We start from the raw sequence: 256,781 nt of genomic DNA on the forward strand, positions 1-256,781 counted from the left end.
CTGCCTTTCACAAATCAATTTTGTTTCAACAATGAATAAATTTGAATTTATGTTTCTTTGCATCGAGTCTGATGTGCTTCATCAGATCGATTTCGATGACATCATCAAGGTTTTCTCTGTGAAGAAAGTGCGAAGGAAGTCTTTATAATTCACAAGTACGATGCATGTATTTTGATTCCAGTAATTTATTGTTTTCTGAATTGTAACATTTCATTTAAAACTAATTTAAACTAAACATGATCTGTATAGCTGCTCATAAACTGCTTGTGAGAGTTGGGGGTGGAAAATTTTAACACTGCCTAGGGGCGGCACTATACCTAAATCCGACCCTGATTACAACAATAGGCCTACCAACTAAAGCTGTTGTTCAACAATGTAGGTTATTATAAGATTCATTCAGCATCTTAAGTAGAATAATCATTGTTAACACATGAAATAAACAAAGATAAAGAAAGATAAACATTTCATTTTTGGCATTACAAGGAGTGTTTTACAATAATTATTATAAACATTTCATACTAGACTTCCATTACAAATTGTATAGTTTAAGTTGATGTGCCGGTATGTAATTAATAGGCTCCGTATTCCAGCTACCTAAAGACTGAAGTTAAAGACACATCGGGTATATAGTACGCCGAACACAGGTAATGTAACGGATAAGGATATAAACAAACACGTCGTTGTTGCGTGTTCATGGAGTACAGCCAACTTCCGACATTCTGAAGCTATACTAGTAAACACATGCTTGAGCAGTGATGTTCATTTTCGTCTTTGAAATGAGTAATAACATGCATTCGTAAGTTACGGAACTTGAACATATGCAAATGTCACTTGAAATGATTTTAAATTGCAAGAAACTATTTCAATAGCACATGACGTCGTTGGTGCATGATGTACTACAAGATATTCCTATTGTCTGATATTTTTTTCGTGTTTCATTAGAACATTGCATGTCGCTCATCACAGAAAACCCACTAATTTTCTATGTACTTTGTAGAAATTCCCTAAAATATAGATTATTTATCTTATTAAATGGGATGTTGGCCCTTAACATCATGGTAGGCTACACAAATTCATGCTAAACGTCGAGTTAATAACTTCATAATTTTCAGATTTTAATGGTAGGGCCTACTGGTTCTTTTGGGTTACATTCAATACACTTCCTGTGCCTTTTGGTACGGCATTGCAGTGTTTTTCAGTGTATACTGTTTTTGTTATTTTTACGTTTATTTTACACAATTTATATGTAATCTTGTCTATATTGACAGTGAAAATATTAGTTCAAATATCCTCAACTATGCCCTGCAATATTACACGCTTGAGCGTTTTACGTAAGGCGTTTTACCTCTGCAATGAACCTTCAATCAGCCACAAAGATGTAATTATTTAAATAATACGACTAGTAAGAGCAGTGATCGATAAGACTACTCACTATGGCTGCATCCCGATTTTGACTTTCTAGAGGAAGAAGGCAGAAGATGCGTAATTATTTTGTATACGAACGCACCTGTACCTGCGCTGTGACACACATATGCTTCGAGTCAGGCAAATTCGTCCCAGTTTATAGGTAGCTGGAATGCGAACCCTAGAAATTAATACTGTACAGATTTCCATTATGTAGGATGGAAGTGATGTAACTGTACAGATTGAAGGGGGCAATAGAATAGATTAAAGTAAATAAAAAGGCTATTATTCGTTCTGTAATTAAATGTATGGTTTATTAGAAAATTAGACTGAAAATCTGCATAGTTTGGCAACAGTTCATCTCCGGCTCACTTACGAACACATATACGCACACGCACAAACACACACACACTCGGTCCGTTCCTTGGTCACAGTAGGATTGACAGATTTCCTAATGGCAGGAATTAACGTTATCTGTTAATCTTTCATTTAATCTGCAAGAAAACAGTCCACTTTCTTCAAAACATGTAAAGGGATAAATTATTCATTATCACTTTCTCTAATGATAAGAATAAAAAATCAGAGTCGTACGGGCAATACTTATCAAATAAAACGCTGTTCAAATTTAGGGGATTTTTTTTTTCTGAGGAAATAAATTGCTATACACAAACGGACAGAGAGAGTGTATTGGTACGCTGATGGACGAACAGAAGGCATGCCAAAACCACTTTTTCGATAATAGGGATGTTAAAATTATGAAGTTACTTATTTCTGGAAAATCTAGGAACTGTTTTTTACAGCCTCACAATACCTTCTAATGCAAATTAAATAACGCGTATCATTATTTCCTGCATCAGAAAGTCTGGCAATCTTACAGGAGTGACTAAGGGATGGTGTTCTTCTATTCAGAATGAATGTGTGTGTGCTTTCTTACGTCAGCTGGTGACGCGCTGTTGCCAAACTTCGCAGACGTTCAGCCTAATTTTCTAATTAATCATGAACAAAACGTGTAATAGTTTTTTAAATTTATTTTGATGTCTCCTATTGCCCCCTTCAATCTGCACAGTTATATTACTTCCATTCTATATATAGGCTATAGTTTCTTCTTAGTCTCTTTTCTTACTTCTCACGCAAGGGTTCTTTTAATTATACCATTCATTTGATTAAGTGTGGTTATTTTTTCATTTTTATCAAGCGAACCTCGGTAACATACAACACAGTCGAAAAATGTGATGTAGTGAACGTGTTCAATAGAAATATTATTGATGAATATCTTGGACCGCACGGGATACGCCTCTTTAAAAGCCATTATATATTGCTCTCTGGAGGATACTCTCATTATAGGCTATAATTGCTTGATCGTCAGTTTACAGTACAGATATCGTTATCACCATGTCAAAACCATAATTATTCAGTTTAGCGTACTATTCTCTTAGAGCTTCTTCTACGTTATATAGTAGTTGAGTAGATTAAAAAGAATATGGGATAAATAGCAGTCTTGTCTTAATCCTTATACTTCCAATTATTTTTTATTTTCATGTTCACGAATAAGTTACACATCTTTCATGAATTGTATATGCTCTTAATTACGTTTATCAGGTTGGAATGGAATGGAATGAAATTTAAGTGAGGGGGGCACGAATGGCGACCTGTTGAGATCTATTGCGCTAACCCTCGATATGGAATGAGTTGCGTGCCATAGATCCTCTACGCGCACCGACTCAACTACATGACTCCCTTAACGACCGGTCCCTACAGCCGACAGAATCCATATACCAATCCTGCTTCGGCAACTTTCCCCAAGGCCCCCCTGTCAGCCTGAGGAGAAACTCCTCCCCCGAGTAGGTCTGCCTCGAGTCCTCGTTGCAGAAGTCATCCAACGTCGTTTCAGCTACATTCCACGGAGGCCGGTCGAGAGAGCCAGTAGCTCCGGGAGGCCGCCTGTAGAGTGATCTGAAAAACCAGAAACGGGATGATGAGGAAAGGATGATGGGGGAGGAAAGGAAGTGGCGAAGATGAGTAGGGTTCCAATCGCCTGATAAAGTTAACTGATATTCATCCATAGTAGTGAGGGAAAAACCCCGAAAAAACCTCAGCGAGGCAACTCGTCCTGACCGGGAATCGAACCCGGGACCGCTGGGTTTGGAGTTAGACTCGCCAACCCCTCAGCCACAACGGTGGACTTTATCAGGTTCGCAAGAATTCTTTTATACGTTCAATAGTTTTTAGAGGAATATTTTCTTCCTACAGTATCAGAAGCTTTCAAGCAATTTATAAACAGCATGTGAGCTAATTATATTCGCCATGGTCTTGATCTTCGAATTATTTATTTGTAAGACATTTATTAAAAGCTTTTCGAATATGAGATTATATACACGCGGTAGGCCTATCAACAGTCCATCTGTAACTGTTTAGGCTATTAGATCATAGTGTAGTCTTCTACAGCGATGACACGAAGTTTTATCTCACTGTTTGTTTTAATAACCAAACTAATGGTTATTTAAGTGCGAAAGAAGGTTCTGTACATTACATCAAAACATAGTAGTTAAAATGGTACGGCCACGTCTAGCGGATGGAGGAAGATTGATTGCCAAAATGTATAAGGTTATTCAAAAGTAAATTCCCATTTTTAAATGCTAATAAGTTTGTCAAATTTTTAGATTCCACAAAAATAAAAACACCAATTTGTTCGTAAAGAAATGGGGTTTTATTAAAACACGAAAAAATTAAACATGACCATCTCTCATCACACAGTGAATCACAGAAAAGTTTTATAAACTTAAATTTTGAGTAAATAAAAATATTCTTCTTGTGACGATGCTGTAACAGGAATTGGTAATACTGGTATTAATAATTCATAGCTATAAACCAAGTTAAGGCATCCTTCAACCAGATGGTTGTTTATTATATGGTTTAGCAATTCATAAATATCTGAATTTTGAAACACTGTCCTAGATAAACATCTTTTTCTTCTTCTTCTTATCATGTACGAGGCCTAGTGGCCTGTTGCGGTTTCACTCCATCGTTCGTTTTAGAGAACGGTCCAAAGATCTTTTTTCTAAAGGGCGGTAGTTTATTATTTGGCGTGGTAGGTATTCTTGTTGGTGCATTCTGAGTAGATACATGAGATTTCCATTTGTGTCTATAATTTAGAATTTTCTCTAAAGTAGGATCTTTTTTTATTTCAAAATCTCTATGGCCTTTTGTTGTTGTCTTATTTAGGCCTAGTAAAGCCCGTAGTCCTTCTTAAAAATCATTTAATTGACAGTCAATCGTATTTACTCACACTTACAAGCTATAAAAATCTTAATTTCTGAGACAATTCTTAATTTTCAATGTCAAAATTAGACAAAGAATTTCGGATGCATAACTAGACCTTGTAGTTTGCAAAATTGTAATAGCTAATAATCCTTTGAATATTATAAAAATACTGAAATTAAAAAAAAATAAAGATTATATTATTGGTTCAAATATTTTCAAAGCTTTTTACACGCTTGTGTTTAAAATATCCTATAGAAACAAAAAATATATACATTTATGTATATGTATCTACATTGCGGAGAGCACAAAGTGGAGGGGAGCTCCAGGTTGTTGCATTGTTTGCCTAATAGTAGAGGACCCTTTGCATGAATTATGCACTTGCACCGGTTTTCGGGGTATTTTTAATTTAATGAAACACATACAAACGCCAAAATAAAACATGCTACTTAAACCTACCACTAGAATCGCCGGAAATCTTGCCCAATAGGCATAAACGACGAGTATCTCAATAAGCAACAAGAAATGCAATTAGGTCGAGGTGCATTTTCAAAACGCTCCGTATTTTCTACGAAGGAAGACTGAGCATTTGAGACTTACGCGTGCGTACAATGCCGCTTTCAACGCAGCACCTGGCATCCCCGGATCGTGACGCCATTACGTCAATACGCTCGACGGCATGGCGTCAAGGGAGCGTCTTCAGGGAACGTCTGTTAGCGTTCAACAGCTTACGTAAGATCGTCTACAACTTAGCTTAGGATCGACTTCAAGAACGTGACAAGGAGGTAAATTACATCACAGCAAACAATACTGTACTCAGCTATGAGTATTACGTCCGACACTTCATATATGTATGTATGTATGTATGTATGTATGTATGTATGTATGTATGTATGTATGTATGTATGTATGTATGTATGTATGTATGAATGAATGTATGTATGTATGTATGTATGTATGTATGTATGTATGTATGTATGTATGTATGTATGTATGTATGTATGTATGTATGTATGTATGTATGTATGAATGAATGTATGTATGTATGTATGTATGTATGTATGTATGTATGTATGTATGTATGTATGTATGTATGTATGTATGTATGAATGAATGTATGTATGTGTGTACGTGTGTACGTATGTACATATGTATTTATTTATGCATGCATATATATGTAAAGTATGTAATGTATCTAATGTAATATGGTGTAATGTAGTGTATTGTATGTAATGTAACTTAATGTCATGTAAGTAATGTATGTAATGCAATGTGTTGTGTAATGTAGTGTACTGTATGTAAAGCATCTAATGTACTTACAAATGGCTTTTAAGGAACCCGGAGGTTCATTGCCGCCCTCACATAAGCCCGCCATTGGTCCCTATCCTGTGCAAGATTAATCCAGTCTCTATCATCATATCCCACCACCCTCAGATCCATTTTAATATTATCCTCCCATCTACGTCTCGGCCTCCCCAAAGGTCTTTTTCCGTCCAATCTCCCAACTAACACTCTATATATGTTACTGGATTCGCCCATACGTGCTACATGTCCTGCCCATCTCAATCGTCTGGATTTAATGTTCCTAATTATGTCAGGTGAAGAATACAATGTGTGCAGTTCTGCTTGTGTAACTTTCTCCATTCTCCTGTAACTTCATCCCGCTTAGCCCCAAATATTTTCCTAAGCACCTTATTCTCAAACACCCTTAACCTATGTTCCTCTCTCAGAGTGAGAGTCCAAGTTTCACAACCATAAAGAACAACCGGTAATATAACTGTTTTATAAATTCTAACTTTCAGATTTTTTGACAGCAGACTAGATGATAAAAGCTTCTCAACCGAATAATAACACGCATTTCCCTTATTTATTCTGCGTTTAATTTCCTCCCGAGTGTCATTTATATTTGTTACTGTTGCTCCAAGATATTTGAATTTTTCCACCCCTTCGAAGGATAAATCTCCAATTTTTATATTTCCATTTCGTACAATATTCTGGTCACGAGACATAATCATATACTTGGTCTTTTCGGGATTTACTTCCAAACCGATCGCTTTACTTGCTTCAAGTAAAATTTCCGTGTTTTCCCTAATCGTTTGAGGGTTTTCTCCTAACATATTCACGTCATCCGCATAGACAAGAAGCTGATAAGCATCTAATGTAAATTTGTGTAATACGTGTAATGAAATTGTATGTAATGTATTATGGTGTAATGTTCTGTAGTGTTATAAAATGCAATATAGTGTAATATAAAACATGTATAGATGATGAGGCGAGACCTGGCATGTGAGCTGTGCGAGAATGGAAAGAGTGAGCTATCAGAAATAGTGTTTGTTTCATGATGGTAATATTATACGAATCTACCGACACGGAAGTTCATCTCAGACTAAAACTTATCTTCCCCTCCATACCCATTGGTGATATAGCCACGGCACATAATAAGGTCACAGGTCACAGGACAGGTCTTGCCTCCTCCACTGTACATAAGTACGTGTGTGTGTGTGTGTGTGTGTATGTATGTATTTTTTTAAATATTAGTTGAACGGCATGTTCCATTACAATAAAGGTAATACTACATGCCTTGCTACCTGTATGTTTACAATATAACACATTATGTCTCGTTTCTGTCACTCTCTAGGCGTATGTAGGTCTGTTATTCTGTTGTGAAAATTTGAGTCTTTCATTATATCTATTGCCTACTCTTATCTATCCTAGATTAAATTATCCTAAGTTTACTCGTCTAAATTTATAACATTGACATAGTTTATGAATGTATGCGCATGTTCTTGCATTATTTTAAGCTTTGTAAAAGACCACTTGCCAGTTTTCCTTAACATTTCCCGCTGGAACGCTAGTCTTTCTTTGTCCAATTTCGGACACTCGGAAAGGAGGTGGTCGACGGTCTGCTCCTCTGCTCCACACGTACACGACGGGTTGTCCCTCAGCTTGAATCTGTATAAGTAAGCTCCGGTTTTTCCATGTCCAGTTAGAAGAGTTGTGACCTTTCCATTAAGTGGAATGTTAACGCGTAACCTCTCTATGTATGTATGTATGTATGTATGTATGTATGTATGTATGTATGTATGTATGTATGTATGAATAGTTCCAAATGTCACCCTTGTGTGTGGAATTAGTTTGGACCCAATTTATTTAATGTAGACTTTAGGCTAGTTAACTGCCACCTTTCGACAGGGTTGAATTTTCGTCCCTTGTCTTATGCTAATCCTGCATCTTCTCCGATGTGGCCCTGTAAAGGCTGATTCACAATAAACCGGGAACGGAAGCGACAACGAGAACGAGAACGGAAATATTGTTAAAAAACATGTTTTTAAATTTAAGTACATATATTTAATTATTTCCGTTCTCGTTCTCGTTGTCGTTTCCGTTCCCGGTTTATTGTGAACCAGCCTTAAGAGTGCTGGTTCAAAGAATAGCCCAAATATCTGGATTGATTTTGTAACGCTTCGAGAACAAGAATTATTAAATGTTAACTATATATCGAAGCAAATCTAAACTCTTGATCTACTTCAAGCCTGCGCGTAGAGATATTATAGGAAAGAATAATTTATTTGAAACCCATTAATTAAATCTGCCTTTTCTGGATGCGAAACATGTATACTCGACCAGTAATTAGAGAAATATTGCAACGTTTTGACATGAAATGTTTTCTGAAACTCTAATATCACTCGGGCTACTATGAAAACAGAAGATTGTCACTTTCTCACATAATCCATTGCCTACTCCAGTGCAGTATAATTTATTATCACTACAAGGTTTTTGTTAACGCTGTTGATTCTTTGGCTTGTATGAACTATATTTTCTATTTCAATTATCATAGACCAATTCTTACAGGTATTAAAACAAGTGGAAAATGAGGACTGCTCCAAAAATAAAGTTTACATTCGATTTTGCAGGCAATATTCACGGAAATATTAGGCATACTTATTGGTTATGTATATACATGGATTTTGTTGTTTAGCCAACTGTCCGAAGACAGGTTCGAACCTCATAAGCATCACTGATAAGGCAACCAAGCCAGGAGAAAATGCGGTAGGATGACCAGTTCCTTTTCCCCTCCAATGCGTACATCGCTGAGCAGTAACATATTACACTGATCAGATTTTGGATGATTATAAACGAATATGAAATCAAATACTGTATATTACAATGTTGAAGAAAGTAGCCTACATACTGTGTTTTATAATTTTAATTAGAGCACAGACGTTCCACGCAATCATTAGAATTTCCTTAAATTCCGTATCATGTTTCTTATTAATTCCAAAACGAGAACATCCGCTCGGCAGTCTGAGTAACATGAAGATCCGTAACATGACAAATATATCAACAATACATATACAAAAGTGAAAAGTTGCGTATCATCTACTTGTGAACACATACAAGTATACAGGTGAACAGCAAAGTAATGTTAATAATTCTGTTGGGTGATTCCTTAAGTAAAGAGCAACAAAAAAGTAAAATACCATTTTGATAGATTTTGAATAGTTTTCCAGAAAAATGTGCATTTTAAAATACATGAAATTATGAGAACTTGCAACGCTGCGCCCTTCAACAAGCTGGAAGTTGTGTTGCTCTGAAAAAACCCCTTCCACCTGGGTCGATGCCATCATGCCATGTACATTGCATTTAAACTCGTAAGAAAAAATACAGATGATATACCGTTTAATTTTTGTGTTTAAACTGTGTTAGAGAGCGGAGAATGAACACTGCTTGTTTCATGTTAAACAAAATCTTGAACAATTTAAAATAAACTCTACAACCTAATTTTAATTAAACATTGAGAGAACACAGACAATAAGACACGCTTCTTTCAAACTAAATGGATAACATTAAAGAAATATTTCTACATTCACATTTCAATTGAATATTCTAAAGATGGTGATCAGTAATGATGCATATTTCACGTTATAAAAACAAAATTTTAAAATATTTAAAACTCTAAAGGAAAAAATAAAAATACGATATTATTTCACGTTAAAGTAACGAACAAAATTAAAACAGTAATATTATAAAACAAGAATATAATGTTATAGTTTATTACACGAGTAAATCTTGTGAAACGAACGTAGTAAGTTTCATACCTTTTACGAATGTAATAATTGTATATAAAAGACTTCGGAATATGTATCATAAAACTTTCTTTTGTTAAATTTTAACGTACCTTGTTAACATGTTTCGACCTATTTTGGGTCATCTTCAGAAGTGTTAAAAGTTGTGTAATCGAGATGTATTATGAAAGAGTTTCATACGCTATTTTTGTACGACAGTATTATAAAAGAATATTAATAAAGAGATAATATCAGATTTGTAATGATGTGTAGTTTGATATCATGGTCTATGAAAAAAGATGTTGCTATGACAAATTTGATATACTAGGTGTTCATTTCAAAGTGTGTCATGACGTCACTGTTGTGAGTCAGCGATTTGAAGCGAGTTTAAGCTTTTATGTCAGAGAAGTTGCCTATTATTCAAGGCGAACAATCTGAACTTGAGAACGTGTACGGTATAACTTGAACGTCGTAGCAACAGATGGCGGTCTGTACGGTCTGTGTGCTACCATAACCTCTTTCGAACTGTGTTTTGCGCGGGCAAGTTGTAAGCAGGGTACTTGTTATCATCGGTTGCGTACGGCAACATTCCACAACACAAATCAAATGCTCCGTGTCCATGTTGACCGTCGAAGTTAATGTCAACAAATACGTAAGTAATCGTCTTAACCCTCTCTCCATATCCCGACAGTAAGAAAAACACTCACCTCAGTACGCGTTTCCAAACAGTTCATATTCCTGCCACTACCGATGTTACCGTACGTATCGGTATGTACTCTTCAGAATGAACGCCGTAATTGGTAGGCAACTTCTCTGGCACACAGTTAATACACCTTTGCGGAAGTGTAGGAAGATTGAATTCTCTAGGCTCATCGGCTAGCCACATGACGGCATACAGCGAGCCATGACACACTTTGAACAGAAACACGCAGTATTAAATATTATAACACTGGCAAATCGTTTCATAATGTTAACTTTATGATTTAAGTTATGCCTTCTTAATAGATTTCATGACGTTTTAGTTGTCACGGTAATATTTTACGGCACCAGTACGATAATGTGGCACATTAAGCACGATTTTCACTACTGATAAATACTGTTTATAATGCTGTAGTACAAACAGTTTTATTTTCAAACTCTTCGACTTAATTTTAATTACACATTCGGTAAACACAGCCAATAAGAAAAGCTTATTTTACATTATACAAATGTAATTAATGATATAAAAAATCTCGTTTTGTCGTACTACGAGCATTTTCTTCAGTTAGAAATAGTTACCGCCCACTTTAATTTTTAAAATTGTAATCGGTTTCGTTGTTTCACCCATTCCTTGCATACGCGGGTTGCATCTGTCCAGGCAGCTTTAGTGTCGTCACAGCGCAGCAGGTTTTTAAATTCCTTTGCGGAACGAAAACTTCCGTTGGTCTGGATCAAATTTCTGCACATTTAAAGGATAAAACTAAAATTCTTTCAATCATTTGTTATCATAATACGCTGCTCTCTTAAACTGACCGAGCATATTGGGAATTAATTCAATAGCTTTCCCAAAATACCATAAGAAATGTTTCATGTAAAATAAAGGAAGCACAAAGGAGCAAATTGCATTGAACATTTTTGTTTCAAGTAACTCAAGGAATTAATGATATTACTTACGGTTCACCCTGTCTGTATACATGCAATGAACATTGAACATCATTAAACAGAAATTACAGAAATAGTAATACGTATTTATGAGCAGTAATTATACAAATGATTATGTAAAATTTTCAATATATTAATACTAATATTTTGTGTGATCTAACTACGTAGCTTATAACTAAGGGGCGGGTGTTGATGACCTAAAAATCTACTTAAAATGATCAATAAAATGCCCTTAAAATAGTGGAAAAATGACATTTAAATATTTTCACCATACTCGCACCACAACTTCTTAAGAATTAGTCACCTTGTTTCAATAACTGCCTTGCAAATCTCGGAGAGAGGAGGCAACTTCCTAGAATTTGACTAAGATAAAGGAAAAGAGCATGTAACAAAATGAAAGTTTTAAGAGAAAACTATAGATTTTAATGAGGGTTTAAAATGTGTTTCAGTCAGGGGTGATCCATGCCAGTGCCTTCATTCTCCGTCTCCTCTTCCTTCCACTCTTCACTTTTGTTACCAGACCAAGATGGCGAGTGTAAATGACAAAACAAATTGCAATCTTTGTTTTAAAAATACTGTCTACTGTAGTACATCCCTTCCGAACCATATTGGGGGCAAAACGTCCTACTGTCCAGGAAACGGTGAAAATTTCCTCCCTTCCAAACATAAATTCTAAAGACATCCTCGTACCAACAAAAGAATAGTAGCGGTCAAAGCCCTCACTTGAACTAAGTTGTTTTCAAGCATTTTATATTACTTCTGTTGTGTGAGATGAAGCCTTCAGTGAAATGAGGGATGGGCTTCAGAGTTTGTTTCATACTATAAAACTCATACTTCACTGTTATTCACTTATTCAGTAGGTAATTACTAGTAGGACCTACTACTGATCTGTTGGCTTAGAAAAAGATTTAACAGACCTATTTGTAAAGAAGAAAGTAAAATGCTTTCAAAACGATCTAAAAGTTCATCAAAATATTAAAAATGACCAAAAAAATGCCGAAAAAATGTAAAAACGATCTATTAGTTCAAAAACATAAAAAAATGCAAAAAAATAATAGGCATCGTCCTAATGTGAAAAATAAGATGACTTTCCATCAACATCCGCTCTCTACTTATAACTAATGATTTTAGGAATATGTTCGTAAATTTATACGAGGTGTCTCGAGCCCATGCATTAATAGGTAGGTAAGTTATATCTCTCACTTAAGTGAGGTAAGCACAGGCGGTAAATGATCTCCAATTCTTCATTACCATTAGCAGCCTATTCAATATTCTTCTCCATCCTTATTGTGGTGTCCAGATTTAAATTCTCTTCCATGGGTTTTGTGAATAGCTATAATATCTACTCTTCGATTGCGTCCATCCTCTGAGATATAGTGCACTTCCTCATAAACCTCCCACTTACCTTTGAGCAGAGCCGTTACAATAGAAAATTCAAGAATGTGTCCCAGAGTCTTTGGTTCAGCACAACCTCGATATCTGCATGTTGCCGTGTCCTGGCTCCCTCCTAGGGCAGACCTGACAGCTGTAATGTTGCATGACATCTTAATAGCATTCGTCCATTGCGATGTTGATAAATTTTTCAGTTATTAATTCACGAATTCGTTTTAGGATTCTCCATATAAACTTGGACTCCTTTGCTCTTATGAGGAAGCTGACACCACGTTTGGAAAGACCGACCTCTCATCTCATTTCATATCTTCCTTCCTGACTTTTTCAAATTCTCTTCATTGTATTCTAAATTGAAATGAGTTAAAACTTCCCTAAGTTCGTCATTCAGGTCTCGACAGGCTTGTAGATGTTCATATTCTACCTCCAGTAAGTTTTAGCGATGTTGAAGAAGGAGCAGGAATTATAACATATTTTCTGATTCTTCAAATTAAATTCATTTCAAAGTAAATTTAGGGCAAATATTTGAGAATTAAATACTTTCAAAATCTCTAATTCTACTCCGTTTTACATTTATTATCATATAAAAACTAAGAGTAATAATAGCATCAAGACATGATAAAAGAAGAGAAAATTCCGAATTTACTAACTTCTTTATCCTTTTCGTTAAAATTTTGAAGCTAAATCAATTAAATCAGGTGTTATTTGTTAGGAAGATGGTAGGAGTCGTAAGTTTGTTCTTGCCGAAAACGAGCGTGGAAAGTAATTTAAATTAAACATTAATTGTACAGTCTCTTTTCAACTGCAGAAATTATTCAGAGATGTTATGATATTACACTAATGGAGAAATAGTCAAAACAAAATGTTAGAGGACACCAAAATTCTTGGAGATAACCCATTTTACAACTATTTTGTCAATCGCGAATTTCATGAAATTTGCCGGATATCGAACCATGGTCTTTATACTTAAAATCCAATTGCTAACCGAGTCCCAAACACCAAGTTCCATTCAATGGTTATAGTAGAGGGCAAACGTCCTCTTAATTTAAACTCATGTAATATAAAATTACTGATCAGTGAATGTGATTTTATGAAAGACTTAATATTTCATAAATCTGATGAGATTAACCTTCAGTCAATTTTTGGACTTTTTCTTCCTGACATTAGACGGACTAATAGCGAATCGTATGACGTGGGGGCGGCACGACACTAGACTTCCACCTAAGACAGGGCCGGGCATGAGAGCGGCTCAGTCTAGTCAGCCAGAGATGCTCTCGCTCCGCAAGGTACTTCAATTCCAAGCCAGAGCAGAATGCTCACGCAGTGGCGGACTCGCATTACAGCTACCTTCCCTGCATTAATATAACAAGAGCCACGGTTGTTCTAGTCATTCAGTCTGTCAGTACGTAATAGTTTATAAGGATATTACATCAATCCATTGTACAGTACAGACTTTATAACACTCTTATTAATTTAATGAAATAAACTTCGCTCTATGCACACACACAAATCATTAGGCTTATTTACATAACCCATACGCATAGACTGCAACCTCCTCACCACGGTTCTACGAGACAGGCGTATGGCTTCCACTTCCCCTACTTGCTGTGGACAGAGTTCATCTGCCAATATAATTAAACATCGCTTGATGAATTCACCTTCGTTGAATGTTTTCAATTCCTTTGCAATTTCGTGGCAAATTTTGTAGCTAATTCTCATAGCCGATTCACTAAGTGCACTATTGTCATCCAGTTAATATATAATATAATATAATATAATATAATATAATATAATATAATATAATATAATATAATATAATATAATATAATATATAATATAATATAATATAATATAATATAATATAATATAATATAAAATGATGCGATGCGAAATATGATATGATATGACCATAAATTAATACAACTTAAAGAAAATGTTTCTCAGGTACATTATATTAGAGTATCTATTCGATATTTATATTGCATTAAAGTTATTATAGTACATTTATAATATATAATTTTAAATTATACAAATATTATGATATATCATAGTATAGTATATTTCAGTTCATGATATATAATATGATATATTATATATCATAATGGTTGTATAATTTAAAATTATATATTACTAAATGTATAATAACTTATAATGCAATGTAAATATCAAATAGATGCTCTAATATAATGTACAGCTGTCAAAAGAAAAAGTGGCCGCTCTCCTGGAACAAAGTTCCCTTCGGGTATCTTCGCTACAATTCGGAGACAGGCGATGTTACATGTTGTTGGACCACGTTGCCTGATATCTACAATTATAATTGAAATATTCTGTGTGTTATCGATAGCATAATGATAGCGTTCAGGCCTCTTATTCATGAGGTCCTGCGTTCGACTACAACCAAGTGCTTTTTATGTTCTTTTTTGTTCTGTTTTTGAGAGAGACAAACTATACATAATGGCTCCTTTTTCTTTTACGATTATTTTAGTAATTAACATCAGGTTCATTAATATATTATGCCATGACTTTATCATTATGATATTGTGGCTGCAAATGGAAAGAAAAAAGATTTTATTCTCAATAAAAATATCTTTCGTGGCATAAACAAAACAAATTTACTGGCGTCGGCCTTAAAACATTCAAACAATTAAGCGTTCAAAAAACAAAACAAAAAGCCATAATTCAATATTTAGTCTATCTTCCTCTTATCTCGATCATCTTGCAGTCGAGTGGGCATGGAATTGACTAGTCTATGCAAATAGCGACTGTTTTTAGACACGATATTCCAGGCATTCTGAACATACATACATAAGTGTTCTGTCCATGGGCAGGTCTTTCATTGCAAACCCAGCAATCTCCAATCTTTCCTATTTTCTGCCTTCCTCTTAGTCTCCGCATATGATCCACATATCCTAATGTCGTCTATTATTCTTTTCAACCAGAGACCCAACCAGTTACTTTTTATCTTTCTACTCAGTTTCAGCATCATTCTTTCTTCACTCACTTTTTCAAACACAATTTTATTTCTTATTCTATCTGTCCACTTCACACGCACCGTTCTTCTCCACATCCACATTTCAAATGCTTCAATTCGTTTCTCTTCATTTCGTCGTAATGTCCATGTTCCTTCCCCATACAATGCCACACTCCACACAAAGCACTTCACTAGTCTCTTCCTTAGTTCTTTTTCCAGAGGTCCGCAGAAGATACTTCTTCATCTATTTAAAGCTTCCTTTGTTCATGTTTGCAGTTTTTCTTGGGAAGGATAGGCCTAAATGCGGTAACATCCCGTTGCTTTCCGCACACCACTATCTCTTTCGCATCTTATTAAATTCCAGGGGGCCCAAGCGTGGAGATGAGGAGAGTGGATTTGACTAATTGGGCCCTCCGGACTTCACCGAAAGTCACGGCAAGGGTTAAATATTAATTCTATCAGGATGTTTGACCCTATCAGAGACCAGGAAATCTCAATTAGCCTTTGCCCCCCGCATCCTGGACTAGCTTCTACGAATCATCAGAAAATCTTAGAGTGTGATTGGGCCAATTTTTCCGAAAATGTTTCCACACTTTTGCCCTTGTAGCTCAGCGGACGAACGTCGGAATTTAGATGTCAACGTCTCAGGTTCAATTCCTCGTTACTCCTTTTCATTTTATTGTGGTTCAAGATAGTATAATGTAATAATACAAAAAGAAAAACTAATAGCAGTATTATGCAACTGGATTTTTCCAAACCTAATATTAAATTTATGTTATTTATATCGCTAAAGAACGATTACAATATAAATAACTTGAATATTATTTATACAGTATCACTAAAGAACGATAACACAATATAAATGATAAATATCGGTTTGTTTAATTAATATAAGATATTATATAATACGTGTTTAATTATCTAAATAAAGTAACCTATTTTACAAAGAAAGATGTTTATTTGTGTTATAATAATTACCTACATAAAATACAGATTATTTATATTGCGAAAGAACAATAACAATATAAATAACTTTAATATTATTTTATAATGCTAATGAAGGAAAACAGAATATAGGGTAAATGATAACTTGAATATTATTTATATCGCTAAAGAACGATAACAATATAAAAAACGTGAATATTATTCATATCGGAATTTCACAGATTTATTACAGATGTATTTAAGAAATTGTAGAAGAATAGTAATTAGTAACAGTGTCCTATTTATTCTTCTTGGAGCCAAATTTGTAACTTTTAAAAGTGTGGTTACTATGTTGAAGTGTATGTGTTGCAACGGATGCTTGATTTGTTATGTATGTGAGTCAGTTATGGGATGCTTGATGTCGTCGCAATGTCGTAATTATAGTTTGATTGTGTTTGTGTGACTATTGTGTATTAATTTATGATGTATGGTATGGAAAGCTGCATATTTGTGTTATAGAAGTGTTACGTATGTGTGTTGTTAATGTTTTTGTATGTTTCAAATTGATAACTGATATTTGTTTTGCAATCGCAATGCCTAATTTACGGATTGTTTATGTTTTGTTTACATCGCGTAAGCTAATTTAATTTTCTTTTCCATTTCTCTTTATGCTTATCTGTTTTGTGTATAAAACTATAGCCCTAACATACATATGTAAAATAGGGCTAACCCCCACTGAAGATACAATAATAATAATAATATATGGATATAAATGATAATTTGAATATCATTTACATCGCTAAAGAACGATTAAAAAATAAAATGAAAACTTGAAGAAGGCGCGAACCCACAACCTTTGAATCATTAAACAAGCACTCTACCGCTGGTCTGCGAGGAGCAGATATGGAACACTTCCATAGTTCCGGAACTGCTTGTACAAGCACATGCATCGTGTAACATCGCCGCGACCCGAAGTGGACTTTGAAAATATTCGCTGTTCACGAGTGCGGCCACTTTTTTTTTTTACAGCTGTACCTGAGAAACATTTTCTTTAAGTTGTATTAATTTATGGCGTTCTTTACCACCACATTTGTCATATTCAGTAGCATGTTGTAAAGAATAATGTCGTTTGATATTGAACTTCTTAATCAGTTGGAGTGTTTTATGCCAAATTAAACACTTTGCTAATCCACTGCTCTCTACGGAAAAGAACTCCTCCCATGATACATTAAAAGCATTGGGTATAGCGGGACGCTTTAATGTATGAGCGAAAGCTCCGTCTTCAAAGTTCGCCATCATACAGCAGAGTCACCACTGCACCGAAACTGAATGACATACAGTATGCATACGTCACACCGCTCGCGAGACCCGCTCTTTAAAGCACACAGCGCTCATTTCTCAGAATCACGTAATGTGCCCAGCCCTGACCTAAGATAACACAGGACAGCACATGAACACCCATGCCCTAGATGGAATCTGAACTCATGACTATGGTTTCTACGCAACGTCAAAGGTATGCATCTTAGCAGTTTCGTATACCACGGAATACACGGAAGAAAATACGATCACAATAAAGTAATGTATAATTAATTAAGGAAATATGAATTCGAGGCTTATATCGAGAATGGTTTGAATCCCGTTTGGTCTCATTACCTCATTCCGAGGTTATTTCCAACTTAAAGTCAGATAAGTACGCTATTGCTGATTCTCGAACTCATCTCGCCAAATACCTACGAAATTCAAACAACACTAGATAGCCTAACTCTGCAATTGATACAGCGTCTTTAAATAATCGATTGAAATAACTTTTGTCTGAAATCATTTGACACAAATATTTCTCTCAATCTTGTTTATTCCTTCAAAGTCAAATTTTTGGGATATTTTATCATTATTCACAATATTTCTTAATGCGTTAATGTTTTCACTGGGACGTTAATATTTTTTTTAGTGAAATAGTTAATAAGGTATCTGTAAAAACAAATGAAAAGTATGTTATATTGAAAAAAAATTCTGTGTGCACATGTTAATTTCTGGTGCTGTTCTCAAAAAGCTCATTGGTGTTTGTTGAACCATTTGTACATAAAGTTTATTACCTCTTCTGTAATAAATCTGCGTTTTCTTAGGACTTCATTCGAAGTTCGGAACATAAGAAAGTCGAGCGAAACAAGATAGATTTATATAGAGAGCTGCAGAACAGCGCTTAGAACCGGTCGGAGAACAACCGGCGAGGTTGAACATCCGACCGATATCCGACTTTCAAGCGATTGCGTCTAATGTTCTGCAGGGTAGACAGAACACCAGGCGCACTTCACCATACAAGAATTCTGATGACATTTTCTGATGTACATACAAATGGAGTAACAACAAAATTGAAAGAAATTTACTTTTCCTAATTAAGAAAAGAAATGTTAGTTTGAAAAAGGCCTATAATTGATTGGACACTTTGGTACATTATCTTCATAACTAATATATAAATCAACTAATGGACACCGGTAACAACAAAGGAAATAAGCGTAATATATAGGCCTAGTTCAAGTCTGACATGTAAGAATAAAATCTTACAATTACTTACAAAATAGAAGAGCAAATAAGTACAAACTTACTATTGGAACGTTCATACTTTAAACTCAAAATGCATAGGTTACCTCTAAAACAGTAGTTATTAATATAGCCTATGCCCTTTAATTATTCTAAGTGGATGTATTATTATTATTATTATTATTATTATTATTATTATTATTATTATTTCACTAATAAATAATTTTTAAGGAGATAAAAAGGTATTAACAAAAATAAAAACACTCTCAAGCTATAATGATTGTAACTTCAAGATGCATGCTATTGCATCTGACGATACCTAACTACAATACCTGGATTAATGAATGAGTGAATGAATGAATGAATGAATGAATGGATGAATGAATGAATGAATGAATGAATGAATGGGGAGACAGGGGAAAATATCAATTGAAAGGTACAGATGATAATCCTTGCAACGATTCTTGAAACTCTTGGATGGCTCAATGTCATCTGTCTTTCTGACCCAGAGCCGTCCACCCGAGAAAGACTCGGACATTCTTTAAATCGAACACTGAATCACTCCGTGAGACGCTTTGCATACTGTCTATAGCGCCAGACGTTCTCTAGCAATATATCGTTTCTATTTTCGTAATCGGTTGTGCACAACTCTAGTGTATACTGTACAAACTTCCCAGTACATTCGTTGCAGGGTTTTTGGGACATACTTTGTCACATTCGAACATTATTACCATATAAGATAGCTCCTGGGATCTATATGACGAAGGTACAGTACGCGGTATATACAACCTACCGACATTATGACTGGACGTAGCACACGTTTTCAGTGGGGAGTTCCGAGTAAAAGAATTTTGAGATACATTTTTTACCCTTTGCAAGAACGGGTGGTGCAACTTCGAACTCTCTACAGATTATTTTAATGAACAAGATATTTTTGGAATCATACAGATCAATTATAGCCACTGCCCTTACAGATGCCGATTACAACATCTTTGAAGAAGTCACTGGCAGTACACGGCGCATAAATATAATAGCTTCCAAGGAACCTACAAGATCTGGATTCATAATTGATCCCACTGTGCGTTTCGAAACGAATGAGGAACAGCCAGCAGAAGTTGATAAGGAAAAAAAGAATATCTACAATCCTACCATTCTCTATTACCTCCAAAAGTACCGGCTAAAAGAGCTTGAAGTAATCTGGTTGGAGCAAGAGGTACCGCTACTCTCTTCATGAAAGATGTGTTAAAGAGGCTTGGAATACCTACATCTATTATTCCGGTTGTATCTTTGCTGCATTGAAAGGATCAATTGTTCTCCTGACGCATCACGTACAGTATATTCGAAATGAAACTAAGTTCATTAGCATTCTTTACTTTTTTGTAACACATACCTCTCTCTCTAAAACTAGGTATATTTCCACTAATCTAAAAATGTATTTGCAGCTATGTACTGGTAGAAATTTCATTGTCAAAACAAAATCAATGGTTTAATGAACTTGTAAACATTAATATGGTTAAGTACTCTTTGTCCCTTGTGGCAGCTCACGAATGGTGAGAAGATTTCTAAATTATTAATTATAGGTTAGAGTGAGCTAGACACCTACGTATTACGTAATAATGACAAAATCGTTAAGAATGTATTACATACAAAGCCAGAAGGGACTATAAAACCTGGAAGACCAAAGATGTGGTGGGAAGTGAAAACTTTTGAAGATGGCTATATAGGTCTTTCGTATCAATGATGATGACGACGATGATGGTGACTCTATTTGTGTGTATAACACTGGACTTTGGGAATATTACAATTTGTTCTGTTCCATTACATTATATATTCATTCATTCATGGTTTTCTATCGAAGAAAAAGTCTTTCACTTTAAGCCCAGCAATCTTCAATCCGCCTTTCACTTAGTCACCGAATATGATTCATTTTTATCTTAACGTTGTTTATGATCTAATATCTTTTACTATCTCGAACTTTTTTCCCTTCCACCATTTCTTTCAGTGTATCATTCAGTACCGGCAGGCTTTTTCGTTTTAGTCAGTGAGCCAGCCAGTAGCCTACATTTTTCTCTTTTTGATCAGTTGTAGCATTATATTTTTTTTTACCCACTCTATCACAGCTTCATTTCTTATTCCGTCTATTTCACACGCTCCATTCTTTTTCACATTCATATTTCAAATGCGTCTAGTCGTTTATCTTCACTTCACACTTATAGTGTCCATGTTTCTGCCCCATACAAAGTCACACTCCACACAAAGCAGAAATGATTAAGAAGATATTCAATACAACGCCAGAAGAGACTAGGAAACTGGAAGATCAAAGCTGAAGTGGGAGAATCGTGTGAAACGAGGCAGAGAGAGTCCATAAATTAAGAACTGGAGGAATTTGGCATTGAACATAAAACAATGGAGAAGAATTTTGAAGGTCAGGTCCCATATAGGATTTTAAAATTTATTTATACTGGCGGAGTTAAGGCGGAGTTCTCTTACATCCCACCAGGTCACAAAATACTCGTTCACAGGCAGTGAAATTTAACAAAAAGTAAAATGAACAAAATACTAACATATTACAAAATAATAACAAAATATACAGTATACAAAATTAAAATAATACCATAATAGGAAAAAGTAAAATAAATATATAAAGATTGGAATATAAGAAATATAACATAAGTAATAATTCAATTAGTACTAATAAATAGTTAAATAGAAAATGTAAGGAAGAATACAACAAATGGAAAGGATTGTTGTATCAATGATGATAATGATTATACCTATTTGTTTGTGTAACAATGGTCTTTGGGATTATTATTATTCTGTTTTATCACATTCTATTTATATATGTATATTTATATGCCATGTATTGTGGGTCCCTATCACCACGGCATGGCGCGTCCTCAGGTTGTGGATAGAGGAGACGGCCTCCAGATATAGAGGGTAGCTGCGAATATATTGAATAAGCCCAGTGATGTCAACGAGAGCGCAAACGTGCTCATAGCACGCAAGGCACGCAGGTACAAGTCGCTGGTGAACACAAGGGTTGTACATTACACATTGATGAAGAAGTCGTTCAGAATTTTCAGGCTGACTAGACTCTTAACGTCTTGTGTAAGTGAAAGATGAGGTTGGTTTGTGGAAATTATTTAGTTATAAAGACAAGCAGTGTCGAACGCCTGAAATTATTAGTTCATCTACAGAATGATATTATATTCAAATTAGTTTAATTTTATTGACATTAAGTAATAGTAAATATATGTAAAGATACTGTAGAGCTTCTTCCTCACAGCATTGTATTTATGTTTACAGAATAAAATACAAACAAAAGTGTGTGCTGCTAATGGCGTAGACTCGTTAAATGTCAGTTGGGAGTTGTGTCTATAAATTGTCCAGATTTTCGTACATAAATTCTCAGTTTAACGATGTTTCTTACTATTACGATATTGTTCTGTTCAGATATTTTGAATTACGTGAATATTTATCAGAATTCATAATAGAAAAACAGAGATAGTCCAGAACTAGTTGACTCTACATGGATCGAGGAACGTAACTTTCTCAAGGATGTATTAGAGCAACTGAACGTTTTGAATTTGAGATCGCAAGGAAAGAATCAATTAATCTGTGTCGACAGATATTGTTAAAAGCTTTCAGATGAAGATTTCATTGTGGATGTCGCAGATCTCACAGCACAATTTTTATAATTTCAACGCCTTCACTCATTGACTTCCTGTTCAACAGTGTAAAATACTGTTATGTTTTAAAAAATCTCTGGGAAGAGTTTCATAGACGTTTTAAAGATATTGGCCTACTCCAGCTCAAGTTGGATTTGTGTCGGCAAAAATCAGAAAAAAAAAAAAAAAAACACTTCTGAATTACGCGAGAAGTCAGGAATTTAAATTTGTTCCTAGAAATGTGATGATGCTCATATAAGTAGTAGGCCTACATGATTATGTAACAGTTAATAACAATAATTAGGCCTAGGCTAATTATAGGCCTCATTATGTAAAACTGCTTAAGTTAAAGAGAAGCTATGTTTATTATTTTTATATCCTACTATTTTATAATTAATTGCTGTTATTAGAGAGGTACATGTTGCAAAATATGCTTTTATTTCTTGTTTTCTTGTATAAGCGTAACACATTATCTATTACTTAAGAGCAGTTTAATTCATATTGCAGTGATAGGCCAATATAGTTCATTTTGCTCACCCTTTCTTGTTCACCGCTACTGCTTGTAGAACAGATTCATTGGAACCCGTGAGCGCTTGGGAGCACGTAGTGTCTTTCGCGTGCTCTGACCTTGACATCCCTGGAATAAGCAGTCGTAGACAGCCGATAAGGGGCGGTCCTCCAGCTTGGGGGTTGGACGAAGGGCTAACAACCCATCACCGTAAAAAACAGTTTGTTACGAATCCATACAATAAGCCTCGGAATGGGACTGATTCTCTGGCACGGCCACAGCAAAGGAACTCGGGAGGAAATTAAACACAGAATAAATATGCGAAATGCCTGTTATTATTCGGTTGAGAAGCTTTTGTCATCTATTCTGTTATCAAAAAATCTGAAAGTTAGAATTTATGAAACAGTTATATTACCGGTTGTTCTGTATGGTTGTGAAACTTGGACTCTCACTTTGAGAGAGGAACAGAGATTAAGGGTGTTTGAGAATAAGCTTCTTAGGAAAACTTTGGGGCTAAGAGGGATGAAGTTACAGGAGAATGGAGAAAGTTGCACAACGCAGAACTGCACGCTTTGTATTCTTCACCTGACATAATTAGGAACATTAAATCCAGACATTTGAGATGGGCAGGGCATGTATGGGTGAATCCAGAAATGCATATAGAGTGTTAGTTGGGAGACCAGAGGGAAAAAGACCTTTGGGGAGGCCGAGACGTCGATGGGAGGATAATATTAAAATGGATTTGAGGGAGGTGAGATATGATGATAGAAAGTGGATCAATCTTGCTCAGGATAGGGACCGATGGCGGGCTTATGTGAACGCGGCAATGAACCTCCGGGTTCCTTAAAAGCCATTTGTAAGTAAGTAAGTAAGTAAGTAATATTTATATGGTTTTATTAAGTAGGCTATGTTTATAATTGAAAGAATTAACCGTTATTGATGAGTTAATCATAATATATTCTTCCACGATTTCTTTACATTTATTTCAGTTCGTGCTAGATACTTTTTTATATTGAATACAACTCTCTCCTGGTAAAATATGATTCCTGATGTAATTTCCCAGGTGTAATATTCGTAGCGATTTCCTTTTATATAAACCCATTCTGATTATCCTGTACTGTATTTGGAGTAAGAATGTTGATAAACTGCCTTAAATATTGAATATTAACGAAGTCCGTCCAATATTCAGATGAAATGGCTATAGACGGAGACAGACAGCACGACGAGTGCTGAAAATCTCTAAATCAATATGTTGCAGCGTCTAACGCATGTGTGTCTGTGTGTATTTCAGCGATGCGTGTCAATTCGTGTTGCTGTTGCTTCTCCCTCAAGATGGGCTGCATGATCATTGCGATGTACTACGCGGTAAGTGTCAGGAACAGATAATCCTGAAACATATCATTTTCCTTAGGCACGAAGTCGTTCTCGGAGATATAATGGCTTTCTCGGACCTTCAGAAAGACTACAATTGTTTTCATAATAGTACTGGACCATCCTAATACTTAACGATAAAACCACAGTCTAATATATACAGACACGAAGCTCAATGTGTAGTAAATATGCATCCATAAATAGTTGCTAACTACTAGCATCGCTACTATCGCCTCATTACTGACAATGCGAAATAGTACTTGCACAGTCTATTGTTCCTAGCAACCTCAACAACTCAAGCTTCGTGACTGTATATACTAGACTGTGATAAAACCATGGCTTGAAACTTCAGAAGTCTTGTAGTAGCTAATAGGTACTACTAATAAAATCATTAATTTTTATGCAACAAAATGCTAACTATGGAAACACGACCATAGTGATGTGTTTGTTTTTATTTTTGCCCTCAATTATAATTATATTTGGGGCGCGCGGTAGCGTCGCGGTTAAGACGTGACGCTGCAAGCCGGAAGGTCGCGGGTTCGAATCCCAATAAGATCATGGATTTTTCCATTGATCCAATTCTTCCAGCCGCACTATGGTCCTGGGATCTACTCAGGCTCCAACAGAAATAAGTACGAGGGGAATTTCCTTGGGGCTAAAGGCGGCGGGCACGTAGGAGTGACATCCCTACTGCTATTAAATGCCGATTGTAAATGTTTTACCTTAGGTTATTTAGCGTCTGAATGAGATGAAAATGATAATGCCGGTGAAATGAGTCCGGGGTCCAGCACCGAAAGTTACCCAGCACTTGCTCAAATTGAGTTGAGGAAACACACCGCGAAAAAAACCTCAACCAGGTAACTTGCCCCGAACGGGATTCGAACCCGGGCCACCTGGTTTCGCGGCCAGACGCGTTAATCGTTACTCCACAGGTGTAGACGATTGTAAAGGAGGGAGCCTTAATCTCTCGCCACACACTGGGCCGATTTGGCCTGCCATGAAGTTGACTTTAACTTTTATGCTTATTTTTATGATGCTATAAACTTTTAAATGAATTTTGAATGGCCTTATAAGCCTGAGCGAATTGTGCCATAGATATATGCCAGGTTAAAAGACCCTGTATCTGAGTGATAAGAATTTAGAAAAAAATTTCCAACAGTTTCTTGTCTACGTCGAAATTTAATTCTATAGATAGGAAAATGTACCTACACGTATATAAAGCATATATTTTATGCTCCGTCCGTCCAATCATCCAATCATCCATCCATCCATGGACAAAGTTATCCGAGAAAAAATTAGTGTTGTAAGTCCATCGCTCTAGAGTAACGGTTAGTATGCCTAACCATGAAACGAGCGGGACCGGGTTCAAATCTGGTTGGGACAAGTTACCTGGTTGAGGTTTCTTCCGGTTTTTTCTCAACCCATTAATAGCAAATTTCGGCGTTGGCCCCTGGACTTCACTGGCATTATCAGCATTAACTCATTCAGAAATCAGATAAACATATCTGTTGATAAAGCATCGTAAAATAATCCAATTAAAACTATTGTATTGTAGCATAGAATTCCTCGTTTCATTTGTAATGTTTCGTTTTTCAGACAAGTGGCATGAAACTTTGTGTCATATCTTCTATAAATAGCTACATAATGAAATTTGTGGTTTAAATTTGTCGGCACCACCACCATTATCATGAACATGGTTTCGGCTTGTACCACAGTCTAGTATATACAGTCACGAAGCTCAATACGTAATGAATATGCATCCATAGATCGCTAGGATCGCTACTATCGCCTCATTACGGACAATGGTGTCCGTCCTGATGTTGTGGAAGAGAAGGCCTGATAGCCTTAACTACACCAGAATAAATAAATAAATTAATAAATTAATAAACAAACAAGCAAGAAAACAAATAAATAAATAAATGCGAAATAGTACCGGCACAGTCTATTGTTCCTAGTACCCTCATAAACTCAAGCTTCGTGACTATATATATTAGACTGTGCTTGTACCGTCTTCAAAATTTGTTGCTAATCCGATTACTCCATGGATTTCTTTACTCTTTGGTATATTGCTGTACAGTCTATATGAAATTCGGTTATTTTTTATTCCAGCCGTGTGTGCCAATTAGTTACGTCTTGTAAATTCTATTTTGTTTTTAGTTTTTATTTCTTTACCAGGTTCATAACCGACTCAAATTTATCCTGTAAGCAGTTAAATTCTGACTCTTCTTACGGTATTATTTGTTATTTGAGTCAATGTCTACATTGGCACCAAAAATTTAAAATATTTCCTTTTCTTGCTATCCTTAATAGGTATTGCTTGGTATTGTCTGTAAGTTGTTGAAGTTTATTTAATTAACTTTATGTCATAAGTTAGACTGAAAGACATTTTTCATACCAAATAGTTAGAACATACTATTTTTTAAATAATCATTTAGAATTATATTAGTTATAAGGTGAATAATCTAGAGAATATTTCAATAATTTTGTGCCCCATGCATATTTATGAATGTATTATTTCAATAATCTCGTGTGTTTTTCTGAGTATATGGCATAGGAAATTCACATTGACATAAAAAACCTATGTACGAATAGCTTAATTAGTGGGCCATGTTTAAACATTTGCAGGCTTTGACAATTTGTAAAACGAGAGATTATCATTTATGGTTACTAAATCAAAGCCTGATATTTCTTGTTTTACAAATTGTCAAAGTCTGCTAATTTCTAAACAAAGCCCACTGATTAAGATATTTCCACATTCTAGTATAAACAGTCACGAAGCTCAATACATAGGGAATATGCATCAATAGATAGTTGCTAACCACTAGGATCGCTACTATCGCCTCATTACAGACAATACGAAATAGTACCTGCACAGTCTACCGTTTCTAGTACCCTCACAACTCAAACTTCGTGACTATATACTAGACTACGATATTTCTTCATTGTTTTATACGGAAGTTCCTCATGATAAATTCATACACCTAGAAAAACACATGGTATATACAGGGACATCATTTTATTTTTACTAACATTTCTAATATTAGCCTGACTATATCTTCGGATTAACTTACCCCCTTCCACGACTGGAGTTCGATGATACTGGCGTAAAATGCAAACAAATCACTTTACTAGATATAGGAGGGAAGAAAAGTAGTTCATCCATTTACGTAAACTAGGAAATATCGCGATTTTGAGTTCGATAATTTTCATTAGGTTCTTGTTTAATCAAAATACAGTACTCTATTAATAAAATAAGTGTTCTTACTCACGAATTGAGCTATCCATTCGGACGTATTCATTAAGCAGTGTATATTATACTGTCTACAGCACATTAGCGTAAAATTTAGAGAATGAAGTTAAATTGAAAACTAATCATAATATGAATATTTAAACTCATTTTTGAAAATGGTGGCCGTTCATTTCGAAACAGGCTTCAGTTCTTTTGTGCATATTATGGCACTATAGACTATTGTACCTAATCCCAATTACCAGTTTCGTTCTTCGTCCTAGTAACTCATGTTGAAATAATTCTGTACCTACTCTATAAAAGAGTACCTTACGTACTGTAAATTCAATCTTCACTTCTGCTCCATCGGAAAAGATAAAATTACTCAGACATGCTATCTACTGTCCGTCCAAGTGGTTTTGTCGCAGGGTCGTAGAAAGGGGAGAAATCACGTGACAGTTAATTACTTAACGAGGCCCTTTTATTTATGTTATATTAAACAGTTGTATAATATTACGTAGACGTCCAATTTCTAATAAATTAATGTTTTCAGAAAAGAGCTAAGACAGCCCAGCTACTAGCCTTCACAGAGTGGTGAGCAGAAGCGGGTGGGGGGGAAACCGGGATGTGACGTAGGCAAACGGACGACAGTACCTGTGAGAAAATATGATTCAATATTGAAAGCTCTTTCGTCACTGGAAAACGCGAACATATTTCTGGAACGTACTATACTCAGTAACTCATACGCGGCCTTGGTTCTGTGTGAAGAACGGTTTGAAGTTTACTAGTAGAGGAGGTGGGAGTGAAGTACATTCAAAAACTCAGGTACAATAAAAATTGAAGTAAAAATAAAATGATTCCCTGTATCTGTAACTTACTGTAAAAATTGCCTACTTATTAATGACAAATTAATTACTAAGCTGTCGTGCATGGATATTGAAATGTAACTCTCCAAATTTCACACCAGAATCAGTCGGAGCTAAAAGGAACTAAGTCACTTTTCACAACTTTTCAGGAACAGCAAAAAACATCCTACTATATTAATATTTTTATGTTATAGAATACCAAAGAACATTTCAAAGTTTGACTTATTTCCTTCTTCCACCGTTCGATGCGCATGACATCCATTGTTCAAGTGATTACATAACCAAAAAAAACTGCATATTTTGACTTAGTTCCTTTTAGCTCCGACCGATTCTTTTGGAATGTACTCGTATATATGCTCCTGAGTCCTGAGACATTTGTTGTTTTATTTTTAAAGTTAAGTATAATTGTACACTTCAGAAAAGAAGTCACCGACATGAAAGAAAATACTGAAAAATTCTGCAGGTTATGTACAGTTGGACACAAATGCAGATATATACAGTCCGCATTTCACGAGAAGATCCGAGCAAGGAATGCGAGTTTTTCCCCCCACTCTTAAAACCTATCCCCGACATGGAACCGGCTGGCCTTGCTTGTCCCAGCCGGCGAATGACGCCACTCTTATCCACCTGCTTCTTCAAGAACGCTGAGTTACTGGCTTACTCTCTCCTCTTACCCCGCAAGGACCATACTCCCCTCGCAGGGATCCTCTCGTGAAATTTGGACAGTACTATACTTCGGGTCTCTATACAAACATCTTATATCATAATCATGTATGCAGTATGCTATAGTATACTATACTCTCAAGACTCAGGAGGATATTCGGTATTCTAATATTAGAATCAGCACTTATGATCAAACTTATTAATTTTATTGCTATTTACAACGCATAGGCATTAAAAAGTGAATATCCTCTGTATACTTGGCATTGCCCTAAACTGTATTTGTCTTGCAGGTAGTGTCCACGTATCTTCTTATATCTTCCGCTATTGACCTTCATGACATCCTCAACGACCAAAGCGTCAACGAAACGAGTAAGAAGGCAAAGGATCCGATAATAATAGGTAATTATAATGTTCCAAGAGAGTTTTTATTTATATCACGACATCCTAAATGATTTATAGGAGTTTAAATAGCAACTCATAATTTTCTGTTAGAATGTTACAAGGGCTTGTGAGCAGAACTTAATGATTTCGTGATATTTGTAATATACTAGGATATTTAGATCATAGTTTTATTTCAGAGTAGGCCTATTGTTAAGACGATAATTAAAAAAAAATCGTCGTCTATATCAGAAGGCTTTTCTTTTTCTAATTTTTGTTCTTCTCACCCTCTTTTCCTGACTTATGTTGTCAGTGATTTTGTGGTTTCTGGTGTTTCTGAAGGAATCATGTGGTCAGAGTTCAGACTGATTTTCTGGTAGGTTTTACTTTATGATTACTTTCCTGACTTATGTAGACAGTGATTTTGTGGTTTCTGGTGTTTCTGAAGGAATCATGTGGTCAGAGTTCAGATTGATTTTCTGGTAGGTTTTACTTTTTGATTACGCGAAGAATTTCGATGGTGTAAACATCGGTTCCGAAAGATTTTCGCTGTAGTACATGTGTCATGAGCAGGGAGCGGATTTTGATGACATGACATCTTTTTTTTCTTCACATCCTTTGCAACGCCGTAAATAAAAATGTAATTTTTGGTCATTTTTCGCTGTTTTAATCTTTTAGGTAATTTTTTTTTTAATTTCGAGGAAATTTTTCGGTAATTTTCTTAATTTTTGAGGGAATGTTTTGGTCATATTTTAAATTTTAAGGTGTTTTTAATCACTTAAGCTCAAGACTTTAATAACGAACTAAAATTTCCCAATATAGGAAAACTCGTAAAATTAGTACTGACACTACCCCATTCAAATGCAGAATCTGAAAGGATTTTCTCGATAGTAAGTGATGTCAAAAGGAAAACGAGAAATACAATGGGAGATGATTGAGTCGTTGTTATACGCTCTGCCTCCCAAGCAAACTAATTGAACTGCAATTCCTTTGAAGTCAGCAACGTCCATTTTTATCTCCATCATTGGGATACATTATGCTATTGTAGTTAAACATTTTATTATAGCCTAATAAATTATTAATTATAGCTCATACTGTAGGTTGTGGAGAAATTTGTGTTCGTGTGGGAAATTTTATACTTTTATATGGGAATACCATAATATATAGTCTGGAGAGCTGTTAATTTAAGGTATGATTTTGACTACTTATGTATAGGATTGTTTATTTTAAGCAATTTTTTCAGCATTTAGGTCATTTTCTAAAACATTTTGGATCATTTTATAGGTCATTTTTAGTTTTTTTTTTAGATCATCAAAATCTGTGTCCTAATATCGACAAAATGATTTCGGATATGCTGTCTGTCTTTCTGTTTGTGTACAACGATTTTTCCTAAAGTATCAGATGAATTTTATTTATATTCAGTCCATATGAGTCAATTTATCCGGGAATGTTGTCAATATAATATTTTAGTAAAAATAATTTTACCCCATAGTCTTTATTTGAGATCAATAAAAAAATGTCGATTTTAAGATCAGGATTAGTCCATGAAATCCCTAAGGGCAAGATCCTCCTGAACTTATCAAGGTAACTACAGTATTTTGGCAGTTCCGACTAACCACTTCTGGAAAGATCCTCGTGCTTGTCTCAGTGCTCCCTTTAGTTCACTTCTCCCGTCCTCTCCATCCTTTGTCTTTGGTGACCAGTTAGTAGCAAAATTGACACTTGAGTCATCAGCCCATCGTCTCCTCTGTCGTCCTACTCTCCTGTAGTCTGATCTTGAGTCCAGAGTTGTTGTTTTCTGTATCCATCGGTTGTAGTCCATTTTCAAAATATGGCCTATACTTAGATTTGCGGCATCTTTGACACTTGTATCTTCCTAACCTCTTCATTTCGAATTCTGTCATTCAAACTGATGCCTAGAATCTTCCTCTTCATTTTCCTCTGGCACGTCTCTAACATTTTTCTTTCTCTACTTGTTAGAGACGAAGTTCCGTACAGCAAGCTGGGAAGGATACAGCTATTCATTACTTCCCTTTTTAATTTTCATGCTGAACGCCCTATTTGTGAGGAAGAATTTGAGGCTCCAAAATGTTGACCAAGCAGTCGAAAAGCGTTCTTGGACTTCTTTGTGTGCAGGATTGTTGAATGACTTAAATTGGCCATGATAAACTCTACATCAAATGCAACTATTTGCTTTCCTATTTACTGTAATCCATAAAATAAACTTACAAGTGAAATTATACAGAGTGTTAAAAAGTATCCAACATTTTAGGAGGTGATGGTATGCATCAAAACAAGAAAATGCCTAATAAACATGGATCCTACAACACATACTTTCTGAGATCTGAACACTTGTTCATAGGTGCTCAATGTGATGTCCATTCATGGCAATGCATTCCTCTACTCTTCGGTGTAAGGAATCACGCACTCTTTGAAATTTGTTTTAATACGTTAATAAGAAAGTCCTGATAACGATCCCCATTTAATCTCTTGGTCACCCCTATTAATCTGTCAACCCTATTAATCTATCACCAAGAACGTTGCCCGTAAGTTGATTGAGAATCGGTGTTGATGCATTATTTTTTAAACTGCAAGAGGATTTTATCAGCCCACACATGCTGATTACGAAAATTCACAACACCATCTCTGCTGAATCCCGCTGATATCCGCAACCAGACTTTTGTTTTCAGTATTCCTTCCGACGTATCATTATTCCATGCCAGGGGTGTCAACTACGGTATGATTATATGGTATCCTGCTGTATTGTAGAGCAGAGAAATGCATTGCCATGAATAGACGTCACATTATACACCTCCTATGAACAAGTATTCAGATCTCAGAAAGTATGTGTTGTAGGACCTATGTTTATTAGACATTATTTTCTTGTTTTGATGCATATTGGATACATTTTTTCTTAACACTCTGTATATTTCATTTCAGAGGAACAGTTATTTCCTGAGATAAATTAATTATTATTTACGTAATTATTTTTGTTATTCATTCTTGATTTACACCCCTTTGACATCATGAAACTTGTAGTAAGATCTTGCGCGTTCTGCCAATCTCTTCTTCTTTGGTGTCTTGGTGAGGGACTTTGTGGGTAGCGGTGGGGATATGATTGCATGTAGTATTGTTGTGTCGAAAAGGATTTGCTTTCTGAAATTCAGTTGAGTGTTGAAGATGTGTTGTGCTTGTGAGTACGTTGATATATTTCGTACTGTTCTAGTAGGCCTAGCCTATGTTTAGTTTTTGCTTTTCGGTTCGATGTGTAGAATTTCCATATTTTTCCATATATTGCTGTAGTTGTGGTTGAAGTAGGTGATGTGTTCTGCATAGGTGGATGTATTATTTAATTTGATTATGGCTGTGATGTGTTCGTTGTATCGTATTTGAAAAGATCTTCCAGTTTGTCAGATGCAGAAGTCGTAATTTATTGAAGTGTCACAACTCGAAACAGCAGTTTGATGTGCGGGTATTGTGCAGGGCTGCTGTGGACGTTCCTCGGGGTCATGGGTCTGCACATTGTGATGAGCTTGCTGCTCCTCCTGGGCGCAGTGAAGGTGAGTCTCTCTCCCTGCACCTGTACCCTTGTTACTCTGCTAAATCACTATAAAGCGCGCTGTTTTACGCAGGAGGTGCCCGTCATTTTGTGTCTCTGGCTCGCGGCCAACGTCGTCTTTCTGGTGGTCGTCGTGTCGGGAATGACGGTTCGAATCTTTCTCAATCCCAAAAGATTCCTGTCGTCCATTGGGAAACGGATTTTCAGCGTCGGTAAGTACACTCTCTTACGTGGTTTATTGAAGACAGATTTTTGTTTCAGTGTTATGCTACTGTTTCATGAAAGATGATCAGTACAATAGGGCAGGAATAAAAGGAATATGGTACAGTATGTCTGGTTCACGGATAATTCGCTTCTTCTTCTTCTTCTTCTTCTTCTTCTTCTTCTCATTCTCCTCCTTCTTCTTCTCATTCTTTCCATCTTTGTCGTTTCCTTTTCGATTTTCGTATCTTCTATTTGTCTTTGTAGTACACTTTAACACTTATTATAAACATATAAAACTTTCTTAAAAATTAAAACTTCAAAAGTGTCACAAATATTTTAAAAAAGGTAATATACCTTATTGACAGGAGTTGCCGTTTCGACACCGAAGTAGTGTCACCATCAATACCGTCTGTCAATAAGGTATAGCCTATTACCTTTATTAAAAAAAATATTTAACACTTTTGAAGTTTTAATTTTAAAGAAAGTTTTATATTCTTTTCTTCTTTTTGTCGTTTTCCTATCCTTCTTTGTTTTTCTTCTCCTTCATTAATCGCTTTTGCCCCTTCCTGTTATTTCTCATAGTATTATCACAGTCTAATATATATAGTCACGAAGGTCAATATGTAATAAATATGCATCCATAGATAGTTGCTAACCACTAGGATCGCTACAATCACCTCATTACAGACAATGCGAAATAGTACCTGCACAGTCTATTGTTCCTAGCAACCTCAACAACTCAAGCTTCGTGACTGTATATGCTAGACTGTGGTATTATAATCTATCTCTTTCGCCTTCGTCCTTTTCTTTTTTCGTCCTATGTCTCGTCCTTATCTCCTCCTCTTCATCGTTATATTTTCCTCATTTTCCAATCTCCATCTTCACTTTGTCTTCCCCTTCATCATAGTTTTCTTAATGTTGTTAGTATCCTTATTCATCGCCTGTTCCTTTTTCACAGTCTAATTTTTTATTTACTCTCTCCTCATCCTCCTTTGTCTTCTATTTATCGTCTTTTTTTCTTCACTCCTTTGTCGTTCTCTCTTTCGTCTTCCATTGTTTGTCTCTTTTTTCTTCCCGTCTTTGCCGTCTTCTCGTTTTCTTCTCTTCTTTATTGCCTTCTCCTTTTTCTTCTCTTTTTTGTCGTCTTTTCTGTATTCTTCTATTTTATCGTATTATCTTCTAATTCTCTTCTTCCTCGTCTTTTCCTTAATATTCTTCTCTTCTTTGTGGTCTTCTCCATTTTCTTCTCTTCTTCGTCATCCTCTCCTTTTTTCTCTTCTATTTCTTCCGCTCCTTTTCTTCCTCTTCTATGTCGTCAACTCTCTTTTCTTTTCTTCTTTGTCGTCCTCTCCTTTTCTTTCTCTTCTATGTCGTCCACTCCTTTTCTTCCTCTTCTATGTTGTCAACTCCTTTTCTTCCTCTTCTATGTTGTCAACTCTTTTTTTCTTTTTTATTTGTCGTCCTCTCCTTTTCTTTCTCTTCTATGTCGTCCGCTTCTTTTCTTCCTCTTCCATGTCGTCAATTCTTTTTTTATTTTCTTCTTCGTAGTCCTCCCCTTTTCTTTCTCTTCTATATCGTCCGCTCCTTTTCTTCCTCTTCTATGTCGTCAACTTTTTCTTTTTTTCTTTGTCCTCCCCTTTTCTTTCTCTTCTCTGTCGTCCGCTCCTTTTCTTACTCTTCTATGTCGTCAACTCTTTTCCTTTTCTTCTTTGTCGTCCGCTCCTTTTCTTCCTCTTCTTCTACTTCTTCTTCTTCTTCTACGTCGCCAACTCTTTTTCTTTTCTTCTTTGTCGTCTTCTCTTTTTCTTCTTCTTTATCGTCTTCTCCGTTTCTTCTCTTCTTTGTCGTCTTTTCCGTTTCTTCTCTTCTTTGTCGTCTTTTCTTTGCCTTTTTTCTACGTATTTCTCTTTTCTTATTCTTATTCTCTTTTATTTCCGTCTTCTCTTTTCATGTTATTGTCTTCCCCTCTCCATCGTTTCATCTTTTTTTTTTACTCTTCGTTGTTTCTCTTTTTCTTCTTTTCATGCTTCTTCTTTTTCCTTCTCACCTTTACCAAATACTTCTCTTTCTCTTCTTCATCTCTTTCACCTTCTCTTCTTTCTTGTCTGCTCTTCCTTCTCCTTTTCGTCATCGTCCTCTTCTCTTTCGTTTGTCTTTTCATACTATATTTTCTTCTCTTCTTTGCCAACTTCTATTTCTTCTTGTTTTCTTTGTATTCTCTTCTTCGCCCTACGTCCGCTCTATGAATTTGGAATAAGCTCAACATTCCCAAGGACAGTTTCTGGCCATGTTTGCAAAATAGTATTTTGAGGCAACGTGCAACAAACTAGAGATATTCGTCTATTCCGCAGGAACTGAGATGTAGGCTACTTCTACTTGTCTGTGTCAAATGAGCTATCACGTCGTTTGTCACTTTGACATAAGATGTATTAATAACTTTCACATGTTTCCATACAAATTAAATTTGTACAAAATTACGTACTTGCATTGCGAATGAAAATAAATTTAGACATACTTATTAAAGTTAAATTCCAAGACAGCTGACAGCGGCCAGACAGACTTTAACAGTGTGGTCGTGTTGACAGTGCTTGGAGTCTACTTCCTGGTGGTGGTCAAGAGTTTCCATAGGGAACTCAGAGAACGACGCGAAGCAGAGCCTGTGTGAGGAGAAACAGCCGACAGACACTTCTCGAAAGTACCTGATCTCAGAGCGGAAGACGAAGTTCGAGAGCATAGTGGTTGGTGCATGTCGGAGTATCTGATATAATTGTGCGGGTTACGTGACGAAGAAGCAATAATCTATTGGCTTTTAAAGACGTGTACGAGATAAAGACAACACCTTCCACAGTAGAATGATGTCTTACTGAGTTGTAGTAAGCAGATGTTGTTGATTCTGTTTGATGGCAACACGGTATTATTCTCTTCTGTAGTGTACTGTCTTCCGAGTTCGCACTACAATAGGGTTGCCAGATTTTTAAATTCTTGGGAGGGGGGCACTTGTAATCGAACTGTCTTTGCTGGGGAACGCTGTTTTTAACCATGAATCTCAACATAAAATAATAATAAATATAATTTTAAAATAATAAACAATTAATTTTTATTACACTAATACAGAAGTATGGCAGAACACACTATATTTATGTTTCAATTTAAATTACGTATATTTAAGTAATTCAATAATACTTCCGATCGAGGTTCTGGCTGATACAGCTGGTGCCAGCGTTTTTGGCGTGTGTCCTAGATATATAGTGCCATGTTTGTGAGCATGTTGCTAGTGCATCTGAGAATTGTGCCACTTCCTATACACATCACATCAGCCATTTGCCAAACACAGCTATCAGACTGACTGCGGCAAATGTAAAACACTCGCACTTACTTATTTCACACGCCAAAAACGGTGACGCGGACTGTACATGTACTATCAGACAGTACATTCTCACGTATGATATGTGTCAGAGGAAGAACAATTGTTGCATACATCTCAAGTCTGATTAGTGAACTATGTTGTTACTAGACAGCGATGTATGCAATGGAGGGGTAAAGGAACTGACCACTCTACCCTTAGCTGCCTCATGAGTGACGCCCCCTATTTGTATCACTTATGAAATTTCAACCAATCTTCGGACTGCTGACTAAACATATATAACTATATATACACACAGTTCAATAAAAGTATAGTTCTTCATGAAATCAAGCAGCACTTTTTAGTTAAGATATTTAATGCTCGTTCGATTATTTTCTAAAAGTATTTACAATTTTCAACATTTGATTATTTTTTTAACTAACGACAACACAGAAATTCCCTTTCGCAAGCAGTTCATTTCTTCTTTTGTTCTTAAATGCTGATAAGGATAAAAGTTCTTTCTAATGCTGTGTTGAAATAGGAAATACAAACATTTGACGTAATTTATAGAATTATGGTGAAGAGTTCTTCGTAAAAGCGGAATCCATAATCTATAAGCATTATTACAAAATTACCACAGTTATTTTAATTATAGAAATGCGGGTAATATATTTTTAAACTAAAATACACATATTTCACTAATAATTTAAAATAATGAAATAATTTCTGAGAAATTATACAAAAAATAAGTTTACAATATGTTAAAAAAAAATAGGGATAATTTATATGTTTATTATCTCTAAAGTGAAACAAGTTTTCTAACTAAACTAAACATTCTAAACAATCTATTAACTTCGTCCTTAAACGTGCTCAAGCCTTAATAATGTTAGTTATAATTAATCAAGATCGAGGGCGGATTATTTAGTCTCTCGCCATCATTTAGAATGAAGAGCGGGAGACTAAATGAAAAGCGAGAGACGTTCCACCAAATCAGAACGTCTGGCAACCCTAAATGAAATAAACACAGCCAGTTTCACCACCGTTCGTTAGATTCCGCTAGACAAATGTCAAATCAACACGTATTAGTGTCCTAACGTCCCTTACAATTGAACTGTTCAATACAATCACTCAATATACTTGTATATTGGGCTTGTGCTCGAGATTTTGAAAATATATATATATAGAAATGAAAAATACTACAGAATATTACAAAAAAAAAAAAGAAAAAAGAAAGAAACAGAAGAGGTACTATTTCAAACCGTCATCATCGAGATCGTCATCTTCATCCAAAAACTCACATTCTACATGGATTAGTTCAGTTATATTTTTTCGACTTCAGATTTGGTAATTAGTTAATACTACACTTTCTTTATCTTCATAATTTCTTTATATTATCTTGTAGAAATGAAATTATATTGGTTGTATGTTCAATTTAATTCGCTGAACATGTTCCAGCCGTCTAAAATCAACGGTTGTTGAATTTTTACTTCCCTTTTGTTACAGAGGAGAGGCTGAACGCTAACACTGTTGCCTCTAGTGGATTTATTGTGCCTTACCTCTCCTTTCGAAGGAATTATGTTGAAGTCCAAAACGGTCACGCTCTTGTAGATATCACTCAGTTATGAGGTACCATGTATCGATCCAGCTTGCACATATTTACGGTTCTGATGGAGTCTTACTACCCTCCATCCCTCGAAAGCATATTACATCTCATAGTGATGCCATATGTACGCCAGCAAGATTATTGCAGGGTGATTCGTTTGAAAAGACATAGAACAAAAATGCTGTAGCATGAGAACTGTTGCTATTTATTTTTCAGTAATCTGTAAATACATTCTAGAAGGATGGAAGATTTGCCCACATAGATCTCAACGTGCCAAGTGCCACCCTCGCGTACACAACACAATTCATATTGTGAGACCTATTTCTTCCATGTGTGATGTAACATCTCAGGGACAGTTTCTTCAAAAACTAAGACGATCTTTGCTTTGGGATCATGTGTATCCCTGGATCGTTGTGCATAGACATCATTTTCCACAAATCCTCAAACAAAAAAAGAGCGGGTGACGGCAGGTCTGGAGAATTTGGTTGCCATCTAATTGGTCACCAATACCTTACCAGCTGATATCTAATTTTATTCATGAACTTCATTTCCTCAATGAAGTCATGTGCCCATGCTGTTTTCCTGTGGCAGATGTAAGAAAAACGAATGTTACCCGTTTCTGGAAATCCACATCGCGTAATGCCTAAACACGTTGTAAGTGTTAGAGGTAAAGTTTCAGAGCTATAGGCTATCTGCGAACAGTCGTCTAAGATTTTTCTTGGGACTTTATATCATACCAGCGCAAACAACAGCGTCGGTTTTCAAAACACGCCAACGGCCACCAGTATATGGAATGTTAAAAGATCCTCTTTCTTCAGACGTTCGGTACAATAACCTTATCGATTTGTAATTCGGAGCTCTCCGAACAAATAATCAAGCTTAAAATGATATTGAACGTGCCAATGGCCACCAGTATGTGGAATGTTAAAAGATCCTCTTTCTTCAGATATACGGTACCATAACCTTATCCATTTGTAATTCTGAGCTCTCCGAACACCATACTCAAGGTTAAAACGACATTGAACTGGCCAATGGCCACCAGTATATGGAATGTTAAAAGATCCTCTTTCTTTAGACATGCGGTACCATAACCTTATCCATTTGTAATTCTGAGCTCTCCGAACACCACACTCAAGGTTAAAACGACATTGAACTGGCCAATGGCCACCAGTATATGGAATGTTAAAAGATCCTTTTTTTTCAGACGTTCGGTACCACAACCTTATCGATTTGTAATTCGGAGCTCTCCAAACACCATACTCAAGGTTAAAACAACATTGAACTGGTGATACAATTACACTTTTAAATGTTGCAAATCGCAACACATATATTTCCCTAATTGTCTTACTGTAAACGGCGTTTAATTAAGTGACAATCTGACTTCTTTTGTTCTTAAAAACAGTGATGAATTTCCCGTGTTTTAACATCACATTGGAACCAAAATAACTTTTATATCAATTTTGATATAATGTTTACAGGGATTTTGTTTCATGTCCTCTCAAACGGAACAGATTGTAACCTTTATCACTCGGCACTATTTCGGGAGAATAGTACAGAAATATGCTTATTTAAATGGACAAGTGATGGTTAAATGATGAAGGGAAACGAGAGAATCCCGAGAAAACCTTCAGAACCTTCCCTACTACCGGGATACGAACCAGGGAAATTTACATCTTTAGCGTCCAACTGTTGTCCTACGTTATTTCTCACATGCCTTCAAGTCTGCAGCTTGTTACCAACTTATGAAACCTCAATTTAGCATCTAGCAGGCTTTAATGATACTAGGACTGTTCGAAAAGTTTGTGGACTGATTTTATTCCCCGGAATCCGAGGTTGGTAACACAGTGATTGACCTCTCTTTTTCGAGATAGGTTGCTTGGGAATCGATCCACATCCTGCAAGGCTTTACCCACTTCTGATTGGCAGCTTCAACAGGAATATGACACAGGCGATTTTCACCTCTTGGTCACTTCCCAACTTCTTGTCTCTTGTTTCATAGTTGGAAGAGCCCAAAAAACTGAAATGTGCGAGATCTGGGCAATATAGTGGATATTCGAAAGAAAGTCCTCAAATTTTAACAAGCGATCTAGGCTTAAATGGTTCTGCGTTATCCTTAAAAAAATGGCTTTCTTTTTTCTGAGGGTTCTTCAAATCTCTTCCAGCCGGAATAGTACAAGTGTAGCATTGTCAATGATATTTTTCCCCATGAGTTTTTCATTGTCGCAGAAATATCGCTCTGCCGCCAAGAAATATAGTTGACGTGATAATACTAGGAAGTTTTATATGAATCAAATTGTTTTATGAGTGGGAATTCGTGTATTTCGATATTTATGATTTCTGACATGTTTCAGGATCAAGATGCCTTATCCAGCTCCCTGTTTGCTGTTGTGAAATTGGGGATCATTTCGTGATTTTACTTCCCGATGACGACAGATTTTTACTCTTTTTTCGACCACCAGAAAGAGGATTTATGAGAATCCGTATGTTGCCATAGTGGAGATTGCTATCTTATTTCTGGATAGAAGTCTCGCCCAATTCTCTTCATATGTTTGATAACATTGATCAGAATTTGCGGCATCAGTCCGTAGATGTGCTTCATGATGAGCAACAGATTTCCACTGGTCTTCTTTTCCGATCTTCAGTGAGAACATGTAGTACCTTGCACAAACATGCCTCCTCTTTTAAAGATACCTGGTTACAACATAACAAGCTCATATTGCTCTCACTTCTAAGGAGATAGACAATTCTTAAAGAGTTAATTTCATATCTTCAATTAATAACTTCTATGACATCTCCACACACACCACCTGTAACTGCTGTAGTAGGCCCAGAGGCTCATTTTTCTTACTGACCTAGCGCTTTCATCACTTTAAAATGGCATCTTTCTCACCGTGTGTCCTCAATAATGCAATGAATGGTTTCTGAATCACTTTTCCCAAGTAAAACATAGTACAGCATACTGCAGCGTTGTATGTTCACTGTTAAGATTAGCTATGTCATTACTCTGCCACTCTAGAATGGTTATATCAAAATGTCAATAACTGTAAAAATCGCTAAAGTGAAAAGTTGTAGCACAAGAGTGTAAATGTGTTCTATATTCTAACGTGCTTTAGTATTTTAATTTCTCATACCTTACTTACATCAATACCGCAACTAGTCCACGAATTTAGATATATAAATTAAGATATTCACATAGAAATAATCAATATCCCAAGAAGTACCAGTGAAAAGATGAAATAAATTTGTGTAAAATCTTAAATGATAACAGTAGCTGTTTACTTCAGAAATGAGGATATCATAGGCTTAGTTGAAATTAGTTGCAAAATTCTTAATATTTCTAGTTTTGATCGACAATTTTGTACCGTAAATTTTCTAGTACAATTATACGGAAAAACATTCAATATTTATTTAACGTAAAGAATATCCAGTTGCTGTATTCTCGATCAGACACAGAACAATATATTCACCTTGAAATTTTTCTGGAACTTTACTGACAGAAAACACAAAGACCGAATAGTAGACTACAATGCACTTTAACTTCATATGTGGTCTTTTAAAGATGATCGACTGCGTTATACAATGCGCCAGATTTGGAAATTTACCGGTAAGCAGCACTCTTTCAACTCGCAGCTGCGATATCTGTTTCCGTCATGCGACCCGTAAGATAGCCGTAAAATAATCTCTAGGACAGTCGCTCATCATTACTATGAGTTTTTATTATATTAAAAATGCAGGTGGATAAAAAAGTATCCAATATTTTAGGAGATGGTAGTATGCAGCAAAACAAGAAAATAATATATAGTAAACATGGGTCCTACAACACATACTTTATGAGATCTGAACACTTGTTCATAGGTGGTGTTCAATTTGACGTCCATTCATGGCAATGCATTCCTCTGCCCTTCGGCGTAAGGAATCACGCACTCTTTTAAACTGATCTTGTTGTTTTTGATAACCAAAAGTCTAGAGGATTTAGATTTGGGGAACGAACAGGCCAAGGTTTGGGGCCTCCTCGATCAATCCAACGGTCCTGAAATGTCAGCGTCAGGTGTTCACGCACATTGCGAAGAAAATGTGCTGGTGTGCCATCATCACATCTGTAGTCTTTGCTGACATGGCACATACTCCAGCAAGGTCGGCAATACATTAATAAGAAAATCCTATCGCCAAGAACGCCTCCCCATACGTTGATTGAGAATCGGTGCTGATGCCTTATTTCTTCAACTACTTGGTGATTTTCATCAGCCCACACATACTGATTATGAACATTCAGAACACCATCTCTGCTGAACTCCGCTCATATCCGCAACGAAACTTTTTTTTTCAGTATTCCTTGCTACGTATCAGTATTCCATCAACTACGGTATGCTTATCTCGTAGTCTGCTGTATTGTAGGGCAGAGAAATGCATTACCATGAATGGACGTCACATTGAGCACTTGCTATGAACAAGTGTTCAGATTTCAGAAAGTATGTGTTGTAGGACCCATGTTTATTAGACTTTTTTTCTTGTTTTGATGCATACTATCACCTCATAAAATATTGGATACTTTTTTTTTAATACTCTGTATAAATAAAATAAAGTGATATTTATTTACCTATGTTCTATACGAAGTAATATATTGTACAAGCATTTCACTTTCCGCTACTCTTTTTTTGTGCACTTCAAATTTCTCTAAATCTTCTAAAATATTACGCACTATAGGACCAGAAACTTTGACAACTGAAAAATTCTCTGTAATCTTTCATTGCCCTTTGCGGATAGAGTTAATGAGTGTATGAGAAACATAACACTCGCTGTTTTGTAACAAATCGAGATAAATGTGTTTGAATCAATTCATTGACTGAATACCAGAGCCAATAGAACTCTTATCTCCCTTCCATAGAAACTGGCTGAATCCCATTGTATTGTGTTTGTCTTGTGTTACTATAACGTCATCTCTGGCCATAATATTAGCAAGTGTACATGCTGCGAGAGATGCAAGGGAAAATCAATTATAACACAGCTGCGATCAATGAAATACTGCTTAGAGGCAAGTTTATAAAACAGGTGTTCATTACTTCGTCACTATTCTAATACGACTGTCAATTAAGTTTACTGACCGGAAGCTTATCTTAAAAGCTTGAATATCGATTTGGTAAATGACAGACATTATGATTGCTGATAAAAAAAAACTCTATGACAATCGTTAAGCATTTGGCATTCGTCGGGATATCTTGCATATGCTGGTGAAACTTGCTCGTAGACTCACAAAGTAATGGGGTTAAGGAGTGATTGCACAAGAGGCAGCATCCCACACAATAGTTGGTCGCAGAGATTAAATTACGTTGAATTATTATGTGGAATTTCTTTTGGTTTAATTTTATTAAGCTTATGGATTTGTGTATTAATAATTATAGCAAGAGAATCTATTTTTCGTTATAATTATTATAAAAATTTTTTCTTGTTCGTTGTAATTATTTTAACAATTATACTTTATTGTACTTTTGGGAGATTGGCATGAAGAGTAAGGCTTTGAACCAACATTGGTGCATATTAGGCAGTACAGAAGCAACTTTGTAATGTACGTAAAGATGTGGAATATCTTATTTCCATCGGAAAGTGTCTAGAAACTTATTGGCACATTGTTATTCACTTTTCTAAGATCGTAATTCGTTGGTCTTTCATTTGTCTATTATTATTATTATTATTATTATTATTATTATTATTATTATTATTATTATTATTATTATTATTATTATTAGGGTCTCGTTTTCTCTATAGGTACGTTGTATTGAAATGTTTTGGGGACTATTGATTGTTTGAATGACAAGTATAAAAATATATATTTATATCTGATCCCTTATACGAGACATTTAAATGTTCCGTAAGGTTAGTATTAGCTTGAAAGAGGTGATTTAATTATACAGACACACAAAATAATTCAAGTGGTTAAATCTGGTGACTTATGTCGCCAAGGAATTGATCATTCTCTACCATATGTTCCCCTATATTTACGGTAAACAACAAATTAGAAAACATACATACATACATGCATACATACATACATACATACATACATACATACATACATACATACATACATACATAGTATACATACATAGCCTACATACATACATACATAGCCTACATACATATATACATACACACATGCATGTATACATACATACATACACACATGCATGTATACATACATGCATAGATACATACATACATACATACATACATACATACATACATACATACATACATACATGCATAGATACATACATACATACACACATGCATGCATACATACATACATACATACATACATACATACATACATACATACATCTTCTGAAGTATGAGTTCATGGATGTCTCTCTTCCGGACACTACGGTTATAGAGATAAGGAAATTCCACTGAGGCAGGCACAGATAAATTTGTTGTAATCAAGGAATTCGAGATGTACCTAATTAAAACCAAACTTTTATGCCTTATTTATCTAATTTTTATTTTAATGCAATTTGTTACTTTTTGCTTTATTGTTCATAAAATTACTCTTCAGATGAGATTACATCGCATGACGCAGGCGGAAATTCCTTGCCGGCTATCTGTGCCACACAATTCCCCAGCTTCAGGGGTGTTGGAGGCCTGTCACTCCATTACTTTGTGAATTTCCGAAATGTTTGTACTATCATTGGTGTATTAGTGCCATTAATTCTAATTCCATTTTCATGTAAATATTTTTATATATAAGTGTATTTTCCCTTCAATGTATTTTTCTGAAATAATGACGTCTGTAAAGTATACCACGTTGGTATTCTTTTAGGTCTTTAGAGGTTACGGTGTTTCAGATTACATGTAAAATCTTTCTAAAGGTATTTGTAAACCAGTATTTCGTGAATCCTATACAATCTGTTTGTGGTTTGAATTAGAATATATACTAACTACTATTTTTAAAATCAATGACATGTAATACATCTCATTCAACGTATTTTAGACAAAATATTGAGCGTTTAAGGAATTTGAAAAATCGTAGTGCAATCCAACATACATTATTTATCAGAGATCTGTATTTTTGGGTAAGAAAACAAAATTAACACATATGCTAACGCTATCAAGATGCACATTTATCGACATTATTATGAGTGTCCTATACAAAAGACAAGTGATAATAATTCTTTATACACAATTTTAACAATCATTGAATTGGTGATACATTTTTGCGAAGGGAATACTTGACATGGTTAATGGTCTAACATATAATATATTTATTGTATTTTCAAGTTTATAATTTACATTATATTTATTCCTTTTAAGTCTACGTGTCGTTTACATATTCATGTAATTAATGGAAACTGGTTTTGCATGTGTTTGTGTAAATAAATTCCATTTAATCATAACATTTCAGCATGATGTACAAATACAAAGGTTTGAGTTGAGCAAATTTAAGTGATGTCTGGAAACGAAACTTACTGTGTATGCAACTGGAGTTTGGGCCTCACGCTTACGTATTACGAATTTCTAGTACGTTACTCGATAATATACAGCTTTTAAAATCAAGGTCACATGAGGCCAGAGATTGAGCATTAGGAATTGGGACCGATTACAGACACATGTCAAGGTAAAGTGCTCACACGCACGAATCTATTGAGTTAGATCACTTTTCACGAAAGGTATCCGCAATAATTTCCTTTATGCAATCCAACTGCTATAACATTACACGAGTGTGTGAACTAACCATTATCCTCTAGCACATGTTTTCCATTGTAGCACTTCAGTTACGAAATAATTTTGAAACATAATTGTAATATAGATAACTAAGATTTTTTGTGATGTGAGAATTAAATTCAATAGTTATGTGAGCGTCAAATATTTTTTTAAACTTTCCATTACTCGAAGTATAAAGAAAGAAGTATTGTGATGATGCAAAAATCTATTTACTGTTTTTCATGGAAATACGCATTTTATAGGTCCATAATCTAAATTTGGAGATTGGTTTGCAGTCTCCATGTGGATTTATCAGTTCCGCGCGGTGATTACTAGTGAGCACTCATCAGTTGCGCGCGGTCATATTTTCTCAACATTCTCCTTCTCATTTTATAGAGACTTAGGATTCTCTATACGTTATTGGCAGGTATGGTTAAACATATTTGTTTCGATCGTACCATGAAGTTGGTAGACTATTCGTCAAAGGAATAAAAATTATCATAACAAGAAGTTTTAACTTGCACCTCCAGGCTATTCTTCTTTATGTTTCACGATCTTTCCTAAACTTATTTCCATTTAGTACTAGGAAATTATGTCCCTTCTCGCTTACTATATGTTGATGCGTAAACGTGACACGCGGAGAGTGGTTAACCGTTAAAACAATTCCCTAGTTTTATTTTCCAGGACAAATGACAAACGTCGAAGCATGCAAAGTACTGCCACACATTGCATGTAAAAGTTCCAAATAAAATTAGTGTCACCAATATATTCAACAAAAACTTCTCAAACTAGCCGATATTAGGCTTACAGCTCAAGTATCGATCTGATTAGTGTTGCCAACATATTCCATCAACATTTTCAAACTGTTCGACGTTACTACCCAACTATAACTGATTCATTAATACGAAAGTCTCCACGCGTAACTGATGTGCCTACGTGGAAAGTGCCCGCGCGCAAATGATTTGTTTACGTGGAAGCAGTTCGCGCAACTGATATACACCCGTCTGAATATCTATGTACAGCAATTCCTTCTGAACTACTGCAAAGAGTTTGTTGTAATTCAGTATATATGAGTCAATTATTTAACCAGTAATGAGGCACATGAAATATAATGATTTCAATTAACATTAATGGGTCTTCATTTCAAGCCAAAAACCCAAAATGACGATAAATTCGAAATTTGTTCTAACATTTTTTAAAATTAGTTCCTTGTAAATATTGAGATGATGAAATGAGCTGAGCAATATGTTCCTAGAATCCTGATTCATAGAAATTAATTATTATATAATTATAGGATTGTTTCTCCTTCCTGTTGTGAATTTCATGAAAGTCAATAAAAGCCCACACAACACAATAGGCTAAGCTAGGTATAGCCACTATCCTTAGTAAAAAAGGACGTCATTGTAACATTAGATCTTTTGTCATACAGTAAAACATTTGTTATTCGTATGTGAACCACTTCAAATGTGAAACTTTATAAGTAGTAAATCAATATTATCTGGGTAGAAATCAATATGATATATGTATAGTTATTTTATAGAAATGTGTACGAAATTAATTAACTTACATGTATCTACTTCTACAACTTCTGCCTTTAAAGAATTAGGCCTACTGACTCGTTCTGGCCTCAATTCTATCTTTTAAATAGTCTTCCTGTATTTGTCTTACCTTTAGGTTCATATTGTTAGGCCATTTTTTGAATCCTTATTTCTTCAATTCTTTCAAGGTGTTCTTTCCAGTTTCATGTCCTATTTTGTCATTTACTGAAAAAAAATTAACTTCTCTCTCAATCATGTATCCATAAAACATAAAATGATTAATTAAGTCAAAGGTCTTACCGTCGGGACTATAAATAAGTATTTTTATACAATCCAAAGAATTTAAGTTAATCTTATTTGGGCGCATATTAAATTATTCCACTGTAGTCTTTCGAATAATAGAACAAGCAGGGTGCGAATTAAGATTTCAAATAAGGGGAGGATAGAATTCTAGATAGAGAATACCACACATAAAATTATTATTATCCTCATTCGATACAGCTCAACGCTTGGTCGCACTGAGTTGCTTGTCTTTCATCTTGTTCATAATAATAATTATATCCATGAGCAGGCTGAAGAAAAGACGTGTAATTCCTAAGTTATTGATTGTTGTCAGCTTGTCGGTGATGATAATATATCAATATTATTTTTTTGTTTACTTTATACTGTAATTTATAAAATATATTTGTATTAAAACAATTATATTCTGTGAGGGGGATAGAAGTTATCCCTGGCAGGGATGTAAATATAAATTTATGAGAGGAGGATAACTTTCCAACAGGGCGGAAATCCCCCCCCCATCCTCCCCGTTAATTCGCACCCTGAGTACAAGAAAAAACTATAAACTTTAGGACCGTACAGATGAACTGAATTGTTCTGAAATTAATAAAATTTATAATGAAGAAGTAAGCGTCAGTTCTTCACTTGTTTCTATTCTTTGCCACTGCTATGAAATTAATTTTTTACATTTCGGAAAGGAAAATCCCTTCGAAAATATCGTCGAATCTTAGTGACGGCAACAGCTGTTATTCGTAACTTTGGGGTTTTCTGCATACTAAATTCATCCCACGAAAAAGAATCTCGCGAAATGTAATATTTATACAATAAATTCAGTGAAGGTTAAATGCAAACTCAGTCTCCCACAAACTTCCTGTGTTATGCATTTTAACAATGCGAGTAATTGGATAACAGCACAATTCTATCACACAGGAAATACTCTGTGCAGACATTGCAAGAAATTTCAAGGTCAGTGGTCGCACGATTACCTTCTATTCAAGTACAATACGTGACTAACTTTTATTGTAGTCTTCGCTTTGGTATTTATGTTTCCTGCTACCCAGCATAGGAGTACAATTATTCAACTGACAAGACAACAAAATCGGACAGCTTTTCTGGCAATCACCGACAAGGAATTTTACGGAATCAAAGCATATAAAAAGTAACAGGGGATTCATCAGATTCCAGTAGTTGCGTGAAAAGTTTATGTTCCCATTGTGATATTTAGATTTTTAACGAAATGGTTCTTTATTATAGGGATTGTGGATATGCTTGACAGTAAAATAAATTTGATACAGTTTATGTGTTGTATTATTAATGATTGTCCCGCGCCGTGGCGTCGTGGTCTAAGGCATCCTGCCTAGGACTCGCATTACGGAATGCGCGCTGGTTCGAGTCCTCGTGGGGGAAGGAATTTTCTCATAAAATTTCGGCCAGTGTATGGGACCGGTGCTCACCCAGCATCGTGATGCACTTGGGAGCTACGATAGGTAGCGAAAATCCGGTTTCGCAAACCAGCTGTAACGGCTGGGGGGATCATCGTGCTAACCACACGATACCTCCGTACTGGTTGGATGATCGTCCACCTCTACTTCGGCATGTAGACGTGAGGCTAGCAGCTGGCTAGTCGGGGCTGTAGCTCCATGGATTCAATTCAATTCATTATTAATTATTTTCCTTTATTGGATATATCTGAACAAGTATGTGCAATGGTATTACTGTGTTTCATTAGAATTATCCATTGTTAAGCTAGTGATATAAGAACAGTGCGATGCAACTCGTTGCCATTGCTAAGCAACTGATGTTGAAATGTTGGTAATATTTTATTTGACAACTGAGCATAAACGTTCCACGCTAAAATAACGTTACGAGTGTTTACAGTTAACACATTTGCTAAATCAGTAATAATTTTCTTTGATCAAACTGTCAATACGCCGTGTTTCGTCTGTTGTAGTTATTCACGATCTGTCGTAGCGCTCAGTGTCAATTTTGTCCTGTTCTAGATCTTAAACACCATTTCGTCATTCCACGACTATTCGTAATATCCGGGAAATTGTCTGTTAATTTCCTCTTCTTCATCGTCTTTGGCCTAAATAAATAGAATGGCAAATTCACTTGACGATAACACCAATTTTCCAAACGTGTCCTCAGTTCTAACTGCTAATATTTCACGCACCTTGACTTCCAAGTGTTCATCAAATATCGCACCTTCCGACAGCGGAAAAATTAAAATCTTTGTCTTTAATGCTGTACAACAGTGATCGTCAGCACTCGCTCAAATGGGTAGAGTGCATGGAGGGTAAGGAAATCTGGTCCGTCGTGCACAAGGGATAGAGAAACAACATACCCGCCAGCAGCGACGATTACACGGTAGGGCTGTGTCTTGTCCGCGGGTAACAAACGCTAGCCTGAGCGTGCAGTGTTTTGATGACCCCTGCTGTACAATAAGGAAATTACATTCCTTACTACCTAATACGTTTCATGCAGCAGCTAAAACAAAAATAATTATTTTATGAAATACAGTTAAATTATTTAACGATCGCAATATATACAGCTCTTTTCTAATTCATTATCTTTCCACTGTCGTTTGATTTCCCGTAATGTAGACAAGCCAATGTCCCCTGGTGTTTCTTTCTAGAAAGAAGCGATCATTGGAGAGTATTTGTTGTTTAATTATTTGTTAATAATGCCCAAAAACAACGAACTAACCCGGGGTAGAGATAATGACTGCTTACTGACGAGATTTTTTGTCCGATTTCCGGGTCCGGTTTATTAATATAGTAGTCTATTAACAATTTGACAGAAACATATCAATTAAATTGGCATATATGTATAGATAAATCAATGTAATTACTTCTATGAAAATATGTATGATAGATGCCAGTATTACAAAGAAATGACAATAATATAGACGAATTAACATATTCCACCTTATGGTATACGTCGTATGAACTTCAATATTTTGTGATCAATGTTAAGTTACTGTGATAATTCCTAAAGTAGAAATAATAAAATGAGTGTTGCTGAACAACAATACAAATAAAAGGCAATAAGATCGCCAAAAATATTCCACAATATGGTAAACCTTGTGTGTATTTCAATATTTTATTATTATCGATGTTAAATTATTGTTATAGTTACAAATGTATGAATTCCTAGAATAAAAACGAAAATTATAAAAAACAATAAAATTAATGCCTTCCCATATCGAAAAAACTACCCCTGCATTATCAGTTTCCTGAACTTTATTTCCTCTATTACTAACATTCATGAAGTGCTGAGAGTGAATCAAGTTACTGCACTTATGCTACATCTTAAACCTTCAGTCCTCGCACCATAATTTGTGACACCAATATTCGCGCGGATTACACTATTGTGATCCATCTCTTTTTTGAATAAATAATTTTACGCATAGGGTAAAGGTTGGTAATATTGTGATATGAGTAATGTTGTAATAGTTCTTTTTGAGAATTTATTAGCACGTTATTGAGCGAGAGTTTCAGTTTTTTGTGTCAACGTATTAAGGGAATGTCCGTGGACAAGTTTCTGCACAAAACCGGTCCTTCTCTCGCTCAGTAAATTTGTAATAAATTCTCAAAAAGTACTATCATAATATTACTCGCACCACAATATTACCAACCTTTACCCTATATTATAAATATGTAATTTTACAACATATACGTATATAATAGTAACATTACTTTATTCACTCTATTAAACTGTTTGTGGTATAACAGTGTAACCACAGTCTAGTATATGAAGAGTCCACTGCAAGAATGATGGATGTCATTTGGAATACATTTTGCAGGAGAAGCAATTGAAAGTTTGAAATGCTTAGCGCTCAAAGCTTAACTGTGATTTTCCGATCATTACTGGACAATGACTATCAGTGTTAATGCCATATAACTCTCTATGTACATTCTATATGTCTTAAGCTATGCATTGACAGTCTTGGTTCATTTTCGACAAGAAAGTGACATCCATCATTCTTGCAGTGGACTCTTCATATACAGTCACGAAGCTTGAGTTGTGAGGATGCTAGGAACAATAGATTGTGCCGGTACTATTTCGCATTGTCGGTAATGAGGCGATATTAGCGATACTATTGGTTAGCAACTATCTATGGATGCATATTTACTACGTATTGAGCTTCGTAACTTTATATACTTGACTGTGGTGTAACTGTACTATTGAACTTTAAAATTTAAATGAACGACATCAATAAAATATAATGGGTGTTTTTATTATGAAAACAATTTAATTAAAACAAATTTGTTATTATTGTTATCATATGAGCTTAATTGTTAGTTATTATGAACTACAAACTGGAGTTATAGTTTTCTAATCCTAAAATTTAAGTCACTATTGAGTTCAAGTAGTCTACGTGTCTGTTTCATACGAGAAGAAATCACTTTTCTGTTTTACTAAGTATGTCCACGTAATTGCAGGATAAAATACCCACTGCAAAAATAGAAAACAAGTGTAAAATTGCTTATGAACGGCTAATAAGAATAAATCAAATTACAAGTAAGGAAATCGAAAATATGCTCTTGCATTCTCACAATTGTAATCCTCTCTGAAAACATAATATATTACCTACCACACAGAAAAGAGTCATAATTATATCCAAACACTCTAGACATCAAGACTACTTGAACTGTAACAGGAAGGTACTGAAAATTTCACGCTATCAGTAGTGAAAGCTGAGATGTGATGACGTAATAAACAACAGTGGATTACAAATGTATGCCGCGCGAGTGCTGGAGTATAATTCTGGACAATTGCATCTTCCTTTTATATGAAAACATTGGTGGCTGGCCTTGTGAACTTAACCATCTATAACGACCCCAACTTCGTCCTTCATTTTGCTCACCTGAAGCCGAAAGAAGAACTGCAGTACAACCACCGCCAGAAAGTTCAAGCCACATCTCTTCTGAGTTATATATTAAATTTAAGTATTGGCTCAATTAACTGACGTAGGTATTTCGAGTCTCAGAAAGCTTGTGTAAAGATATTTTGGATTTTAGGCACTGTTTTGTAAATAACAATATTGATCTCAAGGCTATGAAATATTTCTGGACATATATTTTACACTGTTTTGCTTCGACACAAATTCTTATAAAATGAAAAGATCAGAATAACAATCGTAAGAAATGATTTTAAATACGTAAATATTTATTCTGCTACAGTTTTGTCGTAAGAGCATCAATGACCATAAATTAATGCTTGCCATGATTTAAAAGAGCTATAAGTATGGCCCGCACTCTAGGAATCAGTTGTAGTCTGTAGGTTAATTTTGAACAAAAAATTATATACTGTATGGACTAGGGTCCAATTATTATCATTATATTTTATTTATAAAAATTCATACGTCGTAGTGTGAAAGAGTGGCCTGGATGACATTCGTGAATGCGATGCTGACAGATAAACCATTCTGCTGACACTTATCAGCACCGAGCAATATTTTGAATCGTGAATTGCAGAAACCCCCACATGTCCATTTCAGTAAATTTTTCAGGAAGCACAAAAAACTGATTATCTTCGAAAGCTTTTGGTATTTTGAAGTGACTGTTATTTATTAAAGTATAATAACAAGTTCTAGTGTTTGACATAAATGAACTTTAATTTTTGTCTTTAGTATTTTCTGAAAAAAACCTGAATTGGATGGACATGTGGGGTTTCTGCAATTCAAGACTAGTAATAATCATTTTATTTCTTTAAAACAATTTTTGTGTGTGGAGAAGATGGAGGACAATTTTTATCTTATAAAGAACTTTAAATGCATATTTAAGCCAAGAAATTGAAGGAAAAAGAAAAAGAATACGCATAGACACAAAAATGAAAAATTATGTACAGTCCCAGAAACAAAATTTGGGTCACCTGAATTTTGCAAGTTCGAGTTATAACATACTGCGCATGCTCAGTAAGCACTGAAAAAATTATCCATACAGATAAAATACTATCGTACATCGTACTGGGCATCTATACAGAAAAAGAAATGGCTTAAAGAAAGTTTGAGTTGCATTCCTCTGGATTTTGTTAGCAAGTATTTTCACATATAAAATCCACGTCTCAGACGCTCGACTACTAGGCCTACTGCACTTCCATAAATGCAGGTCTTAAATGCAGCGCGGTATAGACATTTCTCACAACGTTTTTTTTTTTTTTACAGGTTAAACTTTTTCCTAATCATCTTTTGAAGTGACTTTTTCAGAATATATTTATTATTATTATTATTATTATTATTATTATTATTATTATTATTATTATTATTATTATTATTATTATTATTATATTATTTTATTTCCTTGTGTTCTTATAGATTTTTACCAAATTCCGATTATAACTATGAGATTAATTGCAAATATTTCAATTGCGGTAGTTTGTTCACTAGACGTCAGGATCTTGATTATTTATTTTTTTGTAAAGTCATTAAGGGTGATATTGATTGTGAATCTTTCATAAGCAATATCAGTCTTCGTATTCCTGCTAAGGGTTTAAGATTTCATAAATTGTTTTATAATAGGAATCCTAAATCTCTCTCTTCGGTCAGCTGATGTATTAAATATGCTAATTTGCATGGATTCAACTTGGATCCATTTAATGTGTAGTATATCTTTGAGTTTTTATGTCAGTATTATTAATAATGCCATTTGTTAAGATATGTACCATACTATTCTTGTCAATTGCATATCATTACAATACTCATATTATTCCAGGCTTCATTTTTTAATTAACTAACTGATCTAATTTTAATAATTATTTGTCCATCTATTTGTTGCATTTGGTCAATTGATTAATGTAGACTATTCCATTATTTCAATTATCTCATTGTACTAATTTTATAATTATTTATGCTATTCTACTCTGTTCCATTTGATCAATTATTGATGTAGACTATTATATTGTTTGTACTTCATCTCACTGCCATTTTCTGTCATTCATTCTCATCATCATTTGTTGTTTTGTTCTGTTTTGTATCGTGCTAAACTGTAATTGGCCTTGTGCTGTTGTTTTGCACGTTAATATTCTAAATAAATAAATAAATAAATAAATAAATAAATAAATAAATAAATAAATAAATAAATAAATAAATAAATAAATAAATTATTATATCATCATCGTCATAATAATAAATAATAATAATAATAATAATAATAATAATAATAATAATAATAAACAAAATTCTTAAAATGTAGCACAAAAAGAGAAACTTTAGGAGGTTTTAAAATAACTTAAATTGATATAATGATTAAAAAAATACCAAGTTTCAAATATCTTGGATCAACTGTTAATAACAACAACACCATTAGGAAGAAATAAAAGAAAGAATTGTAATGAGAAACAAAGCATACCATGCCAACCTGCAGTTATTTAGAAGTAAATTGATATCTAAACAGTCCAAATTTAAGCTATATACTACAATAGGACCTGTAGTAACTTATGCCAACGAAACATGGGTCTTTAAAAACTCCATAAAACACAGACTACTAATTTTTGAAAGAGGAGTACTAAGAAAAATTTTTGGTCCAACTAAAATGAACGATGGTACATGGAGAATTAAATATAACAGTTAACTGAATGAGCTGATAAAGAATAGGAACATAATAAAGCATATAAAATCGCTAAGATTAGGATGGTTTGGTCATATAAATAGAATGGAGAATAATAGACTGGTCAAAAAATATACAAATGGAAACCAATAGTTAACAGAAAGCAGCGTAGACCAAAAAATAGATGGGAGGATGATGTCCTGAATGATTTAAAATTGATGAAGGTGGAAAACTGAACAAAGAGAGTTGGAAGCCGTAAGGAATGGAAGAAAGTTGTTGAGAAGGCCAAAACTTTCACCTGAGAGTTGTAGAGCCTGAATAATAATAATAATAATAATAATAATAATAATAATAATAATAATAATAATTAATAATAATAATCACAATTTTAATTTCTTCATATATTAGGTCCACTTATTTATTAATTTAATTAAACATGGTTCAAGAAAGAATGACTATTTTTCCCAGTTATGCAATAATTTTCTGCCTTTACCATTTGGGTAACTGGACTTTTTATGAGCGTGTTACTTTTAACATGGAAAATTGATCTATTTTGGTATTTTCGATATTTTCCTTTCTTTACGGAAATAAGAATATAAACACGTAAACTGTACCCTGGCACCGATGTTCTGATTTATCATTTAGACAATAGTACATTTAAGAAATGCACAGTATGCCTGACCGTGCAACGAGCGGGCCCGAGTTCAAATCCTGGTTGAGACAAGTTGCCTGCTTTAAATTTTTTTCTGGAGATTTCCCTTAACCCATTAAGAGCAAATGTTGGGTAATTTTTGACGCTGGACCCTCAAATCATTTCGCTGGCATAACTTTCACCTCATTCAGACGCTAGATAACCACATCAGTTCATAATGCGTCGTAAAATAACCAATGATAACAAAAAAGACAATGCACAATACAGCAATGAGTTAATTTCATAGAGATGATTTAGAATAAATTACGCTAAATATTTAGGTGAAAATAATCTGTAATATAGTATGTTCTACGTTAATACGTATGTCTAATCCAGACAGCTCCCTTTGATAGAATTCCAACAAGTTTCCTAAAGGCTGTTCATGTTACCGTCAAAGATACATTGAAAGAAATACTCCATTTCCCTCTATACACGCGCGATAATATGATTTATTCTGAGGAACAATATAAAGGCCATGGCCTTTTCAGGACATTTTGAGAAGTTTGTAGCATACGCTAAAATTTAATAAAACATAATAATATTCATGTGGTGAATTGTCAGAATTTGTTCGATGAAGTTAAAGAATCCTTAAACAGTCTCGGCCTGTTGCAAGATGACTCTATAGGCTGCTGTATTATAATCACTAGACCTCTTAATGTTCAACATCTCAGAAGATAACTGAAAGAACAAGAACTTAACAGATGGTACTCCTTACCTCGAAAAGGCAAAGGAGTCATCTCATTCAAAGAATTTTCACCAACTGAGTAAACAGTCCTGCGGATCTTACAAGACGTAGATGGTCTAAAATTGACAGCTCATGTACTCGCATAGGCTATACTGTACTCGTTTTACCAGGGAGATCTCAAGAGACGCCGCCACAGTGAGACCGGAACTACTGCACACGTCTTGGGTTTCTACCCTTTCGGAAGAGCATTTCGGAATATCCGTCACCATCGCATAAAAACGTTAAGTGCTGACACTGTAAGACCAAACAAATGAGTTTATTGGTCCAAAAGCTATCTTTACCCTCAAATGTTCAAATTACTTTTCTTTTTTGTCTATCCATTCTGCAGAACTTGATGATTGACTCTTCTGACATACGTGATTAAGTTTGATTTATTGTGAAATTTTGTCATAAAAATTAGCACATGGTAGAGCTTTAAAGTGTGTTTTCACTATGAGTAAGGCCTTCCACAGTTTGAACTTTGAACTCTTATTCTATTGCTTGCTTTTTTTTTACCATGAAGAGTTTGCTAGGGGAAAAACACGTTTCATGGCAGCGTTTAATCCAGGAATTTCCTAAAAAAATCCTACCAAATGAACAATGTTCCTTATGTTTCTTTTTTAGTTGGTTATTTAATGACGCTGCATCAACAACTCGGTTATTTGGCGTTGATGGGATTGGCGATAGCGAGATGGTATTTGGAAAGATGACGTAGAGGATTCGCCAAAGGTTACCTGACATTCGTCTTACGGTTGGGGAAGACCTTGGAAAACCCCCAACCAGGTAATCAGCCCAAGCGGGAATCGAACCCACGCCCGAGTGCAACTCCGGTTCGGCAGGCAAGCGCCTCAACCGACTGAGCTACGCCGATGGCCTTCCTCATGTTAATGTCTACGAAATTAACAATATTATTGTTGTTGGTCAATGTTTTTACTAGGTTAATTGAAATAGACAGATATTTAACGACACTTTTTCATTTTACTCTCAATTTCACAGTGAACTACGAGGAAAAACATTATTATTATTTTTTTTTAGCGTAAAATACCTGGCAGCAACATCAACGCAAAATATCGGGATACTTGAAGGCCCCCCCCCCCCCAAAAGGTTTCCGGGGAAACCAGTCTGTTTCTCTCTCTATTAATCTATTTTTTTTACTTCGGTCTTAGAAACTTCAATAACAAAATTAAGCCGGCACGATAGGTCACTTCATAGTATTAAAATGGCACATCGCTTATGAAAGATTGCTGACCCCTGCATAGAACCTGAAGTTTGCACTGCGAATGGGTCACGTTCTCGAACAGCTGATGTAATTACTCACTTTATCGATTGTCGTGCGCATCGTCGCGTCTCATGGCACGCGCAGCGCTTGTGTTTTCTATTGATCCCGCTCGAGGGAGCAGTTGCGTAACGTGCCACTAGAACGCACTCCGCTAGCTGCTACTGGCAGTTGACAGTTGTGTTCGTACTTTGGTGCGGTGAATGTCCTACGGACTGTTTGTTTACTGCTGTAACGCGCGTGGAATCCAAGGTTTTATTTAGCAGCAGAATCAAGCAGTGTGAGTAGCCTACACGTGTGATATAGTTATGTGTTGCTGAGATATAGCTTCTAGCAATTTGGGAATTCCGACATTGTGAATAGGATCTGGGCTGCGAAGTGATGAAGTGTTCAGATGAAAACGATTTGTGCACATCTGTTTTTTTTAAACATTAAGCAATTACTCTTATTGCGCGCATTATTATTTCTCTCTAGAACTTATTTACAATTACGGACTTGTAGTACACTAGTTAGGTGCCTATTATATGAGGATTTTCTCAGCCTCTGAGATGATTAATCCAGAATGGATTTTAATGAAAAAAATGAGATTGATATTTAATATTTATTATGTCACAGTCCAAAGAACTATCGACAAAGTCAACAATAACAGATAAAACACAAGGAAAACATTAACAATTTAAACCACAATATTACCTAAATCTAACAATTTATCATTGTTGTGAAATGTCTTTTGAGTCAGCCAACTAGAGACAAGTAGTTTCAAGGCATTATTTTCAAGATAAAAAATTTAAGCAGCCAGCTTATTGCATATTCTAAGATCACTGATCAAGTAATAATTGTCTTTGGTAGTCTACATTTAGGAATGTCAAAGTAATTCTTCTTTCTAAGATCATAAGAATGTGAACCAGGGGTGTATTTCAGGCCTGGCGGTTTATGATTTTCATATTCAGCCAACATAATTGCTGAACATTTTTTATTAACATTATTAGGTATACTACAGAACCATATTTAAATTGTATCCCGAAGTATAGTATAATATACTTGCATTTGAGCACTATCTGTAACCTACAGAATTTTTTCAGCAAATTTCCTCATGTCAGTTACTTTTTTTTTTTTTTTTTTTTTGAAGTGTAGAATTACACTGAACTTTACAAATGTAAGAACAAATGTGTCAGAACTTAGAAGGTTAAGATTATTAATTGGTAATCAAATTGCATTATTATCGTCAAATTTTGCAATTATAAAAGTATTATTTTATTCGTATTTAATCAATTTCAATTTCATAACAACCTTAATATCTAAAATCGAACCCTTGTATTTTCGTCTGACATTGTGTATTTCTAAGGAGATGATGATGATGATGATGATGACTATGACCATGACGGTGACGACTAATGACTAATACCGGTACTACCGAAATCACAGAGTCAGGACACTTTTCTTTTTGTTTAGAAATACATCACTGCACTGCACTGGTGCGAATGACTTGTAATAGCCTCCTTAGAATTTCTCATTTCATAGCCATACATAATTGCTTCAAAGATATATAATCCAGTTCAAGTCATACGCTTCTCTTGTATAAATAATGGTTTACTGTGAGCCGTTGAAGACGAACCAGTGAAGTGAAAAAAGTGAAGGTATTTCAGATCTCTGAGATATTGAATCCTGAACTCCTTGGTGAAAATATATTTTACACTAGCTTGTAAGCCTATATAAAATGTAATTACAAAAATATTGTACGTTTAGCTACACTTTCCTTTTCAATTAAAAAAAAATACTGTTCGGAAAAAAACATCGTAGGAGGCTAGAGATATGATACAATAATAATAATAATAATAATAATAATAATAATAATAATAATAATAATAATAATAACAATAATTTCAAACATTAAGACACTTACGAATAATTATACTTTGAATGTTATGTTACTCATGGTGCATAAAATGAAATTGAAAGCAAATTGCAGTATCGTTTAAGAAAAAGACGTAGACCTACAGAATAAATATGTTAAAGTTTCAGGCCTACTATCAAGATGGGAAACTTTAAAGCAATATAAACAAAGTGTCTAATTTCGTGTGAATATTTGTAAATTTTCGTATGAGTTCTCAACAATGATGCGACTACTAAAAATAAATTGATTTGCTTCTTGTGTTTTACATTAAAGTGCAAAATTTATCTTCTTGCTGTCGGTAATGTCTGCTTTTGAAAATAAAAAAAAAATATTGTAGGTCATACTTGTTTTAAAAATAGCTTAATGAGCTTTAAAACTTGAACTAAAAATTTGATACTGAGGTAAACTCTATTTTTAGTACCAGTTCGTTTTGTGTCGAAGCACAGACCAAGTGTCTTCGCTCGCCATCACGTAGAATCGTAAGATCATACGTTGTATCCGCACTGCATCTCTTACTCTTGTAGCTCTAACAGACATTTTAATTTAAGAATAAGGTATAAATTTTCCGCGGTTTTAAATCAGTGATGATTTAAGTGTTTACAAACCCAGAACTATGACCGTTATATATTACAGGGAAAGCTGTTATTTATTTCGCTCAACTGACATTTCGTAATACACATAGTGTTACTCTGTATTGCAGTGGCGGGTGGATAGACTCCCAACGTCCCCGAAGTAGAGAGAAAGAGAGGAGTTTTTACCAGGATTGCTAAATACCTTATATTTCTTACTTTAATTTTTAATTTCTTACTTTTTGTTTTAAAACTCGCATTAATATGCATTATGTGTAAACTCAAGTAAATCCCGGAAAGACAAAGTATATGATTAGGGCTCGGAACTAACATCTTTTTTTCTGAGACATCATAGATAATTCAGGATGCAATATAAACTCGTTTCACTTAAACACGAACCAATATAGCCTACTTTTATTTTGCATTTTTCTGCATTTTTTTATCTTCTATTGTATATTGGTCATTTTTACGGAAATATATTACTTTTTTTGCCGTTTTCTGCTTTTAACGGATATTTTTTTATACTGTGATTGTAGTTCATATTTGGGAACATACTGCAGATTGCTTACACAATTTGATTGCGTCATGCAGGAATTTTCCTTATGGTTGCATCAGTCTTAACTCCTGATCACGTGTGTTAACTGCTTCCCACCATTGAACGCAAAAGAACAAATACTGCAGCCGCAGTGCCCGCAATCAGCATTTTATTGTGCCTCACAAATGAAGACGTACAAATGCCGAAAGTGAAGTAAAATACACAAAGTTTTTTTGATATAAGTTAGTTAGTGACTGAATTTGGTGACAATGTTTTTTCCACAGATGGAAGTAGGCTATACTTTTTTATAAGTTGTATGAAATTAAAGAAAGTGCAGATGCAGCCAGATATATGGTGAAAAAGGGGACCGCAATTAAATAATTTTACACAAAAAGATTCATATAACATGGATGGCTCTTGTTCTTCATACAGTGTATGAACTTGGAGTTAACAATTTGCAAAAACGTGTAGGAAAAATTGGACAAGAAGTTGGACAGAAAATTAAAAAGGTATTGGAAAATAACATTGGGTACCAGTAAATGTGTAAAATCGAGAAAGTTCTGCAAAGTGAAAATTTTGACTTCAATGGTTTTGGTTAAGATTTTTCACCAGGGACCTTGATTGTTTCAAGTATGCGCCCATGACGTTAGTTGAAGTAAAAGGGTTATTATTATTATTATTATTATTATTATTATTATTATTATTATTATTATTATTATTATTATTATTATTATTAAAATCTTGGTCATTTTTTAAATTTTAGTGTCATAAGTTAATTAAAAAAATTTAAGGCCATTTTATAGGTATGCCGAACACATAACTAATGCCAACCACACATACAATAACATAAATACAGACATGGAAATCTACACATACAACCCAAAAACCAAAAACTCAACACACTAGAACAATATGAAATATACAGACACACTAAAACACACCCTAATCAAATACTCAACACACAGATCAATTTCAGAACACACACTATTTGACACAACTCTTCATCACACGAACGCACCCACACAACAGGCAGCGAAGTTGAGATGACGCCGAGACACTGAAGTCTCTGAGGATGGTGTCAAGTAGCACCGAAACATACTTACATAATTAACACGAGTAAGATTGCCATTTAATCAATTATTTATATTCAAGTGTTAAAAGTAGTGTACGAAAGATTCAACATGAATTTTTCTGTGATTTTTAAGTCATCAACTTCCAAGCCCTATATATGATTATGTCTCGTGACCATAATATTGTACGAAATTGAAATATACAAATTGGAAATTTATTCTTTGAAGAGATGGAAAAATTCAAATATCTTGGAGCAACAGTAACAAATATAAATGACACTCGGGAGGAAATTAAACGCAGCATAAATATGAGAAATGCCTATTATTATTCGGTTGAGTTGCTCTCTAAAAAGTTCAAAGTTGGAATTTATAAAAGAGTTATATTACCGGTTGTTCTGTATTGTTGTGAAACTTGGACTCTCACCTTGAGAGAGGAACAGAGGTTTAGGGTATTTGATAATAAGATACTTAGGAAGATATTTGGGACTAAGAAGGGTGGAGTTACAGGAAAATGGAAAAAGTTATACAACGCAAAACTGCACACATTGTATTCTTCACTTAACATAATTAGGAACATTAGATCCAGACGTTTGAGGTGGGCAGGGCATGTAGCACATATGGGTGACTCCAGAAATGCATATAGTGTGTTAGTTGGGAAGCCGGAGGGAAAAAGACTGTTATGGAGGCCGAGACGTAGATGGGAGAATGATATTAAAATGGATTTGAGGGAGTTGGGATATGATTGTAGAGACTGGATTAATCTTGCTTAGGATAGGGACCGTCGGAGGGCTTAGGCCTATGTGAGGGCGGCAATGTACCTCCAGGTTCTTTATAAGCCATAAGTAAGTTAATAATGATAATAATAATAATGATAAATGTAGTTGAAATCTGGAACAAGTGTTATTTGAGTGCAAGGGAGGTCAGAGCACGAGCCGTATTACATTGTAACATAACATAACTACTGTATTTAGAGTCGGAGACATGTCCACCGAAGTTCACTCCCTCTTCTGGTACCATTCCTGCTTATCAGCCTATTTTACCTTCTGATTCTGGCGCCATCCCTACTTATAAGCCAATCATATATCGATGATACATAATCACGATGTGTTGAAAAGAATTCTAAATATCTACAGGAATTTATTTAAATACGCAATTATAATATATACTCCTATAACACTAGTGCTAATGGCTGGAGTATCGACTTTTCAGACCAGAGACACGAATTTATATCCCGGCGTGTCAAAATGGAATGTGTTATGGGCAAAGGCAATATTTGAAACATATTTTCGTGGATTACATTCGTTTCTGCTGCCAGATTTCTGTCATATCTCAATTAAAACATAACTATCATTCCGACAGAAACATAGATGCACATACCGCACTGCGCCACTGGCAACACCGAGAATGGCTAAGTGAAAACATTCGCCGTCTTAATCTCAGATATCATTCCAAGCACTTCCATTGTATAGGGTTGGTCATAACTTTTACCTAAGGATCCAATTTGAAAGTAAACTCACGTTGCTGTCATACTTATTTAATGAGGTCTATTCATTTTTACACATATTCCACATCAAAAATATGTGTTCCCACCATTTCATTCCCGGACAGCACGCAATCTTATGTGGGTTATCAAAGAAGAAAGTGTATGATGAAATGACGAGCACACATTAGGGCCACTGGTGCACCCAGGGTGTCAGCTAGGACAATCAGCAACCGTTTACTGGAAGCTGGGCTACGATCAAAGGTGCCGTTCCCCAGGCTTCCTTTCACACCTCATCACTCTGCACTCGCCTCGGATGGTGTCGCGAAAGACGCAACTGGAGGGATGAATGACGCGGAGTTGTGTTTAATGATGAGACCAGGTTCTGCATTGTCGCCAATGCTGTTCGTTTGCGAGTGCGGTGTCGACCAGGAGAGCGGCAACGACCAGAGTGTATACGGCAACACATCGAGTTACCAACTCTTTCATCATGGTCTAGGAAGCAATAGTCTACAATGACCGTACGTCTCTGGTGCTCTTTATTTCGTAATGGTGGCAGAGAGTTTGTATTTTGAGTGTCATTTTAAATTGAAACTAAAATTTGTACAAGTACAAGTACGATTATTTAGTCCTGACAGTCGCCGACAAAGTGGGCCTGGGTCAGGCGAGTCCATTAAGTTGCGCCAAGGGGTGTTCGGGTTAATCTGTCGTTTGCTTTCAGAGCGATCGGATGTCACGCCACGCGATAGAGCGGTGTGTTTCCAGTACAGTTAAGCTGTACTACATTTCTTTACTGACTGCTCGCTTCTATCTCTCCTCCGGAACTCTCCCCACTACTCCTATTACTTCCCTCTTTCGCGTCGCTGAGCTGTCAGGACTAAAATAAATAATCGGTCTGTATACTCGTATGTTTTAAGAATATTAACATATATATACAGTACTTAATGCTCAGAATTTAAGCATGAAGTTCTTAGTCAATTATCTTTCTTGTTTTCCAAAATCTTCTTCTTGTATACTAATAAGGTTTAGGCATATTGGCCTGTCCAATATTCTATAGAGATCAATAACTCTCTTTATGGAAGACGGAACAGACGGCCGTTTAATTTGAAGATAATAATAATAATAATAATAATAATAATAATAATAATAATAATCATCATCATCATAATTTAGGAGGATGGATATCTTGGCAATGAATTTAGACATTTGCTGTTAAAATATATATGTAATGAAAAGCATACTGATGTATTTCTCGATGAATATTATACCGACTGTCGCTGACAAAGTTATAAAGTGAAAACGTTAGCTAATTAGCTTAAACATTGCGTAAAAGTCAGGTTTTGAGTTTGAATCTCGTAGTAGTAGGGCAGGTTTAAGGTTAAATCAGTGTCTTGTGTTGTGGTAGGCAGGAGCCTAACAAAGACGTCACAAGATATTTTCGGTTTGCGCACATTACAGAAACGGAAAAGAGTTGCATTGCCAACTTCACATAAGCATGTACTAAAATGTTTATGATTTTCCTTCCAGTGACCATTACCGTTGAACAAAATGCTACTCTGCTCTTTTAATACTGTAGATAAAAGCTATAAGTGGAGTAAATGGAGGCTTTTATCAGTAAATGTTTGAATTTTCTTGCAGCGAAGGAAAATATGCTTGAAAAATATTTTCTCATCCAATCTCGGCCAAAGCAGAACTGTAAAGTACCACTTTTGCGTATATTGCGCAACATGAGTTCTACATACACGTCCAAGTTACTAACGATGAAACAGATAAGTTAAAAATGATGTATATGAAGACAGACTTTTTTGAAGTCTCCACCTCCCCGCAGTGATATTTTAAGAACCTTGACTCATTAGCAAGTAAACACATCAAAAGAAGTCTTCCCGTATACTAATTTATTAGTTTTATTTTAAGTGCAATAAAGAGAGAGAAATTAAAATAATCAAAGTTAATTTAAATTATGGTAGTTTACGCATTCCTTTTATAAGAACCCCTCCTCTCTCGCTTCGTAGATGCTTCCACAACGTTGTTCATGCAATTGAAAGAGAATATGATATGTGAAAATAAAAACCTTGAAGATGGAGTCGTTGTAAGTTGAGGAAAGTTTTTCACTTTTGTTGGACAATTTTGCCATTCTTTCTACAAGGAAGGTAAAAAGGAAAACACTTAAAATTTGATCTAAATTTCAGAAAAATTCATGGATTAAATATGTAACAGAACATGTAACGTCAAGAAAAATAAATAGGCCTAAAGTAATTAAGTTCCAAATAATTAACCTTCAGTGATGAGTCGATGCTATAATCTGCCGAATACTCGATAGGTACCTATTTTTTAATTTCGATATTCGATACTGCAAATTTAAAAGTGAACAGGATACAAGAAAAAATTAAAATACTTCAAACAGCATTGCATTTTTTACACTGTAGTAACATATTCCTCGCCTCACTGGTTTATTTAAGAAGGAGATAAGGAATCCCTAAGTTTAAATCATTTTTCTGGATAATACCGGAGTAACCATTCTAGGTGGAAGGTGAAAAGACTCAATATTTTATTATACGGATGTGTCTATTTTTGCATAAATTCCTCTTGTACATTGAAATTTTTGGTTCTTCAGGATTGAGGAATATTTTACAACTACCATCAAATATTTTTAATGACAGAAAAAACAACTCATTTCTGTAAAACGCGGAACAGAGATGGATATACTACATGATACCATACGAGAATTTGATATAGTGGAAGTATAATTCATCACTGAAATATAATGAAAGAAAGAAATAAATAAAGAAAAAGAGAACTCCCCAAAAAGTAAAATGTATAAAAAAAATCGAATTTTTTCCCAAGAATATCGATCAGTTTCGATACTGTCAAGTATTGTGGATCCAACTCTACCTTCAGCAGTTAGCGTATAGTTATAATTATTGATACTAAAATAATAAAAATTGCAAAGAATTTTATTTTCAGTATTTGATCCATAAACAACCATAATATATTTACCAAACTGAATTAGTACTGTACAGGGTATAACAAAATCTAACCGATAAACTTTGAAGAATGATACGTCACTCAGGATAATTTTTTGTTAAGGAACATAGCGTCATAGAGCGTCTTTATACTCATCATTCTACACTGTAGAAATACGTCGCCTCTGGAATTCGGTACCTAATGATGTCAGAGACTGCCGGACTTTATCACAATTCAAAATTAAATTGGAACATTTTGTCTTATTTAATGGTTTTTAGGTATTGCTAGAAGTGTTGCTTCGTGTTTTTCACACTAGATTTAAAATTGCAAGTTTTTTGTTTATGTTCGTTAATTAGTTAGGATATAATAATTAATTATGATACCTAATCACTCATCTAAAGTTTGTGTGACTGCAATCTGTGTAGGCCTATATATTTGTGTGGCTTTACTTTGCTTATAGTGTGACTTTTTTTTATTTCTATAATTGTATTTGTATTCCTGGTGGTGATGAAGAGAAGACCTGATGGCCTTAACTACACCAGAATAAACGAAAGAACGGGCAGGCAGGCAGGCCGGACAGGCGGGCAGGCAGGCCGGACAGGCGGGCAGGCAGGCAGGCAGGCAGGCAGGCCGGATAGGCGGGCAGGCAGGCAGGCCGGACAGGCGGGCGGGCAGGCGGGCCGGACAGGCGGGACAGGCGGGCGGGCGGGCAGGCAGGCAGGTAGGCAGGCGGGCCGGACAGGAAGGAAGGCAGGCAGGCGGGCCGGACAGGCGGGCAGGCAGACGGGCGGGACAGTCGGGCAGGCAGGCAAGCAGGCAGGCAGGAAGGCAGGCCGGACAGGCGGGCAGGCAGGCGGGCGGGACAGGCGGGCAGGCAGGCAGGCAGGAAGGCAGGCAGGCGGGCCGGGCTGGCAGGCGGGCGGGGCAGGCAGGCAGGCCGGACAGCCGGGCAGGCAGGCGGGCGGGACAGGCAGGCAGGCAGACAGGCAGACAGGCGAGCAGGCAGGCGGGCCGGACAGGCGGGCAGGCCGGACATGCGGGCAGGCAGGTCGGACAGGCGGGCAGGAATGCAGGCCGGACAGGCGGGCAGGCGGGACAGGCGGGCAGGCAGGCAGGCGGGCAGGAAGGCAGGCCGGACAGGCGGGCAGGCAGGCAGGCAGGCGGGCAGGCAGGCCGGCCGGGCAGGCATGCCGGACAGCCAGGCATGCAGGCCGGACAAGCGGGCAGGCAGGCCGGACAGACGGTCAGGCAGAAAGACAGGCCGGGCAGGCGGGCTGGCAGGCAGGCGGGCCGGACAGGCGGGTAGGCAGGCAGGCAGGCAGGCCGAACAGGCGGGTAGGCAGGCAGGCATGCAGGCAGGCCGGACAGGCGGGTAGGCAGGCAGGCCGGACAGGCGGGTAGGCAGGCAGGCCGGACAGGCGGGCGGGCAGGCAGGCCCGGACAGGCGGGTGGGCGGGCAGGCAGGCAGGCAGGCCGGACAGGCGGGCAGGCAGGCAGGCCGGACAGGCGGGCAGGCAGGCAGGCAGGCCGGACAGGCGGGCAGGCAGGCAGGCCGGACAGGCGGGCAGGCAGGCAGGCAGGCAGGGCAGCTCGGACAGGCAGGCAGGCAGGCCGGACAGGCAGGCAGGCCAGGCAGAATACTTTAACTTAGGTATTCTTTGAGAAGTACGTTCTGGAAGTCAAGTTTAGTTTTCTTTCACCACGTTCCACATGTGTGTTTTCGTTTGTGGCATGTAAGCTACAAAAATACTTTACATTCCCATTTCCAGCTCTTTTACAAGCATTTTATTTACAATTATGCTTCGAATATCACACTTTTAGCTCCTCACTATTGGAAGTAAATAAGGACAATATTATGAAGTAATAAGTCAATCGGAATTATGACGGAAGTATATTTGGACCTTATGTAATACATACATAGTTCCGCATGTCCCGTCGATTTGACCTTTAATGTAGTACATACATAGTTCCGCACGTCCCGTCGATTTGACCTTTAATGTAGTACATACATAGTTCCGCACGTCCCGTCGATTTGACCTTTAATGTAATATACACATAGTTCCGCACGTCCCGTCGATTTGACCTTTAACCCAGGTAAGACTGAATTATTTTTTGTTAAAAAATACAATTTTTTGTATGAATTATTTAATTGTAATTTGTATAACATAACAAAGCTGTTTTTAATTTTTTTTGTTGATAGTATCCGAGATTTTCAGTGTCCTATATATAGGACGTCACTCATATCCCCATGCAAAAACATTATATGACATAAGTCGTTTTAGCACAAATATGTATAAATTGTTTAGCTTAACAATACGTCAAATTAACACAAAATTATAATATCACTCACACACAATGAGATTATTGTATTTTTCGAGAATGTTTATGGTGTGTGATACGTGATAAAACATTTTACATGTGCACCAACATCACACTTCATACTTATTATTGTTGTCTTTGTGTGACACTGTCTGCATCGAGTTTGTTTTTCTTGAGATACCACAAAATGATTACTTCCATCAAACCTTGAATCTTTTTGCTCAGTCTTAGACGAGATGATCTACCGCAGTGGTCGTCAGCATTCGCTGAAATGGATAAAGGGTAAGTGCAGCAGGATTATGTAGAGAGCATACCCGCCAGCAGCCACAAATGCGGGTAAGAGACGATAGCCCGAGAGTGCAGTGAGTTGACGACCGCTGGTCTACCGCTTGACTGTACATGTCGAGCAGTGGATTCGAGAACAGATAAGACAAGACGTTTGCGAAATGCAAGATGATCGAGTTTTTCGTTGGAGTTTATCTTGTATAGCTGCCATGCATTTTGTTCTGCTACGTCAATGCAGACTAAAGTACCATTTCTTGCTTCTAATAGATGTTTTGTACAGATTGATGTTTTGGTCCACCCATAATTTTGTTGTAATAATATATGATATTGGGCTATTTCACTGATATTTTCTTCTTCAAATTTCTAGAGTATCTTGAAACTGTGTGCACGGAAATTGAAAAGTATAGAATTTCCCTGCTGTATGTCAACTTCTTCCCAATTGAAATTTATTATTCTTTCTCTTCATCTGTATATCAGTTGCTGAATCACTAGTATTTCTACTGCCATTCTCACCATCGCCTTTACTATGTTCATCATCACCATTATGACTTTCGTCATCATAATCATCCATTTCCTCTCCTTGTGTGTTGAGGGTTAATTCCGTCTCAGCTCGCAACTGACTACCAGTAGTAGGGTTATTTTCATCACCAGAATCCTCAACAGTTACGTTACCACACGCATTTTTTGGTGATAAAATGGTGATGGAAATGTTATTGCACTTAGGTATAGCAACTTGGCGTCCTGAATCATTTGTAAGGCTTCATTTAGTGAAAACCCCCTATAATAACATGAGTACCATCAGTCTCACGACATGTCCCCTTTTATGACTGACGTACTACATGTAGTACGCCTAACTTTACCATGATATGGCATAACACTAAATAAAAAATTGAATCTAATTATGAATTATTATATACGAAGTACATCATACGAGTATGCCCTATCAATATCAAAAGCATTATATCTATAGCATGTGATATATACCAACTTCGAGAACAACATGTTCTGCTCCACAGCCATGACTCACACAAATATGTCAACAACAATGACTATGACAGACTGAACATAATAAAAAAAATTGGAGGCAATTTATAACACATAAGGATTATGTTATCATGATTGCCGACTATGAAAATCTTACACAACAATGTTAAAAAAATAAAACGTCCGGTGTCCTATGTATAGGACGTCAGTCTTATCTGGGTTAATTCCATTTTATCTCTATTTTAATTGAAACAATTTTAAAAATATAATAATACAAACTGCCGTTTTTATACGACGATAATGTTACATCGTTAAGACAACACGAATATGATGCTCAATTTACTATGTGTATACATATGAGTTTGTAGAGCACAGGATAATCCATTCGCTTTTCGATATTTATTGATTTTATGTCATCACGAAATACTTTGAATGACAGTACTTATATGGAGAACGGAGTTTCTTGAAATTAACTTACACCGCAATACCCATAATGTTAAGTCTTTCCGAACTCAGCCAAATGACATGATCAATTGCTGATTACAGACAATTGGTTGCCAATTCACTGCCGTGGGAGCTCTAGTTGGTGTTATTAATTCGTGAATAGTCATTTTCACAGCAGTTTGTGAGCGTACATGAGGCGAGGCAGATGATAATGGCAGCGTAAGACTTATATGTCATAGAATGTGTCATAAATACGTAGACCGTCCAATAACTAACTACACAAATGACTAAGCCTGTAACATAAAATATGTAGTTGACTACGCGTAGGGACCGTATTCTTTGGTAATAGAGATAAGCGCGAAATATTACAAATCACTTTCTTTGTTATATTTACTATTCTAGATAATACCTAAAATACTATATTTCATCAAAACGAACTCGCGAAATAACACGAAATTTGGATTATTGTGCGAAATATCAGAAATGAAATAATTTTATTCCTCTGTACACCTTATTTATGTGTATTTATATGTACATCTTAAACTACTGTATTCATCTGACGTTGTTTACGGTGTCTACTTACAGTATTCCATTCAGTGCGCTGTCTGAGGTATGGGGACAGGAAACTACACTAAAGCAATGCAGATAGCGTAATGTGTAACGGACATGGTCGGTCCTGATATGCACGTCTGTAGACAGCAGTGTATGTGTACAAGTTGCAGTGTCCAGTCGATCAGTCCTAGTGAAATGGAGGAGTACACGAGAGCGGAATAAGCAGATCTGATTTTCGTATACGTATGAGCCAATGGGAACAGTGGACAAGCTCACAGATTGTATCGGTACAAGTACCCACGTAGGAGAGATCCGACCCATACCATGTTTCCACGACTGTTGCAAAGGGTACGTGGTGCCAAATTACAATTCCATGTCCACTCAACTATTTTTGCTTATAACTTTCGACTCAGTCATTTCCGGACCATGGTTCCTTATCTCAAATTGATACATGTGCCCTTCGCCATCATCCCTGAAAATTTGTAACACCACCTCGGAAACACCCTGCGACATTCTTCAATCTTTGCTGCAGTATGTTATGCACCGCAGGATATATATTTTGATTCGAAGAGGATGTGGGAGGACTAATAGAGGACCACAGTTAATTTGGTGTGTATTATTATTTTACTGGCAATGTGGTTCTCTACTACTAATGCGGACAGTGAGAGGGCACTGAAATACTTACTGACTATCCCACAATTCTTCGTTCGGACAATGTACAAACCATGCTTAGTTTATACAGAGTGAATCATAAGTAATGTCATAAATTTCAGGCAGTTATTAATGTCAGATATTAAAAAAAATCAATATAATTTTGCTCGTTTATGTTTCCTTTTAGAGAAAAAAAAATTGTTTTATGAGAAACACTTCATAGCGTGTTTTGGGAAAGCCATTGATTGAATTCCCAATATGCTCAGTCAACTTAAGAGAGCAGTATATTATGATGATAAATTACTGAAAGAATTTTACTTTTTTATGTGCATAAATTTGATACGAATAAATGTAACTTTTCGTTCTGCAAAGGAATTTTAAGATGTTAAATTGTTCGGTTCAAATTTCTGCACATTTAAAGGACACAACTAAAATTCTTTCAATAACTTATTATCATAGTACACTGCTCTCTTAAATTAACTGAGAATATTGGGAATTAAATCAATGGCTTTCCCAAAACTCGCTATGAAATGTTTCATATAAAACATTTTTATCTCGAAAGGGAAGCAAAACCGAGCAAAATTGTATTAAACTTTTTTGATTGAAATATCTCAAAGAATAACCCCTTGAAATTAATTACTTTACTTACGGTTTACCCTGTATTTTAGTAATGCTGATACGTGATAAAACAAAATGAAAAAGTAACAAAATGTTTTATATTAATCACAGCAAAATACATTTAATTGACAACTAATTTCACCAAATACCCACAGAATTGACAACATAAATTTCACGAAAAACCCATCGAAATGTCAAATCTAACACCAAAACGATGCATTTTATTTCACTTGGCCTAGATGCACCGTATTCTGTGGGCACATATTGGTAACCTTAGCTATTGTTACACAGTACCTACCAAGATAAATAATACCTGCAAACTATTCGAAATTGGAATGTAATACAATTTCGGGATGGAACACTACGATCCAGCACTGCGATCTTCCACGATCTATTAGCTAACTCTCATTCTAGGCGCATTCCCAAACCCACATCGGTTGACTACACTATGGTATGATGAAATGATCTGAATTGAACTTTTATCATTACTGGTAAATAACATTGAAAATATATAAAATGGATATTCGTAATGTTTGAGGGCTTTCAAAAGTGACAAAATCAATATTTCCTCACTTTTGTTTTTCACCTGAATACGAAAGCTGATTCTGTCTTTGAAGTGATGTGACCTTTATATTTTTACTTTTATTTACTTACTATAATAGAAGAGTCCAAATCAGACCTCTCCTGAATGCCGTTATTTTTCATAGAAGCTGGGGAATATGTTTTAACTATTGTGTTTCGTTTAATTCTTTTACAATTGCGTATACTACATAATTAATTTTCCGATTTTGATATAACGTCATTTTCCACCGCAAAGATTTTGGAGCGTCGAAATTCAACATAAGCAATAAATAGGTGATTAATTTACTCTGAGGCCCTATATCAAGATCAGTGTTCTTTATTTGTCGCAAATCTATGGACGAAACCCACAACTTTACTTCCCTCGCAATGGAAACCATGCTAACAATTTTATCTCGTTTTGAAGTGCGGGTTAATGCAGGTTTTAACCCGCCAATCTCGGATTCAACGGCCAGAATGGTAACAGCAAGACCTCTGAGGGCTAACCCGCCAATCTCGGATTCATCGGCCAGAATGGTAACAGCAAGACCTCTGATGGCTAACCCGCTGATCTCGGATCCAACGGCCAGAATGGTAACAGCAAGACCTCTGAGGGATAACCCGCCGATCTCGGATCCAACGACCAGAATGGTAACAGCAAGACCTCTGAGGGCTAACCCGCCAATCTCGGATCCAACGACCAGAATGGTAACAGCAAGACCTCTGAGGGCTAACCCGCCGATCTCGGATCCAACGGCCAGAATGGTAAGAACAAGACCTCTGAGGTTTAACTCGCCAATCTCGGATCCAACGGCCAGAGTGGTAACAGCAAGACCTCTGAGGGCTAACCCGCCAATCTCGGATCCAACGGCCAGAATGGTAACAGCAAGACCTCTGAGGGCTAACCCGCCGATCTCGGATCCAACGGCCAGAATGGTAACAACAAGACCTCTGAGGGCTAACCCGCCGATCTCGGATTCAACGGCCAGAATGGTAACAGCAAGACCTCTGAGGGCTAACCCGCCGATCTCGGATTCAACGGCCAGAATGGTAATAGCAAGACCTCTGAGGGCTAACCCTCCAATCTCGGATTCAACGGCCAGAATGTTAACAGCAAGACCTCTGAGGGCTAACCCGCCAATCTCGGATCCAACGGCCAGAATGGTAACAGCAAGACCTCTGAGGGCTAACCCTCCAATCTCGAATTCATCGGCCAGAATGGTAACAGTAAGACCTCTGAGGGCTAACCCTCCAATCTCGAATTCAACGGCCAGAATGGTAACAGTAAAACCTCTGAGGGCTAACCCGCCAATCTCGGATTCAACTGCCAGAATGGTAACAGCAAGACCTCTGAGGTCTAAACCGCCAATCTCGGATCCAACGGCCAGAATGGTAACAGCAAGACCTCTGAGGACTAACCCTCCAATCTCGGATTCAACGGCCAGAATGGTAACAGCAAGACCTCTGATGGCTAACCCGCCAACCTCGGATTCAACGGCCAGAATGGTAACAACAAGACCTCTGAGGGCTAACCCGCCGATCTCGGATTCAACGGCCAGAATGGTAACAGCAAGACCTCTGAGGGCTAACCCGCCGATCTCGGATTCAACGGCCAGAATGGTAACAGCAAGACCTCTGAGGGCTAACCCGCCAATCTCGGATCCAACGGCCAGAATGGTAACAGCAAGACCTCTGAGGGCTAACCCTCCAATCTCGAATTCATCGGCCAGAATGGTAACAGCAAGACCTCTGAGGGCTAACCCTCCAATCTCGAATTCAACGTCCAGAATGGTAACAGCAAGACCTCTGAGGGCTAACCCTCCAATATCGAATTCATCGGCCAGAATGGTAACAGCAAGACCTCTGAGGGCTAACCCTCCAATCTCGAATTCAACGGCCAGAATGGTAACAGCAAGACCTCTGAGGGCTAACCCTCCAATCTCGAATTCAATGGCCAGAATCGTAACAGTAAAACCTCTGAGGGCTAACCCGCCATTCTCGGATTCAACTGCTAGAATGGTAACAGCAAGACCTCTGAGGGCGACCTCAATTTTCAGACTCTTGTAGCAAGACATGACCTTATAAACTTAAATTTACATTTTGTTACTTTACTTTTGAATTCTTTACTAGAGCACTGTTAATGAACTCATTCTGAAACCTCTCCTTGAACTGTGCACACTTCTCCACAGCAGGTAGATAAACATAAAATTTAGCTGCCTGTGCTAAGTGTAAGGGTGTGGAAACTTGCTTTAAATGTTGCGTTATAGAATGATGGTTGTTATGATGTGTGATAAATAAAAAAAATGCCGAAAATGAGATTGCTATAGATTTGATGCTAAGGATTGTATCTTTTTTTCAAATGTTTAGTGCTAGAATAAGGGAATTTCTTTAAGGAATTTTTAAAATTATTATTACACCACTGTATATTGATGTACTATTCATTTTCTACAGTTCTGATAGTAATGGAATTTCAACCATTTATTGTCAGAGAACACTAAAATAAAACCATACAATATGATTTTAATATGTATATTTTTGTACTAGGGTTCAAATTATTGCCATTAAAAATACATTCTTCCGTCCAGAAAAGTGAACACAAATCAGATTTTTGAAGATATTTTAAAATAACTGCATTATGAAAACTATCATGTATTAACACGTCCTGAAAATTCATATCCAAATGTTAAATAGCTTCTGAAAAATAAAACGTACCAATGGAATGAATCTAAAAATACCTTTAAAATACAAACATTATTTTTTAGCTTACAATGCTGCAGATAAAAATCACTCTAAGTTCACTCAATAGCCAAAATTGTCCTTATTCTGTAACATAACAACAATCTTCCATCTTCCCTTAAGGGAAGACTGGAGACGGAGACCAAAAATGAGTTCCATTAAATTTGAATCTGTCCCTTTTTCTGAACCAGAAATGTAATATGTAATTTACTGAAGTTATCATTTATGCACTTTAAATGGCATGGGTATTTTGAGGCATGTCAAACTACAAGACATTAACAATACAATTAAGCTTCATTGCTGTTTTTCCCAAAAAGACGTTTTGCAGTCTTCATTGTACCCTTTCTAAAAAAACTACAAGTCCAATGTGATTCAAATTGTTTATTATACTATATTACACCGAGTAACGAACAATCATACTGATATACCTTAAGACCTATTCACGTTGCATGTTATATATTCTGAAAATATATTATTTTTCAAATGCAACTGTTGAACATTACAAATATTTTTTTATTACAGCAATACAAGATAATAATTGATTCTCTGTTGCTCAAATTGTAACCTGTGATCCTTTAACATATATGGACAAATATTAACGCTTTTGTCTATTGGTTTTGAGAAAAAGTACAATCAAAATAAAAAATTTGAGTTAACGAAAAAAAAAAAAGTAGTTTGAAAGAAGTCATCAATATTCTATTGAAGTCATCATCAAACTATTCATCCAGTCAGGATGAAATTCATTGACATATGCAAGAGAGATATATTATTACATATATATATATTTTTTTTTTTTTTAATTTGGTCATTATTGTTTGAATAATTTTCAAGATAAAAAAATTGAATTGTTACCTGTCACTTTTTGTCATTTCATTCTTCAATCTTCCCTTAAGTATCTACGTCACAAACTTTGAGAAAGTAGTTGAGATTCCATCCTCAGTAAATGCCTGGCCTGTCACGTGACTTGCGAGATAAGGTAGTGCCCAAAACGCGAAGAAGCAGCTGAGTGAGCGCTATCTACTCAAGGTCGGGTACTCAATTTTTTCTATAATATTTTTATTAAAACTTTTTTTCTCACTCTTACAGTTAGTGTGAGCAGCTATTTTTTATATTTGTCCATCTCCTGTAAAGGTCTAACAATGTCCGCAGTTCGAGGGAAGCTCATTAATAGTTCTTTGTTAGATTTGTCCGATTCACATAGTTTAATTTCCGTATTTTGTTTTTAATATTACATCGTTATCAGAACTTTAAATATATAGGGTTCAGTAGGATGTTATTAGCTATTTAAAATGCTCTGACACTTGCCTCAAATACATTCGTCTTCGCACTTCCAGCAGAGATCACCTGCTGGTTTACTTTCAAAGTCTTTTAATGTTATACACTTTAAAACATGGTCCCAATCCATAACACTGTCACTCTCTACACACAAAAACAAACTTGTGATGGCAGAATAGAGATACGATGCAGATGTGCAGCGGAAAGGTCATGAGCAGTCAGGATACGGAATATCGCAACTGTTTTCCTGCGTGGTAGGTTTAGTATAGAACTTTTGAAAGTGAGTAATGAATTCCACTTCTTTTGCTTCAGTTATGATTCAGTAGTTTTCGAATAATTTTTGCTTGAATTTCTATTAATACAAAGTTTGGACGTAATTAATTATATTTTTTTGGTGACAGGCTACGGCGCGACGTCATATTCTTAGTCATAACATGGCCAACACTGAACAAGTTTATATATAAATGCACATTTAACATGAGTTTAATATAACAATTCCCTTGATTTTTAGAACTCGGAACATGTATTTATATTAGGCGATTGTCATGACTAGACTATGATAACCACGTGACTCCGATTCGTGCCGAAGCCTGTCTTTCTCGTTAGTCACGTTTTTAGTGTGGTGACGTCACTATTTCTGTTATCTTCTTCATTAAGTCATCATTTCCACTAATTCCGTAGTGAGAGGGAATCCACCGGAACGTTATTTATTTTGGCTCATTTTACAGTCCACAGAATGAGCCTCGAATGAATTCTACCGTGAAACTGGTGGTTTGGAGTGACGCCATAGCTTCTGAATCACACACAACAATCACACTTTTAAGCATATTTCGCCTGCAATATAATTGCATTGATGCCACTCTTTAACGGCTCGATTTCTCTGTTAAAATTAGAGTGAAATTCTCACAGCTTATGGCAAACTAAAATTACTTGTATTCCCACCCCAACTTTGCCATCCGCTTATGACCCATCTTTGTAGATATTTAGCCAGCTTTCTGGAGTGTACAGTTGGTTTATTGTTTCTAATGCTAAAGTTTTCGATTTTTATATTTGTTACTTCCATTTTCTTTATCCCTTCTGTGACTTCTAGTCTCAATTAGACATCAGGCACTGAAGAGGTGATGTGGAAATCAATAAATTTTCTGATATTGCTATGAGAAAATATTGCGGTTTTAATTTATCAATCTGTTAAACAAATCCTTCTTGTGTTTTGAGCTGTCTAGGACTCTAGGTAGATTTTCGTATAGAGGAGAGATGGCAATCCTACTAGTTTTTCATGCAGTATGAGGGCAAGTCTGTACGAGGGTAAGTGTTAATTATGTCACAACCATAGAGAAAGCTGGTTTATAATAAGTGGAGTTTAGTACTGTAAGTGATGAACTCCATGGTTTTACAGCTAACCTTTTGAGAATCTTCATTCGATCTCCTGATTTTTAGCTTTTTTTTAACACGTTTCCGCCATGACGTTATTCTAAAGTTATGCCTAAATACTCTGGTTCTCGGTTTGTGATTTGTTGATTACTAATTTTGGGATGTACAGTGCAAATTTTATGTGCAACTATAAATAGATCCACTTTATAGAACTTTTCTCCACATTAATTGGCAATAGTTTTCCTTTGACCTCTTTGAAAAACAAAACTTAAGAACTTTTTTCATTTTGGCACAAAGTTATTTTCTTTATTTTTTGGAAAAGGAAGTACAGTATCATATATCAGTGAAAATTTATAACAATATAATCTTCTAATTGAAATAATCTTTCTAAAAAGTAAGTTTTGCTATGGTGTGTCCAAAACTACTTCCGATCTGACAAATGGTGCATTTACCATGTTACCATGGCACCATTCAAATCAACCAATCACGAGAGGCCCGTAACCATAGTAACGGGACGGTGTTGCCGTGTCTATGTTTACAATGTCCGGGATGAATTTGAGCTTGCTGGTTAGCGCGTGCGTTGTGTGAATTAAAAATATTGTTTAGTCTTATCATTGTTTTAGTGTATCGATAATTAATGTGTTTAAATTATATTACACGTATTATCTTCGTTGTCATTGGTGGAGTGTGTGACTAGTATGTGTTTTCTAGTTTCTGCGAGAGTTTCTAAACAGGTGACTTGTGCAATGTCGGAAGGAAGGAAAGGCAGGCGGAGAACAAAGAATATTGTACAAGGTGTCCCGTTAAAGAGTCAGGCGCAAGATATCGTGTGTAATGTAAGAGAGTATTTTGAGAGGGAGAAAGATCATGGCGGGCCTCTTTTACCTTTGGCTCAAGTCGTAATGAGAACTGCTGCTTGTGTTGAAATTAATAAGAGCACTGTTATTGATATTGGAAAAGAAAAAAAACCCTGTAGATGAAGATGACGCAGAGCCCTCAATACTTGAAACTCCGGGGAAAGTAGAGAAAAGTGTAACAAATATAAATCCTTTCCAGCAAGATGCTTTTCTAACAATATTATATGCATGAATATTGGTACTCATAAAAGTAAAGGTATCGTATTAAATTCAAATTTGTTTTTACAGTTTACAGTTCTTTCAACGCTTTTCTAACAATATTACATTACATTAAAGAATACCGGTGCTGTTGCTGCTACTAAAAATAATGTACACTAATTTTAATGTATAGCATGCAACGCATTGGTTAGCAATTATACGTTCACATCAGCTGTTCATTACTGCACTCTATCGGCAGCACGCTCGCTTACACGTAAGATGGACAAACACGACAACACTGTTCCCCCCCTCTCTGTAAGTTGTGAAGTCGAAAGTAGTTTTGGTCACACCATAGTCGTATGATTCAGTTAAATTGAAGAACAGTGTAAGGTTGGAAACTCATCTGAGGAAAGTCACACGACATGGACCAATAACCAATAGGACCGGTAGGATTAAAAATTTATATCAGTGAATGAGGCTATGTAAATGCCTTGCAAGAGATTAATTTAATTATAAAGAGGCGAGGTTTGTCGCGAGGCCATTGAGAACGCTATCCACTTCGTCTGCTTTCTTAGAATCAAACATTGTTGCTGTTGCCGAAAGATAAAGATTGAAAATGGATCGATCATCGAATGCCCGCTATCTAACCTACAAACATATTTTGTTACGTTAGAATGAAAATGTGAGATAGATGAAAGGTATATTATTTTTTTGTTCAGTGGACTGTGTTGTACGCCTACACGTTTGGCACCCGTTGTAAAATGTCAAAAGATGGAAATGTACAGCATCCCCTCAGGCGCCGTCTGGACCAGATAACCTTTGTTTGTTCAGTCGCCCCAAATTTACTTTATCAGCGGAAAACACAAGCTTTACTGCGTTGTTCCACACGCAACAGTATCCTTATTTCCAGACAAAGATGCACTACTAAATGTGCCTGGAAGATGTGAACGTGATTAATTTTTATGTCATTCAGAAAGTCCGATCTCAGGCCTTTCCGAACATAACACTGGGTGCTAGTGCATAGCTATTTCTGTACTGTATTAGGGTTATGAGAAGGAGTGGAGCAGAAAATATTCGTGGCATGTGTAACTACTTACAATATTCATATAAACCGTCTGTAAAATAGAAAGAATAATATTAATTTCCCTCACTGGGAATGTAATTTGGCTCAGTCAATCTGTAACTATGAAGGCTACTTATTTCTCATTCACACTTTAGTTCTCATTATCACTATTATCACCACTACCACTTCTGATTAATCCCTCAAATACTAGGGAGGATCGAAAAGTAACGCACAACAATTTATTTACGGTATACTATTTTCGTTAGGATGTTCAAAGTTGGCAGATAGTTAGTTTGAATCTTGCGCTACAGACAGCAATGGCTCGATTAGGTGTCACCCTGGCAGAAAGAGCGATAACTACTAAGTAAATATGGAACGTATGCAAGTATCGTCTACTTGTGAAGAGCAGCGAGATGTAGTCCGTTTTTTCTGATCAAAACAAAAACGTCCGAGTGAAATCCACAGGAAAATGTTAGAGGTGTATTGATGTTGATTGTCTGGACCGTAGCAAAATCTCCAGGTGGTGCAGGTTCTTCGAAGAGGGCCGAATAAATCTTACCGATGAAGCACGTTCCGTCCGACCAGTGACCGCTGCAACACCACCCAATATCAGAAACATTGAGGCGACAGTCACACACCCTACAGTCCAGATCTCGCACTGTCTGAGTTTCACCTCTTCGGATCAATGAAAAAATTCCTAGGAAGCTAACGCTTTGGTTCGGATGAAGAAGTGAAATCTGTCGTGCGCAGGCAGTTATACGCCCAGAAAACGGAGTTTTACAAACGAGGTGTAATGACTCTTGTGTCACGATGGGGGAAATGTATCGAGAGACTTGGTTCCTGTGTTGAAAAATAGGTAAAACCTGTAGCTTTTTTCTGCATTATTATTTCGTTTTGCTTAAATACGTTGCCACAAAAAATTGTTGTGCATTACTTTTCGATCCTCCTCGTAGTTAAGTACATATTAGTTACAATAATTTCTCATTTTATAAAATTCCTCAGGCTGTAGTTTCTCATATAATATTTTTATTTACCAAAATTGTTTATAATTTATCACCACCACCACCACCACCACCACCTTTTCTTATTTACGGCTGTCATAATGCATAAAGCAACCGGCAACTCAAGTTGTAGGCGCGTTTGCCTGCTATTCCGAGGCTGCGCTCAGATTGGGGTTTAATTCATGCTTGAACTGATTACCTGATCGGGTTCTTTCCCAGGTTTTCCTTAACTGTGATATAAATTACAGGCAATCACTTGGATAATCTTGAGCCTCATTTCACTAAATACCATCCCATTATCACCAATTTCGTTGACGCCAAATAACTTATTACTTAGTTAAACACCGTCGTTAAATAACAGAATAAAAAATTACTGTAACAGACGTCCTCGATGGTCCTACGGGTACCATTCTGACCGTTGGTTCGGAAGTTCGCGCATTTAAATCTGGCTGAAGGCGTTTCATTCTAAAGGGCGATAAAATTCTTAGAATAGAGGAAAAGGGAAGTAAAGCGGCGTGTCCAATGTATCGCCCATGTTGAATTTCAACTGAATAACAGCAGCAGTTGCAAAGGTCATTTCTCGTTAGTTATTCGTATTTACCATTATTCCTTGTTTATCGTCATTTTTTGTCAGTTATCATTTTCATAATAATTTCTCGTTGTATACCTTATGGTGGAGAAGTTTTTTTACACCTCTAACCCTGAGAGCTATATCCGCCGCAGTGGAACTGTGTCGGACAGATCAAAAGAGCACGTGTTGGACAAGAGACAGCCCAGTCTTCCTTTCATAATAGGGGCTTTTCTTTTTTCGTGTACGGAGGAGGGACCCGAAGGCTTATACTGCAGTCTGAGGCTTATTGTGCTTACCACACCTATTCTATGACTGATTGGATAGCCGAACGGCCGCGCTCTTATACAAGTACAGCACGCCGCACCGTGAATTTAACCCGGTCTATTGTATGGATGATGGTGATATATGAATTAATGATGGCGAAATGAGTCCGAGGTTCAACGCCGAACGTTATCCAGCAATTTTGCTTTGATTGATTGAGGAAAAACCCCGGAATAAACTCCAACCAGGTAACTTGTCTCAACCAGGATTTGAACCCGGGCCCGCTCGTTTTAGGGTCAGACGTGCTAACCGTTACTTCACAGCGGTGAACTAGCAGGGGGTTAGTTCGTCGAGGCAGCTTCCCAATATTCATAAAAATTATGTACTGTTATAAAAAACGCCAAGAATGAATCGGGCGGATGAAAGAGAAAAAGACAACGACTACGGAAAAGGATAGTGAAAATTAATACCTAAAATATTCAAGGAGTGAGTACACGAAACGATAAAACAGAAGTTCACAGATAATTAGAACAGTCGAGACTGGTTAACGGAAACCAAGAAAAAAAGAAAGAGGTTAGGAATGGAAGAGATCCTTTTTACATGTTTTTGGAGGATCGTGTAAGACCAAAATGCCAAAAATGGAATTTAAATGTACGCAGTAACAGTAAAAGTAGTCAAGCTTTAACGTTTATCGACATCGGATGATGATGCCATTCTTTTCTGTCTTCGCATGCCCCCTCTTGAATTTCCCCTTCATTTATTTGTGTCGTCTTTCTATGCCATTTTAATCTCTTCCTTCTGTATTAGTTGAAATTCAAAGAAGGTTGTTAAAATGTGACTGCTATATAAGAAGAATGAGAGAAGAAAGATCGTTGAAATTTTAATGTAGGCCTATATAATTATATGAAGTGTTCAGAGCAGAAGTGGTGTAAGTGAAAATTGGGTAATGAGGTTTAAAGTAAAAATTCTGTAAAATACAGCGCAAAGTAGCAATTAATATGTCCTTCGTGCTATCCACTGACTACTAATAGTTGAAATAAATTGAATATTAGTTGTTACTTTGCGCTCTATTTTACAGAATGTTTACTTTAACCCTCATTACCTGTTTTTTGACTTACACCACTTCTGCTCTCAACGGCTCATATAGAGAGTAGAAGAAATTTTGAAGCTATAAGCGAAAGAATATCAAAGGTGAATATCGTTATTTTCAGATAGAAGAAATTTTGAGGCTATGAACGAAAGAATATCCAAAGTGAACGTCGATCTGTTTTGAGATAGAAGAAATTAAGTGGTATAAATGAAAGAATATTGAAAGTGAATATAGATTCTTTTTAGCTAGAAGAAACTGAGAGGCTATAAACGAAAGAATATCGAACGTGAATATCGATCTGTTTTAAGATAGAAGAAATAAATTGTGAGGCATAAACGACAGAATATCGAAAGTGAATATCAATATGTTGTGATATAGAATGACAATAATAACGATATTTACGTAGGCCATAATGGTATTACAGTCATAATTAAAGATAAATTGTGGCCACTTGTATCCATTTTAAATGGTTAGGAAATTATGGAGAAATACGCTACTGATATTGGAAGATTTTAATGGGAAAATAGGAAGGAAAAATGACATTAAATAATTATCGGACCATTTGGAGAGGAGAAAGGAAATTAAATAATCAATTTACGAAGGAAAGGTATGATACACACGATTAAAAATTTTGAATGGCCTCGTTTAGCATAAATAGAATAAAAAGTGACATGGATAGGCTACAACAAACATGGCAGCGAAAATAAATTATTATGATTACTTAGTTTTAAAACAAAAGGCTATAAAAATACAAGACGTCAGAGCATGTCGAGGTGTAGACGGTTGAAGCGATCGTTAGATTATTTTTTATTTATTTTATTTGGTTATTTAACGACACTGTAACAACTACTAGGTTATTTAGCGTTGATGAATTGGTGACAGCGAGATGGTATTTGGCGAGATGAGGCCGAGGATTCGCCATAGATTACCTGAAATTCACCATACGGTCGGGTAAAACCTCGGAAAAAGCCCAAACAGGTAATCAGCCCAAGAGGGGATCGAATCCACACCCGAGCGTAACTTCAAATCGGCAGGCAAGCGCCTTAACCGACTGAGCCACGCCAGTGGCTTCATTAGGCTGTCTGTTAACAACAAAGATACCGATGCTAAGTCAGAATAGGAGTTCGCTTGCATGTCTTGACCTCATGGGGAATAGAGAATGCGAACAAAAGACTGGATTGTTTCTCTTGAAGGCGAGACAGATTAGAACTTCAGCCGTTGAAGTTTGTGATGCGAACTGACGAAGGGATACTCAATTATACACTTTTATGCCTGTTTTAGGTTAGGATATATTATATAATGTGTTTTGTTTGTGCCATTTTCATTTTAATCTGTGTGTTCTTTTGGAGAGTGGTTGGATCTAATCATAGGTGAGGCGGTTGAAACCTACAAAGTAGGACTTGTTTTACACAGCACGTACGGTCAGAAGACCCGTGCATTGGATTTAAGAGAAAATTCTGATAATATAATAACAATAACAATAATAATAATAATAATAATAATAATAATAATAATAATAATAATAATGGTTCTATTTTCCCTGGCAGAGTTAAGGCCATCAGGCCTTCTCTTCCACTCAACCAGTATATAGTACATCTGTTTGTATAATATTGCTCAATAAATCTATCTATCTATTGCCGTTTATAATGAGACATAGGAAAAAGATGGTGTTTAATGAACAAATTAGAAACGGTAAGATGTACGACACTTTCATGATGGAAACACTTTCTTTTTGTAAAAGATTAGACGATAGCTTAACTAGAGTCATTATTATTATTATTATTATTATTATTATTATTATTATTATTAATCAATAATAATCTTCGTCATTTTTGACTATACAATAACAAACAACCCCGCCATCTCCCTTGTCCTCACCTCATTTCCAATTTGTAATCATGATCGTTTGTCAGTAATCACAGTTTCTTATTTTATAACTATTGTCGCTGTCATCATTTTCATCATCATCATCATCATAATCATCACATTTCTGCTTCGCTATCACCACTATCGCATGTAGAAGTTAGTAACTGTAACTTCAGCCATCATGACTTCGTTTTGACCCATCTCTCAATTTGTGACAACGCCGGCCTTGTCTACCAATTATATTCTATTTTTGATTCATCTCGACTCTTTGTCTCTGGTGGGGTGTGTACGCACTCACTACCAAACTTAATGTCACCCTTCTAGAAACAAACGATTTTGATTAGACGAGCCATTAAGTAAGAGGGGGATTACGTGAGAAAGCCTGCAACTCTCGAAGTACCCTACAGTTGGTGCTGACATGTCAAGAACACGCCTGCCTTTCCTCGCAGGGTCGAGTCTTCAGACGTCAATTGAAGGGTTCAGAACCATAGTGGGCCAAGCGCCATTTATTAAAAACGGAAAAAGCTAGGGTCAAAGTTAATGAATACCATAGTTTAATGAAGATTGACATATCATTTAGTTTTAATACGCATACTTTATAGTACTTGCTATATGTTTCATTGAATTATGGTATTGACTTAATTTTAACCCTTGTTTCTTCCATTTTTAATATATGGCGCTTGGCCCACTATGGCTCTGAACCCTTAAATTACTCTTATTTCTTAGGTGTGGCATCGCATTCACTTTCCATGCCGGGTTTGTTGGTGAGTGCAAGGAGGGTATATTCTCAGAATACGCTAATTTTATCTGCCGCTATTCAACTAATTCTCTATTTCATTAATATTATTTTCATCTAGAAAAGCACCGCAATGTAGACCTGTGATATATACTTACGGACTGTTGAACACTAATGTGTATTAAACAATGCACTTCAACAAGAATTAACTCTGAATGTTTTCAGTCACTGCCCACTCAATTTATTACCATAGGTAGGAAGTTCGTACCAAAATAGTAGCTTTCAGTTGAGAGCATCGTGGAGTACAGATATCACCCGCGCCTCGCCTTGCTCTCGCTCGCTGTAGAGTATAGACGATATGCAGTTCACATAAACAACGCATAGTATTATTCTGTGAAGCTGTGTACAGTCATGAATAGTTTCAAGAATATTGTTAATTTATATTAATAGTTTAGATTTCCAACATAATAATATAATGCATGATTCCAAAAAAGTAAACTCATCTGTTATATAATTATGCAAAGAGGAGTGTGTAACATGTTTATATTTTCCCGGATTATTCTTCGTTAAATGTTGGTTGAAAGAGAATTTTATTTACCAACTGTCAATACTGTCTTATTTTGCCGGTTTGTTGATGAACATTATAAGAACTATTTCATTTTTTGCGAATGAATACATGTGTATTTGTAAGAATTTCTAAGCTGAACTTATGTAGAATTTCGAAGGCCATCAAAAGTTTCATTGTTATAGCATACATACCGTATTTAAATATGAATAAAATGAAAATAGGTTTACAATATTTAATTTAATTTAAATTTGGCATGTCATTTTTTAGAAAAAATATAAAACCTGTGAGGTAAATTTTATAGTTTATAGAGTTTTCCTGTAAATTGCATTAGCAAAAATTACAAAATGACACTAATCATTGTAGAGAAATCCGCCGTTACAGCTATGTGGATAGCGCGTACGTTTCCCGACCAACCGGTGGGAGGTTCGATTCCCGGCATGGACAATGGAAGAAATTTATCTTCCGCCCATGGGACTGGGTGTTTGTTCTTGTTTTATGACTGTTCTGTGATATCTCTGCGGTGGCCCTGTGCCATGCTAATCCCGTGACCATGAGGTCCGCACTTGAGAGATGTCTAGTGTGTGATTCAGGGGTTGTCCCTCCCCTACTCGCAGTGGCGTGTAAAGCGGTGGGTTCCAAGAGCCACGCATGTCCTGTCACGTAATGCGGGAACAGAATTTCGTTTCCACACAAACACATCTCTTATGGACAATACGTTGTGATGATTTCTAATATGTCACTCCGCTGCGCACACCCGATCTGCACAAGTTTGCGTCACGATTCGCTTGAATAACCGGCAACTGTTCCGGCATCTGACAGCGGGATTGTTACAAAAATGGCATCATAGTTCAGCAAGGATATGGGTGAAAAATTGATAGATTTAGTACAGAATCATCCCATATTATAGAATTTATCAAATAACAATTATAAAAACAGCACAGTAAAAGAGAATGTGGCAGATGATTGCCAACAGGTTGGGAAAAACTAGCAAGTTTACTGTAACTTAATAAATAGTTTATTACGTATTTTAGATAGGTTATCCTGGCTGTTTAATTTAGTACAAAATTAAAAATAGGCCTATATATATATTTATTCTGGTGTAATTAAGACCATCAGGCTTTCTCTTCCACACCACCAGAAATACAATTACAATAACAGAAATAAAAAGGAAAACAAAAAAAAAAACACTATAAACAAAGTAAAGTCACACAAAAATATACACAGGTTGCAGTCATACAAACTTTAAGTATAATTAATTGTATTCTAACTAATTAACTAACATAAACAAGAAAATTGCGATTTTAATCTAGAGTAAAAAACACAAATCAACACTTCTAGCAATACCTAAAATGCATTAAATAAGACAAAATTTTCCAATTTAATTTTGAATTGTGATAAAGTCCGGCAGTCCCTGACGTCATTAGGTAACGAATTCCAGAGACGAGGTATTTCTACAGTGTAGGAGGATGAGTATAAAGACGTTCTATGATGAGGGATAGAAAGAAGTGCTTGATGCCGGTTTCGAAGAGTTGTAAGAAATTGAAAGCGCGATAAGAGATAATTCGGAGTAGAAGTATGCATGATTCTAAATAGAAGAGACAGTGAGTGTATATATTTCCTCATGTAGTGAGAAATAGTGATGATTAATTTAAAATAAAATATTAACCTCAATTTTACCTCTGATTGAGGTTCTAGGTCATATGTATATCTATTATCAGGCAGTACATCTCACTTGGCGATATGTGTCAGAGGAAGAACAATTGTTTGTTTGCATCTGAAGTCTGATTAATGGAATATGTAGCTAATCGGCGATGTATGAATTGGAGGAGGAAAGGAACTGGCCACTCTACTCCATTATCTCCTGGCCTAGTTGCCTCATGAGTGATGCCTTATTGGTGTTACTTATGATATTCAAACCTGTCTTTGGACAATTGACTAAACAGAAAAAAGAAACCTCAATTTATACATCTGAAGTCTGATTAGTTTAATATGTAGGCGTAACTAGTCAGCGATGTATGCAAAGGAGGGGGAAAGAAACTGGCCACCCTACCCCATTATCCCCTGATCTAGTTTCCTCATGAGTGATGTCTTGTTGGTGTCACTTGTGGGATCCAGACCTGTCTTCGGACAGTTGACTAAACAACAACCTCAGTTTGAATTTGTGTCACAATGTTTCTTCATTAGTTTTTGTATTTAACCAACTATCCGATACCTTTTATGCGAGATTATTTAATGGCAACTCAATCTCTTAATTTTTACAAGTTTATTTTGACATAATTAACATAAACATATGAAGAGTTCGCGGGAAAAACGATGAATGCCACATTTCTGTTAAGAATTAGATAATGATCTAATTGAGTCTATAACTGCAAGATGTAGTGCTGTTTCTATAGAAAATAAAGGAAAGGATTACTGTATTCGTGGTGATAATTCTCCTTTTTACCATTTTTCATAAGAACAACATTAAATTTCGAAGTGATCCATTGAATTAGATAATGACATCAACCTTAGATAAGATAATAACTGCCTCTCATTGGAGGTAGCCCTGAAGGACTCAGTATAATCTCCTACATGAATTTTACAATATTAAATGTTTACATAAATTTTGTATAAAGAAAATTAAAACAAACATATATGAATATAAACTGTGACATTCATCGTTTTTCCCTCAAAATCTTCATATTTCTTATACACAATATAATTTAGTACTTATCGCTGCTATTTTTACAAAAACAAGATTAAAAATAATAAGTTACTATAATTTATAATAATAATAGTAATAATAATAATAATAATAATAACAATAATAATAATAATAATAATATAATAATGATTCATTTATTTTAGTTGGAAGAGTTACGGTCGTAAGGTTAATAAGTTAATAATACATACATAATGATTGATTTATTTTAGTTGGAAGAGTTAAGGCTGGTTCACAATAAACCGGGAACGAAAACGACAACCGTGAGTATTCACAATTAACTATTGTGAATGCTCACATTTAAATACATTTATTTTAACATTATTTCCGTTCTCGTTCTCGTTGTCGTTTCCGTTCCCAGTTTATTGTGAACCAACCTTTACGGTCGTAAGGTCTTTTCTTCTACTCAACAAGCAAAAAGTATACATAATTTAACAGATAATAAGGATAAAGCATAGGGTAATGAAGGTAACAAAATGGGTAATGCATTTAGGCTACACATATTATTTCCTCGATATCTGTCTTATGTTCTAACAAACAAATAACTGCTAGATACACGTCGGCTATCTGGACTCTGAAACGAAGCAATGACACGCTGTTATAAACATCAGTCGACGCTGTATACCGCAAGTCAACAGAATTTCATGCACGGTGCATCGGATCCGTGGTTCTTGGAAACCACCGCTTTACAGAGAATGAGAAGATTAAACCGACTAAAGAAAGAGAGAAAGTTTGATAGTGTAGGTAAAACTCCCGTTGTAAAGTTTCCAACCAAATTCACCTACTGTTTTAATGACTTTTAGCTTACAAGTCTTCCCCAGCAATTATTTCACATCTTATCTTATCGCTGTGTATAAACTGACAGTGTTATTTTTCCAATATTGTAAATCTTAGTTTCGGTCTGTTTTTGTTTCGCGTCAGAGCAGTACGCAAATGGGATTGAACAGTATACTAATCAGCATTAATGTTTAATATCAATATTTGCCATGATTACAAAGCGTTACTGCAGCTACAACTGTAGATACCGTGTTTGTAAACATGTAATTAATTATATCTGACATGTTAAATTTATAACTCTAATATAACTATGGGTGAAATCAGTGCTTTTTTTTGCCGGAACGCGCCGGAACACCTTTTTGTCATATTTTTCATCATGAAGTCCAAAATTTGTTAATAATTATGTTTTAACATGAATTCCGTTTAGGCCTTTAAAGTCTTAGAATTGGAAGAAAAGGAGGTTAAAAACGACAACATTTCCGTGCACTGAACATTAATCATCTTCCCGTCCGCTATTGTATATTCTACACAAAGTTCTACCACCTTTTTCTCCAGAAGAAAAGCACTGGGTGAAATATAGTTCCGTATATTTGAGTACGAGTATTCTTCTTCTTCTTCATCTTCATAGGTGCGACAGCCCGCTTCAGACCATGACCGCCTTCACCACAATCTTCCACTGGTCCCTATCTTTTGCTTTAGTATTCTGTAATAATAACAATAAATTCTGGTATTGTGAGAAGAGGAAAAAATGGTTGCTAACCATGAATTGCGGTCACTAAAACATTTATTCCCCTCAGAAATTAAAAAGTAGTGGCATCACGTCTGGTATGTCTTGAGTGAGTGAGTGAGTGAGTGAGTGAGTGAGACGTAGGGAGAGAGAGGGAGAGGGAGAAGAGGGAGTGTTAGGACTTTTATACTACCTATACTTGTTTTTTTTTTTTAAAGATGGGACATGAGAAGAGCGTTGCGATCGGAGAAAACATCTGAATGTCGCATAGCTTGGTAGGCCTGTTGCTATGGTAACAACGGTTGAGTTGCCAAACTTCCGTTCCCACATGGCGAGTGCTTAATAGCTTTCTTGGCGACATTTATTGTGCAAACAATGTTAGCATTGGTACGTTTCAGCTTTCATTCTCTGTCGATTTTTGTATTGTTTTCTTACCTTCGTGTCAATTGTCAATGAATGTTTTAACGTCAGCCATCTTAACGTCAGTTGCTAGCTTCCATCAGCTGGCAGCGTGATAGTCCATATTGGCAACATAGTACTGTAGTTCCAACTTCGGCCGCTTAACTGTCATGTCCCATCTTAAAAAAAAAAACAAGTGTAGTAGCTGTATTGGTCAAAGTCCAGAAGTTTCTCAGGGCTGGATAATAATAACATTGTTGAGTCTGTCTTTGATCAACAAATCAATGTCCATATCAGAATGACAATAAGACTTTGCTCATTCATAGTACTTACTTCATGGCTGATGAAGATTGGTAATATTTTGTAATCATGGTGTAAGGAAGCTTACGCCGAAAATGTCTTCCCGAATACCAACTTTGTTCATCAATTCCATTTGGACTAATTCTCTTTAGTGGTCTTGTATTTGCCATGCTTGCTACTGGCTCCGATATTCGAGTATTGAAAACCTGCAGAGAGAGCGAGAGCGAGAAAAAACTTAATACTCACGGAATTTCATGAGTATAGTACTCGTCAAACTTAGACGACAACAGCTCAGAAGAAGGAAGTCAAAGGAGTCACATCAACATGCTCTTGATGTTTATGTTATGCAGTTGGCCACGTTCGGTATCTGAATTGCTTCATAATAGCGTTGCCAAACATAGACGGCCTCAGCCCGAATAGAAAAGTCAGCCTATCTTGCCGCAAGAGATAACTACTAACTTCTCTGTTTAAAAAAAAAAAAACGTCGTACTTGCCTCAGCCCAGTGGCTGGGTTAATTCAGAGTCATAATGTGACAACGCTGCATAACTAACAGGCATGCACCGTATGATTTATTATGTATTGGGTAAGGCATGAGTCAACAGAGTGGTGTGAGTGAGGTCGTCTAAGTTTGGTGAGAACAATAAAGCATAATTGCAATTAAAATTGAATGAATTGCGTTGGAAAAAAACCACAGACGCGTCAAACATATTTAGGAAGGAATATTTTAATGCAAACAATTTTTTTGGGACTATTTTTGTGCGAGTTAGACGTCATGGGGATCATTTTTAAACGACACCCTGTAATTTTTTTAATATCATCTGAAAGCCATCGTCGTAGCTCAGTCGGCTGAGGCGCTTGCCTGCCGATCCGCAGTTGCGCTCGAGCGTGGGTTCGATTTCCGCCTGGGAAGATTTTTGGTTGGATTTTTCCCAGGTTTTACCCAACCGTAAGGCAAATATCAGGTAATCTATGGCGAATCCTTGGCCTCATCTCGCCAAATACCATCTCGCTATCACCAATTCCATCGACGCTAAATAACTTAGTCGATACAGCATCGTTAAATAATCAACTTTAAAAGGTACCATCTGAAAAAGCATATTTTATATAATATTTGACCAATAAAACGGTACCAAAGGATGTCTTTCAACCAATCATGGCTGCTTATCACACAATTTTATCGCTTCCCTAGCATTTGTTTAATTTTATCGCTTCCCTAGCATTTGTTTGTTTTTATCATTACCCTAATATTTGTTTCATTTTTTTCCAACATTTCAAACTGCAAATTCTTTACGGTACTATAAAACATGCTTTGCGATCGTCATTTGTTTCCCGCATAGATAGTCGACTGAAAATGGCGGCTCCGTTCAAACATTTTGGTGAAGGTAACATTAGTGAAACAGAATTTTAGCAAGTCAATTATTAATATCTATTTTACTGTATTAGAGTACTTTATTTCTTCTAATCTTTATATACTTTCTCCTGTTTTTATCACCTTCCTACCATTTGTTTCTTTGTTTGCCAACATTTCAAACTGAAAATTCTTTACGGTAATATAAAACATGCTTTGCGATTGTGATTTGTTTACAGCAAAGACAGTTAATTGAAAATGGCGGCTCCGTTCAAACGTTTTGGTGAAGCTAACATTAGTGAAACAGAATTTCAGCAAGTCAATTATTTTATTGTATTAGAGTAGTTCATTTCTTCTAATCTTTATATATAGTACTTTCTTCTAATCGTATAATAATCAATTAAATCCCACTCGAGTTTTGATTTTCTCTAGATAAATCAAAACCTCTAGTGAGATTACTGTTGATAAATTTTGTTAGTCCCTGTATTATGGACGCAGTTTTATTCATGAAATAAACATAAAACATGACGTTTTTAACAGAAAATGAGAGAAGGTAGGATTTGGTGACAGAAGAGGTACGCACACACTTTTTTAAAGATACTCGTCCAGTCGGCCATCTAGTTCTCTAGCCTATCAACTGTGAATAAAATAAAAACGAAATTCAGAGGACATGGACATGTCTGAGACATAATAAGATAATTTTCTGTTAAAACATGTTATGTTGATTTCATCAATAACAAGCTATATCAACAATAAAATTACTACCATAGTAACCATAACTTACTATAATGTATAATTATGTATAAAACAAATGAAATATTACATAAATATATGCACTTTCAAATTATATTAAAAACTAAGTTATATGGTGTCATTTAAAATGTTCTCGATGACATCATAACTCGTACAATAGTTTTGTTTTCATAAAAATATTCTTTTATAAATGTAAGGTTTGAGGTGTCTGAGCTTTTTCTCCAAAATTCTCTCATTCAGTTTTAATTGCAGTCATGCTTTGCTTTTGAAAAACCATGTAGTTACATTCAGAGAGGAATTAAAGTTCTGGGTCTCGTGACACAAATTTTCGGCACGTAAAAGAACACTACCCCAGAATGAGAGGGCTTCAAGGCAAAATTAACCGATCATCTCACTCTTACCACAAAATTAAATTCTGGAGATATCACAATGGATCCATAATGGATGAGCAAAAAACGGCAGATTATTAAAACTTAATTATATGTTTTATATTTTTTGTGGGATTTGGATTATTATTCATATCTTTAATAAGTATTTTATTTATTCTAATTTTTTCGTACAATTTTCTCACTCTCCCCCTGTAAACAATCCATCCATCATCCACCCACCTATCCACGTGGACTGATGAGCATTTAAACTCAGGAGTTTTTACCGTGGAAAGCACATACAGTTGGTCTATTATTCGTCAGTGTGCTGCTCGTATCAGATAAGTGATGCGTTGTGCAACTACACTAAAGTAGGGTAAAGAAATGACGAAATGGTAAATATTTATTATCTAAACAAATTTATCTTAGATCACAAGAAGTATTTCTTCTTATAACTTTGGTAGTTTTATTTTAGTCAATGTAATTTATTGTGAACTGGAGGGAAATATAGAATGTAATACATAGATAGATAGATAGATAGATAGATAGATAGATAGATAGATAGATAGATAGATAGATAGATAGATAGATAGATAGATAGATAGATAGATAGATAGATAGATAGATAGATAGATAGATAGATAGATAGATAGATAGATAGATAGATAGATAGATAGATAGATAGATAGATAGATAGATAGATAGATAGATAGATAGATAGATAGATAGATAGATAGATAGATAGATAGATAGATAGATAGATAGATAGATAGACAGATAGACAGACAGACAGACAGACAGACAGACAGACAGACAGACAGACAGATAGATTTATTCGTTCCATAATATTCTTACATTTGCTTTATAGCATAGAATAAAGAACATGTCCCAATTCTTACGTTTAAATATAAATGCAATACATATAAAATGCAAATATGAAATATGTACAGAATTAATACTTTAATATCAATAATACTTTATACAATGTAATATGTTTACCATTTAATAGTATTAAAATATTTACACAGTACTGTGAAATGTCAAGAATTCATCTACAGAATAGAAAGTGTGAGATATTAAGTAATTTTTTAGTTTTACCTTAAATAATGCAGGGTTCTGGCTATGATTCTTAAAGTCTTCAGGAAGACTATTGAACATTTTATCGTCATGTAACGTACTCCCCTTTGATAGCGTGATAAATTTTTTAATGATGGCGTATGAAAATTATTCTTTCTGCGTGTATTTATACTATGTATGGCTGAATTATTTGGAAAATGTTCTTTATTACATAAGAGGAAATTTATTATAGAGTATATGTATTGATTTGTTAAGGTTAGAATCTCTAATTTTTTTAAAAATAATCTACATGATTCTCTAGCCTTTGCTAGAGATCTTTCGAAGAGACGTTTAAAAGATATGTTACTGAAGAAGAAAATAATTATTGCCAATACAATAGGTAAGGATGGTGATTAGTGGTGTGTTGTTGAGGAAGGTTGACAGTGTCTAACCATAATTTAATGCAGAAGGTTAAAAAAAAGGAGTAAAACTGTTTCATCTATCATATATCTCATAAAAAATATATATCATATTTTACCTTAGAAGTACATTACTGTTGAAACACTGTCAGCTGTTCTGGTCGTAAAATGTCAAATGCTTTCGTGTTGTGCCATAAAAAGATATAAATTATTGTCATAAGATACTGTCTAGCTAGCCAGAGTGTCTATACATCAGGAAGAGTGCATTTCTGCAGTTTTGAAGCGCAGAAGCATGTGCATGAGAATCTTTCCGCACACTTCCCTGGAATATTTTTGTCATAGTAGACATACCTGTTTAGTGATAGTCGGGTCGTATTTGTAAAGTTTTTATGTTGTGTGAACATTTTATTTTTCATCCATTGGCTATTGTATTTACATCAATTATGTTAGTACGAATTATGTCTCGTGACCAGAGTATTGTACGAAATGGAAATAAAAAATCCTTCGAAGAGGTGAAAATTTTTAAATATCTTGGAGCAACAATAACAAATCTAAATGACACTCGGAAGGAAATTAAACGCAGAATAAATATGCGAAATGCCTGTTATTATTCGGTTGAGAAGCTTTTGTCACCTAGTCTGCTGTCAAAAACTCTGAAAGTTAGAATTTATAAAACAGTTATACTATCGGTTGTTCTGTATGGTTATGGAACTTGGACTCTCACTTTGAGAGAGGAACAGAGGTTAATGGTGTTTGAGAATAAGATTCTTAGGAAAATATTTGGGGCTAAAAGGGATGAAGTTACAAGAGAATGGAGAAAGTTACACAACGCAGAACTGCATGCATTGTATTCTTCACCTGACATAATTACGAACATTAAATCCAGACGTTTGAGATGGGCAGGGCATGTAGCTCGTATGGGCGAATCCAGAAATGCATGTAGTGTGTTAGTTGAGAGGCCGGAGGGAAAAAGACCTTTGGGGACGCCGAGACTTAGATGGGAGAATAATATTAAAATGGATTTGAGGGAGGTGGGAAATGATGATAGAGACTGAATTAATCTTGCACAGGATAGGGACCGATGGCGGGCTTATATGAGAGCGGCAATGAATCTGCGGGTTCCTTAAACGCTATTTGTGTTGTTGTTGTTGTTGTTTTTATTATTATTATTATTATTATTATTATTATTATTATTATTATTATCATCATCATCATTATTACATACATAGTTACAAATGGCTTTTAGAGAATCCGGAGCTTCATTGCTGCACTCACATAAGCCCACCATCAGTCCCTATCCTAAGCAAGATTAATCCAGTCCCTACCATCATATCCCACCTCCCTCAAATCCATTTTAATATTATCCTCCCATCTATGTCTCGGCTTCCCCAAAGGTCTTCTTCCTCAGATCTCCCGAATAACACTGTATATGCATTTCTGGATTCGCCCATACGTGCTACATGCCCTGCCCATCTCAAACGTCTGGATTTAATGTTCCTAATTACATTAGATGACGAATACAATGCGAGCAGTTCTGCGTTGTATAACTTTCTCCGTTCTCCTGTAACTTTAGCTCTCTTAGTTCCAAATATTTTCCCAAGCACCTTATTCTCGAACACTCTTAACTTCTGTTCCTCTCTCAAAGTGAGAGTCCAAGTTTCACAACCATACATTGTTATAATAATAATAATAATAATAATAATAATAATAATAATAATAATAATAATAATAATAATAATAATAATACATATTGTATAATCGGTAAGTACTTCTGTTATTCTGTGTATTGTTATTATTATTATTATTATTATTATTATTATTATTATTATTATTATTATTATTATTATTATTATTATTATTGGTGGTGGTGGGGAAATGGCACATGAGCTAAATATTCATGTTAATGTAGGAGAGCAGAAGTCATAGACTAATTGCGAGTGAAGTCCTCATTATGCAGGGAAATTGGAGGTCTCATAACCACAAACTGATCGTAACACACAGACTGCAGTGACCTGTTTGCGATACGGCCTGTCCCTTGGACACGTAATGTAATGTAATGTAATGTAATGTAATGTGTGTGTGAGTCTAATGCTTAGCCACTTCACTTGCGTGATTAATGTAATATAATATGAAGTGGATGATGATGATGAGAATGATAATAATGATATTAATAATAATAATAATAATAATAATAATAATAATAATAATAATAATAACAATACACAGAATAACAGAAGTACTTACCGATTATACAATATGTATGGGTTCAGAAGGCTTCCAGGACGATAAGTTCACAGCAGTAGGCCCTACATCAATCAGACAATTTGTCCACTATCTCACGTCCACAGCTATTTTGCCCAAGGAAATTAGTCCAGCAAACATTTCGTTCATCAATTAATTATTAATATTTCGGTCAAGAACTATTGTGTCCATAATCTTTTTCCCAATTTTTCTTTGTCCACTAGTTTCTATGCCAACTAAATATTTTGTCCTCGAATATTTTGTTCATTTTTGGGCAACAAGTACTTCCAATATGCAATTTAAAAAATAAGGGTTGCTATGGAAGTGGATTAATTAATTTGTAGCATAATAATGTTAATTTATATGCAAATATGTAGTTCACTGGTTCAGTATTAAATTTTGAAGTAAGTGAAAACATTTAAAATGAGATATGATAACAACCGTAAGAGGACGGGACATGCTAGTCCACAACAAAATTATACTTACCACTTTCATTATTATTATTATTATTATTATTATTATTATTATTATTATTGTAGTAGTGGTAGTGGTATGGTAGTAATAGTGTATTAGTTTTAAACCATTTGAGCCGTTCAGAGCAGAAGTGGTGTAAGTCAAGAATGGGTAATGAGGGTTGAAGTAAACATTCTGTCAAATACAGCGCAAAGTAGTAATTAATATTCACTTTATTTAAACTATTACTAGTCAGTGGATAGCAAGAAGGACATATTAATTGCTCCTTTCCGCTGTATTTTACAGAATTTTTACTTTAAACCTCATTAGCCAATTTTGACTTACACCACTTTTGCTCTGAACGGCTCATTTATGCAAATGGACATTCAGGAATATTGGACACTGGACGACACAATAAAATGGACAACTTAATATAGATAACAAAGCTACATGTAAGACATAATAAATATGGACCAAACTTTCAGAGGACAAAATAGCACAATGGACATTTAAACTGTGGACGGAATAATAGTGGACATGAAACACCAGAGGACGAAAAAATATAATGGACAGCATATCAAAGGGACGTACAAAACTGTGGACGAAATATCCGTGGACATAGCGTCTGGGAACCTTCAGAATAAATGTCCCATAACAACATACATTTTCTATAATACGTAAAATAAGTTGTGCCGTGCCTTCTAAATTATCAATGTCCGAACAAAATGGCAAATTACGACAAAAAAAAAAAAAATAATAATAATAATAATAATAATAATGGTATACATTTATATGCAAAAAATTGTTGCCCTATGTACTGGTAGTAGTGCTACAGAATATCTTTTCCTTGTTCATATTTATTTTCCCAGTTAACAAAAAACTTGGAGTAGTGTAAATTACAAAAACATTCGAATTAAACTGATTTCTTGTGCGTCATTGACATATATTTTATGAACACTTTTTTTTTTTTTTTTCAAATAATTCACCTTTGCAACATTCCATGTGAAGGAAGGAAAAATTTAGAGAGGACTGTAATCTATGCTGCAATTGTGTATGCTGCTTTGGTTATGTTTATTACGTATTTTTAGCGTTCAAATACTGAGAAATCGCGAGGCAACCGTCTGTGAATATTCCGTGCATAAACTTACATAACCGTCTGGTGTAGAAGTATGAAAGCATTCGAAGCTCACCAAACCTTCCGTGACCGGATACAGACTGTGTAATAATGCAGACGGGATAAAAGAATTTTTTATCGACAACTCTACAAAAAATTAATTCTCTTGTGTTTCACTCGTTAAAACTTCAAATGAGTGCGCATTGTTCATTCCAGAGTATGGTTGAGTCTGAATACTCTTACAGAATTAATTGGAGCTGAAGCAGGCAGCTGGCTTTGCTATAACATGAGCTCCTGAGTTGCCAAAAGCTTCAATGCGACCACGAACACAATTCCAGTAGATGCGCTGTGAAGAGGAAGCTCTTATGATTCATAGAATACGTACTTCAAAGTCAAACCAAGGTTGCTTCTCCATTACAGTATTGATATCCTGTGTGTAGAGTACGAAATTATACGTACGTAAAATGTAAAGATTTGTTAAAACACATTAATTACTGATTTTCAATTAGGGCTACATATAAGGAAGAAAAAAACAAAACAAAAAAAAGACAAAGAGTGTGTTGTTTGTCTTCGTTTTTTCGTCAGAAAATAACTAATTAACTGGGACACTTAATTACTTATGGTTTTTAAGGAACCCGGAGATTCATTGCCGCCCTTACATAAGCCCACCACAGGTCCCTATCCTGAGCAAGATTAATCCAGTCCCTACAATCATATCCCATCTCTCTCAAATCCATTTTAATATTATCCTCCCTTCTACGTCTCGACCTCACCAAAGGTCTTTTTCCCCTCTGGCCTTCCAACTAATAACTTACTCTATATGCATTTCTGGATTCGCCCACATGTGCTACATGCATTATCCATCTCAAAAGTCTGGATTTAATGTTCCTAATTATGTCAGGTGAATAATACAACGTGTGCAGTTCTCCGTTATGTAACTTTCTCCATTTCTCCTGTAACTTCATCCCTCTTAGCCTCAAATATTTCCTAAGTACCTTATTCTCAAACACCCTTAACCTCTTTCCTCTCTCGAGGTGAGAGTCCAAGTTTCACAACCATACAGAACAATCGGTAATATAACTGTTTTATATATAGAATTAACTGGGACACACTTTCAAGAAATGTGTACAAATACCACCTACACTCTTTGGTTCAGAAATGTGAAAGTCCGATATGACTAATATGTAAGGATGATTCACAATAAAACATAGTTTATGATATACTGTAGGTACGATGCCCTTTATCACCCACTTTGTTCAAAATCTACGTTAAGTATTTAGTGAAGAACTGTTTTCAGAGCATGGAAGGGGTGATAGTAGAAGAAAGAAGAATAAAGTGCATAAGATATGGTGATGATATGGCGTTGTTAGCAGAAGAGTAGACGATACTAAGGGACATATTACTGGAGCTAAATGTCAGCTGTGAGCAATATGTGATGAAAATAAATGCAAACACGACGAAGATCATGGTTATCGGAAGAAATCTAAAAAGGTAAACTTGCGAATTCGGATTGAGGCAGCGGAATAAGTGGGCAGCTTCAAATACTTGGTTTATACTGTAAAGCCTTGGATTTTCTGAACAGACGCGTTGAGTAGTAATAGGCTATGAGATGCCGCCAGAAAGTCAAAAGGAGGTTAGGAATGGCAAAGGAAACTTTTAATAGAAAAAGGAGCAACTTCTGCGGTTCTCTGGAAAAAGTACTGAGGGAGAGACTAATGAAGTGCTTGTGTGGAGTGTGGCATTCTATTGAGCAGAAACACGGAAATTTCGACAAAGTGAAGAGATGCGACTAGAAGCATATGAAATGTGAATATGGAGAAGAATGGAGCATGTGAAATGGAGAGACAGAATAAGAAATAAAGCTGCGTTAGAAAAAGTAGATGAAGATATAATAATGATGAAACTGATAAGAATAAAAAAGAAATTGACTGTGTCACTGAGAAACTGCCTACTGAAGAATGAACTGGAAGTAATGGTGAACGGAAGAAAAGTTCGGCGCAGAAAAATATGTCAGATATATACACCTTTAAAATACATGGAACATATGGGGAGAATAATAGGAAGGCGAAAAATAGGAAATATTGGAGAATGCTCAGTTTGCAATGAAAGACCTTCCCTTGGGCAGAACAATATGAATGAATGGTTTACAGAAACTAACAGTACACGGATTGATCGTTTGAGCCAACATAGACGATCCCGTAACACATCTCGCCGTTCTACAGCCACAGGGTTCACGGAACTCTCGTGCGGCACTTCTCTCTTGCGCTGCCACTGACGTCTCTTGTACTCCGCAATTATGATCTTAGGCTTGTTTGATTCGTCTTGAGATTTTCCTTTCTCCTGTTGTGCTCGTATCCACTTTTGCGTTCTCTCTGTATTTGTACACTTTTTGTGTGGGACAGACAGTGGCCTAACGCTACAAAAATAAAAATAAATTAAATTATGGTTTATTTAACGACGCTCGGAACTGCCGAGGTTATATCAGCATCGCCCGTGTGCCGGAATTTTGTCCCGCAGGAGTTCTTTTACATGCCACTAAATCTATTGACATGAGCCTGTCACATTTAAGCACACTTAAATGCCATCGACCTGGGCCGGGATCGAACCCGCAACCTCGGGGCACAGAAGGTCAGCGCTATACCAACTGCGCTACTCAGAGCGACTAACGCTACAACCCCCAACCTAGAGAACCAGATAATTTTTAATCAAAACTTTCCTCATTAGCCTTTGACGAATCAACGTCTTCTTGCCAGGCACACTGTCTGTTGGTCCGAGGGAGGTAGGCTATTTAATTTTCCTCCTACCATCAATATCTGGGAGTCACTGCTCTATCTACTAACTGGAGACGCGCCCTGTAGGGGTTACAGGTTCTCCGAAGGGAATATTTATTTACAAACAAAATTACAAAAGTACCTTATTTTCAAATTTGTCGCGTAAACCCAATTCGCAGAAACGATTGTAATTTACAAACTATGACTATGACTATAATCTATTATAATCTACATGAAACGTGAACCTACTGCTGCCTTGTAATTTACGTAGATAACTTCGCATTTTTTATTAAAAATATACACATCTCAGCCGATAGTACTGTACATCTGCCACCTTTAATAGTATAAAATGTTCATATAAATTTAATTTGTAGTTGTCCATTTTTGTATTGATGGAAAATACACACTTCTGCCGAGAGTCCCTCTGCGACCATTAATGATATAAAGCTTATAACAGTTTTGCTTGCAGCTATCTATTTTTTATTGATCACAAATACACGCCTCTGCTGACAATCCATCTGCGACCGTTGATATTATATGCTCATACGAGTTTTGTTTGTAGCTGTCTTTTATTGATGAAAGCAATATTGAATTCATTTTTGATGTTGACTTTGTTCTCATGATTCTCAAGAAGATACTCCACGTTATTAATAATTGAAGATTAGCACCTGTTCTATAACGTTATCATATTTTATTGTTCTTGATCTTATTGGATTCTTTGCAGGGGAAGCATTATTCTCTACACTTTCAGTAGATGTGCGATATTTGCACATGTAGTGATGAATTAAGAGGGTTGAAATTTTCCCCCCTCCCCCGGAGATTCAAGATTTTTTTCAAACTTACTTACTTACTTATGGCTTTTAACGAACCCGGAAGTTCATTGCCGCCCTCACATAAGCCCGTTATCGGTCCTTATCCTGAGCAAGATTAATCCAGTCTCTACCATCATATCCCACTTCCCTCAAATCCATTTTAATATTATCCTCCCATCTACGTCTCGGTGTTTTTCCCTCCGGCCTCCCAACTAACACTCTATAAGCATTTATGGATTCGCCCATACGTGTTTACATGCCCTGCCCATCTCAAACGTCTGGATATGTTCTAATTATGTTAGGTGAAGAATAAAATGCATGCAATTCTGCGTTGTGTAAATTTCTCCATTCTCCTTTAACTTCATCCCTCTTAGCCCCAAATATTTTCCTAAGAACCTTATTCTCAAACACTTTTAGACCCAGTTTCACCAAGATTCGTTAAAATAACGCTAACAGCATGTTAACGAACGAGTTGTTAAAAATTAAACATCCTGTTATTGTAATAGTGTTTCAGCAACCATTTGAAGTACTTTGGTTAGGTAACATGATGTTAAGAGCAATGTAACAGGAATCAACGAGGCAGTGATTGCATGAAAGTTTACTGAATGTGCCTATAGTTGTGGTGTAGTCATTTGTTTTAGCGAAAAATTGTATTTTTACATTATGGAAGTATTAGAGATTAATATTATAGTTATAATGGTAATCGAGAAAGAGGGAGCAGTAATTTTACAGCACATGAGAAACATAATTATTTTAGCAGATCTAGCAACTAATTATAAGAATGTAATAATTGAAGGCAAATGTAGTGATGGAACGTCCATAAGGGAGAAGGTATAAGCACAGTATAGTAGCCTATATACAGTCACGAAGCTTGAGTTGATGAGGATACTATACTTGTTTTTTTGAAAGATGGGACATGACAGTTAAGCGGCCGAGCTTGGAACTACAGTGCCATGTTGCCAATATGGATTACCACGCTGCCAGCTGATGGAAGATAGCAATTGTCGTTAAGATGGCTGACGTTAAAACATTCATTGACAATTGACGCGAAGGTAAGAAAACAATACAAAAATCGACAGAGAATCAAAGACGAAACGTACCAATGCTAACATTGTGTGCACAATAAATGTCGCCAAGAGAGCTATTAAGCACTCGCCACATGCGAACTGTAAGTTTGGCAACTCAACCGTTGTTACCATAGCAACAGGCCTACCATGCTATGTGACATTCAGTTGTTTTTCCGATCGCAACGCTCCTGTCATGTCCCATCTTACAAAAAAACAAGTATAGGAACAATAGACTGTGCCGGTACTGTTTCACATTGTATGTGATATGGCGATAGTAGCGATCCTAATGGTTAGCAACTATCTATGGATGCATATTCCTTACGTATTGAGCTTCGTAACTGTATATACTAGACTGGTTTCTTTACCCCAAGATTTCAATCGCCACAAATCAATGCTATGAAAGTATTAAGAGAAATGCTAAGAAGGATCATGCACAAGATACAGTGGAACATCTGAAAACTAGCGGTGGTAGCTTTACTCTCAAAGTTGATGATATGGGTGCGAAGATTCTTTCAGTTATCCAGGATCAAGTAGAACAATTAGAAAATGAAGATGATTGTGGTGCTGAATACAATGCTAAGCGTCAACATTATTTTCATATCTTAGATACCTAACATATTTTCACACGTCATTAGTCATAATTATATGTGAACTGTTAAATCAGTGAAATAAAGAAATATCGTTTTGAAAATTTGCAATTTATAGCTGAGTATTAATACGTAATATTAATCACATAAATGCTTACATCAATAAGCACACCTCTTCTCTTTAATGGGGATGCAGTGCTAATATTAATATTAGACAATGGGAGTGCATTGTGTGCGACTGAAATTATGACGAAAGGGTGTATGTTCTATCATTTTCTTAATGACAGAATTTTCTGTTATTGTAGCCTATTTATTCTAATTGGATAAAGAACAAGAAGTGATATCATGTTAAGTATATTTCTTTGTATGTGACATTTCTATTCTGAGAGTAAATAAATTTTCTATCATTTTAGTATTTATGAACATATCTATAAAATAATTAAAAAATGGTGACGTCGTCATTGCAGCTAATAATTATTTTCATTGCAAATATAATTTCGATACAATAATGTACCTTGTAACATTATGTTCCCTGACAGCCATGATTCATAGTGTAACAGGATTTTTTTACTTAGTTATTTAACATCGCTGTATTAACTACGAGGTTATTTAGCGTCGATGAGATTTGTGATAGCGAAATGATATTTGGCTAGATGACGCCGAGGATTCACCATAGATTACCTGACATTTGCCTTACAGTTGGAGAAAACCTCCGATAAACCCAACCAGGTAATCAGGCCGAGCGGGAATCGAACCCGCACCCAATCGCAACTTCGGATCCGCAGGCAAGCGTCTTAGTCGACCGAACTGAGCCGGTGGCCAGTATGTAATAAAATATAATTAAATGGAAAATACAAACAAGTATGAATATAACATATAATAATGTAACAGCAATAATTAAGTAAGCAATATTAAGAAAAATGAATATAAATGACAATAACGCAATAACGGCCGATGTGCACAGAACTTTCCTGAAACTGTTTTCAACTGTGCCACATACAAATACAAAATCTACAATCGCTTGTGGTAAACAAAAGATATACATTATTACAATACTTTAGGTAATAAATAGGTAAACGAGAGGAGAAGTATTCCTATCAAATTATAGTACAAGGTCTATACATTACCACTAGACCAGGGGTCGTCAGCACGGAGCACGCTTGGGCTAGCCTCTCTTACCCGCGGAAAAAGCTGTGCACTATAGTGCTCTCGTAGCTGCTAGCGGGTATGCTCTCTATCTCTCCCTGTTGCACGACAGTGTACACGGGACAGCACTGCGTACCCATTGCACATTTCAGCGAGTGCTGACGACCACTGCACTAGACGAATCTCAAGCTACGATATCCCATATTTATGTTCCCAATCCGGAACATTGGAAGCGACCAACTCGCTTCTCCCTTCCGAGTATCTGTCTCCCTTGCTGTCGATCATCCGAGTGTCTGTAGCTTAAAATTTAGCTCTTCACGAAGAGTGTATTCCGAATCTCAGCGCTGAGCAATCTGATAGTATCACGGTGTTCCGAATTTCAACGATGACGTCACTGATACTCCACCGATGTCGCACGGATTCCATCAGCTCGCAGAGGTGGTGGCAGTCTCCATCAGCCGCCATCAGTGAATCTGAATGGTTCTTGTATAGGGCGGGAATTATCAGACGAATGACGTCATACTGTTGTGTCATGGCGATGTGTTCTGCTTTGCTTCTGCTATATTGTTTGTAATGAGCACAATGTAAAAACAAAAATGTTAATGGCTTATGAGCGAACATGTCAACGGACCAGTTATTACTACTGGTTCAAGAAATAAATTGTTTATGATCTCTTTTCTTTGAACGAGATGACAGTACGGAAATTTCGCAAAATCTTGCTAGCGTAGCACAGACAACTTGTACTGTCGCTATGATAGCCATTGAAGCTTCCAGCAGTTTTGTTCCTATGACCGTATTCCGAATCTCATCGCTGAGCAATCTGATGGCATCACGGTGTTCCGAATTTCAACGATTACATCATTGATGGCTCCACCGGTGTCGCACCGGTTCCATCAGCTTGCAGAGGTGGTGGCAGTCTCCATCAGCCGCCATCTGTGAATCTGATTGGTTCTTGTATAGGGCGGGAATTAGCAGACGAATGACATCGTACACTGTTGTATGATGGCAGTGTGTTCTGTTTTTGTTCTGCTGTATTGTTTCTAATGAGCACAACGTAAAAAAAAATGTTAATGGCTTATGAGCGAACATGTCAACGGACCAGTTATTACTACTGATTCAAGAAATAAATTGTTTATGCTCTCTTTTCTTTGAACGGGATGACAGTACGGAAATTTCGCAAAATCTTGCTAGCGTAGGGCAGACAACAACTTGTACAGCCGCCATGACAGCCATCGAACCTTCCAGCAGTTTTGTTCCTATTTCGCTGCAGCGTGACGTCATTGTTGTCCACCGGTCCGATGAGATTCGGAATACGCTGGAAGACTCTGTTTCCCCCTCTCCTCGCTTACCTAAGTATCTGCCTAGATCATATATGTAACAGATATGTCGGGCTTATAGCCTTTGAGGTTAACAACTTTTGTCAGGTTTACTACGCTGCCATCTAGTTGTTACATAAGGAGTCACGTCATAATTCCCATTTGAATTGCATTAGCGACTGTGCTGCCATCTCGTGTTCTTTTACGGCGGACGGGTGGCGATCCTGGCGGTTGTTCTCTTCAAAGTGCTGCCGATTTTAACGTAGCGAGGAGTTATCTGTTACATATATGATCTAGGGTATCTGTGCTGCTACAACATAAGGGATATGAAAGGAATAGCCGTTGAAAAAGATGGCGTTGATGGATGTGAGCTGATCTCGTTGACTGAGCCGGCATACACGGCTCAAACTGCAAGGCAATATCAGCTATTCCAGTAACAACCTTATGACAAGTATAAGAAGCTAATTTCACTTTTCTCAGGAAAACGTGATGTATTTGTATTTAGGTCTATGTAGTTTCAGATGGAAATTGAATTCAAAAGGTAACACTAAAATTAATTAATATCGCTACCAATTCATTATGAAAATATGTAATGAGTAGAACATATTTATGGGCCTAAATTAAGCAAAATATTTTGGGGGGTCCGCCAACATGAAGTAGGAACTTTAAGGGGTCCGTGACAGTCAAAAGGTTGTGAACCACTGTGTTTACGTCATTAATAATTGAAGCCTAGCACCTCTGTATAATTTTATTATATTTCTCTCTTCTTGATCTTATTGTACTGTTCCCTCGAACATGTCCAGCAGATGAGCGGAGTGTCAACACGTGCTGTTTTGTTGCAGTGATCCGCGATGCCGCTGCGGGTAGATCAATGCTGCTGCGGCTGTACGCTTCGCACCGGCGCCGTCCTCATCGCCCTCTACTACATCGTGAGTACCATCTGTTCCATTTGCATTCCCAACAGTTTATCTGGAGTCTTAATCTCTTGAATATGGACTTCAAGGACATTTATAGGTTGTTACCTAGAGGTTCCCAAACAGTGCATCGCGACGCCCTTTATCTGGGGTACTGCAGATATAAGAAAAAACTCAAACTCACAACACAAGATTACTACAGGGACATCATTTTATTTTTACTAACATTTTTAATATTAACCTAGCTATACCTTTAGAGAACCGGAAAAACCGTTCGCTACCCCCTTCCACAACTGGAGTTCGATGATACTGGCGTAAAACACAAATCACTTTACTAGGTACAGGAGGGAAGAAAAGTAGTTTATCCATTTACGTAAACTAGGAAATATCGCGATTTTGAATTCGATAATTTTCATTAGGTTTTTGTTTAATCAAAATGCAGTACTGTATTAACAATAAGTGTTTTTACTCACGAATTGAGTTATCCATGCGAACGTATTCATTATGCAGTGTATATTGTACTTTCTACAGCACATTAGCGTACAATATAGAGAATGAAGTTAAAATGAAAAACAATCATAATATAAATATTATATATATATATATATATATATATATTATATATATAAATATTATATATATTTTGGAAAATGGTGGCCGTTCATTTCGATACAGGCTCCAGTTCTTTTGTGCATATTATTGCACTATAGACTATTTCATCTAATTCCAATTGCCAGTTTCGTCCTTCGTACTAGTAACTCATGTTGAAATAATTCTGTACCTACTCTATAATAGAGTACCTTACGTACTGTAAATTCAATCTTCACTTCTGCCCGACCTGCACAGATAAAATTACTCAGACATGCTACCTACTGTCCGTCCAAGTGGTTATGCCGCAGAATCATAGAAAGGGGGGAAATCACGTGACAATTACTTAACGAGGCCCTTTTATTTAAGTTAGGACCTATTTTAAACAGTTGTATTATATTACGTAAACGTCCAATTCGTAACAGAAATTAATGTTTTCAGAAAAGAGCTAAGACAGCCCAGATTTTACAGAGGGGTGTGCAGAAGCAGGTAGGGGAAATCGGGATGCAACGTTGGCAAACGGACAGTACCTGTGCGAAAATACGATTCAATATTGAAAGCTATTTCGTCACTGGAAAACGCGAACATATTTCTGGAACGTACTATACTAACTCAGTGCTGTTTACTATACGCGGCCTTGATTCTGTCTGGTGAACAGTTGGAACTTCATTAGTAGAAGGGGTGGGAGTGAAGTACATTAAAAAACTCAGGTACAATAAAAATTGAAGTAAAAATAAAATGATGTCCCTGTACAAAAGAGAAATACACTTTCATTGTTTTAAATATTTGATAAATTGAAAGCTATTAATGTTATCACTGCAAGGATAGAATTTTTATGCACTTTAAATTAGTACTGCTACTTCGTATATATTTAACAACGCCCCCATACCCGTCTGATAATTTTTTTTTGGATACTTAGCTGCAAGATTGGCCGCGTAAATTACATGACACAACATACTCTACATAAATTACACATAATTTACGTCCTGTATAAAAATAATGTTTTACAAGATTTTCTATGCTCTGTAATAATTTTTTTTTTATTTTTTTTACTTGGTTATTTAACGACGCTGTATCAACTACGACGTTATTTAGCGTCGATGAAAGTGGTGATAGCGAGATTATATTTGGCGAGATGAGGCAGAGGATTCACCATAGATTACCTAATAGTTGCCTTATGGTTGAGGAAAACCTCGGAAAAAACACAACCAGGTAATCAGTCCAAGCGGAAATCGAACCCGCGCCCGAACGCAACTCCGGATCGGCAGGCAAGCGCCCGACTGAGATGCGCCGGTGGCTAATAATTTTTTTTATTTTTCTTTTATTTTTTTTTCATGGAAGTAAATAAATGTGTTGCTACGTTTTTAATTATCGAGCAACAACATATAAATACATTCTGCGCATTTTTATTTTTAAGTTTTGTGGGAATAAAACCAAGTTCGCCATATATCCTATCCAAAGGTCCTGCGCACGACAAATCGTCTTCAACTTACTTACAGATAGCTTTTAAGGAACCCGGAGGTTCATTGCCGTCCTCATATAAGCCCCTCATTGGTCCCTAACCTGAGGAAGGTTAATCCAGTTTCTACCATCATATTCCACCTCCCTCAAATTCATTTGACTGATATCATCCTCCCATCTACGTCTCGGCCTCTCCAAAGGTATTTTTACCTCCAGCCTCCCAACTAACAATCTATATACATTTCTGGATTCGCCCATACTTGCTAAATGCGCTGCCCATCTAAAACGTCTGGATTTAATGTTTTTAATTATTGTAGTTGCAGAATAAAACGCGTGGAGTTCTGCGTTGTGTAACTTTCTCCATTCTCTTCTAACTTCATCCCTCTTAGCCCCAAATATTTTCCTAAGCACCTTATTCTCGAACACCCTTAACCTCTGTTTCTCTCTCAAGGTGAGAGTTCAAGTTTCATAACCAGACAGAACAACCGTTAATATAATTTCTTTATAAATTCTAACTTTCAGCTTTTTCGAGAGGAGACAGGATGATAAAAACTTCTCAATAGAATAATAACAGTAATTTCCAATATTTATTCTGAGTTTAATTTCTTCTCAAATGTCATGTATATTTGTTTCTGTTGCTCCAAGGTACTTGAAATTTCCTACCTTTTCAAAGGACAATTTTTAAATTTTCATATTTCCATTTCGTTCTATGTTCTGTTCACGAGACATAATCATATACTTGGTCTTTTCGGGGTTTACTTTCAAATTTTATCTTCTTACCTACTTCAAATAAAATTCCCGTGTTTTTCCTAATCGTTTGTGGATTTTCTCCTAACATATTGACGTAATCCGCATAGACAAGCAGCTGATGTAACCCGTTCATTGTAAACCCTCTCTGTTATCCTGCACTTTCCTAAAGACATATTCTAGAGAAAATTTAAAAAGTAAAGGTGAGTCGTCTTCAACTTCTATTTTTAATGCAGGATCTTCAAAATCACTGATTATAAACTCTTACTGAATTAAGCTGTGAACTAGAGTTCATTATGTCATTCCGTCCTTCAAAATTTCTGGACTATCAGATCAGAATATGATCACGAACAATCTAGAAGTGGACTAGAGCAGGGCTGGCCATAGGACTACAAAATGTAATTAACGAAAATTAGCTTGTCTTTAAACGTTGACTTTTTACCGAATTATACCATAATAAGTTGATTTTCTCAATTATGAGAAATTATTGATTTTTTGGTTTATGCTTGGAACATTAAAAAGTTGAGTGTCGTATATTTTATAATTGGAAAATGAAGTAATTTCTTATTGGTTTAATATTAGTCTATTATGAAACTAACTTGTAATGTTGTAGCCTACTGTTTAGGAAACGACGAATACAGTAACTGTATAAAATTATAAACGTGTTTCATATGCTATTTTTTTGTATACAACAGCATTATAAAACAGTTAATAAGGAAATTACATATCAAATTTTTAAATATTGGGTAGTTTCATATCATGGTCTATGAAGAATGGGTGGCTATAACAGCAGTGATGTAATAAATCTTATTGCACGGAAACTGTTTCTAACATTAAGCTTCTCTCTGAACGAGGTTCTGGCTGATACGTAGCCTACGTCCTAGAGAAAGTTTTGTCGCACAGATACTTTACAATTCCAAAAAGGAGGCAGTGCGCATGATCAGAGGACGTGCGACCTGATTCACAAAAGAAGGACTAGTTCTTCTTCTTCTTTGGCACTACGGCCCTTGTAATCTAGCCTTGGCCTCCCTTAGGATCTTGGTCCATTCCTGTCCAACCAGAGCCTTCTGCCTCCATCTTCTCACGCCTAGAGTCCTTAAATCGTCCTCCACTCCATCCAACCCTCTTAGTTTCTTTCTGCCAATATTGCGCCTGCCTTCTGGTTTTGTGTTTAGAATCTTTTTTGGTATTCTCTGATCATTCATCCTGATTACATATCCTAACCATTCCAACCTACGGGCTTTGATTTCAGCAACAATATCTGGAGATTTATATTGAGTTTTCAGTTCTGTATTATATCTAATTCTCCAATGCCCATTCTCATATTTAGGACCATAGATTTTCCTTAGAATTTTTCTTTCCCATGTCATCAGTTGTTGTTCCATTTTCTTCGAAAGAGTCAAAGTTTCACTGCCATAAAGCACAATTGGTCTTACGACTGTTTTATATAATGTAAGTTTTGCTTTTTTACTTATGCATCTTGCTTTCAAAGTTTTGTTAAGGGCTCTCAGGCATCTATTTCCCCCAGCAATTTTTTGCCTCATATCCGCATCTGCAGTGTTTTCTTGGGTAATTAGAACTCCTAAATATTTAAAAGAATCTACATCCTCATATTTCTTTCCATTTATTATAATATCTTTATTACAAACGCCACTTGGTCTTATGTTTCTCATATATTTAGTTTTCTCTTTATTAATTTTTAACCCCATGTGCTCTGCAGAAGGACTAGTTGGGGTAATAAAATTAGTTTTCTTTCGTTGTATGTTTGATCATGCGCACTGCTTCATTTCTGGGACTTGTAAAGTATCTGTGCGACAAAACTTTTTTCTAAGACTGTACATCTATTATCAGGCAGTGCGTTTTACTTGACGTTATGTGCCGGAGCAAGAAGAATAATTGAATAATTGTTGCATACTTCAGTCTAATTAGTGAAATATGTTAATAGCGATGTATGCAATGAAGGGGGAAAGGAACTGGCTAATCTATCCCATTATCTCTTGAATTAATTTCTCATGAGTAATGCCTTATTGGTGTCACTTGTGATGTTAGAGCCAGTCTTCGGGCTGCTGACTAAACGTATATACAATATTACTTTTATGGTACAAGTTACGCGGTCATAATAGAAGTCATTACGTTTTGATTGGTATAGTAATATTTTACGGCACTGCAACAGTAATGTGGTATATTTTGGACGATTTTGACCAACGATAAAGACTGTTTATAATATTGGTGTGCAAAAAGTATTTATTCATGACTGGTATCTAAACTGGTACTTCTTTCACCGTCCTTAGCAACCTAAACAATGGCTTTATTCACAGCAGTGATTTAAAAGTTTTTATCCATGACCTTAACAAAAAACATGCATTTACTAAATACTTTTGCGTTTGTAAAGTAGGCTTTTATTCAACATTACTTTATTCCACTAGTGAAATAAAGACTTTACCTCACAGTTCATTAGTACCCGGGCACACACCTATACTTTTCCATTCAACTATTACTCAAGAAGTTACTAGATGTCACTACCTCTACTTCTTTATTACCAATTCTTAAATCTCCATACACTCAATCTCCTTCTCCTTTCTCTATCTACTAATACTACTACCTACTACATCGTAATTTATTCACTGCATCCATATCTAATATGCATTTTTTTTTAATTTCGTAATAATTTACCTTTTGGGATGCAAGGAGACTTGAACCTGCGAAGTTGGGTTTATAGGATTTAATAACAACACACCTTAGTCAACTGAGCTAAACAAACACGATGATTAATTACGTTTTAGTATTTCTTTTAAGTTTACAGAAGTAAAATGTGAAATTGTTTTAATCACGTAAGTCCCGTGAACGCTTCTAAATAATAGCTGAAACTTCACAAAGATGAAAATACACGTTTAAAATGAAAAAAAAATTAAAATAATATAATTAATTATGATTTGTTATTTATCCAACGCCTTAGATACTATTCTTCACTATTCACGGCCTCCTACAACATGACTTACCTAGTACACGTATCGATTCTAAAATCCTTGTCATGATATCTGATGAGGACTTATTTTCAACATATTTTCTTTTATGAAACAAAATTTTTCGTTATGGTCATGGATAAAATTATGTATGGACTTGTGAGCGCGATCTTTATTGGGCTCGTGTAATTTAACCGCAATAAAGATACACTTACCTCACAAGTACCATAAATAACTATTAATCAATTTCTCTATGACAACCAACACATTAGCAACAATAAAATCAACATATTTATTTATAACTTGTTTACAAACAACAAATAACAAAGAAAAGGCATATAATTTAAAATTAGATTGAGATACCAGTAATGGATAAAGAAATGTATAGCACACAAGAATAAACAGATTTTATGAGCTGAACGTTCCACTCTCTTACGCTATAAATCACTATTTCTATTTTTCAAATAGTGTCATTACCCAAAAACTCGTTAAATTCTTTGGTTCAGAATATATACAGATATAAATACTTTAATTTTATGTATGAAAGATAGTACAGCAAGATATTTTTCCACATATATTTCTTTTCCCAGGGAAAAGGCACAAAAGTAAAACCCAAAACAGAATTGAAAGTTTCGTAATATAATGAAGAAAAGTAGGTTATAATTTCGTTTACAAAATTGTATGCCTCATACTCTTAATATTATTTGTAATTTTAAATTTTCGAAAATTAGAAGGAATAAAGAATCAGAAATATTAACATCTGAAAAGCTGTTATTCTAAATGAATTTGAATTTGAAAGAGTCCAATAGCCTATGTGAAAAATTACGTGACATTCCCGTAAACCACTTTTAAGTGTCGAGCTTGGCACGTCTCAATGTTAATTTTTCGTGCATTACACCTATTGATTTTTCCTTTTTACCGGCAACCCGTCATGCACACGTGCTTGGCTTATTAACGTTTTTCTTTCCTACCTCTCTCTCACGACATGCCTCTAACACAGTCTAGTATATACAGTCACGAAGCTCAATAGTAGGGAATATGCATCCATAGATAGTTGCTAACCACTAGGATCGCTACTGTCGCCTCATTACAGACAATGCGAAATAGTAGCGGCATAATCTATTGTTCCTAGTACCCTCACAACTCAAGCTTCGTGACTGTATAGACTAGACTGTGACTCTACCGTAGTCGCAAATATTCCAGAAACATCTCCATGCTCCACTCTAAGCGAGAACGCAATTTCTGATTTGCTATTTTCGCTCATCCCGTCCCTTCTCCATTAGGAAATAGTACTCTTTCTGCCACCAACATTTAGCTTTAGACCAGTGGTACTCATTACGTGGCCCGCGGGTCGCAATGCGGCTCTTAAAAAGATTTATTGCGGCTCTTGTGCTAATATGACTATTACTATTCTTCTATTCTTTTTCCGAGAATTAGCCTAGCCCTATTTTTTTCTGTAATAATGTGTAACTGAAAAAAAAAAACTTTGGTTATCTCGCGTCATTACTGCCAGTGAAGTTATTCACGTAGTTGTTTTCTTAAAAAAAAAGTAGTGTTATATCTCGTGTACTTCTTATGTCGTGATATAATAAACGTTTTCATCTTATTAGACATTACAATAGCGTGCATTCAAATTTTGATAACGGATATGCAAAACATTCTCAACCAAGGTTAGAAAAGAAGAAAATGTTAAAATGTCCGTAATATCTGAAGAGAAAATAATGCATACATACAGTAAAAGCGAATTGACAAAAAAACATTACATCACGTAGCAAAAATTGAGCAATTTACAGATGCGGAGATTATTAATGAGTAACTTCTAGCTGTGATAATTTATATTATAAATAATTTACATATTCTAAACAGATTACAGGTAAAATAAGACAAGAAACAATCTGCTCGTACTGATATGATTTTGCATAAGAGTAGAGAATCCGTCCTTCAACTTCAAAATACCAGTAATATATATTAGCTCTGTTACTTTATATTGAAATTAATAATAATAATAATAATAATAATAATAGCAATAATAATAATAATAATAATAATAATTATTATTATTATTATTATTATTATTATTGTTGAAGCTTAACAGAATGCGCATAATTTTAATAATAATAATTTATTTATTTATTTATTTATTTATTTATTATTAATATTTGTGTGCTGAACAACAGCCAGAGGACAATTATAGTTCAGCACAATACACAAACAGAAGATACAAAGGTACAAAAACAAATAAATAATATCTTAAATAAACAAAAACATACATAAATAAAATAGATAACAAGAACAGTAAATACTAATAATCAAAACGAAACTATACCTTAAAAGGATCTAAATTGTGCCCATGCAAATTGGCATATTTTATACATCTACAGACTGGAGAAAGTGATTTAGAATTTCTGTTATAAAAATTTTTTTGAAATCTTAAACCTTTTGTAGGAATACGAAGGCTGATGATGTTTATGATAGACTCACAATCAGTATCACCATTGATAACTTTGAAAAGAAATTGATAATCAAGATTTTTACGTCTAGAATAAAGGCTACAACAGTTAAAATATTTACAGGTAATCTCATAGTTAAAGTCAGAGGAATTGGGTATAAATCGAAAAGCACATAAGGAAATAAATTTTCTTTGAATATTTTCCAATTTAACCGAATCTGTTGAAGTAATGGAATTCCAGGCTACAGATGCATATTCAAGTTTAGATCGAACCAAAGTAAAGTATAGAATTAATAGTGACTCTGGAGTAGAAAAAGAATAAGTTATAAACCTTATTAAACCAAGCATTCTTATTGAATGATTATAAATATATTGAACATGATCGTGAAAGTATAATTTAGAATCGAGTAGTACACCAAGATCTTTAATAGAATTTTTCCTAATAATACAGACGTTGTTAAGAGAATAGTTGAATTTTATGGAAGTAGTTTTTCGTGAGTACGAAATGACAAAAGTTTTTGTTTCATTAATTTTCATTCCATTATTGTCAGAACAAAGTTCAATAGAGTTAATATCATTTTGAAGAGTTTGGCAATCGGTAGGACTATTTATTGAGCGAAAGATTTTGAGATCATCAGCAAATAACAGGTAGTTTGAACTTATTCTTTTACATATGTCATCTATAAATAATAAAAATAATAGAGGGCCCAATGTAGATCCTTGGGGAACTCCACATAAACAATTAAATGGGTCCGAGAGAGAATCACCTAGACGAACACAACATTGTCTATTAGTTAAATAGTTTTCAAACCAGCTCACGTAGTTAGAAGAGAGACCAAAGTTTTCTAATTTATTTATCAAAATATTGTAAGGTACAACATCAAACGCTTTGCTAAAGTCGATGTAGATTGAGCAATTTGACCTTGCATTTCAACAACCGGCATAACAAGATTAAGGTAGGATACTAAGTTAGTAGTTGTTGATTTACCTTTAGTAAAACCATGTTGGGCTGAATTAATTTTATTCTTAACATAAAATGAAACATGTTTGTGGATTATTTTTTCAAAAATTTTTGAGAAATTGTTTAATATTGAAATAGGTCTATAATTGGAAACAACATTTTTTTTACCATTCTTAAAGATAGGAATAATGGATGCTTCTTTCCAAAGCATAGGGTATGTACCAGTTAATAAACTTAAATTAAATATAAAAGTTAAAACAGGTATTAGAATATTAGAACATCCCTTAATAATAAAATTAGGAATGCCATCAGTGCCCTTGGATTTATTAGGTTTAAGCTTTTTTTATGGCTAATGAAACGTCTTCAAATGTAATTTTAGGTAAGGATAAGAAGTCAGTAGAATTATAATCCAACAAACAGAGATTAGAATTAGACTATTTTTGAATCGATTTAAATTGATTAGCAAATGCATTAGCAATTTCTTTCTGATCAGTAATGTGAACCCCATTTATTAATAATTCAGTGGGATAATTATTGGATTTTCGAAAAAGATTCTACATATTTCCAAAATTTCTTGGGTTCATTCTTCAAATTTTCATCAATGGATTGTAATAATAATAATAATAATAATAATAATAATAATAATAATAATAATAATAATAATAATAATAATAATAATAATAATAATAGAAGCTTAACAGAATGCGCATAATTTTAATAATAATAATAATAATAATAATAATAATAATAATAATAATTATTATTATTATTATTATTATTATTATTATTGACATTCTGTTAAGCTTCAATTCTGTGAAATGCATTGTGGCTCTCGACAAATTACTGTTTCTCACTTTTGGCTTTCCTCTAAGTTCTAGTGAGTACCTCTGTCTTAGACGATGAAGTATTGAGCCCCGGTAGGATGGTCAGCAGGATCCATCCGGGCTCTGAGGTTGCCTGTTTTAGGGACTTACATGTGACCCTCTTCAGGTTAATATTCGTATATCGTGGAGTATTCCGTGGGAGCCGGGCTTTCCGTTTTGTTTCTGTACTAGAGGAAACAGAAAGTTGACAGTGGCCTTGGCTCCGATGTCACTCTGCACATTTTTTCATTCTTCTTGTGAGCATGCGTCAGTCAATAGAAAGCTGTCCGGCTGTCATCAACGTGTCCTTCTTTAACATATAAAGTGGAGAATGGGTAGAACGGAGTAAAATTCTCTCCGATACAGGTATGCGAACCCGAGTTTTCAGCTCTACGTGCTGACGCTTTATCTACTAAGCCACCCGGGTTCTAGTCCCGGTGCCGGAGAGAATTTTTCTCCATTCTACCCATTCTTCACCATATGGTAATGCAGAATTCCTGCACGGAAATATCGTATGTACTTCGGTACATCATAGTAATATGATAAGCGTAAGTAATCACTTGGTGATTCAAGACTGCACCATGTTCCGTCCGACACTGGCCACTAGTCACTCGTAATGTACATAGTGTTGAACATCATGCCACTGTCACATATTTTGTGACATAGTACATGAGGGTAGGCCACCAAAGGGGAACAGAGAGGTAGAACTTAAACTGAGAAGGATTCAATCCAGTATCGGGATTTGAATCCGGTGTGGCTTAGTGAATAAAGCGTCACCACGTAGAGCTGAAAACCCGGGTTCGAATCCCGGTGCCGGAGAGTATTCCTCTCCGTTCTACCCATTTTCCACTATATGGTAATGCAGAATTCCAGCACGGAAATATCGTATGTACTTCGGTACATCATAGTAATATATTATAAAGTGTTTTTTTTTTGGCCACTGTTAAGCCGCAAATCTATCCTTCAGAGAGGCCACACTCGAGTCCCTGACAAAGTTCAGCTAAAGTCTAATCTTTCAGCAGTGCATTCAGGCATTTCCCTCAACTTCTCTGCATCTAATTTCTCAGACACTAGTTCGAAACTCGATACATGGCGTACGCCTCCAGAAGTGAATCGTCACGTCACCGTCACCGTCACCGTCACCACCACCACCACCACCACCACTACTATCATCATCATCATCATCATCATTAACTTCCAAGATCTTGGACTCAGTTTGTTCCGTATCCATACAAAAGACGTTCAGTCAGCCTTTGACCTCCCTCTTGGGATATCGCCTTACTGTGTGTAAATATGTAGGTATATGAAGTGCTCTTCATCCGTGACATAATGTTGCCTGTAGCTTTTAGTAGTTTTATTCTATTCCTTAATATTTAGTCCTTGCCTTATTCAGGCACTCCAACCTCATTTAACTCACTTCCTACTCCACCACTTTGAAGTAACGGTTAGCATGTCTGACCGCGAAACGAGCGGACCAGAGTTGAAATCCTGGTTGGGATAAGTTACCTGGTTGAAGCTTTTTCGAATTGAAGCAGAATTCCTGGGTAACTTTCGGCGTTGTATCTCGAACTAATTTCGCCATAATTTCGTCCCATATCTTCATTACCATAGCCTAGGTTAAGTTCACGGTGAAGCGTGCTGTATTCGTACAAGAGCGCGACCGTTCGGTATCAAATATGATTCACAGAACAGGAGTGGCGAGTACAATAAGTCTCAAGTTGCGGTTGAAGCCTTCGAACCCATCTTCCATAAGAAAAAAATCGCTTCCTACAACTTACTCCTAGCTCAACCATCTTTCTCATGTACACTTCGCTCTCTTCCCCCCCCCCCCTTCCCTCCGCCGGAAATCGCCTATTGGGCTTTTAGAGAGATATATTTTGATAAAATTGTTGCTCACAAGCAAAGGTTCTATTGCCGTAATGCTTGCAATTTATCTTTTTATGTTTTTTCTAAGTTCATGCATAATAATTTTGTATTCTGATGTGTACTTGTGGGGTGGCAAACCACGGAACTATAGTAGCGAACTATCGTGTTCTTATTCTGTCTGTCCATTTCACATATTCCATTCTTATCCATATCCACATTTCAATGCTTCTTGACGTTTCCCTTCACTTCGTCGTAATGTCCATGTTTCTATCCCATACAATCCCACACTCCTCACAAAGTACTTCACTAGTCTCTTCCTTAGTTCTTTTTTAGAGTTCCGCAGAAGATGATCCTTTTTTTTTTATTAAAAGCTCCTTTTGCCATTGCTATCCTCCTTTTGAATTTCTGACAGCAGTTATAGTATACCCCAAGTATTTGAAGCGGTCCACTTGCTCTACTGCCTCTCTTAGTATTCACAAGTTTACCTGCTTTATTTTTCTTCCGACAACTGTGGTCTTCGTCTTATTTGCATTTATCTTCATCCTATACTGCTCACAACTGTCATTTAGCTCCAGCAGCACATCCCTTAGTATCGTCTCCTCTTCTGCTAACAGCATCATATCATCAGAAAATCTTATGCACTTTATTCTTCTCCCTCCTACTATCACCCCTCCGATGTTCTGAAACCAGTTCTTCACTAAATCCTCCAAGTAGATGTTGAACAAGAGCATTCTTGTTGTACTCCTCTCCCTATTTCACTTTCTTCAGACATTTCTTCTCGTAGCCTGACTTTGATTCGTTTCATATAAAAATTAGCCTACTGAACATCCTTCTCTCTCCAATCCACAATTATTTTCTTCAGGATCCCCATCAGTTTGTTCCAAACCACTTTGATAAACGCTTTTTCTAGGTCCACAAATACTATATAGGCCTACACTTCCTTATTCTTCTCTAGGTATCTTTCGCCAATTATTCGTAGTGGTCCAATTGCATCCCTCGTACCTTTTCTCTTCCTGATGACAAACTGCTCTTCTTCCAACTGTTCTGTACGTAGCATATATTAATTTGGAACCGTTCGTAATTTTTATTTTTTTACGCTGTGGAAAAGTAACACAATATTACTGTATAGTATTCACGAACAAAATCAACTGTCATAAAGAGTTTAATTAACAAGTACAGGGTTGTTTCCAATCTCTGATAACGAATTTGAATGACGTCATGTGCGTCAGAAATCACACCGACAGCTGAATTGCGGCGAGAGGTGACAGACCAGTAGTGAGAGATTTTATAATCAGAGTGCATGATGTGTCACAGTACCAATGCCCAAGAAAATCGAGCCTTTTTGGGAGGGGTAGATAACAACCCTTTCCGATGCCAAATACAGTTACGTGAAAATCATAGAAGCTTGCAAAAACGTGGTTTCATTATTTCCAAGAAAGGCAGCTTGTATGCACCTAATAAGACTGGCAAAGCTCGGATGGGATTAATTCCAAAGTGAACAAAGCAAGCAAATCCACCCCCGTCACAAGTCGCCGCACCCCACGAGATGATACAAATTAATTCCATTCGAGCTTTACCAATCTTATTAAGTGCACAGAAGATGCCTTTCTTTGAAATAACGAAACATCGTTTATTGCAGAGTTCTTTTATTTTCACTTAAATGTACTTGGCATCGGAAAGGGTTGTTATGTACCTCTCCCAAAAAGGCTCGATTTTCTTGGGAATTTCTGCTGTGAGTCGCCGTGCACTCTATGAGATCACTCACTACTGGTCTGTCACCTCGCGAAACAGTTCAGCTGTCGTGTGATTCCTGACGCACATGATGTCATTCAAATTCGTTATCAGAGATCGGAAACAACCACGGATGTTGGTTCATCACATATTAATGTGTGATGATAAATGAAGGGTACACGGGAAAAAACGAACAATGTCACATTTCCATTAAGGTTGAGATATTGATCTATTTCGGTATATTACTGCTAAATTTATTGGTCTTTCTACTTGAAATGAAGGAAATGATGAATGTATCCGTGGTTTTAATTCTCCTTTACCACTTTTGGTAAAAATAACACTAAAGTTTGTAGTAATACAGTGAATTAGATAATGACATCACCCTTAACAGCATTGTGACATTGTTTGTTTTTCCCGTGTACCTTTCAAATGACTTGGTAACCAAAAGAGCTGTGGCAGATACAGTTCAGGTATTCTTTTAAACAAAATAGCTCTGAACAGTAACGTCTTTTTTCATTTATATAGTCCTACCTTTAGTCACTGTAGTACAGAATAAGTGAAATTCTGAAAATCATTTGGTGAGAATTCCTACAAACTGCCCAAAACTTGTAACAATAAGTATTACGCCTAACGTATGTGAACTGTTACTCTTTCATCTGCGCATTCATAGGATTTAATTCATGGTGGCAGTAGGCCTATGTATGAAAATAAGAAAGCTGTTGACTATTCATATATCTCTACAACCCTTTAGAATTTCACTTAGAACATTTTTTAAATTGATTATTTAATGCCGCTGTATGAACTACTACAGTAGTTTATTTAGCATTAAGGGAATAATGGTGATAGTTTACCTGAAATTCGCTTTACGGATGAGAAAAACCTCAGGAAAAAATCCCAACCAGGTAATCAGCCTCCGGATCAATAGAGGTAGATGTGTTTTCGCCTGAGCTACGCTGGTGGCTCTTTAGAATTATCGAAATAGCCTATTTCCTTCCATTAACATTAACATCACGGTTTAGATTAGAGCATTAGGCTCATTCCTTCTCCTCCGCATTAACAAAAGTTAAGATGGCTTGAAATTGGTCACTCAGTCTCCTCCTTGGTCGTCCAACACTTTGCCATTCTCTTGGTTTGTTTTTATTCAAATTATTCTCCTCGAAAATTCGAATTAAATATAACATTTTAACACAGATTTAAATAGGAGTTTGAATAGGAATAACAAGCTAGTTCCAATTATCCAGTGCCAAATTAACCTGTCTTCATTATAAATAGAATTAGCTTAGGACGCTACTAAAGCTTCTAACAAAAGGCTGTTTGAACAACCGGACACAATACTGTCACAGTTTACACACCTCTGGCGTTAAACACTGAATTGTACGTACTACAGAGATGTAGTCTACAGAGAAGCGAACCGTATCCATGAGGAGCTCCTCCCACTAACCTTTTGACATACATTTCTGTAAAATGTCAAGTCACCATAACACACTATACTTTACTTTAAGTTAGGTTCATTGTGTGTTTACGAGTCGCACTTTCAAGTCGGCTAGTGCAGTAGGAAGGAATCCTCTGATCATTTTCAATAACCATAACTACGAGGGGTTTTCAAGATTGTTGAAATTTAACGACTATCAAAAGAATATTATATATTTTGATTTATTTAAACATTTAACACTTATTTAAATAGCAAGCACTTCAGCTGATTTTAAATACTGATTAGTATTCTAAGAATATATATATTCATTTTTTGTATTTTTATTTTTTTTTATATTTCTCTCTTACATAAAATTTTTGAAAAACAAATATATATATAAATAATATATTTTTCTAAGTTTCAATAAATCAAATAGAACTAAAATATCAATTATTATGTATATAATATATTACTCCATTATATTATTGCATAATATTTTGTATTTAATTTACAACTGTATTGTTTGATACTTTTTCATTTCATTTTATTATTGTTTAAAGGGGCCATCGGCCCTTGTACTTTCTAGTTAACCGAATCTTCTATGTTTTATCTGATATCATTTCATTGTATTTATTGTCTTATTATTATTTTGATATTCATCACTTTGCTTTTGCTTACATATATTTGATTATTTAAATTAAACAATTAAATAACTATTTTAGTGTAGGCTTAAACTTGTAATATTACCTTTTAATTATTTAATGTAGGCTAAACTCCACTCCCGGCCACAAGCTTTTGCTTCATCAGGAGTGCCAACCAAAAGTGTACCATTATTATTATCGTTCAAATAAATTATTATTATTATTATTATTATTATTATTATTATTATTATTATTATTTAACATGCATTCCAGTTTCAAGATTAATTAGTGAGAGAAAAAAACATAGAGAGGAATCATACGAAATACTCTTATTTTAATAACTTAATTTTGCACTTCATTAACAAAATAGTGAAAGTGAAGGATATAATTTAATCAAATAATAATGAAGAAACAATCACAATTTATTATTAGTGTAAAAAACTGGTAAATTGGAAATTTATCTTTTGAAGAGGTGGAAAAATTCAAATACCTGGGAGCAACAGTAACAAATATAAATGATACTCGGAAGGAAATTAAACACACAATAAATATGGGAAATGCCTGTTATTATTCCGTTGAAAAAATTTTTATCATCCAGTCTGCTGTCAAAAAATCTGAAAGTTAGAATTTTTAAAACAGTTATATTACCGGTTGTTCTTTATGGTTGTGAAACTTGGACTCTCACTTTGAGAGAGGAACATAGGTTGAGGGTGTTTGAGAATAAGGTGCTTAGGAAAATATTTGGGGCTAAGAGGGATGAAGTTACAGGAGAATGGAGAAAGTTACACAACACAGAACTGCACGCATTGTATTCTGCACCTGACATAATTAGGAACATTAAATACAGACATTTGAGATGGGCAGGGCATGTAGCACGTATGGGCGAATCCAGACATGCATATAGAGTGTTAGTTGGGAGGCCGGAGGGAAAAAGACCTTTGGGGAGACCGAGACGTAGATGGGAGGATAATATTAAAATGGATTTGAGGGAGGTGGGATATGATGATAGAGAGTGGATTAATCTTGCTCAGGATAGGGACCAATGGCGGGCTTATGTGAGGGCGGCAATGAACCTCCGGGGTCCTTAAAAGCCAGTAAGTAAGTAAGTAAGTAAGTAAGTAAAAAACTGGTAAATATGGTAATTAGATCCCTAACACTTTGTCGTCGTATTACAAATGACCTTTATCCTTTAAACTTTTTTTCGTCTATTTCTAAAATACGTTTTATTTTAACAGTTATAATTATAGTATATCATATTTAGTGCTTATTTCCAACAAACGTGTATAACTTTTTAGTATTACAGACCAATAACAAAAATTTTCCATTGCTTCCAAGAAATATACACGGCCTTCTTCAACACTATACACACGAACTAGAGAACTGTCAGGCTGATGGATTATAGAATTAGTGTTTGTAAAACCGTTCCAATTTTAACGTGACTTTAGAAAATATACAGTTGTCAGTTTCACGCTTTGCAAGTAAAATGTTACAAGAATTGGAAAAGCAGGCGGTAAATGGGCCAATGTATTTCAACTGCAGTGTTTGTTTTGGCATAATGTAAAAAGAATCTGCGAATCCTTTCCCAACAAAACAGATGCGAACTTCGTCCACTCTTCCATTAACACAATTAGTTCAGACGCGGATCAATAGTGTTTCACTGTCCCACAGACCTTCGGCTTTATTGAAGTAACGAACTTCCCGCTAAGAAATGTTCTCGGTTTCATTACAATCACGTTGCTTTTTTGTTTCCTTTATTTTTCAATTCTCTCCTTTCTGTTTTCTCCATGCTAGCACTTTTATCCTCATTTCTCTCTCCACTTTCCTTTCGCTTTTATTTAGTTCTCCCTTCTCTATTATCTGTGTATATTTCTCCCATACCTCTTCCACGCATTTTCTCTTTAATCCCTTATCTTCTAGCTCTGTTTATTTTTATCTTTTCTATTCTCTTTAATCCCTTCTCTTTTATCTCTGTTTATTTTCTCTTTTCTTTTCTCTTTAATTATTTTATAGGAACTGCTCCCAAACAAGCTAGTTCAGACGGATGTGTTCTACATAATATATTTATTATGTTTGTTAATTTTGTACAGTAGTCCGTAGTATGTGGCAATAAATAAATAATTGTTCCTTCTCTTTTCTCTTTATTTACCTCTCCTTTCTATTTTATATTTATGTACACCTCTCTTCTCTCTGTTTACTTCTCACTTTTCCTTTGTCTTCATTTAATTCTATCTTCTCTTTGCGTCTCTCTTCACTTTTCTGTTTATTTATTTCACTTTTTATTACTTCTCCCTTCTATGTTCTCTTTATTTTATCTCTCTCTTTTCTCTTTATTTATGTTACCTTCATATTCTTTATTACATCTCTCTTCTCTTTATTTTCCCTTCTCTTTTGTCTTTACTTACTTCTCCCTTATCTTTTCTCTTTATTTACTTCCCCCTTCTCTTTTCTCTTTATTTACTTCTCACTTATGTTTAATCTTTATTTAATTCTCCCTTCTCTTTTCTCTTTATTTACTTCTCACTTATCTTTTCTTTATTTACTTCTCCCTTCTCTTTTCTCTTTATTTACTTCTCTCTTACTTTTACTCTTTATTTAATTCTCCCTTCTCTTTTCTCTTTATTTACTTCTCACTTATCTTTACTCTTTACTTAATTCTCCCTTCTCTTTTCTCTTTATTTACTTCTCACTTATCTTTTATTTATTTACTTCTCACTTATCTTTTCTCTTTATTTACTTCTCACTTATCTTTTCTCTTTATTTACTTCTCACTTATCTTTTCTCTTTATTTACTTCTCACTTATCTTTACTCTTTACTTAATTCTTCCTTCTCTTTTCTATTTATTTACTTCTCACTTATCTTTACTCTTTACTTAATTCTCACTTATCTTTACTCTTTACTTAATTCTCACTTATCTCTTATTTATTTACTTCTCACTTATCTTTTCTCTTTATTTACTTCTCACTTATCTTTTCTCTTTATTTACTTCTCACTTATCTTTTCTCTATTTACTTCTCCCTTCTCTTTTCTCTACTTACTTCTCCCTTCTCTCTTCTCTTTATTTACCTCTCACTTCTCTTTTCTCTTTATTTACTTCTCCCTTCTCTCTTCTCTTTATTTACCTCTCACTTATCTTTTCTCTTTATTTACTTCTCCCTTCTCTTTTCTCTTTATTTACTTCTCCCTTCTCTTTTCTCTTTATTTACTTCTCCCTTGAAGCAGTAATTAGGAGAGGGAGAGACCGATTTATTAGCGAAGTGATATCTCCATATTTCTATTACATGTATTCGCGGGGATGTTCTGGCGACTTCGTTAGAATTAGCTTCCCACACAGGTGTTTCGTCACTTGTCAGCATCGGACAGATTTAGGGCCACCTTGAGCGGGGTTTCGTATAGACTCGATGAAGCATAAAAACCCTAAAGTCGGACTAGACCCGTGGGAAAGATACTGCCAAGCTTGGGTTTTCCAAAGAACGGGTATTCTTGTGAGATATACAAACTAATTTGAGGTTATGGGAAATCCAAAGTCTAAATTTAGAGATGACATATTTCGCGCCCAATAAGAAGAGATCTTGGTCCAGCTTATGAGGTCACTTTGGACCAATAGGGAATAGATTTTAGGCCAGTTAGTGACGTAGTTTTTAACCAATAGGATAGTTAGTTTTAGCGTAGGATAGGTTTTTATAAATAAGGGTGACGGGGAGCGGAGATAACGACTACTATTCCGCTTCGGAGCGGAGATCATCAAAACTACTTTACATCGTGTCGGCGGCCCTACATACAGGGCAGAATAACTACTTCGTTTGGTGTCGACAGGACTACTATTTCGCTTCGTGTCATAGTGTACTGGACAGAGTAATGAATTTGTAGTATCGGATAGAGCTTATTCAGAGCCGCCATAGAGTCGATACAGAAGTGCGACCAACGATTGAATTATATGTCAGCCGGAAATACATATTCTAGGGTTTACCAAGTGGATACGACAATAAACTTATAGTTTTGAAGTTTACGCTGCCTTTTATTTAAGTAGCCGGCTTGGTATTATTCCCGACATCAACCTACACCACAACCGTACCTCGGCTACCCTGAGTGAATCTCACGCAACATCGAGACGCACCCACCCACAAATGGCGCCCAACGTGGGGCCTCAATAACGACATCCACCCTCAAATGGCGCCCAACGTGGGGCCGCAATATCGACCCCACCCACACCCTTCTCTTTTCTCTTTATTTACGTCTCCCTTCTCTTTTCTCTTTATTTACTTCTCACTTATCTTTTCTCTTTATTTACTGCCCACTTCTCTTTTCTCTGTATTTACTTCTCCCTTTTCTTTTCTCTTTATTTACTTCTCACTTATCTTTTCTTTATTTACTTCTCCCTTCTCTTTCCTCTTTATTTTCTTCTCCCTTCTCTCTTCTCTTTAATTACTTCTCACTTATCTTTACTCTTTATTTAATTCTCCCTTATCTTTTCACTGTTTTTCTTTTGTTTTCACTTCTTACTTTACTTACATCTCTTAATTACTTATATTTTCTCTTTTTCCTTTACTTCTTCCTTTTCTGTTCCTCTCTGTTCTCTCGTCTGTTTTTTCGTCCTTCCTTATCTTCTCTTTCTTATGTATTACTTCTTTCTTCTCACTTTATTTTCTTCTCTCTTTCCTTTTACTTTCTTTCCACCATGTTTTCACTTGCCCTTCTTCAGGTTTTCTTTCTTTCTTTTTTTTTTTTTTTGCTAATTCTATTCTATAGTTTTTTATTTCTTTCGTTATCTTCACCTCCCTTTTATGCCTTATTTTCTCGAGTCTTCTCTTATTTCCTTCTTCCATTTCCCTTTCTTCCTAGTCCTCCTTGCATGCTGCTCTTTTGGTTTTTCCTTTTCATTTCTTATTCCTTTCCTTCTTTTGTTACAAGTACAATTATTTTTAGGAAGGAAGACGTAGTAAAGATAATAATTATGAAAAAACTTATTTAATTGATGCCAAAATACTTTTTTTATGCTTTTGATATTTTATTTTTGGAACACAATTTGAGATTCTGTGTTTGTTAACTCGACGATTGTTAAATAACTTTTATCTTTGAATGAAATCTATGTCTACTATCTATATCTTCATGTTCAGGTTCAGGTTGAAACTCAAAGATCAGTAACTGCCATTCCTAACCTGTAAGTCTATGTGCATATCTGTTTCATTTAAGCTCACATTTCTACGCAAGAATTTGGATGCTGCCCACTCACGTGCGTACAGTACATATCCCATGTAGTTCAATTAGTGCTGAAAGAGGCGTCATTAAGGAGAGTGTTTTTCAATTTCCAAGAATCTAATATTCGTAATGTAGAAGTTACATCCATTGGTTTCCTAAATATATTTCAACGGCTCATTCAATCGAAAAATTCGAAGAGAGATTCCTCATGTTAAAAAAGGAATTAATTTTTTTGAAAGGGAAACTAAGACATAAGCCAAAATAATATTCCAGCTGAACAACGACTTCGTTCGTGATGTTTCCCTTACTGCTATCAGAGGATCACTTGCCATTTTAAAATACCACCTGTACTTTGTTTCCTAAAAAGGAAGAACTTTTGTTTGAACGTCTAATCTGTTTGTTTACTATGTTTAGGCCTGTTGTATGCATGCTATTATTTTTCCTGTACTTAATTTCCCTTTTTTGTTCGTTCCCCACATTTCTCTTTTGTGGTCTTTTTTTTTTTAACTCTGTGTGATTGTTATGCTTTGTCCAGTGAGGCAGTCCCGTTATTGGGAAAGCTGAAAGAGTGTCTTTCTTATTATTAACACGTTCTCACTACCCACATACATTCCCAAAACACACACTTAGCATAGTTACAGTAAAATCTCACTGTTCTCAAAGAAGCATTTGAGGGGTTTGGGGGAAAAACCAGGCAGCTCCAATTTTTTCCATTTTTGAGCTATTTATGCAGAGGGGAAGAAAAAAATACGCTCTATCGTTTGGTCGAAGAATCAGGTAGTTCCAAAAATTATATTCACAGTTATAATGCATTTTGGACCTGCCTCTTTCTGTACATGCTTATTGTTTGGCGGTAAAACCAGGCAGCTCCAGGAGCCACCTTGTTGTTTCACCAAAATCTTACATTATTGTCATAGGAAGCAGCACTATTATCACAGCTTAAAAGACAAATAAGAAGGTTAATATTAATCCATTGTTGTCAGTATTATGTAAGTAGCACATTAGTAGTCAACATGGAGACTAGTGAGAGTGATTTTTCTGCTTCTGAGAGTGAATATAATCCAAATGAAAGTGTGTCTAGTGATGAAACTTCCAGTACAGGGTCATTGAAAAAGAAAAGAAAACGTAATCCAAAACGATGGCTCCCAAATACAAGAAAGGAACTAGAAATGCAGGTAAATCATACATGAACATGAAAGGCAAGCATTTTCCTGTTCGTGTTACTGGATCCGACTGTAAATGCGTCAGTGTTACCACAATCTTGGTAACCAAATGAAGAACATACTGAAATCATTTAATGACATGAAGAATAAAGAAACGCAAGATGCATATTAGGGTGGCCTGGTAACTGTTCGTGATGTACAATGACGCCGTGTTAAAAGTGGAGGTGACATTCCTCGTGCACACACATTTATATAAGGTAAGGAAAATAATTAAATTAAAACAGGTTAAATTATGCAATATAATTCAAAATGGTAATTAAAAAGTAATGCCTACATGGAATGATAATAAATCGTCCTGGAGTATTATTATTATCATTTATTTATTTATTTATTTTAGTTTCGTCTGGGTTCATATGAAGTGATAATGTGTAAAACTGCATTTGCTGGAGGTAAGCTGTGACTTCTACTATAAATTCTTCACCACAAACTTTAGTAATGTATACTTTGTTAAGCCACGTAGTAATACTTGCCAAAAGTGTTATATCTTAGAGAAGAAGATGTTGGAATCTCAAACTGAAGAAGAAAAAAGAGCCCTTATAATTCAGAAAGACATCTTAGGAAAGCTGACCTCTTCTATTTACAGTTGAAAAAGAAGTCATCTTTGTCTAAGGCAGATGAAACTGTAGAAACCATCTGCTTTGATTTTCAGCAGAATATGGATCTTCCTACTATACCATCATGGGATGTTTTCTACAGCAGACAGCTATGGCTTTACAGCTTTTGTACACATGTAAGCAGTACTCATAAAAGTTACTTCTACATGTTTGATGGAAGTGCGGATAAAAAGAGTCCCAATGAAGTCATTAGTTTTCTTGACCATTTCTTAGCTACAGTTTGCAAGAAATCTGTAAAGCATATTTTCATGTTTTCAGACAACTGTGCAGCACAGAATAAAAACCATACTATTGTGCAATATTTATTCACATTGGTGCAGCAAGGCAGATTTTAGACCATCACACACATCATGTTTTCAGAGCTGGGTCACAGTTTTCTCCCCTGTGATCGCTCATTTAGACTTCTTGAATCACAGAAGAGGAAAAATGAACGCCTATATGTTCCGCAGGACTGGTATAAAGTCGTCAGAGACAGCTTCAAAAAGTTTAAAGTCATTCCAATAAGTCAATATATGCTGAAAAATTTCAGTGAGTGTTACCAAAGCCTCTGCAAGAAACAAATAAAGAACACTAGAAATGTTAAGTTCATGATTTCTCCTTACAGACTATTTCAGTATAAAATGCGACTTAAGCAGGTTGTTCGGTGTAGTGAATCATTGAATGCAACTTTATTTTTTGACTTTCCTATTATGTAGACGAATGGCCCTTCTTCCCTCATATACCAAGAAATATATTCAGAACATCTCAAGATAAAAACAGCCAAATATAAAGATGCTATGAAGTTGGCATGTCAGTATGTGCCACAAGCTGTTATGCCATTTTATGGGACTTTACTGTGCGACTCAAATATACGTCAAACTGGAACTTCTGAATCTGATGATTAATGATAACTGAGAACGAAAATATATTCACATTTTGATATGCTTAACTGTCAAACAACCCCTACGTATGCTATCAACTTTTAAAAATTAAAGTTACTTAAAAATAATGTTTCAAAATACAATAAAAATGGCCAATATCTTTATTTTGTGGAATAACAAGGTGGCTCCAACATATTCAAAATTTCCGTAATCCTAAAAAATAATTTTAAAATCATTTGTTTCTTAAACAATAATTTACTTATACTAATTACCATGTTATTTGTTAGTTTGAACGTTAGAGGAAGCATTATTAATTTTTTAAAGAGTTTTTTTTTAATTATCTCGGAAAGTACTAAATTGGAGCTGCCTGGTTATTCCCCCAAACCCCTCATTTTCAACTATCACACACAAATAGTTGAGAAGACGTGACGGGGATCGGCCATTCACTTGTTTCCGGATGCTGCTTTGAGATATTCCCTTGCAACGATGCTGGGGTGCACAAGAACGGCGTTACACTGAAGCCGCATGCTCCCTTTTACAGTTGACTAAGCGGCTTATCTTCCTGCCAGAAACTCATGTACTTATCTTCCCGTCCGGCATTTTGACGGGACCTAGCAATCTCAAAGTCACCTGGGCTTTGTCTAATGGAATTGTCTTTATTGATTTCATGCTTCCATCCTATCATTTTACAACATAAAATAAGATAATACTATATGTTCATTTTATATAAATAGTTATTTACCATACAAGTTTTAAAAGTAGCATCGTTTTCAACATGTTTGTATCGTACAATATTTCTTTAGACATCCGTATCTTATTTTTAAACACATTAGATAATTAACTTTGCTCTAGAATATCCCATTAGGAAAGTCCAGGATAACAGAAAGAGTCTGGAACTGAACGGGTTACATCAGCTGCTTGTTTATGCGGATGTGAATATATTAGGAAAAAATCCACAAACTGTTAGGGATAGGTCTAACAGGGGTATTTTACTTGAAGTAAGTAAAGATACAGGTTTGGAAGTAAATCCTGAAGAGACAAAATAGGACCTATATGATTATGTCTTGTGGCCAGAACATAGTATGAAATGAAAATATAAAAATTGGAAATTTATCCTTTTAAAAAGTGGAAAAATTCAAATATCTTCGAGAAACAGTACCAAACATAAATGACATTCGAAAGGAAATTAAACGCAGATTAAATATGGGAAATGCCTGTTATTGTCATCCAGACCGTTCTAAAAAAAACTGAAAGTTAGAATTGATGAAACAGTTATATAACCGGTTGTTCTATATGGTTGAGAGAGAGGAACGGAGCGTAAAGGTGTTTAAGAATAAGGTGCTTAGGAAAATATTTGGGGCTAAGAGGGATGAAGTTACAGGAAAATGGAGAAAGTTACACAACGCAAAACTGCACGCATTGTATTCTTCACCTGACATAATTTGGAACATTAAATCCAGACGTTTGAGATTGCCAGGAAATGTAGCATGTATAGGCGAATCCAGAAATGCATATAGAGTGTTAGTTGGGAGGCCGGAGGGATAAAGACCTTTGGGGATGCCGAGACGTAGATGGGAGGATAATATTGAAATTGATTTGAGGGTGGTGGGATATGATTCTAGGGACTGGATTACTCTTGCTCAGGATAGAGGCCGATGACGGGCTTATGTGAGGGCGGTAATGAATCTCCAGGCTCTCTAAAAGTGAATTAGTAATAAATAAGTGAATTTAATGTTTTATATTAACTGCCGTTAGTGTATTTATCGACGTAACACTTGGTGGTAAATTTATAAAACTTTATGGCTCGATTTCGAAAACGAATACAGTAATTGTGAAAGAGAACCAAAAGGAATGCAAGACGCTTCATAGAGAATAACATTAGTATTATTAGCAGCAAAAATGAAGGACGCGATATAATAGATCATACAAGAGGTTTATGAAATGGTGTAAGATAAAGAATGTTTCAAGTAGGCCTAAGTACAGCGAAAAGAATCTTTACACTCATTCAGACGATATTTCAAACTCTAATTTACTTACTTGAATTTTGGCAAATGTGTTACTACTATTGCTTCCATAAAGGGAATTTCTATAAACAACAACAGCAGAATTAATGTAACAATTTCTTAAAACATATGTAAAAAAGTTATCGTTTGCAATAAAATAGTTCAAGCAGTTTATTTACTTTGTATACGTTTCTTAACCAAAAACAGCTATTTTTAAAGCAAACCTAGTATTATTTGAACCTTTTTATTGATCAGTTGCGATTGCTGCTGTGTGACATCTGGTGAGAAACAGCTATCAGTCAGTCCAAACAATTGAAAGTCAGAGTTAAATATCTTTTCGCGCTTGTGTTCAAATATATCTAACACGCTGACGTATAATAGACAATTTTTAACACGCTTGCTTAGTATTAAAAGATCTACTTTTAGGAATGACTGTGTAGGAAAGTTAATTTTTGGATTATGAAAACAGTAGACACAACACATGAAGAGTTGGTGTTAAGAATTTTGTGACGTGTGCAGGTGGGATCCTTGATCATCCTGTCGCTGACAACGACGGGGATGTACATTGTGAACCACAGCAACTTCAACAAGACGGCGGAAGTCGTCAACTCTACAGACTCCACCACCTTGAGAGGCAGAGGAAGAGGAAACTACGGCGATTCGCCCGTTGCGGAGTACATGGCAGGTAATTAAAAGTTACTGTTCAGTTGATAAGGACTTTTCATTACCAGTCACGCATTTGTTTTATTTTCATGGTACTCGGGATACCAACTACTCCACTCTCATTTCGTTCTAGACTTTGGTTCAAAGTTATGAATAGCAGTTTGTTATCATTTTCTTCTTCTCCCTCGTTCATGCATTAAATTCCTTTTACGTGAAACATTACGTTTTACATTGTGCGAAGCGTATTTAATTATAAAATTTCCCATCTCGCTACTTCTGACACTATTTTTCTATTTTCCTCGACTTCATCCTTCTTTATATTACTTCGAATGGTCCTTTTCCCACATTATTCCTGTTCATTTTTATAGACAAAAATATTTCTTTCGGTCATATCCTTGAACAAAAATATGTTTTACAGGGTTCATCATACCTTAACATCACCACATATACTTCTGTAGCCGGGTAGCTCAGTTGGCAGAGCTCTGGTACGTTCAACCAGAGGTCCCGGGATCGATACCCGGTCCCAGAACAATTTTTCCCTTGAAATTATTCAAATCTGCTTTACTTACCTGAAAGACTAGATTTGCATAATATATACGTCACTGTGTACGCTAACATAAAACCACAATTCCAAGTCACACAGAGTTTGTGTGCACTCGATGTGGGTCTCTGGCGTTTCGTCAGCCCACGCGAGTTGTGTGGATATAAAGGGAAAAGTTGAGACGGTGTCGGGTGGAGTTCCCGGGTAGCTCAGTTGGCAGAGCGCTGGTACGTTCAACCAGAGGTCCCGGGATCGATACCCGGTCCCGGAACAATTTTTCCCTTGAAATTATTCATCACATGTTTACTTTCCATGCTTCCCTATTAAAAAGGTCTAACTTGTATTTTAGCTATTTTATCACATATTGATGCCCTTTCCTTTTAAAACTTTAAGCACCAGGTAAACAGTCCTATATTGTTTAAGACCTATTTTGCATTCTTAATAATTTACATTTCCTATTTATTTTGACATGAAAAGGTCTTAAGTTGAAATGGTCCCTTCTTCTAAGTTTGGGTTGCAGTCTTAAAATGGCTTATGTGTGGCTATTTTTGGAAATATGATCAAGAAAATTGTTAAATGAGAAACATGAGCTATTTTAGAAGAAATATAAACAAAAAAAACCTCTTAATTAAAATAACTCTATAATTGGCACCAATTTCAATCTTTCTACTGTTCTCCTGAAAAGTATAACATTTTTATTTAAGACCTTTTTCCTCCCGGCCCAGGCTTAACATAATAAAAAGTGTTATGTTTATTATGTTTCTTATAGTTTCCTTGCACCTCTAAATTTGCAAAGATTGTATCAGTTTTTTGGTGTGTGTTAATCTTGTAAAAGCCTTGTGCTACATCTTCCTGTAACAACCCAGAAATGAACATAACTTCCAAGGGGGTGGGAGGGAAAGAGTCCTTTGCTATGGCTAAAAGTCTAGATTTGAAGTACGATTGGTGTCTTTATTGATATGTTTCCTTTCATCATTATACTGTATTATTTATTCTTCAGGTTAAAATGAGCTTTAAGAAGATAATATACGAGTATAATGACTTTATCAAACCTTTTACGCGTTCCATAATTACTTAGTATCTTCATAATGTTGCGCTTTACGCAGACAAAATTAGGTCCGAAGAATATTTTATTGCACAACTGGGCAACTGCATATCATAAAATGCCTTAATAGTCTACTGTAGATTAATATAATGTTTATTTATCATTGTTCAACAAGCAATAACATGACAAGAAATGGATAAACAATAATTCATTTGTTACGAGCTTAATGCAACACAGAAATAATTCGTACATTACAGAAAAATATTGAACCATGAATATTTTGTTTTCAAGCAGCATACAGGTAGCATGTGCTACGATCACAGAAGTAAAATTTATTTGCAAAATATAGAGTTGTCGTATTGTGCCCACTGCAGAGCAGTGACCTCAAGGAGCGCTGCAGGGTAACAACACGTTACATTTCGTATTCTAGAAACTATTGGACGCATCAGAAAACTTATTTGACAAAACTTGTTCTCATTGACTTGATTTGTTACGTCTGTGAATCAATATAATAGATTCCCTTCCAACCTGTATACACGGTGTCCCATTTATCTTGTGCACCTATTATAAAGTTTTTGTTTAGATAGGTATTGGATTTTTTGTTTTAGAGAGTTATGTTAGAACGAGGGGCTAACATGAGTGTAGAGATTTGGTGCATGTAACTTAGATATACGTGACATCATCATTGAATTCTGTGGACGGTTACTAGTCAAGAAGGCTTTGTTGATTGCTTCATTTTTATTAAAACATTTGCATTCCACTTCAATCATCCGGATCCCAGTAATCAACGTCACTTGACAGATGATTTTCAATAAATCTTAGTATTAAACAATCTCTGATACGTGACTATCCATAATATCATATAGCAGAAGCTATAACAAACATAACCTAAATAATATAAACAAGTGTTAGAAAAGTTTTAATTAGGGATGATGAAATAAACAAGAAACGTTTTAATTAACGATGATGAAATAAAAAATAAACCTGAATAATTTTAAAAGAAACAATTATTGAAAGTACAATTTTCAAATTTGAATGTTTGGTGGTTGGTGGTTTAGTTGATGTTATATTGGACGTGTGCGTAAAAGAAGTGAACTCGTTGGTGTACATGGTGTATCCCTCAACTCATTCAGGATTTCCGAATGGTGCTCTTCATTTATTTGTAAATAGGGTTTCAGGGAAGATGCATAGCTATGACCAGTGATCTTTATTAATTCTTGTTCTTGAATGCCAATGCGAGTCATAATTGAAAGTAATGTGCATCGACTGGAGTGGTTTGTAATTTTCTGTTTTTTGACGGCCAGACCAGTGCAGTTTGAAATGTTGGCAAACAAAGAAACAAATGCTAGGGTAGTGATAAAAATAAACAAATGCTAGGGACGCGATAAAATTAAACAAATGCTAGGGACGCGATAAAATTGTGCGATAAGCAGCCATGATTGGTTGAAAGACGTCCTTTCGTGCCGTTTTATTGGTCGAAAGTAGTGTGACGTAGTAAAAGTGTAATAGTCACATTAATAACATCTGATTCATCATATAATTATTTCTCATATAGCTTTCGCTACTGTCCATTTTCATACTTGGACCAAATATTCTTCTAAGATCGTCCTATTCACTATGACTTCCCTTTCAAATGAGGTGAGGTTTCTTTCATCTGTTTTTTTTTCTTTAGTGTCCGTCTTTCAGCGGTATAAGTTAACATTGGTCGTACCAATATTTTATATAAAGTATTTTTTTGTTTTCCTGGACAACGTAACTTGAATTGATGTATTTGTCCAAAGTATGTTTTGTTAACAGTCATTATGGGCGTTATAATTTCATTAGGCATGTTCTTGCTTCTTATTACTAAGGAGTCAAAATAGCTATGTGATTTATCTACCTGTATAAAGTTATGCATTTCTATAGTTATATCGTCGTTGTTCCTGCAATAACTCCTATGTGACATATTTATCGATTTTCAGATTTTTGCTCTATTAAATAACTTAAATAGTGATACAGCTATTTAATAAAATCTCCTATATGTAATTATATTTCTTTCTTTCGAAAATATAAGAATTCACAATCCCCTATGTACGGCTGCCATAGGATGAATAAATGTGTTATTTCCTCCTACTGAAAAATGGTATATTTTGCACATAGGAGTTATTGCAGGAACAACGAGATATGTGGTTCTTTATTATAATTAGAGTTAATTGTCATATATTTGGTTTCACTCTCATTAACCACTAATCCCGTTTCTTTGCCTTTTTCAAAGCTAATTGTGACCTAATAACGTTTCTATTCAATTACACTTTATTATTTTGAATTAATGTCTGTTTCAATACAGCACTGTAATTACTTGTTTTTAATTGATTTATTCAACATTTCACCCTAATATTGAATATAGTAATTATAACAAATCCATCTGCGAATGCTAAATCCGAAGATTAACCAACTAAACACGGAATACTGTCATAAAAGCGATGTATTTAGTTAAATTTAGCCTTTGTGCAATATTTAATACATCGTTGTCTCTTGTTACAAGAAAACAGCATGAGAAAGGATATATCCACAGGTAGAACCATCTCAACGTTTCTAGAATTCCCCTCTGTGTAAACACAGGGTCAATATATGTAGCACGGGATCTGGCTCCCTAGCGATAGGTCGAGTATCAGCCGGTTTCTGCCTACAAGGACGGAAGCAGAAATGGATTATGAAATCTATCTTACAGTAGTTTGTGCAATTTGGAATTTCTCGTTAGAGATCTTTCCTTCTCCACTCTGTCCTAGAGTAGTGATCGACAGAATTTTTGTCATCACATTTCTATAGCTGAAGAGGCGAATTGAAGCCGAAACAGAGAAAACGCAAAACAATAAATAGAGTTTACACTCTTGAAAATACAAGTTCGTAATTTCGCAGATCTTTGCCGAAGGTTTGATACTTTGATTGCATTTGGTATTATCCTTAGCATTCTTTGGATCTCCCAATAAAACCGTTTTGCAGCCAGCCCGGCCCGTTCTGTGACGACATGGGCTTGTTCCGAACAAGACTATGTCGCCCAGTGCGGAAGCAGCCCATGGGCTGGGCCGTTTTTTTTATATCTCTGATATATACACAAGGTGATGGTTTGAAATATAACCTAGAATCACTTTAATTAGACAAAATATCATAGAGCTGTAAATTAATAAGTTTCTTTATAAACATGAAAAAATGAGCTTTTCTTATTGCTGTTACTTATAGGGAAAAAAAGCGTTTGATTCTGATCTTTAAGTTAATGTCGTATAACGCGAACGTACAAAATTTCTACTTCTGCGCACTGTAATTTTTAAATCGACAAGAAGTAGTTAGAAGGAGAAACAACGGTTCTGGTATATACTGACGTAAATACGTTTTTGTTCGTAAGTTAATTTAAGGAAATAACAATGTTTTACCAAGGACAGTCATGATACTATCTCTACGTAGGATGATATAACTTAACATTCGAGCAATTATTTTTAACAAGCTGTGTCTTTATTTGTGTAATTCTATGCCTGTAAGCTCTGTACCATTTTCCGAACTTAGAACCTAATTATCTATTTGTAAATGACATGGTTTCTCACATATTTTGTACATTGCATGTCTGGATTTGTATTTAATATTGGTGGAATGACACGAGTTTAATCGCGTTTCAACATGCCATTTTTTGCACGTATTCATTGATGTTTTTTGGAGATTTATCCTTCGAAAAAGTGGAAATATTCAAATATCTTGAAGCAACAGTAACAGATATAAATGACACCCGGGAGGAAATTAAACGCAGACTAAATATGGGAAATGCGTGTTATTATTCGGTTCAGAAGCTTTTGTCATCTAGTCTGCTGTCAAAAAACCTTAAAGTTAGAATTCATAAAACAGTTATATTACCGGTTGTTCTGTATGGTTGTGAAACTTGGACTCTCACTTTGAGAGAGGAACAGAGATTAAGAGTGTTTGGGAATAAGATTCTTAGGAAAATATTTGGGGCTAAGAGGGATGAAGTTACAGGAGAATGGAGAACTGCATGCATTATATTCTTCACCTGACATAATTGGGAGCAATAAATCCAGACGTTTGAGATGGGCAGGGCATGATGCACGTATGGGCAAATCCAGAAATACTTATAGAGTGTTAGTTGGAAGGCCCGAGGGAAAAATACCTTTGGGGAGGCCGAGACATAGATGGGACGATAACATTAAAATGGATTTGAGGGAGGTGGGACATAATGATGGAGACTGGATTAATCTTTAAAAGTTATTTAAGGAAGTAAGTATTTACTGCTGTTTTAGCTAGGAGGTGGGAGGCGTTCTTTCCAGCAATTAATGTTTGAAAACAGAACGCACAGACCAAGGATCCCTATCCCGAAACAACTTCTTTACCTGAATCGAATCGTAGTGATCAGCAGGCTTCGGTCCTGGGCACAGAAACGCATGAAGTTCAGAACGCGCGATTTTTTATTGGGTTATTTTACGACGCTGTATCAACATCTAGGTTATTTAGCGTCTGAATGAAATGAAGGTGATAATGCCGGTGAAATGAGTCCGGGGTCCACCACCGAAAGTTACCCAGCATTTGCTCGTATTGGGTTGAGGGAAAATCCCGGAAAAAACCTCAACCAGGTAACTTGCCCCGACCGGGAATCGAACCTGGGCCACCTGGTTTCGCAGCCAGACGCACTGACCGTTACTCCACAGGTGTGGACAGAACGCACGATATATAGTGTTGTGTTGGTCGAGTGGAGTGGGAGATGGAGCGCGCCGTTACTTCTTGTCTCAACATGTAAACAGTCCGTCACAGTACAACACAAAATATATTTCACCCTGTACAGATCCAGTATATATAGTACATTCCTAGTGTAGACAATAAATGTCTACCATTAAAGTATTAACGTGACCTTCAATCAGGTGTCCCTACGCCGAAGCCTGTTACACGTACCGCAGCCAAGCAGCAATACACACAACGGTAATGCATATTATGGATCAACCTGTGTTGTTACAGTCACTCCTCCACATGGGTCATGACGTCATTTATACTCCGTGTACTCTAACCCTCATACTCTGTGTCCCTAGGCCAAAGCCTGGTGATCAGTAATATATTCATATCGTGATCAACTTTGTAATTATTCTTCTATTACAGAATCAAACTTCAGAACTATTTACATAACAATCATTGTGAAATCACAATATCTTTAAATGAAGGAAGCCCATTGAAATTTTAATAAAATCAAAGTACAACTCATCCTGCCCTTTGTTTTCCGTTGTTGTCTTCAGAGGCAAAAATAAATGTCGGTATTAAACCTAAAAACACTATAATGTAAGGCATAACGTATTTGACTTGTCTTCGTTAACGACACGTAGACTGATTACGGTACTGAAGAACTATAAGTAGGAAAAAATTTACTTATACTTCAAGCTTATTCACTGCATCCCACAGCGTGTACTGGCGGTTAAATTTTTATAGGTAACCTTTCTCTTGCACGTGTCAAAGGAAAACGATGCGCAAAATTATAGGCGTATCACTGAAGGAGAAAATCCCAAATGCGACACTGTACCAACTAGCAGATACACAGGACATCACACATGCAGCCATTACATCCAAATGGAAATGGGGTGGACACGTGGCCAGGCTACCAGGCGACAGATGGACATACCGAGCTGCCATGTGGGACCCCCGCATAGGAAGGAGACTTCACGGCAGACCTCAGCGCAGATGGGCAGACTTCTTCAAAAAACAGGCAGATCAACAATGGTCCAGAGAGGCAAAAGACAGAAGAAAGTGGAAACTACTCAAGGGACATTTGTGCATAGACAGGAAGTTGTGAAAGGCAGTGAGAGAATCATTGTTAAAGAAATTCAAGTTCCTAGACTTAAATATCACGTCTAACGTGAACTAGCATATAGAATCCAGCTCATCACGTTAGGCAAATAGAGCTTTCCCTTATTTAAGGAGGCCTTTGCCCTTCATGGGACACAATAGGCTATCTTTATCTTGATCTTTCTCTTGCAGTAGGTCCTTACCCATGTAGAAATTTTGAAATGGGACTTCGACTATATATGTGACAAACGTTAGAATGAACTGCAAAAAAAAAAAAAAAAAAAAAAAAAAAAAAACTGCAACTAACGAAATCAATTCCTCCAATTTCTTGTAGTTGTAGTTAAAATTGATTACTGAACAGTGGGTTAAGGACGCCTTCATTCTGGAATTACGACTAGAAAAATAATTAGTCTTGCTTCCGATTCTCATGACATATGACGAGAGCGGAGCTATAAATATGTCACGTGTTTGAACTTCGCGTGACAGCAGCGAATGCGCTGCCAAATTACGATTAAATTGCGGCCTAGCCCTGCAGCTGTTAAGGCTGTTCTAATGGCCTAGTGTCCGACTGGCTCGTTATAGGATGGTGTGAAAAAAGCGCACACATACAAATGACTTTTAGAGAACCTAGAGTTCATTGCCGCCCTCACATAAGCCCACCATCGATTTCTATCCTGAGCAAGATTAATCCAGTCCCTTCCATCATATCCCACCTCCCCCAAATCCATTTTAATATTATCCTCCGATCTACGTCTCGGCCTCCCCAAATGTCTTTTTCCCTGAGGTCTTCCAACTAACACTCTATATACATTTCTGGATTCGCCCATACTTGCTACATGCCCTGCCCATTTGAAATCTGAATTTAATGTTTCTAATATGTTAAGTGAAGAGTACAATACGTGCAGTTCTGCGTTGTGTAACTTTCTCCATTCTCCTGTAACTTCATCCCTCTTAATAATAATAATCCATGGCGTTACAGCCCGTGAAGGGCCTAGACCGACCAGCCGGCTGCTGTCCTCACGCCCACATTCCGAAGCAGAGGTGGACGATCATCCAACCAGAATGGAGGTATCGTGTGGTTAGCACGATAATCCCCCCAGCTGTTATAGCTGGTATTCGCAACCGGATTTCGCTACCTATCGTAGCTACCCAAATGCATCATCCCTCTTAAACCTATATATTTTCCTAAGCACCTTTTTCTCAAACGCCCTTAACCTCTGTTCTTCTCTTAAAATGTGAGTCCAAGTTTCACAACCATACAGAACAACCGGCAATATAAGTAATATAACTGTATTATAAATTCTAACTTTCAGTTTTTTTTTTAAGCAGACTGGATGACAAAAGCTTCTCAACCGAACAATAGCAGGCATTTCCCATATTTATTGCCATATTTGTTACTATTGTTCCAAGAATATAACTCAATGAAATTTAAAAAGAAAGCGGACCAAAAATACAAAAAGAAATAAAATACACAAAAAAACGTACCCCCTACTAACAATTAAAGTAAAATCAGCATAAAATTACTACAGGTTGTGAGCTTTACTTTCTGAAAATTGTTTCAAATTTCTTTATGGAAAGAAAAAAAGTCGATGTGAAAAAATTGGCGTGTTAACTTTAAAACTCCCATAGCCTAATATTACCTACATAGTTAGCATTGTCAGAAAACTACAAACCATAGACCAAATCCCAAGCCGTCTTGTTTTATTTAGTTTAATGATTCATCGTTGTAAATACATAGGCTTACTTACTTACTTAAAAATGGCTTTTGTCCACACCTGTGGAGTAACGGTTAGCGCGTCTGGCCGCGAAACTAGGTGGCCCGGGTTCGATTCCCGGTCGGGGCAAGTTACCTGGTTGAGGGTTTTTCCTGGGTTTTCCCTCAACCCAATATGGGCAACTGCTGATAAAATGTCGTAAAATAACCTACTAAAATAAATAAAATAAACAAATGGCTTTTAAGGAACCCGCAGGTTCATTGCCGCACTCACATAAGCCCGCCATCGGTCCCTATCCTGTGCAAGATTAATCCACTCTCTATCATCATATCCCATCTCCCGCAAATCCAGTTTAATATTATCCTCCCATCTACGTCTCGGGCTCCCCAAAGATCTTTTTCCCTACGGTCTGCCAACTAACACTCTATATGCATTTCTGGATTCGCCCATACGTGCTACATACCCTGCCATTCTCAAACGTCTGGATTTTCATTGTAAATACTGTTGTTAAAAAAGTATCCAATATTTTAGGAGGTGATAATATGCATGAAAACAAGGATATATTTTTAATAAACATGCGTCCTACAACACATACTTTCTGAGATCTGAACACTTGTTCATAGGAGGTGCTCGATGTGACGTCCATCCATGACAATGCATTTCTCTGCCTTTCGGTGCACGGAATCACGCACTCTTTGAAATTGACCTGGTTGTTCTTGTATGGGCTGACATGCTTTGAAGACGCGATCCTGTAGTGTCTGCACATTGTTGATTGGAGTGGCGTAGACCAATTCCTTCATGTGTCCCCATAACCAAAAGTCTCTGGGATTTCTTCCAAAAATTCTATAGACTGCTCTTTCTTAGGTTGCTAATAATAATTGCAGGGCTATTTACTACTGCTGAAACAGTATGTACGCTCGCTCACTGCTATTAATTACACTAGTGTGACGTAAATGGATACAAAGCGGCTTTGCGAAGGTCGCGCAGTGCTCGCAACGTGAGAGTATGCAACTCTCTTAAGGACAACAGTGTTGGGGCAAGTCCTCCACAGTTTCTGTCATCATTCCATGTTAGCTTTAAGCCACAAATTCAACGGACCCAGGTTGTGTTCTTAACGAGAAAGTGTGGATTCCCCTCCTTTCTGTTGGACTAAATATATGTCCCATATTATACTCGTACAGTAATGTTTGCAGATGACTTAGTACTTTTAGCCTCTACAGAAGTTGACCTACAACGATCTGTACATAATTTTAAATGAGTAGCAGATACGTATTCAATGGAAATTTCTACAGACAAATCTAAGTTATGGCTTTTTACGGAAAAAAAATCAATTCCAAGCAAAATTTGTATCAGTAAACAAATATTAGAAACAGTTCAGTTATTTTGGCCATAAAAATGGCGGAATCAGATATAGCAGACAAAATTATCAAATTTAATAAATCTATGGGTATCATCAACAGCATTGTTAATACCTAGGTATATATTTAAGTACCAAACTGGGTTGGGAGGAACAAGTCACTAATATCACAAGAAAAGCCTGGAAAGCACTACATTTCTCTATGCGTATTCTGAAGAAATCTAACCGAAAGTCGAAAGAATTAGCGTACAAAACCCTTGTTCGTCCAGTTATGGAATATGGAACAGTAGGTTGGGATCCGTACAGACAAAACCAAATCGATTCAATAGAAAAGGTCCAACGCAAGGCAGCAAAATATGTCAAAATGGGAAAGGGACATGGTGAAGAGACAGTAAAAGACTTAGGGTGGGAATCTCTCAAATCAAGGCGACGAAAAACCAGACTCACCGCATTGTTTAAGGCACAAATGGGACACAAAGCATGGACCGACATCAATGCTAGATTAGCAACACCATCATACTTAGGCAGGGCTGATCATTTTAGAAAGTTTAAATGTAGAAAACAAAGAACGGATGTGGCAAAATTTTTCTTTGTTAACCGCACAATAGTAGACTGGAACAGCTTACCTGCGGCAATCTTTCAGGGTGGTACATTTAAGAAAAGGTTGAGAAGATTAGACTGAAAATGTAATTGGAGGTGCAGTGTAATTATTTAAGTTGTGTCATTAATTAATTAAGTTGATATGTAATTAATTAAGATGATATGTAATTTAGTTGATATGTAAATAAATTAAGGTGACATGTAATTAAGATGATATGTAATTAAGTTGGTACTTAAATTGGTAATAGTTGGGTGAAATAGAAGTACTTATAAGTTTGTTTATTGTAGGCGTTATTATAGAATAGTTTTTATTTATAGTCCTAGGTTTATTGCATCTACTTATTTATAGTTAGAAATAAATTTACGTTTATTTTATTTTATTTTTTATTGCTGTAATTATTGTATTATTGTAATGGTAACTATTGTATATTATATATCACTGTCACCGGCTGTATACCCAATTGTAGTGTTAATAAATAAATACATTATAAAACCATCATTAGTCCAAAGGCATACACGCCTCCACCTCTATAAAATCTTGGAGAGGCCTGTTCTATGTTACGGAAGTGAGGCTTGGACTCTTCGGAGACGTGATGATAATCACATTACTGCCAGCGAAATGAAATTCATGCGACGCGACGCACAGCAGGTTATACGAAATCGGAAAGGAAAAGAAATGGAAATGTCTTGAACGAGCTCCAAATGGTACCTGTGCTGGACCAAATACATCAATATCAAATCAATTGGCTATTGGCTCCAACATGCAAATCGAATGTCAAACAACAGAATACCAAAAGCAATCCTGAATTATAAACCAACAGGAAAAAGGTCGTTAGAACGTCCTCAAAAATGGTGGAAAGAAAACTTGGTAGACCGTAATAGTTCTTGAAACGACTACAACCAGTGAGGACGATCATGATGATGATGATGATGATGATGATGATGATGATTATACTCATATCAAGTAATGGACTTGACCCATGCTGTCACATAATAAGTTAATTCGAAATCATTATAAGTTCGTTAAAATTTTGTTTTGTTTCTGTTTATTTAGTTTTGTTTAAATTTTTTGAACTCGTAATTTTTTTTTCTCAATCGTACTATCAGGGACTGGAATGCTTTACCTGCAGATTTATTAAAAGCTTTACCAATAACCAAAAATGTGTTTAAAAATAGGCTTAAGGACTTTACTAATAGGCGGTAGTATATTATGCACACTATTTAAAGGATGTAATTGATGTTTTATTTGAAGTGTTGTATCAGTGAAGAAGTGTGTTGTGTTAGTGAAGTGTGTTGTGGTAGTGAAGTGTGTTTTGTCACAAAGTGTGTTGTGTCAGTAAAGTGTGTTGTATCAGTGAAGTGTGTTTGTGTCAGTGACGTGTGTTTGTGTCAGTGAAGTTTTATAGTTTATAGTGATAATGCAAAGTATTTGAACAGTGAAATGTTTTTGAAGTGTTAGTGAAATCAGGATAGTATCAGTGAAATGAGTCGTAGTTCCAGTGCAGTGAGTGAGTTGATAGCGAAATGAGTGTAGTGCTGAAAGGTTCTTGTGCATGTATGAACATATCATACTCGTGGGTTTTAGTTCCAACTTGGTTAAGATACAAATTAAATTTACTTTAAATGTTATTTTAAGTGATCGTGCTTCATTTAATTCAAGATACTCCTTGTTAATATTATTATACCATTATTATTTATTATTATTATTATTACTTATTGTTAGTATTAATTATTATTAGTATCATTATTATTAATTTATTATTAATTGTCATTATTTAGCGTAATTAGTTACCACAGCCACCGGGTATTTACCCATTTGCAGTGTCAATAAATACACAAATAATTGATTTCAATAATGTTTTTTTTTTTTTTTTTTGGGGAAGGAGGAAAAGCGGGAAGACTAGCATTGTAACATGTAATAGGCTTATTGTGTGTTATAATTCTCATGATGGAAATAATTTTTGAAATTAAAATTAAATCTCGTAAGAATAGTTATTGAAATTCGAATAGTCGCTATTTTATACTCGAGACTCCTGCCATCTCTCGATTCAGCCTGCACGTCTTACAATTACCATGAGTCCCACTGCTTCAGGGTTGCCATACGTACCACTATAGTTGTAAGAATACAACTATTTTGTAAGGTTGTACTACGAACGACCCTGGATTGAGTTGTAGGTACACGTGTTCGTACGACTATTTTAATATTTCTTGAAAGATTAAAATGTAAGATTATGGATAAAGCCCCTATTTCTAATATTGTTACAAATATGGCATCAATAACCACTATTTATGATAGTTTTAAATGATCTTGCCTCCATCATGGCAGTATCTAATTATTTTAATAAATTTTAATAATTAATGCTCATTGACATTTCTGTGCAATGTTATATTTCACATAGGCAAGTCAATTTTAATAAATAATTGATGGTATGATGGCAATAAGCCACTCTCAAGTTTACCTTTGAATTTGCAGTTGTATAATACACACTTTCACAAGCATAATAAGATTCCCGCTTGGGCTGATTACCTGGTTGGAGTTTTTTCGAGGTTTTCCCCAACCATAAGGCAAATGTCAGGTAATCTATGGCGAATCATCTCGCTAAATATCATCTCGCTATCACCAATACCACTGACGCTAAACAACCACGTAGTTGATACAGCGTCGTTAAATAACCAAGCAAAATAAAATAAAAAACAAGCATAATAATGTTAATATTTTATATCTGATATTGTTATGTATTATCTGATGATGCCCCATGAGGACGAAAAGTTTGCACTCATAAATAAGTAATAAAGAATGATATTTTAAAATTTGATACAAGTAGGCCTACATATGTATATTGGCTTATCTGAAAATCAACATGAATTGACGGGTTCAGAACCATAGTGGGCCAAGCGCCATTTACTAATCAGCAATTCTATGAATAATAGGCCTATATAGTCCGAGAGTCCAATTAACACCCAGGCGGAAGGCTTTCTGTTGGATATATCTTTTTACACTCATTATTATCCATATGTAAAGCAGGGTTGTCACATTTTCGTTGCAAAAATTATTCCTGGTGGCAATTATTTTTTAGTACCAACATGAATACATTGATTTCTACCACTACCATTCACAGTGAATAAATTACTAATCTTTTGTTTGTCGTCATCAATCAACTCAGACACAACATTAGTTTTTACTCCACGTGGTACAGATGTGAGCACGTCAATTAAAATATTAGACATATGTTACCGCTTTTTGTGATTGGAGTGGCATCTGAGAAGGCCTAATCAATAAACAAACTCTAATATTATGTTTTTAAAAGAAAGCGCCCTCTTTGACACCGCCTGGGTATTAAATGAACGCTCGGATTATAATGTGAATCGCACCTGTGAAAAGGAGCCGTGCCACAAATTAATGTTTATGCTCACCATGCCGAAATGTAGTAATTATACATTTGGTAGTAGCCCTTTAATGCACCTCATTAAAGTACACCTATTCATTATAGTTCAGTTGTTCAGCCAATGAGAAATCACCATTGTAGCATTATAAAACCTCAAGTATCGATTATTCTCGGATATGCAATCGAAAGACAACTAACGAAACGTCTCGGAGGCTGGAAATCCAATACTGTTGCAGAAGGTTATGTTCTGTTACTATAATAATTAGCGTTAATTGTAAATAATATTCAAATAAATTCAATTTGTCATCTCGTTTTTCAATTCTAAATCAATTTCCAGGTTATATCAAGAGTAATGTTCATGTTATTCTCTACATTATATCAAGGTCAATGACATTCGTTCCTCGGAAAAAACCAATACTTTCGCGTCTGCGCACATCTCACAATTTTGAAGGTCAGTTCCGCTCTTCACTTAGATAACCGTAACATGAATACTTATGAATAATTTCAAGTTAGAAATATGGTCGAGCATAAAAAGTCGTATGAAACTTGCCTATAATGGTAATTAAGACGCTCGCATGAAAATTATGAAACGAGCGCAAGCGAGTTTCATAAACAAACATACTCGCGTCTTAATTACTACCATTATAGGCTCGTTGCATAATGTACTATTTTAAACCTGGACATATCAATTAAATAATGGGTAATATTGCAGATTATCCCCTTATTATTAACGACAATTGTGTTTATTACGTTTATGGAAGTCACTGTTATGTCATTTGCAATAATAGACTGTATTAAGAAATAACGTAAGTTGAGAGTGTTTTTTTATACTCGTATTTTAGCAGTTTGTTCGTTCGCAAAATAATTCACTGGCTACACAGGCTTCTATGTAAAATGTGTATATATTTATTCAGAATTATTTTTTTTATTAATTTTGTGGTTTATACCTCAATTTATGTATTCATTTACATTTTTTCTAACACTAATTTCGTAATAAGAAATCGCAGTAATTTCGCATACGGTATTTAGAAATGGAAAAGAGCACCACTATTTTCTTTAGTGTACGACTGTCAGAGATTAGTACGACGTTTCAGCTTCAGTAATCTGGCAACCCTGCATTCCTCTAAAGTATATGCTTATTGCATATAGACTCATGCCATCTGCACACCAGTCACGATGCTACATTACGTCGGACCATTTAGGGCGAATAGTACCGAAATGGCGATAATGAATAATGAATTAATTGAAAGGAACTAGCGTTTCGCACATAACCGGATACTGCCAAGTTATGACATCATTGGACGTGTCCATGAAATACAAGAGAGTCAATTGGAATTGGAAGAGTTTATTATGTAGACCTCAGTTATATATTGCGCATGCTGAGTCATAATTTTGAATTAAGTAAGTACTGAACATGTACAATATCTTATAACTGGAACTTGGAAAATTCAGGTGGCCAAAATTTTGTTTCTGCATCTGTATAATTTGGTACACTAAAGTATAGCCTATTAATTTAATTAGTTAGTCATTATAATAAAATAGTAGACGATAGAAAGCCAAGCCATATCTCTAATGATAAACAATAAAATACAAAATATTAAAACAAAAGTTTATCCATTCATTATCATAGTAATTAGCTATGTGAATCTCAGTCACTTTTTTTTTCCAATAAGTGAAATGATGCCGGTAAATTTTGACTGTTATCCAGTACATAATTAAAACTTAACTTTTTACAGAAACAAGTTTGGAATATACATGAAAAATTTCAATTGAATTTAAGAATGCCAACAACTGGAAGCTTTTCACTTTCGCTTCCTAAAATACTTATGTGATTCACGTATTGATGTTATCAACAGTAATCTCACTAGAGATTTTGATTTATCTAGAGAAAATCAAAACTCGAGTGGGATTTAATTGAATATTTCACGATTAGAAGAAATTATATAATGTTTAGAAGAAATAAAGCACTCTAATACAATAAAATATTAATTTACTTACTGAAATTCTATTTCACTAATGTTAGCTTCACCAAAACGTTTGAATGGAGCCGCCATTTTCAGTTGACTATGCGGTAAACAAATAACAATCGCAAAGAATGTTTTATAATAGGCCTACCTTCCGTAAAGAATTTTCAGTTTGAAATGTTGGCAAACAAAGAAACAAATGGTAGGAAGGTGATAAAAATAGGAGAAAGTAAATAAAGATTAGGAGAAATAAAGTACTCTAATACAATAAAATAGATATTAATTCACTTACTAAATTCTATTTCACTAATGTTACCTTCACCAAAATGTTTGAACCGAGCAACCGTTTTCAGTCGACTATTTATGCGGGAAACAAATTACGATCGCAAAGCATGTTTTATAGTACCGTAAAGAATTTGCAGTTTGTAATGTTGGCAAACAGAGAAACAAATACTAGGGTAGTGATAAAAACAAACAAATGCTAGGGATGCAATAAAATTAAACAAATACTAGGGAAGCGATAAAATTGTGCGATAAGCAGCCATGATTGATTGAAAGACGCCCTTTCATACCGTTTTATTGGTCAAAAGTAGTATGACGTAGTAAAAGTATAATAGTCAACGAAATATCAAAACATTAGTGAAATAAAATGTATCAAACATACAGCAGTATTCATTATACAGTGTAACTGACTCCAAAATATTGATAGGATGGACCATAATCGACTACCAAACATTGGAATGGAATCCAATGGAATTTAAGTGAGGGGGCACGGATGGCCCAGCACTGCGACCTGTACAGATCTATTGCGCTAACCCTCGATATGCAATTAGTTGCGTGCCATAGATCCCCTACGCGCACCAACCCAACCACATGACTCCCTAACGACCGGTCCCTACAGTCAACAGAAATCCATATACCATTCCTGCTTCGGCAACTTCCCCCAAGGCATCCCTGTCGGTCCGAGGCGAAACTCGTCCCCCGAATAGGACCGCCTCGGGTGCTCGTTGCAGAAGTAATCCAACGTCGTTTTGCTACATTCCACGGAGGCCGGTCGAGAGAGCCAGTAGTTCCGGGAGGCCGCCTGTAGAGTGATCTGAAAAACCAGAAACAGGATGATGAGGAAAGGATGATGGGGGAGGAAAGGAGGTGACGAAGATGAGTGGGGTTCCAATCGCCTGATAAAGTTACCTGATATTCATCCATAGGAGTGAGGGAAAAACCCCGAAGAAACCTCACCCAGGCAACTCATCCTGACCGGGAATCGAACCCGGGACCGCTGGGTTCGGAGTTAGACTCGCTAACCCCTCAGCCTCGACGGTGGACACTACCAAACATTACTCTTTATTGTGAACGTAACAGGTGACGAGACTGGAAAATCCAAATAGGAATGGAGGGAACAGGAATATTTAAGTTTGATGGATTGGAGCTGGATAGATCTAAATCCTTTTCTGTTGCTGTTTCTAAGGTTGTAGAATATCAATTCCTGTTCGGGTAATCTATAATCAAATTAGAGAATATAAACTTAATTCATGGTGAGCTCATACTGTTCATCGCAGAAAGTTGAGCGATTATCGAGTGGTTCAAATTGTACGAGATCATGGTGGCTCTAGGTAATGCCATTTAGCGTCTACGGAATTGGTGATAGCGAGATGGTATTTGTCGAAGTGAGGTGGAGAGTTCGCCATGGGATTATGTGACATTCGTCCTACATTTGGAAGAAATATCGGAAAAGATTCCACCAATTAATCTGTCCAAGCGGAAATGGAACCCATGCACAAGCGGAGCTTCGCATTACCATGCAAACGCATTAGCCTGAGCTAACCTATGTCTGACTCATGCCTTAGAATAGAAAATACGAACGGACATTTTTTTCCTTCGGAGGTTGGCTCTTTTAGTAGAAAATATTATGTAGTCTCATAAAACGTATTCAAACACGCAAGAAACAATCTTTATTAATGAAAATGCAAATAACATGGGAAAATATATCAAGTGGCATGTGATAAGCCTACCAATTATCGCCTAGTCGTACATGAGAAAAATTAACGCTCACATACAGCTATCAAGGCCATCAGAAAGCGAGCATAATCTGAACCACGGCCAAATACTGTAGATGACACTGGATGCCTGCACAATACTATACACATAGGAATTTTGCGCTGTAACGTCACTTCCGTTTCCGGACGCTTGTCAGAAGAACAATTAAAATACGATATTTTATGCATTAGAGAGATATTGTCATCAAACTATGTATAGTACCAGCGTCTAATTAATACTCAGGCGGTTTCAAAGACGTTGCTTTCTTTTGAAAGAATAAGATGAAAAATTGTTTATTGATTAAGCCTTCTCAGATACCGCGGTAACTTATGTCTATGAGTTAGCATTTTTAATTGACACCCCGATATCAACTTAACGTTGAATATAGCCTATAACAACACATATATCTGAAGTTCATCGATGACGACAAAATTTTAGTAATTGTAATTCCAATATTAATTAAATCATCTTGTAGCTTGAAATTTATTCACTGTGGACGGTTATGGTAGAAATCGATATATTGATGTCGGAATGAAAATAATTGTGCAGTATTTAGGGATAAACTTTACAAGGAAGTAAAGGACATTATAAGTGTTGATGCTTGCAAAAGAGATGTATCCAACACACAGCATGAGGCGAAGGTATTAATTCAACGTTAAGTATGCGGAAATCTAGATCTGTTAGATAGATAAATACGAATGATAGAAGAGAATTTCATTTCATTTAGTGTTCTGCCCAAGGACAGGTCTTTCACTACAAACTCAGCTTTCTCCAATCCTTCCTGTTTTCTGCCTTCCTCTTCGTTTCTTCATGATGCATATATCTTAATGTCGTCTATGATCTGATATCTTCTTTTACTCCGAACTCTTCTCCCATTCACCATTCCTTCCAGTGCAGCCTTCAGTAGGCAGTTTCTTCTCAGCCAGTGACCCAACCAATTCCTTTTCCTCTTCCTGATAAGTTTCAGTATCATTCTTTCTTCACCCCTCTTTCCAACATAGCTTCATTTATTACTCCCTCTGTCCACTTCACAAGTTTCATTCTTCTCCATATCCATATTTCAAATGCTTCTATTCGCTTCTCTTCACTTCGTCGTAATGTCCATGTTTCTGCCCCATACAATACCACACTCCATACAAAGCACTTCAGTAGTCTCTTCCTTAGTTCTTTTTTCATAGAAGAAAATATTGGTTAGTATTAGAAAATGGTTAGGCTACATTAAACTACATTTCGGTAAAAGTATGCGTAAGGAAGTGAAACCATTTATATATAATACGTATAGTATTAAGATAAACTTAAAATATATACCTACTCCAGTAAAATATGAATCCTAAGGAAGAGCGATGAGATGATATGAGATGTGATTAGAAGTATCTAGCACTGACATTTCTGAAATCTATCCTTATTACTACAAGGATAGAGAAAATTAGAAATTTAAATATACGGGAGTAACTAGGAGAGATGAAAAAGCTCAAAAATACCAGGAAACAAAAATAATGAGGAGATCATGTTTTCCAAATGACCGATTCAAAATATACACGACAAACCTTGTTTCGTAACAGAATGTGAAAAAGGGAAGTGGAACGACTTCGTCGAGGATTTTTAGCGTCGAAACAGATCTTTGAACAAAACTTTTATGAAGAGGAGGAGTCTATTTAAAAATAAAAATATGTAGTGCATGTACAAAAATTTTGTCCCTAATTGAGAGACATCCAGATACAACTGAGGCACCGAGATCAAAAACGGGACTAGTCATTTAGAGGTCATTTTGAGAAAAAACTTCACAAACTGCATTGTACTTGCTTTAACCTCTTGTTTTTGGTATTGTTACTTTGCACTAGGCAACATCTACTTGTCCCACAAAGAGTTCATGTTTTCCAGAATACAGGACATATAGAAAAATAGATTTGAAAATTGCTGACATATATACTCCAAGCAAAATACTGTCGTAACTCGAAAATTGTGATTCGTTAAGATATGCTGTTTCCTAGTGAAATACTGCTGTAAAAATATTTCAATAAAAAGGTACCAAAACCATTTATAATTTACTACCGTACTTTATTATTTGAATTTCATACCTCCAGGTAGTAAAACAGAGTCGTAAATAATTAACGAAAACAATATGTGATTTTCGACATACAACAGTATTTTATTGGAAGTGTGATATCCCCTTTTTGATCTAAAGAAACAGAATTTCATTAAAAAAAATAATAAAAAATAGTAATAATTTTTGCTATTGTATTATATTACTATTAAGCTTACTAAAGTTAAAGACAAAAATTATGTTTATAAAGAAGTTCACATCTCAGTAACACATTATTCAATTCGGAGACTAGTCATTTGACTTTTCTTACTTATGGCTTTTAGAGACCTCGGAGGTTCATTGCCGCCCTTACATAAGCTCGCTATCGGTCTCTATCCTGAGCAAGATTAATCCAGTCTCTACCATCATATCCTACCGCTCTCAAATTCATTTTAATATTATCCTTCCATCTACGTCTCGGCCGCCTCAAAGGTCTTTTTCTCTCAGAACTCACAACTAATATTCTGTACGTATTTCTAGATTCGCCCATACGTGCTACATGCCCTGCCCATCTCAAACGTTTGGATTTAATGTTCCTAATTACGTTAGGTCGCCGTGGCGTCGTGGTCTAAGGCATCTTGCCTAGGACTCGCGTTACGGAATGCGCGCTGGTTCGAGTCCACAAGGGGGAAGAAATTTTCTCATGAAATTTCGGCCAGCTGGTCGGTCTTGTCCCTTCAGGGCTGTAGCGCCATGGATTTACTTTTTAATTATGTTAGGTGAAGAATAAAATGCGTGCAGTTCTGCGGTGTGTAACTTTCTCCATTCTCCTGCAACTTCATCTCTTTTAGCCCCAAATATTTTGCTAAGCACCTTATTCTCTGTTCCTCTCTCAAAATGAGAGTCCAAGGTTCTCAACCATAGGCTACAAAACAACCGGTAATATAACTGTTTTATAAATTCTATCTTTCAGCTTTTTTGAGAGCTGGCTGGATAACAAAAGCTTCTCAACCGAAGAATAATAGGCATTTCCCATATCGAGTATCGTTTACATTTGTTATTGTTGGTCCAAATATTCGAATTTTTCCACCTTTCAAACTATAAATTTTCAATTTTTATGTTTCCATTTCGTACTATATTCTGGTCACGAGACACAATCATATATTTTGTCTGTTCGCGATTTACTTCCAAACCTATCTCATTACTTGCTTCAAGTAAAATTCCCGCGTTTTCCTAATAGTTATTGGATTATCTCCTAACATATTCACGTCATCCGTATAAACAAGCGGCTGATGTAACCCGTTCAATTCCAAACCCTAATGGCATAGGCCTATTTTAGAGCAAAGTTAAAAAGTAAAGGTGATAGTGCATCTCCTTACTTCAGCCTGCAATGAATTGGATAAACAGCAGTCATTTCACGAGTTAAATTTTTCAACTTAACGCTAGAATTCTGCAATGTTCGACGCAAGTGACGGGTCGCTCACATAATACGGGCGTACTTAACTCAGATACCCAAAATTGATTATAGGCAAAGTTCCGTTTTTGAGCTCAGCGCTTCAATTATGACTTTATTAGGTAAAGAATCCTGCGCACCTATAAAATTTCAAGAAAATATAAATAAGATCCTAACATTGACTTAAGTTTTCTAAATCATTTAAACGTGGGGAAAACATTGTACAGAAGCCACTCTATGGTCCGTTCCAAGATTCTGTAGAGTGACTGGGGACACATGAGGGCGGAGCCTATCTGTGCTGGAGTATATTGCGGGCAGCATCAGCTGGAGCCCGCTAAGGGGTAAGATGCTCCTGGAAGATAGTTCAGATATAAATGATCTACTCCCTGCAAGCGATTGGTAGATTCGTTCAACCAGTGCCTCCCCAGAGCGGTTATTGGCCCTAGCCCTCCCACATACCACTTGCGCAGTGGTCTTATTTCGTCTTTCTACTCTACACATTCTTGGGACGGACCATAGATATAAATCTTAATCAAAATCTGAGGTGATGTTTCGGTTAATTACAAAGAAATGTGAAAACTTCGACGTTGGATAATTCCTGCTATGAAGGTGTTCAGTAAATATTTCCTGCTTATTTAACTATTTATTACACTACACTTCACTACAACTGGATCTTGATCTGTTTCAGGTGTTACTGCAATGTTCGCCTTCTTGATGATCTATAGCGTCCTCAGTATCATGCTCAACGTTATGTTGCTCATCGGAGCTCACACGGTAAGTCTTGGATTCACCTCGCTGCTAAGTGGTCCGTTAAAGTCCCATAAAATTGAATCACGGCACACTCTCGTGATAGAAAAGTACTTGTACTTTAAAGTGGTGAATTTCCCTTGAAACCAGAAACTGTACCGGTATTTAATGACTAAGGTACACGTACCAAATAACGCCACCTTAACACTTCAGTCACTTTTGCTCTGGAAATAAGTTATGTACAAACACGAAAATTATGAAATAGAAACTGTAGTCTTATCTTTACAAAATAGCACAATGAAAATGGATATATTATATACCGAACAAGAATTATAACTCAAATAGTAAAACTTTGTAAACTGGCGTTGTTAGGAACAGGTTGTCCAATTAACGCCACCTATTTTCTAGTAAACTATACACTTATAATTATTAATGAATTATTTTTCCTGAGCAACACAAATTGAACTAAGCGACTAAATTTGAGTTTCTGCTAATAAAAGATACAAAATCACATCAATACTAATGAAAGATTCTTGATCTGAAACTGAAACGCCAGATGGATTAGGAAAATATGTTTTCCAGTGACTCCTTACTTAAAAAAAAAAAAAAGAGACAATGTGACAAAGTAGAAAGTTATTAAACACAAAAGCATTTACCTTAGTGTAATATGAATGTTTTCCAATAAGTAAAACAAAAAAATTAAGTTATGTAAAATAAAAGAATTAAGAGTTCGATAAGCATTTGAATCAATATCATCACTGCACATTCTGAACATTTGTAAGTTGAAAGGTTAATGATTTTCCTGATGTTTTCACACTGATGCTGTACTGTCAGCCTTAGTGCTAACATAACCTAAAATTTTGTCTGTAGACCTTTAACGCCACATGGCGTTAAAGCGCTAATGAGTGCTTGATAACATGGCATGCCTGTTTCTCTAACATTTTCAAATTTTATAGATAGCAAATACTTTCTAGAAGAATGTTTACGGATCACGAAAATATATAGTTTAATATAGTTATTATTTGCTCAACACACAAAATAAAATATTGCCTCTTACCTTGATAAAAGAACAGCCATTCACTATCAACACACAACAGGAAAATGATGGAATATAATGTCACTCGTAAATGTCAGCGGACAGCTAGTAACTCATTTCATCACTAGATTGCAAGCGAATGCAGGCTACAGTAGTGCATTACCGAAAACTTGTGTCGTTAACAAATTTTAATAAGTGGCGTTAAAGGTATACATGGCGTTATTTGGCTCAGGGACCTTATAAAATACTTCAATCTGTTATGTAAGCCAGTAGTTGACATTTTGCGATTCGCGAGTCAATCCCTTAGTATACAGAAGCAGGGAGGAGGGGTACGGCAATCCCCCTCCCCTTAGCCATCACTTGTTCTTTCAATGTTAAGCAGTTTGGGTATAGTCCTCCTCCTACCTTGCCTTTGCTTATATTGCGGACTGCATTTTATATGACATAATCTTTGCCGACCACTGGTGTAAGCTATCTATACTACTATGACGAAAATACAACTTACATGTTTTAAGTGTTCTTTCTTGTCACACAGTAAATATCATATGAATCAATGCTCGGTTATACTACGTGGAACTGTTGATCTCTGCTCACGAACTCGTAGAAGCAAACATTGTCAAAACTACGGCACACAGCAATAGTGTGCAGAGCTAACAGAGAATACATACTGTTACAACTTTCTTGTACCGGTGCGATCGGCGATAGAAAAATTGCTGGGTAACGGTATAAAGAAGTTTTGTCCACCATACATTTGAGCTATTCCATCTCAAATCGACCGAAATATGGAGAAAATTGACCTTACAATTTCTAAATACAATAAAACTTTTTTTGTACGTAGAGAACTGTGATATAACGCTTTGTGCAAAGTTTGAGGCATCAGAACTTCATAGTGTTTAAATTAAAAATATTTAAATTTATCGTATTTTCATAAAATTTGCAACTTTAAACTGTTGTATCTCCGAAACCCTTTCACCCAATGATCAAAATCAGGGTTTATTTTGATGCTGAGAAATTAAAATTTATATTGACATATAAACATATTTGTGCGAGATCGTGCGTATTTGCTTGTTTTCCGCACAGAACCAATACGCGGTAAGTGTGAAATACCACATTCAGTATTCCCAACGTAACACACATAACAATTTCCCTCTTCTTACCGCTTAAGCGCGACATTCATTTTACTGCTTTAGGCTTTTAACATATTATTTTTAGAGATGTTTAACATAGTAATAATTATAAATTGGAAACTTACGACTGCTATTTCACCTAAATTGCACTGTTAATAATTATTGTTTTTAAATATTTGCAAAAATTAAGTAAAGTCTACTACTCCACGAAAACTATTGTATTCCTGATACAAGTAACATTAAGGAAGCCGTGAAAAAATCAACAAGACTCCAGATGCCGATGTTATTACTGCAATATGTTATATAAATAATATTGTTAAAATATTAAAATGAAAAATAAATCATTACATAACCTTACCGTTTGTTTTAAGTTCGCATTTATAGACTGGGAAAAAAAAAGACAGACGTATATCACGGCCAGCTGGAGTATAGATATTTTTGTTTTCTAAAGTTGCCGTCATTAAACAGAAACCGAGAGGAGATTTCATTGCAACTAATTAGAAATTCGTCTTTCAGGTATGTAATAAACGATCTTCGCACAAAATAATGTACGATACACGAGCGGTATGTTTGTTTTCATGTTCTCGGAAATTAAAAAAGCTCAACTACGTTTCGCTTTTTCAATCTTTTCCTCGAAAATGAAAACGTCAACATACCGCTCTTGTAACGTATATTACTATTTCTTACTTTTTATGGAAATGGAGAAATTTAGATTTTCCTCATTAAGACACCTTTGCCAAGGAAAAAATATTTAAAAAATATATAGTTAGATTCCGCATTGAAAGTACAAATAAACACATATTTTTTACTGATGGCACGTTGATAAGAAAGTATTGAAAATATCAAATAAAGAAAATAAATAGTACGCGCGTGAATTAACCAGCTGACTGTGAGGCGGGAGCTAGCCGAGGTAAGCAAGGCCAGGAGACATAAACACGTGATGTGTCGTCTAGAAGTCATGGTTGTGCTAGCTTTATCACAGGTTTTCATAAACACAGGAGTAAAATGACACCCAACGCTCGCTTATCTTCAGCTCTCGGCCAGTGCGTGCGGTACTGCGCCGTTCAAGTCTAGGCGTGTGAAAATAATCTATTTAATACCCTCGAAACTTATTGCCGTACCACTAACCAAACAATGCCGAATCCCTCTTAATAATGCATGTTTTTTTCTCAATATTTTTTTACATTTTTACGAATTGGCAAAAAGCCTAAAATTAAGTAAAATCAGATTATCTGTCTCTCTCTGTATACAATAAAAATAAGGATTACTTCTTAACATAACCTACCAAATGTCAGCTACAAAATGAGCTCCTGTTCAATGTTCTGCAGTAAATGGTTCCAGAGTTCTGAGCGCCGAAAGAGGCTTGTTTTTATAAAATACGCTAAATTTGTCGCTCAATAATACGAAAACCGTTTGACTTTCGATAGTATATTTTTGAAAATGCGCTCTCTTCAGCACCTTGTATAAATAGGGGAGAAATTAGAGTATAAAAAATGTGAGGTTTTTTACAGATCGATTTCATATGGGATAGCTGCAGTCTTATCAAAAGGTTTTCTTGGAACTGGAAACCACTTTGTTTTACCTGTGCTTTTCTTATGCTGAAGAATCAGTAGAATGGAGAAAAATTCTCTCCGGCACCGGGATTCGAACCCGGATTTCCAGCTTTACGTGCTGGCGCTTTATCCACTAATTGTAAGCCACACCGGATTCAAGTTCCGATGCCGGATTGAATCCCTCTCACTTTAAGTTCTGTCTACTGTGTTCCCCTTTGTTGGCCTACTCTCATGTACCGTGTCATAGTATGCTTCACAGTAGACCCAATGCCCAACCATAAGTACAGAGGTGCACTCATTACGAGTGACTGAGTGGCCGAGGTCCGACGGAACATGGCGAAGTCTTGAATCGCAAAGTGGTTACTTACACTTTATCATATAACTATGATGTGAATCTAGGAGAGTAAACCGAGAGGCAAGGTAGTTGGGTGTGGAATCATGCTATATCGAATTATACATGATTCCACACCCAACTACCTTGCCTCTCGGTTTACTCTCCTACCTTCACATCATAATCGTAATACACGTTCACAGCACAATCTGTTGCTACCAATACCACGTCATCAGACATCTCTGTACTCAAGTTCTTTCTCAATAGCCATGGCCCGGTCATGGAATTCGCTGCCGCTGGAAATCAGGGGTAGTCTTAATCCTCAGTTGTTTAAAATTAGATTGTTTAGAAATACTTTAAATGCACAGAATTAGTTCTTTAGGTATAATTTGTATTTATTATTATTGTTATTATTATTATTATTATTATTATTATTATTATTGTTTTACACAGTCATTGCTTTATTTTTCCATTATTCTAATATCTAGGTAATTGTTATTGTCTCAATGTAACACGTGCTGTGCTGATCATACTAATTGTACTATTCCTTTAGTTGTGAGATTATATTCATATGTATTCATCCTTTTTTTTAAGTCAATACTTGTATACTAGAATGTACTTTCCTGCCTGTGATTATGTATTCAGTCTCTTTATTATTATATATATTTTTATTATTATTATTATTTTAAAGTTAATACTGATAGTGTATATGTATTCAATCTCTCTTTTTTACTTTATTATGTTTATTATTATTTTTAAGCTAATATTTGTATACCGGTATGTATTTTTCTGTATGTGATTTGATCCTGGTTGAGTGGAAGAGAAGGCCTGAGGCCTTAACTCTGCCAGGGAAAATAAAACTATTGTTATTATTATTATTGTTATTATTATTATTATTATTATTATTATTATTATTATTATTATTATTATTACCGAAGTAGGTACACATAGAGTTTCAGTGCAGTAATTCTACATTCCCATATGGAGAAGAGTCGGAATCATCTTTAAAATCTATGCACTCAAAACGTTTGCCTAATAACTTATATATTTGTGATTTTCAGGAAAACCTGCGACTGATATTCATGTGGATCATCGCACACGTCATCTACCTGGTGGTGACGGTGCTGGGTCTGCTCACTAACCTCTTCATGACTCTCCTCAACCCTGACCAGCGGGCAGGCTCTGTCGGAACCTCTCTTGTTAATATAGGTAACTCTATAGGCCTACATACTTATCGTCGTGATCGGCATTTTCATCGCCTCAACTGCTATCAACACTAATGTTTTCCACACGGCTTAGTTCATGCGTCACATAATCTTCGTGGCTACAATATTTTGTCGGGGTGCATGTAGTATTTAAATTACCGCCACTAACAGCGACTGAGTCTCGAAAGCACACGTAGGTAAAGTTGCTTAAGGGGTTAGGTACAGCTTACAGCTCAGTAAAAGTTTGCAAATATTCAACTTTCTTTTACTTCATTATTGTGTATTGTACAATAATGAAAATTAGTATGTGTAAAACACTGTTCTTCTGCTATATGAAAAAAATATTTTTACGATTAAAAAAAAATATTTACATTTTTGTTTTCAAAATTCAGTTCACTGTGCAGTGATGAAGCTCTTCCCACATAACTAAAAAAACTATCCTACATTCTATGACGAAATATTTTGTGTGTATTTATGCATCTCATATCTACAATATGATGCAAGATCACTTCTCTACCTTTGATAGATTATCTGATAAAAAATAAATTCATTTAAGAAATGGTCAAATATCAGTATTTTCTTCTAACACAAAATTAAAAAAAAATATATTATTTATTAAGGAATGTAGTTGAAAGAGCATGGTATTGTAAACATGAGTTTCACAAATAAAATAAAAGAGAGACAACATGAAAAAATTAACAAGTTTACGAGTTGTGAAGGAAACTCTTCATCACTGCACAGTAAGCTGCCACCATTTTCAATTTTGAAAACAAATATATATATATATATATATATATATATATATATATTTTTTTTAAATATAGCAGAAGGATGGTAATTTACACATACCAATTTTCATTATTGTACAAGATACAGTAATGGAGGGAAAAAATGTTGAATATTTCCAAAAATTGTACTGCTGTAAGCTATACCTAACCCCTTAAGTGGGAATGGCTCGTATTGTTCCTGGCGGTTAAAAAGCCGCTCCAAGAACTAACAAGAAGTCGCATGAAAAAGGTTTTTGTAATAGTATTACTACTACCATGAGCACATCATGATCATGCAATTGAACCAGTTGTTTAGTTTTGGTGTGATATTAGAAGCCTGTTAGACTATCTTATCTTTTTAGTTGTAATTTTTAAGGTCTAATAATTATTCGAATATAATCAATATCACTAAAAAAATGAGCGATTATTTATTTAAATATTATGTGTAATTAATCTTCGTTCTTAACTACTATAGTAAATCGTATAGGGTGCTATTCATAGACATTTCGCTAGCCCGCGCTACGAGCGTGCTAAACAGGATTCATATCATATCATATCATATCATATCATATCATATCATATCATATCATATCATATCATATCATATCATATCATATCATATCATATCATATCATATCATATCATATCATATCATATCGCTAACACTGGTTTATGAATACGAAAAACGTTAGTTCGCTGATCATCCACCGAAAGCCCGCGCTAAGAATGTCTATGAATAGGGCCCATAGTGTTTATTATTCAGGTAATGTTTTAGTACTTTGCTTCACTATTTTTTGCTTCTATTGTAATTGTTATTGAAGTGTTCAGAACCGTAGTGGTCCAAGCGCCATTTTTTTTTCTAAAACCGTAGAAAACAAGGGTTAAAATGAAGTTATTACCATAATTCAAAGGAAACATACAGCAAGTACCGGAAATTATACACATTAAAACTAAATGATATGTTATTGAACTATGATATTCACTTAACTGTAACCCTTGCTTTCTCCGTTTTTAATAAATGGCGCTTGGCCCACTATGGCTCTGAACCCTTCAATTCTAAATTTAACAGATGAAAAGTCAAGTACCCACCATTAGTAAAAAACTATAATTTTAATTTTATTGTATCCTTGATATTGTAGTTGTAATCCATTTCTAGAGGGAAAGAGTAGTCATGTTAGCTTTATTTCTACCAGGTTAAAAATAAATACTATGCTAATACTAAGCCGGGTTAACAGAAGCAAGTGATTACCCACACTTACCTTCACCACGCCTACCTCAACTGTTCCGCAGAGCGCAGTAATTCAGCAATATTACCGGTTGTTCTGTATGGTTGTGAAACTTGGACTCTCACTCTGAGAGAGGAAAAGAAGCTAAGGGTGTTTGAGAATAAGGTGCTTAGAAAAATAGCCTATTTGGGGCAAAGAGGAATGAAGTTACAGGAGAATGGAGAAAAATGCACAACGCAGAACTACACACGTTGTATTCATCACCTAACATAATTAGGAACATTAAATCCAGACGTTTGAGATGGATAATGCATTTAGCACATGTGGGCGAATCCAGAAACGCATATGGAGTATTATTTGCAAGGCCAGAGAGGAAAAATACCTTTGGGGAGGTCGAAACGTAGAAGAAAGGATAATATTAAAACGTATTTGAGGGAGCTGGGATATGATGGTAGGAACTGGATTAATCTTTCACAGGATAGAGACCGATGGCGGTCTTAATTGAGTGCGGAAATGAACCCCCGGATTCTCTAAACGCCATTTGTAAGTAAGTAAATAAGAACTGGAAAAAATACTCTTATTTTCTTCTATTGAAGTGTTCGCGTAACACGGTTAAGTCCACACCTGTGGAGTAACAGTTAGCGCGTCTGACCGCGAAACCAGGTGGTCCGGGTTCGAATCCCAGTCGGGGCAAGTTACCTGGTTGAGGTTTTTTCCAGGGTTTTCCCTCAACCTAATACGAGTAAAATGCTGGTGCTGGACCCCAGACTTATTTCACCGGTATTATCACTTAATTTCATTCAGACGCTAAATAACCTGAGATATTGATTCACAGTGGCATCTCGTGGCTTAGAATTTGTCCGGGGCTATTTGATTATAGTTTGTCATGCGTGGTACTAAAACTAAAAAGTCATTTCGTTATTGCTCATAAATTTACATTACCTTTACTTATATTACACTATTTTACCATGATACGAATGCGACCGCGACAGAACTGAATGAGCCCCAATAGTCGTCCCTCTCCCGGCGCCTTCACTCACAACATCTGTGTTATAGGATCTAGCATATCCGTGCACTGAGCGCTACAACGAACCAGGAACCTCGTCATACTCTCCTCGTAAGGTCTGTATTGGGGATTTAGCATCTCCGGGCTAGAATTTATCTGTCGCTTCTACAACAGAAGACTATAGCATCTCCTCAGCGCAGATGAAGTCCAAACCTTGACTATAAAGAGAACGACACTTCCTCTATATTTGAGAGTTGTTCTTAAATATTTGAAAATAATATATTACACAAATTTTCATACGGGGCTGAGCCCCGAAAACCCCAAAGGACGAGACGCCCCTCTTGATACAGCGTCGTAAAATAAATCACTAAAAACACGGTTAACATTAATGCTACGCTACTAATTTTTTTTTCTATTTCCCTATGAATTAATCAAGATTAAAGTACTTGTATTGTGTTGCAGTGCTGACATTCTACTTTCTGGTCGTGGTCGGCAGCTACTACCAACAGCTGAAGGACAGAATGCTCTCCACCTCGCCACATGCTCCTCACGTCGTCGTGTACATAGAGAACACGAGGAAGCCGGAAGAAAGCTCCCCACCTCCGCCATACTCCGAATTGTACCCACCTTGGCAACAGCAACAACAGCAACCCGTGCCCAAGTGATGGCTGCAGAACATAAACTGAGTTTCATGTATTTATAATTATGAATATAGGCTCATTTTTGTGTTTGTTCAAGTGGTGATATTATGGACTGTAGTCCATCATCTTCATCGTCGACTTCTTCGTATGATGAAGACAATGAATGTTTCTAGGCACTCCTAATATCCGGTACACTGGCCGTTCTGTTTTGTAATTCATTACATTACGATGTACCAGTGCCTTATAACAGCAGTTTCGTCAACTTGTGCTTGTTATGAGATTTTTCATATAGCAGACAACTTACATGGTAATGAACATACTAGTCCAGAAGGAAAGGTACAAAGTGTTGAGTACAGTTACACTGGTTAATATTGTGAATTGAATGTACACAGTATGCACTTCCCTCCGAAATAAATTCTGTGTCCAGAAGAAAAAAGGATCATCATGTAGGAGAGAACTGTAGCTGCGACAGGTATCCTTCATTACACTAACCTAAGAGCTAGGTCTATCACCCAAGCATAGCTTTAATATTTAGGAAATTACTGTTCAAATTCGTTGGGAATTCTAAGAGTATTGCTGGAAATGCTGTATAAGTGGACACAAATGCTATCGTCGATTAATATTTTTTCTGATGGGTTTTGGATTCGACTTTTCATTGGCGGTGACGAAAGCAAAAATAAAAAAATTGCATCTTGATTACACAACTTTTAACACTGTATGATTTAGGAATATAATATATGGCGATTACTTGCATGTGTTAATATTGAACTAAGTTTATAAATACGTGATTGACTAGTTTCAGCTTGGGAGCCATCTTTAGAACTGGTGAGGTCCTTCAACCGAAAAACCAGAAACTAAACACACTAGAACAAAACAAAATATACAGATACACAAAAACACATCCACTAGAAATTCTCAAGACACCACCGAATTTGAGGATATTATAGATTTATTAATTTGTCCTACAGAATAATATCTGTAATATTGACAATTAATATTTGTGCACTTAACTGCGGAATCCCGGCCAAACAAGTCACTCAGCTGAGTGCGCTCCTAATATAATGGCAGTTGACATTGGACATATACGTCAACATATATGCCTAACTTGGAGTTAGGCCACAAAGCGAAACATTGAAGGAGGAGGATTCGGTCCGGTGCTGTGGATTGAATTCGGCGTAGCTCAGAGGTCAGAGCGCTTGGTACGTAGAACCAAGGACCCGGGTTCGATCCCCGGCGCCGGAGCGAATTTTTCTCCTCAAATATTAATCGAATTTGAGGAGCTCAATATAAAAATGGGTCATATTAGTAAAAGTTAAAATAAAATTATGAATCATTCATAAGCAGAAAGATGACCCATTTTGATCTGTCTGCTTGATTTCACGGCCCCGTGCTTCAGTAAAGTGACCCATTACGAATCAGGCATTGTAAAGGTATATGTACGTGAACGACAACTAATATTATCAGAAAATACAGACTCTAAATTTCTAAAATTTTATAAGAAAATGAAAATTGGACAAGGTACCACAACAAGAGTTATTAGAACTTAAATATCTGATAAAAGTATAAAAAAGATTACTAATAATATTTTTCAAACCAGTTTTATCAAAGTATGAAAAAAAAAAACAAAAAAAAAACAAAAAAATTCTGCAGTTACATCATATGCTAACCATAACACTGATGTGGTCTCTCTGACAGCTTTAATATTTTTCCTGAATGTAATAAACACTTATTTCTGAAAAGTAGATTACTCTCAGACATGTAGAGTTGTTTATTTTAATACAATTAATTTTTATTTGTCCTATATAAAATATATTAAAATTAACAAATATTTTGTGACTTAATTTTTCTGTTTTCAAAGAAAATGGCATTATTGTAGTCTACGTTTTGTATAAATGCATGTTAAATCAGTGTACAAAATTTCAGAATTCTATCTCTAATGGTTGTGGATGTTATGAAATAATATGTGTGAAAATGTAATTTTAAGTAGAACGTGAATTCTAAAAATATTATTAGTAACCTTTCTGATACTTTTATCAGATATTTAAGTTCTAATAAGTCTTGTTGTGATACCTTGTAATTTTTGTCCAATTGTGAGTTCATTTCCTTATAAAATTTTATAAATTTAGAGCCTGCATATTCTGATAATATTTTTGGTCGTTCACGTACATATACCTTAAGGATAAAAAGTAGGCTAATCAGTTTCTATATAGAAGAAACATTACTAATTCCATTAAAAAAAACCGACTTGTCCCATTTTGATACTGAGAACCTCGTTTCAAAAGACACATACAATTTGACTCCACACTACACAACACAAACGCATCCCTCGCAAAGCAAATGAATACACCGTAAGATGCAAGAACTTCACCAGTTCTGAAAATGGCTTCCAAGCTGAAACTAGTCAACTAGGTATTTATAAACTTAGTTCAAGTATTAACACGTGAAAGTGATCACTAGGGCTAAGAACTGTATGCCGTTACATTGCCCTTCATGCGCCTTTGACTTTAGGTACCAGTACGTAATTGCGTTGTGGTGGGGGATTTCAGTGTGTTTCGTTCAGCAGTGGACTTCAGTTGATCGGTTACATTACGACCGAATACTGCTATTCGTAACAGGCAACATTCAACGTCTTGTAAAGAAGAATAATAGCAAGATGCCGAGAACGAAATTTGTGACTTAATTTCAAATGTGGAAATTTGTAATAATGATACAGATTTTGAGATAAATAATGCTTGTGTAAAATATTTTATGCTCGCCCATGCCGAAATGTAGTAATTATACACCTGATAGCAGTCCTTTAATGCTTGTCATTAAAGTACACCTACTCATTAAAGTACAGGTGTTCAGCCAAAGTAAACTCAGTTTACAGGTGTTCAGCCAATGACAAGTCAGCTTTGTACCGTTATAAAACCGCAAGTATCGATTATTCTCGGATATGCAATCGAAAGAGAATTAGCGAAAAGTCACGGAGGCTGGAAAACCAATACTGTCGCAGAAGGTTATGTTCTGTTACTATAATAATTAGCGTTAATTGTAATTATATTCAAATAAATTCAATTTGTCATCTCGTTTTTCAATGTCGAATTCAATAATCAAGGTTATATCAAGTTTAACGGGATTACATCAAGGTCAATGACATTATTGTTCCTCGGAAAAAATCAATACTTTCGCGTCTGCGCACATCTCACAATTCACGACCTAGAACAAGGTCACTTCCGATCTTGTCAGATACAAATAAAATATATACATCTGAATAATTTCAAGTTAGAAATATGGTCGAGCATAAAAAGTCGTATGAAACTCGCCTATAATGGTAATTAAGAAGCTCGTATGAAAATTATGAAATCGCTTGCGCTCGTTTCATAAACATCCATACTAGCTTCTTAATTACTATCATTATAGGCTCGTTGCATAATGTACTATAAAATATTCGCCCATTGTTTCTGCAGAAATGGAACGAAGTTCTTCTAGATATAAGGCTGTGTTTTCTAGCAACAGGTAATCATTCTCCTTTGAAAATTTGAAAATGTGGTTTGTTAGTCACTGCAGCAATATATGAAATGAAAAATTATGTAAACCAAAAACGTAATACATCATCATATTAACACAGTCAAATAATACGACTGATACTTGTCAATGTTATATTAGGTGTATTTTCTACAGACAGAAAATAAAATGTCTTTAAAATAGTGCAAATTTTCTTTAACAAAGAAAATGATATCTTTAAATTTTTCTTTAGCAGATAGTTGTGTTTCGAAGTCAAAGGAGTGGCTTTCAACCACCCAAATGCTAGGGATTAACTTACCGTGATGATAAGCATGAGTTCAAACGAATTAAAGACACTGCGTCAACTCACCGCAACTCTGAGACGTACTCAAACAGGTGCACGAAGCGCACTGGTAGTATAACGGCATATATTTCTCAGGCTTAGTGATCATCATATGTAGCCTATATTATATTCCTAAAAAATATATAATGTGTTTTGTTTAACTCTGTACTCAGATGAAAAATCAGGGCAAGAGAAAATGTGGTGTTTGGCCAGAACATAACAACAAAAATGGTCATTTCCTACTATCTATACCTACGTAGAAGTTATAGAAAAGCATTGGCATATGCATATAATTAAACAGTGTTCCAAATGCCCTAGACCTATGTTATTTTCATTCACATTTGTATGTATGAACTAGAATTCTGCTTTTAAAGGAAAAGTGAAACTAGAAATGGTTGTACCTCAAAACAGCTTTGTTTGGAGTTATCACTTATCATGTTCCGACCAAACACCGCAGAACTAGGTATCCTCTGGTTTGGGTCGCTACAAATGAGTAATGTCACGTGGCTCTCTGAGGTAGCGATACCAAGGAATAAGATACTGTTTTACTCTCATTCAGGTTTTCGTAACGATCCTTAGTAGAGGGATAGCTTTTTCCCCTCGCTCCTGATTTTTCATCTCAAAGAGAAGATGGATACAAGCTTCAAAACATTGTGGACTTTTCATTTTCTTTACCGTTCTCACCACAAATGGAAAAATTCCAACCGTAATATTGTTTTCTCCCTTATTTGGAATGATTTTTACCGCAGTATAAGTACAGAATGTTCTCAAAATATATGGACATGTTTTAAGAGCGCATTCTACTGGACCTGAAGATGAACTAATACCGGACTCGCTTCTCGACAGAGTTGTAATCTTTCAGTCCTCATGTCTGTACATAGTTGAAAAGTCGGTATCTATGTACGCTGACACAACCACAATGTTTCCACGTGGAACACATCTGAGGGTTACGCTGAGATAGAATAAGACTACAGTGTTGGATTTGTGTGAGATTTTATCATAATTAATATACTTTAAATTGGCTAAGAATGGAATCTTTGTTAACATCCACGTTGAAGCCGCCGGTGAGAATCAGAGGAATTTCTAGTTCTGATTTCGCGCCTCGATGTTCATTTTTCGAAGTTTCCTGCTCAACCTGTTGACGCTATGCTGGGGTGAGTGGCACCTTGTTTCTGGGTCTGCTTTCTTCATTTTCAAGCGTTCTCGATATGCCTGACCGTATTTTCGCTTCATATGCTTCTGCATTTCATTGAAACTGGTCCTTGAGCACTACTATTTCAAAATCATTTTCGTTCAAAGTTATCTAAACTTTAGGAAATTTGCATTATTCTAGTAGAACTTGTAATTATGAATTCAATGACAACAAAACGAATGCTGTACGATGTGTAGTTACGAGTTATAGTCATTTATTTGCTCGTGGCACAACGTTTTCTCCCTCTATATTGTTGCTGCTACCCCTACCATTCCTACAGCGATGACTCATCCTCGTACCACGAATGTCAGAAACGTTCGTCCGTGTAATGTTAAATTCAGTTTGGTTGATTTAGATATCTCTATTAGTTCTCTCATAGTATGAATTTCTAATGTGATTTAATTTCGTGACACTCTGAGTGAATTTGACTACCTATAGCCTACGCAGTGCGAACAAAGACATCATCTACGTCAAAACTCTCGAAGTGGTTTCAAATAGCAATACATGCTCCACACCGGGCATCATGTTGTGCCTAACACATTCGAGAAATCAGGAAGAAGCGTATTTCAAATGCAATAACATCCACAAACAACACGGTCGAAAGGAATGTTAATATTAGGAACATACAAGCTGTACGGTATGAGACAGGACAGGGTTCAGTGTCCAACTCTACCAATCTAACAATCAGAATATACCGCTCATCGATAGTCGTTGGCAGGTTAACTGAAATAAGGAGCTTCATGATGCATGCTTCTTTTGTGGATGTGGATAAATCCTCTTCTTGTTAAACATGTTCCTGATGCAATAACTTTTAATCATTTATTTCTTCCAAAAAGGGGTAATTTCAAACGTTTTCATGTTGTGCCTAACCATTCGAGAAGTCAGGAAGAAGCGTATTTCAAATGCAATAACATCCACAAACAACACGGTCGAGAGAAATGTTAATATCAGAAACATACAAGCTGTACCGTATGAGACAGGACAGGGTTCAATGTCAAACTCTACCAATCCAACAACCGGAATATACCGTTCATCGATAGTCGTTGGCAGGTTAACTGAAATAAGAAGCTTCATGATGTATGCTTCTTTTGTGAATATATCAGAAATCCTCTTCTGTCAAACATGTTCTTGATGCAGTAACTTTTAATCCTTTATTTCTTCCAAAAGATGGTAATTTCAAACGTTTTCTATGCGGATATATATGGATATAAGGGATCATATAATATATGAGAAAGGTCTTATATATGAAGTGACCTGCTCAAATGGTACAAAGGAATACATAAGCATGATAATGTCATTAAATTTGCTGTATGTTAAATTTTACACTAAAATGACGATACAATTAGTGTAATCACTTGGACTCTAGTCATAATCGACACGTTCAAACTAATTTTAATATCTAAAAGGAATTTATAGACCGAATAAAATAAACTTGAGTCTATCGCTACTGGCTCAAGTATTGGAAGGTTATTTGGATAGGATGTTAGCTGTTATTTTTCTGGAGATTAATGGGAAATTTCACTTTGGAACAGCTCTGCCTTCGGCTCTCAGCGAGTGGCGCTTTCATGAGGCTATTAGAACTTATACTACATATCGCGAAAGTAAACATGAAGACAATGATTACTTCCGCCAGAAAGGAGAGAAGATTTTTACTGGTAGCATATTACTCTGTGTTGAATTAAGTTACATGATTTAGAAGCTGTTCTCACGTCCTTTTGAACGGTAGCCTGAGAAACGAATACGATATTGAGGGTCATCAATTTATAACTAGAGTTCTGCGTTTGGTTGCCTAAAGCCTCCAAACAATCCGCAACAATGTAGGGATGTATGGAGTATAGCTTGACGTCATCCAACGTTACTTAGTTCAGGTCTGCTGTTCAGTGAACATACGAAACAAAACAAAGCTAGGAGGTTGGAAATGAGTAATACAATAGAAGAATTTTGTAGCGAGAACGTTCATTGGAAAAAGTGTTCATTTGAAACACTTCAAATACTTACAGTCAATGACTGTAATTTGTAGACTCGTAAAGCAGGCACTCATAATGTGTTTTATTCTAAGTTTGTGCTGAAATATATTTTTTTCATTTGTTAATTTCAAACTTTAATTAGATCTAAAGTATCTAGATGCGTTTTACTTACTGTAAAAATCAGGGGTAGACAAATTCCGGGCGGCAGGTGACCACGGAGACTAAAAACTGTATGTGGCGCCTGAATTGTTTATCGAGTTCAAAATGTTTTAAGACTTCGATTTCTTTCATGTTACTGCGACTAATACATAACGTTAACAAAAGCGGCTGAAGGAAGAAATTCGAATGTGCTTTTTAAATTAATATTGTTACATTTGTTACGCATCTCAAAATATTGTCCAACATAGCTTCAGAACGTGTCTGAGAGCGTGTGTTTGCATTGCATAGATATCTAATATTGTTTAATATATTTCAGTAAATATACCTTTATCTTAGATCGGACAGTTCCCTCATTGCATGTCTGGACGAAATGCGGTGGCTCCTGATTTCTTCTGTTTAGTTTCGTCTATCCCTAGTAAAAATTATGTTTTACTGCACATAAATTGCCTTTAAATATAGATTTCGTTATTGTTATTAAATTTAAGTGCTACTTCTGTTGTTCACCGACTTACACACACACACACAGGTTCACAAATTAAGATATGTAGACACACAGTACCTGTGCATGCGGGAATACTGTTGGTTCACTGAAACGTGAACTACTGACTTACAACTGGCTCTCCTTACGAAGCTATTATGATTGATGTACACCTAACTTGTATCCAAAGTAACCAAACGCAGGACTCTAGATACAACATAGTTTTTTGCCGATACCGAATGATAAAAATGCAAAATGACTGATTTATACGGAACAAAACGAATAATAAAAAATAAAAGGCACTAGAATCCCACTGTCAAGGTTAACAGTTACTTCCACTGAAACTGATTTTGCTTTGATCTTAAGATTGAATAACAATAAATGTTCGTAACAAAAATGTTGGACTTGAGTATGTTAAAGTAACGTGAATATTGATAGTAGTATAGTACTGTTGTACAGTTAATTTCATTAGTTAATTTCAAATTTTAATTAGATCTAAAGTATCTAGATGTGTAATGTATTAGAATTAAACTCGGGACATTTTTAAAAACCACACACGCCACACCTTTACTTAATTACCAGATTCATCAGCATCAATTTTGATTTCACAGTTACAATTGTTCTTCACTATGATTTTCTAGATTTTTTAATATTATGAGCGCAGTATTGCTCTTCGTACCCTTATTCTTCTTCGATCTTTTTTGTATTATAAATATATGGATTCTTTACTTTAAGATGACTTAGCTGTTTTACTTGTTTCTGTTTCATTTCCATATCGGTTTCAGATCCGTGACACTTTAGTGTGTAGAATTTAAATTTTGTACATCGTGTTAGTATAAAGCGTCTTTTGAAGACATTGGATCTTCCAAGATTCTGAATAGGATATAGCAAAATCTAAAGAAACTTAGAGATATGAGGTATTTATTTCCAAAAAAAAAGTGTAAAAAGTAATTTTGATGTCCGAGATGAAGTTCTGAAACACTTACAGCATTGCAAGTCACATCCCGTTTCTATAGAGAACATAATGCTTATTATGACCATATGCACGCTTTACCTTGAACCAATGCAAGCTTCAGTCATTAGTATTAACCCAGATAAGACTGACGTCCTATATATAGGACCCGGACGTTTTATTTTTTTAACATTGCTGTGTAAGATTTTCATAGTCGGCAATCACGATACCATAATCCTTATGTGTTATAAATTGCCTCCAATTTTTTTTCTTATATTTAGTCTGTCATAGTCAATGTTATTATCATATTTGTGTGAAACTTCCGGTGTCCTATATGTAGGACGTCAGTCTTATCTGGGTTAATACTATCGTACCAAGGAACAACAGCCTGAAAGAGTTGTCAAACTTTAATACATTAGCTATAATGCTTATATGAGAAATATTTACGATGGAGAGGAATGTGACATGCAGCGATGGCAGTATTGAGGGTTATAAGGCCTACAAGTTATTGTGTTTCACCAATTAATGCAATAAGTAGGGATTCCAAGGTCTTTATATTTGTAATTAATACTTACATCTTTCACCACTAACATTAATGAATACAAAGCTGAGTTGAAAACAAGGAAATAAGTTACATTAATCAAAGTGTCCAACCGTGAGCAAGATGATGATAATGATGGCAATATTGGTGTTAGTGAGGGTAATAATGTTTGATTGGTTTCTAATCTCTGTTAAGCTAAGAAACTATAATGCATATAAACGGTTTCAAGTGACAGAATTCCATCAATGGCTAACTAGTACAGAATAATCACAATATCATTAAATAATTAAATTATATAGGCGTAATGCGACAATAAATATCTTAGGCTTGATTATATTGCAAACTGAAATACATCTAAAATGATTAACTACTCTACTCTGAATGAAAAGTAATAAACAGAATGAAAGAATGCTTCAATTGTGCGTGAAAATTTGTAGTTTTAATTAATTGTATCGCAATGTAAAAAATATGTCAAGCAATTCTGTTGTTAACGACTGAAAAAAACGCATGAAATTCTTATCTATACAAACTTATACAGTAGTTCGTAATTCCACCGTGTCCTGGAACTTAATATTTGAAAATGATGATTTCTTATCAAGATGGGCGAGGATAATTTCCGAAAGAGAGGATTATTTTAAAACAATGGACAAAAAAGTTTTGCAAATGCAATTTATTCTAAGCAAGAATTGTACATTTTGAATAGTGCAGAAGATGATTTGGAATTTCCAACTGATTGTTAAGTACCTACTTCATTATATTATTTTAAATTATACATTTATTGAAGAAACGTGTAATCAATCTTGAGTTGCCTAAAATACGGCAACTAAATTAATATGAGTAACATAATATTTATCATGGTTGCTTGTTGCATGATATTTCCTTGCATATACGTTCATATTATCCCGTTTTGTCTTCAACACTGCTGAAGACATTTCGATGAGGTTCTCTTCCATTGAAATCTCTTTTTACTTATTTCCAACCTTTCTTATTTTCTTCTAAAGTCTACCCATCCGTCTTTTTGTTTCCGATGATTTTAATATGTTTTGTGGTTATCTCTCTTTATGGCGACATTTTATTGTCGTCGTCGTCTCATCATCATCATCATCAATACGATTTAGGTCCATTGGCCTGTTTCGTCTCCACAGCAATATTAAAATTAGTCTTTCCAGCGTTTTCTAGGGCGTCCGATTCGTCTTGTCCCTTGGGGTTTATAATGGTGTAGTCGGTATGGAATGCGGGTTGGTTCCATCCTAGATATATGTTCATGCCATTTATTCCTATATTCTGTGATCGTTTCTATAATATTTGGCATATTTAGTTCCTGTCGTATGTCTTCATTTCGCTCGTGATCCAATAAGCTATATCCTGCTATTGGCCTTAGCAGTCTCATTTCAGCTGCTTCTACTCTCTTCATTTGTTGAGTTGTCATACACCAGGTTTCCGATCCATAGGTTAATGTTGGAATTGCCATTGTTTTGTAAAATTTTAAAATTGTATCGGTCCTAACTTTCTTCTTTAGTGTTCTTTTTATCGTGCCAATTAACTGCTGGAATTTAGAGAGCTTCCTATCTTTGTTGTTAATTAATTGTTCATATGATATCATGCAACCTAGGTAATTAAAACAGTTCACTTGCTCTATGATTTCATTATTAATAATTATTTTTGTTCTTAATGGCGTTGTTCCCTTAAAACCCATCACTTTAGTCTTTTTAGTAGATATTTGAAGATCGTATTCTTTTCCGATGCAGTTCAATTTAAACAAAGCTTGTTGGAGGTCATCTTCTGTGGTTGTCGTAATATAACAAACTATATAGGTCACTGCTTACATAACAAGGCACACGGCCTTCGAAATTACGATTTTACTATGATTCTGAAGGCCGTGATGACTTAATTTGGGAATTAAATTAATTGGAAATTAAATTAATTGACTATTTTAAAAATTAGTTTGGTGAAATGCAAACGAGATAAACACGATTTAACTTCCGTATTTAATTACTATAATGCACCGAAGTACATATGGAGTTTCAGTGCAGTAATTCTGCGTTTGCATATAGTGAAGAATAGGCAGAACGTTAGCCTGAATTTTTCTCTGTTCTACCGATTCTTCACCGTTCGCAGAATTACTGCACTGATAATCATAGTAATATGATACAGCGTAAATAATCACTGTGATTCGAGACGGCGTCACATTCCGTCGGACCCTGCCATTCAGTCACTCGTAATGAGTGCATCTCTGACTTGTGGTTGGACTTTGTGTCTACTGTCACATATACCGTAACACGGTACACGAGGGCAGGCAAACAAAGGGGAACCCAGTAGATAGAACTTAAAAATGAAAGGGATTCAATCCGACATCGGAACTTGAATCCGGTGTGGCTTAGTCGATAAAGTGCCAGCACGTAAAGCTGGAAACCCGGGTTCGAGTCCCGGTGCCGGACAGAATTTTTCTTCGTTCTACCGATTCCTCTTACGTATTTAAGCTAAATTACAATTTAGTTAATTGTGGATTAGTAACATGTTGGTGAAATCGGCGCTTAGAGCAATGAAATAACAGAGAAAAAATTAACTTAAAATTAAGTCGAACTATAAATAAGAAGGAAAAGATAATTATGATATTTGGTTATTATGCTTATAATGATGGTGCTGATGTTAGTGGTGATTATTGATGATGATGATGATGATGATGATGATGATGATAATGGGATTAAGGTAATTTAGATGTTACGTCTAAATGACTCCATATTAAGATGTACAGTACGTGAATGGTAGTGTGTTTATACGACTGAAGATTCTTGAAACAGTATTTGCAACAAGTAGCAAGTATCATATCACCACTCTCAGAAGTTTCCCCTCTCTTTCTATAATATTTACAATTATCCTTTATTCTATCTGGGCACTGGATTACTTATGCATATAGTACATATTATATCTCCACTGGGCGAAAGTCAATGTGGAGTCTGCACCAATTTTACATCACGGGTACTCCTCTTCTAGGTGTCAACTGAAATTAGAATTTATATATATTTTCTATGTCTCTCACACAGTGTGTTTGAGATTTACCATAATCATTAACTGAGATCTTGTTTAAATACCAAAGAATGGAATGTAATGCAAAGGGTAGCTACATTTTTAGAACACAACGTTAAGTAAATTATGTGCATCCAGTCACAAGAAGGAGGTATACTGATACTTTTTAAATGGTTAATAATACTACAGAAAAGACTGAACCCTGGCTTTGTTGATAGCTTCAAAGAACTGTTCCTTTAAAGATACATTAGCTAATTTCGTAAATTAACTTTCCGTGTTGTAGCAATTCTTGATAGATATTTGACAAATTCTGTATTTTAACTACAAGTTACTCAGGAACGACTGAATACAATACTGAAAGGTATGGAAATCAGCTATCTCGATTTACTCTAAAGATTGTTCGACCAATTGCCTAAAAGGACAAAGAAAAATACAGAAAAACTCACAGGGGCGAAGGGTTTTTTAAAGTGTTTAAAAACCTTGAAATGATTTCCTTTAGAAGGGAAGTAAGCTAGGAAGCTGATGTTAAGATTTACAGCACGTAAAAAAACTTGTCTACTAACAAAGAAAAAAATATTAGTGTAGAAGACGATTAACGTTATTACCTTCTGCCATTTCCTTGACCAAGTGTCTTGTTTCGTTCGGTCAAAAATCCCTGAAGGTCTATCAGATAGTCCTTCTCTCTGATGCTCGGGTCACATCCTGGCATTGTTACGAAGGTTCTGACGTATTATACAGTGCGATCAAGAAGTCTCTCCGCAGTGCTTGTGTAGCCGAGAATTCACTAGGGAGAGAATTCTAGTGTATTTGGTAGAGAATTCAAGTTGCAGCACTGGCCGCTAAGCATATGATGGACTGGGGGTGTGAGATTGTCAAACCGGAATGAATGGGGGAGTGCCAACTTTCTACAGAGTTGTATTGCAGGGTTACTAGAACCAACAGAGCTGCGGAGGGACTTTTCGATCACACTGTACAATATAATTGAAACATTTTAGAGAAGCAGAACTCGATGTAGCTATATGTCAGGCTGCCAAGGAGTACATATAGTTACAACTTACCTCGAATCTAGTCTAAATACAAGTATTGTTTCCGAGAGAATAAAGATGTACTCAAACTTCAGCAAAAGGAAATTGAACAATTGCACGTCCACTATTTATAAGAAACAGAGCTGGGAAATATTTCAAGTAAGCCATGAGATGGTTTATTTACTTGTGGGGCCAACTCTCTAGAAAACTTGTATGTTTATTTTCACTGTATTTCAATCCACCGATGTTATGTCAATTTTTAATGTGAACCATGGATCTTCTTGTCCCGTGCCGTATCGTCGTTGTATAAGGCATCATGCCTAGAAGTCACGACACGGAATGCACGCTGGTTTGAGTAGCTCACGAAGAAGGAATTTTCTCATGAAATTTAGGTCAGTGTATGGTACCGGTGCCCAACCAGCATCGTGATGAATTTGAGGAGCTACCATAAGTAGCGAATCCGGTTAAGGAAACCTGCTATAACGGCTGGGTGGATCATCGTGTCAACAACACGATTGAATGATCATTCATCTTTGCGAGACAAGCGGAAGTGAGGCCAGTAGCCAGCTGGTATACCTTGGCTCTTCATGGGCTGTCGCACCACCGTTAATTTAATTTTAATAAATCTTGTTAGTTTATATAGTTTAGTTTAACAGCTGACTGCATAATACAATTAAAGCCTTCAATCTACCGAGATCTCAGCTTGTCCGTCCTTGCTTCAATTCTGTACTGTATATTGTTCTCTTGTTAATATAAGGATTCCTAACCAATTTTACTTATATATCAGTATTCCTCCATTAAAAATATAGACTACTCTATGTGCCTTCCTATGTCACGTGTTTAATATCAGTAAGGCCAACTGTTAACGTTTGGAGTTCGAAATGTCTGTCATATGGGAATTATTCAACTGTTCACTTAAGACTTTTGGTCGAGTGCACCAATCTCGGTTAGAATGTGTGGTTAGATAGATACCCATGGTTAACTAATAAGAATATTAACCGATGCACCATCAACTTCGCTTGGTTACGAAACCGCGGTTAGTTGCCGCGTGTTTATTTCGCCATTATTCTGCTCCAGAGCAATTCTTCATATTATTCAAGAGACAGTGACCAGTTAATTTCTGGAAGCGGGATTATAAAATATTGTATAAATAGTTGTAATTTGTATTTATTCGTGTGCATATAAACGTAGGTCTCTTTTCTATCTATAATTCTTTTAAATAAATAGTTATAGAAAGGAAAGACATGAAAAGAGAGAAAGCACCAAATAACAACGCATACGGAAGTTAATTTTTCCTCTATCTTCTTCAGAAATTCTATAGAGATAATAGAAAATAAACATAGGAATTCCGTGACAATGAAACAAAAAGAAGATTGCTGGAAAAAAACGTCGCTTGAATTTTTCGGTGAGCCGAGTAACTTCGCGTAATTAATAGACTAGTTAATGACGATAAGAGTATCGTAATATTTCATATTACTCGTACATTACGAGATTGGAAAATTATCAAACGAGGCCGCAAGGCGAGTTTGATAACCAGTCGAGTATTGTAATATGAAATTACGATAAGTACTATATCGTACAACTTTTATCCACTTTGATAAAAGAAAAGAACTTTTTAAAATGTAATTGTATTATTTTTATTAGTTTTGAACATGTATTTTGTGGAGAGGCGAATGTATTATTATTATTAGTTTCTTCCTGTGAGAAGCGATTCGTTTATGTTTGTGTCATTAGTTTTGAACAAGATAGGTTTTTGTTTATAACTGATGAACATCAGTACTAGGAGAAATTAATGAACATTGTTAAAATGAGTTCAGACGAGGATTCAGATATTAAAAATGTTACTAAAATAATGGGAAAAGTACCAATATTTCGACTATTCAATCTTATGTAGCATAGTCAACTGTAGGAATTAATATAACAAAGTGAGAACATACTGTTGTTAATGCTTATAAAAATAAAATCAATTCCACTTTATTTAATTTAATGTGAGATTCACATTACGCAACCAATTAGGTAATAGCAGTATAATTACCGACCTAGTTGCGTAATGAATGTGTTTATAACATTTTTGTTAGTGATGTTAAGTCAACGTTACACAACATAATCAAAGTGAATAAAAATACGTACAGTTTTCTCTTTTGCTTTGTACGTGATGTAACAACATTTTTGTCTCCCATTATTTGTATCTACTTATTCTTCAGGTGTTAAGTACAGAAAAAACCTACAATCATTTGAAAACAGACTATTAATGTTTAAAGAAGAAGTGTACGGAAAGTTGCCAAACCGTAGTTCAAAAGTAGCTAGATTCCTTATTATCAATCGATAAAGTTTAATTTTTGTTGCTAAAGGATCCTGAAAAAATCGCTAAATCTCTATTTAAGCAATAGAAAAGTTAAAATAAATTGTCTCCCAAAAACAACAGTCTCTAAATTTGCAACGCTGACTATAAGCATAGGCGTAAGTTAAAGTTTGTGTCAACATAAACTCAAATATTATTTGTCCACATTTTTCATCACGTAATTCATTTAAATCAAATCTAGGCTTCGCCAAGGATCGTTTTTCTGTCACCATTGTTAATTAATGTCATATCCTCTAATAAAGCACCCTCCATGCCTCCAAATGCTATGCTCTGACGAAATTATTATTATTTTTTCTCTTTAACGTACCCAATCACTCATAAGTGGGCAAAAACTCTCTCATATTACATACCGTTATTGTAGTCATCGTATTCTATTACGTGGCATTAGAGTATACCGTATCAAGAAACACGTTAGTGCTAAATCTCTCTGTCATCATACTCCCTTGGATTCACTGCCACGGTTAGCTACTTAACCGCTCGCACTCGACCAGCTAGTAAATTCTCATGGTTAGCGTGGTTTAACTGGTAACCGAGCTTAGTGCCACAGTGAAAGAATATAAGGCGTGGTTACTAAACTTAAACGTTCCTAACCTAGATTGGTGGACTCGGCCATTTGTCTTACACCAGGTATATTATCTAACAAAAATTAAACTGCAGCGTAAAATCAATAGAATGTTCATGAAAATTAAAAAAAAAACTTTTATATCGAATACTGTTCGTGCATGTAATTAAATTTAATCTTCCCACCTCACTTTCTGTTGTTTGTGTTGGATGATTTGAAATATTATGTTGAAGCTTTGAGAGCGTGCTGAGAGTTTAAAGTGGGACAACTTACGAAAAGAAATCCACTTCCTCCGGATTCAACTTGTCATTTTGAACTGTATGCATATTAACTCCAAAGTTTCTTAGCAATAATCACGGAGTGATGAATTTATTATAGTTTCCGTGATGTTGATTGTTATTTACGCATTCAGCACCTCGTAACATCAATATCTGAGCCCGGAAAGTAGTGTAAATATGGAATTACCGCAGAAACGCATAGCCCAATTTAAAAGTTGGAGCCCTATGCACGCTCCTAAAGTTTTGACAACACCTTTGAATCACTTTGTATAATAGTTTAACTGGATTGTAAGCGGACAAGTAATAGTCAAAGCAAGTAATTTGATGAAACGTTAAGGTAAAACTTTATGGAAGCTTTAAATTAGAGAAAAGTTTTCCTGCACATAATGTGATGTAATTGTTTATGTTTAAGCGAATGAATGTATTTTGACATTACGAATATGTTGATCTTTATCCAACTATTACACTTTAATAAATCTATAAAAGTTTAAACTCTTGAGAACGAAGTTGATGTATAACGAAAGCCACCGTTTTTGGCGCAAGAAATAAGTACTGGGAACGTTAAGAGCGAGTATCTTACCTTTTCCTCAGTCTGTGAGCGAGAAAGTCGACAATTGTGATTGGCAGATTGCTGAGGTGACTTCTGTTTAGGAGGTGGTACCACTCTCAGCCGAAGTGGCAACAGATGCCACTGACTAGGCAAAGTACTCAAGGACGCTCTAGAAACGCAAAGTGCGAGTATCTTACCTTTGCCGCAGTCAGTGGGCAATAAGACTAACAGTTGTGATTGGCAGATTGATGACGTGACGTGTCTTTGGGTGGTACCATTCTCAGCTGGATTGGCAACAAGTGTTCACTGACTGGTCTTGTACTCAAGGAAACCCGCCAAAAACGCTGGCGCTGGTTGTAAATACAATATGTATGAATGTTACGAAATATTTAAAACTTTTTTTTTAGTATTGTGTCATTTAGGCCTACAGAGTGAGATATATATGAAAGATTATCGTGGACTTTCTGCCTGAATAAAGAGCTTTCAAAGATCATCTTGTCACATTTTGAATTCAAATATATAATATATGAAAAAAAATGTTCAAGTGTTTTGACTAAGTTTTAATTTGATAAAATAGGTCGAATTTCCCCTACCCATGTAGAAAATAATGTTCCCTTTATATCAGAGTAATTCAGTAATAAACATACGATTTACCTAACAAAGATAATTAAATGCAGAGCGATTTCGAATTATACGACTCTTAACAATGTGTTCGGATGAAGGTATCTGAATGGTTTCAGGTAAAGAATGCATAGTATGTAATCTTACATAGTATCAGTGTGGAGTTGTAGTCTGTACTAAGACCCATAAGACAGTAATTGCAATAAATTTAATTAAGTGAGGACATAAATCTTTAAGTACTTAATCGCTCATAAATACTGATGTTTGTGGAAATTATCAGAGAAATGGCATTTCAAAGCACAAAATGCAGCTGTCATTCTGAATTGCTAATTAACAGTAACGGTAATAAGTATTTACACTAAATCATAAAAGATAAATAATTGCAGAAATTGGCTATGTTGAGCATATGAAATTTTAAGGCTACAGATTCATTCATTGCTGAAAAAAAATACTGAATTTCATAAATTTTTTAGTACTTAAAAGTAGCTATTTGAAGGTGTATGTCCCCCTTAAGAGAATATCCGTTCTGAGTATGTAGTTACATATGAACACAGTAAAATGTGCTGTTTTTTTTCCGGCAATTTAAAGTAGTTGTCCTTTAAAAAAAGGAGTTTGTAGCTTCTAAGAGTGGCATTAGAAGCTTCTTAAACTGTCAATGTATAAATGTATAATGCAGTATATTCGTTACATAGTTTACGGAAGCGTTCTATGGAGAATTTGTTCATTCCAAGGCCAGATAATTTTTAAATAATTTTAAAACCATAGCCGATCACAAATAAATTACACAAAACCACATTTATTTATTTATAGTTTATAAATTTATTTTCAGATATTTTATGAGCGCTTTTATTTGACTTAATATCTCTATATGGTGAACTATAATTAATTAAAGACCCCCTCGGAATAAAGATGTAACCAATAAAACCCCACTTCATGTTTCAGGAGAAAGGAAAATAATTTTAGGGGCACATTTCATTAGGCTATACTCGTATTTACTAGCGCAACTCTTTAACTAATCAAGAATATAAGTTCATTCAGCTACTGAATGTAGTAATGTATTGTTATAAATAATTGCTTCAAAATTAGTTTTTTCCACCTGAATCACATATTTCAATAATTTGTTGTTACATCCTTTTCCGGGGAGATCATTCTAAATCATTGACACTAATTGGATCAGGCATTGCACTCGTATATTGTTACTGAAGGTATAGGAACATTCAATACATCATTGATATTTTGTAACTGATCTGAAGAAGAGAGCTCAGACTATGCCTTTTTCCTTGCCCCGTATTCTTGCACTTGTTCCATTATATTATTTTTCGTTTATGATTCAATTTTCAGCGATTCATGTGCAAGCTTTCTTTCACGTCACGCCCTCTCTCGTTCAACCCCTGATTTCGGCATATTTTCTACCAAAAAACTTCATAACGTAATTTCACTCACTGACTTCAACTGTAAGTTACAACGCCACAACACTATACAGAAGAGGAATTGTCTGGCAGCAGCTCCACTTCCACTACTGTATGCATTACATTGCGTTCATTGGTGGAAAACCGCAAATAATAACTTTGTTTACGTAATGACTCATATAACTATAATATTTTCATGACTATTGTATAATAAAGACAATGAAAATGAATGAAGAGGAAATGGGAGGAGAAATACTTGAAAGTACACGATCATGCATTCTTCGAAGAAACGTTTGGGCTCTGACGAAGTATCCATGTGATCTGCAAGGCTGTCTCAGTCCGATTTTCACCATTTTATTTGAAGGAACTTAAGAAAGATGATAATCTCGTCCTCTTGCAAGGGCTCTTGGGACCCAACTTAACCTTTAAATTATGAGTTTCTAACCTAAAGGCCATTGTTTCATTTCCTTCACAATGTCCCACTTAGTGAGAGAAAAGCCTAGAAAACCGTCAACTACTGAGTGACGTCAGTGTAAGATTTTCACTCCAAACGTTGCTATTTTTCTCTTTTGTACTTCGAACATTGACAATGCACGTCAGAAAAAGAATCGACCATGAAAATTACAATAAATAGTAGGCTACATTGCCACACCACTGACTGATGTCATCGTGTGAGCACTTTCTTGTGAGCTGATAATATGCAGAAAAATAATATCCTTTCCTCAGTAATTTGAGTGTTTTCCTATCCCTACAATTTCTAAAGTTAATCGCTAAAATTCGGAAAACCTATATGGGATACATGATAAGAGGACTACAAAAATCAAGCTAGTCCTGGAGTAACTTTACTGTAAAAATAACGAAAGAAAAATTCACGATGTAGGTGTAAGAGTTCACTGTAATATGTAATATTCCTTTGCAGCAGCGAAATGCATCAAGATTTGCAAAGATAAAAAGAAGAAGTAGTAGTAGTAGTAGTAGTAGTAGTAGTAGTAGTAGTAGTAGTAGTAGTAGTAGTAGTAGTAGTAGTAGTAGTAGTATACTTATTTTTTTTAAAGATGGGACACGACAGTTAAGCGGCCGAGCTTGGAACTATAGTGCCATGTTGCCAATATGAACTACCACGCTGCCAGCCGATGGAAGCTAGCAACAGTCGTTAAGATGGCTGACGTTAAAACATTCATTGTCAATTGACTCGAAGGTAAGAAAACAATACAAAAATCGACAGAGAATCAAAGACGAAAAGTACTAACATTGTGTACACAATAAATGTCGCCAAGAGAGCTATTAAGCACTCGCCACGTGGAAACTGTAAGTTTGGCAACTCAACCGTTGTTACCATAGCAACAGGCCTACCACGCTATGTGACATTCAGTTGTTTTTCCGATCGTAACGCTCCTGTCATGTCCCATCTTAAAAAAAACAAGTATAGCAGCAGCAGCAGCAGCAGCAGCAGCAGCAGTAGTAGTAGTAGTAGTAGTAGTAGTAATGACAATAATAATTTATGCATTTCAAGTGTTCTGAAATAATTCCACAGAGGAAAAGTGTTCATTTTCAATCACAATCAATTATTATCAAAGGCAGTCATTTCGTAATTTGTTCCACGCAGTAGCGACGTGATTTAAAGCATCATGTCTATACTGCGTTCCATGTCTGAAAGGCGACGTAAACATTGCCGGCAGAGGAAAGGAGAAAGGTTATTGCTACTCACCCAATGGCAGAAATCTCACGCTCATCTTGAAGTTGGGCGATCTGAAGCGTTCTATCTCCGCCCAACTTCAAGTCTGGAATGTGACCTCTGCCATTAGTTGAATAGCAACTATCTTTCTCCCTTCCTCTGCCGGCAATGTTTACGTCGTCTGTCACATTATGGAGCACAGTATAGAACTCGCGTTACAAAATATGAGCTTTTTCGAGTTCTCATGGGGAAGAAATTTTCTTATGTAATTTCGGCCAATGTATGGAATCGGAGCCCACCTAGCGTCATGATGAATTTGGAACTATGATAATTAGCGAAATCCGGTTTCGAAGACCAGCTATAACGGCTGGGGATAATTGTATTGATCACACGATACCTCCGTTCTGGTTGGATGATCGTTCACCTTTGCTGAGACATGTGGACGTGAGGCCAGCAGTCGGCTGGTAGACTTTGGCTCTTCGTGGACCGTTAGCGCACGGATAAAAAATGTCCGAATTTCTTTCCTTTTCCTCTTACTCCACTAGTAACAAGTTCATTATAGCCCTTGGATCTTTGTGTAGAATAGACCTATATATCGTTTAAGTTCCGAGCTTGAAACTTACAGACATGGATTCGAATCTCATTACCTATTTAATTTGTGGCGTAGAAAATGGTCTAAATTACCTTACAAATAGCAGGAACCGAATCTCGGAAAAATAGGCGAAGTCTAGTCTCTGCCAGGGGGAAGAAGTTGAACCTGACTGAGCCATAACATTCCCCTGCCAGCGACTTCAGTAGACTTGTCTATTCTTGAATCCGACGGCATTTAAGAATAGGCCTACACGTTGTGTTTACATTTAAAAGAACTTTGCTAAAGATTCTTCGAATTTTCTATAGTCGATGTTCATTGAATTTCACCTTTTACGAGTACAATCTACAATTCAAGAGTAGATAAAAATCAATAGTTTTCATAATATTTTTTCGAGTCAAAGTTATTACAAGTTATCAAGGAAACAAACCCAGTGCAGATTCATCCCCATTGTATCCATTCTGTCATTGATTTATATCCTTTATTTTTCAATCAAAATCATCTTTAATTTCCTTGACGGTTTTTTAAATTTGGTTCCCAACAATAATAAAAAGAAGTGGCCTACCTTGTGATTAGAAGGCTTCTTGTAGTCTCACCGGCATCTTGCCTCACTTTGAACAAACTGAAAATAGAGAAAATCACATTAGTGCCAGTAAGTCAAATAACTTTCGAATATCATGCACGTCTTGCATATATCATATCGATGGCTAAGAAGTGATAACTGGTATCTACAAAAATGATCATTTAGTTTAACTACATTATTATTTAATAATAATAATAATAATAATAATAATAATAATAATAATAATAATAATAATAATATTGAACAGCCCCACATTGAGGGTAGCCCTTACGGATTCAGTATATCCTCAAAAAAATTAATATACATATGTAAACATAGGTATTAAATTTTAAAAAAGGGAAACAAAGAAAAGGGCGTGAAAAATTATAATAGCTATTAATGTGGCACCATTATTATTATTATTATTATTATTATTATCATTATCATTATGTTCATAAAACTGTACAGTTAACTAATATTTCATCCTAGAGTAAAAATCTTGCGAAGCAGAAACATACATAAAAAGTTTACCTATAAAAATTAGGGGAGAGTCGGGTAGTATCAGACATCGGTTAATACCGGACAGTGAGTTTCTTTCATCTACCACACGATGATAGTACTTGATTGACATGGTTACGTTTCTGTGATGTCGCATAGAGAAACGTAACCATGTCATTCAGGTACTACCATATGGTGGTAGATGAAAGAAACGCACTGTCCGATACTACCCGATGTCCGATACTACCCGACTCTCTCCTAATTTTTTTAACTTTTTTTATTGACCTCCAAATTTACAGATACTTCTTAGCCAACGATGTATAAATTACAGGCTGTCCAAAAAAGGGCCAAAATCATTGACGATAGGTAGTAAGTAATTAACAAAATAAGTAAAACAAACTTCTAATAAATATTGGTCTTAAGAACAATGTTCTCTAAGTTACAAACGAATATTTTAATATTACAGAGCAGTAAGGCAACGCAACATTGCATGGAATGAGAAAGATAAAACTTCTCATTTCCAAGTGTTTACATCAAACGCTAAGGACAGAGGATTCATTTCGTCTCTAGCATTTCTGACCATCTCGAAGGTACCTTTAGATTGATTATACGTTTTCTGGAAACCACCATGTATTTGTAAGGGGCGGTGAAGTGACCCGTACGGTCTCCGACCATAATTGAAATAATTTATTTTGTTGCAATATTTTATCTTCGACTACAATTTGGACCTTATTGATTCTTAATTTTTGAAGGACATAATTTTGAATCTTTTACAAGAAGTGTTCATTCCAAATTATTTTAAAATGTTATTTGACTTGACTACAGGATCTGGCCACATTAATAGAATCACCTACAATTTTTCAAATACTTTATTTTAATTCTAGCGTTTGTAGCACTTATTAATTGTATTTAACCTCTATATCGGCAATTGACAAAGTTAATATTGAAAAAAACAACACATATTACATTGTTAAAAAATAAATTACATATTAATGTTACATGAATTAAAATTTAAAAATTCATAAATTGAATAAAAAGTGTGATTTACTAACCATGTGTATACTCTAATTTTAGAAGCTTTACTTTTAAATGTTTTAAATTTTCAGGCAATTTATTATAAAATTTAGTTCTAGGTGCCAGTGACTCTTATTGGTCATGTTTAATCTAAAATAAGGCATATTTAGACCTAGAATTATAAAGATGTATGTCACATCTTAAATCAAAATTTACCAAGGAATCATGCGCAAAGTCTAAAATATCTAATATATAAAGGTTATAAATAGTAAAAACACCTAAATCGACAAACAATGGTCTACATGGGGTTGCATAATGACTCTTTGTGATTATCCTCAGTATTTTCTTTTGCAATAGAAGGATTTAATTAACTTGCTAATACCGCCCCAGAGAATTAATTCATATCTTATAACTAGAGCTCGGATTTTATGTAATTACATATGCTATTCCTATGAGAAAAGCTAAATTGTCGGTGAATCACACCAAAGGGATCATTATTCCGAAGTTTTAATTCACATTTCTTTTACATACTTTGCCACATAATAAATAGTCATACATTAGACTACATATGTTACAGATTTTGAATGATATTGCATATTTTGAATGAATACACATTTTTTCACCATTTTTTCTCGACTTAATTCATAAGTTATACACTTGAAAACTGTTCATAAAGTTTGTCCCTTCGTCTCTAATCCATAAAAATAAATTTAATAACTGAAAATAATAATGGATTATATCAAACAAATGGACATCCCTTTGCCATGCTGACAGTTTGTGCATCCCTTAAGAAGTAACGATAAAGTAGGAACAAATATCAATGCGAAGGATGCATCATTGACTCATTGCACTGCTACCGCGGTGAAGGACAGAGTGAAAATTATCCTGTGAGTATGGCCGTTTGACACAAACACCTCTAATCAGTTGCTTTGAAAGAAAAAAACGATTCTTTCAATTTTTTTGAGAAGCTTATTATGACATCAGGTGATACAGCTAACTAGTTTACTGTTATGGCGCCAGTTGCATCCAAGTTCAAAGATTGGATTTCAGTTGACGATGCCTTTATTAGTGATGGTAAAATCGTGCTGTGAAAAATGTGGCACAAACGCATTGGGTGATCCATAAAGTCACAACTAGAACAGCATTTAAAAACTGAACTTCATATGAGAAACAGAACACGTGCTCCGCCGAAAATCAAGTTCTTCTTACACAAGTAGTGCTGGAAGCATCTTTATCTTCTACCAGTGAATTTAATAAAGATTGTGCATGACAACGGTTGCTGCAAACATACCATGTAATGAACTTGGAGTGCCAAAGTTTCAAACATTCCTACGCAAATACTGTGACGTGAATATTCCGGATGAATCAACAATCCGGAAAAATTATTTGAACTCCTGCTACACTGACACGATGAAAATAATTAGAGCTGCACTTGGTGATATCTACGTACTGTATGGGTTACCGTTGACGAGACAACGCCTTGGGTCGTTTTGTCGCAAATATCGTCGGAGGTAAATTGGATACAGAGACTCTTTCCAAGCCTTATTTAATTTACTGCAAACCTCTGGAACAGACAAATTATGCTACAGTTTCTCGATTCGTCAACAGCGGACTTAAGAAGTTAGGCATCAACGAAGAAAAGTTGCTGGTGCTCTACTCAGAAGCTGTATCCTACGATTATATGGTAAGGTCATTTTATAGGTGATTTTTCTGTGATTTTTAGGTCATAAACTTCAGAGCCCTATTTATCACTTATTTAAAGACCCTGTATCAACTGCAGGATTAGGGCTATCTAGCGTCGATGAAATTGGTGATAGTAAGATGGTATTTAGGAGAAATCAGAAAAAGAATTCGCCTAATCATCTGACACTCGTCATTCGGTTAGGGAGAACCTCAGAAACACAACTAACAGGAAACAAACGCAAGAAGAATTCGAACCCATGCAAGAGCATGTAGCCTCAGATTAGGAGACCAGCTTCTTAACCGCAATATGGTCGCCTAATATCAGGTCCAAAAATCCCAAGCTAAATAGACTACCTGTAAATATCCGAGGAATATAACTACTGTGATACTAACAAAGATCTCTCAGAAAAAAATTGTTTGCTAAATTTAATCGAAATAAATGTGCGTTATTTTCACTCTGCAACGAATTTAACGTCATATCTTATTAGAGCTATTCACATTGGATTTTGTACTTAATGACGTCAACTTGCTATTAATACGTTGTTGTGTTCGTACGTATCCATGGCAATTTATCATTTCAATCTAGCCTTCTGCATGCAAAGTAGTTTTAGCACAAAGTACATGCATTAATTTCATACCCCTGAAATTAAATCGATATCACAAGGAGAATATTATCCTCTTTCCTGTTTCTATACGAACACAGTCCTACCTGCCCTTCTGTTGTTTCTTTGCTCCAACTTTTCCGCCACTCATTCATTCATTCATTCATTCATTCATTCATTCATTCATTCATTCATTCATTCATTCATTCATTCATTCAACTTTTTTGTATACCTCCAACTCATCTTCTTTTTCTTACTGTTATAATTTTCCATCTTCCGTTTTTACCATTCTTTCTGTCCTTTTTGTCTCGGTTTCTTCAACCTGTTTCTATCCTTCTTATTATCCTCAGTTTCTCTCCATTTCTCAGTCCAATTTTGCTCCCCCTTTTCCCTTTTGTTTTCCGCCTTATTATTTTTTTTTTGCTTCCACTTCTGAATACTTTCATTTCCCTTTCTGTTTTACTATCTCCACACTTGCTACTCCCATTTCTTCTTTCAATCCTCTGGTCTGAGCTTCACTCGTTTCTCCTAAGCTCTTTGCCTCCTTCCTTTTTCCTTTTCTTCTGACATGAATACGTCTTCACAATCCAAGACACATTTCCAGGAGAGTTTTGTTGCGTCTATAATTTTTAAACTACACTGCTTCGTCGATATAGAAGAAAGACAATGTTCACCTACTTAGATATAACAACCGGAGCAAGTCTCCTGCAACGGCAAGCATGAAAGTCGAGGAATATTATGGACAGGAAAACATCGCTCATACGGCAATTGTTATTTAAGAGTTGTTAATTCATTATAAAAATGAACCTGATACAACGTTAATACAAATTAATTTTATTTGTTAGAGTAGCCTATACTTATCTATGAAATACAACAAATAAAATAAAATAAATAAATAAATAAATAAATAAATAAATAAATAAATAAATAAATAAATAAACAGATAGGTATATAAGTAAATAAATAAATAAATTCGTAAATAAGCTGAGTGAGTGAATGAATGAAAAAATTTATAAGTAGATAAATAAGTACATAAAAATAGCTAAATAGTAAATATATATAAGTAAATAAATATTACGTTAAAATCTTCAGCAATATCCTTAATAATTGCGCCGTTTTCTAGGCGTTGAATAACATTTACGTTGTCAAAAATACTTTGGCGTGAACGTTTTGGACATGATGCTATACCGGTATGCTGGGACTTGGATTCTCATCACAACAAACCACGTTGTACTGTCTTCTGCTTTCTTTAGACTCAAATGTATTCTACTAAATCGGCGGAGCGATCGACAGACGAAGGATCAATGTATCTAACTATCCAGCGTGAACTTGAGTTGAGCAGGTGATGTCACCTAGCTTTACGCGGGAAGAGGGAAGTTGAGGCATGAATTGGCAGGTGGGGCGGCGGTCCAGGTAATGTAACTCAAGAATGCGAAACGATAGAACGTTCCCAGTGGTGTCGAACAATTCATAACGAATCAAGTTACAATCTCAGTTGAGCAAAACCCAGCAGTAAACAAACTAAATTAGCCACCGACGCAGCTCAAGCGGTAGCGCATTTGCCTGCCGATCCGAAGTTGCGCTCGCGAGTGAATTCGATTCCCACTTGGGTTGATTAGCTGATTAGGTTTTCCCCAACTGTAAGGCAAATGACAGGTAATCTATGTCGAATTCTCGGCCTCACTTCGCCAAATATCATGTCGCTCTCACAAATTCCATCGATGCTAAATAACCCAGTAGTTGATACAACGCTATTAAATAACTAAGAAAAAAAGAAACAAGCTACATTGGAAAAATTCGCGAGTGAAGCGAGAAAATTCATAACGCCGAGGCATATGCAGTGCAAATGGGAGTGGACGTATAAGAAATGGGTAGCAAACGATAGAGCACGTTGGTTACTATAGCAACTGACATGTTTACTCTCAATGTATAGAAGGTGGCTATTCCCAAGAGTGCCAGAACAGCGAAGATGAGCCGGATTTTCAGGGTATCAGGAAAGAAGAGACGTTGATTGTCACTGCTGACGTTTACGTTAACAGCAATTCTATCCGTGACGTATTCACGCATAAAACATGTGGCTGTCTCTCCGATACAACCTACCCCCGATTTTTTCGCCCTTAAATACTTACTTGACTTCTTTGTCCCTGGATTTACTTATTTTTTTGTTTCTCCTTTGCCTCCGTTTATATCTCTTATTTTTCCTATTAAACTGTATGTCTCCACATCTTTCTCTTCTTATTTTTCTTATTGTCCTTTTTGCAGCAGCTTCTTCTGCTTTTTTCTTTATCTCCAATATTCCTTTCCTCTTCCGTTTTGCTTTTTTTTCAACTCCTTTTTATTCTTATTCTTGTCATTCTCAACTTCTTAGACTAAATCTTCGTTCCCCTCGTCTTCCTCCTTCTTCTCCTCATACTCTTACCTTCTTCCAATTGACTTTCTTCTACCTATTCTATCATCAGAAGTTCTCAAAATTCTTAATTTCAACTCTATTCTTAACCTATTCTGTTTATATTTAAAACATAACATTATTAGTTTTTATTGTTTTGTGTACCATCGTTTACAAGTCTCTGGAAAGAGAAAAAGAGAAAGAAAATATTTTGAGCAGATTAGATAGGTTTTACTTTAAGGGGGTGACGGGAAAAAGTTTGGCCATTTTCAGTCAAAAATCGCATTTTCGTTTTCATGTAAAATTGAGTCAGTAATATATTAGTTATATGTTGAGCATGTTTCAATGCTGTGCGACGTTCGAAAGCATGAAAATTACGCAATATATAAATGGCTACTGCACCCTTGAATTTCAATTCCATGCAAATTTTATACGCTATTTTCTCACACTTTTTTTCAGCACATTTCATCAGGTTTTAAGTGTAAAGGCTCTTACAATTTTAATACAATTTTTACTGCATGTTCTATTCACTGTGGTTAACAAAACAGCGAGTGGGTTTTGTGATTAAATTAATACTTTTTGAAATAAAAAATGAAATATTTACAGTGGCAATGGAGAATTTCTATTTTAGGTATCCAGTGATTATAAAAATTCCTCCCTATTTTGTAGTAAAGATATAGAAAACTGATCCGTGATGTTTGTTTCTAAATATGGCATTGATCTTGCAAAAACATTTCAATCGTTTTACTCAAAAATTGAGCGACATATTTAATTTTGAATATTTTTGTTAATAACTCAGAAACTGAATGTCTCACAAAAATGAAGCTTCATCACATCATTTTTATTATACCGTGATTATGTGTCCAAAAAATCAAGGACGTAGCTTGAGAAAATGCAGAAAACAGAAATTTCTCTCACCACTCCCCTTAATATAGAATTTACATTAGTCTTCGTATTCTCGGTTTACACTATTGTAATGTTGCGACAATTATGTAACTTGTAATTTCTCCTCACCATTACGAGAAAATACAGTAATTCCACAGTCTAGTATATACAGTCGCGAAGCTCAATACGTAGTAAATATGCAAACATTAGATAGTTGCTCACCACTAGGATCGCTAATATCGCCTCATTACAGGCAATGCAAAATAGAACCGTCACAGTCTATTGTTTCTAGCACCCTCAAAACTCAAGCTTCGTGACTGTATATAGTAGACTGTAGTAATTCTACGAAAACTTTATTCCGAGATGCAATATATATGTTTTTAGCATTCTTACTTACAATAAAAGTCACTTTGGTGTCGATCTGTCTGTCTGCATTACTATAAAGTTAGGCGTTTAACACAGAGAGCAAGAAGTGGCATAAGTGTCACAGACTGACTTTTGGTTACAGGAAGGGCGGATAGCAGATCATTTTGCGGTCTTAAACTTTGACGAAAATTAAGGAAAAATTAATTTTTATTTTAATTCAGCGTACTGTTCTCCACTTTTCCTTTTAGTTCTAATCATCACATTACCTGAATGGGGCAAGATGCAAAGATAACATCAGGTAGGAGGAGGCCCGTAAACGATTATATTTCTTGAAACCGTAAGGAAATGATCGATCTTACATTCGCGAACAGATTAGAACGTAAAAGAAGACTCTTAAATCAATTTCTTTATGTAGATAAAGTTATTTAATAAATGAAATATATGAATAGGAAATATGAGCGCTTTACATGACATCGATTTCCGAAGTGTTACTTCTACCACACAATGATGGTCCACCCTCGGCATCAATTCAGATGTCTCCACTGTGTTGGTACGCAGGGCTCGAGCGAGCGATCGATTGGAAAGAGGGCGTTCACGTCAGTCTCAGGGATGAGGTTGCAGAGATGAGGTGAGTGTGACATGCTTCTCTGTTGAATATTGAGTTAGCGAATAGTTGAATCGCTTTGGACTTGCTAATACGCGAGTCTTCGTAATTACAAAGTGTAACTGTCGCAAGGTCACAGTGAAAAAGAATATGACGGATCACATCCATTCAAAGGCTGAAACTGTAGTTCAGTGTTACATAAAAATATCTTTTCATTTAAAGTTATGACATTTTTATTGACTTATTATTAGTGACATCGCTTTTTAACTCCAACGAAAAAATTCTTCCAATTGTTTTTATAAGTATCTCTCGTTGTCATGGATACACGTGTAGATGTACAACGATCGATATTAACCGATATAAAAACATGTGAAAGAAAATGTATATATAGGTCTACCAAGTTGTGATAACCAACCGAAGGAATTTTATCATCGTTATTTTCTCACTTGGTACGCGCGTAACAGCACTCCTTTCTTGTTTTCCACACATCTCAGTCTATCTGTGAAATTTAGGAAGTACGGCATTTCCATTCGACTAATTCTCTTGATCTGGAGTACAGTAAATTCTGTAATTTGCCGATAACAGAGCAAGTGAGAGAGGGAAATACGTTACCTATACAGTAGAACTCCGATTATCCGTCCCCTATTAACCGATTGGTGTATTATCCGACTCTGTCTTTCTCTCTCCTTTTTCTCTTTTGGTACAGAAATATATGAAGTACTGTATATTATACTAGCACGTTATTTATCTAGAGAGAAATATTGCAAAACTTTACCCTTATACAGTACCGTCTACTGTTCGAGTTTTCGTACTGTATAATTTCTGTATAAAATACCTTCCACAGGTATCAAAAGAAATCGTGTTGTGCGAAGTATAAAAAGTGCAAATAATTGAGTGGTTTGGGGAACTCATCTCAGAATACGAGATTGCAATTTAATAAAAATCAAGGATAAATTGTATAAAGTATGTCAATCAACAGCGTGAGACCTCCACTATTCCTGTCTTTTCACACACAGTCATTACAAGGAGTTTCCTTGCCCCTTAAAAACCCGCCGTTAACAACTAGGCTTACGCCTAAATCAGTGAACTTCTGATCCGCTACCTAGCGTGTTCAATACAAGATCATGGAAGAAATTACAAATATGTAAGTATTATTCACTAAATTTATGAAAATGTTTTATGGTATGGATTATCCGATTTTTTCGATTAACTGTTCAGCCCACCCCCTCCATTACCACGAATAATAGAAGTTCTACTGTATATAATAAACATGAAAAGCAACCTAATTTTTCCAAAGTAAAGTTTTCGGTACAGATTATCAAAACCAAATGTTGGTAAACAAGACTATTCCAATGTCATATTTCGTCTCAATTCTCAATGTACTTATCTCTCTAAATCTAAAAGGAACCACTAGCTCTCCGTTGCAACCACCACCACCACCATCATCGTCGGCATCATCATTGTCATTACCATCATCATTTTTGTCTTTATATAATCACCTTCATCGTCTACGTCTGTAAATCACTAAACTTCGTAACGGTACACACACGTCGTGTCATAAACTGCAGACATATTGTCAGTTCTCGCTTTTTTAGAAGACAATTCCTTTACAAATCCAAATACGAATACATTGCAGTCGTATATCAGAGTTGTCACGTCTGTACGTTCGTTTTCACTCATCACACTGGGTTCACTGGAAGATATGCTTGAAGAAAAATTGTATAAACAGCATTATATTAATTCGGTGTAATGTAAAATAGGAATATACAGTGCGATCGAGAAGTCTCTTCGCAGTGCTTGTGTTGTCGAAAATCTACTAGGCAGAGAATTCAAGTGTATTTGGTAGAGAATTCAAGTGGCAGCACTGGCCGCTAAGCATATGGTGGACTCGGGATGTAAGGTTGTCAAACCGGAATCAATGGAGTAGTACCAACTTTCTACAGGATTGTATTCTAGAGTTATTAGAACTAATAGAGCTGCGGAGGGACTTTTCGATCTCACTATATAAACTTATTAGAGGAGGTAAGACCTGTCCTGTGGTCTTATCACACGCAGTGGCTATATCACCAATGGGTATGGAGGGAGAAAATAAGGGAGAGTCTGAATTTAATTTCAGTGTCGGTAGATTCATCTAACATTAACCAAACCCAAACGGACTCAGTTTCTGATATCCCATCATTTTCCCACTCGCGAAGCTCACATTCCAAGTCTTACCTCTCGATCTGTATTACTTCTGTTTCAAGTTAGTAAAACCTTTCACTTACCACTCACTCAAAACGTGCGTTTTTACAAAGTGTACATTTGGAAAGTGTCAAAATGACAGCGTTCGCCAGAGAACAGGTTTTTTCAAATAAATGCCTTGGTTTTTGATCGCGACTGAGGACGAAACAGTGTGTGCATTTCTTCTGGATCGAAAGTGGGAAGGTTTCGTGTTGCGTAGTATGGACAGATAACACAAACTGAAAGGACGCCTAGAGCAGAGAATTAGTATACAGCTGATTTTCATTCAGTGCAATTTAGTATAATTACAACAGCGAATCACCATTTATGATATATTAATGTAACTTATATATTAAAAAAAGTGTTGTGCTATTTTTCGGCATAGACAATTCCAGCACCTATCATAAGGAATGCCATTTTCGGTAGTTATTAGAAGGAAATGTAATGTATAGCCCTAAAAGTCGCTTCCAAGTCGTCCACTACCTTACTTCCACGAACATTTCATCCAAGATCATTTTTCGTCCAGTATTACACTTCATCCATTACCTTACGTCGATAACGATATTATAATTACACATAGATGTGAGAGGTCCTATCAAGAAGAAATACATTCTGAATCAAGGGCAAATTGAAAGAATAGCCGACAAGTACCAAAAATTCAAAAGTAACAACACTGATCAGTATTTACGCGCTGAAAGCTTAAATTATACACGGAAGGTAATGACGAAAGTGAAGATATCGATTCAGAGTGAAGACCATAATACCTAATCTGTAAAAAATGACATGGTATATTCTTTTATCAAAACTCCAAGACAATAAAGGGAGGATTGCAATGAACCAAAATCATTTACGGATAAACTCAGGTTAGGAAGAAACAATACGGTGGATGAAACTGATTATGGACGCAACAATACGTGGAACAAAATCATAAGGTGGACCAACTTGCTTATGGACGAAATGTATTCGACGTACTGTTTGCGGATAGTTTAAGTCGCGAGATTTTACTGACCAAAGGCGACAGCCTTAATCACAACTAAACGGACTTTTACTTATCAATGATACAGTATGCCAGGGATGTCAAAGCGCCTACACTGTGTGCTTTCAAGAACCCGCACATTTCCTTAAGAACGATAATTATACTTTATCTTGCTAAAACGTTAACCTTGTTGGATTTGTATCGCTTGTATTATGAACGCGTAATACAGGCGCTTTGACATCCCTGCCGTATGCGAGAACTGCTTCCAAGCGTACACCCGTTATTTGATTAACCTTTTCCACATGTCCCTAACGAAATGAAGTCAGGTGCGTCATACCATACACTACAGCAGTGTTACAATTCTGTTTAGTTTCTTACGCGTAGACACACATAAAATGAATTGTTCGATGATAACAGGAAACATAGTTTTTAGACGTCAACTCCACATCATATTCAAACTCTTAACCAACAGGATCGATCTTTTTTTATTTCCAGAAGTGTACATATAAATCGTGATGTAGGAAAATTCGAGTTGTTTCATAATCATACAGTTCACATATACTGTATAACTTATAGGTCTATAAAAATATCGAACAATACCGATAGCGCCATTTAATTCCATATTCTGCTTAATATATAATTAGACCTACACGAACTTTTCATTATCGATTGGAATTGATCTTGCTACTACTTTACAGACAGTTGTTTATAGACTACATATAACGGATTTGAGGGTGTGGTTTTTGTAGCGTGTATTACGTGGGCGTATAACTGTGGAACAAGCATTATAGAACTGGCATTCCCTTAAGTTATTTTGATCTTTTAGGCTCAGGTTTCTACGTCCTTGTTATCCAATCAATACGATGTAGCTATGTGAACCAGTTTCTGTGCACTTGTGTACTTAAATATACTAACAAATAGTGCTGAAAATGTACTGTAATAAAATAATAGCTAATGCAATGCGATCTGACTCTTTTATTTGTCAAATGTATTTGCATAGTCTACATACAGCCTAACCGCAAAACTGTGTTCTAACATAATTTCTTATTTTTATTAAACTTGCATGTTTCGAGCTATTTTACGAAACTAAGAATGGAACCTTCCAGAATTATCAGGTCTAAGCTCCCTGCGACAAGTTGTCCACGAGTAAGTAGGCTACTACACAGGAATGGTTAAAAAAATAGGTAGGCCTACAGTCCGCGTCACCGTTTTTGGCGTGTGAAATAAGTAATGGGAACGTTAAGTGCGAGTGTTTTACATTTTCCGCAGTCAGTCTGACAACTGTGTTTGACAAATGGCTGATGTGACGTGTATAGGAAGTGGTACCATTCTTAGCTATACTAGCAACATGCTCAAAAACTGGGCACCATGGGTCATATTCATAGACATTCTTAGCGCGGGCTTCCGGTGGATGATCAGCGAAATAACATTTTCCGTATTCATAAACCAGTGTTAGCGATATGATATGAATCCTGTACAAGTAATCAATCGATAGCCGGGGTTAGTTTAGCACGCTCGTAGCGCGGGCTAGCGAAATTTCTATGAATAGCACCCTATAAATCTAGGACACACGTCAAAAACGTTGGCGCCAGCTTGTATCAGTATGATATTAAAGGCACACAAAACATTATACATATAAGTTGGAATTAATATTTCAGTTGCTTCTCGCTAGGTTGTTACAATGTACGTGGTTAACACGGCTGTCAGTAATCCTTAATCTTCACTCATTATCTAGGTCTATGGATCTGATATAAACTCTTTGTCTTCAGTCAGAATTTCTACTGAAAGAGAGGGCTTTGTGAGGCAAATGTTTAGCTATTATATTACATATAGTTAATATTGCATACTAATCAAACTTGGTGTACTAGGCAATTCCTTTTAAAATACCTAAACAACATTTAGACTGCAAAGCAAATGTTTGGTCTAATGCGAAAAATATACATAGAAGCAAATTGAATGGTTTTCGAAATAAGTTCCTATACTAGTAAGAACAGTACAATGGTGACAGTCTTCGTGTTTTGTGTTTCCTCAGTCAGTAAATGTTTAGAACAGTTCATGACATGTTCACAATCGAATAATAATGGACAAACCCATTAACTACAGACGCCGAATTTTAGTATTGTACGACTAAGCGTTCAAAGAAGGGGTCGCGACAGGAACAGTGTGACTGTGGCGCATGTGCAGACCTCTCATGCAGGGTGTCAGCGTGATCTTTACCTGGATTCATTTTCGCGTGCACATTCCAGATCAAATCAAGAAGTTCCCTTTATGCTCCGGTTACTAATCTTGCATATACGAAAGTTAGGTTTGGTTAGTTTAGGTTTTTATTTCAATGTCCGCGCATTCCGCGCATGCGCAGTTATCATCCCACAGCCAAGATTATCCTGTCGCGAGTCGCATGTGCGTTCACCCTTAAGTCATTGTAGATTGTCGCAGAGCGCATGTAACAACAAATCTGCCAACCTACGAGAGAAGAAATGTGGGATATTGGAATTTAGATATAATAATAATAATAATAATAATAATAATAATAATAATAATAATAATAATAATAATAATAATATATAGGCTATACCTAGTGTTCTGCCCAAGGCCAGTCTTTCACTGCAAACCCAGCATTCTCCAATATTTCTTATTTTCTGCCCTCTTTTTTTCTCCGTATGACCCATATACGAGTATCTTAATGTTTTCTATCATAATGATATCTTCTTCTACTCCGAACTCTTCTCCCGTTCACAACCTTCCAGTACATCCTTCAGTAGGCACTTTGTTCTCACTGAGTGACCCAACCAATTCCTTTTTCTCTTCCTGATCAATTTCAACACCATTCTTTCTTCACCCACATTTTCCAACACAGCTTCATTTCTTATTCTGTCTGTCCAAATCATACGCTCCATTCTTCATCATATCCATATTTCAAATGCTTATAGTCACTTCTAGTATAATAATAATAATAATAATAATAATAATAATAATAATAATAATAATAATAATAATAATAGCAGCAATGAGACGAAAACATTACGATAAATACGAAAGTTATGCGAACACCTCTAAATCTCTGAGATTATCATGGTAATGTAACTTTCTATCCATATCGTGATTTATGTTTTATAGGGAGCAAAAACGTCCTTTAACCCAAACAGTGGAGTGAATGGCACAGAATTCTTTACAGGGCAGAATCATAGACAGTAAAGACTGCGTGGGAATGTTCCTCACACTGCGTAACATATCTCAATATGTATGGCTATTAGTTTACTCTATTGTATGTATGTATTAATTCACACTGCAATGGGTATATACCCGGTGGCAGTGGTAACTAATTACACTCAATAATGACAATAATAAACTTATTAATTAAAAATACAATTAATAATAATACTAATAATTAATACTAACAATAATTAATAATAATAATAATAATAATAATAATAATAACAGCGAATATCCTAAATTAAATGAAACGATCACTTAACATAACAATTGAAATAAATGTAATTTGTATCTTAAACCTAAGATCTAACTAAAACCCACGAGTTTGATATGTTCATATCTGCAAAAGTACCTTTCAACATTACACTCATTTCGCTGTCAACTCACTCACTGCACTGGAACTGCGACACATTTCACTGATTCTATCCAGATTTCACTAACACTTCAAAAACATTTCACTGTTCAAATACTTTGCAATGCCACTATAAACTATAAAGCTTCACTGACAGGAACATGTTCTATGTTCGTAATGAGATAATAGATTCCATTAATATAAATTTGTCTTCAATAATTTGCTACTAACTGTCATCCTACCTTACATTCTTCATAATATTCATAATATTCATAATCATCCCTTTCTTCGGTGCAGAGTAGTACACAAGGAGGAAATGCTCCAACTTAGCACATTCCAAGAAGATAAACGCTATAGGGTCCAACCATGATCTCTGCAATTAGTATCCACGCCTACTGTTCTGGTATTGAACTATGACGACTACGACGATAATAAATAATAATAATAATAATAATAAATAGTAATAAAAATTCACCCAAGATAGTTTAATTATATATCTACCAGCGAATAGGGATTATAAAGAATGGACACTCCGCGTCGGTACCTTTGATGTAGTCAGACTTATTTCAATGACCTTCAAGCCAGCTAAAGCGTGAGATTCTGTTTTCTCCCTAGAGTTGGCGCTGACATCACACCAGCTAGCAGTCGACACAGCGGAAATATAGCACATATAATTAATCCATCTACGTACATTATGTACTCAAATAAAATAAATTGGATCCATAAAATAATAATCCCGTCATTAACTTTATAATGAGAGTTGAGACGTTGACCCCAACAATTAAAATATGTAATGATTTGATAGCACTGAAAATGGAAAAACAAAACTCTTACGAGAAGTAAAATCATATACCTATATTATATTATATACAAATATTAAACGAATTTGATACTTAATTTTATAATATATTATATTATTTTATAATATGATTTATTATATCTGAAATATAAAAAAAAATATTATTACAACTAGTTCGTCACTGAGAAATAAGGAAAAGCTGTTAACTTGAATTTATTTGAAGCAAAGCGTTACTGGATTATGCAATAAGGTAGGCGATGTTTGAATCCTGTGTCTCAACTATATTCTCAATTATTATCTTAGCCTATGCTCGATTACACTAACCTCTAGCGCTTGAAAGTAGAATTAACCGCTGGCACACACAGAAACAAAATACACGCAAATTCGCTCAGTGTCCATTCTTTATAATCCCTATTCGCTGGATCTACTACACCCCCTTTGTTGTTTCCTCCCATTGTTTCTTTTCGTGTACCTCTCCTTCCCACCTGCTTTCTTTCTTCATCTCTCCTATTCTCTTTTTCTTCAGTTTCCAATACTTACCATTCCTGAACGTAATCTTGCATTTCTTAATATTCCTTCCATATTCCTTTTTTTTCTTCCTCATCTTTATCATCCTCCTCTCCTTTCTTCTCATCTTTCTACTCTCCCTTCTCTTCCACTTGTTCCTCTATGGCTTCCTTTCTTATCCTCTTCCTTATCTCAGTTTTCTTTCTCGTTCTGTCTGATGTTAAGCATTTCACTAACTCCAAGATTTCTTTTACAAAAGATGCAAACTTATTTCAATATTTCATTAAGTGTAATTTGCAGTAGGCCTGCTACTGGAGGTGAATTATTTTAGTTGTCAATTTTGATCCACATTTTTAGTAAGAAATAATATAGTAGAAAGACAGCAGGGACAGGTTGAACAGTACATCCATAATTAACAAGAATTGCATGTTGTTAATATAATTATAGAAATTACATTTTAAATTCAAAATACAGTTTATTTAAAATATTGATTTTGAGGATCAATGTACGAGTAAAGAAACATATCTTTTCTCTGAAGAATTAATAAATTACTGTCTATTTTTGGTTTAGGCCTACACAATCTTTACGCTACAGATACTAGTAAAGATGGTGCTACGGCAATAAGGAAAACCGCAGCACCCACGGAAAAACACTCTACCAAACCTAAAACCCTCAAGGTTTTGAACTATGAACCTGAATAAAATTTAATTTCTTCCAGGATATGTGAGATGATGATGATGATGATGATGATGATGATGATGATGATAATAATAATAATAATAATAATAATAATAATAATAATAATAGTAACAACAATCACCTTCCAATATTAGATCTTCCGACACCTTTCCATTGAGTCCTCCCAGAGCATTTTCTTCGAACAATCTTCAAAAATAAGAATACACATTAATAACTTGAAAGAAAGTTGAGAATCACTAATTTTACTTACTCGTTCAAATCATGAAATTTCCATCTCAAATTCACAAGTAAGGAAATGGTATGTATTTCAAGTAAATTTAAGTCGGTGAATTTCTTGCGAATTTACGTCACAAACTGGTATAGCAATTTAAACTCGTTACGTTTGAACCCAGCCCCATCTGGTGATGGTCTCGGAGAGGAGCAATATATTTTGCTGTCATTCCATCCTGTGCCTTATCGAGCGTCTCAATTGCAGAGGGAAGTTGAAAGTCATGGCAGGATGCAATAAAATATGATTATCTTTTTATGCGTTTTATATGAAAGGTTGGCTTCCTGACAAAGTCCAATGTATACACATACAGAGTCTAACTAGTCTGTCTCTTATGCAAACATAGGAAAACAGAGCCGTTTATTCTTTATGTAAGTAAGATTTAATTAAGACATCTCATTCACTACTCCTACTAGAAAAGTTGCCTAAACTACAGAAACATAAGTTATGTTAATTTTGGAGCAAAATTTTAGTTGAAGTGTGTTGTGGCAAAAAATTAATCTAATCTCAAAGTAAAGGCTATTATACAGTATTCTACTGTGCGTTCATTTGATTATGTTGCATCCCGGTTTTCCCGGCCCGTTTCTTCTAACTCCTCTGTAAAGGCTAGTGGCTGAGCTGTTAGACCAGCCTTAGCTCTTTCCTGAAAATTTTGTTATATGGAATTGGACGTCTACGTAATATTATACAACTGTTCAAAATAAAGGCCCCAATAAATAAGTCCCCCCCCCTTTCGACGACCTTGTGACATAACCATTCGGACGTACAGTATAGTCGTGAGCCACCTTTCAGCGAGATTTATTTTCCTGAGATGGTACCATTTTCTGGTTTTTGATACGAATAATTCGGTGATATCCATTTCAACGGTTTCATAGATTTTGAAATGTTTGCATGCAGAAAGTGGGCAATGGATGGGGGTAACCTGAAGGCCCAAGGTCAGGGCTATACAGAGTGAACTGTAAGTAATGTCATTAATTTCAGGCGGTTATACATGTTTTTTCTTCCTTTCCGAGATAAAAATTGTTTTATATGAAACATTAAATAGTGTGTTTTGGGAAAGTCGTTGATTTAACAAACGTAACATTTTAAAATTCCTCTTCAGATCGAAAAGTTACATTTGTTCGGTTCAAATTTCTGCACATTTAAGGGTTTAGGTACAGCTTAAAGTAGTAAAATTTTGGAAATATTCAACATTTTTTTCCTCCATTTTTTTTTCGTTGTTGGTAACGATTTAAAAAAGAGTTACATTTTTTTTTGTCAAAATTCAGTTCACTGTGCAGTGATGAAGCGTTCCCACATAACTCAAAAACTATCCAACATTCTGTGATGAAATTTTTATGTGTATTTATGCATGTCACATCTACAATATGATGCAACATCACTTCTCTACCTTTGATTGTCTGATAAAAAATAAATTCATTTAAAAATGATCTAATATCAGAATTTTCTTCTAACAAAAAATAAAAAAAAATATTTATTAAAGAATGCAATTGAAAGAACATGATATTATAAACATGAGTTTCAGCAATAAAATAAAAGAGAGAGAACATGAAAAAGTTAACAAGTTTAGGAGTTATGAGAGAAAAGCTTCATCACTGCACAGTAAACTGCCACCATTTTGAATTTTGAAAAAAAATATATATATAAATAATTTTTTTTGTTTTTTTTTTCATATAGCAGAAGGACAGTGTTTTAAACATACCAATTTTCATTATTATACAAGATAACTAATGAATGAAAAAAATGTTGGATATTTCCAAATATTTCACTGCTGTAAGCTGAACCTAACACCTTAAAGGATAAAACTAAAATTCTTTCGATCATTTATTAACATAATGCACTACTCTCGTACACTGGCTGAGCATATTGAGAATTAAATCAATGGATTTTCCAAAACACGCTATGAAATGTAAAACAAAGTTTATGTCGAAAAGGAAGCAAAAACGAGCAAAATTTTGTTAAACCTTTTTTGATTGAAAAAAAAAAAAAAAAAAAAAAAAAAAAAAAAAAAAAAACCTTGAAATTAATGACATACTTACGATTCACTTTGTATGCCGGGAGTGGTAGCAGTTTCCTGGACTTCTTCCATGATTGTTCGAGTGGTATGGAGTCTCGTATTGTCCTGCTACAAGTGTATTTTATTTCTATTAACTAATGCCGGGTACCTCTCTTTAAAAACTTCATGAACTCATTCTAACTGTTGAGAATAGAGATCCGCATCGACTCCATGTTCATCTGAAGCAATGAAATGCATCTTCAAAATTCCACCAGATACATGTGTTGAGGTGTCAGAGTTGCGGTAATACACCAATCTTTTCATCAAACAATTCTCCTGACAAATCCATCATCCATGAATTAGCGATAAGCTGACGATAGGTATCGACTCTGTGTTCCATATTAGATTCGTTTATTTCATGTCATATACAGGTGAAATTTTATTCATTGTTCTGATTCATTATTTAAGTTACTTTATTAATATTGTATACTCATAATCATTTATATTTGCTTTATACCAATATAAATACACCATGTCCCGCTTAGAGGGATCGAGAAATAAGTGCTAATTTCAAGTATAAATAATGGTTTTATAACATAACTTTTTGTACAACTTGATGTAAAAACTCTCCGAGTTTCGGAGAATGGTCAATGCAACTCGATGTGTGCGCCTCGAGCTACCCTGAAGACATCTAAAAGGTACTCAACCTTCTGCCAAGTGTTCCATAACATTTGTGGGGTGATTAGCGCAGCTGCATTTATAATGCGTTGTCTCAGTTTTTCCAAAGTGTCAACTGTACCACGTTCGTCATAAAGCCCCAGAAAAAGGTCAATAGGCGTCAAGTCGGATAACCTAGGTGGCCAGGCAAGGGTTCTCCTTTTTTCGACCAACCTATTGTGAAAGTTTCCATTCGAGAAGTCACGTATTGCTCCACAGTAATGGGGGTGGAGCCCTATGTTGCTGAAAAACCGATCCTGGGGGAGTTGACCAACGACAAAATTTCTGCACATGTCCAGATACATATTCCCTTTGATTGTCGCGTCGATGAAGGAGAATGGTCCAATGGCAGAATGTTCTACTGAATGGTGCCAGTCTTGTTTCCACATAAACGTTAGTGCGCATGCGCATGAACATGCAACTGTTTTTAACCATTGGTGCATAAACTTGGACAGTTTCTGCATCTTATCAGATGTAAATGAAAACATTATTTTCATCTGATTTTAAATGGGGAGCATTTATTTCTCGATCCCTCTAAGCGGGACACGGTGTACATATTTATTACGTATTTAAGTCCAACTTAGTTTCGTATTGTAATTTCGACTGCGCCATATTGATTTTCCCAAGTACCTTTAACTTCTTGACAAAGTAGTCGTGTCACAGTATCACAGATATGAAACAGAGGATCGCAGGATGTTTTAATTTAACTACGTTGCATCAACTACTAAGTTATTTAGCATCGGTGGAGTTCATAACGAAATGCTATTTGGCTAGGCGAGACCGAGTATTCGCCACTAAATTAGCTGATATTCGCCTTACATTTGGGGAAAACCTCGGAAGGAATCCAAACAGGTAACCAATTCAAGTGGAAACGGAATCAACGCCAGGCAATCGCGCTAAGCCTTAGCCACGGCGGTAACAACTAACGGTTTATAAAATATTTTCACGTTAGTACCACATAACTACAGAGACATTATTATGTCGTGAGGCGAGAAAACTGCGAGTGACTCACGGCCCACTGCTAGCATGGTTTCCGGCGAGGACGTAACCACTTCTCTGGCACTTCCACAATACATAACAGTACTAACATTAATGTTCAATAGTTTGGACTTACTATGCTCACAGTCGTTGCTGAAAAGGGCCCCCATTTGCCGCCACACACAACTGACAATTTCTGATAAACGAATGAACAAGAGTCTGAAGTTTCATATCATTGATAGCCTCGATTTCTTCTCGTACATAGTTTTTAGTTCATCTACAGAATGAAGATTTGCCCTATAAATCCTACCTTTTGGAGTTACCCATACATAAAAATGATAGGGTGTTAGAGCTGGGCTTCCTGGAGCCCACAAATGATTACTTATTAGTCTCGTAACAAAAATACGCCGTAATTCCCTCTTTGGCACGGACACGCAACGAGAATTTGTTGGTAGGCATTACCCAAATACACAATAATCACTAAACTTTATACACTTTGTACACTTGAAGAATCAAGACTTTTGTAATACGATTTGTGACTACAGCGAATGACAAATGGCGACTGAGGATCTACTACCGCACCTCTAACAGCCCGCACATCGCAGACCGCGCAGGGAGCGAGCAGCCATTAACCCGCCGTTTTCTCACCTCACGTTATAAAAATGTTTCTGTTCAAGTCACCATGGTATTTGCCCTCAGGTTCACAAGTTCTCTGTGTCGCCAAGCGCGGCGTTGTCATGTCAACGTGCCGATGCTGAGGACCTGCTGCGGGTGCTGCTCGGTCAAGCTGGGGACCGCAGTCCTTGGTACAGCCGAGACGGTAAGGTACACACATCAAAAGCAAAAAAATAAAAATACTACTTTATAGATAAACCATATTTGAGTGCGCGTGGCAGTCAAGGGATGCAATATTGTAAGCACATACAAATGAAATAAAAAAATACACTAATTAGAATGAGTATGAGCATCTATTACGGTCTTCAATGAATTACCTAATTTTCGCAAAGTTTTTAAGGGCCAAGACAAAAGGTTCAGAAAAGAATTAACAAAATGTCTGCATGTTCCTAGACCTTCCTTCTACTTACTGTAACTAGTGATGATAATGGCAGGTGTGCATAAAAGGACACCATATAAAATGATTATCCAAAATTCAGAAATACTGAGAACTTTTTTTTCCATGATTATGTTTTATATAAAGAAACCAATATACTTTTAGAACTCGTAATAAAAATATTTATAATTTAAATGCAAGACACAAAACAGATCTCTACTTAGTCTGCGTTAGTCTCAACTGTTATAAAAAAAGTAGTTTGTCATTAATGTAATACGGTCTTCAATGCACTACTTAATTTCCTCAAAGCTTTGAAGTGCCAAGAGAAAAGTTTCTGAAGAGAATTACCAATATTTCTAGATACTCGTACATTCTACTCAAGTTATGAATTGCTTATGCTTGTAAATTGAATTAACCTGCTTGCTATGTATTGAATTTTTTTAATTTCTCCACACCTTGAAGCTACATTGCTCATGTAAGGTCTATGGATACAACAAATGAAGTGAAAAATAAAGTATGAAACTTTCTTTATGCGCATGTAAGAATACTTTTTGATGTAGGTCTTGGCGTCATTGCATCTGTTGCTGGTGGTAGCCTCCTACATATCCGTGGACTGGGATGTACTCACCGCGGATCTATCAGCATACGGTGAGTTCCAATCACAGAACTTTGATGAGTGTGAGAATACAATGCACAAGGAATTGTTGTCTTCCAAGCGATTCAATTAGAAGACATTTTCTGGTGTTTGTATTAGAAATGAAACATTTTGTATTTTCTGTCACATTAATACAGAGTAGTAGATAAAGCAATAATTTTCTTCAAATCATATTCAAAATTTGCCCCTAAACCGGCTATAAACATTGTTAAACCAGAAATAAGTAGAATAAAAATATTAGCCATTACAGCATTATTACTATTATTATCACTACCAGTACTTGCTGAGGTAATTACTATATTATTAACTGACCGAAACCTTAAAAGAAAAATTTAGTATTTTCTGCAACACATTGCACATAGCCACAATATGTAACCTTTAGGTGGTCTTCAAGAGCTAAAGAATTCAGAATAAATTTTAATTTCGTTGTAGATTATAAATATTAAATTTAATCTAATTTAACCACCGAAACTACAGGATTGTTCATAAAGTGTCAGCTTTATTCCCATATTCAGCGACTAGAGCAATATGAGGTTGCCAACGAAAAATGTTTTCTGAATTTAAATGTCCACCGAATTGAAGAGGTGGATTTCAAAGTGTTTAAGTCATATTTTAAACATTTTAATATGTTTTATTTACGTTTTAATTTATTCTTTTCAAACCTAAAACTCAATACATGAACTGGGACCTGTATTTGGGGATGCTAATACCAGCAGTTCTTGTTTAGCAACATGCGGTCGATGACTTCTTATTACCCCGCTACGTGACATACAAATTGTCATGTTATGCATAAAAGTGCATAACCAATACTTGCGCTGGACACTGTGACAGTCTTCAATCAGTTAATAGACTTGTACCTGTATCAACGGTTTGTCCCATATTCCCATCACCAGCGCCAGACGGTGATAATTATCTCTATTTTCTCCAGGAAAACGCTACCAGTACCTTCTTTCCTTAAGAATGTGTTTCTGGTGGTGAAACGACGTATGTGGTACCAGCACGATGGTTGTCCACCGCATTGGTGCATTAACTGGCATTCGTCATTTTCTGAATTCCACTTCCCTCAATCGAGGGATTGGTCGTGCTGGACCGATTGCTTGGCCACCAAGATCACCGAGCTTACATGCTTAGACTTCTTTTTTCTGGAATCACTTAGGCAATTTGCTTTTCGCCACAGCAGTCAACGACGAGGAGGATGTCTGTTACAATATTATGGCAGCAGCACAAGCAATTAGTGACAATACAGGTGTGTTGAGAAGTGCGAGACAATTCATAATGGGTCTCTATGAGTTTTATTTGCAGGTAAATGGAGGACATTTTGAACAATTGTAATTTGAGAGACAATAAAGTTTTAATGTTTTCCTTGTAATTTTTTTAATGCAATCTGAACATCGCGCAGTAGAATAACGAGTCGCCCACCCATGTTATCTAGCAAAAAGTGTTTGCATTGGCCTCCCCAACTACAGCTCCCAATTTGTGAATTGAATTCTGAAAGATCATGCATACCTTGACAAAATACAAAAGTCTAATTTTTAAATAAAAAAGTACTAATTACGCAATATAGACATTAAGGTAAAAGGGGAAACGTAAGTCAATTAATTTGTAGGAATACATATTGAATAAATATACTTAAGTACGTAAATAAAACAAGAAATATGTCAAGTGAAGAAATAAATTAGCCTAGTAGATGAATAAGTGAGCAAGTAAATAAATAAGTGATTCAATGATTAAGTAATTGAGTGAATAAATCAAAGTTAATGAGCGAATTAAATAACAAGTTATCTGTGCGAAAATAATAAAATAGCTAATTGATAACTAACGTTATATATACGTCAGTGAAGTAATGAACGAATGAACAGCCGAACCAATGGATAAATAAAGAAGTTACTGAATTAATAATTAAATTGAACAAATGTTATTGATTGAATAAAAAAAAGAGTTAATGAATAAATTAGTGTGATTGAATATGTGAATGCCACAATACAGAAAATAAAAATATTCATACATTAGCCTACTGGAAAAATTAGTAAATAAGTTTAACTGATTATATTATTCGAAGAATTAATCAATCAATTAATGAAGCAATAGAAAAATGGCTGAATAAATAACTGAATGGACAAATAAATAGATAAATAAATAAAATGTACAAATAAGGACACATACATTTATTCTAATAACTGTTGTTTTATTCCTCAGACATGGCATTCGAGGTCGTTCTGGCCATCATCGCAGCCGTGGCATTGTGTGTGAACATCCTGCTGTTGATTGGTGTGGGAAAGGTAATAAAACAGAAATCGTGAAGAAAGGAATACATTCAGTAGGTATATAGAGTGAAGATGCATTCGCTCTTAAATACCATTTGTAGCCTACCTAAAATTACTTATTCACAAAGTCGTCAAAAGTTTTGAGTAAAAAATATAATAATAATAATAATAATAATAATAATAATAATAATAATAATAATAATAATAATGATAATGTACTTTGTGGAAAACTATTTAATCTGAATACATTAGAAATGTAGAGATAAATACTTAGAACTATCATTTTATAAAGTAAAGAAACAATATAGATGTTACACGTCAAAATAAAAACTGAGTACATTACTACATGTTGTATCAATAAATGCTATGTCCCAACATGACTGATTAATTAAAAATGTTCAAACTGGAATCCACCACAGTTTTTGCATCCTGGCGTAACATTTTTTATCTATTTTACTTGGTTATTTAACAACGCTCTATCAACTACGAGGTCATTTAGCGTCGATGGTATTGATGATGGCGAGATGAGGCAGAGGATTCGCCATAGATTACCTGATATTTGCCTTATAGTTGGAGAAAACCTCGGAAAAAACCCAACCAGGTAATCAGCCCATGCGGGAATCGAACCCGCGCCCGAGCGCAACTCCGGATGGGCAGGCAAGCGCCTTAGATGCCTAAGCTACGCCGGTGGCTCCTGGCGTAATGTGATATAACCCTAGGTACTGCCTCCTTCTGTATGATAATTTTACTTCCCCATTATAAAGAAAAAGATTGTAATGCTGCAAAAAATAATTCGAGATTTTCGTTGAATTAGGCCTAAGCGCTTTCATATCCGATACAGAAGAGTTGTTTTAGGTATGTCGTTTGTCTATCTATGAAGAACGATTTTTTTCTAAAGTATTTAACGGACTTTGTTTATGTTCAGTATCTACAAGTCAATTTATCCGAGAGTGATGCACATTAAATATAAATTAATAGAATAGAATGTTTTGTTTTATTTCATTTGGCAGAGTTAAGATCATAAGCACTTCTTTTCCACTTAACCAGCATTAATCAATACAATAGTGTCGTACATATTTAAATTATGAATATTTATAATACATTAACCTCTTCCCTTACTATTTATTTTACCAGTTTTGTGAAAAAAAGTGTCATATTTTTTTTATTTTCGTAAAAAGATCATTTAATATTTCAGAATCACTGTACATCACTAATTTTCTTACATACTTAAAAAATCACTATGAAGTAGGCAATGGGACTCAAACGAGGTAACTCGGGTTAATAAATTTTGACACATGTTAGCAACCCGAGTTAACTCGGGATAATAAGGGAAGTGGTTAAAAATTCTACAGCAGTAACCTTCAGTTCAATTTTAACGACTATTGTGTGTTTACTAAATTTCAGATAAAGCCTATACGAAAGAATAATAATTTATGAGTTAATATGATACAATTTAAGAATAATAATAGAAGTAATTAATTAGAGCATGGGTTGAATCCACAAAGATGCGATATCTAAGAACAGTGGCAGGCAATCAAGAACAGACCAGATAAGAAACACAGAAATAAGGAAGGAACTAAACATATTTAATTTAACAGAAAGAATAGTAAACCAAAAAAGAGACTGGTTTCAACATATAAACAGGTTGAATAACGACAGAATTCCCAGAAAACTATTGTATTCGAGGCTTACTGGAACAAGAGAGATTGGAACACCGAAAAGGAGATGGGTAGACGATTTTAACAACACAATTATGTATTATATCCCCTAATAACGGAAAAGGCCAAGTGGCCTATACCTTGTGGCTGATGATGATGATGATGATGATGATGATGATGATTACAGCATGTGAATAGTTATTTTATGTCGATATATGTAATGTTAATTATATCTACTTAAACCGTACAGGTTATACTAGTAGAGTCAGAAAGTACTCAAACTTCGGGCGGCAACGCCATGTCCATTAGGCAACTTCTATACCTTGTCTGTATGGTATATGGCCTTCTCTTCAGGCGTATAGACTCAATGTGCCGACCGATCAAAGGCGAAAGTAATGCTTGAAGTGTTCTTCGATATCAAGGGTCTCGTACAATTCGAGTTTATTCCTGAGGGTCGAACTGTCAGTATGGAGGCGCATGTTGCAATTCATAAACGTCTTCTGATGCAGTTTGACGAAAAAGACCCAATTTGTGGCAAGGACAGAATTAGGTTCTTCATCAAGACAATACCCCAGCACATCTGTCGTTCTTGGTGAGCGAATTCCTCGCACAACAATGTCCTTCCACAGCCACCATATTCTCCAGGTCTTGCTCCAGCAGATTTCTACCTATTTCTAAAGGTCAAGGTCAAATCCCTACTCAAGGGACGGCGGTTTGCGACAGCCGAATAGGTAAAAATTCATGCGACGCACGCTCTGCGGGAAGTGACCAAAGATGGGCTGCAGCAATGTTTCGAGAAGTGGTATGGACGCTGGCAAAAGTGTGTCACTGCCCAGGGGGCGTACTCTGAAGGCGGTGTTGTGTAATGGTTACATGTCATCTGCAACAAAGTTATCTACATTTGTTCGGTTACTTTTTGACTCTACTACTAGCCTATATGAAGTGAAATACTTTACATTTGGGATTATAAAGAATGCGTTTGATGTGCAATGGAGAAAACTACTCGTAAGTCCATCTTCCTACATTGATGCATGTTAAATTATTTTAATTATGTCTTCTGAATAATGGTTAAAGAAAATAAACTATCACATATAAACGGTAATACCACTGCAACAAAACAAAAGAAGTCTGTTGTTGCAAAACTAGTAAAACATATTATGAGAAAATGTGTGTAATCTTGTTGACATTATTTGTTTCTTTGTTATCAAGAGCCGGCCGCGGTTCGTGCTGCCCGCTGTGGTGTTCTACTTGCTGATGGTTTCCCTGTACTGCGGTCTGCTCATCACATTCTTCATCCTCTATGTGAGCAGTAGGAGGGCAACTGTCACCGGAGTCGATATCATCGTTTTCTCTCTGTTACTTTTCTTCCCATCAAGTGAGTAGGCCCTAAATGTACAAATCTCGGATTTTATCTCTGCCGTGGGAGACATCATAGTTTGCGGTTGAGAGAAAGGGGGAAAACAACGGTTGTATTGTACTAGTCTGTGAAAAAAAGTTCGCCCAAATGCTTAACGCTGAGTATCTAAATATTCTTTTAGAACTATTCTAACATTAAGTGTAGAAAAGCTCAATGTTACGAAGTATTATTATGGTTTTCACAAAATTAAAACAACTCATTGTAGGCCTACTAAATAAATAAATTGCAGTAAAGCATACCTATACGTCTCCCTTCAGAATTATTGCAAATGTTGAACTCCATCCTCACCAACACTATCTTGCCTTCCAGAATCACCAGTGTCGCTGGTTTATATAAATAAATATATACTTTACTATTATTATTCTCTCTGCTTCATTGTCTATCACTCCCTCTCGGTCCAAGTAGGGGAAACTCGGCTAATTCCGCAGTAAGGGTAATGCATATTTGATTTTACTGCGACTTTACAATAGCGTGAACGCAAGTTTTGAGAGGCTGTCAACAAGAGGCATGTCCTCTGCAGTGCTATAGAAAAAAAATCAAGGATATTGGTTGACACCTCTCTCGGCAATACAGTGAAACATTGAAAGTTGGCTGTTTTTCGTGTTTTGCTACACAGCTGTGAAGAAAGTGAGCATTGTTACATATTAATTGTTCCTTTTATGTTACTTTCATAATGTATTCCATCATTATTTTGTCTTGCGGAATTAGCCAATCCTATTACGGATTTATCCGCACTGATGCGGAATTACCCGAGTTGTTCTTTTTCAACTGTAACGTATGTTTAAATATATTTTAATTTTAATAGGTCTCTTTATCTCATTTGGTAATGAAATATTTCGTCCATGTCTACATTCTTTCATAATATTTTTCAATAAACATTTTGATAAATATGTGATAGATTTACTTCTTAATATTGCGGAATTAGCCGAGTCTCCCCTACTCTTTCTCTATTTTCTCAACAAGTGCACACACTTTTGTCCATTCTTCTTTACCAATATTCCACATTTTTTTCTTCACAAAGCTCTATTATATCATGCATTTTAAACGTTGTATTGTGTTGTATTTGAACTATTGGTAATTACGATACTAAAGTATTAATTACTATAAGCTAGGCACTTTGGCAATATTGCAGACCCGAACCGATTTCCAACATACATACACATTACTAACAGGGAGAACAGTTCTGTTGGGAGCAAGGCGACCAGATGTCTTTTGTTTTGCTGTAACTTATTAGTTTTCACCGCCCTCAACCATGACAAGCGTTCGAATCCCAAGTGCCATTCACTAGCAGAGATAAAATCCGAGAACTGTACCACTCTTACACACCTTTAATATCCATGATTTCAGTCGTCTGACGAAAATGACTGTTTCGGATGTTTCGGAACAATTTCCTATAAAATGGCTACCCAGAAGTGACCTAATATTCACCCGCGAGTACAAGTGTATTTCCATAGCATTTTAGCTTTGAAAGCTGAGTAATGAAGTGTGAAACGGAACAAAATTCCTTTTATAAGCATCTATCATTGTAAATCATTAAATGGGGACAATGAAGACGACCTTGAGATTCTTTCCAATTATTTATTTTATTATTTATGACGCTATAAGGCAGTGATCTGCAAAGATTATGTCATATAAATGCAGCCTGCAATACACAGCAAAGAGGAAGGTAGAAGTGGGAGGGTACCCAAACTTAACGTTGAATGAACAAATTATGGCTAAGAGGAGGGAGATCATGCCTTACCCCTCCGTCCTGCTTGTGTATTAAGACGTTGACTCGCAGGTCTAGAAATGTTGGCCAATGCTATAAGGTTTCTGCGGGTACATTTAAGATTTGTGTAGATAATAAATTAATTGTGTAGTACAATTGTTTTATTTTACATAAATCATCCTTGGATAAGTAAGTTCGTAAATTCTCAATGTATGCAACGATCCGACGAATAGTTTACCAGAAATAACTGTGCACAAATGAAAAAACTGAAAGATGGTATGTCTAAACCTCTTTTTCGAATTCAAGATACAATTTATATAATCTCTCACATGAGTTCCTATGAGAAAATATAAGTTACCGTGTCCCGCTTAGAGGGATGGAGAAATAAGTGATCATTTCAAGTGTAAATAATGGTTTATTAACATATCTTTTTACATAACTTGATGTAAAAACTCTCCGAGTTTCGGAGAATGCTCAATGCAACTCGATGTGTGCGCCTTCCTTGAGTTGCTCTGCAGACATCTAAACGGTATTCAACCTCCCGCCAAGTGTTCAGTAGCATTTTTGGAGTCACTAGTGCAGCTGCAAGGGATGAAGTATCACAAATTCTATATATCATCAGTTCTGAGGGAAGTCAAATATACAATTTTTAATGTCAATCAAATGTATTTAGTCATTTGTGCTCGACCCCTGAGTAAAGTCTACTTTTCCTTCTCTCTCTTTAAGCCTCTTGAATAACTTCTAGACCAAATCTTTGGAATATCATGTTTTCTGATATTCCTATCAATACTTACAATTACATTTCTGCAGTGCCTGGGAAAAGTGACATAAGTCAGTTTCCACAAACCTTTTTTGATAATTTATTGACAACTTACACTGGTTTATGTCGATTTGATTTTTTTCTGTATGAATTATTGTAATGAGAGAAATACTTGTGTCTCTTTTTCCAAGCGAGCAGATGTTCCGTAAGTTGTCAATAAATTATCAAAGAGGTTTGTGGAAACTGTCTTATGTCACTTTTCCCAAGCACTGCAGATTTCATCCTATGATTTTCCCTTTTATACCTGCTAATAGGAGTGGAATTATAACATTACTTAATATAGAATACACAGTTTTTTAATGCTGTATAATATTTTCTTCCATGTAGATCGATATTACACCACCTTACAGAAAATTATACGGGTACTGTTCATGTTTCAGAAATCTTCATGTACTTCTGGCTAGTGGTGTACAGCTGCTACCGCCAGATGAAGCATCAGGCTCCCTGACATTTGCTACATGAAGATGGGACGAGGGATTCACGACCCATCTTCTACCATCAGCTTTCGTTCTTCAACTTCGTGTTTCGCACATGGCTTCTGCAATGACTGAGCCATGCAGTCCAGTCTCTAGTGTATTTATAGTCGTATATAAGCCGCTCCACAGAAACAATGTATATTTGAAACAACGTTATAATATCCAGAAGGATTAAATGTAAGGTGCGGCTTATAGACCAGATAACTTTTATAGTATTACGTATAGAGTCCGGATATGTATGCAAAAACAAATAATGAAATGCGTATATAAAATTGCACAAATAAGCATTATGAACACGAATAACCGTAGGTTTCTACATCGAAGACTCTGATGAAAATTTTGGGAAATCAAAATATCTGAGGAGTAAAGTTGGTGGTGGTGCAAGTTTACTGAGATATTCCTCTTTCTATTGTCAATATCCGGCATTACTCCATTACCGTCCACAGAAGATATGAATAAGATAATCGTACCCACGTGTCCAAGTATTGTATGTGCATTTTTTTTTTTTTTTTTTTTTTTCATTTTATAGTGGTCCCCTGAGCATTGGATTTAGAGAAAATATGAAAGAGTTTATTTGTAAGAAATTACATTTCAGTATATGCACTTTGTAGCTATAGCACAGTCAGCTTAAAAAGAGTTCGAGTATTGTAGTACTAAAAAGACACGCTTTTGATTATGTTGTTTCGGGTGAAGTTAATTACGTAAAACGAATTATACCGAAGAAAACTTACAGAAGTTATGTTCCCCCTATTATCAGCCCGGCATTTAATCTCTGAGCTACCGAAACTACATATCAGAAATGAAAGTGTAACTTCTCATTAGCCTGAAGTTGCTCCTCCTAGCGTTGAGGAGATCGGAGCTTCAGGTGATGAGATGGTGGAAGGAAGCAGGAGCCTCATTGATTAAATGTGGATTTATTTGGTGGATTTATAATACAGTATACTTTACACTTGTTCTCATTTGCACTGGGTTACCATTTTATCAGTTCCTCCCCCCCCCCCTCGAATCGTCACACATGACCTAAATGTCAGAGAGTTAACGAAAGCTGAGGGCCGATAAACAGAGTCAGGTTTCTGTAAGATATGATGACAGTCCACTTAATATGTGTGTTAACATATATGTCGTACATGGAGTAAGGCCACAGATGGAAAATACTAAAGGAGAAAGATTCGGTCCGGTGTTGTGGATTGAGTCTCGGCGTATTTCAGTGGTTAGAGCGCTCGGTGCGTAGAACCAAGGACCCAGGTTCGATCCCCGGCGCCGGAGCGATTTTTTCTCCACTTAATACAAATGGTATTCAACTGATCAGGACCAACATACTAACTCCACCACTATCGATTCTCGAGCTGAGACTGCGCCTGCGATAAACTGACTATAGAAGCTGTGGAATAACTTCTACTATCAATTCTCAGCTAAGAGTTGGACTGTGACAGGTCGACTACAGGAAGGGTGAAGTAACTTCTACTATCAAATCTTCAGCTGAGACTGATCCAGCGATAGAGGGAGTTGGCATAGAAACTAAGTACGAAATTAATCCTAGATGAAGGATGAAAACAGAGAGGTGCCGAAGCAAGACAATTTGTTAAGGCCTTCTCCTCTGTTGAGTAACCGGTGAACAAATACCTATTTCTGACTCTGCACCAACTTTTATACTGTACTGTGGTCCCCACAACGACACTTTAATTGGGCGGTAAAGAACATCTGATTCGTTAAAACACAGTTACAATGGGCGAACATCAGGGTTGGTTACAAATTAATTAAGTAGAGAGTTTGCTACGGTGTAGCACAGAGTAACATTGGAGAGGAAGGAGAGATGAGATTATTTTGTTTCTCTCTTAGTAAGGTATAATAGATCTTCCGTCAATAATTCCCCGTGGAATGTGGAGAGTGTCTGTAGTAGCTTGTAACAAGGGAACGTGCACCTAAAGGGCCCTGACACTGAGGTTACAACTGATTAAAAAGATAGCAGGCCGCATCTTACATTGGCAATGACTTTATAATCTTTAATATGGATTTTATTGTCCTTTCTTCTTATCCCTCTTCTCTTTTCTCTCCAGTTGAAAGGCCACCATAAAATAGAACATTATCGTTTTGATGAAGTTAAGCAAAATAACTATGCTTCCAAAGTGTTTGCGAATTTAGTTAAATGGTCCTAGAGATAAATCCCCTTCTCACATAGGCTACATATACAAACGAATAATCATGCATGTCCGATCTTTATTCCAGAGACAAATGATGTAAGAAAAAAATGACAATTCTGTAACAAATCTTAGCTCTGAAAAGAGGTTATCTCAATAAACATATGCAGTTTCATGTAGAAACAGAAAAACACTCCTGAAAAATATCCTGCGTGAATGTATTAATTTATATGTAGAATAAAATGCACCTAAAATGGCCTACCAAACCATAATTTTAGGAATATCACTTAAGAATAGTTTCAGAATGTTTTACACAACATGTATTTTGCATACATATGCGGACTCTAATATTGAGAAATTGTGTTTATGTTTAATGTCGGGACATGAAATCGTTATACATTCACGAGCGGAATTATCAACTAGGGGGCCGCGATTCAGGGAACTATACAACAACGTATTCAGTCTTCCAGACGAGGGACGATGAACAATTGTGCTCAAGAAATACAATTTGCAGTCCGTTACTTCATCAATTCACATAACATGTTTTGTAATCCATTTCCGATAAATTTATGAAGCCAAAATGTTAAAAAATCCCAGTAAGAGTTGATCCCTTTTAAGCACAGATTTTGGGAATATTTTATCTCTATGGTTTTTAATGTTGAAGATATTTTTGTATATTGTACCCTTCTGAATGTAGGTTCATAGAATCGAGGACAGTTTGTTACAGCGTGGAAGACATCTCATTTATAAGAGGATAAATGTAAACCTCGCATATAGCTATCTATTTAGAACATACTTTCTGAAGCAGTGTAAGAAGAGGTTGCTCGGGAACAGTTTTGGACGTTCATTTGAAAACAAGGACGACTCAGTCAACATCAGAACATAAGCAAGACAAATGTCTGTTTATAAATAAAAAAATACGAGAATGTATTTGAAAGTACTTAGAAAAGACACACAACGTTACACCATAGTTATACCGTTATACGTATTCCTCAAAAGTATAATTATACAGGTGATTGGCGAAAACGTGCGATATTCTAGGACCTGATTCCTGATAATATTGTGATGAAAAAAGTTCATATAAATATATAATATTTTTAAGATTGACTAAGTTACAACCTCCTAAAAGGAATATGAAAGTGGAAATCCAGCAGAACGATAGCCTACTAGGTTTATTAAAGTACATTTACATTATTATAAACTAACCTGAAAATTTTGTATTCAAGCTGGTTTTCAAAGACCATATTTCCTATAGCAATGCACATTGTCGCCCGAATGTGAATTGCGCGCGTCTCATTGTCTACATTCCGTTGTTGACCACAAATACAGTAGAACCTCGATTATCAGTCACCCTTTTAACCGATTAATGGATTATCCGACTGTCTTTCTCTTGTTTTTTTTTAAATATACGAAGTACAGTATTTATATTACCGGTACTCATTTTTTCTACAGAATGTCATTAACCAGTCTTTACCGTTACACAGTATGTAGTAGGAATGCTACCATTATCGACAGTAGAAACACTTATTTTTAGGTGGGGGTGTTTTTCACAACTTGTAAAATAGTCACTATCTCCTTTCAAAGAAATGACTCCAAGAACTTCGACACAATTGAAAACTCGTGCATAATATAATCACTCTGTACAAAATGTCAAAAGAAAACGTGTTAGCGGTTTGGGAAAGGAAAAACCGTGGCTCATCTCGCATAAGAATAGGAGATTGGCAGTAGAAATGTGCGCGATGTAGTAAAATGAAACAAGAATAAAGTGCTAAGTATTACTGTATTTCACTGTTTTTATGTTTTCATTAGTTATAACCAGCATATTGTATAGTGCAGTGTTTAGTATGAAAACACCAATGGTTGCAGTATAGTAGGAGTTTCAAATTACGAAACTATCATGCTCTTAATCTATGAAAATATTTTATAGTACGGATTATCCGACCTTTTCGATTAACCGTTCACAACCACGTATAATAGTCTAGAGGTTCTACTGTAAATCCAACATAATATTGTCAACAATAGATCCAATTCGTAGTTTTTGTGAATTTTTATGCAATACTCTGCCCACTGTTTCAAGCAGTGTGTGTAGTATAATTCTAAACGCTGGAGTGAAGTTCACAAGAATATGTGTTAAGAAAAGAAGAACTATAATTAATTCCAAAACTGTTGAATATCAAGCACTTGATACATTAATTTTTCACACTGATATGAGGAATAATTTCCTAGAATATCACAATATATTTGTCAATCACTCTGTATGTATTCTTATTCCTAACAATGATTTTTATTAACAACAAATTAGTAACATCTTTCTCTTTTGAATTTTTTCTCTTTTCTTAATAACTGTTTTCCTTTCTTCGTTAGAAATCTTATTTCTCTCTTTTGCTTCCATACTCTACCTGTCTCCTTCTGACTTTGTTTAATATTTCATTTTTTAGTTTATTTCTCTTCTTACATTTTTTTCTTCTCTCTTGTCTCCTCTGTTGTCCTATTTTCGTTGTTCTTTCTCCATCTCTTCTAGTATCTTCTCTTCCATCGCCTTCTCCCTTTTTATCTTCCTTCTGCTTTTCTTCTTACATTTTCCTTTCTAATTCTCTCTCTCGTTGAATCTCTTTTATTTCTTTATATTTTTATCTTTAGCTCCCTTCATTTCTTTCGTCTTTCCTTTGCTTCTAATCTGTATTTTCGTTTTCCCTTAATCTTTTCTTCTGTTTTTCACTCTCTCCGCCTCCCATTTTCTATCATTTTTTCTCTCTCTTGCAGAATCTCTTCTTTTTCTCTTTTTTATGAATTCTCTTCTCTCTCTCGCTCTCTCTCTCTCCCCTCCATTCTCTCTTTTTAAATATTTCCTTCTTTTTCTTTCTTTTCTTCTGTATTTCTTTTTCCTCTCTCTTTTGTATATTTCCTTCTCCTTTTTCAATCAGCCATTCATTTTTCAGCCTATTTTAGCTCCTTAAGGGGAGATGTAGATTCAAACAGACCAAAAATCATATTTTCTATAAACTAGAATAAAAATATTACATAGTGTTGGAAATCTCTCCACAAAATTTTGCGGCCCAAATGTTGGTTTACTTGGGTTTATTAATAATCAAGAAGAACCACAGAGTAGTTCTAGAAAAAAGATTGGAGAGGGACTTGGACAAAAAAATAATGAACTGTAAAAGTGATTCTTCTTCAGTATTTAGAATAATTGATTTATCAATCCTTTCCAATGCTATAAACATTGCTTGTTATTGTTGTTCTTGTGGGTCACAGCAGGTAAAAAAAAATAATCATGTGGCATGCATATTGAAACTTTACGACTTATTATCCGCAGTACCCAATTTTGAATAAAGAAGGGAATATTTTCTCAGAAACTATTTGAGATAAAGTAATGAAATTTTGCACACTACTTTATTATTACATAATGCAAATTTCCATGCAGAAAATTTGTCTTTAGGTGAATATTTAAAGAACTTTACTTTCCAAAGCAATTACAATAATGTTTAATATATTATTATATTTTTGAAAATTTATTTTGAAAATAACCATTTGAAGGTTTAAAATTCTGTCTGCAGGGATTTGTTACAAATAATGTAGAGTAAATGTGTACAAAATTTTAGAACCATATCTTTAATAGATCATAATATATCATATTTTGTGTTATCAGGTTAGGTGGTTTCGTAATTAGGCTTCCTGACATGATGAGGTATTGTAATTAAGTATCATAATAGAATCAGTTATTGTAAATATCTGTGCAAAATTTCAGGCGAAAAGCTAAAAAATTGTGGGCTCAGTGATTAATTACATATAACAGTGTATTTGAGCTTACGTCTCCCCTCAATTTCCTTTTCTCAGTTATCTCTTTTCTTTAGTCTTTCATATTTTTTCGTTCTTCGTCTATTCTCTTCAACAATTTTCGTTTGCTATTCAGTCAGTCAGCAATATTTTCTTCCTTGCTCGGTTTGCCAAAACTCTTGGGAGTTACCGATATTTTAAAATAATAAACGAACTTTAACCACTCTATAAGACTACATTACTCATATTTATGGAGCGGATGTTGATGACCTAAAAATCTACTTAAAATGATCATTAAAACGCCCTTAAACTAATGGAAAAATGACATGAAATAAAAAGAAAATAATATTTAAATATTATTGACCGTACTCGCACCACAACTTCTTAAAAATTAGTCATCTTGTTTCAATGACTGGCCTGCAAATCTCGGACAGAGGAGGCAACTTCCTGGAATATGACTAAGATAAACGAAAAGAACATGCAACAAAATTAAGGTTTTAAGGGAAAACAGATTTTAATGAGGGTTTACAATGTGTTTCAATCAGGGGTGGTCCATATCAGTGCCTTCATTCTCAGTCTCCTCCTCCTTCCGTGCTTCACTTTAGTTACCAGATCTTCCAGATGAGGGAGTGTGAATGACGAAACAAATTGTGGGCGCAGCGTTAATTTTTGCAATCTTTGTGTTAAAAATACTGTCTATTACAGAAAATATCCTTTCCGAATCCTGTCCAGGACATAGAGAAAGTTTCCCGCCTTCCAAACATAAATTCTAAAGACACTCTCTTACCGACAAAAGAACAGTAGCGGTCAAAGTCCTCACTTAAACTAAGCTGCTGTGAAGCATTATATATTACTTCCATTGTGTGAAGTGAAACCTTCAGTGAAATGAGGGATGGACTTTGGAGTCTGTTCCAAATTATAAATCTCAAACTTCACTGTTATTCACTTATTCAGTAGGAAATTACTACTGATCTATTTGGTTAGAAAATGATTTAACAGACCTATCGGTAAAGAAGAAAGTAAAATCCATTCCAAATGATCTTAAAATTCTTCAAAGTATTGAAAATAATCAACAAATGCCGAAAAAAATATAAAAATGACCTATTAGTTCAAAACCGTCAAAAGATGCAAAAAATGCAATATAAGAAATTACATTTTTACGTTGATATTAACATAGAAAGGATTTCTATATTAATAGGCATCGTCCTAATGTCAAAAATAAGAAGATGACTTTTCATCAACATCCGCCTCCTACTCATATTCAAACCGTTACTTTTCCTGACGTCTCGTTTCTGGCGTCCCTTCGCGAATATGACTTAGTAGCCATAATGCTCGACGGCCCCACTCTCTGGACCGAAGTCCCAAGTTAGAATCTTATACATACTGTACGTACGTAGTTCTAAAAGCGCATGCGTAAATCAGTGAGACAAGTTGTTAACATTTAAAATGATAGTGGACCAGTGTTAGATAAAATTGTGTTAGGTTAGATGGGTTAGTGTATGTAAAATTAGTTTAGATCATGTAAGAATAATACAGGCCGTAGACGTGTATATGAAGTATTAGGGGCTGCCTTGAAGCATTTTGCAGCCTTATGTTACTGCAGTAAACGCATCTGTCAAAGTATGGCATTTTAACAGCTCAATGTTTTCCTAAACATTTATGCCGACATTAAGAAACTTTTATTTATGTCTATTGATTAATTTCTTGGAAACAATTTTCAGGAATTTTTATTAGCTACTTTTCTTGCGATTTGTAACATTCAAAACTTACATGAAACAGATTAGAAACATATATATTTCTAGAAGAAAAGATTTTATCATGAACCATTAAGCATAGGCCATTTTAACGATAACTTTATAATATGTACTAGTGTTGCAACAATTAATTCATACTTAAAAGGAGACAATTATTTTATTAAAGTATATTTTCATAGTATATAAAATTGGTATGAACCACAATGAAAAATAATCTCTGAATATAAGCTTCTTTACCTGTTACATCACAGTAGGATATGCAGTAATATCAGACGTCCACGGACAGTGATACAGCATTAGCAAATAACCGGTTAAGGAGTAATTTTTCAAATAGATATTAAATCAGTAATGTTGAATTTCCATATTTACATATGTGAGTTCCATACACTATGTCCCGGTGGACACCAGGTCGTGTCGTGATCCTGAAGGTATTAACAGAACATTCATATATCATTCTGTTGAAAACGCTTAGTTCTGAAAATTAGTAATGTAAAAGTTCTTCCTCCTCCTCCTCCTCCTCCTCCTCCTCCTCCTCCTCCTCTGGAATTGAGCAGATGCATCTAATGTTACACTCCTTACTTCCCTCTCCTGGAGTTCAAACTGTCTCACGTGAAATATGTTGTATCCTCTAAAAGAATGTATTATTTTAACATATGCCTATGTAAGTCACGCATAATATGTGGGAGTAACTGAATCGGTCAATTGTAAAACCGCATGAGTCACAGAAAATAAGTTTCGAGAAAAATAGAAAAAACTATCTACAGTTAATGCATTTGCTGTTAAGTCTGTGAAATTTTTACAGGAGGACCATACATTAGTATGTCTGATTACAAAAGCATTCTATCTTAATTATCTTATTTCATATCACCTTAAAATATTTTTTAATTTCTTGGACTCATGTTGTTTTAACAAATACCAACAATAACAACTCCAGTATCCTGACAAAATATGGAGTGTATTGTTTGTTGTAGTGTGAAATACACTATTCTATAGTTTTCAATGAATTTATATTGTAATTTTTATTTCATGTTCAAAATGATTCATATTATTCACAAATTGAATTCAAAATATCATAGCCGACTTAAAATAAAGTTATTCGCGAGTAGTTAATTTTCATACCAATGTGTCACATGTTTGATGGCAATATATGAATACAGACATATCTTTAGTTCACAATAAGAAAATAACATAAATTGCATATTATCACTCCAAAAAGACAGTGTTTCTTAGTTTGGAACCTCTCTTCGAGGACTTATTCTCTTTATATCATGCACTTCTACAAGTCCTTGAAGGAATATTGGTACACATCTTGTTCATTTTTGCTTTCAAATAACGTACGGTAGTTTTATTAAAAATGTCTATTCTATCTGGTACAGGTACTTTCATAGAACACTGTTCATTATTTTTTCTTCTACAGAACTCTTGGAACTACACTCACTGTCCAACACCTTGACAAAGAAGTGCATGATAGCAAATGCGTCATGGCTACATCATGGCGTTAAGCGTTAAAGCCACATGAGTCCGAGACTGATGTGGTTTTGAAAGAACCCAATATTTTACGATTTTATAGAATGCATAGTAATGATCGGACTCATGTTGTTTTGAGTGGAAATAATGTGACTTATAATACCGGTAACTCATTTTCATAAACATGTGGACACATGTGGTTTTACAAATGACTGATTCAACTTATACACGTGCTACACTGAACAAAAGATTCCCATAAAAAGTTTCTTATAATTATGACGATTTTCTCAGTAAAATATTTTTCACACACTATCTATTGTAAGAGCAATAAGTATCTAAAGCTAACATCTGTGTATAATTGCAAAGTATGAAACAATAATAATTTACAGAACCAACAACAACAAACAGAGCGCTGCTATCAGTGAATTAGGATATCTGATTTTCATTCACATGACAGATATCGAGTGCTAGGGGTTCGGTCCTATCTTGACTTGGGTTCTTCGTGATTTTCCTTGTATCTCCATAAAGAGCTTCGACCCGTTTTCTTACCAATCGTATAATTCTTCATTATCACATAATTCAATAAGATATCCACCCATATTGCACGATAGACATGCCATCTGTCAGGAAAATCTCAACTAGCTGAATGGTGCTCCCCTTTGTTGAGAGACACGAGAGGCAGTAAGGCTTTACGTAGCGTTAGTTTCAGCCCTGATCACACATATAACAGATTGGTCATCCTTATATTAAAATTGGTAACATGTGGAAGACAACAACCGCCAGGATCGCCACCGTCGATTGAGAACGACCGCTAGATGGAAGTACAGTTGTTCCATGCAATTCAAATGGGAATTGTAACGTGATTTCTTATACAGTAACTAGATGGCATCGTAGTGAAATTGATAAAAGTTGTTACAATCAAAGCCTATAAGACCGAGAAATCTGTTATATTTCTGATCTGGGGTATCAGCACCTTCAACGTATGTTTCTGTTGTCCAAAATAAGATGAAGATAGAATCAGATACCTACAGCTGTCTATTCTACAAAATATTTTATTACGTTAAAATAAAAGCATTAGATAGAAATGACTTTATGAAACTGTCTTATTTATTGAACTATTCTATACCATTTCTATACGTTTGGCAGCTAACACCGTTTATTTCTGTCTTCAAAATTTCAGACCATGTATGATACGATCATTTAGTGTAAAAAGGCTTAATTACTAGCAATGTAAAGTGTTTTCGGCAAAATGATGTGACATTTTTACGTTCTTCCTCTTAACATTCCTCGAGTATCTTTACTTAATTCTTGGTAACGCATGGGTTAAAAGAACTGTTGAATAATATCGCAGTCTAGTACATACAGTCGCGAAGTTTGAGTTGTGAGGGTGTTAGGAACAATAGACTGTGCCGGTACTATTTCGCATTGTCTGTAATGAGGCGATATTATCGATTCTAGTGGTTAGCAACTAGTGGTTGGATGCATATTTACTACGTATTAAGCTTCGTGACTATGTACTAGACTGTGATTATATCATAACAGATAAGAAATATGGAATGTAAGACCATTTAAACAGACGTGTTACCTTCTCATTTAAGGACTTCTGTGTTAATATTATGTATCTTAATGTAGCAGACTTAGATATTTCATGTAAAAGAATTCTTAAGTTCTCTTTGGGTAGCTCAAAGATATTGTATTTGTGTAGCAATTATACTTTACTGAGATTACGTTAGCATGGACATATCTGGGAGTGTAGTCACACTGAAGAATATCTACGGAAGCAAAGAATAACATTCTCATGAAGTAATGTTTATTTGTATTATTTATAATTGGCTTATTTCACGACGCTTTATCAACTGCGATGGTTTTCTAGCGTCTGAGTGATATAAAGGTGATAATGCCAGCGAATTGAGTACAGGGACTAGCGCTGAAAATTAACACATATTTGCTCTTAATCGGTTGAGGGGAAAACTCCTGAGGGAAAACTCCGGAAAACCCTCAAGCAGGATTTGAAGCCAGTCCCACTCGTTCTAAATTCAGACATGCTGTTACTTAACAGCGGTTAAGTTAAGTTTTTATTATAACTAATACAAATCAGAAGAATTGTGTTGTACAAAATATATTATACTTGCATTTTATAACCTAAACTTAGTAGTTGAACCTGTATATGATGTCTGTGTTATTTTCTTTTACAAAATATTATCATTCTAAGAATAATCGTATCTTATACACAGTGTTCCAGAAACGCAGTCCAGTTTATTCGAATAGGAACCTAAATCAAGCCATCATGGATGATGGATTAACATGATGGTTTAACGACTTTTAATACTTAAAATAAAATAAACCTTAAGCAGATGTAACTTCTATCATCCCTGGTACTCCTTCAGAATTCATCCAACATGACATGTGAAATATACGAGTGTATACTACGGTGCAACTTTAAGAAAAGGGTGGCGTTTCTGGGACACGATCTATAGGTGTTCTTACAGGTGTAAGGAATGTGACAATTTTAAGTGTTATTATTATTTTATGCAGTATAATTTATATTCACATCAATTTATTAAAACTCAAATATCACTAATGTAAGTAACGGTTAAGTTAACTGTTTTTTTAGAGAAAGAAAAAAAATCTGTCTTTCTGTCTTTGATGAGGTGATTTATTATTCCATGTTTCTGCGGAATAGATTTCTGATTACTACTGCAGACAGAAGTAAATAAGCTAAGTCAGTACCCGTACAATATCAGATGCTATGGAAGGGAATAGTTTAAACTACTGTATCATTTACACAAAGCAATGACCATGCTGAGATCATGCATAGGTCAATCATAATTTCTCTTCCTTCATTCGGTACTCTGGCTGTTAGTATGAAAGTAATTCTAATATTATAACTAGTGCAGGACACACACTGCTCTGAAATCTGACTCACATTTGTTATAGGCTATCTGTCCAAGCTCGGAATGGAAACTGTAAGTAGGATTCATTATCTGTTACGTCCGAATTGAAATGTTTCGTGTATTGTATTTTACCAGAAATGGTTGTAGTTTTAAAATAGAACCTGGATGAATAACAAGTAAAATGACAGTAGTTCGATATTTCTTTACTTTTAGACTAGGGGAATAAAGGTAATTCACGACAAAGAGGAGTATACCTACTTACATCTTTACTAACTCATTATACGAACTATAATAACGAAGTAGTCTAGTATTGTGAAAAAATTGATTTCGAAATTTTTAAGGAATTGCAAGAAGTTTTCAGGATCTCTGGTACCATAAAAGTGATTTCGACATTCTTTAATCTTTACGTAGGTTCTTCGCTCAACAGTAAATAATAGAGATGAAGAACGAGCGAGAATGCAAGGCTATCAGCGCCCACAAAGCCGAAAACCAGCACGACAGTATTGCCTATCGTTGACTGCTTGTAAGAAAACGTTCAAAATATCGGGACTTCGGGAGTGATCAACTCTCGAACGTCAAGTAGCTTGAATCGTCACAGTTGTTTATACCAGACTGAAATTTTATCTGTTTTGGCAACTGTTATATATGCATAAATAATCAAGTAGCCTATTCGAAATATTCTCTCTGCTTTTCAGTGTAGTAATTCGTTCCCCAATCTTTATTTACTTACTAGGCCCTTTATAAAAGACTAGGATTTTTTTTTCGTATGTTTGAGATCAAGTATACAAGCTCAAGTAAAAAAAGAAACGTTTTATTTAACGCTATGTTTTGTGTTTCTCAGAAATTCAAATTTATTTGAGAATTTTTTTTATTCAGCCTATATAAACATAGGTATTATCTGATAGTAGAACTAGGATACTGGTTCTGTTTTGTCTTTTTGTATTAATTAAACATCTCTAACGTTATTCAAAATTATAAAATCTTTCCACGTCGACCAAATGCTATTTCCAGAATGATGAGCGAGACTTGAAGCGCACAAGCGTTACAAGACGAGACTTGAAAGACAAGTGCAACGAACACAGCGAGCGAGAGCGGCAATTATTTTTGTTCATCTCTAGTACATATACTGTGTGATCCCAGCCACCAAGTCACTCAATTAAGTGCGCTCCTTGTAAAAACACAGTTAACTGAATATAATATCATATATGTCGAACATGGAGTAAGGCCACATAGGAAAAAACACTAAAGGAGGGGGGATTCGATCCAGTCCTGTGGATTGAACTTCGGTGTAGCTCAGTAATTAGAACGCTTAGTAGGTAGAAACAAGGACCCGGGTTCGATCCCTGGCGCCGGTGCGAATTTTTCTCCTCTAATAATCATTCTTACCATAACAGATAAATTCTGCAGGACCAAAAATTAATCTTTACTGAGTTTCTTATGTTTGTCTTACTCCCTCTATACTGGGTGGAAGTGAAATAACCCTGCTGATTTTCAGAGCGAATATCTCATGTATGTAACAAAAAAGTGTAATACCATATTAGTGGAAAGTTCATAGTTTTCTGAGAAAAAATGTTTCCCCTCCCAAATGTTTAACACCCTCTTATTCGGTAATTATTGTGAGTAGGATCGTGATTTTTGTCGATATCGATAGAAAATCTAATAAAGAATAATTTATTCCTCTGTTGTATTTTAATAGCTTGAACAGTTTTCATGTAAATTTAATTTTGAAACTACTAATTAAAACCACTTGAGATCAGCTTGCAACAATGTAGCCAGAAAGGGAGATGGGAGGTAGTTCGCTAAGGCAAACAGACCTGAGTTCGTTGACCTCTTACATCTTTATTATGAGAAGAAAGAGCAGTGTGTTAGTGGCGATGTTGCCAGACTGCTGAGCCTTCATTTTCTAATTAACCGTGCATTTAATCACAAAACGTAATATACGTTTTCTATTCATTTAAATGTACCTATCGTCCCTTTCAATCTGCAGGATCATTTCACTTCCACTCTGTATAGCGAATTCTCCTAACCTACTGAAAGGATCTTGTTCTTTTCTACGAGTCATTTTATTAGGGAATTATGAACATGAACTATAGCGATTTTAATAAATAATACGAGTTTCTATTCGAATATAATACATACACTGACGAACCACTAAAAATGGTAAGAAAATTTTATATATGAAATGTTTATTACGTAGAATATACTGGCAAATGAAGCGATGAAGCTGCTACAAAGCGAAAAATTATGTCCAAAAATAGATGTTTATATAGGCTATATAAATATTTATATTTTTCGTTGCGAATTAATACTATACATGAAATCTCTCCTGTTGGATGACTGGATAAATAAGCCGACATATAGGCCTACGTATTGTAGAGAAGCTTCTTTTTCAATGAATTGTCGTTTGTCTGAATCTCTCTTACTTCTATGGAATTTCACTCACGCGCAATAAGTTCTTACAAGAGCTCGTCTTAAATTATATGAAATATATTAATTTCGGAATTACTGTGAAAGTCTTTTGTGGGTAATCCAGAAAAGTTTTTTTGATGCAACGAATAATAAATGACAAATTTTAAGAAGTACTTCTTTGCAGTTTTTAAATGCCCGCCTACCTGTCAATCATATCATCGGTGGAGTTTAAAACTAAAGTTTCAGTTCACAATAATTAAAAGCAGAAATATTCATACATTCAGGATGTAATGCGTTTATTAATCAAGTCGGAGATGCTTTTGGCCTCGTTTACTAGAGCTCTCCAAAAACTCCAGTCTTCAGCTGAGTCTTGATAGCCTCGCAGTGACGTAATTAGTGGAGATCACTGGGGTCCTTTGCCTTTATGGAAAAGGCTTGTAGACTATAGCATCGACGTAGAACATGATCGCGTAACTGTAAGGTTCGGCTTTTCACCAACGTCACTATCAAGATCTTTATACAGGGTTCATAATTATTATTTATTTATTTTCTTTTTACCTCTACAAGAGTTATTTTCTATGATGAGGCCAAACATCTCTCTGAAAACTATCTTTCCAAAAGAAAAAAATGATTTTGTATATTAATAGGGTTAAAATTTATGCCAAATATAAGAGTATAGATAGGATTATTGTTTTGTAGTGCCTTAATTTTTGTTTTGAAGAGGGATTTGGAACCCAGAAATTCCTTGAAAATTTGAATAGCAAATAGGCTATTTGCATTAGCTAGGATCTTACTCAATTTTCTTTTCAAACAGGTTTTTGTAATTAATAATACAACTCAAGTACTTATATTTCTTAACTATTTAAAATTCCGAGTCATCTATTTTAAACGAGTTTGTTAGACTACTATATCTTGATACTTTTATACAGGCCTATTTAGTTTTGGAAGCATTGATTTTTTTAAATATTATTGCTTGTCTAAATAAAATAAACTCCAAGAAGTGCTTGACATCTTCTTAAATTTAGTGAAGTACGAGTCTTTGTCATGCACAATTCTCATTTTCTAAAGTAAATTTGCTAACACAAATTAAACATAGAGGTGACGGTCCACATCCTTATCGAACTCCAGATATTATAAAAACTTAATGTAACAACGACTAAAATGTACCTGATATCTATTGTTTGGATACTTAATTTATCTTAACAATCACATCGCAGAGCAATAATCTGCACCTCACACATATCAACTAGGCAGTCATTTTGTAAACATTGCATAGTAAAACTCTTAATTTTTTAATCTGCTTGCTCGATCAGATTATGTCCTGTTCCATTTCTTCCGCTGGTATTAAACGTAATGTAATGAGTAAACTTTGTAATTACGCACTGACGTAGGAATTAATCCTAAGCCTAATATTCTACGAACTACATTGTGAAGGTAATTTGTTTTTTCTGTATAGTATTGTTTTATCGCAAACTACAAGGAAACAAAATACTAAATAATTTCTTTGTCTGGTTTACATCAACAGTTCGTTACTGAAATAAATTCATAAAATCCCATCCCAGTCTGAATAATAAATAAATTTATCTTAGGAAATAATTTTTCGCTTGATGTGAGCTTTACCATTTCATTGTTATGATAAGACAGTAATATGATTCGCAACATCATAGAAAACTGAATTGCTGCGAGTGTCATAACTAGAGCTAGGAAGTTGATACCGAAACTATTGAGTTGTGTGAGCTTGGACTATATCTCCATCGAATGAAGAGTAGTACAGACCGATTATTTAGTCCTGACAGCTCGGCGATGCGAAAGAAGGGAAGTAATAGGAGTAGTGGGGAGTGCTACGGAGTAGAGATAAGAGCGAGCGGTCTGTAATGAAATGCAGTACAGCTTAACTGTACTGGAAACACACCGTTCTACCGCAGCGTGACACCCGATCGCTCTGAATGCAAGCGACTAACCCGAACACCCCTTGGCGTAACTTAATGGACTCGCCTGACCCAGGCGCACATTGTCGGCGGCTGTCAGGACTAAATAATCGTACTGTAACACAGCTCTGAACGTCATCAAACCTGCGCAACAAACATGTACAATCGGGTGGTAACCAAACTTGTCTTTGTGCCAATGGTCCATGGCCATAGAACAAGAAACAAAAACGCAAATAATATATAAAGACATTGTCGTAATTTTTAATCTAAAATAATTTTTGCATACGTATAAAAGTAACAAATCAAATACATGGTTATATATATCTGGACTTTTTAAAATACTTAATAACGAACATTTTCATTTATCAAAAGAAATATTCCTTCTATGTTCAGAAAACCTATTTGTATGCGGAAAATATTCGTTCTACGTCACAAGACGTGACTGGAGCAAGTCTGAAATATGCTACTGTATTTCTTACCATATCATCAACTGTGAATCTAATAATGCGTCTAGTATGTAGCACATTATATGAAACCCATAATTCTTTTCAAGGACACTTTTCATATTTGATTTAATGACTACTGGGCCTTATGCGCATTGGTGTATATATAGGCTACTTGAACAATATTATTCTTCCACATATCTCACGGCTTCAATCATTTCCACAATTCTGGACTGCAGCAGAATGATTGCTACGGGCAATTCAATTCTTTGAACGGATATTGCAGCATACCAACATCGTACATTTATCCAAAAAAAAATATATATATATATATATATATATATATATAAGTTAAATCTTACTTCACTTAGTTGTTGAAGAAAACGGTTTCTCTTCATTGCTTATTTCCTAAGTAAAGAGAGGCGTTCTGCGTGTTTTCTTTTTATAGGACAGTGTCCCTAAAATACATAGGGTAATATTCTTTATATAGATTAAATTTCCACATTACATAATATCCAGTAAAGTGTTCCTTTATTTGCTACTGTGATTACCAGCAAATTCTTGAAGCATTGCATTTAACTTTTTGTGAGTTGAGGATTTAACTTCTGTCATGCTGAAAGCCGCTCATTAAACTGCATAACTCCAGTGCAAACGTTAGTACGTAATGAAACTACTGTGCATATTATTGCAACGTAGTGACTAAGGTCATCCACCCATAGCTGCGGATAATAAAATTATACTACGGTATGAGTTGTTTATATGAACCTAAAGCTATGTTTTGTACGAACTTCCTAAGTCTGCTCATAACACGCATGATGAAAAAACGTACGTAGTGTGTGTTATATCCATTTTTCATTATCTGAATAGCTTTTGTAACTTAAGAGGGTGTCAAATAAAGAGTTACTATTAATTGCAATCTCATAAGACTGAAGGTGTGCTACCGACTAGCACTAACTGTATCCAAGTCTCCGTAAGACTGCAGAAGTATGATTAGAAGACAACAGTCCTAAAGTGAAGTTATTTTTCTAATGTTGAGTATAGGTGAGACCCTGCCGCGTCTACGAAACTGCTAAAACGAATTGCTAAGTTAAATGGAAGTCACGCTGTTTTAGTTGAAATTCGGTCTCAGGCATAGAAGTTCGTCCGGTGTCAATACGATGCTGACACCACGTCACAGGACCATCACCACATATCTGTCTAGTCTCTTACGTTGAAACGGCCAGAAAAGATAAAATTTGAAACTTTGTGTGAAGTAATTTTATAATCACACAACTATTTCGTTACGAAGAAGCGTCTTGCCTCGACAAAAATATTCCGAGCTTGGGCAGCTAATTTAGTACTTGATGATAATACAGCTGTGCCTCGGTTTATGATATTAAAAATAATGATCTTTCGTTACCTCTCTTTCCTACAGGAAGAACAATAAATTATTGTGTCTTACACTGAAATAACCATTATACATTTATGGTGTTAATGGATTTGTAACAATTTCTCCTACCGAGGAGCTTCTGTAATGTCAACATTGTGGAACGGACTGTTGATATTTTGAATTTTTAATGTAAGTTTTGTAAACGTTTGTCATGCTGTTACAATATTTTCAAAATGCTCATTATTTTAACATGTAAATATGTATTTTTGCCATGTAGGTAGAATTAAACGTTTGTTCCATAAACATATTGTGTGTTTAATAGTTCAGTTGTTTACAACGCAAAGGACCCAAGGGTGAGTAGCCTATTTACAGTAGATCCAAAAATCTTTATTTCCATAAAAAATATAACATAATTATACATGAAACTATGGAAGAGAAGAGAGGTAGAAGATATATTGCTCTTTAAAAAAGTCATATTATAGAGTTTCACAGTGTTTAAAGTGCAAAGTGGATCGAGACGAAGTGATCTTACAGAGAGAGTGAGAGACCTAATGTAAAAACACATATATGGCCGTTTTTCTTTGACTATTACACTTTTACTACGTCACACTACTTTTGACCAATAAAACGGTACGAAAGGACGTCTTTCAACCAATTATGGCTGCTTATCGCACAATTTTATCGCGTCCCTAGCATTTGTTTATTTTTATCACTACCTAGCATTTGTTTCTTTGTTTGCCAACATTTCACACTGCACTCGTCTGGACGTCAAAAAACAGAAAATTACAAACCACTCCAGACGATGCACAGCACTTTCAAATATGACTCGCATTGGCATTCAAGAACAAGAATTAATAAAGATCACTGGTCATATATGAAGAGCACCATTTGGAAATCCTGAATAAGTTGAGGGATACACCATGCACAGTACATCAAAGAGTTCACTTCTTTTACGCACACGACCAATACAACATCAACTGAACCACCAACCACTAAAACATTCAAATTTGAAAATTGTACTTTCAATAATTGTTTCTTTTAAAATTATTCATGTTTATTTTTTATTTCATCATCGTTAATTAAAACGTTTCTTGTTTATTTCATCATCCCTAATTAAAACTTTTCTAACACTTGTTTATATTATTTAGGTTATGTTTGTTATAGCTTCTGCTATATGATATTATGGATAGTCACGTATCAGAGATTGTTTAATATTAAGATTTATTGAAAATCATCTGTCAAGTGACGTTGATTACTGGGATCCGGATATTGAAGTGAAATGCAAATGTTTAATAAAAATGAAACAATCAACAAAGCCTTCCTGACTAGTAACCGTCCACAGAGTTCAATGAAGATTCCATAGTTGGCACAACTGATAAGAAGAAAACATAATCATAAAACACTACTGCCATTTAGCGTAATGTTGAGATGGTACAATAATACATTTGAAGACAGTTGTATTTTCGTAAGTCAATTAATATTTTACTGTATTGGAGTACTTTGTTACTTCTAATCTTTATATACTTTCTTCTAATTGTGTAATAGTCAATTAAATCCCACCCGAGTTTGATTTTCTCTAGATAAATCAAAACCTCAAGTGAGATTACTGTTGACCATTACACTATAACTACGTCATAATACTTTTGACCTATAAAACGGTACGAAAGGACGTCTTCAAACAATCGAATAATTTTATCACTTTTCTAGCATTTGTTTATTGTTATCACTTCCCTTGAAATTGTTTGTTTTTATCACATCTCCACCATTTGTTTCTTTGCTTACCAAAGTTTCAAACTGAAAATTCTTTACGATACTACAGTATAAAACACGCTTTGCAATCATCATTTGTTTACCGCACAGACAGTCATCTGAAAATGTAGGCTCCGTTCAAACATTTTGGTAAATCTAACATTAGTGAAATAGAATTTTAGTAAGTCAATATTTTATTGTATTAGAGTACTTCATTTCTTTTAATCTTTATATGCTTTCTTCTAATCGTGTAATAGTCAATTAAGTTCCACTTGATTTTTGATTTTCACTAAATAAATCAAAACCTCTAGTGAGATTACTGCTGATAAAACCGACATCAACACACTGCGTACACGCACATGCAAGAGAAATGTATGTTCCCTCAAATCGAGTAGGCCTATATGGAAGAAAATATTAGAACTTCATGAAATTTTGGATTACTATTAGGACTATGTTTATTAATAGAAATAATTGTAACAGGCTTCTTACAAGCAATAGATTAATCCCCAGCTAACTTTACATTCCCATCAAATCACGACTTCGGATTTAAAGCAGCAGCTTGAGTTGGCTGGGTTTCAGATCATCTTCCAACAAGATGGAGCACCGGCCCACTATGTGAATCATGTGCAGGAAGAGTATAATCGTCGATTTCCAGAGAGGTGCATTGGTAGAAATGAACCTTTTCCATGGCCCGCAAGAACTCCTGATCTTACCCATCAGACTTCTTCCTCCGAAGTTACATTAAAAATAAGATTTACAGTGAAAACATACAGAATCTTGTCGCCATCAAGAAAAGAATCAGGGAATATTGCAAGCGTTACTTCAATATTTCTTACTAGAGTGTGGACTGAAATTAAACGTCGTTACGACGTGTGTCGTGTTGTTAAAGATGCGCATATCAAAACTATTAATGTTGTTCGGAATCTTTCTGATTTACTGAATTAACGTAAATAAAAACACTTTCTTTATCTTACATGTAATAGGACTACATGAATCGACATCATTCATTCTCGGAGACTTCGTATTTTGCGACGCATTTTAACACGGGTAGATACATTGAATATGTCAACGTTTGCTAGCTTGATGTCTATTTAATTCTTACATCCAGTTGGTGCACACATGCCATATTAGAATCCGAGAGGCTGACGGGGTTGAATTCGGTGCATGGCTAGAGCGTTATCCAGCGTATTAAAGATGGAGACGTCAAAACTAGGGTAAAAATGATTCCCTCTCTCAGCTTTCTCAGATCTCACAGTCAGATTTCTCCGTCTTTCCCCTAACCTCACTGCCACTATAACGTCAAAATGGTTCTCAAAGGAAACAATAATTCAATAACACTGAACAATAAATGTTTACTTTATTTTGCTCCGAAATAAAAATATGTGAATATTACTAATATGTGTGCCCTAAATCTGAATTTAAAGTAAAAATTGCCCCATCACGTACCATTTTCAATGCTACTGATAAAATTGTAACACACTGGGGATTCAAAATGCCTCATAATAGGCTACTTGAATAATGTGTACTCGATACAAAAGAAATATTGCATAGTTTAAAACACAAGAAAATAACAACAATAAAAGTATTCCATGTATATAATGAGAAAAATCTCTGAATTTTAACTTACCAACTAAAAGGATTTTCTGGATGACTTCCGTTTATAACTAGACCCGGAACTGTTTTTTGTAAGGAACCAACAATAATCTGCAAGCGTGCTGAATGATGACCTTCTTTTATATCGCCTTTCCATTTCAGATATTTATTGGTGGAATCTTTCCCCAGGCTCGTCGCTTATCGCTCCAAGGTTAGGAGGAAAGAAATCCAAATGAGAACGTAAAAAGTGTATTTTGAGAGACATATTACACCCCATTTTTCTCATATGCAATTAACATGGTTTCCACAAGTTCGATGTAGTTGTCTGCCCTAGAATTTCCAAGGATATTTGAGCAAACAGACGTAAGTTCATTTACATCACAACAATAATTGAAAAATATAATGACACAATATGCTGACGCTTTCGATAGACTGATACTTTAGTGTCAGGCTGAAGAAGGTGTCATCCTTGTAGTCGAGAAGCTAATAGTTCAGCCTTAAATTGAATGACATTTCGGTGTCTTATGATGTCATTTAACTCCGATTGTGAAATCATGGGACACTTTGGATTCTATAAACTCAGAATCAGAGTAAGGAGTGAAGGAAAGTCCAGCTTCAGGAGAAGAGTTCGATTCTTCGTTCAAGGTCCATTTTTCAGGTGGTTTAGGTATCGGAAGAGAATAGTCATGCTTAATAGGTCTTATAGCTGAAGGCAAATTTGGATATACAATAGAGTGTTTATTTTTTTAGGTAAAGCCTAAAACCTTTTTTCAAACAAAAATAACAAGCTGTGACATGGTATTTTCTTGTCTCTATACCATCAGAATAGCAAATGCCATCCAAGAATGGAAGCCGTTTAACCATCTTGTCAAATATCGAGAACATTTACTACAACATGCATGGGGTGCAAATTTTTATTTGCATTTAAAATACAGTTCGTATGCTTTCTTAATCACAACAGAAATAATTTTTATTTGATATTTAGTCGTATATTCACCACCCACACGTAACAAAACACGTTAGGAGAATTAATACACCGCCGGCGCGACATTATGGCTATGTTGGCACAAAGACTGATGCTTTAAATTGAAAAATATGTTATTAATTAATAACTTACGCACTACCACTCTTTATATAGCATATATTTACGCTCGTATCACGAAACGCGAGCGTAGACATCACTTTGAACTGTTATGAAATTCACTGAATAGAAGGGACAAATATAGTTTATTTTTTAGAAGTACAAAAGAAAACACCAACAACCATAAGAAACCAGAAATAGGTCATAAACTCAAAAAAAAGCATTAGTTTTTGTTTTGGTTTACAACCTCCAACCCGTGCCAGATGTTTCCTGGGGGAGCGCATTGAAAAGTAAAATCATAGTATATCTTTAAAACCTTCCGTGATACGAAGAAAAGAGATGCATTTTCGAATTAAGTTCACACCAAACCATAAGGAACACATTGATTTAAGTCAGAACAAAATTCTTATTGTTCGGTGTAATCGAAGAAATCAAGAAAACTGTATTTGGTATTAACTTTGGTAATATTAACAGGACTTTGCTTGTGTTAATTTTCAATTCTATTTTCTCCGATGTTCATATTTGTTTACCCTGACAAAGTCTCTTTCTACAGGAGCAATGATTATAATGATTATAAGCAGGGATCAACTAAAACTCTACAATTTTCTGGATTGCAATTCTTGAAAGGAGAAATGCTGGAACATTTCTAGCACTATCATATCAACATTTTCCTCCAGTTTATTCCCCTTTGTGACTTTTCACTAGTAAATTACTTCATATAAACAGATTCACTGGCCAACCGCTGCGGAGTAACGGTTAGCATGTCTGATCGTGCGGCGAACGGGTCCGGGTTCAAATCACAGTTGGGAAAGTTACCTGGTTAAGGTATTTCCGAGGGTTTCCCTCCATCATTAAAAGCAAATGTTAGGTAACTTACGGCGATGGACCCTGAACTCATTTTTCTAGAATTATCGCCTTCATTTCACTGAGATGCCAGATGCAGCTGATAAAACGTCTTAAAATAAAGTAATAAAAATAAAAAAACATGGCTTTGTCACAATGTTGAGTCGTCAGAACATCTGTAATGATATTTAGTTACAAAATGGGGTTTAGACAGGGCGTTTCAGATACTATGACTATTTGCGCCCTTATCTAAAATTCTTTATAAAACGAAAACACAAACAATACCATAACGTAATTGCGAACACGAACTGAAAACGTTGCCATGTAGTGATAGCTACGAGTAATATACACATTTCAACATCATTACGTTGTGGGACATTGTTCAGGAATATTATATTCTTGCATTTTCCAAAAAAAAAAACTGGACTAATAGGTGTCCCAAAAAGAACTGTCGGGAGACTGGAACGGAATGTCTAAAAAGGAACTGTCCCGTTTAAAACAGGACGTCTAATCACATATTAGGCTTGCATGATTCATTCATAGTTTTTTTTTTACTCTCCAAGGGCAGGTCTTCCTCTGAAAACCCAGCATTCTCTAACCTTTCCTATTTTCTGCCTCCTTCTTAGCCTCCGCATACGAACAGTGTATCTTAATGCTATCTATCATCTCATATCTTCTTCTGCCTCGAACTTTTTTCTCGTTCACCATTCCTTCCAGAGCATCCTTCAGTAGGCAGTTTCTTCTCAGCCAGTGATCGAGCCAATTCCTTTTTCTCTTTCTAATCAGTTTCAGTGGTATTCTTTATTCACCTAAACTTTCTAGCACTCTTTCTTATTTTGTCTGTCCATTTCACACGTTCCAGTCTTCTCCACATCCACATTTCAAATGCTTCTAGTAGCTTCTCTTCATTTCGGTCGTGATGTCCATGTTTCTGCCCATAAAATGCCACACTCCACACGAAGAACTTCCTAATCTCTTCCTACGTTCTCTTTCCAGAGATCCGCAGAAGATGCTTATTTTCTATTAAAAGCTTTCTATCCTCCTGGCAGAAGCTTATGTTACTGCTTATAATATACTATCTACCAAAAAGTAATTGGGCACTCTTTTTGCCCCTTTAGAACCTCGTGATACCACCTCTTGTTGCTATAACAGCAGCCACCCTGTCAGGCATGCTCTCCACTAGTTTGTGTAGGATATCCACTGGAATGCGTCGCCATTCCTCTTGCAGCATGGCACTCAGTTGGACAATGGAAGTTGGCCCCATGTTTCGGCGGCTATTATGCAGTGGTATGCAGACAATAATGTTCACCGGTTGGACTAGCCTGCACAGAGTCTTGATCTCAATCCCACTGAGCACCTTTGGGACAAATTGGACCGGCGATTGAGGTCTCGAGAGATGTGGCCAACTTCCATTGTCCAGCTGAGTGCCACGTTGCAAGAGGAATGGAGACGCATTCCAGTGGATATCCTACATAAACCAGTGGAGAGCATGCCTGACAGGGTGGCTGCTGTTATAGCAACAAGAGGTGGTACTACGAGATTCTAAAGGGGCAAAAACAGTGCCCAATTACTTTTTGGTAGATAGTGTACATCCCAATTGTCCCAATAAGAACGCCGGATTTAATAATGTTAATAACTTCAACAAAAACAGATAACATAACAGATAACTGTTCCGCCAAGCCTTTCTTTTCCTCCCAATAACCATGGTCTTCGTCTGTTTTACATTTATTTCCATCCTATAATGCTCACAGCTGTCATTTAGCTTCAGTGACATTTCCCTAGTATCATCTCTTCTTCTGCTAACAATGCCATATCATCAGCAAATCTTATGCACTTTATTCTTCTTCTCCTACTATCACCCCTCTCATGTTCTAAAAACAGTTTTTCTCCAAATTCTCCAAGTAGATGCTAACGGAGTAGGTGATATGGGGCTTCCTTGGTACTCCTGTTCCTATTCGGCTTCCCTCTGACGTTCTCAGTGTATAAAAATCGTACCTGAGAAAACGAAGATGAATGGCAATGACATACTATCTTTTACAGTAAAGAACGAGGACGAAGTACCCTTAGAAAAGGTAAAAAAAAATTATACATCAAAATCTCTTTTGGAAATCGAGGCCAAGAACTCTCACGAAGACGTGGTCATACTGTTTTGAGAACATTACACCATAATGTGCTTAGAGACTGAATTCAAAAGTTGAATTTGAGCAGCCGATCTCGTCAATCGATTCTTGGAATTCCCGGACACGAAGTCTGGACGTTGTTCACCGTCCATGACTGTGCTGGTCGCGCGTCGATTCCACAGAGGAGTGGGTGTGGAGCTGCGTCGGCAGTCAGCGCCGTGACGCCATATCGACAGCAACTGCTGACCATGCCGCTGCGGTGCGTGTGTTGACAATACTCAGTGCCTTCCACTGTGGTAAGTGACTGACTGCCAACAAGTCATATAATATTCATTCAGTCTACATTTTCACAGTCTTACTATTTGCATGTCTCGCGTACAGTTGAACATTTTTATTTCAACATTAACTGTGGTTTTGACATTTCAATGCATCTCGACATATACGTGCACTAAAATGGCGCCTGTTGCATCAGAAACGAGATCACAGGAGTAAAGATTATGCAATTAGCAATACATTTTTGAAAAGTACGGAAGATATACATTTCAAGTGCAGAAATGCAAACTGCAGAAACATTATAAAGAATGTAATATTAGAAAATTCAGTAAAATAAACAGAAAATAATATTAAGAGATCCTGATGATATATTAATCTTTCAAAAGATTAAAAATTATATTATAGCATTTATTACTTAATTAGGGGTTTTCGCGTAAGTAATTAGGAAACAAATTCCTTAATTGAATTATTGAAGCGTTTTTCCAGTGCTTTTATGAATTTCATTTTCTTAATGTCATTGTATATCGACGGCCCAGTTCAAAAGGGAAATAACTCAAAATTTAAAGTTTTGAGAAACCTTCAATTCAAAACTTTATGTTGTGAAAAAACAAAGAATCGTTGAAATCACTTCAAATTCTGTTAATGATGTTTTATATATACTATAAGTTTCAAATTAGTGTATGTTAATTGGATTTTCACGGCAACATGAAGCTTTACAATACAGGTTACTCAAAACTTCAAATTTTGAATTGTTTCCTTTCTGAACAAGGCCATGGATAAGCTTCTGCTTTTATTAAGAGGTATATGAAAAAGTAGTAAAAACTAAGTGAAATCTAGTCAGATATTTATCAATTATTACCGATATTATTATTATTATTATTATTATTATTATTATTATTATTATTATTATTATTATTATTATTATTACTGCACTGAATTAAATTACGAATTTTTAGATTGAATATGTTATCAAGATTATATCGAAATCAACTAACAAAGATGAAATGACTAGGCCTATGCTGTAAGACTCAATTTACAGATTTTGAAGTGTATGGTCATTTGAAAGTCAGAGTAGGTTTAAACTGCAGAAATGCAAAATGAACTTGTAGAAAGAAATTTAAGTAAAAGAAACAGGAAGTAAGGTTAAGTGACTTTAAATAACATTAAAATTATCCCATAACGTTAACACTGATTTATGAAATTTGTTTCTGAATTATGACTTTAGATATAAAATATAACAGGCAGATAACTTTACATGTTAATGATTTACTTCACTAATATTTATGCACATTTTGTTCCCCTTGATTTCACTTTATGTAGTTCTATTCATATTAAGTTACTGTATAATGTATGAGTTGTAATGAAATACGCGTAAACTGAAGTGGCGTAATAATAATAATAATAATAATATGATTTGAATTGAGAATTATTTTATTGACGATATAATTAATGATAAATCAAAAGCGAGGCAAATAACGACGTAATGACTACAATATTAGAATCAGTTGCAGAGTTTAAATTACGGATTTACTTAATAGGATGCTTATGAAACAGGAAAATTTTAAGAGGTATGAGGTAATATATGTATAATTTCATTCACAAGAGAATTGGATTTATGGCAATGATACATATTTTCAAATATTTATTTTCACTTGCTTTGGCAGCGTTCATTTGTAAAGGTAAAATACAGAAAAATTAAAGCTTATTTCTATGTAGGTTAATGCAATTTTTTTTTTCAAAAATCTATTTCATTTTTTGTAGACAAGTAGTCTTCGTTCATTTAACTATTATTGGTGCAGTAAAGATTTTGTCGACGCCCTGTGAAGATTTATGTCTTCAAAATGGGTTAAGCCACGGACGCCGTAATATGTCGCCATTCTCGAAGCTAAATATTTTGCACAGCGATTATATTGTAATATTCTGTATTCCGTTTCGGTATAAGTAAATCTCATTCTTTTGTGAATCATACAGTGTGGGTTAAAATAAGGTTCTTATATGAATGTCCTACTGATGTCGACAGTGTCATGTCATGACTTTTGAATCGTACAATGAGAGTAGTGCGTAAGATTTTTAAAAGAGAGATATTTTGAAAGGGGAAAACAAAATGTTTCATAATTTTTTTTTTTATAATTTCATTTTTAATAGCTTGCTCGTCAATTACCATATCATGACTTAAAATAGTGTGCGTACCTCCGGTTTTATAATCACATTAAAATACTTCATTATTTCACTTTCTAAGTCGCTGATTTCTTCCCGAATGAGGGGGGGGGGTTAAACCCCCAAGCCTTTTATTATTCTGAAAATATGGAAACTGATGTTCTTTTAAAAGTTTGCCTCAGTCCACAATTTTACATGTTCCCACTCAATATAGAAATTCACATTTCAATTGTAATTGTAATTGTATTGCCACATACTTACCTCTGTTTATACTCTGATTTAAAAACTCTAGAACACTGTTTAAAACATATGTACAAACCAAACAAAATATCATAGAGAAACTCATTGTATGAAACTGTTCTTCTGTAAGTGAAATGAGAGTGAGCAAAATGTATTCTTTTGTATTCAATGATTTTTTATTAAAATGACACGTTAGTAAAATGAAAACTTACAACTTTTACAAAGACTTTTGATACAAATTGTAACCGTCGTCGTCGCCCTCGGCTGCCAGCTCCGAAATATGGAAAGTATCTCGAGGATGGCACGTCGATATAAATAATTAATTATTTACACTGATTAATTTGGGCGCCAGCCTCCCCGAGATTACTCCGGTAGAGGATGAGGTTCCCAGGTCAGCTGCAAAACGGTCGGGACATGGGGTTTGGGAGACGTGCTCGTAGGTTGAAATGATGTAGGCGCACACCAGAAGTTGTTGGTAAGAACAATGAAAACGTTTATTATTATTATTAAGTGTTCGTTTCAGATTAGCAGAAATGCGCGTCCAAGTGTATAATATCTCGCTCTCACTTCCCGCAAGTTGGTATACTAATTTCTGAGTTCACGTAATTATATCTTTTGTACTATAAAACACCAGTAATATAACGGACAGTTGATAACGTGATGAGAGGAAAGAATTCAGACTTATAATAATAATGCAACACACGACTTCTTACTACACTCACTAAAAAAATTCTAAGTCCGTAAATTGTTATACTTCCGAGTTAGGTTTGCCGAGAATATGTGGAGTGCGTCCTCTCCGAACGCTGGATATCTGCCTTCTGTCTATCTGCGAAATCTATCCTCTACTTTCAACCACCAAACATAGAATTTCGCCCTCCTATCTATATATCACGTGTCTCTATTAAGAATCCTGATTGGCCATGATTACACTTACGTCACTTAAGACGCGTTCTTCAAAAATTGTTCGTTAACTAGAACATCTCCTACTTCCGGCGTCCTATTCTCTGACATATACCAGATCATCTCTTTTGGAACCTGGCTTGGCGTCATCTTACTGACCACCCGCAGGCAAAGTCCATACATTCCCTCATCAGTCAACTCCACGCCTGGACACATGTTTCCTGTCCCCCTAGCTTGGGTTCGGTCTTCCTTTCCACCTGTTACTTCCGTCTCAGATTTTGAAACTAACTTACACGTCCGCGCATCCTATCCATATAAGAATATTAACACGAAATACTAATCTAATGAAAATCTCCTCATCCTATACGAGGAACCGTCTCAAATGCCCTCTCATAACAAAGAATATTCCCAAGGGAATATTTGTTGTTATGAGACGCCCCAAAAAAATACCTTCGCTACTAGTCTCCGGTGTCCCCTAATTAGTCACACTTGGATACACCTTTTGCTAAGCAGATTTGCACAAAGTTACACTTACAATTATTACATATTTACAACTATTCACATGTATGAATCTATATACACACCTCACGCCTGCTTACATCTCACACTCCAGTTTAACTGACTTCTACCTGACATATATACAGCATCCAATCGTAACATTCAGGGCACATCCGAATACAATGGCGCTCTCTCACTCACATTCATGATCGGTTCCTTGATACATACTTATACTTATAACCAGGGAAAGGATTTATATGTAAATACATATTTACTTATAAAGCTAATATAATTTATATTTTGCATTATCTTTATGTTTCACAATGTGTAGGGTTGAAAAATCCTACTTTTATTTTCCATATTTTTCCATATTTTAGAGTTTAGTACATATTTTCGTTAATTTCCATATATTTTCCATATTTCATATAAAACAGTCCATATTATATTAGGTTTAACAATAAAACAAAACAAAATTCCATTAACTTTTAAAAATACATTTCAACAATAGAGATTTAAACACATGTTCAGTAATCCCTTTAACATCAGAGTTATTTGAAAATTAGCAGTCCTATCAACAATGGGAAAGTAAGTTACAAAACTGTATTAATTTAATTTAAAATTTTTAACAGACTTCAGTTGTGCAGCTCAACAGTTAAATGCCAGTCAGAGTACACATAGGTTCAGTTTTGTAAATCATACTATAAAGACGGTAAATATGCCAAAAGTACGTCATTCAGTCAATTTAAAATCAAAACTAACAAGTTACATTTCAGAATTTAAAGAAGATGGTTTATCAACTGACAATAAAATATTATTTTGTAATTTGTGTCAGTGTGCAGTATCATCTACACAAAAGTTCCTGGTGCAACAACACATTACAACTAGTAAACATCAGGCCAACAAACAACTAAATTCCAAGCAGAGACAATTGTTTTTAACACAACCAACAACATCGAATGTAAGATCTGAGTTTAACATCGACCTGTGCCGTTCTCTATCTCTGCTGATATTCCTCTCTACAAACTAAAGAATAAGGTCTTCAGGGAATTCCTTGAAAAATATACTCAACATACAATCCCGGATGAGTCAACACTTAGGAAGACGTATGCTCCATCCATCTACGATGAGACAATACAGAAGATAAGAGATGAAATTAAAGATAGTTCAATTTGGGTTTCCATTGATGAGACTCCCGACAAAGAAGGTAGACTTGTTGGTAATGTAGTTATCGGTTTGTTAAGTGAACAATATTCTGAACGAATTCTTTTACATTGTGATGTTCTAGAAAAGTGCAATAACAAAACTATAGTTAAACTGTTCAACGAAGCTATGGGTATCCTGTGGCCAAAGGGTATTATGTACGATAATGTGTTATTCTTTATTAGCGATGCTGCCCCTTATATGGTCAAAGCTGGACAAGCATTATCTGTTGTATATCCTAAATTGACTCATTTTACTTGTGTGGCGCATGCATTTCATCGTGTGGCAGAAGTGGTCAGAGACAATTTCCCTAAAGTAGATTTGTTGATTTCATCAGTGAAAAAAGTATTTCTCAAAGCTCCCAGTAGAGTTAACGTGTTGAAAGAAATGTACCCTGAAATTCCATTGCCACCAAAGCCAATTTTAACTAGATGGGGTACATAGCTAGAAGCAGTTGAATATTATGCCGAACATATAGACTCTATTAACAATGTTCTCCTTGCATTGGACTCTGAAGATGCAGTCTCAATTGATACTGCGAAAACAGTTACCTGTGACATAAGTGTGAAGAATGACTTAGCTCACATTCAGCATACATTTTCATGCATCATAAAAACGCTCAAAAGTCTCCAAAATAGGCACCTTTCACTATCTGAAAGTTTTGAAATTATAAATAGTACTGTGGAACAACTGAATCGTGGTAGAGGTAAAGTTGCAGATGCAGTAAGAGCTAAGGTGGACACTGTACTTTCAAAAAACCCTGGATATGAAGAACTACAAAAGGTTGTTGCTGTGATGAGTGGTGAATCAACAGTGAAGATTAACTTGGACTTATCCCCAGCAGACATTGTGAAATTGAATTATGTACCAGTTACTTCTTGTGACGTCGAACGCTCTAAATCTATATATCTATAAATCTATCCTCAGAGACAATAGAAGAAGATTCACTTTTCAGCACTTGAAAGAAATGTTTGTAACCTATTGTTATGGTAACAGACAATAAAAATTGTGTTTTGTTGAAACTACATTGGAAGATAAGGTACGTCCATTATATTTTTTGTTTAGTTTGATTAAAATGTACCAATATTTAACGTACATAGTCATTTTTTTATAATTTTAAGTCCATATTTAATTCCATATTTTGGTAAAAATCCATATTTAATTCCATATTTTGGTAAAAATAACTACATATATATTTACATATTTCATATATTTTTAGTCCATATAAATCCGTTCCCTGCTTATAACATAGAAATAAGAATTATGAACCACAATAAAAATATGCTAAATAATACATAATACATTTTAAAATACAAATTAACCCTTTATATCATACTTCATACATTATCTGAAACCTTGAAAACACATTTACGTCCATAAAACCGAAATAATTATTAACCAGAATCAAAATTATACTAAGAGGTACATAATACTTTTAAAATACTAACTGCCTCTATTTATCCTGTCTCATACACTAGTTGTAACCTTGAATACACATCTCGCACTAAAATGATGGTCTGGCACTTAATATTGATTCTAAAAAATGGATACATATTCAAATCGAATCATTCAACCTCTACAAATGAATGACATAAATGAAGTTAATTAAAAAAAAGTATTCTATCATTATTTTAATCATTATTAATTCTTATTAATATCATCTTTAAATTATTGCCACAGGGAATACTACTTATCGCGTGATCTTATAAGAAAACACACAAAAACAACTAATTCTGAAGGTGGCAAAAAGAAAACAAAAGTAACAACACTTTTCACGAGGAAACATTTTCAGCACTGAAATCAGTTCTTGGTTCTAGTTGCTTATACCGCTCAAAGACTACATGCACAAAACAAACACATTCTTATTTTTCTTATAATTAAAATCATATTATTTTCAACTTTACACAAATTCTCGTTTATTAACCTGGTACGTCGCCTGGATGTCTATCATAAATCGGATCGTCATTCTCCGAATGGGATCGTCTGCGGCCTTCCTCATATGTCATTGTGCCATTCTTAAATTGACAGTTTACACGTGGAGACACGCTACTCCTCACATTAAATCTACCAGCATGCTTCCACTTAACTTTTTCTCCTCCTGCAGAAAAATGAGGCCTCCAATAGCCCTTCCTATATTCACTCCTTTGATCGTTGCAGTACCGCTTCCTACTATTGTTAGAAAATCGGTCATTATTGTAGGGTTGTAAACCATGACCGCCAGCACTGTGTGGCCGATCCCTACTCCAACCGTCATTATGGTCATTGCTTTTGTACCCTCTGTGGGGTGGGAAGGCTTCTTCTGCCCTCCGCCCCATGTTTGTGAAGGTTTTCACATTCTCTTTCACAAGTCCAGTATCGCTCCCAAAAACATCAAACTTTTCGATTACTCTATTTACTTGCTCCTTGAATGCTCTATAACTTTCTAACACCTGGCTCTCTAACCTGATACTGTCCTCGGCTAGTCTATACTGCAATTCATTATTATTCTCATCGAGATTATCGTCCAATCCATTAATATCCATATTTATTTTACTTTCCACCTCATTATTATTTCCGGCTACCTTAATATTCAATTCCCCAATATTCTCATTAATATCCTCAGCTAATTTACTCTCCACTTCATTACTATTTCCTGCTTTCTTATTATTCACTCCATTAATATTCTCAGCTAACTTATCTTTCAGTTCAGTACTATTTTCATCTAGTTTCTCTTTCAACTCATTGATATTCACAGCTAATTTACTTTCCACTTCATTACAATTCGCAGCTAGTTCATTACTCAATCCATTAATAATCTCAGCTAACTTATCTTTCAGTTCAGTACTATTTTCATCTAGTTTCTCTTTCAACTCATTGATATTCACAGCTAATTTACTTTCCACTTCATTACAATTCGCAGCTAGTTCATTACTCAATCCATTAATAATCTCAGCTAACTTATTTTTCAGTTCAGTACTATTTTCATCTAGTTTCTCTTTCAAACTCATTGATATTCACAGCTAATTTACTTTCCACTTCATTACAATTCGCAGCTAGTTCATTACTCAATCCATTAATAATCTCAGCTAACTTATCTTTCAGTTCAGTACTATTTTCATCTAGTTTCTCTTTCAACTCATTAATATTCACAGCTAATTTAATTTCCACTTCATTACTATTCTCAGCTACCATATTATTCACTTCATCAATATTCTCTTCTAATTTATTTTCCGATTCATTACAATTCTCATCTAGATTATCTCCCAATTCATCAATATCCACAGCTAATTTATTTCCCACTTCATTACTATTCTCGGCTATCTTATTATCCAATTCACTAGTATCCACAATTAATTTACTTTCCACTTCATTACTATTCTCGGCTACCTTATTACTCAATTCACTAATATCCTCAATTAATTTACTTTCCACTTCATTACTATTCTCGGCTACCTTATTATCCAATTCACTAGTATCCTCAATTAATTTACTTTCCACTTCATTACTATTCTCGGCTACCTTATTATTCAATTCACTAGTATCCTCAATTAATTTACTTTCCACTTCATTACTATTCTCGGCTACCTTATTATTCAATTCACTAATATCCTCAATTAATTTACTTTCCTCTTCATTACTATTCTCGGCTACCTCATTATTCAATTCACTAATATCCACAATTAATTTACTTTCCACTTCATTACTATTCTCAGCTATCTCATTATCTAATTCACTAGTATCCACAATTAATTTACTTTCCACTTCATTACTATTCTCAGCTATCTCATTATCTAATTCACTAGTATCCACAATTAATTTACTTTCAACTTCATTACTATTCTCGGCTATCTTATTATTCAATTCACTAATATCCTCAATTAATTTACTTTCCACTTCATTACTATTCTCGGCTACCTCATTATTCAATTCACTAATATCCACAATTAATTTACTTTCCACTTCATTACTATTCTCGGCTACCTCATTATTCAATTCACTAATATCCTCAATTAATTTACTTTCCACTTCATTACTATTCTCGGCTACCTTATTATTCAATTCACTAATATCCTCAATCAATTTACTTTCCACTTCATTACTGCTCTCGGCTAGTACATTTCCCAATCTATTATAGCTCTCTTCTATTATATTTCTTAATTGACCAATTTGCTCTTGATATACGTCAGAACTTTCCATTAACTGGCTCTCTAGCCTGCTACTATTCTCAGCCATCTCACTCTTCAAATTACCGAACTGGCTCTCTAGCCTGCTACTATTCTCAGCCATCTCACTCTTCAAATTACCGAACTGGCTCTCTAGCCTGCTACTATGGCTCTCTAGCCTGCTACTATTCTCAGCCATCTCACTCTTCAAATTACCCATCTCACTCTTCAAATCACTCTTCAATTTATTACTAGTTTCTATCATTTCGTTCCTCATCTGATTCATCTGTTCCAATATCCGCTCTAACACACTATTCGACATGACATTGTCCGAACCTCGCGAACTTTCTTTATCTCGGCTAGTACTCGTCCCTGCTGTAGTCTCCATTTTTTTACTTCTAGTCTGGCTCCTTAGCAACATGTAATATATAATATATCCTCAAAAATTCCCCTTAAACTCAAAAACAAAATAAACCCTACCAAAATGAATTACACACATGTACATATATATGGACACAACAATTGAAATGAAACCCTTTATGCTTACGTATCGACGTCTTCTAGGTTACGCCTGGTTGATCGTCTCCCCCACCGTCCATCATTGTTCTCAGCTGTTTGGGGTCTGCATGGTGTTGTGGCTGTCGGTCGTTGACACTGCATGATACTGCAAGCTGCTCTACGAACACTGCGTTGGCTGTCGGCTCTCGCGTCGATCCCCGCTGCGATCATTGTTGCCATCAGCCGCATTAACCCTGCATCGGCTGTCGGCTCTCGCGTCGATCCCCGCCGTGGTCATTGTTGCCATCAGCCGCATTAACCCTGCGTCGGCTGTCGGCTCTCGCGTCGATCCCCGCCGTGGTCATTGTTGCTATCTCGAGCCCGACGTTGGGACGCCATATTTTGTAACCGTCGTCGTCGCCCTCGGCTGCCAGCTCCGAAATATGGAAAGTATCTCGAGGATGGCACGTCGATATAAATAATTAATTATTTACACTGATTAATTTGGGCGCCAGCCTCCCCGAGATTACTCCGGTAGAGGATGAGGTTCCCAGGTCAGCTGCAAAACGGTCGGGACATGGGGTTTGGGAGACGTGCTCGTAGGTTGAAATGATGTAGGCGCACACCAGAAGTTGTTGGTAAGAACAATGAAAACGTTTATTATTATTATTAAGTGTTCGTTTCAGATTAGCAGAAATGCGCGTCCAAGTGTATAATATCTCGCTCTCACTTCCCGCAAGTTGGTATACTAATTTCTGAGTTCACGTAATTATATCTTTTGTACTATAAAACACCAGTAATATAACGGACAGTTGATAACGTGATGAGAGGAAAGAATTCAGACTTATAATAATAATGCAACACACGACTTCTTACTACACTCACTAAAAAAATTCTAAGTCCGTAAATTGTTATACTTCCGAGTTAGGTTTGCCGAGAATATGTGGAGTGCGTCCTCTCCGAACGCTGGATATCTGCCTTCTGTCTATCTGCGAAATCTATCCTCTACTTTCAACCACCAAACATAGAATTTCGCCCTCCTATCTATATATCACGTGTCTCTATTAAGAATCCTGATTGGCCATGATTACACTTACGTCACTTAAGACGCGTTCTTCAAAAATTGTTCGTTAACTAGAACATCTCCTACTTCCGGCGTCCTATTCTCTGACATATACCAGATCATCTCTTTTGGAACCTGGCTTGGCGTCATCTTACTGACCACCCGCAGGCAAAGTCCATACATTCCCTCATCAGTCAACTCCACGCCTGGACACATGTTTCCTGTCCCCCTAGCTTGGGTTCGGTCTTCCTTTCCACCTGTTACTTCCGTCTCAGATTTTGAAACTAACTTACACGTCCGCGCATCCTATCCATATAAGAATATTAACACGAAATACTAATCTAATGAAAATCTCCTCATCCTATACGAGGAACCGTCTCAAAATTTGACAAAAAATACTCGTACTTATTCGATTATCATGAAAATTTCCATTCAGGCTTATCGCTTTATGTGGTGAGCCATTGCCTAATTTCATAAATTTAATAGCAAAAACTAAGGGAGTTGAGTAATATTCATTAATGCGCTGTACTTTCATTGAAATCTCCTTAACATAGAGGAATTTTATTTTAGTTTTGTAAAAAAAAAAAAAAAGGTAAATTACGTTTCATTTAACGACCCTGGCAACTCCGAGATTATATCAGCGTTGCCAGTGTGCCGGAATTTTGTCCCCCAGGAGTTCTTTTACATACCGACAAATCTAATGACATGAGTGTGTCGCATTTAAGCACACTTAAATGCCATCGACCTGGGCCAGGATCGAACCCGCAACTTCGAGCAGAAAAGGCCAGCATTCTACCGATAGCGCCACTCAGGCCGACTCTATTTTAGTTTTATCACAATGGTATTTCAAATAAAAACGTGAATCACTTCAGTATATTAAATTTACGAAAATTTGGCAGCCTTACTATCTATTGCTTTCTGTAATGTAGTGGTAGTAGTAATGATAATAACAGTAGTGTAAAATTCAGGACATATAAGTTGCTCCCTTTGACTCACTCAAGGAGTGAAAAATAAAATTTGAGAAACGAATATTGTTCAATCTCAAAATCAAATCACATCTGTTTAAATTGATGACATAAATAGTAAAATAACGAATATTGGGCCTTAAATTAATATTAAATAATATAAGTCCGTAAATTATGAAGGAACCACAAAATGTAACATGTCCAGTATTCGTACCAAATGCGATGTTTGAGTAACAGTAACGTATTTGATGCAGGAAGAATATTTTCGTTTAAAAAAAGTAATATTAAACGAAATATGTAAAATATTATCAAGAAAAATCTGACAATGTTTTTATTATAAACATCATCAGGAAATAATAATGTAGATTAACTGACATGACTTCAATTCTACACGATCTTTAAAAAAATGCTCCAGTTTTCATTGAATATTAATTTGAAACTATAGGTCTAATAAGAAAATGTCCGACACTTTCTGTGTACCGTCATCATAATCATCTTATCTTGTCCTTAAGGAAGACGGAGTCCAAATATGCCTCCAATTGTCTCTATTACAGTATTCTATGCTTTGCGTTTTGTATATTTCTTCGGTTTTATATCCCTGTTTCTCTATGTTTCTCATAATTTGGAATATCCACCTTTCCTGTGGTCTTCCTCTTGGTCGCTTGCCTTTCACCTACAGATTTAACAATATTTTTTATAATTTTGCGTTTTTCATTCTTTTTACGTGATGAACTATTTAAGCCTATTGTTTTCTAAGTTTTAATG

At 35.6% G+C, this 256,781-nt stretch overlaps 2 protein-coding genes and 1 long non-coding RNA gene across 4 annotated transcripts; all 3 read left to right on the forward strand.

The window, feature by feature from the left end:
- The first annotated feature begins 4,981 nt into the window (after window positions 1–4,981).
- Window positions 4,982–36,878, forward strand: LOC138697907 (uncharacterized). The gene is made up of 6 exons (XM_069823496.1): window positions 4,982–5,447; window positions 24,659–24,732; window positions 29,784–29,892; window positions 33,355–33,431; window positions 33,504–33,642; window positions 36,220–36,878. The coding sequence occupies exons 2-6, from the start codon at window positions 24,661–24,663 to the stop codon at window positions 36,297–36,299; spliced, it is 477 nt and encodes a 158-aa protein (XP_069679597.1). The 5' UTR covers window positions 4,982–5,447; window positions 24,659–24,660; the 3' UTR covers window positions 36,300–36,878.
- Window positions 36,879–58,453: 21,575 nt separating this feature from the next.
- Window positions 58,454–183,338, forward strand: LOC138697908 (uncharacterized). 2 transcript variants are annotated; one of them, XM_069823497.1, is made up of 6 exons: window positions 58,454–58,613; window positions 108,045–108,131; window positions 134,214–134,379; window positions 156,975–157,060; window positions 162,142–162,289; window positions 165,747–183,338. In XM_069823497.1, the coding sequence occupies exons 2-6, from the start codon at window positions 108,054–108,056 to the stop codon at window positions 165,947–165,949; spliced, it is 681 nt and encodes a 226-aa protein (XP_069679598.1). In that variant the 5' UTR covers window positions 58,454–58,613; window positions 108,045–108,053; the 3' UTR covers window positions 165,950–183,338. The 2 variants fall into 2 exon arrangements, with proteins under 2 accessions (XP_069679598.1, XP_069679599.1); XM_069823498.1 differs by lacking the exon at window positions 58,454–58,613 and adding an exon at window positions 103,981–104,138.
- A 12,415-nt stretch (window positions 183,339–195,753) lies between these two features.
- On the forward strand, window positions 195,754–210,165 carry LOC138698835 (uncharacterized). Its single transcript, XR_011331950.1, has 3 exons — window positions 195,754–195,765; window positions 209,166–209,286; window positions 210,078–210,165. It is a non-coding gene; the product is annotated as an uncharacterized lncRNA (long non-coding RNA).
- The last annotated feature ends 46,616 nt before the right edge of the window (window positions 210,166–256,781 follow it).

Source organism: Periplaneta americana, chromosome 4 (genome assembly GCF_040183065.1).
Source record: "Periplaneta americana isolate PAMFEO1 chromosome 4, P.americana_PAMFEO1_priV1, whole genome shotgun sequence".
Classification (NCBI taxonomy): Eukaryota; Metazoa; Arthropoda; class Insecta; order Blattodea; family Blattidae; genus Periplaneta; species Periplaneta americana.

What these genes read in the sequence shown, in the direction of transcription:
- LOC138697908 (XM_069823497.1), top strand. Translation starts at nt 108,054, where the DNA reads ATGCCGCTGCGGGTAGATCAATGCTGCTGCGGCTGTACGCTTCGCACC. An exon ending in TCATCGCCCTCTACTACATC is followed by an intron (nt 108,132 to 134,213) that starts GTGAGTACCATC and finishes TGACGTGTGCAG; the next exon opens with GTGGGATCCTTGATCATCCT. An exon ending in TGCTCATCGGAGCTCACACG is followed by an intron (nt 157,061 to 162,141) that starts GTAAGTCTTGGA and finishes TGTGATTTTCAG; the next exon opens with GAAAACCTGCGACTGATATT.
- LOC138697907 (XM_069823496.1), top strand. Translation starts at nt 24,661, where the DNA reads ATGCGTGTCAATTCGTGTTGCTGTTGCTTCTCCCTCAAGATGGGCTGC. An exon ending in AAAGGATCCGATAATAATAG is followed by an intron (nt 29,893 to 33,354) that starts GTAATTATAATG and finishes GGTATTGTGCAG; the next exon opens with GGCTGCTGTGGACGTTCCTC. An exon ending in GAAACGGATTTTCAGCGTCG is followed by an intron (nt 33,643 to 36,219) that starts GTAAGTACACTC and finishes TCGTGTTGACAG; the next exon opens with TGCTTGGAGTCTACTTCCTG.